This window comes from Mercurialis annua, linkage group LG1-X (genome assembly GCF_937616625.2).
Source record: "Mercurialis annua linkage group LG1-X, ddMerAnnu1.2, whole genome shotgun sequence".
NCBI classification, from domain to species: domain Eukaryota; kingdom Viridiplantae; phylum Streptophyta; class Magnoliopsida; order Malpighiales; family Euphorbiaceae; genus Mercurialis; species Mercurialis annua.
The window spans coordinates 69,875,261-70,154,542 of record NC_065570.1 but is presented as its reverse complement, the minus strand read 5'-3'; the positions used below and the strand labels follow the sequence as shown (position 1 = coordinate 70,154,542).

Genomic DNA, 279,282 nt, shown 5'->3' with positions numbered 1-279,282 from the left:
AAAAACTGTCACATATACCCTTGACGTTGTCATTATGTTTCGCCTCTACCCCAAATTTCAAAAAAAAAATGATTTATTAAAAACAACTAAATTTAAGGGTTATTTTATACTTTTTTCTATTAGAAAATGTACAAACTAATACTTCATCTTTAAAAACATTCAAATAAGTCCCAAAATTAATTAATTTTTTAGTTTTAAATAAAATAAAATATTTTTATTAAGTCCTACTTACAACCGTACTCCTATTTAAAAAACCGCTAATATTATTTATTTTTTTTATTTTTTTTATTTTTACGGAAACAAGCTCCTTCCTCCATGGACTCCTCCATCCATGGAGGAAGGAGCTGCTCCTTCCTCCATGTGAGGAAGGAGCAGATCTGCTCCTTCCTCCATGTGAGGAAGGAGCAGATCTGCTCCTTCCTCACATGGAGGAAGAAAAGCTCCTTCTCCTATTTTATTTTAATTTTTTTTTAAAAAAAATTAAAATGGATTTTAAAATTAAAGTACGGTATTAGGTTGAAATTAATTAGTTTGATGTAAAAAAAATTATGATTTTTTATTTTTAACAAATTATTGATAATTAATATAAATTAAATTATTATTATTAGTTGAATTTTTTAAAGAAGAAGGTGTTTTTGTATAATTAATAACATTGACGTGTAATTAGAATATATGCTAAAAATGAAGGATTATTTTAAACTCTTTTTCAAATGAAAAGAGGTCAATTTAATACCTCGAGGGTAGAGGCGAAACAAAATGACAACGTCAAGGATATATGTGACAGTTTTTCTAGGTCAGGGTATAAACGAAATAAAAATTAAAGGTGAGGGTTTTTTAAGTAATTAAGCCCTAAAAAGAAATATAACATTTACTTTCTTAGGACCAAATTGAATTTTAAATTTCCCTGATACTAAAAAGAGAAAAGGGTCGATTAGGCTTTCGAACTTGTACCTTGGTATCGGATAAGTCATTTTTAGTTTTTTTAGTTAATTATATTTCAAAATTTGTATTTCAGAATTAAATAAGCTACTTTTAATTTTTAGATCCCAAAACTCGTGTCTCGGGGATAAAAATTTCCTAATATATATCTCTCAAACGTGAGACTTATTTGACCTTGAGATATAAATTTACGGATTTAATTGATTAAAAAATTAAAAATAATTTATGTGATCCGGAAATATAACAAAAATCTAATTGATAAAAAGTTAAAGGTTTAATGGCGTAAAAAATCATAAACTTTAGCGTGTTTTGCAAATTTAACATAAACTTTCAATTTTGGCAAATTAATACACAAACTTTATATTTTTTGCAATTTTAGCACCGATCAATTTTCCATCAAAAAAATAGAGAAAAATGCTGATGTGGACGCCGGGATAGTGGTTATTCCGGTGTACACATCAGCATTTTTTTCACGAAAAATTGATCGTTGCTAAAATTGCCAAAAATTAAAAGTTTGTGTATTAATTTGCCAAAATTGAAAGTTTATGTTAAATTTGCAAAACACGCTAAAGTTTGTGATTTTTTACGCAATTAAGCCAAAGTTAAAACTAATATATTTAATTCCGAAACATACTTTCTTGGTTGACCCTTCTTTCATACTAAAAATTGTCCATGCAGTGAAATGGTCATCACAATAAGCTAGACCTAACTATAGCTTTCAGCCTTGCATCTTGTCATGAAAAGCAAAGGGCTGAAGGCCTAAGTCTTAGAGGACAGCATACAGTAGGGTGGGTTATAACCCAACCAAATTACTCAATTTTTAATTGAATTAATCAAATTAAAATCAAATTAACCAAATTTATCGTAATTAATTAGCCAAAATCATTAAAAAAACAAATCAAACCGATCGAATAGTTAGTACATTTGGTTAAAACCAATAATATAAAAACAATAAAAAAACTAAAAAAATTAATTGGAGAGAAGGTTAATTTTTTTTTTTTTAAACTCTTCTTAACCATAATAAATTAAAATTCTTTATTAATCAAACGAACTGATCTAACTACCAAATCAACCAAAATTCTTTAACCATTTAATCAAAACAGATTGATTATTTCGATTAGTTTAGTTTAATCTGACTTTTTAGCTCACCCTTAAGTCATTTTCAGGTCATGAATGAAATAGTTATTCCATAAAAAATGGAATAAGTATTCTTTCTTTTTTTATGAAAAGAATAAGTATTCTTTACTTTCTGAAAAAAATAATTATTTCACAAAATTATAAAATAATATTTTTATAGAATAATTTTTCCATAAATTAAAGTAAAAAATAGTCATTTCATACGGAATAGTTATTTGATTACACACTTATTCCACGAATCAAATATGGTTTTAGTCCCTAAGTCTAAGGGAAGTCCCCCTCTTTCACTCCTCCAATAGTTCCTTCATATCAATAAAAACAATACAACTTTCCGTCAAAATGTCCCTAAAAATCAGTTTGTCCCAGGATATAATTTAATTTTTCCTGCCAACTTGTGGAACAACAAAAGGGTCCCCTTCCAGAGACTTTGATAAATGGTTGAGTATTTATTATGCTACCCTCTCCATCCGTACAACATTCCCCCTCCTTCATTTTTTTTTATCTGCGAAGAAAGGCCAAAGCCTAGGGAACAAACTAATTAATTCTACAAACTCTAGGAATAGAGACACCAGCTATATCTTCAAGCATCAGGTTAGCTATATCCGGCAGCATTTCTTCATGAATAGAAATTCCAATGGGACGAGAAAAACCATAGTTAGCCATCCAATCCGCGCAGCGGTTTCCTTCTCTATACGTATGGTAAACACTCACTTGCCAAGGTCTGTCCAGAAGGGACCTGATGGCTCGAAAAAGGTTCGTGTTAGCGTTAGCAGAACTATCATTCTTCCTGATAGCATCAACATCAGTCTTGCTGTCCATTTCGAGAATGACATGGCGGTAACCTTGTTCCAGGCAATCTCAAGACCATCCAAAGCACCCCACAACTCAGCTTGAAGGACTGAACAAATGCCAATGTGCCTACTGAATCCGAACTCCCAATCTCCATACTTGTTACGAGCTATACCCCCGGAGGAAGCATTGTTTGAAGGCGAACGAACGGCTCCATCAGTATTGAGTTTGATCCACTGAACCGGAGGAGGGGACCAACCAATGAGGTAAGTCTGTTTTGGTGTAGCGCCAGGATCAGAAAGCAGGCTGAAATGTTGAGCCTTCAAAGTATAGCTCACCATAGTACGGATAGAATGAATCATGTCGACTGAGCTACGTCTGACATCTTGAAAAATAAGAGCATTCCTTTGAGACCAAAGAGACCAACATGTGATGCCAAAAGTCAGCCTCCAATCTGACTGATTCCAACTTTTAGTTTCCTGCAAATTTTCAAAGAACCACTCGTGAAAAGGGTTGTTAAAAAAATCAAGGCAAAACTTGGGATCAATAAGTTTACGCCACACTTCCCTTGCAAGAATACATGAGCGAAGGATATGCTCATTATCTTCGATAGCAGCTCCGCAAAGATGGCAGGAAGCATCCTTCGTCATATGTCTGCGTCTTCGTTCATGATTCGTAAGAAGTTTGTCCTTCGCAGTAAGCCACAGGAAGGTCCGCACCCGCTGAGCACCTGGCCAGCTCCATATACTCTTCCACTTGGAATTTTCCTCTCCACAAAGATTACTTACCTGCATATTATAAGCTGAAGATACCGAGAACTTACCTGAGCTGGTGAGCCCCCAATAACGCCGGTCACTACCATCAGAGGAAGAGGGAGGCTTCATAGCAGCTAGATGTAAAAGAACCTCATTTGGAACCAAACCCTCTAATTTATCCCACTTCCAGGAACCATTGCAAACATAATCTTTTACTGTTTCTTGAAAGACAATGTTAGGAACAGGAGTTAAGGCCAACAATTTAAGCGGACCAAAATTGCCTAGCCAATTATCCTCCCAAAACCTAACATTATCGCCATCCCCCACAGCCCAGTGAATGCCAGAGAGGACATTATTCCAGATGTGAGAAATATTTCTCCAAAGACTTGAACTCGAACTGTTAACTTTGCAAGTGTTACCATGACGAGACCAACCGTACTTGTTGCGAAGGACCTGAACCCACAGAAGCTCAGGTTTAGTCAGAACTAAAAAACCAATTTTCATAATAAAGGCGTTGTTTTGCTTGCGAATGTCCCGAATGCCGCTACCACCATGGGCGGGAGGGGTGCACATATCAGACCAATTAACAAGAGCAGGTTTCCTGGATTCATCCGTGCTACCCCAAACAAAGTTGCGAACGACACGGTCAATTTGACCACAGAGGCTCTTAGGCAGCGAATTAGTTTGCATGGAGTACCCGGGAATAGCCAACAAGACAGTCTTAGCCAAGGTGATCCGACCAGCCATAGAAAGAAGACTTGCGTTCCACCCGGATAGCTTAGATCGAATCTTATCAAGGATATAAGCATAAGTGTCTTTAGTTACTCTAGAATGCAAAAGAGGAACACCCAAATACTTTCCGAGATCAGTTGATTTTTGGAACCCCAAGTGGGAACTAATATTAGTAGCGCACTGACCGTCAACATTCGGAGAGAAAAAAATCTTAGTTTTATTTAAGCTAACTTTGAGACCGGAACTAGCAGCAAATTCATCAAGTATAGCCTTAATGACTCTTGCTTGGTTCTCGTTCGCATGCCCAAATAACACCATGTCATCTGCAAAAAAAAGATGGGAGAGGTTAGGTCCGAGCTTATTCAACTTAATGGGCAGCCATTCACCATTTTGAATAGCGAGTTCAATACGGTGAGATAGGCGTTCCATGCATAAAACAAAAAGGTAAGGAGATAGGGGATCTCCCTGACGGATGCCCCTGGTCGGTTTGAACTCTTGAGATTTACACCCATTCCAAAGAAGACTCATATGCGAAGAAGAGACGCAATTCATAATCACTTTAATTAAGTTGTCGGGAATGCTTGCGTCTTTGAGGGTGTCTTCAATGAAATTCCAACTAAGACGATCATAAGCTTTCTCCAAATCTACTTTGATTGCAAACCAGCCCTCTTTGCCTTTCTTCCTTCTCATAGAATGAATAACCTCTTGGACAATAATGATATTATCAGTGATGTTGCGCCCAGCGACAAAGCTGACTTGAGTGGGATTAACGATAAGAGGCATAATAGGCTTGAGTCTGTTGGTAATAATTTTGGTAACAATTTTGTAGACTACCGTGCACAAACTTATAGGCCTAAAATCTTTGATAGTTACGGGCTTATCAGCTTTGGGAATGAGGCAAATTAAGGTCTTATTAAGTTCAGGATCCATAATACCATCGGCAAAAATTCTTTGAACTAAAGAGCAGATCGAATTTCCCACAACAGCCCACTGATTTTGGTAGAACGCTGCAGGGATACCGTCCGCTCCCGGGGCCTTCCAAGGCTGCATCTGAAAGACCGCTTGATGGCACTCTCCATTTGTCACATTACTGGACATATTTACAAGCATACCGACTTCAATGGAAGGGAAATAACCTCTGTAATGATAAGCGGGTCTGCAAGCCACATCTTCGGAGTATAAATCCATGAAAAAGTTGACAGCCATATCACGAAGAGTTGCTTCATTATCACACCAGTTTCCTTCAAGATTATTGATCATGCTAATACGGTTTTTTCTTCTTCTAGCCATAGTTTTAGCGTGAAAGAAGGAGGTGTTTTTATCTCCGAGCATAATCCAGTCACTTCTAGATTTTTGAACCCAAAGCGACTCCTCTCTAAGAAGAATTTCATCAAGCTCAGCTTTGAGTTGCGTTTCCAAATCACTAAGGAAATTAGAGTGACGGATTTCCAAAGCTTTTTGAATTCCATTAAGCCGAGCAAGAATAGACTTCTTTTGTTTGAAGATATTACCAAAAACTTGAACATTCCAAACCCGGATATTATCGATAAAGTGCCTCACATTGTCATTGAATGAATTAAGAGAGTTCCAGCAATTACTAACAAACAAACTGAAATCTTTGTGAGTGAGCCAGGAAGCCAAAAAACTGAAACTTTTGGGATTATTAACTGTCGGACTAGGAGGATTGAGCTTTATGAGAATAGGTCTATGATCTGAGCATATCCGAGGTAAGTGATGGATGATAGCTTCAGGGAAAAGACGCTGCCAAAACTCATTACAAATGCCTCTGTCAAGACGCTGAAAAAGAGATCCCCGCCTCCAAGTGAAAACAGGACCAACGAAGTCCAATTGATTAAGAGCGTTAGAATCCAAAAAGTTGGCGAAATGGGTGCAGCTGTAATTTCTTTGACGAGCTCCACCTTTCCTGTCAGAAGCGCAAAGAATAGCGTTAAAATCTCCAGCTAGCAACCAAGGAAGATCATTACCTGTATTAAGGGCAGAAAGGTCGCTCCATAAGGATTGTCTTTTGGATTTATTGGGGCTTCCATAAACTGCCGTGAAGAGGAAGGATTCATTCCTGTTAGCCAAAGAAAGAGAAGTGTGGATATATTGACGGTGGTTAGATAACACCGTAATATTAATACTATTATTCCAGAGCAGCCAAATACCACCCGAGAAGCCTTGAGCTTCCACCCGGTGAGAGAACTCAAAACCGGAACGTTTGATGACTTTATCTGCTTTTAGTCCTGCAATTCTGGGTTCAACCAAAACAATCAAGGAGGGATTATAACAATCTTTGAAAGACTTCAAAGTACGGAAAAAATTGTTGCTAGCTACCCCTTGGCAGTTCCAAATTAAGAGATTTAAATTCATTAAAAAGATGGGGAATAGAAAGCAAACCGCCTTTAGGATGGCCGGTTAAGGTCTTCGACGCTAGTAGAAGTCGCCACTAGATCCTTGATACTAAGGTCATCCAACAGATTGTTGCTGCCATCTCCCTTCATCACTGCATTGCCCATCTCCAATATCATATCACGAGCAGAAGAACATTGGAGGTGAGGAACTTCTTTTTTCTTTCGAATTTTGGTATTGCTTTTCGAATGTTTGTTGATCTTCACACTCCACTGACTATGAGATTTATCAGGGCCTTTTTGATTAAACTTATCTCTTAGAGTGAGATTTTTTAGTTGAGATAGTTGAATCGAATCCTCGTTATTGTTATCTGACGAAATGATAGACACAGCGGAATGCTTTGTGGGATCCAAGGTAATGCTCACTTTAGCCATAGAATTATCCAACTTAGTTAGGATATTGTTTTGGTGCATATTACTTAACCTGTTAGTTTGTTTTGCTTCTGCATGCTTTTGCATTGGATTGTTGTGGTCTTGGGTCACGTCACTTGCATGAATTTGCATGGCCATGAGATTACTAATTTTAGGAATATTTTCCTTTCCCACATGAGCTTTATTTTTTCCTTTTCCAGATGAAGACCTTGTAGCATGATCGGCGATTTTCCTAATCTGAGGTCCTGACATATTTGTCTCTGAATTAGGAATAGCCATCTCAGCCTTACCATTCTGGGCATTAGTTTCCTGAATATCCTCCACCAGGTTAGCCAGAGAATCAAATATTGACCCTGATATTTTTTGACCGTTATTGCCATGATTGTTGGCCTGAAAATCTGGTTTCCTTCTACGATTAGCCACCTGCATCCAGGGACCGAATTGAGCATCCTCGACCACCGTAGCTGGCGGCTGGTTGAGCACGGAACTGTTAGATTTAGCCAAATCATCCATAGAAGTATCAACAGTTTTAAAAGGACAATAATTTTCACGATGACCGTAGCGGCCACAGTCAAAACAAATTATCGGTAGCCCTTCGTATTCAACCTTTTGGATTCGGCCATCAATCAAAATTCTCGAAACAAGAGGCTTGGTAAGATCCAAACTGATGGCAAGACGGGCAAATTTCCCACGTTCCCTAGCTTCAGTATTATAGTCAATGCGAACAACACTGCCGATGGTAGAGGCAATGGCTTTTAGAACATGATTATGATAGTAATGGTAAGGTAGACCGGGAAAACGAACCCAAGCGGTCACCGAAGTAGTATTGGTGTTATCTGAGGAGAAAGAAGGATCCCAAGGTTGAACGGTGAGATAGTGACCGAATAGCACCCAAGGACCACCAGACAACGCATTGATGTAATCATCCATCGAGTAGAATCTCACAAGAAAGAAATTGTTGTCTAGATCAACCAGGCTCGGGTAGTTTTTAGGCTTCCAAAGTTTCATCAGACGACCAAAGAGAGTCCTGTATCCAATGGTTTTGCCTAAGAGACGAACAACCACACAAAGTTTCATGTTAAGGGCAAAAAGATTATGAATTCTGTCTGAAAAGTTAATAGACGGAACGCCCTTAGCATTGCCTATTTCAATATCATCATTAGACAGGACAAAGGCAGAGTGATCATCTTCAGGATCAGAATCTAAGGCTTTATCATTACTCATGAGCTTCTCTTTGAAGGAAGCTTTGGGAATATTTCCTTCTTCCACATCCGTCGTTTTTGCCGTTGTTTCCACTTCCATGTCCGCCTCTTCATTACCGGTTCGCATTATTTCCTCCGGACGGTTCTTTACTTTCTTCGTTGAGCACTTCTCGTCGTCGGTCGGTGGATCATCAGAGGGAGAGCCGAGAGAAGTATCTTTCAGAGTGTTTTCCATCCTCACGAACATTTATTTATTGATTGTTTGATCATTTACTCACATTCCCCCTCCTTCATTCAATGCTAAGCATTTCAACAGATTTCAGTATCTTAGATAATAGTAATACCATCACATGTAGTTGCTCAAAACGTGGATTCAATTTTCATCTTCTTATTTTAAAAACATTGTCATTAGTTTCATTTAAAATATTTTTCTAATTTAGTTAAGTGTGAACCGTTCTGAAATAAACTATCTCAAATTTAATTTTTAATGCTATTATATGCAAACTAAAACTGTTAAGCTAAACACTCCTAACTGTAATTGTGAAATATTATGTTATCTTCAACATGAAACGATTTTAAAGAGAGGGGTGGATGAGAAAGAATGAGTGGAAAGATGATTAAAATGTCATTGTATTTTGGGGTTGATTTGGATAGAAAGTTCTTTAGATTAGGGAAATGGATAGGTTTATTAAAAGAGCGTACTAAAATAAAGGAGTCACAATTTTGGATGTTGCTGTTTTGAAGTTCTCTAGTCGGCCATTAAATATAGTATGGACCCGCATAAACACCTAACCTTATTACACAATTCCCTTCTTTGTCTCCAAATATTTTGCAACTTTTTCTTTCAACTTTGAAATGTAAAATTCATAATGGAGATTAATTTTAAAATTTTGATTATTTCAATTTATTAGATCATGAATTTTTGCTATATAATTATTTGTTATTTATTGTTTTAAATGTTTGATTTTTTTTTTCCAATTAAATCATTGTCATGTATTTAACTTGGGAAACATTTCAAAAAAAAAAAAAACTTGGGAAAACTAATTCAAAATATACATTAATAAATAACAATTTAATATTTAATTACACGAGAGTGAATCAATGATTAAATGTTCTTTAGATTTATTTTACCAATTTGATTGAATTGGTTTTTTAGGTCTATAATTGCGCGGGAATGAGTTATATGCTTAGTGATTGAAACTCGAGAGAATTAATCATAATTTATTAGATCAATGAGTTTTTGCTATATAATTAAGTAAAATTAACCATAATTTATAAACCGAATAACATAAGAATAATTATTACTCTAATTTCTTCTCTTATAAGTTCAAATTCAGTTTTATTTCAACATTTGATTTATTACTTTTAGTAGTTTTAATAATTTTCCCAAACCCACTTAGTTGCTAAATAAATTATAACTGATAATTTGGTGGAAAAGACTTGGCTTTTCTTGAGGATCGACAATCCAACTATACAATTTGTATTATTTGAGTAGACATCTGTATACTTGCAAATTTTACTATTAACAAGTCTCAAAAATACCTACTTAATACTTTTTTTATTAGATCAAACCGGTGAAAGAATTGAAAAAATAAAAAATTAAAGGTCATAACCAGTTAAAAAATGTTCGACTAATAATCTAATCGAATTTCAAATTTGACCCATGACTAGATCATATGATATTCCGATTTTGGTTCCCGGTGTAATAGGTTGGTATTTTCTGTTTTTATATTAATGGTTTAATATATGTATCTTTTGTATCAACTTATATATTTATTATAATTTACACTTCTTTCATTAATATAAATAATAATTATAATTATCTATAATTCAAATTTTATAATTAATAATTATAAAAAATAAATAGAGAAGAATAAAAAGAGTGAATTAATAAATAGCGGAAAACGATTGTAAATTTTTTGAAATAATTTTAAAGAGCATTTCAACTAATTTTTTCACTTTAACTTAAAAAATCCGGTATAACATGTCGCAAACACTTGTTCGATATAAATAAATAATTTCATATAGTACTTAAATGAATAATAAATAGATAAATGCATATTAAAAATAGAAACTATTAAAAAATCCGAACACCATAGGTGCAATATTTCCAATTATAAAAAAATAATTGTAATGGGATGTCTTGATTTGTCATCAACGTCCTAAGAAAAGCAAGAAAAAAGTAAACTAGAGCTGAATCTGAGGAACATTGAGGCAGCATTTAATTCCCCATGTTTCTCTCTCCCACTTTTTCTAAGACATTTATTACCTTCACTTACAAGCCAAAACCTCAACGCTACACCAACAACATTACCCAATTCCATATTACAATATTAATATTAATATTAATATTTCCATAACATAACCATAATAATCTCTCTGTTTTTCACATTCAAATACATACATCTTTTTAGCTTACCAAAATAATCTTCCTCTTTTGTCTCCTCTCTCCTTGAAATTATCTTCTCTTCATCTTTTTCGCTAGGGTTTTGGGGTTGGTGAATTATCAAAGAAATGGGCAGTTTCCATTGCAGAAGTACTCATATAATTGTGTTAGTGTTCTTGCTTGTCTCTTCTCTTGCTCATCACTCTCACTCTTCAACATATCAACCGTTTAAGGTCAGGCCAACCACTCAAAATTCGCCACGTACTTTCTATGGTTTCTTGCCCAAAGCAATGCCGATCCCACCTTCTGGTCCTTCAAAGAAACACAACGGCATTGGCCTACAAAGCACAAACACATGGCCATGAAGATTTAGCAGTTAACAGCCCGATAATTTACATTTTGGTGTCTGCTTTTTTTATGATTCTCATGCAAAAATCTTGATGGGTATGTACATGGAGCTGGTACGTAGGGTTAATATTCTTTCAAAACTTTTTTGGGTTCTGTTCTATATATATTTGAGATTAAAAGGAAAGGATTAATTGTTTGTATATCTTGCTATTCATGAGTTTTTGCGTCAGATATAGCAAAGATGAATCAAAAGATTGAGCAAATTAAATTATCTAGATGTTGTACACAAGTAATTAAGACAGTTTGTATTAGAAACAGATATATTTATGCTTTTGTTAGAGATTAATTTTATTATAATATCGAAACTGATCAGACTCTCATATAAAATTATAGCATGTATATTCAGGATATAATCCTCTTTTTCTGTTTACTTGATAGCTAACTTCGATGAGAATGATTTAAGATCGTTTAAATTAATTAAATTTTGTGAGAAACACGGATTAAAAGAAAATATGTAACTAATTTATGTAACTTAAGAAAAGATGTGCACAATTCCATGATTATCGGATAAAAATTAGCCTAATTGAATGACTTGATTTTTGCATCCGATAATCATGGAATTGTGTACAACTTTTTGATTCTTTATGTAGCTAGCTAGGTAGTAGTGACTTGGTAGAATAGGATGTAATTAAACAAAAGTTCTGATTCTGGAGAGGAGTGGTTAATTGGTAAAATATTTGGAGTGAAAATGAGAATGCGTGCTAGACAATGAACAGTGGGATGGAGTGACCATACGCATAAACTAAGTGAAGGTGACGTGATATTTGATATGATCTCATAGTAATAATTAATGAACTATATCTTTTATCTCTTTTTCTTTTCTAATTATTAATTATAAGTCCTTTCTGTGCAACATATATATAATGTAGCTACTATGTAGCTATACGAAAGCATGTCCAGTAACTTATTCATACCCACCAATCAATTTCCAAAGTAAATTTTTTTTTTGATAAATATTTCCAAAGTAAAATTAAATCGATTTTAGTCGTAGGTGTATACATTTTCTGATGAAATTACATGGAAAATACATCAATTTTTCAATACCTACTAACTACTTCGACTAGTACATATTTAGATGGAAATATATAGAACGTATAGTTAATTATTCATTTTATAAATTTAAATTTTTAAATAATATCATTGACATAAAACAATTACACAATTTTGGTCCCCTTACGAAAAAAATTTGCCATCATGAAATTTTTGTTTCATCCACCTTTATAAAAATACAATAAAAAAATCATTAATCATTTTATATTTTTGCCCATTTTATAAAAAATCCACTGACTCGCCCGACATGCATACAAATATACAATATTCATATGCTACTCTATATACATTATAATTTTTTTTATCTAAATTTAATTGTTCATAAATTTACACCCTCATAAGTAAATTTTATAATTTATGAATAATAAAATTCATAGGAAAAAGTTGGTAGAAGATTTAGTTTTGATATAAATTTTCTCATCTTCTATACTTTTTTTCTTTGAGGACAAAATAAAATAATCTTAGCTTTTTCTCGGATAAAATATATGCACTTATGTCTGTCTTTAATACAACAAGGGATAAAGTCAAAAAGAACATGGATATGATGTAGCTAGAGATCCAAACAAATATATATTGAGCTTTAAAACATCAAAGAGGTATTATAAAATTACACATCATCATATTGTTTTGCCTAATTTAGCAAGTTTACGCATCATATTATACATATTACTAATTTATCATATGGGTTTTGTTCATTTACTAAAGGCATGATATGATGCTCATGTTTGTGCAGAAATTAAAATATTTAAACTCTAATAGGCTACTAATTTCTTTTAAAATTTTGTCATATGTAAAAAAATTGAAATCGTGCTGTAAAGTTAAATTTTCTCTATTTATTAGTCAATTCAGTAGAGTTACAATTGTCTTGAAATGATTAAATTGCATCGTATACTATTGGTTTTAGAATCTGATTTAGAAATTTTAATCATTGCGTATCCTGGTTATTTCTACAGAAAATATAAAGTTCTTAAAGGCCAACCCATAACGATATCCTCGAATTATCACTTATTTTATAACTGGATCCTCCAACTTCACTTCTTTTTAATTGGATACCTAAACTTCTAATTTTATCATTCATGAATCTCCAACTAGCAGAAATTATGAGCATGAGTTACAAACATATAATTAATATGTTAAATTATGACACCGCTTTTATAAGTAGAATCTTCAACTTAAATTTTGTTGGATTAGACTCATTTAGCTTTTATTTTTATTTTTTTAATCATTGATAAAAAGATAAATATGAATTACACGACTAAATAATTAATTAAAACTAATAATAAAGAATCTACTTTATTTAAATTTTTAGGTATCTAATAAATCAATTTTGTAAAAAAAAATAGAAATTTAGAAATGCGTAACATAATTATTTCAAATGGTTTTTGTCTAATTTGAGTTTTATTTTCATCTGTTAAGGAGTTGAATAAAAACATTATAATATTGAGGATGAAACTGAAGTTGAAAGGGATTCTATCAAATAAAAATAAAGTTGAAGGACTCAGTTACAAAAATAACAAAAGTACAGGAACCCCGTTATGTATTTTGCCTATTTTAAAATGAGATTCAAATTAAATAATATATATAATTGAGTGAGTTAAGAAATAATATTTTTCTAGTAAATTAATAGATTGAAAGGTTGCTAATTATCAATTATTTTCAACTGTTTTTCCATCGATTACATTTTTTTTAAACAATTATTTTTCTATATTTTTCTTAGTAATTTGTTACTAACGTTTTTCTCTTGTCTTCTCTCTATTTTTTTGGACCGGAATGCTGATGACTTACCACATTCAATTTAAATTATGTCAAACCTAACTCAAAATCGATAAATCGTACGGAATAATTTAAAAGCAATGCCGTTTTAATTCTCAATATAATGGGTAGAAAATTTATGGCTACACTACATACCGTACCGTGCGTCAAGAAAATCAAATCTAACCTAATAAGAATAGGGGAGCATGTCAAAAATGTTCATCCTTAATGACAGCCTAAAAGTCAATGTTTATTAAAGAATAATTAAACTTTGGTTTGCTATAGGGAGATTTCATGTGGGTTTGGTTAAACATAGAGGACACATCAAAAATTTCTACTAATTTTTTCGAAAAAAAATCCTTGGTAGATAAAATATTATGCCTGTTCAGTTGACTTAAAAGGAAGTAGGGTTGATGGAAGTAAGATTGTTTATAATCGAATACCGACTAAAATAAAAAAATTTAGTTTGATATTATTTTTGACTAGTGTAGTTTGGTTATGATTAAAAAATTGAAAAGGTGAGTTAATTCAAGTCGATTTATTCAGTATTATATTGTTTTTTTAGAAAAAAAAAAGATATTTTTTTTATAGAATTTAGGTTTAATATCATAAAAGTTCACTTACTTTACACATTTTTTTCAATTTAATCACACTTTTTAAAAACTATCATATTTGGACACCAACATTTTTTAAAAAAAATCGAGATGCTGAGGTGACATCTGTCTTTCGTGCAATTTACTAAGTTGAAAGTTATTTTTGGACTGTCACTGCAACAAATTATGATTCCATGTATAAATTTTTTAAAAAAATGTTGACTTATGCCATTATATATCAATCAGATTGTTTAATGTCAGCTTGTTCTTCTTCATACAACAATCATCTTTAAAAAAAATCCTAAAATTTAAATGTCCATTTGCTCCTTAAATTTATATGTAATAAAAATTAATAATAAAAAAATTAATTTTATTTTTTAGTAATTAACATTAATGAATCAGATATTCAATTAATTAAAATAGTCAACCGAATAAAATAATATATTTTTTGTAATAATTTTTGTTATACATTTTCGATGACAATTTGAGAAAAAAAATCAGTTTTCACATACTAAACCGATCAATACACACCCTAAAGAGAAATACTACAACAGTAATCCTGTTTTATTAACTAATCCTGAAATTTATAAGCTAATTGATGATATCATCCTATGCATACATTGATACTTGCTCTACCAAATTATAAATTGAAAAACTGCAATAAGGTTGTCAGATAATCCTCAACGTTCACACTCACATTAAATTAATTAATCTGTCTGCAAAAATAAAATTATTTAATTAAAAAATGTATATATACGGAAAGGCAAAATAATTAATTTAATTATTTTGACCCATACCTAATGATTTATGATCATGCTTGAACTAATGCAACACGTGCACTCCTTTACAATCCTTCGCATAGCTCAATCATATTATTTAAGAGAAAACGATCATTTATACCGCTAAGATTTGGATGTAAGATCAAGTAAGTCTCAATGTTAGAAAAGATTCAAATATACCCTTAATGTCTTATAAAATGAACAATCAGACTCCCGATTTTGACAATCAGACCCCAATATTTCATTTATGTGTAAAAATTGGGGACATGGTTATTCATTTTTTAAGGCGTTGGGGCATATTTGAATTTTTATAGACGTTGAGGGCTTATTTGATTTTAGAGTCAAACCATAAGGGTATAAACGATCCTTTTTCCTATTATTAATAACTTTGTTCTATACTAACCCTCAAAAGAAAAAGAAACCTTTGTTCTATAGCAATTCTTTTGTAAATACGGAGTAGTATTTTACAAAATTTTAAATTACCAATGATTCAAGTACAGGCTATCAGTTATATACTCTTTTATCTGACAAATTGACATACAACAGTTTGCCACTGTAACACAACCAGCTAAACTACACCAATTAATATGAAACAATAAAAAAAGATAATTATAAATTTAATGTGACAAACATGTATTTTTATTTATAATACTCTTGAAAAATGATGGCAAAGCACATGTAGGCTTAAATTATTTTCCTCCAACTTGATTTTTAATATCAAAAGAATTGAATTTATAAAATTTTACAAGAAATCCAAATTTTACATAGTAATTACTTTAATTATTTTTAATATTTTAATCAATATTAACTAGTAATAATCTTAACTAATAATACTTTATAATATTTTAATTATTAATGATAAAATATTAATAACTAAATACTAATTTAAAACAATTATATTATTTTTTAACCTAAATTAATTTTTATTTTGAGTAATTGGAAGGAGAGATTGATGGAGAAATTAAATTCACGGCCTAGCAGTTTGTTGTCCACAGCCTATACCATTTGAACTATAGCTCATTGCTTAACCTAAAATTAATTATATTCGAAAAAGTAGTTTGTTCTCGACACAAGAAATTTCTAAAAAAAATTAGCAATTTTTCCTAATTTTTCTGCTTTTAATTTGAAATAATTCCATATTTAGAGTATTTTTGACTAGAATTTGTGCAACAGTGTAGATGACATGAAACTGGAAGCTTTGAGCCTCGAGCAATGAATAGGCATCAAGATTGGTACTCATAATTTAGCTACAGTCTATTGATATGGGAATGGAATATAGAATAACTGGCACAAACACAAACAGTCGTTCACAAAAGAATTTGTCACCACCACAATGACAACATATCTGCACTGTATGTATCAAGAATCAAATCAGGCCGGCCAATTCAACCGGAACCAAAAATCAGTCTTGTTCGTTTCTAAAGAATTGAATACAGTCCAATTTCTTTGAAGAGAAGAGCTGCAAATATAAAAAATATTGAACTAGTTTAATCATAGAACCATTTGGCTTATTATTAGTATTAATTATAAGGGTTAATTCCATATAAAATCACCATCATTAATCACGTCCTTTAAAAAGTATCAAATAAAATCATCACCTTTCATTTTTTCTTTTGCAAATCTATCACCGATGAGAAAATCCGGTGTCTTTTTCCTTCCAAATAAATGTTAATATAACTGATGGCCTAATTAACACAAAAAATACCTTCCTCTTACTTTTTTTTTTGTTAATTCCAGTTGTCGAATCAACAAAGAGACACCGAATTTTCACATTCGTGATAGATTTAAAAAAGAAATGAAAGGTGGTGATTTTAGTCGACACTTTTTAAAGGATGTGATTAAAATGAAAAAACGTGTAAAGGTAGTGATTTTATATGTAATTACCCTAATTAGAATGGAGTCGTTTACTAATTTTTCAGGTAATTTACTAGTTAGAAATTTATGTATATGTTTATATATAAATGCTTAACTAGTTGAACCGGTTATTAAACCAATATGGCCATATTGATTTGTCCACCAGTTCAATTTTTAAAACGCCAGTGATATAGATCACCATTTCTTCACCCAAAAAAGGGATGTGTTCATTACAGTAATTACTGGAGCGGACAAAAGAAAGAAAAACCATGCAATTTTGTCCAAATATTTCCAAAATTATCATCCAGTGATCTATAATTTCTCAACAACCAAAACCTACGTGCCTGACCACCTAACTCTGACCCATGTGCTCAAACCCAAAATGATAATGCAACCAACTATTCTCATTTCAGCCTTCCAGGCTCTAACTTTTACAAAATAAATGTATGTTTACACTATCAATAGCTGGATACTCCAGGAATTACTATACAATGTCCGTATCCAGAAAATACCTGACCTCCCGGAGAAGCTACATGGAATGATGAATCCAAAACACGCCATAGCATAGCCATCCCTTGAGGCACAACCTGAATGAACAACTGTTTTATACAGGATATATTAGCATCCCGAGCACAGAAGAAGGCTCCCGCGAGGACAGGAGGAGTTGCCTATCAAAAGAAGTTAAAGCGAGGAAGAAAACTTTCTTGCCCAGATTATCTCACAATTGATGCTTTTATATACACTACAATACAACAGATTTCTAAGGGCAAGTACCCTACAACTTAAATGAAACAAAATAATGAATTGATGGGACGGGAGGGGAGGGGAGAACAAAAAAGAACAAAAGAAACAGGTGCTGGCCTATGTTCATCTCGCCTAATCGTCGTCTGAGGTACAAAATGTGTCGAGACCGTACTTCCCTCACTCCCTTTAAGGTTGGGAAGAAACTGACATGGCGCCCTCTGATCTGCGTGCCGCCTGGCCAGAGACCGAGGATTTGTCTGATCCACGTACATTATATTTTTCATACACCTTTTCACGATTCTCTGACCACCAAGTCTCTGCTTGGTGCTCCCCAAATCTTCTTCGGCTGCAAAACATTTAAATAATCAGATTGCAGTACAATAGTTATAAACCAAGATAGTTTTATAACAGATCCAGAAGGTAACATATTTTTCCGCATCTTATACCACTAGAGCAGAATAAAATGAATCTACCATATCCGAGAAAATATTTATTGCATGGCAATCAGCAAACCTACAGAAATCTGAAATTCACCAGCTTATCATATCAAATATTTTGGTAGTCAACAAGTCTTACAACATCTCCAACAGATTCATTAAAAGAGTCAAAACTCTTTATTCAAAAAGTTTGTCAATAAATTAAGAGTTCAATAGACTCTTTATTAAGCAAATTTAAAATCAACACTTGGTTAGCTCTGTATCTAGAGAATCAATTTTCACTCCCTATTTCATATTAAATTAATAAAATTTCAATTTCTAAAATTATTTAATTATTTATTTATATAGCACAAGAAAATGAGAGAAAATTAAATATGTAAAGTACCACACATCAACAATTATGGAGGGAAAAGTTACCTAAATCGCACTCGTTTAAGATCTCTAGTTCCATCACGCAAGGCCACTAGTGTTATATACACACCAGGCTCATACTGTTCAATCCACTCAGCCTCAACTTGATTACTGCTAGCAACTGATGCTGAATCCCTCGATCTAGCACCATGCTCCCCATCATGGAGAGACCTAGATTCTTTCCCATCAACACCGTCAGGCACATTATGACCAAATTGAACTCCACCACCATTTGACAGTCTGGCATCTGAATGGTCATCCCTTCCATTAGTTGGAAATGAATCCCGGAATGAATAGGCTGGACCTTGCACTCCGTTTGACAATATAGAGTCGACTCTCGTGGGGGAAGCCAAGGAAGTCATACTTATAGAATCAGATCTTGAATGCCTCTCTCCATTTGCATCAGCATGATATAAACCATTCGGCTCAAAGCCATTTGTTAGGTAAGCTGCTTTCGTGTTTTCGGTGTCATAAACGCCAGGTGGTAATCTCTCAGCCATATCCTTCAGCTGTGGTAGTTAAGTAAAAATGAATATTTAACTAATTGTTAAAGGTTTCATGAACAGATATTCACAAAATCATTAACATTATCAACAGGTGATCATCTTTACACATTTTAACAACTACATGCAAAGTATACAGCTAATGTCAAGCAGTGTGTCCCAATTCTAAAGAAAACTCTTGAATCCTGAATCAGATCTCATGGAAGAAATGAATACGTGATTAAAAATTATATAGGGATATGTTTACCTGTGCAGTAAGTGATTTTATAACATCTTTTGCAGCTTTAGATTTGGAAGATTCTTCCGCAGCTAACGCCATAGCTTCTTGTATCTTCTTTCCTGATTTCTGAAGTTCCGATTCTTGAAATTCGCATCTTTGTTTCAGGTTCTCAACCTACACCAAATTTTAACCTCAAATTTCAATGTGTTACCCACCAAAGTCTATCCCAAACAAAAAATCCTCAACCAACTAATCCCACCAATCAAAAAAAGTCAGAAGCGACAAGAAAAGAAGTAATCGTCACTCAAGAAAATGATATTAATATTTTAAGGAGTACAAAAAATCGCCTAAAGCACTAAGCATATGCATAACTAACTTGCAAACTTGATATTCAAACAAAAAACTTGCGAACTTGTTCCAATATACCTGTGCACGCAACTTGAGCACTTCTTGGTTCAAAATTTCATTTGTTTTCTTCAAACTATCAGTAACACTTTTCGAAAAGGAAAGTCCTGACGTTGTTGGAACTGGTGTAGCAGAACGTGGAGGACTAGGTCTCCTTGAAAAAGGTGACACAGACCGGGAACTAACCCCAGATGGTGTAAGAACTGGTTTTGGAACTTTTGCTCGCATATCAACAGCGTTAGACAATACAGCATCTTTCAGCTGTAACAAAGAAGGTGCTTGAGATGAGCGAACAAGAGAAAAAGTATCAGCTTTCTTTCCTTGTTTGGCTGCTTTGCTATCTAACTGCTTAATCAAATCCAAATTTGAGGGAAATGCAGACTTTGATAGTCTTATCTCGGCTTTGTCTAGCCTGTCCTTGTTTTCGCCTGAAAGACGAGGAACAGAATTCTTCCTACTGTGATTACTAGCCTCCGATACCTTGTTAAGCTTTACAAAACAAGAATCACATACACGATATGGTTTTCCTGGATTAGGCGCTAGAGCTGCTCTTGTTGCTTTTTTGGAACTGCATGAATGGCAGTGCACAAGACCACAATTATAGCAGTTATGTCTCTTTCGAGTAAACCCAAAGGCCTGCCTACATGATGAACATTGCGACTGCTCAGCACCCGAAACCCACTTATGAAGACATATAGCTGCAGTGTAATTTGCACCACAAGCAATGTACTTTACATGTCTGTCCTTCAAAGCTTCAACTAGAGCCGGTGTTTTACGATCCTCGACATCACCATGGCCCAGCCTCCCGTTGGCACCCTTTCCCCATGAATAAACTTCGTTCCTGGATGTTAAAATTGCCACATGATATGCACCACAAGCAATTTCTTCAACACATTCTCCAGAAAGCTTATCTTCTACCAAGCAAGGTAGCTTCCCATCAGCATAAGGATTCCCCAGTTGACCATAAACAGTACTACCCGTGGTAAATACATGTCCTGATGTGGTCAAGCCAACAGTCAAACTATGGCCACAGGCAATTTTGTGGAAGTTGTAATCAATTAATGCTGGTACACAGGTCGGTTTAAGCCGAGGTTCCTTGTCTCCATGTCCAAGTCGATTTTTGTCCCCATCACCCCAAGTAAACAACTTTCCAGATGAAATACTGGAACTAGACTGCGTGACAATAACCTCCACAATAGCAGCAGTATGCCACACCCCACATGCGACAGCAATTGTCCTTAACCCAGTAAGAGAATCTACTTCTCTAGGATAAGCAACACTTTCTCTATCACCATGTCCCAACACACCAAATGTTCCATCGCCAAAAGTAAAAAGCTGCCCTGTTGATGTTACTAAGGCTGTATGCCAAGGACCACAAGTAACTGAAGCAATTTGAAGTCCCTCAAGTGGACCAGAAATTCTCTTGGGTATCCAGTGGCTGACGTCAGTACCATGACCAAGAAGCCCAGCGTTATGTGTGCCATCTCCCCATGTGTAGAGTTCTCCAGCCATTGTCACAGCACAAGTATGAAACTCTCCACATGATACGAAGTCGACAGTGCTGACAGCCAAAGATTCAACCAGACGAGGTTGAATAACATCCCTCCCAACACCATGGCCAAGCCGGCCACCAGATTCTTCACCCCATGTAAACACTTCACCTTGCCTTGTTACTAGCGCTGCATGCTTTACCCCACAAGCTATATGGTGCACATCTAAAACTACATTAGACTCTAAAGGCCTTGGGAGAAGCACATCTGCCCTAGTGCTAAAATAATTTGAATTTTTATCGGCCCCAAGCTTGACGGTATTATCATAAATGACCTCACCCCATATGTATACGTCGCCTAAAGCATCACAATCCTCTGGTGCAGAACCGTGACTGGAAGTGCTTGGGGCACTAGAAACACTAACCCGAAAAGCATCTGAACCAGATCCTTTAACTTGCATATTTGTGTTGTCTGATGGTACATGTGACCGATCAGAATTTGGAGAATTTTCTGGTCGGAAACTTTTTGGAGAAGAATTTGTATTAGAACTAACAGAAATATCTGGAGAGCAAATATCTCGAGTAACACTAATGGAACTGTCTCTTGCACTACTTGATGTTAAGTCTCTGCCATCCTGAAATTAATTCAAACATAATTACACCAACGACACCAACTGCAGAAGTTTAAAATGTGAAATGACATCACAATCGTTACATTTTTAACCTCTTAATATTGCCATTCCAATAAAAAATAATTGCAGCATATACCTTTAATAGCAATAGACATCATAGCCACAAACACACCAAAAGATCCTTGCATTATTTCTCATCAATTAAGGGTACTGTAGCAGATAACAGAGTAAATCCTAACTAACTACATGCGTTAGACAGATTAGAACAAACAGCCTTATCTTCACAAGTTGACACCTCTCTCCCTCCAATTTTTTTTTTTTAAAAAAAACTCAAATTCAATATGCTTTTGGATGTTAAATACTAATGATCTGTTTGGGCATAATGCCATATAAACATGTACTCTTTCTGAACCAAGACATTAACACAAATCACAGTGAAAGAAAAGAGGGTTCAAGACTGCATGCGCAAAGGGAAATGAACAGATAAACAGTATATTAAGGTAGATAGGATTACATCAAGGTAGAGGCCTCCATCATTCCATCCATCAATTTTGGAGCGTCCACCTTGCCCAGAGGATATTAGTGCCTTTAAGCCCGCAATCCAAACTTCAGCCTCACCTTTGTCCTTGCAGATCTAGAAGGCAACAGCATATAAAGTTCACTGTTTAAAAAGATGATACAGGAACCGAAAAGCAATTATATAACGTCATCACCAACCAGATCAAGGGAACGTTTTCCGTCGTCGTAAATAAGGGAAAAAGATAAATAGTCCTTTTCTGGACGAAGATAACGTTGGAAAACAGCCTGGCAGAAGAGATGAAACGATTTAAATGACAGTTGGAGTATATAAGAGCTTTGCTGGTGAATTAAACAATAAATATCACATAAATCACCAAACTGCTGTAAAAGGTATACAGGAATCTTACAGTTCTTTGTCCAGGAATAATTTTAGAGACAAAAGCTAACTTCAAATTTCTTTCACCGCTACTTGAAATCCAGATTAAAGTTTTTTCATCCTGTGATTTATATACATGAGAGGAAGTACAATAAAAAAGGGTGACATTGATACAGTAAACAAATATGAGCAGAGCATGGAATTACACTATCAGAAACCAAATTTACGAAAGCATGATAACCATAGGAGAATGAATACAATAAGTAAACATTGAATAATCAAAACGGAATTTTTCAATTTTTAAGCAGGATGTTTAGGTCATAAGTCAAAGCCCTGAAGCATGCGGCCTCTTCATGATAAAGCAAACCAGGGAATAAGCAGGTTGCAAACCATAAACACGAAATATATTCATACAAGCATCAAGAAGAACTGAAGAATTTAGTGCCTGAACAAACAACATATAGAATCAGAACAGCAACATATATCAACTTGAGCATAAAAAATGAAAGAGGTTAACAGAAAATCCCATGAATAACCTGTCTTGCTAAAGTTTCTTCAAAACTGGCAAGCTCCCTATTTCACATTCTACAGCCCCCGCAATTATCCATGTACACAGGCATAAAAAAGCAAACATATCTTGTATAACCAACCTCGACCAACTGCACAGTAACAACTAGATGCACCAACAGACAAAAAGATGCAGACTAACTACCAATTAAAAATCTTGCTCAGTGAAATTTGTGACTCGGGTAAGAAAAACAAGCCTTGAAATTTTACATAATGCAGAACACAATTCATTGTAAAATTAACAAAATCAATACTTAAGCACAATTAACATTATAAGTTCTTCAAAGCACATTTTAAATTTCTCAAATTCCAACTAAAAACAAGCAGAAAACTATGTAGTATTCACATCTATGAGTACCCTTTGATAAATAAAAGAGTACCTATACTAAAAACTTACATGAGAAAGTCTAAACGGACAAAACTTAGGCTTTCCTTTACGACCATATTTCAAAAGCTGAGCACCCTTCTTCAAAGCAATTAATGCCTGCCAAAAACGCAAATCAAGATCATTCACATTTCTAAAAAATTGGTACAATTAGTGAATTCTCTCATCCATTGTATATTAGTTGCACTAGGCAGGCACGTTTTTACTTCTCCAATCTGTATTGTTGTGTTCCCTCCAAATAAAAATTAAATTACTAAAAATAGGCACCTTATTAATCAATATAGAGTTTTTTTAAAAAATCATTACCCAACAGATTAATCAGTAATTCTTTTCTTTTTGCAACAATTTACTACGAAATTCACATGCATTTTGAAGATAAAAGAAAAATTACTAAGCAAAAAATTAAAAAATAACACAGAAAAAAATTCTAACATTAAGTAAAAATAAGCAAAAAATAAAAACAGAACACTTCAATTTTTATTTTTTGGCAAAAAGGTAATAGAAGTGAGGAGAGGGACCTGGTCGATGTCACGTTCTGCATTATTAGGGTAAGAAACAAGATCTGCCATTCCATGTGAAGAAATTTACGAAAACGCCACCTCCCTCTCCGATCGTTCACCGGAGTTCCGTTCATTCTATTACCATCTAAACATCTAACCACTACCTCTCTCTCTCTCTCTCTAACCCCTTCTAAAACTTCAACAGATCTTTCTATATATTTACAAACCTTAGTCAAACCCAAATTTTTTCCAAGTCAAACTCACTGACTCAATGATCGGCAGCCAGCCGTCGAGCCACTGCCTACTTAAATAGCTATTTTCCGGCCAATGAACGTGGTTTTCAGGAAGGACACGAGGTTGCGAAGTGAACGGCGTCGTGTCGGAGAAGGCGGAAAAAACGGGTAGAGGAGAGAAGAGAGAGAAGGAGAGTTGGGTTGTAGTAATTAAAATTAAAAAGGAGGAGAAGTACGGAAAGAGTCAAAATAAGGAAATTTTTAAAAACAATTAACAAAGAAAAGTAAAAGGTAAAGTTTATTATGTGAAAAGATAAATGAGAAGACATTTCCAATGCACTAGAAGAACACTATTATATGTATTTACTTTTTTATTTTTTATTTTCTAAAAATTCAATTTTTATACTCCCTCCATTCCAAAATTATAGTAGTACACCTTTTTCTTTACACACAGTTTAAAAAATATAATTAATACGCTAATTTTTCATAAATTTATCTTCATTTTTCCTATCATATTCTTATTAAATGTTATGAACATAGGCTAATAGCAATAAATGATACATTTTAAAAAAGGATAATATAAAAAATAAACACTCTAAATTGTGATTTACAAGAAAAATGGACAATTATTTTGGGACAAAAAAAATAAAGAAAGTGAACTATTATTTGGGACGGAGGGAGTATAATTTTATTGAGAATATTTTGAATTACTAAAAAACATATTTGGATCAAATTATAATTCAATAAAAAATTTAGCATATGAAATGACTAATAAAATTATTCAATTTTATAAAAATATATTTTAACTAATCTTATTATTCTATTTTCAAAATTAAAAGATTTGTTTGGAGTTTATATTTTTTAATTTATTTTAACTTATGTTAGGAGAAAAAATTTATATTTTTTATTTTTTTGTTTGTGGATAAAGGGCTAATAATCACCGACGGTCCTCGACTTTTACCCCAAGCTTCCTAAAACCCCCAATACTTTCAAAAGCTTCCCTAAACCCCCAACCTTTGTGGCGGCGCTCATTCATGGTCCTTATAGACGAAAATACCCCTCAGCGCCGTCATTTTTTGGCGGCTGTCATTTAAAAAAAAATTGGCGACGCCATGTCAGCTGACACGTCACCAAAATACACTAAAAATTTGAAAACCCCAAAATACCCCCAAATTAATATTTGAAAAAAAAATCTACCCTAACCAAAATCATCAACCCAACACCCAACCCACCCGACCCATCCCACTCGACCCAACCCATCCGACCTCTCCGGTCGTCTTCTCAGGTGAAAAGACGACCGGAGCCGGTCGTCTTCTCAGGTGAGAAGACGACCCAGCTGGGTCGTCTTCTCGTCTGAGAAGACGCTTGAAGGAACGACTGTTCCTTCAAGATCTGTTCTTGAAGGAACAGATCGTTCCTCCAAGCTGTTCTTGAAGGAACGATCTGTTCCTTCAAGAACAGATGCCCGGAGGGCGACGGCCGACGGTGGTGGACCGTGGCGGCGGGCTACGGTGATTGACAAATTGACCGGGTGGGTTGGGTTTGATTGGTGTGGTTCGATTTGATTGAGTGTTTAGGGGTATTTTGGGTGTTTTAATTTTTTTTTAGATATTTTAATGACGTGTCAGTGGACACCTGGCGCCGTTTTTTTTTATATATATTTACTGGCGCCAAAAAATGACAGCGCTGAGGGGTATTTTCGTCTATAAGGACCGTGAATGGCGCCGCCACAAAGGTTGAGGGGTTTAGGGAAGTTTTTGAAAGTATAGGGGGTTTAGGAAGTTTGGGGTAAAAGTCGAGGACCGTCGGTGATTATTAGCCTGGATAAAGGTGGTTAATTACTTAAACAAAAGAATACATGTTTCATACGTGAAAATACATGTTACAGTTATTCATTTACTGAATTAAATTATAAAAAATCTAAAATTAATATAGTTCAACTGTTTAAAAAATTTACATTTATGGATCTAATATTAATATAATTTATAGAAAAAATTAATTACGTATACTTTAAAATTACGAAAATTTAATTCATTTATTTGCATTGTCCTCCTAACTTGATATATAAGACAAAAAAAAATTCACATTATAATAAAATAAATGTGGATAATATTTTAATTATGCATCGTACAAGTAAAACTGAATAATTAATTAAAAAAAAATTAAAGTGAATAATAAATTAATTAATTTAACCTATATATATATAGAGAGAGAGAGAGAGAGGGAGGGAGGGAGAGGGCGAGCAAAACATCTTTAATAGTAGTATTTTAAATATTATCAATTATTAAATAATAAAATTATTAATTACCCAATATCGAACAAAGTTGATTTCTTATTTTTTATTACTTATTATAATTATTAGTTTATTAAATATTATATATTAAATATAAGTGAGTCAATGGTAGTGATGTTTTACATATCAAAAATAAATTTTTTATTATTAAGACAAAAATTTAATAATTTCTTAAAATGTTTTCAAAGTTTTTATAAAAAATGTAATTATATATCCATAGAAAATATAAAATTCAAACCTTTTCATAGTGTTAAATGAAAAAATGATATTAAATTATAATTAAAAATTTTAATATTAGTAAGAGGGAAACATTAAAACAAGGTCTTTTTGATATAAATATATTTATATTTTCACATAATGTTTATAAAAGTGCAAAATCAAGAACAAGACCTTATAATAATAATAATTTGAATTTGAATTATTTATTATAACTATTTTTAAAATTTTATTCAATATTTAATTCTATTAGTATAATAACTTTAATTTTAATTATTAATAAAATTAAGATAAACTAAAACAGTATACTGGTAATAAAACTAATAAATTATATTGTTAGTTAGTATTGGGTCAAATAAATTCCATGTGAATTGCAATAATATTTTTATAAAAAAATAATGTAATTAAAATTATTTTAGTTCATCAATTATAAAATTAATAATTTAGAACATATTAATAAAGAATAATAGTAATCAATAATAAAAACTATTTTTTCAATAAATTAATAACTAAATACTCTCCCTATATCATTATTATAGAAATTCTTTGATAGTATTTTTTAATTATACATGGCCTAAGAAATATTATGAATACATGTTTTTTTAACAAGTCACCAAAATATAACTCCAAAATTTATTCTAGTATGTAGATTCAAATTGGCTACAATTATAAAATTTATCGAAACTACAAATGTATTACCCCATAATTGTTAAAATCATAAAAGTAGATAAGAGTTTTTTTTAGCATATAAAATTTAGCTAAGAATAACTTTTTTTATATGTATTGAAACACCTCAAAATAAAAACATCATATATAAAGAAACACGTAAAATGATAATATTAATTTCTATTACCTTTTTTTTTTATAAAGACTAAATAATAATGGATTAAACAAATGATGCTCAATCGAAAAAAATTATATGGTGTCAAGTGTTTTCCAATTTTAGCAAGAAACTGCAACTGTGTAAGCGTGTGTTGCAGACGTGCCAGGAAGCGAATTTCAAATTTTGTGTAATCTTAACAAGCAATTGGGGCTGATTTAACTTTATAACAAGTACTTCAAAAGTTTGTTAAGTAAATGATAATTAAAATAGCAAAAAATAGACTAAATTCAATTGTAAAAGTGTTTATAAGATTGAAAAGTAATGAAAAATACGAGTGTTTATGAGTGTTTTGCTGTTGGGTGGTGTTATTGTGGAATTTGTTCGGAATTTACAAATGAGGGAGTGTTCTTATATTTATGCTGAATACGAAAAATATTTAAATTATAAACTTGTTAAGATTATGTACATGGAAAGAAATTTAGAATAATGAAAAGGCAAGGGATTTATTGTAGTCTATTGTGTGTAAGTTATTGATTAATTTTGCAAACAGGTCATATCAGCTTCCCAACAAGAAAGCTAAAGCAGTAAATATTTTTGAATGTTGTACTCTAACAAACTCTTGAAGCCACAGACGCACGTTTGGATCTTCGGATTCAGGGTGTTAAGGTAATTGTCCTAACATGCCACGTAATCAAAGCTAACCTTTTCAATGACAGTATTACCCTTCTAGAGTGTGACGTAGTGGTCAAAAAAGAGGCAGGGTGCACTTTAATTTAACGCAAACAAGGGGTAACCAAGAGAGAAGGATGTATATCGCAACATAATAAACATTTTGTAAAATTTTAATCATTTTGAAATTGAGAGGGTAAGTGGTGGTCCTTATCTCTTCTAGAGAGAGAAAATACTTTTAGAGAGGAAAAATTTGATTTTGATCCATTTCGAGCGTTGGATACGGTAATTCTCGGCATCTAGCCGGAAATCATTTCGGCTCTGTTCGTTTCTTGCTTTGTTTCCTTATTTTTTGAATGAATTGATCTGTTTTTGTTTTTTGTGTGTTTTGATTCAGTTTGTATTTTTTAGATTCTTGAATTGTTCAAGATTCTTTAGAGTTTGTTCAAACTTCATACTTAAATTCTTAAAGATTCAAGCGTTTTAAATCGTTTGAAGTATATTTGCAGCGGAATAAGAGATGAATAGAAGTTCTGAAGGTGCAATTGGTATCAGAAAATTCTCAACACTTGTAAAATTTGTGTCTTTAAATTTCTATTATTGTTTTGTTTCCTTTCGTAGATCGATTATAGCGTTTTAGGTTGTTTTTTTATTTTTTGTAATTTTAATCTACGATGTATTTTAACGATTTATGTTGTAATCCGTTTATTGCCTTAATATATTATCCTTTGATAAAAAAAATTGAAAGGGTCATGTTTATGATTTACACCGTTTTTTGTAAAATGAACAATATAGATAAAAAAATACAATTTAAATCACATTAATCTACACCGTACATTTTACAATGAACGGTGTAACTCGTGAACATGACCTACTCAAATTCATTTGAACTTGAGGAAATCTCAATTCTTATAATATATATATATATATATATATATATATATATTCTGATTCAATTAGAAAATTTTAAATGAATACAATTCATTCATTTTATTAAAAATTATAATAAAAAGACCATTTGATAAAAAAAATGAAAATTGATAAATTTTAAAATTAATTATCCTTCGAAACTCATCATTTAAAGATTTTTTTTAAATAAAGTCAGTCTAACAAGTATCTGTGGAAAAGGTCAATTATTTTATAATACGCCAATAAAATAATGGCAATAATATAATTAGCCCAATTCATTGATGGCGTGTGAATTAAGTCTGTTTAAAAATCTCATTTATTTAAAATCACATTTTAAAAAGTTAAATTCTGATAATTATTTTAAAATCATTTTTATAAATTTATAAATTTTGTATCAATTTTTATAATATAAAATTTAAATTTATATATTAAAATACATTCATTTTAAAAATCATGAGTCAAAAAGCTCCACAATTGAAATTATTAATTAATAATTAAAATAATATTCAATCAAAATATTGTGTGCATACATAATATAGGGGTTGATAAAAGTAAAAAAATAGTTTATGAATTATTCTTAATATATTACTAAATAATAATTTCATAACCAATGAATTATAGCTCAAATCGTATAAGCAACAAACTGCTAGATCATGGGTTCAAATCCTTCACCAAGTGCTTCTTTCCAATTAATAAAAAGATTAATACTGTAAAAGTATTTTACTTAAAAATTACAATTCAAAAAAATTGAATATAAAACTGAAATTAATAGTTGTAATTTATTATTTTAAATGAACTTTAACTTAATTGAATAAGTTATAAATTGAATAAGTATCTTTAGATACTATTTTGAAATTATAGTGCAATCAAGATGGAGTGAGTTTGATATAATTTAAAATTTTAATTAAAGATAACAGAAAGGTTAAGAACTAAAGATTAGGGTTTTAAGAACAAAATCTAAATATAATTCATGGTAAAATGATTTATTTTTGCGAAGTTGAGTTTTTTTTATATTTCGTGTCAAATTGAGGGGGCGAAATGATCCTTTATTCGTATGAGGAAATAGGAACAATGCTATATAAATAAGAGTATAATAAAAAAAGTAGAGCAAAAATTATAAAATTATAAAAATATATAATATTAATTGTGTTATATTAAATTGTGTGATAATGATACAATTTATAACTCTATTTTTTTCAAAGTTAGAATTGAGTGTACAAATAATAAAAGTCATATCACAATGAGGAAAATATTATCTTTCAAATTTGAATTACTAAATACTAAGAAACAATCCAAGATAGGCAATAAAAATAATTGAAGATAAAAAAATTCTATGACATAGATCCCGTAAAATTAACTCAACGATGAATTATATGTTCCTGTTGCACGGGGTACTTAAATAATTCTCATTCCAATTTGACATGCAATATGGTCTATCCGATGAAATCTATTATTTTCGATTTTCATCTTCAATGAGATTTTAGAAAGATGGATCTACAAACTTTCCAATGATTTATAAGAATTTGAATGTAAAGTCCGAACGAACACTCAATTTTTTTTGAAAGATCTAGTAAAATATGAGGAAAAGACCGAATAAATTATTCAAACATGATAAAAAAACACAAATTAAAGTATAAACTTTCTAACAAAGACTTTATTAAACGAATTTTTTTAAAGATTTATTATAGTAATATAAGTGGATAGGAGATGATTTTTAAGAAAAAATGATTAAAAAAAAGTATTTTTAAAAGAGAAGGGAGAACAGATTTGAGAGAGTGTGTGTTTGAGTTGGTTTTTGTATAACTCTATTAGGACAAAAGTAAATAACCTAAGAATTTTGGGTGATACAAGAGTTGGAGGATATGGTGGCGTTTTGAATAATGCACCGATTTTAGAAAGAAGATGCAAACTAGGAGGATGCATTGCTTGGGTGAAACAAATTGTAATCTCTTGAGATACTTTTCTCAATTTTAGTGAAGATTGGAAATTTTAATAAAACCTAGGGATTCCTCAAAATATCCTATGTTGATTTTGCCTCAAATCTCGGATTTCCATTAGGTCTCATGTTATGGATTCATGACGCGTGTCCGCCTTCAACATTCACAATTAATAATTAAAAAAATTAAACTCTTACATGTGTGGAATAATCTAAACAAATTTTATCAAATATTCTATTTTTTTTTTGACAATATCAAATATTCTAGTTAAACTCTTACATATCTGTACACTAATCTAAATAAAATTTATCAAATATTAGTTAATGGTTCAATCTTCATTATCAAATATTAAACTCCTATATGACTACATTTTAATGATCAATCTTCATTATTTCTATTGTTCTTGATAATTAAATTATAAAGTATGTACTAAATTTTTATTAGCCAAATTATAGGATACTTAGAGTCTAAGAAGCACGGAAACTTCGATGAAGTTGCGTGTCCCGTTTCAGAAATGTTTTGGAAACCGGAAACTCTCGCAAACTCATAAGGAAACATTTCGGACCGTTTCCGTAAATAAAAAAAATATAATTATAAAGAGATCTAAAACATTTTCAACAAATATTTTTTTTTGAATCAATTACCCATAATTATATTGTTTACTTTATCTATAATAAAACGTATATTTTTATTTTTGTTGGGTTGAATTATTTTGATTTATTTTATTAATTGGCATAAATATATAAATAAAATTTAATATATGTAACATTTTATAATTTTTAATATTATAAATATATTTTTATATTTTTATTATTTACACGTTTTCCACACGTTGTGATGTCCTTCATTTAAAAAAAATCCGTTTTCATGTGTCCGTTTCGTTTCGTGTCGTTTCCATTTTCTGTTTCCGTGCTACCTAACTTAGAATGTGTTAATAGTTAAACGAGTGATTTATATGAGGTAAAAAATCATATTGCAGCACTTATAATAAAATTCAAAATTACTAGCTTACTAGTACAAAAAAAACAAATTTCATGATAGCACTTACTTTTATAGAAGAAGATTACATATAGCAAATGGTTAATGAATAATGATGCATCAATTTGACTTTTATTCATGTTTTACTTTTAAAATCGCCGAGCAGTGAGTAAAAATATACGAAAATGATTTTTAACAAATTAATAAATAAATGTAATGAGAAATTAAATAGAATTTTTATATATAAATAAATAAATTAGGTTTAATTTTAGTGAAATGACTGTAATTATTTGAAGAAAGAAAAGATAGAATCAGATTATTCAATAAAATAGAATAACATTCTTGACTTTTACTCATTTTATTTTAGAATCTACCTACTTTTGAAAAATTTGTGGCATTTGGCGGAAGAAAACATTCTTGCATCCAGACCAGAAGAATGTAACTCTATAGCAGGCAATGTATTCTTTCAATGTAGATTACAGATCACCGGTGCATATTAATCCACGTGATCACAAAATTTGTTATCTTTCAATAAAGTTTTGCGTATAAATTTTAAAAATCTGTATAAATTAAAAAGAGGATGATATTAGTGATATAGTCTAAAAAAATCTAACATTATGGTACTTGAACCTATAGAGCAGATTCATATAAATTAAATTCAATCTATGTTACGTAGTCTGTAATTTTTTTAAAATAAATAAGACTAGTTTGAATTTCATATTTTTAAAGCACGTAATATATTAAATAAAAATATTTCATGATTACTTTTCATACCAACAAAGAGTCATTTCATCCCCTCAATTTGGTAAAATATATTATAGGACAAGTTTAAATTTTTGGACAAAAATATCCCTATGTTGGTTAATTTGGTTCATTTACCCATTTTATTGAGGTGACAAATATAATAATTAGAGCACTTGGGGCTTAGGTGGCAACAAACTATTAGGCCATTTGGAGCTGAAGGGGTAAACGAGTCAAAACGCTTAATTTGAGGGTGTTTTTGTTGAAAGCCACAAATTTAACCTTATTTGATCTCTTGTTTCAAGTTGAAGGGGTAAAATAGACCGTTGTTGCTTTTCATACACTATATAAATATATAATCAGATTTATTTTAGAGAATTTGAAACTAAATAATAAAATAGATTAACTTTAACTTATACTCCCTCCGTCCCGTTTAAGAAGGGACATATCTCAATTTTTTTTGTTCCATTTAAGAAGGCCAATTCATGATTTTTGTGCCATTTTATAAGGAATTCTCTCTTATACCCTCATTTTCTCTTCCTATAATTAAAGCTAATACTCTACACACAAATTACAAGATAATAATTAATAAGAGTAAAATAAGAAAAGCCAAGAATAATTATTATTTTCTTAATATATGTGCATAAGGGCTATGTCCCTTCTTAAGTGGGACGGAGGGAGTATAAACTTCGCTTATAAGTTTAAGATCCAAAATTACTCTTTGTTCATTTTATTTTCTCCTCTAAAGTTTCACCAAATTATTGAAACGCCGAGTTGTAAATTCAATCCAAATAGCTAAACCAAAAAATAAGTAAACAAGTAATATTAAAATGATTATTACTATGATTGCTTCCATACAAAAGTAACATACTAGTTGATTGCCATGAAAGCCGCCTTATTGGGCAAGAGTAATAATTATCATAAGTTATGATAACAAAAGAAAAAAAAAGTACAAATTGAAAATCTTGAACTAGCTATTTGAGTAAAATAAAATGAATGATGAAAGAAAAATAAATGAATTATCTTTATCCATAATAGGCTGCTTCCAAAGGCTAACTTTGTAAAGAAGAAGCCAAAATTATAAAGTGAGGGTCCTCTTTGTGTTCTTATGATTTGACATAAAATCTCCAAATCTAATTCTATGTAATGATTTGAAGAATGTATTGCACAAAAAAAATTTAATGTATTTTTAAAAATTTAATATGAAATAATTTTTAATAAAATAATATCTCTTTAATTAAAAAGAATATTATACAATTTGTTTGTGCTTATATATACCCAGGATAATTTAAATAAAATTACAAACTTTAACGTAATTTATATTTACGACCCTAGTTTTAAACTTTAGCAACTTCAAATACTAGTTTTCAATGTTTGACGATTCAAAATATAGATAGAAATTATGATATACTTTTATTGATATGTGAGGGGAAAATATATTTTTTAATATCTAAGGATGAAAATCCGGCACAAATTGAACCAAAACAAAGCAAAATTTTCATATTTTTTTAAATTGAATCGAACATTTTTTTTGAAAAAAATACAATATTAAAATTGAATTGAACTGAAATGGTCACGCTGGTAGGTTTTTCTTGGTTCGGTTCAGTTATTTTCCATTCGGTTTATGTTGAAACATACAATTATTTTTTTGGATTAAAACTGAATCAAACATCCAAAAGTTTATTATTATATCAAACTGAATCAAACCAGACTTAGCGGTTTAGTTCAATTATTCGATATCGATCGGTTCTTGCACAATCTATCCACATCAATAAATGTACATTGGAACTTCAATAAAAAAATTAAATTGCTAAAAATAAAAAATTGACATTTAAAATTTATAAAACTTAAGATTTGTACATTGTGTTGATTCTATACTCTCAAAATTATTATTCTAAAAGTAATAAGCATGGTGGGTCTCTTGCTTTGCAAAATGGGGGCAATTTTCTTTTGTTAAGGTATACTACTAGTGGGTTCGGTGTATTTATTGAGTCTCAAACAATGAGGTTGGTGTATTTTTGCTTGTCTTTTTCTTTCTCTTAATTAATTCCTTTTGCCCATTTTAATTTGATAATGTTTTAATTATACATCTAATTGGATGTTAGTCGTTGCCCTCTTTTTCATTGAAAAACGTATGTGTATATATAGATTTGGGTTTTGCATAGATACTATGATTTAAATTTTTTATAATTTAGAATTGAATCTGCTTGGGTATATTACATAATTTAAGAGGTTGTTGGATGTATGTATCACATTATTTATTAGGCTAAATGGCCTTTTTTAATGAATTTTTGTTGTTGTTGAATTTTGGATTATTGTATAAAGTTTAAGTTAGTGACATTATAAAAGTGTTAATTACCGATGATAAAATTTACATTCTTAAAAGTTAAAACTGTCATTAGAGGCGGTGAATGAAAAGTCATATAGCACTTGCATAAAGATTTAGATGTAGAAAATGATGAAAATGAACAAGACGGAATAGATGGATAATTTGTTTTAACAGTCACTAATTTTTTTAGAGTATTTCATTTTAGCTATAGGACCTTCATTTATTACATTTTAATGACAAAATTAAATTTTATTTCAACAAAAGTTCTTTTTATAACAGGCGCAACACCAAGTCGTTCGGTTCCGGCTCCATAACTCCAATATTTAGCTGCTGATATGTTTACACAAAAAGGTGTGACAAGATAATAAATATCAATTGCCACATGCATATAATTTAATTTAAATATTCACCATGTGTTGACTCAGCTAATTCCAAGTGTGGTTATATGATCCCTGAATTTGCATTTGATATTATATGGTCCATGAACTTTACATTTTTCAGTTTATCTAGACTCTAAATTTTCATCCGTTTGAAGACCTAAGAAAAAAAATCAAAGTTCAGGGACCAGATAAAATTAAATGGCAGTTCAGGAATCGGATAAACAAAAAGTATAAAGTTCAATTCGAGTATTAAATAAGATCAAATAGAAATTTAGGGACTAGATAAACTAAAATCGTTAAGTTCAGAGACTTTAAAATAGGTTAATCTTTGACATTTTGAGCCGATCAATGAGTTCCAGACAAGAGTATCAGAATCGGAAAATAAAATGTGAGGACGAAAGAAAAAAATCGGTTTGATATTAAAAAAGAAGATAGAATAATATAATTATTAAAAAGTAATATCGAAACAATATTGTCGACGATCAACCACCGACGACGGACGGCCACACCACAGCCACACGACGTTGTCCCTCCTAAATTATATTTTTTCCAAAAATAAATAAAAAATACTTGAGAAAAACAAGACACGAGATGAGTTCTCCTCTAGTATTTGGTCTAGTGTCTTGTTATAAAGATGAAAAAACAGCATTTTTGCATGATATGACTTAATTTTTATTTATAGAATTCAATTACTATGTCATTCTCCTTGTGTGATAATATTGATTCCAAGCAACTAATGCTACCTTGTTTGTCAGTATGGATACCTCTGGAGAAAGGTTAAAAAAAAGTTATGAACTGTGTAAAATGATGGGCTTCAGCATATTTGAGGCCCAATTACAATAACTTTAGAGAAAATGACAAAACTATACAAAAAAAGAAAGCAAATAACAACATTACTTAATCAGCCAAATAATTACATCAGCACATACAAAATTTGAAAAATTACATCAAATACATACTCCACAAGAAGCTGACACGTTGTAAGGAGAGAAGGGTAGAAAAAAGTCAAAAACGCGTCAGAATAGGTCAAAAACGCGTCAGAAACGCGTCTGACATGCGTCTGACACGCGCGTCATAACCGTGCGTCAGTCACGCGTCAGTTCGTCAAACTATTCAAACATGTATCATTTATGTATCTGATATGTATCAAGAACATATCTGACTATTATTTTTTCATATTTCTAAGATAAAAATAAATAAATATATATATTATTAATATGTATTATTTATGTGTTTCTAAGGTGTATGTATGATATACTTTAAATTAGAAGATATATGTATCATGTGCTTTAATTAAAAGTTCACTCATCAAATAATATTAATAACATTTTGATATCATATAAATAATAAGTTATGATTTTCTTAACTCAAATTTTATCAATATAAACATATTTATATATATGTGATATAAAAAAGAACTAATAATAATATTTATCCACTTCATCAAATTTGTCGCTATTGATAAAAATACTATATATATATTATTAAAATGTATTATTTATGCGTTTCAAAACTATATTATTAATATGTATTATTTATGTATCTCAAAAACTATTCAAACTGACACAATTTACTTCACGACTCTTTTCATTTGCCAGCTCTAATAAATTACAACAACTTCTATCCACAATGTATCAGAGATCTATCGATAATACCACATTCCAAAATACGCACATAATACATATATTAAAATAAAAAATATACATCTAACTATTTTTGCTATGTACAAAAGATGTATAGAATATGTATAATATTTGTATTTGAGTTATATATTTAACGCATTGAATATATAATTTACGATTACTTGAAATGTATCTATAACATATATTAAAATAAAAAATATGCCGCATGCTCTATAAATTGTATAAATTATTTATCAGTGAACGTATTAAGGATATATTTATCATGTTTTAATTGTATATGAAATATGTATCTTAAAATACATCTAAAAGACATATATATTTATAAAACATATATTTGAATATTCTTTAAACCGTTTCTGATATATTGATGATGTATCCGAGATGTATTGAAAATGTATAGGAGATGTACCGAAAATGTATCTCGAAAACATTAAGGTACCACCATTGACGAGAAGACGCATATTAAGGATATTTTTAGCATGTATAAATTATATATTAAAAATTTATCTAATAAATACATCTAAACTTGTCAAACACATTTGATGAATTAATATATATTTAAAAATAAATATATTTGAGCTGATTCTGACATGTATCCGATATGTATAACATATGTATCAGATATGTATTCAAGATGTGTCTCGAAAACAGTCACATACTACTAATGAAACTTATTGAAAAAATATATTTCAAATACATCTATGAAACACATTTAATACTTAATCTTATAATTTTAAAAAAGTAACAATATAAAAAACGATATATTCACATAAAAATATATAAATAATATATTTCAAATACATAAATAATACATGTCAAATATAATTTTAATAATACATATACTATGGCCAATTCAGACTGAAAATTTCTAAAATTATCCTCCTTTTGTTTCACTACGGCTCTTATAATTCTCAATTAGCCTCTAATGCTATTAAATTAAGAACTGAAGATGAAGTCGATTCGCTGATAAAATATATATATAACTTGCCATCTTTATATCTCATAATAAATATATATAAAGTGCACAAAATCCATACACTTTTTAAATTGATGAAGCAAATCTCAATATGTTAATCACCCTTTTCATGACTTTCTTCAACGGTCAAACTACTTCTACTAATAATATACAAAGTCAATCTATTTCCTCGTCATTCTCAAATGCAATTGTTTTACAACAAATCGAACCAATCCCACAAACCGTCTTCAATTCCTTGAGCATTTTAAATTTAATAGAAGAAAAAGCCTCCATTTTCATTTTCAATTGTTAAGCACTCTACATTATTTATGCATTGCTCCACAAACTCTTCACTACTGCTCGTTCTACAGAGACTGCAAAAACACCAATTAGAGATTACAGATGAAATATTAGAGATAAATTAAGGGTAGATTTGGACTCACCAATTGAAAAGGGGAGAGGGTTTTTTCTAGCCTAGAACAAGGACAGACACATCTAGCTTCTTCACTTGGTTCATCACTGTGGCTAGTCTTGGCCCTTAGATTAATAGTGCTTCTACTTCAACTTGAGTCATTAGATTCATCAGAATTTAAGTGCCAAAATATATAAAATTAAAATATAGTACATATAGAGAGACAAAAAAGATAGTCACATCTGAAAAATACTCAATTCCATCACCATGCCCATCTTAAAAAAGAATGAAAAAAATAAATAAATGGAGAATTAAAAAGAACAAAAAAAAACTGATGAATTTTAGGTTATAAGAACAGATGAGGTTTTGATTTAAGGAGTGAGGAATCAAAAAGAACGAAAAAAATAAATAAATAGAGAATTAAAAATAATGAAAAAAAACTAATGAAAAGGTTAACCATGGCTGAAAGAAATATGAAAATAGAAAGAGGAATAAGGAAGAAGAAGCAACATGTGTTGATTTATGCAAAAAAATGAATCAAAGATATGACAGGTGGAAGGCTAGCATCAATTATATAATAGATGTAATAATTTACCGTTTTCAGCTTATAAAAGTAAAGAAAAAGTTAGCATTGATGAAAGATTTGGAGAGCCTTAGCAAAAATGTAAGAAAGGCCCGCCATTAGCCCATTTGTGTAATTTTCTCATAACTTTAGGCTTGCAATGCAGTCCTATTCAAACAGTGAGAAATCATAGTGTTTTTTTCTTTTTACAAAAATACATATTTTTGTTGAATTGTTTATAAAAAAAAGGCTTGTTTAGAAAAAAATATGTAAGTTCTTTTTGAATTTTTTAAATAAAATTATATTTTTTTGTTGATTATTGATAGATATTTGGTATATCATAAGTAGATTTTTGATAATTTTTTAAGAAAACATATAGTAAAAAAAAGTAACAAAAAATATATTTCTGTCAAAAAATTGAAAAAGTGTATATAAAAAAATATATAATGAAGCGTATAAAATGTAATGTTCTTTTATTTGTCCCTTCATATTTTCTATAAAATAAAATTATTTATAACTCATCCAATGATAATAAACAAATAGTATAATCTAAATGTAAAATATTACAAATAGGTATTGACTTATTTGAATTTGATGTTAATATGAAATACGGATAAAATCAAACCTTTTAAATCAATAAACAAATACAAAAGTGCAAAAGTGCGAAAGGTTGAGACTTTATTTGTAACGTTTTAAAACGTTGAGGTTCAATATATCAATACATATATCTAACCTGGCATTCTGATCTGCCACGTACGCATAAAATAGCCGGAAAACGGATTTTCCGGCTATAGACTACAAAATATGAAAATTAGAAAAATTAGAATTTGTTTTATGACATTTTGATCAATGTAGAATTAAATCGCTACGAACGCTAAGCGTTGAAATTTAATATGCCAATACCCTAAAAACTGTTCTTAGTTAATAGGACTGGTTCATGCCATGATCACTATTGTTACTCTTAGCTAAGAAGCACGGAAACTTCGATAAAGTTGCGTTTTCCGTTTCGGAAACGTTTCGGAAACCGGAAACTCTTGGACACCCGTACGAAACGTTTCGGGCCGTTTCTGTAAATAATAAAATTAAAATTTGTAAAAAAATTTAAAATTATGACCCACAAATAAAAAAATCTAACTAGTTACCCATAAATTTTACATTCGGATTGCCCACAATACAACAAATATACTTATTTTGTGTTGAATTGTATTATATTTTTTTATATATTTATAAAATTTTAAATATTTAGTATATTAAATTGAATTATTTTGTTAATTATCATAAATTTTTATATAAATTTTTATAAATATATCCCTAAATTTTTGTTATTTACACGTTTCCCCCACGTTTCGTGTCCTTCATTTTGAAAAACTTTCGTTTCCCCGTATCCGTTTCGTATCGTTTCCGTTTCCCGTTTCCGTTTCCGTGCTACTTAGACTCTTAGTCATTTCATCTTTTGTATTTTTAATAAATTTAGGTACAGGTCTCCAAGTTCAATCTAATGTGTAAAAATTTGAACAAATACAACAAAAGGAAAAAATACAACTGGATTTTCAGATTTGATGCAGTTTGCATTATAGTGTTCACAAATTCTGAAAATTTCCCCGTCCGAGCTAAAACTGAACTGAAAATATTCAAAATCGAAAGAAAATCAAAAAAATTGATTGGTATGGTTCGGATCTTTATTTTAGAGGGACGAGGATGGATATTTGCTTTATTTGTTCATATAAAATTTGCAGCTATAGAATTACTTTAACAAAAACAACAATGAATTATTAATCCCCTTTATTTTAGAGGGACCAGAAGCAGTATTTGTTTTGTCTGCAATATTCCTGACATGAAACACTATTTATAAACTTCACTTTACCTTCATCAATAAACATATTATTGCAATGTAGCTTTCACAAACACTTTAAAGAGAAAATTCATCACCCAATTCCCAATTTTGGTTTTGCATTCTCATAATCACCAAAAAAAATGTTAAATAATGAAACTACAACAAGTACATTGAATTGATAATGGAATGATTTTAGCAAACAACAAATTATTTTCAAATTGATTATAAATTGCCAATGTTTGTCTATGATTTTGTCTCCTCCTTTTATTTTTCAACATATAATGTAGAAATTAATCAATGATTGTAGTGTGTCAATGATATTTGTCTCCTTCTTTTGTGATATTACATAGTACACTAGAAACATCTGTCCTCCTATGTTCTGGGTTAAAGTTTCTTGCGGTCACTTAATTATTGACTTTTTACACTTCAATTCGTTTTTTTATATTTTGATAATCCTTTTTTTTTGTTAAAATAAAAATAAAAAAAATCCAATTTTTGTTTGTTAACTAAAGATTATTTAGTGAATTCAACTGAATTATATTGCTTATGTGACCAATGTAAAATTATACAGCACCCAACTTTTTTTTTGCCATATAAGCAATTAATAGTCGAAAATAAGATTTTTTTTTAATAATAGGGGAGGAGGAAGCGCTTAAGGGAGGAATTGAACTCACGACCTAATAATTTGCTGTACAACGCTTATACCATTTGAGATATAACTTATTGGTAAATATTACTCCCTCCGTTCCATAAAGATATGCCATTTGGACAAACACAAGATTTAAGAAAAATATAGTTAAGTTTGTTAAAATTAGTTTTTTTATTCAACTTTCCAATTTTATCCTTCTATAATTATTAGATATATAAATAATATATTAATGACTAGCTTATTTATTGGTGAGTCTTGTATTGGAACATGAAATCATTAATTCATTTGAGGATAACTAAACATATTTATATAAGACTTTGAGTTGTTAAGTTGTTTACCAAATATATAAGATGACCTATAATATGGGACGTCAAAAATAAAAAGGTGGCCTATTTTTGTGGGACGGAGGGAGTAGTAAGTTACTAAAATGTAATTAAAAATCAAACAGTAATACTTTAAGTTTAAAAAATTTATAGTTCAGTAATCCTTAAAAAATCCTTAACCATTTCTTTTGGTGTTTAAGTTTACCGATTGTTTCTGAACTTTTTTATATTTTCCTTTAATCATTTTATTTTGCTTATTTTTCCAGTCACCAATAAACATTTTTTTCATGCTTCTCTTTTTTCCTGTTAGTTAATGATGAAAAGTTCCCTAAAAAATGAAGAATCAATAGACAATTTTTTGACATTGTATTTTAAAAAAAAAAATTAATATTGCTAAACTAAAAAGGAAATGGAAATTCTATTATTACATTTTTGGGGTTAAATGTATAATTTGAACTCTAATATTTGGCTCATTTTTAACTGAAACCTTAATGATTTTTTATTTTAAAGGGTACCTAACTGTATTAAAAAATACTATTAAAATGGACCCTTATTAAAAGATTTTTGACATGGACAACACGTGTGGCCGTTGACAGAGGGTCCAATTTGTACTTTTATAACATTATATTTCAAATAAAAATAAAACATTTATGTCCAAATTGAATAAAATACAACGTGTATGCTACATGTCGATGCCGTCTACATTAGCGGGAATAAAGGCAAGGTAAAAATATGTTGAAGGAGAGCCCCTTTTATCATTTTTAATAATATTATGTACCATTTTTAATAATAATTAAGCCAGCAAACTGATGCAATATTATTAGATAGATAAAATCTTGTCCGAACTATCTCTCAAAATCTAAACTCGGCCGTTTCAATAATTTGAGATTTTTTTCCATGGAGATGAAAGACGGCAGCAAGAACACAAGAAAAACAATTGACGATGATGATGTTCCTGATAAGGTTTGTCTGGAAATACCCGTATCAGGAACATCATGGAAATAATCGTGTTTCAGCAAGAACACATTACTTATTAACTCGTGTTTCATGTTTTTTTATTAGATATCTTTGTTGCTCATCTGTGTAGCAAGTTTCTTCTAATGTGTTATGACTATTAGTTCTGATTTCAATATGCAGCTATACTATGCACAACTTGATCTTTGATGTTACATTGATGATTTATATACAGTTAGTTTTATGTTTATTTATACATATTTTAAACAATATGTTTTCATTTAATAATAATTAAATGAATCCACAATAGCTCTTGCACTAATGTGGATTTAATAATAGTTCAAATCACCTAGCACTAACCTGTGATCAAATTGAACAATTCAAAGTTTGATCAAAGACCAATTATAACATTAATTTTTGTATTACTTTTATGATTGTTTTAACAAAGCAAACAATAAGTCAAGGAACGGTCAAGATGTACCGGAGATAAATATAGATAATATTTGTAAAATTTAAGAAATAAAATCTCTACCAAGAATTGAGAATACCAAAACATTTGAAGCTAAAATGATCCTGTTTTTACTTCTAAGCTGCATATTTTATGAAGCAACAGCTCAACAAAGAGCTTTTACTATTATTAAAGGTTCTTCACTCACCCCTGCTAATAGTTCATATTGGTCCTCAGCTTCTGGCCATTTTGCCTTTGGTTTTTACCCACAAGGAGAACGTTTTTCTATAGGCGTTTTGTCACGACCCAATTTCATGGATCGCGACCGGCGCTAGGGTATGGGTATGGTTATACCAAAACCCGTAGCAAGCCTTGCGGAAAACCACCAATCAAATAAACCTGCAGAAAATCCAATGCTCGGGGCAACCGAGACTCCAACTTAACCTAACAGTTTAAATATGAGTACTTCCATTAAATAAATATAACCAGAGTTAAACAATATTAATGCCAAAGCATAAAAGAAAGCCAGTCAAACAAATCCGACAAACATACTAGAATAATGTAGACTTCTAATTTACTACTGCGGTCTAAGAATAAAAGTAGTTTGACAATTTATTAAAAAGAAAATAAACCTCCGAGGAATAAAGATTCGGAGATCTGCAGACTCGCTCAAAATAATAAACCTGGAAAATTTGAGAAAACAACGGGGTCAGATATACTGAGATGAGTTCGCAATACTATTTACATTTATTAAGTTTAAAACCCTTAAATCAAAACCTTTTATACTACTAATAATATGATTATGGAATAACAGTATTGAAATGATCCCAGCGTAAGTATGACATATCATACCGATAAACCCAGAGTGGACGGGAATAAATCCTCGTCATATACCAGCGTAAGCAAGACATTAGTCTGCCGATCCCAGAGTACTTACCGGTGCACACAGTCTCGATACAAGCCTATCGAGTAGCTCGTTTCAATCCAGATCCATAATCGCTTAAAACAGTTCAAAAGCATTTATAATATTAAAATAAATTGCGGTACTTAATAAAGCGGTAAATAGCACTACAAACTCACCGCTTGCTTATCCACGTGAATCTTGGCAAACAGCTAACTCTGGTTCGACTCCGGAGCGCGAGTAGTCAAAGAGTCTAAAAATAAATCATACGTTAAAATCGCTCCAACCCCTAACTCTAAGAATACTAGACACCCCGTAGGACTAGCACAATTAATAAGTCAGATAGAATCACAGAGAAACACAATCTCACTTAAATTATAATGCCGTAAATAAATCAAGTCTATTGAGTTCATATTTAGAATTCATCCGAAATATTAATTAAATAATATTTAATTAATAAATAAAATCCTTTCCTCAAATAGTGGGGTAGCCGAGTTTCTTAAAACCACCAAGCTAATCCCACACGTCGGGCGACCCAAGTCTAACCCGACCCAACCATAAAACCAGAGTTATAAACCACAGTTTATAATTAAATATTTAATCAAAATATTAATCAATATCAAAATAGAACTCAATAGCTTGAAACCCAAGTAATTAAAGATTACTGGCAAAATATCTCAAATAATTAAATAACAAAATAAAGCAAAAATATAACTTTAATCACAAAGGCAGTTTAAACCAAAAATATCAAATTATCAATTAAATAATAATTATTAATTTAATTTTTAAATACTCAAATATTATTTTTAGGTCTTAACAATAATATAATTAATTTGACAAATTTTGAAATTAAATAAAATCACCAATTCTTATTTAATATAGTCATTATAAAAAAATCGCATCTAAACTATAATTAAATTAACATTAATTTAAATTTAAAATATTAATGCCCAAATAAATTTTAAATTTTAAATAATAATATTATTTAAATCGCTAATTAATAAGTTGAAACTAATTTAGTAAATTGAAATCAAAAATCAACTAAAACCGTTAAAAGATAAATTTAGAAATCAATAGGTTAGAAACCAAACAATTTAGTGACCACATGGGTAAATTAACCATCACTTTTGCAAGCCAAAGAAACAAGCTTAATTACCCATGTAATTTGAAACAAAGGAAGACCCAAAAAAAAGACGTGGCCCATGTTTGAATTATACTCATTACTGACAACCATAAGTCCAAGTCCAATCAACGCAATAATTTTTTGAAAGGAGCAGTAGCATGAACAACTATAATACGAAGCTCAATTTACAGAAAATCAAAGATAAAACTCAAGCCAAGAACAAACGTGAATCAATTTCCAAACAACCTAGAAATTGTCCCTAGCCATGAACATGAACTATTTGCTTCACTAACAAATTTCAAACAACAAACCATGCCCAGAAACCACGTTGGAATCTTAGCCAAATTGAACATGAACAATACTCATAGCCTTATGCCAAACATAAATCAAATCAGCCATTAACCCATTGACACATCATCATCTTCAACAATCATTCATAATAGCCCACCCGTTCAAACACAAACTCCTCAATACAGAAACATCAATTTCAAACCATTCATGAAAGCTAAGCTTCCTAAATAAACCCAATAACAATAACAACCAAGAACACAAAATCAAGCAATCAAGAACATAATAACAGTCAAGAATTAACACCACACTTTGACACGGCAACTACAGAACCTCGCTGAAAATCATGAACGATGAACACGAACCGAAACGATGAGACAAATCTTAACTGAGAGCTTAAACAATTAACTACCCAATATAAAAGAGATTATAACCATTAAGTAACGATATCGCAGTCAAAGAAATCAGCAGATTACTCAATAATAAAATAGAGAACAATAAAACGCACACATGGAGAAACGACGTACCGATGAACAATGAAGAACGTCCAAAAGATTTAGAAAGAACAGAATAAAGGGATGACGAATCACGAGTTCACCAAGATGCGAATCCGAAGTAATAGGAAGGAAAAAGTGCATGAGTTTAGTGTATAGTTAGGGTTTGTAAGCGGCTAGGGTTTTCTGAATAATTTTGGAACAAAAGAGTTGAGTAAATAACATGATATATATATTGACGATTTCATCAGGTCTCTTTTGAGACCTGAGAACCAAACTTCGTGGTTCAACCATTCGGTTGAACCACAACCTAACTAGAGCCATAACCGGATTCAAATTTGAATCGAACCACGAATCAAACTTTAAAACGAACCACAAAACTAAAACGACCCGAAAAGTACCGAAAATTCGTCGGAAAAATAAATAAAAATTTACGGGGTATTACACGTTTGGATGCCAAGAATCAAGCAGAAAACTGTCGTATGGACTGCAAATCGCGATAATCTGACGCTCCCAAGTGACGCGGCTTTGATATTCAATACTGATGGTAGACTCATCGTGCAGTTGAATCAAAGCCAGCAAATACCCGTTTCAAATGTTAATCAATCGGCTTCGTCGGCCTCGATGCTTGATTCGGGTAACTTTGTGCTCTACGATTCAGAATCGAAGATCATATGGCAGACTTTTGCTTCTCCGACGGATACTATTGTAGAAGGACAACCCCTTTTGGCAGACAGAAGATTGGTGTCTAGCATATCCGAAACCAATCATTCGAGAGGAATATTCGAACTGATTATGCAAGATGATGGAAATTTGGTAATGTATCCTACTGATCTATCTCCAAGAATATCAGCTTATGCTTATTGGAGTACCTTTACTTCATTAGCAGGAAATAATGTGAGTTTACATCTTGATGCAGACGGCCAGTTATACATGCTAAATAGTACCGGCTTTGTTATCAAGACTCTCAGAAATAGGGGAACCGTGTCTGGTAACTCGATCCACCGTGCAACAGTTGATGCAGATGGAATATTCAGGTTGTATTCACATAATCTGGATCAGAATAGTGATTGGTCGATTGAGTGGAAAGCTCCGGAAAACATATGTGACCCGATTGGCTTTTGCGGCTTGAATTCATATTGTACTATCATAAATCAAGGAAGCGAATGCGCTTGTCTTCCTGGTTTTGATTTCATTGATCGTGGGCAGAAGAATTTGGGCTGCAGGCGGAATTCGACTTTAGATGATTGTATCAGCTTCGAAAAGAGTAATTTTACCATGCATGAATTGGATAATTTATCATGGGAAGATGGCCCTTATTCTACACTCGCGTCAAGTACGAGCATTCAATGCAGAGATTGGTGTTTAGAGGATTGCTACTGCGAAGCTGCAATATACAACAATAAAGAGTGCAGAAAACAAAAGCTTCCTTTGAGATTCGGAAGGTTTCGACAAGATGGACAGATAACAACTTTCGTAAAGGTAAGCATTGGAGAATCTGGAGGGGAAGACAGGCGATTAGAGCCACCACCCACCTCAACAAAAAACAGAAATAAGCTGCAAATTGGTATTTTAGTTGGTGGTGTTATATGTTTAGCTCTTGGGTTGATTGGCTTAGCAATATCTAGTATACTTACTTTAAGGTACCGTGTTTCGCCGTATAGAGAACTCTCTGATGGGGGACTAGTTTTGGATGCAGCTCTACGGTCATTTACATACCAAGAGCTCGTAATAGCAACCAATGGTTTCAGTGAGAAATTAGGAAGAGGAGCTTTCGGAACAGTTTTCAAGGGAGCCTTGTTGAGGGGGCAAACGAGGATTGCTGTAAAGAAACTAGAAAAAGTGATGGCCGATGGAGAAGTAGAATTCCAGAATGAAATTAGATCAATTGGTAGAACTCACCACAAAAACCTCGTACACTTGCTCGGTTACTGCCACGACAAGTCCAACATACTTCTGGTTTACGAGTTCATGAAAAATGGATCACTTGCCGATTTTCTCTTCAATTCTGCAGAAAAGCTAAGTTGGGGAGACAGAACTGGAATTGCTTTAGACATAGCGAGAGGGATCCAGTACCTACACGAAGAATGCGAAACTCAGATCATTCACTGCGATATAAATCCAAAAAATATACTAATGGATGAAAATTGGCATGCAAAAATATCAGATTTTGGTCTAGCAAAGCTGTTAATGCCAGACCAAAGCAAGACGGTGACCGGGATCAGAGGAACGAGGGGCTATGTTGCTCCGGAATGGTATAAGAACCAGGCGGTGACAACAAAAGCAGATGTATACAGTTTCGGCATTGTGTTTCTTGAGATCATATGTTGCAGGAGAAGTGTTAGTATGGATGTTCCTGGCAATGAAGCTATTCTTGTAGAGTGGGTTTATAGTTGTTTTGAAGAAAATGAACTGCACAAGCTAGTAAATGGAGAAGAAGTGGATGCTGAGACATTGAAGATGATGGTGAGTGTTGGGCTCTGGTGCATTCAAGACGAGCCATCGTTTCGTCCTTCAATGAAGAAGGTGGTATTGATGTTGGAAGGTTTAGCAGAAATACCAATTCCTCCCATCTCAAATTCTTTTAGCAATGTACTTGTATCATGATCTATAATCACTTATTAGTCCCTTCTTCTTGAAATGAATAGATCGATTATTTTCTTAAATAAATCAGTTTTTCTGTTACCTTTAAAGAGCTAAAGATAACCATCTATAGCTTACACGTTATGTTAGTGAAGCCTCGGCTGGATAAGAATTCAGTTTGTATTTGATCGTATCATAACCGAATTGAACTCGAACTTGATTTTATGTTCATTTATTGAAACAAGCTTAACATGAACTTAATAGGATTCAGCTCGTTTATATGTTCACGAACAACTTGTATACGAGCTTGTCTAATTGTTCGTGAACAAATATGCTTGATTAAGAGTTCATGAACAAGTAAACTCGATTAAGAGTTCGTGAACTGGCTCGTATATAAGCTCGATAGAGAGTTCGCTAACTGACTTGTATAGAAGCTCGGTTTGGATACCTAGTATGAGTTGGAAAAAGTCATTATTAAATATTATTTTTATAATTCGTTCAGCCTGTGTTCATTTGTTTCAGTTTGTGTTTGTTTGTTTAATTAATAAACGAGTCGAATTTGAGTTCATTTGTTTAACTGCTAAATGAACGAACTCGTGAACGAGCTCATTTAGTCCCTTCACGAGCTCGTTCGCGATCTCGTTTGTTTGAAGTTAAACGAACACGAACTGAATGGAACCGAACATGAGCACTTTAAATTTTAAATGAACGAACATCGTTCAAAATTCGAACAAACATGAACCAAATATGAACAAAATGTTCATATAATGAGCCGAATATGATACCTTAAATTTCGGGTCGTCTCGAATTATTTACAGCACAACCAACAATAATAACACGCTTTGACAGTTCCATTTTTCTTAGCAGTCCAGCTTCGGTCTGAATCGGATAATTGGAGCAACGAAAAAAAGTACTAGGTCTTCTTGAAAACTGGGGTGTGCAAAATTGATCCATATCAGATAACCAAACTGAACATGCAAGGTTAGTTCAGTTTGATTGCTTTTGAAATTATAAAAAATATGATTTTTCTGTTTGATTTTGAAAGTAAAGAATTTCAAGTTACTTTTGGCACAAACCGAACTGCAAATTGAATTAAACAGAAAATAAAATATCAACCGAACCGAACAATTCGATCGATTTGATTTAAAATATTAAAAATATATAGAAGAACTCACGACTTAGAAGCGGTCTATCTTATATTTCCATGACAAATCAAAGTAAACCACACAAGAATTCAAAGTCATTCGTTATATTCTTAAAGCTGTCTGCAGAAAGTCAAATTGTACCTCCCCCATGGTTTAATCAACCTAAATCCTCTTTATCCTAAATCCAAATATTTCTAAAAAGATTATGTTAAGAATGTCTCACACTCTAAAATAAAAAAATTATACTAATAAACTTATAATGATAAGAACCAAGACATTCAAACAGTTAAGTTCTAGTCATTTTAGAATCAAACTCATTTCATATGTATAGATATAAATTCTTACACTTTAATACAGCCACCAAATAATTCTACTAATATTTTGGAACTCACTAAATTTCAAACATCATTATTTATAATCTACTTACACTATAACATTAAATATTAATCTTTACCGCCAAATAATTCTAATATTTTGGAGCTCAATCAATTCCAATTTATTATCTATATATTATCTACTTAGAGCATGACGATGAGTTGACATAAACAACCAATGTGGAGGATGAAATAAAATATTTACTTGCATAGACAATAATAAATTGAAAGCAAGAATATGACAATTCATATTGATGGGTTCAGTTCAAAAGAAGAAAAAGAAAAGGAAAAGAAATTTACATATAATGGGTTGACCATCATGGCTTTGTGACCAAAGCAAATTGTAGGAATGAAAATAAATTTATATATCATGATGGGTTGACCAAAAACTTGGACATTTCCTTGCATCAACATGTCCCAAAGAAAATTGTAAGCTCACATGAAAACCATTGGCTTCAGTTCAAAGGATTTAAAGTCAGAACTGGCCAGCGGGTTCAGTGTTTCCTTAGTCATACAAAAGCAGGCTTATGATAATGAAACTCTAATTTAAACTCAACTATTTTTGTTTACCTAAGAGAGGAAACTGATTGATGCCATGTTCCCAAAAATTACATCAATGTTTCTGTTTATTCTACTTCTGAGTTGTATTTTCTCAAGGTCATCATCCCAACACGGGATTTCCAATATCAGCCTAGGTTCATCTCTTACTCCTGCTAACAACTCATATTGGTCCTCAGATTCCGGCTATTTCGCCTTTGGTTTTTACCAAAAAGGAGATGGGTATGGTATAGGGGTTTGGATGCCAAATATCCAGGAAAAGACTCTGATATGGACAGCAAACCGACACGATCCGCCTCTGCCAGCAAATGTTTCACTGATACTAGATGGTGAAGGCAGGCTCATCTTGCGAAACAGTCCAGGCAAACAAACACCCATTGCCGATAATCCGCAGCCTGCTTCATCAGCATCTATGCTTGATTCTGGCAACTTCGTGCTCTACAACTCGAAATCCGAGATTCTGTGGCAGACTTTTAATGATCCAACAGACACCATTTTACCAGGACAACGCCTGTTGGCCGGACAACAGCTGGAGTCTACCGTCTCTAATGCAAATCACATGAGTGGAACATTTATAATCCAGATGCGAAGAAATGGAAACCTTGTAATATTCTCAGCGGATTATCCATTTCAAAGTAAATATTTTTACTGGAAGTCAGGTACATCAAATGCAGGAGATAATTCGAGTCTGAATCTCGATACCAATGGTCAGCTGTACATACTAAACACTAACGGAAATAAGATATGGCCCCGGAATAACAGGAGAAACATATCTGGAAGAGCTACATATCGTGCTACGATTGAAGCAGATGGAATATTCAGACTGTATTCACATAATTTGGAGCAAAACGGTAATTGGTCAATGGAACAGCAGTTCCCTGTCAACAATTGTGATCCCATTGGCTTGTGCGGCACAAATGCGTATTGTATTCTTGCAGACAAAGTGTCATCATGTGCTTGTCTTCCTGGTTTTAATTTCACTGATCAAAGCAAACAGAATTTGGGATGCCAAAAGAGTTCCAGTTCAGATGAATGCCAAGAAAGAAGTTTTACAATGAAAGAATTGGAAAATAAAGAATGGCAAACCGATGAACCATATTCTACTCTTTCAGCTAGCACAAAACAACAGTGTGCAGAGATGTGCTTGGGAGACTGTAGCTGTGAAGCTGCAGTTTATAGTAACCAAAAGTGCAGAAAGCATAAACTTCCACTGAGATCCGGTAAAGTCGAGGAAAATGTATCAGGAGCAACTTTTATCAAGACAAGCAATGGAAGTTTGGCAACAAAGATCGAGGCTAATAATCAAAAGAAAGAGGCTGTCCTGATAACAAGTATTGTAATCTCAGCTTTTTCATTTTCTGCCCTTACAATTTGTGGTATTGCCTTTTGTCGATACCGCATTTGGAACTATAAGAAAATTTACAACCAGGTGACTGATGAACTGTCAGAAGATATCGTTCTGCGATCATTTACATATGATGAGATGAAAGAAGCGACAGACAATTTCAAAACTGAAATTGGTAGAGGAGGTTTCGGGACAGTTTTTAGAGGGGTCATATCAAATGGCAACATTGTGGCAATCAAGAGACTACAGAAAGTGATGGCTGAAGGTGAAAGAGAATTTCGGAATGAAATGAATGTTATAGCGAGAACCCATCACAAAAATCTAGTTCGATTGCTTGGTTACTGCCATGATGAAACTAACATGCTTTTAGTATACGAGTACATGGGCAACGGTTCACTTACAGATTTTCTTTTCGAGTCTGAGCAAAAGCCAGCTTGGGAGGCAAGAGTTGAGATAGCCCTAAACATAGCTCGAGGCATAGTCTATTTGCATGAAGAGTGCCAGACTCAGATCATCCATTGCGACATCAAACCTGAAAACATACTAATGGATGAGAAAGAATGGGCAAAAATTGCAGATTTTGGTTTGTCAAAGCTGCTAATGTCCAACCAATCAAAAACATACACGGGAATTAGAGGAACAAGAGGATATGTTGCACCTGAGTGGCATAGTAACTTGCCAATTACGGTGAAAGTAGACATTTACAGCTTCGGAATCATGCTATTGGAGATCATATGTTGTCGAAGAAATGTGGAGATGGATGGTCCAGATGATGAAGTAGTTCTTGCAAACTGGGTCTATGATTGCTTTGAGGCTAAAGAGCTAAATAAGCTAATCCGGAATGAAGAGATTGAGGAGATAAAACTTGAGAGAATGGTTAGGATAGCCCTTTGGTGCATCCAGGATGAACCATCAATGCGGCCATCAATGAAGAAGGTGGTACTAATGTTGGAAGGGATTATAGACGTCCCGGAACCTCCTGCAATTCCAAGCAGTTCCTGTTCTGTCTAGCTCTAATGAACTTGCACGTAACTAGGAAAGACCTAAGCGTCCAAAGGACCTTAACCCCTTATTTGGTTTCCATTCTACTGTGTTTGCTTCCAAAGAATTCTACTAAATTTTGCGGAATTCATTTGTAAATGAATTTAGTTGTTATCTAGTTTACTCATAAATTTATTTTAGTAACTCTAATTTATAAGTTTTATAGAAATTGACCATGTTTATGTCAGATGAATTACTAAATAAATTCTTTTGCAACTGAAATGAATTGAAGATTAGTATCAAAAGAAAAAGGCTAGAATTCATTTTATTTTTAAATGAATTAATTTCAAAATTAGTTTGACATAAATATAATTAACTCTACAAAAAACAAAATTTCCGAATTCATTGTAAGTAAACCAAACACAAATACGTTTATTTACAAATTAATTTTATAAAATTTTACAAATCAATTTCATATAAAACTTATTTAAACCAAAATCATCACACAAGTTAAGTAAATTTACATTATTTTATAAGCAAATTTCTATTTTTTCCACTTTCTTTCTTGTAGAATACTTTGTGTAGTTTTATTGACCCTAGTACACAAGTATCTAAGTTCAACAAGAATACAAGATCAAAAAAATCAATCATTAAGATAATTACGCCATAATTTGCATTCACTTAACAGGGTAAATTGCAAATGAAATACAGCAGCTTTATTCCATTTCCTACATTACATTATTATGTTCTGACAAGCACTCTTATGCAATTGAAGAGTACCTCCAAAAGCAAAATTTCTGTATTTACTTTAAAGTAGTGAACCATGTTAATCAAATGTAATATATTCAAAATATGAATTTTAAATGAGTGAGGCATTTTTTAATTATTGATTAAGCGTGAAAGGCCCACAAAAATTAAGTAACTTGTGATTTATACGCTCTCAAAATTCTAAAACAATAATAACAAAATAAAAAGCATAAGCCAATCAAAGTTTGTCTTTGACCAAATCAACACACGGTGTGAAACTTAGAAATTTATGATCTTACAACTTGCAAGACTTAATAATTCTACCTTCTAAGTCTAAGTCAACCATCTTTTATCGAATTCTTATCAATTCTTTTTCAAACCAGGTTAGCAAAGATTTTGGGAACTGATTTAAGTGGAAAAGAAAATATATTCCCGTTTTCTAATATTTAAAAGATTGACAAATGAGGATGAATTTCTACTGAGAAGGCAAGACGCCAAGATACAAAAAGAGTAGAAATTGTTACCTTCCAAAATTTGCAGTGATGTTGCTGCTGCTTTTTCTTATGAGCTCCATTTTTTCTAGAGCAACAGCTCAAGAGAGAGTTTCCAATATTAGACTAGGTTCTTCACTTACTCCAAATCCAAATAACACTTCACACTGGTCCTCAGATTCTGGCCAATTTGCTTTTGGGTTCTACCAAGAAGGGGATGGCTTTGCTGTAGGCGTATGGTTGCCAAAAACTCAGCAGAGAACTGTCATATGGTCTGCAAATCGTGACACTCGGCCACTTCCAAGAGATGTCACTTTGATCTTGAGTAATGATGGTAAGCTCATCTTTCAGTTTAATCAAGGCCCGCAGATACCCATTTCAGATTCTAATCAGTCCGCTTCCTCAGCCTCGATGCTTGATTCGGGTAACTTTGTACTCTACGATTCAGAATCAAAGATCATATGGCAGACGTTTACCACTCCAACAGATACTATTGTATCAGGACAGAGTCTTTTTGCAGGGCAAATCCTGATATCTAGAATCTCCAACACAAATCATTCAAGTGGAAAATATCAACTCATTATGCAAAAAGATGGGAACCTGGTGATGTATCCTGTAAAATATGCATTAGCAACGGTTGATGCTTACTGGCAAACGCAAACAAATGGAGCCGGAGATAATGTGAGTTTACAACTTGATAAAAACGGTCGGTTATACCTGCTAAATGGCTCTGCTATTCTGAAGAGAGTGGATGATAGAATAACCATATCTGGTTACTCGATCTACCGCGCAACGATTGATGCAGATGGAATATTTAGGATGTATTCCTTTAACCCGGACCAAAATGATAAATGGTCAATTGAGTGGTCATCATCAAACAACAAGTGTGATCCAACTGGCTTGTGTGGCTTAAATTCATATTGTACTCTTCTGGATGAGGTCCCTTCATGTTTTTGTCCTCCTGGTTTTGTTTTCATTGATCAAAGCCAGACAAACTTGGGATGCAAGATAAGTTTCCCTACAGTTGATTGTAAGAGTGTGGGTAATAGTAACTTTAGCATACAGGAGCTTAAGGATATATCATGGGAAGACAGCCCGTATTCTATTCTCTCGGCCAACACAGAAACTATGTGCAGAGAGGAGTGTTCAAGAGACTGCAATTGTGAGGCTGCAATTTATAAGAATCAAGAATGCAGAAAACAAAAGCTTCCTCTAAGATATGTGAGAGACCTAAAAGGGGAACAAATAACATTGTTTATTAAGGTAAGCATCGGAAGTTCAAGGACAACAATGGGTGGCACACAAAGAAACAACAAGCGACAAAGGATTGTCCTCATAATAGGCATAGTACTTTTAACTCTTTCAATTTTTCTTCTAGCAACCTTTTGTGTTCTCTTCTACAGATATCGGATTTGGAATTATAAAAAGATTTCAAGTCATGCACATGATGAAATGTTGGAAGATGTCACTTTGCGATCATTCACATATGATGAGCTCAACAAAGCAACAAACAATTTCAGGAATGAAATTGGTAAAGGGGCTTTTGGGACAGTTTTCAGAGGGATCTTATTGACTAGCAATAGAGTAGTGGCCGTCAAGCGGCTTGAGAGAGGGGTGGCTGATGGAGAAAGGGAATTCCGGAATGAGATGAAAGTAATAGGAAGAACCCATCACAGAAACTTAGTTCGACTGTTTGGTTACTGCCATGATGGAACAAATAGGCTTCTGGTGTATGAATTCATGAACGACGGCTCACTTGTAGATTTCCTCTTCAATGCCGAACAAAAGCCAGCTTGGGAGGAAAGAATTGACATAGCCCTAAACATAGCTCGAGGCTTATTCTATTTGCACGAAGAGTGTGCCACCCAGGTCATCCACTGTGATATCAAACCTGAAAACATACTAATGGATAAGAACGTAGGTGTAAAAATTGCAGATTTTGGTTTGTCAAAGCTACTAATGCCTGATCAATCCAAAACATACACGGGAATCAGAGGAACAAGAGGATATGTTGCACCAGAATGGCACACGAACTTACCCATAACTGTCAAAGCAGATGTGTACAGCTTTGGAATTATGTTGTTAGAGATCATATGTTGTCGAAGGAACGTGGACATGGATGTTCCAGACGATGAAGTAGTACTTGCAAACTGGGTCTATGATTGCTTCGAGGCCAAGGAAACCAACAAGCTAATAAAGGACGAAGAGGTAGAGGAGAGTAAACTTGAGAGGATGGTTAAGGTGGGACTTTGGTGCATCCAAGACGAACCAACATTGCGACCATCAATGAAGAAGGTAGTACTGATGTTGGAAGGGACAGTAGACATACCAGCTCCTCCTACTCCTCCTTCCTTTACCAGTTCTGTATAATTTCCGTAACGAATTTGCACATAAGTAGCTCTGATGATTAAATAATCAGTTGTATTGTAGCCCTAATAGCATCTGTTTCTTTTCCTACATTTCAAATACTATTCTGCAATTCAAAAAAGAAATTGATCTCAAATACTATCATCTGCAATGTATATCATTAACTTCTCCTGTCCATTCATTTCCCCCTCATATAAATGCTTAAGATGAGCACATCATACAGTAAATGGAGTATTAAAAACTGAACTGGATAAACAAATGAAAGTAGCAATTGCAAGCTAATTAAATAAATTGCGGGTGAAATGTACATAAATTTCACCTGTTGTGTGGTTTGATCACCATTTTGATTCAATTTGATTGAATTACTCCTTGTTTGGATGCTGAGAAACTGCTGGAAAAGATTGGAAAAAGAAAAGAATAAATCAAAATATGATATTTCTTGAATTCTAGAATAAGGAAAATTAAAATCGTAATTGTAAGAAGAATTACTTGAAAATCTAATAGGCAACACTAACACGTCACATTAAACAAATATATTAGTAATAGATCCAATCCAAAGGTACAGGTTAGTTTTTCTTTACAATGTGAATTTCAGTTTTGAAGATACGGTACAACAGTACAAGCGCCTTTTCTTGTCGCGCCACGACTACTTATCGTGACGTGCCAACACTCAATTGGCTGTACAAGAAAAATTATATGGAGCCTGCCGCATTGAACCATGGGATGGTGTTTTTTCCCTGGGTTTTGGTTTCTCGGTAACCAAACAGAAAATAATTAGTCATCAGTCAAATTATTTGATATTTTGATTAATGAAGTCGGTTCGGTAAAAAAAATCACGTTTACATGACGGACGGTTACTGGAATCATCGTCTTCAGCAGCAGCAACATCCTCTTCATCAGTCGGATGCAAGTTTAAAACGACACCGCCCCGATTATGGTACTGTTGGTCATTTTCCAAAATTAAGGATCTAATCTAATTATTTAGGATAGTTATTGATTAGAATTGTAATTTATATGAACTTTAGATCTCTACTTTGAGTTTTGAATATGAATATATTCATTTTTTGACCATTAATTAGTGTTAGTTTAGTATTGTTAGCCATTTAATGTCATGTTGCTTTGTTGAGAAACAGGGAGAGTTTATGATTTTACTGTTGAATATGATTTTTCATGTTTAAAAATTTATGTTATTTGAATTTTCAGATATCCAGTCTTCAGGGCTGCCTTCAGGCAATGAGGTTCCTAGCTATTATCCAAGAGATGATGATCAGGAAAAGTATCAATCTGTAAAGGACACAAAGACAATTGGATCCGCATATGACCGGTATCTGCAAAATTCGGTAACCATTCAAGCCTTTTACCTTTTGTTCTTCTTATTATCTATGTCGAAAAAGATTTTTCGACTTATATATGGTCTACCTAATTGCTTTTGAAACAAGTTGTTCCTTTTTCTTCCGAGGAAGCTAGTGGATTGAGCAGCGGTGGGTTTGCAAGGGCCAATGGTGGCAGCGGTGGTGGTGGTGGGATGACTGGACTTCCAATACTTGATTCTGGTATGCCACGCCGTACTCTATCCAGTGGTCCAGACCCTGCACGAAATGGTAGAAACATCGGTTTTGTTAGTCATCCCCCGGTGAACAAAATAGCTAGGCCCATTCGTGAAACTTTACCTCTGCCTCCAGATGCTTCCAACACTCTTTACGTCGAGGGACTCCCTCCTGGCAGCAAAAGGAGAGAAGTAGCTCGTATCCTCTTGATGATGTATTAAATGTCAAACAGTTATTTTGGTAGTGTTTTACTCATTACTGATCAAGCAAGAATGATTTTAAACCTTCGATTCTTCTTTTTGTCTGTTCCGGTTTTATTCCTTTACTGTACGATTTAGATATCTTTCGCCCTTTTGTGGGATATAAGGAAGTGAGAGTTGTGAGCAAAGATTCCAAGCATGTAAGTGCTTAATGTTGGCATCTTTATCTGTGCAATGTGTTTTTTTCTTATTGGCTTGTTAGAAGTGATATTTTTAATTTTTTATGTAGCGTGGCGGAGATCCTATCATTCTCTGTTTTGTTGATTTTGAAGATGCTGCCTGTGCAGCAACCGCGATGAGTGTCTTGCAAGGTAAACTGATTCTCTTTTTATCAATGTTAATTTTTTAAAAGGAAGTGTACAATGCAGCAATAAGTTGCGTGTTATGTTATGATTTTCATTCTGATTTTTTTTGTCGTGTGTCCTCGTAATGTTTATTTCATTGCTTTATTTCTAGATAACTTCCTGCCTAAGTTGCACGGACACTTTGTTCAATCAATATTTTCCGTTTCGGACACGAAAGTTCATTTTTAACATAGGAGACCTTATAATAACAATCATTGCTCCGTTGTGTCCAAGTATGTATGTAATGTGTGTGTGTATGCACGCATATATATACACACACACACGCACACACATATATATATATAAATGATAATGATAATCTCAAGGCAGTAGTGAGTTATTTTCTCGTGCAGAAGCTTATTTTGTAGTTATGGAGAAAAAGAACATTTATGCTGTCAATCTGGAAGACGAGACGGATTATATACGAATAGTATACGACTCTATTGAGTCGAGCACTTAAAAGCGTACAGCAGGAATATATTTTTTTGCTTGTCCTTCCCAGCATTGCTGCTTTTCTATATATGTCCGGTGGTGCCAACATTCATTCTGCAGGTTATAGATTGGATGAACATGATCGTGAATCTAGTTGCTTAAGGCTACAGTTTTCTCGATATCGCTCTGGAAGTCGTGGGAAAAGGTGAGCATATCTATGCCCAAGGTTCTTTATCATAAATGAGAACTAGTCTTCTTATAGTCATTTATCATGCTTCTGAAAGTCTGCAATTTACAAGAATATATAATCTTGAGCACTAATTGAAATTTAGATTATTGAGTCATACCCACATTAATTAAGAGCACTTGAAATCAAGTATAGTGAAGGCACAAGGTGATGCAAAGAAAATTTTCTGAAGATTAATTGTGTAACAGGAGACGTTCTAATTGATTTATAACTCAACGCCATCCTATAGTTTCCAAAATAAATGCATCAACAAGAATTGTTGCATTGTATGATTATTACTAGATGATTAGCTCTTTCATATTTGTTTTTCTTACTTCTGATTGTTATGAAAGTTGATTGTATAAATATTCTGAACATATTTTCATTCTTCTGAAAGGTTTTGTATTAACATATAGTTAGAATTGTTTCTCACGAGACATGGAGAATATTGAATTCAAGTTTATAAATGTACACACTACACATAATTTTAACTAGATGCATTGTGTTTATTATTTAACAAGATACTAACATAATAAAAGTCCCTTTGACAAAAAATAAAAGTCCAGTCCATATTAGAACTAGATACATCAACATGCATGCTTACCTTTTTTTTCTTTCCAAGTACATGTATTTGTTAAGGGCTGAGGACAGCAGCCGAAACGTGCTCGAACCTTCTCCATCGGAGCACGGTTCTGATGGAAGAACTGTCGCCACCAGAACAATAGTGTTGCGTTAGGCGGTGAATAAAAAAAACACAATGACGAAGACGGGAGGCGGTGGTTGTGGAAGAAGAAGGTTAGAAGCAGATGAAATGGAAAAAGTACAAATAAATCCCTAAAATAAATAATTTATTTGGATATAAATAGGTTCCGATGAACTATTATATTTTAATTTTATTTTTATTTTATAATTAAAAAATAAATAAACTTATAATTAAATAACTAAACAACTAATTTATTTGATTTAATTAAAGAAAAAAATTGAAATTAATTTAGTAATAATTATAAATTTACATATTTTGAAACTAATTTAGTACTTTTTCACGGATAAACATTATGAGACAAAAATATGCAATTTTAGACAAAACTGATACTTCTGAAATCTTGGGACCTAAGTGGAAAATTCGCCAAAAGTTTGAATGTTTTTGATCATTTGGCAAATATAACTAACATAACAAGAAATATACAAATTATTAGTACTTTTAAAATAACTGTGATTGTAATTTTTTTTTTCTATTTAAGAAAATATAAAACTTTCTTATCTTATTTATGTATGTCCATTTAAATTAAAGGTCTAATACTTTTAAAAAAATTCCGACCTTTTAACCCCTTTTTAATCCTACTCTGACGTTGAAAACTGGTCAATTTTTTTATCCTATTTCGCATTTTATCGTTTCAATTGTACTTTAATTTTTCTCAGTTTTTGATGAAATCATTCAATTAACTAAGTCTAAAGATAAAAGTAAATTCATTTCCATTCAAAAGAGTACAAATAAGTCCTTTATTTTTAAAAACAAACTAAAAATCATAATCGAATTAAAACTAATTTAAATTTTTAATTAATTTAACTAAATCTAAATAAATTTTAAACACATACAATTAATATATGCTATACATGGAGAACGTTTTAATTTTTTTTTTCTAAATAAAAAAGACATCAATTTAATATTTCAGGGTACAATTGAAACATAAAAATACGAATTAGGATAAAATTGACCAATTTTCTACCTCAGGGTAGGATCGAAAAAGGATTAAAAGGTCGGAGTTTTTGAATTCATTAGGCCTAAATTAAAATATAGTCATCTGGCTTATGAACTGGATGAAGAATTGCAGCCCAAATTTAAAAGTAAACAACTATCACAACTTTCTAAATCTAAATATAAAAGAGATACTGCACATCCTTCTCACCATGTTTATTAAGAAATTTGCAGGCCTCAGGCTTGCCTCATAACTGCTTCAATATTTCAGTCTGTAGGATTCTTCAGTAAAATAAATGAGTATAAGTAAATGTTTAGGTCTTACGAATTGTCTTTCTTTTAAAACCATCAAACAAGAGAAAATAAAATAAAATAAAAGACCTAATTGTAAAAAAAAATCAAATCAAATCTTTGTGTGTGTTTGAACCGAACCTTTTTATTTTTGTAATGTTATTCCAATTTCATTGTTTCGTTGTAGTTCTATTCATCTTTTTAATTAATTTAATTGTCTTAACTTTCAGCTGAAATTATATACTAATTAACTCTGTAATTAGTAAAGCCATTTTTAAAATTTCAAAATTAATTTTTTAATCTAAAAACAATTGAAATAATGTTAAAAATCTAATTTTAAATTCTCTAATTTTGGGTGGTTGAAGAAAAAACAAGTTTGAAGTTAAAATATATATATATAAAACAAATAGATATTGAACTGAGGTAAAAAATTGAATTGATTGAATAAAATGAGAAAAATTACAAAAAAATTATCAAACTGACATAATATTACAAAGGCTTAATTACTTAAAAGCCACTCACCTTGTAACTTTTTTTCATTTATACCACGACCTAGGAAAATTTTCAATTATACTCTATTTTCGATTTTTATGTTTCGTTTGTACCCCAAGAGTAATTTTTTTGATAATTTAATTAATTTAAAGATGAAAATATTAAAAACAAGATACATAAATGATTAACATTAACGTTTTATTAGAATCTAGGTTAAAAATGAAGGACTAATTTAGACTTTTTTTCAAAAGAAAATAGGTCAATTCAACTCATTAGGGTAGAGATGAAACATGAAAATCAAAAATAGGGTACAATTGAAAATTTTCCTAGGTCATGGTATAAATGAAAAAAAGTTACAAGGTGGGTGGTTTTTAAGTAATTAAGCCTATTACAAAAATTTAGTTTAAATTGTAAAAACATGTAATTTTTTTTTAAAATATATTCTATTAGACCAAAGTAAATACATAACATTTTTGTTTGGTTTACTTTGTAATTCATTTGAAATTTTATTTTTTAATATTATATGGAATTCATTACACTTAATCTTCAATTTCTAGTAAAATTGATATAATTTAAAAATAAATTCCACTCTTTTGAGAATGACAAATTTATTATTATTTGTTAAAGCAGAAAATGATAAGTATAGCTCATTTAAAATGGAATAGTATTTGACAAAATAAAATGTTTAGTTAAAGTATAATCATTCCAAACATAATTTAAATTTATTTAAAATGAATTCTATATAATATTTTCTGGAATACAAAAGACAAAATTATTTATAATAAATCATATTTTAAATTTTGTTAGAAATAAAATGAATTCTATTATTTAACAAAATATATAATACTTTGAACTAGTGATCATCGATTGATTAGTCACTCTTTGCTTAATCTCTAGATGTCCCACTTGCTAAACTACTATATCTTAAAACATTTACATCTTCTATTTTCACAAATAACATTAATATAATATAGTCAAATAAAAATTTGTAAGACACCTTTCAGTCTTTGCATGGCATCTATTAAAAGCATATGCCTAGCAATTTAGAAATGCATCATCTTATCAATTGATTGATTGATTAATTAATGAACTATCACTAATTGATAATACTTATATGAGTAATTTGTTTTGGAGAAGGTATCATATGGTTGCTATCTTAACACAGTATCTCTGTTGTTTGATTGATGGTGGAGCATGTGAAATCAAATTTCTTTCCACCCCAAATGGTAGACAATTGTTATCTTTGATAAGGAAATATAATCTTTGATAAGGAAATAAATTAATTTAATATATGTTTCATTTACTTTTTTTTTTATTTGGAGGAGTGGGTCCAAAACAAATTAAACAATTACTATTCTTTCTGATTTAATAGTATTGTTTCGCAAGAGGCCTAGTGTCAATGAACAGGCTGTAATAGTCGAATTATTAATCAAAGATATTCATCTTTCCGGCAAAAAAAAAAAAAAAGGCTATCCATTCAGTAGTTGTAGATACAAGTTGTGCAACTCGTAATTTCGACTGAATCAATTAAAAGTTCTACCTCTAACACCTAACATCAAATCTAACTAGCTTCTGTCTCTATAAAAAAAAGTAGTTTTTCTCTAATAAAAAGATAGATTTTTTTCATATTTTATTTATTAAAAATTTGAGGATTTTACTTTAATTTTCTTTCTTCTGATTTTGCATTAGTTGGTTTACATGTTTATTCCTGCAAATGCTTATAAGTATATGCATGATCAAAGTTGAGGATTGAAGATAATAATGATAATAAGACAAAATGTTTTTTTTATATTTATAATTTTAATTATTTTATCAAATATATTTATAAAAAAGAATTTGTATATTTTGATTGTCTAATTTTTATATTCCTTTTTATTTATAAATAATTATTTTATATAATTAAACTTTTATTCTAACTTATGGAAGGTTATTTGGATTGAAAATGAGAATTATGTACGAAAAAATAAGTTAAAATTGAGAGTTGAATATATTTATTTTATTTTATAAAATTAGCGGATTAAAATGTTCAATTTTAAAAAATAATAATTAAATTTACAGATATGAAAAGGCATTTTGATTAGTAATAGTAACATAACTTTTATTTTTTTCTTTGTTTCATTAAAGGGTGATTAGATGTTCAATCACTTTATTTGACAATTTAGATTTGATAGATTTTTCGTTCGTAAAGTAATTGCAGATTTGCAGCTTAGGCTTCTGTCAAAGAGTTAAAATTTCTGTCTGCCATTGAGCTAATCGTTCAACTAAATAATACAATGAGTTTCTTATGATTACTTACTATTATAATATTTTGAAAAAATACAAACTAATTTTTTAGATAAAAATATTAATTATTATTTGTGTTATTAACATTTGTTATAAAATTCAGATTACACTTTTATAATTATTTTTGTTAAATATTTTTTTATTTATATTACATGAAGTAATCAAAGTATATAATTTTTACTATTTCTTTTAAATATGTTTAGAGAAAAGTGTAAATATCCCTCTAATATTTATCAGAGGAACAAGTATGCCACTCATGACAAATTTTGGTTCTAATATACCATTAAAGATTTTTAAAATCTTAATTATGCGCTTCTTGTGAAATAGAGATTAACACCGTTGCAAGAGGGGCATAATTGAGCCATTTTTAAAATTTTAATGATATATTTGGACCAAACTTGCCATAAGAAGCTAACATGGCCACGGGACAAATATTAGGGGTATAAACAGATTTTTTTGGCTATTTTGACAGTCTTTTCAAGCATAGATTAATTTTTTTGATAGATATCGTTCAACTTCTTTAAAATTAAAAGTAAAATCAATTAGGTCAATTAAATAAATACTAATTGATTTATTTTATCAGTTATGAATTAATTAATTTACTTAAATAAATATAAAAAATAAATCAAGCTTTAAAATTAAATAAAAATAATTACTAAAAGATAACAAAAATTGGTAAGTTTGTTACAGTTTTTTTTAGAAATGATTATTGTAGGAATAATCTATTTGCAGGTCCTTAAACTATATCTGTTTTTTTTATTCGGTCCTTAAACTATTTTTTAATCCTTATCTGGTCCTTAAATTTAGCAAAAAATTATTTTCAAGTCCTTGACTGACAAAAACGACGCCGTTTAGGGTAACAAATTGCATTTTGAAAATAATAAAACAACGTCGTTTTTATTTTTCAGAGACTTGAAAATAAATTTTAATTAATTTAAATTCTTAATTAATTTAACTAAGTCTAAATTCATTTTCATTAAAAAAATTAAAATTAAAATTGTTCTCCATGAATAGCATATATTAATTGTATGTGTTTAAAATTTATTTAGATTTAGTTAAATTAATTAAAAAATTAAATTAGTTTTAATTTGATTATGGTTTTTAGTTAGTTTTTAAAAATAAAAGACTTATTTGTATTTTTTAATGAAAATGAATTTAATTTTATCTTTAGACTTAGTTAATTGAATGATTTCATCATTTAAATAAAAAAATTGTCAAAAATTGAATAATTGGAGTAATTGAAACGATAAAATATAAAATAGGGTAAAATTGATCAGTGTTTAATGTCAAGATAGGATTGAAAAAAAAGCAAGAAAATCTGGATTTTTTAAAACATTACATCAAAATAGAATCCTAATTATTTTAAGATATTATTTATTATCTTTATCAGAAGATTAATAAATATACAATAAAAAATATGAGAGCTTTAATCAATCATTTATATATGTTTTCCCTATACTATATAAAAAGCACGGATAGGGGGAAGAAGGACAGACACATTTACGTTAATATCCTTTTCATTTACAAAATTTAATTATTAATTAAAAACTATTAAGATAATCATTAAAATTAAAATACTAACTAAAATAAATAGAGTACTAACTAAAATAAACTACTATATTGAGATAATTGTCTAGAGTACTAATTAAAATAGACAACTTTGACTATTTAATTAAAATAGACTACTATGTTGAGATAATTATTTTAATTATTTTTTAATCGTGTAGAATTTTAAATAAGGTAAACTATTTTAATGAACTGTTATTTTAATTTTTATTTTATATTTTTTATTAAAATTCTCTACAGTTATAAAATTTGAGTACCGATTATAATTTTAAGTATTTAATAAGATAAACTATTCTAAATTAACTATAATTTAAAATTTTATTTGATAATTTTACGAGTCACACTACGAGCCACGTATGAAATACGTAAGGCGAGACTAGTACAAATAAAAGAGAGATTATAATTTGTTTTGAGAAAACAAAATACTGCTTCCACGTTTATTCCATTCAATCAGTTTTATATTTCCACTGAAATTTTAAAATTAGAAATTCGTTCTTATAAATTAGATTGTGCAAGATTAACTCTTAATAACGTCACAAGACAAAATTTTCAGTGAAAATATACGTTTTTTTTTGTAATTTTCTGTAATTTATTTTGAAACCCATGAATTTTCGTGGTTGGTTATTGATTTCTTTTATTCTGCAGCATATGTTTGATTGTTTTTGTAAGTGTTTCATTCTACAATCAACATAACTCAATGTAGACTCCATAATTTTTTAATATAAAATAATTAAAAAATATCTTTTAATTTATTTTTTAGTAAATAGACTCTATAAAGTATTTTTTTTAAATAACTGAATATATATTTGTAAACCCATTTTTCAAAATCAGTTAATAAAGGGCCTAATGTTTTAAAAATTCCGACATTTCATCATCTTTTCAATCCTATCCTGACGTTGAAAATCAATCAATTTTATCCTATTTTGTATTTTTTTTTTCATTTCAATTGTACCCTGAAGCATAAAAATGACCTTTTTTTATTTGGCAAAAGTTTAAAAAAATTCTCTAAATTGACCCCCTTTTTGCATTAGATTAACTTTTTATATTAAACTGACCATTTTTGAAAACTTTTTTTTGAACTTTTGTCAAATAAATAAAAGTCAATTTTATGTTTCAGGGTACAATTGAAATAAAAAAAATACAAAACAGGGTAAAATTGATAAATTTTCAACTTCAGGATAGGATTGAAAAGGGGATGAAAGGTCGGGATTTTTTAAGGCATTAAACCGTTAATAAAGTAATAAATTTTTAATAGTCAGCTCATTTATAAATAGCTTAACACCTAATTTAGTAATATATTTGGAGATAAACAAAAATAAATTAAAAAATGTGAATAATGTTATCAATTGCGTAATTATGTAACATATATATTTTTTAAATAATAATAAAATAATTATCTTATTATATTTGATAGTTAAAAATATAGATATTATTTAATTTAAAACTTTTAATAAAGATGAACCTCAAACGTATAAATTTTCTGCATCCGGCCCTCGTCAAAATGCACTGGTACTATTTTGATTTTCCAATGAACCAAAGGTTCATGATGTCCTATAAAAATAGTCCAAAATTAACAGCAATCTATTCAGCCCAATTTGCTTACAAGTTACAATCATGTTAGGCGAGTTTTGAATTATATCCAATTTCATCCAAGACTAAATGAAGGTTAATTTTATAAGTATATTTTTACGTAGTTGTACGCTTAGTACTACCATGTTCTTTTTTAATAATTAATCATATAAAAAAAAAGAAATTTTATGCTTTCCAGCTAAGAAGTAATTATAATATAATTGTTACTACCTGTGGCTGTGGACATCCAAGTCAATTTTGGTACCAAGAGAAAACTTAAAAATAGTAGAAATAAAGAGGAAATTAGTAGAGATCATAAGTCTTCAAGAAAATTGATTGGTCTTAATATATAACGGAATTGCCATTGTTTAGGCAAATTTTGATTAATCAGTTCTTAATGATTTGAGTATAAATTCTGGTGAGAATGATAATATTGAAAATTCTTTGTCAATGAAAGATTGACGCACTTTAATTATATCTTATTTCAATAACTAACATCCTTTTTAAACTAAAACAAAAATCAATCGAGTAAAATGATCATCTGAAATTAAAAATTTATAAAATAAATTTTAAAAATAGATTCAAATCGATGGTTGAATATATTTGTCCAATATTTAAAATTGACGGATTCGAATATCCAAATTAATTTTTAGAATATATTTGATAAAATGGTAAAAAGTGTGAATATAAAGAAACCTTTCGACTAAAATATATGGAATTTGATCATATATCTACTGTTGTTGCTAAGGATGAAGCGCTGCTCTTCGGGTTGAAAAATATTGCAGCAGACAACAACTTTTTCGAAGCGCAGAGTGATCATTTGCAGCTCATTTCGGTATTGCAGAATGGTGATATGTATTTATCTGAGCTGATGTTATACTGAATGTTAGACAGATTGTGCAGAAATTTGAGTGTCAAGTGGTCGAAATGCTAACCGTCTTGCTCACGAAACAAATGCTATAGCTCAAGGTTAACCTGAATCCATTTAGATGCAAAATACTCTGAGAAATATCTGAAAACATTTGTATCAATGATGTAGTATTTTTGATAATTGGAAAAGGGTCGGGAGCGCTTGTGGAAAGAAATGAACTCACAACTTTAAAATTTTGTGTCAAGCGCTTATACCATTTGAATTACAGCTTGTTGGTATGATGTAGTACAAATTGTTGTGAAATTAATGATTTATTTCTTTATAATTATTGCGGTATGCAATTAGTTATCTATAACGAAAACATAACATGTTCAATTATATTGTATTTTTTTTATTAATTTTGGACTCTTCATTGTAATGAAATTTATTCAATTTACCTAAACTTGTATATGACCCACTAAATATATTTTATATGTGACGTGATGAGTAAAACTTTGAATATTTTTTTTTGGTTAGCCCATCCGGTTTCCAAGGCTTCGTCCTGACTAATCCGGATCCGACCCGTGTCGCGCACCTAGCATGGTGGGGGAGTCTTCCAGTGGGAATTTTCTGCATTCACAAGGACTCGAACCCGAGACCTTGCTTAAGCGATAACAAGCCGCTTACCACTTGGACCAACTCCCATTGGTAAAACTTTGAATATTTTTAGTAAGCAATAAAACAACTGTATAGATATTATGAATTAGCATGCATGTTTTATTATTTATTTTTGTCAAATTTGACTACATCTACAAGCAATAACATCGACCATATATATTTGTCAAACCCAAGAGATAATTAATCTTACAATGTATGCATGGCTCTGTCTAAATTATATTTCCACAAAATAACAATCTTATTATGTTAGAATTTCTTTGATTGATAGCACTGAGCCAACTACCCTGCCAATATTATGATCATTCTATATTACCTCAAATTTCAATAATTATTAATTGCAGACTTTCTTGGTTTCCCATTGACAATTTATCTTTTAAGTATTATATTGAATAATTCATAATAAATTATGAAATTAAAAATTAATTATGGAGTTAGTAGTCATATATACACATTATTGATTGGTTTTTGTTTATTTTTTTATTATAGTAGAGAAGAATATATATTCATCATATTAGGATTAGCACGTTTGGAGAGCCATCGATTGACAAATCTTTAAAACCGAATTAAAAGTTGGAGATTTTTAAAATGAAATATGCAGAATTTTGCTGAAATTTGTTTCAATTTTCTGCGAAAATAATATTATTTCGGTACAAAAATTCAATTCTAATGATTAGATATAAAAATTATTAGAATCGCAGATATTATTTTTTACATAATTGTAAATGTCATTTAAAAAAAAGCAAATAGTAATTATTAAAAAATAGTTAAATATTATATAAAAAATAAATAAAGTTTAACTTACATCAGACATGGATCATATAATTAAAAATATTATAAAAACATACTAATAAGATATACCCATTCTACTAATAAAATATTATCAAAATTATAAATAAAAATTCAATAAATTTTATACCAACATTCAAAAATCTACTTTAAAACTTAGCAAATATTATCTTTAATTAATTTAGTTACAATTTTGATGTTTTGATTTAATATGGCCCGTGACGGTTTGGTTATGTTCTCGGTATGAATATCTACTTAAAGTTTAGAATTATATCAGATAATTTTATTTTATTTTGTACTATCCGTCTCAATTAAATCAACAGTTCACAATTATTTTTTTAGTTACAAATTACAATTTAATTTTCAACTGGAATTCGAAACAATTTAGGACTCATGTACGTCCCTAAGTTAAATATCATACCTTCATATTTGAACAACGTATTATAGTACAGTTTTATTTGAAATTTGAGCTCCTATTTAAGAAAATATTTTATTTCAAAATATAATAATTTAATCTAATACAAAGTTCTAAAATAACTGTCAACATTTGAATAAAGTAATACTGAAAAATAAATACAAACATAAACATATTTATTTTTAAAAGAGAAATTGAGTTTCATTTTTAAAAGAAAAAATTACGCCGTACATTTTTTTTGTAAAAAGACGCTCTAACTTTTTGCTGTAAAAATATTCCTTTTTAACCTTTTCTGTAAAAATACGTCATTTATTAATAATTTACGAATAATCTACCAATAATCTAACAATAATTTATTAAAAGATCATTATTTTTACAAAAGAAAAAATTGGAACGTATTTTTGCAAACATTTAACTGAAAATATTTTTTTAAAAAAACTCTCTTTAAAGAAAAGAGTTTTTTTAATATAAAAATACATGTATTAAACATAAATGAACCCTTTAAAAAAAAAACTTTTCCAAAAGAGAAAAGGTGCAAAAATGAACCTAATGTATAACTTACGTCTCTTGTAAGCATCTTGTATATTTTAAATTTTAGAAATGATCATAACGTTGTGAAGATTTATAAAAACAACACAAAAAATAGACGGTACGTTAAACAAAAATGTGGACGGCGTTAAACGGAAATATTAACATAAGGGTCATTTTTATGAATTTTCAAGATGTTTGTGTCATTTTTTTAAGATCCAAGAAATATAAAATGCTTACAAAAAAATGTGTTTTGTCTAATAATTTTTTAATTGTCTATAATTGTTTTACTGACCTGATAAAAATGTGAGAAATATAGGGTCATAATTAATCTACTTTTACTGACCTGGTGAAAAAATATGTAACATTATTGACAGGTTGTCTCCCAGAACTCAAACCAAAATTATATATTTGCTTATCAACAAGGACATAAATACTTTTTCTACTCAATAATATTTATCACATTTGTTTTTTACATAAAAATTAAAAAAATAATTAATATATTTTAATTTATAAATATTTTTATTAAATTAATCTTACATTAAAATTTATTTACATTTATAATTACTATTTTTATGTGTTTATTGTATTTTTTTAATAAATTAATAGAAAACAAACATGAAAAAGTAGCAATTAATACTCTTTTAATATTGTAAAATGATAAATATTATAGATGCAAAAAAATTTCTCAAATGCGATAAATATTATAGACTGAAGAGAATATTTTGTTACAATGGTTATTTTTTTTTTGTCTGGTTCGCAACAATCTTTTGCTTCATTATTAATTATACAAGCAGTTCCGATATTCTCTCCTTGCGGAAGTCTGTTGTATCCATATTTGCGTCAAGTTAACCGATTAGAAATATAGACCATCTAACTGCTCCATTTTTTTTATGCAGACATATTTTACATACATTTTTAGAAATTATAAGTATAAAGTACAATATATATTGATTATTTATTTAAATTTATTAATGATATTTAAATTTATTTTTAAAAATTAACAATTTATTTGGAAAAATTTAGTAATAAAAAGTAAAAGAAGAATCGGTCAAATACAAGTTTAATTTAAATGCTTCATTTGAAACTATATGCTCGTATTTTCTTGAAAAGAGAAATTGCCATGTTTCAGTCTTCACCAACTCCCCGAGTCTTGTACTATTTGATTAATGATTAATTATACAATTATTTATTGTGATCATTTAATTTATTTATTTATAATTAGTCGGTGAATAAAATAATTCCACAGTTTACTTTTAACCCAAAACGTGGTTCGATTAGTTTTGATTTGAAACTTCATTATCTGATTGTAATTTACTAGTTAATTAATTTTATTTATTACTTATTTAACTTCATGTGTTAGCTGTACATTACGAAAGATTCTTAGATAAACTCAGTCTATCACGTCACGTCATCCGTGAACTAGCTTATCATATTATGACACGTCATTAAAATAGTGCAACTATCGTAATTTTGTTTATTATTTTTTTACACTTTTAAATAATAATATTACGATAGTGCCATTATTTTAATGCCGTATCATAATGTGATAGATTCAGTTTATGGATGACGTGGTGAACTGCGTTTACCTACGAATTTTTGGTACATTTCATTATTGATTAACAAATCAAATATCGAATAGAAGCTATTATTGGAACTATATGTATTATTTAATAAACTGGATGGACAAATTAAATTTGACCACATCCTATACGAAACGATATGGAATTAACCCATATATTGACTTGTATAGAAACAATATTCAATTATTTAAGCAAACACTGCCATTTATTTGTAGCTGGTAATTAAAATAACATTCTTCAATCGCAGTTTTATTACTTTATTTGTTTCATAAATATAAAAAAAAACATTTATATTTTGAGTCATTTAAAAATATTATTTTAATTTTTAATTATATTCTAAATATTTTTATTTAAGTGTTTGGACTAAAATATTTTTAGTTATTTTTATAGATATTAACAATTATGAACTAATATTAATAATTTTAGTGAATTTTTTCATTTTAATCAATTAGAATTTACTAATTAAAATGTTAAAAATATATATAAAAAACCTATGCAGCATTAATGTTATTTTTTTAATTTATATGAAAATTAAAAAGGATAAATTATATATATATATATATATATATATATATATATATATATGGAATAGTGGGGGTCTATTATTTCCATTTAATCTTCAACGATCTATATAGTTTAGCAAAATTTTGGATTTTCCACATAAACAATGAACAATATGATTACATTTTAAGTTGGAGAGGCACTTTTTCAACTCATGAGTAATGAGGTTGTGGATTTAAAGTTCGAACCTTATTTATGTTTGTAGCTGTTTAAATTAGGGATTATATTTTATAAAAAAAAAAATATGATTCAAGTGAGAATTTATATGAATATAAAATATTTAACAGTGTCATTGCATTACATTTTACGTTTTATTAAATCAACCTTCTAGGTAAAGTTTTATTTTTACCAATATTGACTGCGATTGAATTTAAATTTTTTATTTCAAGTTCAACTGATATTTAAGATGATATTTTATTTTAGTTAGAAATTTCAAATTTAACTCTAAATATACATGTATATTAAAAATAAGTAAAATAAAATTATTTTCACATGATTATTTAATTCAAATTTGAATCAATAATATATTTATAATTGTCGAATATTAAATCCATATTAATTTAGAAGGGCAGCAAATTTTGGATTTCGTTTCCCTTGTGATGGACTTGGAAGAGGGGAACATGTCAAGTATCCGTTTTGGAGTACTGAACTATTCAAAAAATTATGGATATTAACTTTTTTTTTTGTAAGAAAATGAATACCAAACTTAGTAAAATGTTAGAACATGTGGCCACCCGCCAAAAAATACAGACGTTTTACTGACATGGATGCCAAATTTTTTGTCCTCACTCATTCAGTGTCGCATCACCCGCTACAATATCACGTCATCCCAAATTAAGGCTCAATTCACCCCCTCAACTTTAAACATAATTTTTAAAATATTTTTTTTTATTTCATTTTCACCATCTCCTATCACCACCACCAGCCGCCACCACTATCCTACCGCCTTTTCTATTCGTCTGAGACGAATTAGATAAAGAGATGTTCGTTTGGTCTGAACCCAGATGAAATTTTTGTTTGGGTTCGAATCAGACGAAGATCTCTTCTGAGACGAACTAGACATCTCTAGACTGTGTCCGGTTGTCTGGCGGCGGGGTAGTGGTGGCGGTGGGACATGGGTGTGGCAACGGAGTAGAGGTAGTGGCTGGTGGTGGTGGAGGTAGAGACTACAGAGGCTGGTGGAGGTAGGAGAAAGGAGGAAGAACAAAAAATTATGGTTTTTTATGATGTGGCAAACGAATGTGGAATTTGAGGCCTGTGATATAGCATTGGAATTTTTGTTACATATGTGTGATATTGGATGTGGCGGCTAGGTTAGCAAAAAGTGATCGATTTTTATGGATGACTTTCTGTTGTAATGTTTTGCTAAGTTTTTTTTTTGACGAGAGTTTTGCTGAGTTTAATATCCATTTTAAAACATTCAAATTATTGAATGCTCTTCAAATTTAAACCCGAGTTGAAATAGTGTTATATAGAAATAAGTATGCTTTAGATAAAGTAACATGCCCACAGATTGAAGAACAAAGGCTTGCAAATTATGAATAGGGCAAAGTAAAGACTGGACAAAGTACTAGATTACGAAAGAAAGTCATAGCCACCATGGTCCCTTAATATTAATAAATTCATACGAAAATTTAGCAATCTTGCATAAAAGTTTTCAAAGTGACACGTTTTAAAAAATAAAAGTAAAAAAGTTTTCTATTATAAAATTTATTTTATTTTTCTATTAAAGATCGGCATATTCAGAAACTATATATTTTAAAATTTGATAATTTTAGAGTCGAATTCAATAGATTAATAAAAAAATTAAACTCTCCTACAATTTATTTTATACATGTATAAAACTAGAATCAAAATTTATTATAGTTCAACTAATGAGGTTAGTAAATTAATATTGATTTATAATAATGTCTAATTAATTGCAATTTACTTTATTTTCAAGAAAATAAAATTTATTTTAGTTAATTTTATTTTATTCTATACTTAGCTTGCACCCTCATAAGTCATAACAAGACAAAATCCCACCAATCAATTAAACAAAAAACTTTTAATCAAAGTAAAATTGCTACTAATAGTAATAGGTCAATGATGCACCAGACATACCCAAATTTGTAAATTTCTAGGATAATTATTAATAATTACTATATCTATACATTAATTTTACCATTTTTAATTCTTTAGGGTAAAAACATTATCTATATAAAGAGTAGGGAGTGTTGCTTGAAAAACATATCAAAACTCAAAACAACACATTAACAGAAATGGGGTCTTCAATGGCCTCTCTCATTGCCACTCTTTTAGTGGTAACAATCTCTTTAAGCTTCCCTTCTCAAACCACAGCTGATGATCATTATCCTTACTACTCTCCTCCTCCTCCTAAGAAATCTCCACCACCACCTCCAACATACAAATATAAATCACCTCCTCCTCCTCCTCCAGTGTACAAATCCCCACCACCACCAGTATATAAATCTCCACCTCCACCCCCGAAGTACAAATCACCTCCACCACCTACACCAGTTTATAAGTATAAGTCTCCACCACCACCACTCTACAAATCTCCACCACCACCACCTAAATATAAGTCACCACCTCCACCAGTGTATAAATCTCCACCACCACCCAAATACAAGTCACCACCGCCACCAATGTATAAATCTCCACCACCACCACCCAAATACAAGTCACCGCCACCACCTACACCCGTTTATAAGTATAAATCTCCACCACCGCCAGTGTACAAGTCTCCACCACCGCCACCCAAGTATAAGTCACCTCCACCACCTACACCAGTTTACAAGTATAAGTCTCCTCCACCACCAGTGTACAAATCCCCACCGCCGCCACCCAAATATAAGTCACCTCCACCACCTACACCAGTTTACAAGTATAAATCTCCACCTCCACCAGTGTACAAGTCCCCACCACCACCACCCAAGTACAAGTCACCACCACCACCTACACCAGTCTACAAATATAAATCTCCACCACCACCGGTCTACAAGTCTCCACCACCGCCACACTACATCTATGCGTCTCCTCCTCCCCCACATTACTAGGCTATGGTTTCATGAGGTAAAATATAAATAGCTAAACTACATACCCATGCATTTTCTTTATCATTTTTTAAGTTATTCTTTAAATAAATATATAAATGAATGACAGAAATAAAATGTTTTCATGCAGGAAATCAAGAAAGCGATGTTAGAATAAAGAAAGAAAGCGAATTTGCGCGTTTGATAATACTATATTCTGTATCTTCAATTATATATGGTTTGTCAAGAAAAGGGAATAAAGAAAAGCATGTAGGATAAATTTGTCTTCAATCATCATTTTCATGTATTCGAAAAGTTGTAGTTGTCATTGTTGGTCCACCTGTTTGGCCATTTCAATAAAAATATTTACTTACCGTTTTTACTTGCTCAGAGTTTGACAGTAATTTTTGTAATGCTTAAATTGATTGTCTATAAGCTCAAAAAACGAAAAAATTGACTCTGTATACTTATGGGTATGCGGAAATTCTTCACTGTTGAATACTATATAATATAAATAATTTCGATTTAAAAAAAATATCCACCATAGATATTAATATCATTATGGCTGCAATTTTTTTGTTTTGCCAATTAGTTTATAATTAAGTTTTTTTAGCAATAATAACTTATCAGCTCATACAATTATAATTAAACATTGGTAACTCTGCTCTATTAAAAAAACAAGAAAATTGAGTTCTTTCCTCACAACCTACCTACTTTTTATAAAATTATAAGTGCTAATACATGCATGCATAAGATAAAAATGAGAAGGGGAAGAAGGTATAATTTAAAAAACAATTAAAAGATTAAAGGACTGAGTGAAGTTTTCTTCAAAACAATGCAACTATTACCTAACTATAAGGGAGATTAAATCAATTAATTAATGTAAGTCAATTAATTAAACAAATTTACAATAAGAAATTAGGTAGAAAATAAATTTAGGTGTCTCGAATGTTTAGTGAATCCGTCAAATTAGGCCTAATTACTTAAAAACTATCCATCTTTAACCTTTTTTTGGTTTATATCCTGACTTAAGAAAAAAAAATCAGCTGTACCATTATTTGTGTTTTTATGTTTCACCTCTACCCCCGAGCATTAAATTAACTTCTTTTCATTTGAAAAAAGTTTAAAATAATCCTTCATTTTTAGCATATATTCTAATTAGACGTTAAAATTATTATTAATATAAAAAAAACATTCTTCCTCACAAGATATAACAAATTATAATAATTTTTTATTTAATTTATATTAATTATCAATAAATATTTATAATTAAAAACAGTAAAAAAATACCTTTTTAAACAAACGAAATAAATTTTATTTTTTATGGAAGGAGGACGGCGGCGGATTTGAGGTCGCGCGACGAGTCTGATGAAGTCGGGTGACAGGTCTGGTGGAAGCGTTTTTTTAAATGAAAAAAATAAATTAATTTTTTTAGGACGTATATAATTATTTTAAAGATGAAGGACTTGTTTGTATTTTTTTAATAGAAAAAAATACGAAATAATCCCTATATATAATTGTTTTCAATAAATAATCTTTTTTTAAAATTTGGGATAGAGGTGAAATATAAAAACCCAAATAAGGGTACAACTAATTTTTTTTTTTCTAGATCAGGGTATTAACGTACAAAAAGTTAAAGGTAAGTGGGTTTTAAATAATTAGGCCGTCAAATTATATCGTCCAATTCTCTTATCTGATGTAAAGCACTCCCTCCGTTTTTATTTAGTTGTCCATTTGGCCAAATGAATTGTTTATAATTAGTTGTCCATTTAGAATTTCAAAATAACATTAACTATTATTTTTCAAATTTATCTCTGCCTAATAAATGACCCTATAACTCAATTTACAAAGCATTTATTACATAGGGTTATATTAGTATTTATTCTTATTATAAAACAAAAAATTCATTTTCTTAATATGTACAATTTTACCTAAATAGACAACTAAATATAAACAGAGGGAGTATACACATGGACATGGCTTTTTCTAAAATTTATTTATTTGTTGTAAATTTTTTTTATAGCACGCAGACAATTTAAATTTTAGAATTTAATGTTCAAGGTTTAGAGTTTAGAGTTTAAGTTTAAATTTATAAAATAGGCCTAACCATATAAACATACATTATAGTTTTGATATTTTTTTATATTTTACACATTTAAAATCGTCTGTTTTATCCTATTTTTTAATTTTTAATTCTATCTACTTTTTCAAAAGTGCAAAAAAGTTCGTATATTATATTTTCATATTTGAACTATAATCCAAATAAATTTTAAAAAGGTATTAAAACAGTAATTTAAATAAATAAACTTAAGTAACAATTTGCCTCATCAACTTATAAATAAGCCTTAATCACTTAAAATCCCCTCACCTTTTACCCCTTTTGCAATTATACCCTGATGTAGGAAATTTTTGTACCCTAATTTAGGTTTTTATGTTTAAATTGTACCCCAAAGCATTAAATTGACCTCTTTTCACTTAGAAAAAAAAGTTTAAAAAATCTTTAATTTTTTATATTATTAATAATATTAGGGTCTAATTGAAATATAGGCTAAAAATGAAGGATTATTTTAAACTTTTTTTTAATGAAAAAAGATCAATTTAATGTTTTGGGGTACAATTGAAACACAAAATGGCAAATTAGGGTAAAATTGAAAAAATTACTACGTCGGAGTATAATTGCAAAAGGGGCTAAAGGTGAGGAGATTTTGAGTGATTAGCCTATAAACAATAATAATTAATATATTAATTAATTTTGTAGGCAAATTAATTATGAATTTTTCGGTATATCTAATAGTTTCCCAAGCAAGAGGCAATAGCAGCAGCAAGTGGAGGAAAGAAAAGGGAGCAGGCAGCAGGAAAGAGAGAAAAGGAAGCAGGTAGCACCGGAGGGAGGAAGCACCAGCGGAGACAACGGCTGCAGAAAGAGCAGCAATGGATACAGGCGGCGGCGGCCCATCATTTAAAGACTTTTCCGGGAGTGAAGAACACTAGGAGCAACAAAAACTAATGAATTGAAACCTTAGTCAAAGTTTAATATACATCTCAAGAATTCTTCATATTTTATTTTACCCATACAAATTTTGCTGAGCAATTAATTAATGGACATGCATCAAATTGCAGTAAGAGAGTAGACCTGAAGGTTTTTCTGGTTTGGCCTAATTACGTAAACTTTGAAACATTTATTCGTTAATATCCTGACCTATGAAAAAATTTATTTGTACTTTTTTTTTATTTTCATTTTCGTTTCTACTTTAAAGAGCTAATTTAACCTCTTTTTATTTGGAAAAACATTCAAAATGATCATTTATATTTAGCTTATATTCTAATTAAACATTAATATTATTAATCATTTATAATGTTTTCATCCTTTAATTAATTTAATTGTCAAAAATTTAAATTTTAGGGTAGAGATGAAAACGAAAAATCAAAAAAATGGTAGAAATGAATTTTTTCCTACGTGAGGGTATAAACAAAAAAATGTTATAAGATGGGTTTTTTTTAAGTAATTAGGCCTTCTGTTTTTTATCTTGAAAGTGAAGGGTATTTGATCCTGACTATTATTAAATTTTTAATTTTTTAATTTCAGTTACTAATTTTTTTTTCCGATCATTGAACTTTAATTTTTTTTAATTTTGATATTTTTAGTAAAAAATACTTGGGTGTCCGCCAGAAGTTGACATGTGACAACCGGATTTTACTAGTTTTACTTTGAAATTTATTACACAAAAATAATTTTATTCTAAAAAAGAATTTTTTTGATCAAATTATATATACATGACAAGTTTTCAGATAAAAAAAATTAATTTCCAGCTGTCATTTAAGCATATTTTGTTCGAAAATACCAAAATAAAGTGATAAAAAGTTGGTTGAGTGACTGAAATAAAAAAATTAAAAAATTGATATCAATTACTCTCGAAATGAATAATGGATTTGCAAATTGGCAATTTAAGAAGGAAAGGAAAAGGAAAAACATTTTAATAATGTAAGGCTTAACCCCTGAAAAACTCTCCACCTTTCGACCCCCCTTCGTTTGCACCCTCACCTTTCAAAATCTCCAATTTTACCCAAATTATCACCTTTCATTTTCAATTGCACTCTAAAAGTATTAAATTGGGCTTTTGTCACTAAAAAAAGTTGAAATCGATACTTTATATTTTAATTCATGTTCTAAATAGTTCTTAATGTTTAAATTTCAACAATAAAACCATATTTAATGATATTTTTAATTGATTTATATTTTATATAAAAAAATTTAACTTTTAAAATTTTAGGAAATATGGTTTTATTGTTTAAATTTAAACATTGAGGACTATTTAGAATATGAATTAAAATATAAATTATCGATTTGAACTTTTTTATAGTGAAAAAGAGCTAATTTAATATTTTTAGGGTACAATTGAAAATGAAAGGTGGAAATTTGGGTAAAATTGGAGATTTTGAAAGGTGAGGGTGCCAATGAATGGGAGTTGAAAGGTGGGGGGTTTTTCAGGGGATTAGCCATAATGTAAACACTGCAAGAATGGATATATTGAAATTAGAAATTGATAATGAGATAAAATTGATAATTTTAAAAACATGAGATATAAACAAAAAGTCGATTAATATGATATTTTTAGATGATTATGCTTATAAATTATGAATAAAGAAACACTAAATAAATCAACTTTAATCAAAACGAAACAAAAAAAATAAAATTCAAGAATGATAATTTGACGTCATAATAAACCTGAGCACCATTTACACCTTTAATATCTTCATCTTTAACATGTCTTGTTTCAAATATACTCCAACGATTGGATCACAATTTGAATATGAGAGTCGGACAACACTAAACAATCTTATCAAATTAAGGATCGATTCAAACAACAATAACTAATAAAATCACCAAAACATATGCAAACCACATTAAAAATCCAACAAATATTCAAAAACGGAGCAAACTATTAAAATAAAACTACGATAAAATAGACAAAAGAATGATAAAACGATGAATTTTCGGCATATAGCCGGAAAAGCACCGCTTCACTACCCTGAAAATGGAATTTTAGTTTTATGAAGGAGTTAAAGGTTTGGTTTAAAAAAAAAAAAAAAAAAACTGGCGTGCACTCTTCTTAATATTTTTTTCCTTGCACTAAACCATGATTCAATATGATGGGACTTCTCTTGATCTAAAGGCAAAAATCATTCCACAAAATTACACTATCCTCCAAGAACAGATGCAAATGTCAGTGGCCAATTAGTTAATTAATCCTATACTTGACAAATCTTGAATAAAAAGAAACCAATAATTAGCTATGGTATCATATTAATTTGATAAAATTTCTTTTTATATACGTTCCTCAATTTTTGTCTCTGATATTCCCAGCTTTTCTTTTATTTAGTAAGTAATTTTGAGATTAATTTTAAAGCTTCGTCTAATTTTAATATTTGCCCACAGATTGAAGATGAGAGAGAGAGCCATGCAATAGGGCAAAAAAAGAGACCGGAAAAACTACTTCTAAATTACGAGGGCTAAGTCATAGCCGCCAGGGTCCCAAAAAGGCAAAATTATTAAAGACACCTTGAAAAGTTGGGCAATCTCACGTAAAAGTTTTCAAAGTAATACGTTAACAGAAAAGGTCATAAATTGATTAATTCAGTGATAAGTTTTAAATTACAAAATTTAAGTTAGTATTATTTTAATGAGAAATCTGAATGTTTGAAAATTATTCTAACAATTTTGAGTTGAGGTAAATTGATTAAATGACAATTAAAATATACTATTATTCATTATTTTTGTCTGCAAAAAGAATCCTAAAGAAAAAAATGTTTTAGTATAATTTAAAAAAATTATAATTTAATAAAACATTCAATCTCGACAATTTACAATTAATTTTAAAAAATGACGGTACAATATTATTAACTTAAATTCTAAAAATTATTTACCAGCATATGACATGATATAACATTAAAAAATAATTTTAATAATCTATCAATAAAAATACATGCTAAATTGAACAATAAGTAAAATTGATTCAAAAGTACTGTTAATTTTTAAATTAAATTAAAATTATAGTAAATTCAGAAAAAAAAAAGATCTATTATGCCTTTTACTAAACTATAAGCGAAGAGAATGGATATTATATATTCACACTTGAAACAATTTATTTTAATTAGTCTTTGTTTATCCCCTGCTTAGCTTGCACCATGAGCCATAACAAGCCAAAATCCCATCAATTAATTAAACAAAAACACAGCTTATACTTGAAGTCAAATTTCTAAAAACAGTGCTAGATCAATGATGACAACAACAGTCCTTTCAGACATACCTAAAAAGGTTAATTATTAATAATTACTATGTCTATACATTAATTTTACAATTTTTAATACTTAGAGGGTAAAAAAATTATCTATATAAAGAGTAGAGAGTGTTGTTGAGAAACATATCAAAACAACATAACAATAACAATAACAAAAATGGGGTCTTCAATGGCCTCTCTCATTGCTTCTCTTTTAGTGGTAACACTTTCTTTAAGCTTCCCTCCTCAAACCTCAGCTGATGATCACTATCTTTACTACTCTCCTCCTCCTCCCAAGAAATCCCCACCACCACCATCTCCAACACCATATAAATATAAATCACCACCACCTCCTCCTTCAGTGTATAAGTCTCCACCACCACCAGTGTACAAGTCTCCCCCACCACCACCCAAATATAAGTCACCTCCACCACCTACACCAGTTTATAAATATAAGTCTACACCACCACCAGTATACAAATCTCCCCCACCACCACCCGAATATAAATCACCACCACCACCTACACCAGTTTATAAGTATAAGTCTCCACCGCCACCAGTGTATAAATCTCCTCCACCACCACCAAAATATAAATCACCACCACCACCTACACCAGTTTATAAATACAAGTCTCCACCACCGCCGGTGTACAAGTCTCCTCCACCACCACCCAAATACAAGTCACCACCACCACCTACACCAGTTTATAAGTATAAGTCTCCACCACCGCCGGTGTACAAGTCCCCACCACCGCCACCCAAATACAAGTCACCACCACCACCTACACCAGTTTATAAGTACAAGTCTCCACCACCGCCGGTGTACAAGTCCCCACCACCGCCACCCAAATACAAGTCCCCACCACCACCTACACCAGTTTATAAGTACAAGTCTCCACCACCGCCGGTCTACAAATCCCCACCACCACCACCCAAATACAAGTCGCCTCCACCACCTACACCAGTTTATAAGTACAAGTCTCCACCACCACCAGTCTACAAATCTCCACCACCACCGCCCAAATACAAATCACCTCCACCACCTACACCAGTCTACAAGTATAAATCTCCACCACCACCGGTGTACAAGTCTCCACCACCACCACACTACATCTATGCATCTCCTCCTCCTCCACACTATTAGACTATGGTTCCATGAGGTAATTTATAAGCTACACTACATATCTAATCAATCCATGCATTTTTTTTAATTATTCTTTAGTTATTCTTTCAATAAATATATAAATAAATGACAGAAATAAAATGTTTTCATGCAGGAAATCAAGAAAGCGATGTTAGAATAAAGGAAGAAAGCGAATTTCCGCGTTTGATAAATATATATATTCTGTGTCTTTAATTATATATATAGTGTTTGTTAAGAAGAGGGAATAAAGAAAAGCATATAGGATAAATTTATTTTCAGTCATCATTTTCATGTATTCGAAAACTTGTAGTTGCCATTGTTGGTCCACCAGTTCGGCCATTTCAGTAATAAAATTTGCATATCGTTTTCGAATTGCTTCTAATTTGATTATCTTTATAATAATAAATACGCTACAACAATTGCAATGCTTAAATTGATTGTCTATAAGTTCAAGAATAATTAAACAGCGATAATATATTAGCTAATAGTTATAATTTATACCATTTTTTTAGCACATATGAATAATCCGGATTTTTTTTAACAAAGGCTAAAATTTCCATTAATAATAACGAAAATTACATGAACGGTTTCTCAACATACTGAGTCAACTATTATAGAAAAGATGATGAGAGCTGTAAAAATACAGTCATCGATTAGGGTTAAACTAACCACCAGGGGTCACCCAAATTTGTAGACTAAAACTAAATCTAATTATAAAATCTAGATTTATTGAACGTTCTAAAGAAGTCTAACTTCGAATGCACGACTGATCACATCTTCTGTGATACATCTGTTCTCTTGAAGATTAAAAACAACATCGATATTGACGCAAAACATACTTGTACTTGATGAAATCCGTCGTAAGATGCTGCCTATAATTGTTTCAGATATCCAAATCGTTTGCACCGCAAAAAACAATTTCATCTCCAAAGATGAAAAAAAAACTAGTCTTAATTTCGATTAGATTAGATCTAATCTCAATTAAAATACTATAGAAAATAATTTCTAGATCTAGACTAAAATTGGCCAAGAAAAAAATTTTATTCAAAAACTAAAGATAAAAACTATGAAAAAAACTAAATTTAAGAGATTGGTGAGGTGATTTTTGGCCAAAAATGGCCAAAAACCACCCCCCAAATAAACAAGAAGAAAAAAACTTATTAGGATTTGAGAGATTTTTCAAAAGAGAGAGACAGGTTAGGGTTTACAAACAAGGATTCTACTTATTTTTAGCTATACTAATTTTAATTTATTCAAATTAAAAGAATATATTCCAAGAAAAATTGAGTTATTTCTCTCCTCACAGCCTACCTAATCTTTATATAAAATTATGAATGATAATTAATGCATAAAATGAAATTGTTTCTAGTACAATATAATTACAACCTACTACTAATTTACAAGGGAGAACAAATCAGGTAATTAATGTATGTCGAGCAAATAAATTTATTATGAGATATATTGTTCTGTTCGATTTAGTTGTTTTAAAAATGCATATTGATGATCTTGTTTACTCCTGTTTTCTTTTTTTACTAAGTTCTTTCTTTTAGCCACAGTTATATTTTTCCGGTCCATATAATATTTATCGCATTTGTCTTTAACAGGAGAATTAAAAAAATAATTATTGTGTCTTAATTTATAAACACTTTTATTAAATTAACTATATCTTAAAATTTATTATAACATTTATAATTATTTTAAATTTGTGTTATTGTATTTAAAAAAAATAGGAGGTAAACTTGAAAAAGTAGCAACAAATATTCTCTTAATATTATAAAGTGACAAATATTAAAAAAAAAATCAATTGCGACAAATATTTTAGATCAAAGGATGTACATATTAAAAAATTGTTTCTTTTGGCTTTTACATTACAAGGGTAAAGACTGATATAATCATATTAATTAAATTATTCTTTAATTAATGTTTTATAAATTGAATTATAGAGTCATTATTAGAAGGATAAATTTGAAATATAAAGATTAATTTTTTTATAAAATTTAAAGGATTAATTACAAATTAATATATGAACTTTACCTTAATTTACAATTACACCACACACTTTAAAACTTAACAATTACTACACCATTTTTTTGGCAAATTGATATTACCGAACTAAAAAAACAGTAACATCACTACAACAAAAATGATCAATTGTGACATTGATCAAATGTTACTTAATATTAAAAAAACGTTGTTTAAAGTTTATACCAACATTTTTTATAAATGTCATTAATATGTTACATTTGTCGGTGTCGTTATGTGTTTAAGCGATATTTAATACAAATGTTTGTAGCCATTTAGAGTAACATTTAAAAATATTTATTGTGACATTTATTTAATATTACTATAAAAATATTGGAGCAATATTTATAAAGTGTTGCATTAACTACTAATTTATTATGAAATAGCTATATTCTTCTTCTTCTTCTTCTTATTATAAATAGGTTATGAAAAAAATCATGATACTGTAACATTTATTATACTATGATAATTTTATATGGCTAGTTTTTCATTTAATTTAATACGTGTTGGTGGTTTATACTCTGCTCATTCATAAATATCAACAAAAAAAAACAAATACAGAACAACAATCAATAACATATGCTCCATATATTTGATAAAAATAATCTGAAAAGTTACACACATATTTTTAATATTATTTAAAAAATTATAGATTACAATGGGAATGAAAAAAAAAAGAACTCTATCAAACTATATTCCGTCGAGCTCCGAATTTAATATCAGTTGTAGATGTCCACCAATTTATAGGTGCTTGCTGTAAATGGACCATTTTTATTTTTGATGTTAACCTACAAAATAAAAATAAAATTTAAGAGAGAACAAATAAAAAAATTATTGAATAATTAAATTGCAATAAAATTAAATTTGTAAAAAAAAATATGAACAAAAAAATAAGATTAGAAATCAATAACCTAATAAGGACAACCATTTGAATTTGACACAGGGGGAATTCTGCAATTTTAGATCCGACTACCGCATCAATTGTTCTTGACCTGCAGTGCCACCTAAATATCAGACCAATCACCTCTTCCAAACTTCAGTAACATGAGCGTCTCCTAATCTTCTGCAAATGAAGGAAAATCCATTCTTAATATGGTTTTCTTCCATACTGCTCTTCCATTCCATGTAACTTCTCTTGTTTCTGGCTTATGCCGGAGCGATGAGCAATTGTTGTTAGTACTCCAGTTCCTCAATAGCTTAAAATTTGATCCATTTACATCCACAAGATTATTGCGCTGGACTTCTACTGCAGATTGTTGCAATTGGGCTGGAGCAAGGTGCGACGGCGCTCTTCGCCGTGTGATCGGTTTAAACTTGAGTAACGAAAAGATTCCCAGTGGGATTGAGAGTTCAGATGCACTTAACCTTTAGTATCTTGATGCTATTAATGAAAAATATTTGCGATAATAAAGAGATAACTGAGGAGTTAGTGGTTGGTTTTATTGATGATTGATGAAGAACGTGGAGAAAAATTAGGCTGAAAGTTAAAATTAAAATTTAAATTAAATAGTGATAAAATTTTTATCTTCAACAGCTAAAAAGATATTAAAGTAAAAATGTATTTTTAGTGTCATTTCTTTTTTTTTTTTGAGAATCATCTAATATCATAAATCAATCTGAAGCAATTACAGATGTAAGAAATTCAGGGTAATCCGAAAACTATTCCCGATGACCTGACAAGGAACGAGCATGTTGGGCTAAAGCATGCGATACTCGATTCGCAGATCGCCTTACAAAAATAAAAGAAAAATTATCTAATTGCTTCACAAGCTCTAAGCACCCACTAGAGCATCCAATCCATATCTACTAAATCCGCACTTCGCAATTCCGAAACCACATTCATGGCGTCCGACTCTATAATCACATTGCTACAATATTTGATCCACGAAAGAGCCTCACAGATACTCATAAGTTCAGCCATATGAGGGGAATAAGCAGCAGTAAAACTACAACCTCTGGCCTGAAGCATATCTCCATAGCAATTGCGAATAACACAGCCGAGACCAACCTTCTTCTGTCCTGAAAAATCAGATTGATGAAAATTGGGCCCAAACTCTACTTCCCCACTAAGCAACTCCATACAACTAATTTTTCTTTTTGGTTTAAATGCCACCTCATCACACGTTCCAACAGAATTGGAAATATTGCCAACCTGTGATGTAGAAAATCTTCCCAGCTTCGGATCTCCCATAATCAACGCATTAGTTAGAGACAAATCAGGGCCCTTTCTTATCCCTCCTTCCTTTTTAAAATTGAAATTTTGATTAGATTTGTCAATGACCAGATTTTTAGCAATCTGACCATTTAAATTAGCCATATCAGCATCTTCTTCCTCCACTTCAGCCCTAGAAGGACTATCTGCAATTGTTCCCCTCAGCCACTTATTCGACGCCAAACCCATATCCTTCTTCACTACATACCTCATGTACGATCCGTAAGGAAGCCATTCCTTTGACACCGGATTATCGTAATACTTAAAACAAAATTTCTCGGTAACAATACACTAAAAAAACTTAAGTAATGTACATGAACTTGGTAATAAGTATGTATTGGCTGAGAGAAAACCAATAAAACCAACCAAAATGGGGGACAAATCAACACCCACACCCACAACTGACGGCCAAATCCTCTCAAAGACACTCCTGCTCAGCCAATAACAGAAACTTGATCCCACTAACTTTACTACCTCCAACAGATTTTCTCCACTGACTATGTAGAATCCAAATAAAAAGAAGACAACCGCCACTTGTCGCCGTAGGCACAAGACCAAAACTTGCCACTAAAGTGCAAGACCAAAACTTGCCACTGACGTGCAAGACTAGGGAGTAGTATTATAATAATACTTATGAAGTATAATTAATACATAATAAAATAAACATATGTGCTGATTCTAATGACAATACAGTGTCATTTCTTAAAATACCACTTAAACAGCTTTTTATTATTTAGGATGACATATGTCAAAAATGTTATTATAAGTATGTCACAAAAAGTTGTTTTTGTTGTAGTGCATGGACATTGTAATATACAGTCACGTGTTGTTAAACTAAAACTATTAATAATAAACTTACAAATTAATATTTAAAAATTTATATTAAATGTTATTTCATGTTACTGTGGATACACGACTAGTTATATTAGATTAATAGTAAATATAATTTAATATAGAGTTGTTAGCTAACTTCCAATTTTATTCTAGATCTTCAATATTATGTGTACAAGTGGACTTACATAAAACACGCATTTGTAATTTTTTATTAGAAGATCGAATTCAAAACTTTACTAGAAATATATAATTTCAATATCAATCGAATTCTATTGAATTGGCTATATGATACTTTTATTCAACATTTATTATTGATTATATTAAATTATGAAATAAAAGTTCAATTAATAATAATTTTCTGAGGTATTATATTTTGTAATCTAATTGTATATCATGCTTTAATTGAGATTCAATCGTTTGATAATTTGTTTCACTGTGTCGTATTTTCTCTTTTATGAACGGATAATGCGGGTCGACAAAGATTATGTACGATATTTAATTTAATTTTTTATTTTTGATATTTAAGAATTTCTTTTTATGGAAAAAAAACAAACAAACTAAAACTACACTTTGTTTTTGGTATAGGATCCATGAAATTTCCCGAACGGGTCTCAACTATGAGACGACACCTTTAAACTTTCCACATTTAGACAAATCTCCTCTCGAGCCGTGTAGGTCCCTTGCGGGAGGCAAACTCTGGCCCCAAATTTTAAACGGCTGCATGCATAATTACGGTTCGAATCCGCAACCTCACTTAAGCTAAAAAAGCGTCTTAACAACTCATCTACTCCTTGAGGTTAACTAAAACTACACTTGATTGAGCTGTGCATATATACAATAAATTAATCCCACAAATAAATTAAGTAAACCCAATTAAGTAAACCATAGGATTTGTATCTGCAAACATATTTCTACTAAAATTGGAAATATGGTAGAAATTATTAATATTTTTTGTTAGTTGACCCTTCAACACGCTATCTGTGAACTGGCTCCAATAATTTGGAGTTTTCAAGTATTATTATCTATCTTCCCTTGGTAGAAGCCAATAGAGTTGTTAATTTTTTAAATTATAATTAGCTACTACAAATACAAGTCAATGCAATCCAGTTGAAAGATTTAAATATTAAACTGATTTTCATTTAAATAAACAAGTAATCAATCTTTTTCAGAGAAAAAGAATAGTATCGTTGATTGTAAGAGAATCTGTAGAATCTATATAACATGACGTACATACAGGTTTTTACCATACAGTTCAAAAATAAACTATTGAACTGGTGAGACTATGAGCATATTCTTGTTAGCTTAACCTGTATCAATACTTATGGACATTTTTAGCTCCACATGAAATTTGAATTTAAGACAATTCAGCGATGCTATTCTTTACCTATTTATTTTAAATACTTGATCCGAAATTGTATCTAAATAGTATAAATTTTTCTTTTCTTTTATTCCGTCTTATGGAGTTACGTGAAAATTCAATAAAAAAAACTTATTTATTTTTAAAAGTTTTCATAAAATAATCTGAGATTCATTTGAATAATTACTGAAACTTCTTCAAAAACTAGCTAAGCTACGTTCCAATATAAGCCAGATAATTATGTTAGGCCATTTCCAACTCATTTCTATTTTTAAAAAGTAATTTTATTCAAAATAAAGTTCTCTTATTTTTCAACCATAAATTTTATGTCTAACTCTAAAAATATATTCTCACGATATCATTAACTTTAATGTCTACAAGTTTAATTGAAAATGCCCTTAACAATGCATATTTGCTCTATTATCTCCCACTTGTTACTTTTGGATCATTTTCCTTTATCTTTTTTGGTAAAGATAATGTTACCTAATCCAAAAAAATCAACATATAGAACAAAAAAAAAAGAACAAATAGTCAATCTTTACAACTATGAAACATTCAAGAGAACGAAATACAAAAAACAAACTGGAGACTTTTATATTGTAAAGCCACGTCTTTGCCAAAGGACGAGCAACAGAAAATTTAAGACAAAAGCTGACAAAAGTGTCATTGTACATCCAATTATTTCATACAATGACAGCATCTAAAAATGTAGATACCTGCTCAAATGTGAACCGGGTAGTGTGGTGAGTTGAATCAGGCGCCGCAGCCACATTCTGTCATAAACAATATAAACTCTGCTCTCTTACACCAAATTAGCACACCACATAGCCTATTTTAAATATGAAAATTTCTAACACAGATAGGAAATTCAAATTCAAAATCAATGATTGGAACTACAAAAAAAAATGTTAAAACTCTAACAATGAAGAGAAGTGTATATATGTAAACCATACATTGCTATTTAAAAGCTCTACGACAGAGCGTAAAGTAACTGAATTTCTTTACAAGAAGCTGCTATTTGTGGAATTTCAAAAGAAAAGAAAAAGTAGAAATCTTTGAGTCGATCCTTTTCTTCAGTATTGTACTTGCAGCCGTGGTAAAATCATTTTCCCTCGATTGTACATAAAACTCTAGTTAACTATTTTTCAAGGAACAACAACAAACAAAAAAGGGATCGTCAAAATGTAAGGGTTAGAATACTGTATTTTGCAGTTAGTTCAGCTGTCGTTTGCTGCATCCGTAGTTTCCTGGAAAGTGGACATCTTGTTAGATTTATAGAATTATTTAAATCGCAATTCTTATATTTGCTACAATTATTTATTTTTTTCAAAAAACAAGATCCCTCCCTACACCACAAAGATTATTTCAAAACCCTACATTGTGTGATATGTACTCAGAATATTTTCCACTTGGTCATTTGGTGCAGGGAAGGATTTCCACTCTCCAAACCCTTAAATAGGAGAGCGACAATGTGTCTCATTTTGTCTCATTTATAGCCGTTGGACGTAAATGCATCCAACAGTTGAATTTCAGTATCCAAATTAAACCTATGAATTGAAATTAAACGGACTCTAGCCGGACGTTTTCAACCTATGTGAAACTTTAGCTAAAAAAAAGGTCCAACTCTGCCAGCAAAAATGCGGACATAGTAAATTTAAGTACCTAAACCTGTCCAATTGGAGGGCATGGACGGGTAGCAAGAACCATGCACAGGTCTAAGTGTGATACACCCCACTTAAGTAGGTATTTTTCTTCTCGAAAAGTGTTTTGAAATAAAAATAAAAATATTCACTTATTACTTTTTATATAAGACCCTACAAAGTGCTGGCAGTAATTGGGGTGTTAAAAAGAACTTTACCTGAACTTCCTGGAGAAGCATTTCAAGTTCAACTGTTATCTCAGAGAAGGATGGACGATTGGATGGAGTAGTTTCCCAACATCTCTTCATCAAGTCCAATAGCTTTGGGTGTGCATCCTGAGGAAGATCTGGACGTAGCCCCTAAAATATGGATTAAGCATCCATTAAACAAAAGGAAGATTTGAACAAGAAAACACAATTACAATGCCGCATCCAGTGAAGATTCCAAGAGAAAAAATCACTCTAGAAGCAGATAAAATTTCCATTTCTTATTTCCTAATTTTTCTTTTCTTGTTGAACTTATTTCCATGAACATTTTTAAGTTGTTTTTCTTACGATTTACACTAGATCATAGTTCAGCTAAATGCTAGTAGTAGGTCCTAAAATAATTTTCTTGCAGTTCTCTCTAATTGTCCAGAAAAGAAGCAAGTGCGCACATAAAAAAAACCTCTCTCTAGTTGGATAACTACGTAACATATTCAAGTGGAATTTCTCAACTAGATTGCTAAATTGATTTTTAAAAGCGCCTACCTGTCTTACTCCCAAGGCAGCTTGTAATGGAGTCATGGTATCATATGGCACCTGCAACACCAGTAAAACTGCCAAGTGAGAATTGTGGTTCACAAGAGTGGGACTCATATTTTAAACTTGAATTTTTGTACACCCTCAAAAGCCCTGCTTTTAATATTAGTTCATACCTTGGCTGTTATCAGTTCCCACAGGACAATAGCAAAACTGAATATATCTGCTTTTTGATCATATGGCTGATGGTTTATAACCTTGAACCAGAGAAATTGTATGTAAGAGACAACCACGGTGAAAGTGAAAAGAGAGATGCTAAAAACCACATGAAGTTAAATTTTATGCATATGAACTTCAAAAACATAACATTAGTACATCAATATTATATTTAATTGTTGGAATTACAAGATAAAAATAAGAACAAAAAGGCAGAATACCAAAGGAGCAGCCCAAATAAAGAGGCATATCCGATAAATGTTCAAAGCAACATAAGTCACCAACAGGCTGCAAATCAATGACTGAAGATTCAAATTGCATAATTGCATTTAAGACATTCTAACCTCAGGTGCCATCCATCTGTATGTTCCAGTCTCCGCTGTCATTACACCCTCTTGATTCTGGAACCGAGCAACTCCAAAATCTGCCACCTTGACAACCTTGAGACAAAAAATACATCTTTCCTGTTATATTAAGAAGCTGAACCTATCACCTGAACTTAACCCTATTTAGTTGAACAGACATATATACGAACAAAAATAAATTAAGACTTAAATATTTATAAACATAAAAACACAAATAAGTAAATGTATGCAAACCGAGTCCAATCAAATTACAAGGGAAACATGACAAGCAAATCAAACATTTCAGAGCCACATACATCATCAACAACAATGTTTATGAGAACTTGATAAAATTCTAATTTTGCACCTTGAACTCAATGCGTGGCCAACAATTTTAATAGCATATTATGAGAGCACTTATCCAGAGCTGATTAAATGCACGAACAGATAAAAAACTGAATAAAATCCAATTCCAACCAGAAAATTGACATTCCAATCAATGGTTCCTGCGAAGCTAAAAGATTGATATCTTTCAGCAATATGCATATCGCCGAGCATATCTTCCAAGGCTCCCCAAATTCCGAGAAATGAGCAGTATGAGGATCAGTAACTGATCATGCGAGGAGCTTAATGATATAAGAGCTGCAGAGGGTGGAAAAACTAGAGAACACAATGCAGTTGCAAAGAAGCTTTATCATTTCAGTCCCATTACTGTGCTCAAGCCATACGTTCACAAAAACAATTGTCCTAAAAAAAGTTCACAAAATTTTTAGAAGTAAATAGTTTGATTCTTTTCCCATTTGTAAGGTATAACCCATCCCTCTACCACTCTCTGTACAACTTTAGTCTGCGCCTAAGTGTTAATTACTAAAGAAAGATTGATCTAAACATACTTCATATTAGATACTCCAGGGAGAAACAAATATGTAATCTGGATTCAATTAGTCTAAAAGAAAATCCTTACATTGTGACTGTCCATTAACAAATTTGCTGTCTTCAAATCCCTATGAATTATGTTGTTTTGATGCAAGTACTCCATTCCTCTGGAAACATCTATTCCAAACTTCAATAACTGCGGAAGCTTCAATTTATTATGGTTTTTATGCAAGTAACTGTAGAGACTTCCACCAGGCATATACTCTGCAATGAAAATGAGACTTAAACAGAAATAACAAATTTAAAAGAAAATAATTGAAATGCGAAAAACCCAAAATTCACCCCAAAAGTATTCTAAACAGGAACTAATGTGAGAACCTTAAAACTGGGGGACTGATTTCAGTATTAAAGTGAGACCGCCACATGCAAAAATCTAGCATCAATCTGGTAGCCAAAAGCCTAGAGGAACGGAAAGAGAATGCAATGCTTTAGAAATTTTGTTCCATTTTACTTATTTTGACAAGACAATCCTCCATCGAGACAGAAGTTCTACTATATTCATGTCATGTAAGTATTAACTTGCACCTTCCACTTAGAATTAAACAGATATAGTTTCCCATCCTTGCATAGACAAGTAGCATATATGCTAAAACTATTGATGGAAACAGATCATAGTCAAGAACACTTGACCAATGTGGCTTCTCATACAATACAGTAGAGGCTTAATTAATAATAAAGAAGAGTGTTTACTGTAAGCATCTTTGTCTATTAGTTTGACAAGATTATCAAAATCATAAGTGTCCTATTTCACTTCACAATATGAGTTTAGATAAGGATATTTTTTTGTTGTGAAAGCAAGGGGAGTAGGGGTTCACATAATCCAACAAAATCAGGCTAACAATCCCAGTTCATGATCACATATTTAATAATAGTTGCGGCCCCAGTAAAAACTCCTCCTTTAGCATTGTTTCATGATCCCTAGACAACTGATGTCATAGTGTTACGTATTCTATGGTACTTCAACAAGAATAAAGTCAAATAACTGACTGTAGTTTAGATGATAATCAACTGCAAATTGAAGAATAGAAAGTTATAGTCTTAATAAAGGAGCCCTCAAAAGAAGTCCATTTAGAATAATTTGCATATATGCTCAAGTCGGGTACCTTTCTGAAGTACAAGTCCTAGAGCTCTATTCTTATTGATCTCAACACATGTGCATTTATTATTGGCTGCTGACCAAATAAAATTGGAAGCTGGGGGGGAGTAAGAAACTAAAAGCAAAGGTTTTTCTGCATGCAAGGAATTACTACCTGTTACTATGCACAAATGTGGAGACTCCGTGCATGCACCAATAAAATGAACGACATTTCTATGTTGGACCTTCCTGCATCCAGAAAACATAATTCCAAAGAGAAAAGATAAGTAACTAGGACAGTTTCCAGGTGCAAAGAAAAAGGGCATCCTGCGCACAAGAGTCCTTGCTTTTCAAAGGTGTAATAGCATTAACAACTTCCGGTTGCTTTTTGCAAAAAAAAAATGGTTATTCCATGACTCAGATATGTGATCATCCAAGGAACAAAAGGGAAGCCTTGCAATTGGAAAGGCTACCCCTCAACTACTTGCAAATATAAAAACATAGTAAAAAGCTATCCATATAGACTGAAAGAATACAGCACAATGCTTCCAGAATAAAATCATCATTACAGCTTCATAAAAATACTCACATAGTTTATATGGGATTTTTAAGCAGCCCAAAATACTGGGATGAACATTTCATTTCAAATCTAAAGCTGTAAAGCATATTCAAGTATTTATATTCATTCTATAATAAATAGTATAGGGAGTAAAATGGCATGCTTAGAGACATAGCATCAGGAAGGCACATCATATATATAAATATATATATATATATATATATATATATATATATATATATATATATATAGCAAAAACAAGTAGATTTGGTTCATGTTCATTGTTCCGCCACTGTCCAGAGGACAGAATGCTTTTAAAATTTGAAATACTAGCTGACAGATAACATCATGGATGTTCACTGTTCACCATCACTACATATAATAATAGTAGATGACATTGGTACTTGCAATTCCACAAAAGTGGTATAATCTAATTGAAGAACTCCAGCAAAATAAAACAATAATATGAAAAACATAAATGCCAGTTTGCTTTCAAGAGGTCAATCCAATCATAAACAGTTTGTTTTAGTATATTTACTCCAGGAAACATTGGTTTTTTAAAAAAATCACATCAGGAAGCAAAAGTATGTAAAGTATGTAACAAAGTGACATCAGTAAAATAGGACGAGAAACACTTATAACATTGTCAGACAGTAAATGTTCAAACAGTTCACAACTATTCACCTTAGAATTGCAACTTCTTGAGAGAACTCCTCTTCTTGAGTATCGTTTAACTGCTCAGATCTAAGAACTTTAACAGCCACATCTTGACTAAGGTAAACTCCATGATACCTTCATACAGACAGAATGAAAAAGAAAATGATATTTAAGGAAACAGTAGGGTTAACCAAATTAGGCAAGTAATTCAGAAAAGGTTGAACTCACAAATCTCCACAAGAACCAGAAGCAATTCTTTCCCCTAACTTCAGTAATCGTCTATCAATTTCCCACTCCCCAGATTGTGTCGGTGCTGCTGAAACTTTATCAGTTGCTAAATGAAAATGCAAAGAACCAGACCACGACCCCTACAATTTTCAAGAAGAAATAAGCATTTCAATTCCCCAAAAAAAAGGAGCAGCTGCCGTTAAACTATAGTGGAGAAGTCAAATGACCACTAAATTAGCAAATTTGGTTAACCAAGTCCAATTCTTAAATTGTTTACAAAGAAAGTCCAATTCTAAAAAAACTGTCTGTTTAACTTTTAAGGGCTAATTTTATGACAGTTCGATCTCCTGAGAGAAAAGCATTCTTTATTTCAATATCTCATTTAATTTCTATTATGAAATCAAACACTAATGTCTAACTAGGAAAGATGAAAAGACATTTTGTTTTTCATATTTGCAGTTGAAAACTGAAATTATTTATGACTTCAATGTAGTTCAGCTTCATTTCAGCAAGGCCAAATTTGGACAATACAACTAAAAAGAGGAGTACAAGTACAATAATTACAAAGCATGATAACTTATTGTCAACACCATAAAATTTTCACATATTTGGAAAATACAATAAAATCTTTCCCACATATTTTTCTGTTTCACTTTGGAATCTTCTCTTTCTTTTCTTTTTCTTTTGAGAGGAATCTCCCCACCCTAAACCCTGTTATGACTGGACAAATGCCCAAACACTGGGTAACTTCACAAAATGCATGTCAAAGATCCGTATTTGAAATCAGAAGACTTTATAAACAGCAACACAACCCATATGGCACTGGGTTTACATATCCAGCCAGCACGTTAATTTCCGGCTTAGCCTTTCCCTTTCCAATGTAAAGTACACTTATATTAGATATCCAAACCCCTCTTCCTCTAGGCTAAATATAAACAAGATCAATCAAAAACGCATAACATGTCATTTAAAACCAAGAGTCGACTAGCACCAACAAGATAATGTGTATTCATCAGCAAAGACTATAGATTTTCTCCCTTAACATGTGCAGTCCCTTCCGAATGATCACATTACAAGTGGAGAACTGTTATTGTTAGACCATTCCAGAAAATTAAGAAACGCTCTTATTTCTCTATCAAGGAAAAATTGAGCTTCCTAGTACAGCAACGTGATTAAACAAAAGAATTACAACCAGACAATTAAAATACAAAGAGACAAACTTTACCTCACATCTTGCAATGGATTTTCCCATAGCTTCAAGCAATCCATCTGTATCCTGGCCACAACATTGCAAAGTCAGCAACATTTGGACTCAGCACAGATCCCTGTCATAAGGAAATATAATCACAATGCTCCTTAATAGTTTAAGGCCATTGTCCTGGGAAAAAGCATAGTTTCAGACCAATTTGATCAAAAAACAAAGAAAATGTGCAGTTGTTCAAAAAAATGGTAGTAACTCAAATTTGTAGGACTTTTTCACTGAACATCAAGCACTCCACATACAGGCTATGAAGCACTGATACGGTTACAGGAACTGGTGCAGGTATGGGTACAGACACTGCAAATTATTTTCTAAAAACAATGAGCAGAGACACAGCGGTAACATGACAAATTATATATTGTCAATATATGTGTATATATCAAAGTTATCTTCTGTGGTTTTGATGAGTAATCATCACTCGCATCATTTAAAGAAGAGTAAACCATAAAATTAAAGAAAAATCATTAAGTGGGTATTTTTTTGTGTTTAAATTGGAAAAAAAAAGTAACTATAAGAAAAAATCAAAAAATTAGGAAAGGAGCATTGAAAAGAGGGCTGTGATTTTATTTAAAAAAGAGATTGGGCTGTGTTGATGTTTTAAAGAAAAATATTAGAAGAGGGCTGCGTTTTTATTTTAAAAAGACCCAAAACTTTTTTAAGAATCTCTTGTTGTGTCCCATGGCGTGTCATCCTCCTTCAACGGTAAAAATTGCGGGAACAGTCATTTCGCCTTGTCCCATACGTTTCTCCACTATGTCCCATGCATACGCACCTATACCTCTGAGAAGTATAGGTGCTTCATAGCATACAGGTAGTGGCCATACTTGTATAAAACAGAATGTCATCACCACATAGTTAAATTCAACAAGAGTCATGACATAAAATAAAAGAGATCACTCGGACTAATTATCAAGACGAATGAATTAAGATATGTGAGGATAACATGCAGCAAAATTGGTTTCACATATGAGAGAGAACATCAACATATGGAGATCTGATAATAAAGAGCAAACCAAATGACACAGTTGTATTACATGATCAAGTAAAAACTACCTGAACAGGCCATCCATCAACCACAAATACATCTAAAGAGTAGCCATCGGTTGTGGAGAAAACATGTGCTTCGCGGATGTTAAGTCCTATATCTGAAAGCAGAGCAGAAAGCTACAAGAAGACATCTTATGAGTGGACAAATAGCAGGCTGAAGCCCGGGTGAATGTATCAATAAGGACAGTAAAACCACTAGAACATGAAATAAATCCTATGATACAAATAACAATCAATCTTAATCTCAGTAACCTGAAAAATAACATCAAAAACCTCAGAGAAAGAAATATTTTTTGTTTTGGTATATATCAATTCCCTAGATACTCACATAACTTATTCATGGTTTGTAAAGCAGAAGAAAGAAACAATTAGAAGGGGGAGGGACAAAAACTTCCAATCTCAGTTTCATTTTTCCATTTATGCTTTCTTGCATAAGACATCATCAAATATGGAATTAAAATCAGTGGCTGAAAAATGCTTCACTTCATGGTTGTAAACTTAGGTCACGAACAAGTAAATTTACAAAAGAAGACTGATAGTTTTTCAACAGAGTAATGGGCATAATCTTCCCAAATACCTGACTCAGAAGCTTTGGCTTGTCGATGGTGGAAAAAATAACTTCATGGATTGGAACAGGTACAGCTTCTTGCCTGCATAAAATTTAAGACATACAACTTACACCCCATGCATGTATGATAAATGATACATCTAGAATGGTAGACATGGATCTGATGACTATAAACATATAATCATCCAGACATCCAATTCAGTTTAATTGATGCAATTAGGGTACAATTTATTTTCTGATTACAAGTTCACCTGTTGTTTTAGATTAGTTAAAAATATTTTAAATACAATCGGGTTCATCATGATTCACTTAAACTTCACAATTCTTTAAAAGAGTTTTCTGATATCAGCTAAACAAAATCTTTAGGGGACATAAAAATTTCTGATCAGAAACCATACTTCTTTCCGAATTTCAAGTTAAAAAAGAAAAAATCAAAAGTTGCTCAAAATTCTTGCAGGAAATGAGAAAAGTGATTTCTTGAACCTAATAGTAAGAAGCAAAAAACGCTTGAGTGATTTTTTCATTTCAATGACTTTCAACTAGAGAGCATCTACTTCTTGCTAGCAATTGAAAGGAATTAAAAAATTGAAAGGGCACAATTATTAGTATTCCATTGTAACTCACAGCAATATAGCTAATCCTACATCCAAACCCAAAGTGCAAGATTCTTTCTCATGCATGGCAGCTTACAAATGGTCTTTTTGCTCTTTCAGCATTAAAAAATCGAATAGAAAACAAATGTTTGTTGAGGTACCTTCTAGAAATGTTATCTGTATTATATGTTTCCTCAATGCCCTTGGAAGTCTTCCTAACATCCAAGTTTAAATCCTCAAGCTTAGAGCAGGGCTCAAAATCAACGTCACGGTCTTTGAATCTACTTGGAAGCCATACATAACAAAACAATAAAAAAATGTGCCTAAAATTCAATATTTGTATTGTACTGAACTCAGAACAAAAAAAGTATGTCATACAATACCACTATTCATCCAATGCAAATCCACTCTTACAAAGAGAAAATCTGATATATAGAAACACAGAGAAGCGAGATCTTTGTTAGAAGAAATACCTCTTATGTGGTACATCTCCTCTAGTGTCTGCATCAAAATTCTTTTCGACAGAAATGATGTTCATAAATTGTTGTTCATCACCATCATCTGATCTAGTGCAGTGGTTCTACTTGGCAGCAAAAAAGAAGTAAAAGGAAAGGAAGTGATGCTGCTTTGCTGAATAAAATTACAATTCAAGTTCGCAAGAATTTAACTGTCTGAAGATTAATTTCATAGGATTTCTTCACCATCTCAATATAAATAAGGGTTTTCAATTAAAATCTAAGCATTTAAATTTCCAAGAAAAAACAGCACTACATAAAAAGATCTTCATGCCAAAACTCACTAGAGTGATTTGTATAGCTAAATCAAAAGTTTGATACTCATAATCTACAGGTACTCATTGAACCAGGGAAAAATTATAAAATAAACAAGACTAAAAGTTTCATAAAGCTCCTAGTGAGAAAACAGTTGAGTTTTCCAACCGGTCAACAAGAACAAAGAGAGAGAGAGATGGATTTTCACTTGGCAAAATCAATAGATGGGAATTTTTATGTGTAAGGGATAGCTGATGGATATTCAATGCACAATGTAGCTGCCATTCAGATGTCAGGTAAACTTGCAATAAGATAAAGTAAGAAAAGTAAAAATCAAGTAGCTCAAAGCTGAAAGTAAAGTTTGTCAATAGTGATTCAGAGCTCAAATCAACAAGACCATATAAATTTTCATTTGAAAGATAAAAACGATGAAAGTAAAATTTTTCATTAGTGATTCAGAGCTTAGATCAACATGACCATATAAATTTTCATTTGAAAGACAAAAACCCTAAAGCTAAAAAAGCAGTCAGTCCCTGTAAATCCCTTTCTCTATCTACAACTGAAACCTAAGAGACAATAATCATTATGAGCTTCATTTTACCGATCACAAATATGTCTCTGTCGTCATCACTTTCCATATGAAACTGAGAACAACAGAGTGAACATTGTCAAAATCACCACATTTATACCCATTTTGATGGTTTACACAATTACAATTTTGGCAATATCCACCTCAACTTCCTTTCAATTCTAACACATAATAGGTTGTTGATTATACATACAGATGCCTCGAGTTCATGATAAAAATAGACATACAGCACTGTTTCCTAAATTCCATTAAAATCCTGACCAATTAACTGTTCTCCTCAAATTACATATCTCATAATTCAGTGTAAAAACTATTCAGAAGAAACTAAAAATTATCCTATTATTTGGAATCCATAGCAAAATAGATAAAACAAAAAGGTATCTTCATTGATTTAAAATCAGCTTTAGCAGCAAAGATATTAAAAATCATCCTACAAAGCCAAATAGATGGGTGGTACCTACCTCCAAGAATCGAATATGATAAGCAGGCCGTTTCTCTGGATCTTTTGCCAATGCAAGAAGCTTTTGATGTACCAAAACATCCTCCACTCTATCCATGTTGACATCAAGTCCATAACTGATACGAAATAAGTTAAAAAAAGCATTACAAAGCAATTAATTCATCAGTTCGCACCGCAAGAAGTTGAAATCTCAGTTCATCAGTTTCTTTGTTGTGATTACATTCGAAATCAAAATTTAAAAAATACAACCAAACTAAGCACATGCACATTCTAGAAATTTTTACATTACTAAAACTATAAAGAAATAACAGAATCAAACAACAAAATCAAGAAATAAGAAAACAGAACACTGAATATTCTCAATACATATTCTACTAAATACATAACAACATGCCTCTTAACGCATTTAAGTGGGAAAAAATACCTAGGAGGCAAGCGATTGAAGTGAGCATCAAGAAGCTCACGAAACGACTCCGGATTAGAGATAGCTTCTTCATGACGACTCTCTATTAACCGATTATACACATCGTTTCTCACATCGTAGTTACTGAAACTTCCGCCATAGCCGCCGCCACTAGTACTCCTCGGCGGCGAAGAGCTTTCTCCTACTCCTTCCATTAAATCCATTCTTCTTAATTATTTTTTTCACTTACTGAATAAAGAATCACGCTGTTTCCATGAGCTGAGGAACAGAGGAAAAAAAAAAGAAAAAAATTATGTATGCGTATGTGTTTGATCAGTGTTGAAACAGAGAGAAGGATCTTTGACCGAAGATAGAAGAATCTATCCACAAGGGCAGGTAAATCTCGAAATTTTGATGATAAATATAGGGTAATTTCGTCATCTTAAATATATTTGTAGCAGAGTAATAGGGGTATTACATTAACATAAATTCTAGCGAAGATATAGCAAGAGAAAGATGCGAACAGAGCTAGTCAATTTTCCCTCTTTCTAAAATGGATAGGGTTGTTAAGTTTTGGTGTGTCAGATGGAAATGACTAAGCTGCCCTTAGTCATTTTGAAGATTTATGGAGAAACTTTAACGGGAAAAAAAAAACCAATAATAAAATTCGCCCACGCTATACGGCTATAGGCATTGCAATATGTGCTTGCTTGGTTTTTAATTCCACGTGGATAAATTTTATCTAAAAATAACAAATATTTTGTTTTGAGATTTTGTGTGTCAAGGTTTAAAAAAAATTGGGTCCGTTTCAAATCCAACAAAAAACTCCCCATATTTAATGTCGGCGGATCAGGACTTCAACTTAAGAAAGTCGAAATTTTCGCGTTTGATTATTTAGAAAATCAAATAACAATAAAATAAGTGTAAGTGTGGTAATTTACATTTATATCGGTGGTTTTAACCGTGTCTATAAGAAGAAAAAACCGCCCCTAACACTTATAAGGGCGGTTTGTAGTGCTGGTAAAGAAAAAACCTCTATAGTTATATTTAAAAAAAAAAATCCGGCGAGAGGATCTACCCCATCACTTGATACTGCTAGTTCATAAACTAAATCTTAATTGTTTCGTCAGAAAAACAAAAACTACATTATTAAAAAATTATAAATATGATAAATTTTTGTGGATTCGAAAAGAAGAAAATAAGGCGTTTCTAACACGTGTTGCACCAAATACTATTTTCATACTTAAATAAATTTTTCATTTTTATATGTAAATATATAAACATAAGAAAAATTGTAAAAATGACTTAAAATTTATTAAAACTTTTATGGATACCTTTTAATATCTAAATTTTTTTACTTTGTACAATCTGCCCAAAAATATATCGAAGATACATGAAAGAAGTATTTCTAAATATATAATTTGTGTCTGCGATTTATCTTTTATGAAGGGAGATAAATTGGATAGTTTTGTGATTTTTTAAAAAAGAAACATCTTTTTCATAGATATATTGATGGACAGAGATATCAATTATATTATAAATGATAGTTTTATTTTCGATGTTCTTTCAATCTCACTCATTCAAATACCATTTTATGATTTGAAATGGCCATGGAATTGAATGGAGTTGGTGGATCACTAAGTGCACCAATGAGTTATGCCAACATAATTTGAGCTGTAAATATAAATTTTTAATATTTAATTAAAGTGTTCATTTCGTAATTCTTCTATGTGTTCCTTTATTTAATTTTGAATTCAATTTTCTATTATATAAATAATGATTATTATCAGATTGTAATATAAACAGATTAATAGTATCCATTATATTTCAAAAATAATAATTTTATGTCTTTCCTAATAATTAATTGTTTAGATATGATGATATTTTATGTCTTGATTAATATTTTTCTCTTCATATTTTGAAGTTTTAACATAACATGTTATGTTTTGTTAGGGAGCTCTGATATATTATACATGTAAATATTTTTCATTTAATTTATTATTTCTGAATTATTAATTAAGATTTAAAAAATTAATTTTAATAATAATTAGTATTTAGTTTTTTTTTTTTGACTGTGGTAGAATCTAATTACGTTTAGTATTTGGTGGTTAGTAGTTAAACTTCCATTTTAAATCGGCCTTAAACACTAGCCCTACTGAGACTCGAAACCGAGATCTCAGGAATGTACTGGAGCGCCTTAACCACTTGGGTTAGGCCTCACTGGCATTTTAATTTTGTTTTATTATTTATAAACTGTTAAATTATATTTTATATACTTAAAAGGGGAAATTTAATGATTGCATTTTCTTCGTGATTAATTATTTTTTACCCCAGCTAAAGAATCAAGAAGAAGTAACAAACTAGCAATGCTAAATTTCAGATCTATGGTGTGATTTTCATAGTAATAAATATCTAGCTACCCAACTCATTATTAGATAATCCAAAAATAAAAAGTAAAAAAATCACTATTAATGGAAAAAATATCTAATTTGGCACTATTAGCGTATTATGATGATCACTTTGCATGTCACATCCAAGAGCATGATGTAAACATGCACTAACCCATTTTTCAGATTAAGATTCTCAATCCTTTTTCTTTGGAACAATGAACTTGTCTCACAAAGTGTTCAAAAAATAAAATTAAAAATTAAACTTTTTATCTATATATTCATCGTCTTTCGTACACACTAAGATAGAAATTTAAAAGTGAATTTTATTAAATATTATTGTTAATAGATATGATATTTTTTCAATGATATAAAAACAAGTGAATAAATATAATTATTTATCATAGATAGATTTACTCTAAATGAATTGTTAGCGGGGTTAACAGAAATTAATATGCATTTTCTAAAGTTAAACTAGACAAATTACGGTCTGAGAAGAATCGAAGGTTCAAATTCCCGACCTCATGCATGTTGAAGGGCTTGGCCATTAGACCAATCATTCAAATGCAATTTAATAAAAGCTAAACTTATTTTGAGGTCCTTGAACCATACGATTTTGGTTTATCAGGTCTCTCAACTTTAATTTGGCTTCATCAAATCTCTAAATTTTTATTTTTTTATTTATCAGGTCCCTCAATTTTTACTTGACTTCCTCAAATCTCTAAAATTTTGTTTTTTAATTTATTAGTTGCCTAAAATTTTATTTTTTTGGTTCATTAAGTCTTTAAATGAATCTCCGTTTAAGGATCTAATAAACCAAAAAATAAAAATTTAGAGAACTGATAAAATCAAATAGAAGTTGAGGGACTTGATGAATCAAAAAATAAAAATTTAGAGACCTGAGAAAGTCAAATAGAAATTAAAGGATTTGATTAATTAAAATTGTATAGTTTAGGGGTCCCAAAATGAGTTTATCCTTTAATAAATATAATTACTATAACATCACATATATATTTTATAATTTAATTATGAGATAACTATAATTTTTAAGATTATCATATTTTATTTTTAACACGCTACCCATATTTTGCACCTTTTTTTTATTTCGTACCATTTTCGTTTAGTAAAATTATCTTATTTAGTTTTTTAATTTCAATTTTTTATATATATTTTATGTTAATTTAATTATGAGATAACTATAATTTTTGATAAAACTTCCCATATTATCTTGTTTTTTAATATATTTATGGCGCTACCCAGATTTTGAACCTTTTTCATTTCATGCCTTGTTGTTTACCAAAATTATCTTGTTTAGTTTTTTAATTTCAAAAATACATTTTCTACTTTTCTCATTGGTTCACTATGGAGGTATATATGCTTTAGACCAAAATCCAATCAAAAATTAAAATGATAGAACTATGTCTATATTACATTAAAATTAGCTGTGAGATTTAAAATCTAAATAAAATTACTGAACTATTCTTAAGCAATAAAAAAGAATTGTAATTTACATATTCTTTTTAATAAATTGTGTGATACAAATATAAATACAGTGCAAAATATAACTATTTATAGGAAACAAAAACCTAATGAACAACCAATGAGTTATAGCTCAAATGGTATAAGCGCTAAGCAGCAAACTACTAGGTTGTGGGTTCGATTCCTCCCACAAGCGCTCCCCCTCCCCAAATTATCAAAAAAAAAAAAAACTAATGAACAAACATAATCCTAATAAATTTAATTATCTTATTTAGACTAATAAAAATAAAATGGATAACAATAACATATGGATACAAGCTTTTATGTCCATAAGTCCAAATAGACCAATTAAAAATACCGATATAATAAAAATAAAACAAGTCGAGAAGAAAAAATAGTAAAGAAAGTTATTTCCCGACAATTCAAAAATAAAACTAGTTTCCAAATGGGTTAACTACAAATTAAATTACCAATTATCGTATTCACGGTAACCACTTGATAATCAAGTGTGAAGTGGATAACTTCTGAAATCATCTAAGTAGTAAGCCCTACCAATTTTAGCATGATTTATAATTATAACATGAATTTTAAAATTTGACAATATCACTTGCCAATTTTTATTTTTTGGCAAACTGAAACACCGACCAATCATGTAATAACAAAAATGTTGACGTAATTGGATATTATAATGTTCACGTTAGTGTTTTTTAGTTTGGTATTCTGATTTATTAAAAAATAAAAATTAATGATTGATACTGTTAAATTCTAAAATTTGTGCTGTAATTAAAAATCACACTAAAATTTAAGATTTAATTTAATATTAAACCTTCAGAAGATTTAATAGTTGATGTTACTTATTCATGAATGCTCTAACTTTTTCTTAAGGAATATACTATTTCTTGAATTTGTCTACCACTAACTCGGAGTTCTTGCTTTAATTGGCTATCAAATTATAGACTTTTGTAGGAATAAATAAAGGTTTAAGCCAGTGGGATGACACTCCAAAACATAATACTTTTCTTTTAATTATTTCCGAATTCTTAAGTTTTTTATCTTAAATTTTAATTACTTTTCTTCATGAAAGCATGTATTAATTTTTTATTACTAGTGTTTTTCTTATTACTAGTATGTTTATAATTAAAAGAAATTATAATTTTAGATTCCATGTTTAGTACATTGATTGCATTGGCACGTAAAATAAAAGCAGATTTGGGAACATAAAATACCACATAAAAGCAGTGAGATTTACATGAAATGATTGTAATCCATGCCAATAATACATCGTTAATTTTTTTTTTTATCAATATGAAAGAGGGAAGTATTTGTGGAAGGAATCAAATACACGACTTAATAGAATACTATTTAACGTTTATAATATTTGAACTATATCTCATCAGTATTTATTAGTCGATACATATTATTTATATACATATATTATCTATATGTAAATAATAACATTATTAAATTTTATAGTTATTTATATACACATACAAATTTATCAGTCCAATTAATGATTTAATTTGATTTTTGCTCACCTCTAGTTAAATCAGATATCCAAGAAAAATTAGATAGATCGAATTTACCACATCATCCGTAGAGTAAATCAATTATATTATAAATCTCAGTAAAATGATGATAAAATTGTAAATATATAAATTTATTAGAGAATCTTAAAGTTTGGTCGAAAATCTTGCCTTTATAATGGATGTATAGGTTATAGCGTCCTTTCTTTTCTTAAGCCATTAAACTATAAGTTTATCTCATAAATTGATTGTGTCATACATCATATTTACAATAAAAGCAATGAGCATTTGTGATAGACAATCTTTTAATTATCACTTAATTTTTTTATTATTAATTTTTTCACATGTCTAACGTACCATTGATTTGTTAAAAATGATATGGCGCAACGATTGTGTGCATTAATTTTTCTTAAATTATCCCTCAACCACTGCATTAAATAATGTATTCTATTTAATTATTATGCTTCTATTATATATATCGATACTGACATTAACATATGATGGGTGAGAAATACCTCATGCTTATTCTCTCTTTAATTAGAGAAAAACTCCAAAATTTCAAGAGATGCCCTTAATTGCTTAAAGAATAGAATAGGATTTCAACAAAACTATCCTAGATTTATATATTTTTAAAAAAATTAGATAAATTTATTAAAATAGCTAAAAAAAAGTTTAACTCTTTAAGACTTCATAATATACATCTATACTATATATAAAAGCATTAATGAGAAGGGGGCAGACACATTTACGCTAATGTCCTTTTAATTTATTAAATATAATTATTATTTATAAATTTATTGAAATAATTGGAGCTAGAGTACTAACTTAAATAAACTATTTACAATATTATGTCAAGATAATTGCGAGAGTACTAACTAAAATACATTACCTTATTTAATAATTTTATTTTAATTAATATTTAATCAATTATAATTTTAATTAAGTTAAATAATAAATTATTAATTTAATTATTATTTGATATTTTTTATTTAAATTTACCATAAATAAAATAAAATATTCCTAATTAACTAATATTTCAATAATTATTTGATATTTTATATTTAAACACATTTTGCAATTATAAAAATAATTATTAATTAAATATAAATATAATTTTTCTAGTTTATAATAAATATAATTAGTTAACAAGTCACACTACGAGCCACGTGTGAAACACGTAAAGCAGCACTAGTTTTATTAAAAGTTTCAGTATCGAATAATCTTGTATAATTCCTTGATGCTCTTAATGTAGGTTCCATATTCATCCATTAAAAAAAGTTTACAGAATTTTATAATATACTATCAAAATTTATAATGCTGTTTATTTTTATGATAAATTTTAATATACGTGATTAAATTGAAAAAACATATAAAAATAGTGAATTTTTTTAACATTGTGAAAGAATAGATATCTTTCGATTATGAAGCTTTTATAGAATTTGTACACTAGGTTAGTAATAAATCAAGTGGTTATATTTTGATCACTATGAAGGGGGCGCATGTTGAAATTTTTTATATTTTGATCCCTTAGTTTTAATAAATTTTAACTTTTACCTATTACATAAAAAACTATATTTTACCCCTTTTAAATTTAATTCACGATTACACACCATTGGATATTTAGAAAAGAAAAATTATAATTATTTTAATACCGAGAATAAAATATAAATATAGAAAAAAACGTGAGATATTTTTTGTGATTGTTCCATATTAAAATAAGAAGTACATATATTTTTATTTTTTAAAATAAATATGTAAATCTTTCGTAAAAAAAGAGCAAGCATCAATTATCCGGTAGGCTGACCCCATTTTGTACGGAGACATTGCAGATAAGATGGGCTCTAGTCTCCCAGGGCCATTCTCAATGATGTCCAACAAGTCTTACAGAAACATAAAGGGATTTTTTGAAAAGTATCATGTTTTTGCAAAGTAATTAGAAAAATACGGACGGGTAATTATATTTGGGAACAACACTTATTTACTTAAACTAATTGTATTTGTACGTGATTATTTGAAATAATTTATAACAAACACGTACTCCAATTCCCATCGGGAAACGGGATCATTTTTACTTCTTTAATTTTCTGTTGTTGCTCGCTTTAATTTTTATGCTGTCCCTGTTTCCGTTTCTACCGTTGGATTTGTAGACTTCTATTCTAATCTTTGACTTAAGGACAACTTTATGCTGCTTTTAGGAGTCAAAGTGGACTGTTGGGTGGGAAATGCTAAATGACAATTTAATATTGCAGGATTATGAATATTCATTAGTCATCAAAAGAAATTAGTTCACCCCTTCATTGTTTGGGGCTTCTGTTTTGGGATCAGGAAATAAGAGTTTCTAAATATGTCTTTTTAAATAAAAATTTAATTATTATATAAATAAAAGAGAAACTGGTCAAATAAAATTGGATGAAAGATCCCACTAATTTTATTTTCTAGTTAGCTCTAAGATTAAAATCTAACTTCTATTAACATTAAAGTAGGTGTAACTGTTTTATTAATTTTTATTTATTGTTTGCTATTATCATGATTTTGATTTAGAATTAAGAATAAGTATTACTCCTCTCTCTAATTTAAATTTTAAAATTGTATTTAGGTATTTAGATAATTAGAAATATTTTTATTTTTAAATTATAAAAAATATATAAAGACATTCATAAAAGATATTTATTATTTTTTATAAAGTATACATAAAATATATTATTATTTTCTTTTTTAAAAGAATCTATTCAAAAATATATCAAAATTAATTATTTTAAATTACAAAGTATACACAAATTATATATAAAATCTATCTATTATTTTTTATAAAATTTACACAAAATATACTGATTATTTTCTGAAAAAATAATACTAAATCTATTCAAAAGTAATTATAAAGAATACACAAAATATACATAAGATATATTATTATTGTTATTATTATTTATAAATTATACACAAAATATACATAAAGCATACTTGTTATTTTCTAAAAAAATTATCAAATCTATTCAAAAATAATCACAAAATATACATACAATATGTTTACTATTTTCTCAAAAATATACGCAAAGGATGCTTTTTTTTAAAGTACCAAATCTAATAAAAAAATATATCAACATCAATTATCTTAAAATTGAAAAGTACACACAAAGTAATTTATTATTTTAAAATTTAAAATTATACACAAAATATATTTATTATTTTAAAAATTACAAAATATACAGTATATATAACATATATTTATTATTTTAAAATTAAAAAATATACATAAAATATACACGAAAAATACACAAGGTGTATATATTATTTTAAAATAAAAAAAGTATAAATATACATAAAGTATACACGAAGAATACACAAGGTTTATTTATTATTTTAAAATAAAAAAAGTATGTACAAACTATACATAAAATATACACGAATAATAAACAATGTGTATTTATTATTTTAAAATTAAAAAATATACACAAAATATACACGAAGAATGCACAATGTGTATTTATCATTTTAAAATTAAAAAATATATGTACAAAATATACATAAAATATACACAAATAATACACAAGGTGTATTTATTATTTTAAAATGACAAAATATACACAATATATAACATAGAATATTTATATTTTTAAAATTAAAAAATATATACAAAATATACACGAAGTATACTGATTTTTTCTATAAAAAAAATACAGCTGATATACAACAATTATACGGATTGTATGCCTAAATATTTACAACCCATTCATCACATAAAGTATCCAGATTATATGCCTAAATAGTTGAAAAAAAATGATAATCAAAATTAAATCAAACACATAAAATATACAGATAGTATATAAAAAAATATTTAAAAAATATATTAAATCAATATATTAAATCAATTATACGGCTTGGTATCGCTTAACTAAAGTCTCGGGTTCGAGTCCTTGTGAATGCAGAAAATTCCCACTGGAAGACTCACCCACCATGCCAGGTGCGCGACACGGGTCGGATCTGGATTAGTCAGGGCGAAGCCTTGGAAACCGGATGGGCTTACCAAAAAAAAAAATGCAGATGGTATATAAAAAGTATACAAATGGCATACCGAAAATCTATGGATAATATACAATAAATATACAATAGTATACCAAAAATGCTTGTAATCTTCCTAAAATTTACATCAAAGAGGCTCCTGATAACATAAATCATTGACCATAATTAGAGCAAATTGTTTGCCAGTGTACTTGAGCATTATGCCGGAAGAATTGCCAAGAAAATTGTCAATATAGACATCTTTTCCAAAAGAGATATAAAATATAGAGGATCTGATAAAATGGTTGGCGGTTCCCTCAACAACTAGATCCATTTTGACCTTCAATTGTGACCGAAAAACAACGAGGTACTTAAAAAATCCCATCTGCTCAATTGTAGTAGCCATAGAAGAAGAACAAATAATTATGATTTAATCTACAAATTAAATGAAAGACCATGACCAAATCAAGAGACAAAAACCCAATTATAATTTACTGTTTTCTCATAATTCTTCTAAAGAAAATAAAAGGTGGGTAACAAACAAAATGGAACATGCATGCATGCTGCTAATAAAAAAATCAAGAATTTGGAATGTTTGGATGTTGAAGGGAACAAATAAAAGAGAACCCATTTCATGAATTGAAGGAAAATAAAGAAAACGCATATAAAGATTGAAGAATCAAGAGATTATGATACTTAACTCCGGTCACGGTGTCATCTCTGAAATTAAATGGAGGCTATTGAAACAAAGCGAATCCAATCAAAATCTTGGAGTTAAATCTGTACATGTACGGATAAACCTTGACTAACAACAACGAGTTTCTTCTAAGAACTGTAATAAAGGTCTGATCACCAGCCGACTACTCGGTTTGGAATAAACCGGAGGACGGCGGAAAGTGGAGAGCAAAATATACAGATAAGGGCAGTTTAGCAGGTTAGTGTTGTGTGAGTAAAGGAGATAAGCCATCAGAGAAAAAAACTATTGTCAGTACGTATCCAATCAAAAAAAAAGATGTCAGCACGTGTTATGGAAAATAGAAAACTTTTGCTGCAAAAAATTTAATGTGTCGGTATTTATCTAATTATTTTCAGTTTTCACGTGGTAGGTCTAATTTCCTCAAACATAAATCTCAAACTTGGGCTAAGCACACAAATCACCTAAATAGTTCAGTTGTTTTTATAAATACATAACCTATTAGAGATATGCAGAAATTTCTCAACAAAAAAAATTAAGTTTTCATAAATACTCCAAAACCAAAAACAGGGAGATTTATTATTTAAAAATTTGACAATTCTATCCTTCCTTACTAAGTATGTCATTCATCATTTTCTTAGTTGGCAAGATGAAATCCAGAGTGACCGCCGGCATTATCAGATGACGAGGCAGCGGTGGTGTCTTTGAGAGCAGCGAATCTATCCAGCAGATCGTCTTGATCAGGAGCAGTTGTTTTGGGTTTTGTGGAAGATTGAAAATTAATTGGATTTTTATCAAAAGAAGAAGGCGGTGGAGATATGAGAGTTTGTAACCGGCGATCGAGGCGATGGAAGAGATAAGAGTGAGTTGTATGTAGATCTACGGACAATCATTTAATTTTTTTTGTGCAAAATTACCCAGAATCTGAAAAGATGATTCCTAAATGTTGGAAGGGTTAATAATATGCAAGAATTAGTTCAATTGCTTTCCATTTGGCTAATCACCAAAAAAACCCTCATCTTTTAGCCTCTTTTCAGTTGCACCATGACGTTGCAATTTTGTCAGTTGCACCCTAATTCGCACCTTTGAATTTCAATTACACCATCAAAATCAAATTGGACTTTTTTTACTCGGAAAAAATTCATAAAAACCCTTATAAAATACTCGTTTGAACTCTTTTCCATATAAAAAGTTAAAAATGGATGACTTATTTTAACTTTTTTCAAATAAAAAAGAGATCAATTTAATATTTGAGGGTGAAATTGAAAACTAAAAGTGCGAATTAGGGTGTAACTAACAAAATTACAACATCAGGGTGTATTTAAAGTGGAGGGTTTTTTGGTGATTAAGCCTTTCTATTTTTATTCAGTTCTTTGGTTTAATAATTTATAGTTGTACAACAATTTTTTTCTAAATCTAAAATGAATTTCACAGTAATATTGACATTACTTTGCAGGAATTTTTTATTGAATTTCGGTTTATGATTACCAAACCAAAACATGACAAATCAAGGAGGGAGCAACTTGACTTTGAAATCATGGCCTCTAACAGTAAGTTTTGCCTGATATTAGTGTTGAATTACAATTTAGAATAAATCAATATAACCTGGGGCAAATTTTAGGGAGTGATGTGCTTCTTCAACATCAAAGATTGATGCAATCTCCTCGGCTGCTCATGAGTAAATATCAGCTACAACAACAACAACTGACTTTTCAGACGCAACAAAACTTAGACATCATAATCTATTAATAATTTGAAACTTAAAAAACTGGGCATGTTTCTTAATAACAAGAATATGGGTCTTGGGAAGGATATCTCCTTAAATTCTAGTGACATGCTAAGGAATTTTGGATCAGCAATGTAAGATAAACCAGTAAATGTATATTTTAAATTTTTAGTTGACATTTGGTTGATTTTTCTGTTGACGTTTGATTGATCTTTAAAATTTGGTAAATTGTAAATAAAAGCTTCAACATAAAGCGAAATAGACAATAAATAATAGAATAGCTATTTTTTTTAGAAGAATATTTCACAAAATCACGGAATGATGCAATGGTTATGGTGTATGCTTCAAATATTAATATTTGTTTTGTTGGTATATTTTTTTGATTTGTTTACCTAATATAAAAATTGATTTGTTAACCTCGTAAAATTACATGGATAAAATGAATATGAAATATATTTAAAATCATTCAGAAATAAATTTGGCATAAATTATCTCTTTGATATTTTATAGTAAGAATTTTTTATTATATATAAACCAAAAATTAAATTTAAGTTCAGTTGATCTTTAGTTGACATTCTGTTGATCTGCAGTTGACATACAATTGATTTATGGTTGACATTTGGTTATGGATCATAAATGAATTATACTATTCAAAATACATAACACAGCTTCGTCTAAACTCAAATACAAATAATTATTAAAAAGTTGGTAGTAAAATTTAAAATTAAATATTTAATTGTATTTGAACGGATTTGATGTTTTTAATCCGCCTGATCTATATAAGCCTGATATAATTGAATCTTATGTATAGTTATAATTGTCTCTGTAACAACCTTCTGATTTGATATGCAAGTCCCAGATTGATCCCTTCATTCCTATTATAAAAACAAAATTCAATTTTTAATTATTAAAATACATATTAAATTTTAACAGATATCAGTGTAAATCACTGACAACGCACCACTAACGATATGGTGATTATTTCAAATAACCGATGTGCCTCGTCATTTTAGAACACAACTCTCATCTACCGACAAAATTTAATCTTTTTAATTTAAACAATCAATACATGTTTAAAATAGAACTCACATATTTATACATATAAAAGATATGTTGTAAAATAATGTGGCTCGTGTGATGATTTTTCCTAATAACAATAACGTAAGTTTAGCATAGTCAGTGTTAGCTTACATTTGCTGGACATTGGTTTCTGTGCACATCTAAAATTCGCTTCCATCACCAATAGACGCTGTTTTTTAATTCATAATAAAAAGAAAATATAAGGTTACAAGAAGATTGAATAAAATATAGGCAAAAATACTGAAAACTCCCCCACCTTTGAATTTTTTTTCAATTCCACCACCACCTAAGAGAATTTTCAATTGCATCCTATTTAGGGTTTTCAGATTTCATTTGTACCCCCAAAATAAAAAAAATTGATAATTTAATGATAAAATTATTAAAACCAACTAAATAGAGGGATTGTATCATTATTTTTTCCATCTAAAAAAAACAAATAAATTAGTTTATGAAGGATTAATTTAAACTTTTTTCTAAATAAAAAGAGGTCATTTTAGTCAATTGGGGTACAGACGAAAACTGAAAATCCTCAATAGGGTGTAATTGAAAATTCTCCTACGTGGTGGTGCAATTGAAAACAAAGTCAAAGATGGGGGTTTTTAAGTATTTTTGCCTAAAATATAAAACAAACAGAAGATAATCAAGATAGGTACTGTGAACTTAAGAGGAAATTAGAATTTAATAACTAAAAGGGTTCATAGCCAAAAAAAAAATGTTTGACCTTTAACGAAATCCATAATTTAAATAATCATATCTTTTTAATTTTTTGAAAATATCATAGTACTAATTTTTTGTAATGTCACGCATAACTTTTCAATTCTTTGCAATGTTATGCACGACCTTTCAATTTTGACAATGTCAATACATATGACCTTTTAATTTTCTATAATTTCATCAATCCATATAAGCTTCAGATAGGAATGTCAATTTTACAATGTCAATGCATATGACCTTTTAATTTTCTATAATTTCATCAATCCATATAAGCTTCAGATAGGAATGTCAAAATAAGTTGACGGTTGTTCATGCCGTGTTGACCCATTTTATTAATACAATTAGGATCAACACGAATACGACTCATTTAGCGGCTCGTGCCAAAATTTTCAACTCTAACATGACACATTAACGCATTAAGATAAACGCATAACACGACTAACACAAATAACACAATCCATTTAACCTAAAGATGTTTAAAGTTTAAACATAATTTTAACCTCAAACTTATTAATCCATACTCAAATTATATAATTTTAATATAATTAATTTTACTTACATATTAGATATTTTTAATCTATTAAGTAATTTATTTTTGTATTTTATGAAATTCTAACCCTACTACTTTTAGGCAGATTTGCCAGTCAATTCATGACACGATCCATTTATTTGGTGTCATAAACGGGTTGACACGTTTTTGACACAAATCCGCTGAGCTTAATACGGATTTGCCAAATTTATGTGTTTGGTGAATCTGTTAATCATGTCATCATCCATTTTAGCAACCCTAACTTCAAATGATTGGGTTGTATGAAATTTTATAAACTTGAAAGGTCGTGCACGACACTGTAAAAACTAAAAAGATATAATTAAATTGTAAATTTTGCTACAACTCAGGCATTTTTTAGTAATTAACCTAACTAAAGTAGTTGATTGATTATCTGCAACAGGTAGTGACATGCAATTCAGTAATATGATATGGAATCTAACCACCAAAACTGTGGGGGAACGTATACTCTGATCCAAATTTCTATCCTCAGGTGCAATTTAGATTCTCAATATTCAATCTCTAACATAGTGAATTACGAACAAACTACTCAACTACAAAAACCCAACTACAGTAGGGAACCAGGATACGGCTCCAGATTTACTTAAGCTTCCTAAACAGAAAAAACCCAATGCAGAGTTCAGGTGAGTGTTGCCAACTTATACAGCAATCAATAAACACAAGCATATGAAGAGTACATACTTGCTTCCAGGAAAGATGGTTACCATTCATTGGGTTCTGGGAGTTAAACATTGACAGCATCTCGACAGTCTTCTATTTAAGGAGTTGAAGATGTTGAAACTTCTAAACTGCCTCTTGCTAAAACATGCTGAGATTATTAGCCCATCCTGAATCAAGAAGACAAGGAAAAAATCCACCAAGTGCATAGTATATTTTCATGACACAGACTTTACTGGAGATGCAGAGTTATTACTGCATCGACATTACAACTTGAAACTTGTTATGCGTAATGAATCAATGTTAGCCTTGCAGATGCTCCAAAGGCTCCTCATATGTAAAACAAGTACAATATCAATTTCAGTTTCAAATAAGCAATCCTTGAGGCAACTCAAGAAAATTGTAAACTTCGTGTTTTTGGTTTCAGGAGACAAACCAATGGCCACCATAGTGATGCAAGACTATGAGCCGAGGGAGAATATTTCTCTGAGATTAGTTGATTTTGACATCATATACTAATGGCCACCACAGCGATGCAATACCATGACCACAGTGATGTGATTGTTGGAGATCTCCAAACTGCAGCTTCAGAACAACAACTAAGCAGAAACAGAAAAGTGTGCACTTGTGAAGGATGACTTTGATCTACATGACTATAAACACCTATGAGGTTTTCAATACCTCCATGATCTCCATCAACCAACCATTATGCAGCACATTTTGATCTCTGGACAAAAAGTTCTGATATCTCTTTGATCCCCATGGCGAAAGAGATAAATGACACATCTTTATATCCTCAGAAAGAAGAAGAAACGGTAAGGCTCCAATTGGATGAGTTTTCTAGGTAGTTGCCAATTCCCATGGATACATATTACATATCATATTAGGAAATGAACTCTTCTGTTCTGTCTTGTTCATGACAGATTGACAGGTATACCTTCACTTTCATCACAGTGATCTACAGCTTATCCAATTAAATCATTTACAATCATATAAAAGTACTGCAAACAGATAAAGAAGGAAAGAAATGTCAAAACAAATCGTCAGCCATTGTTGTCTTGTTTCGGTCCCCTTTATAGTTCTGCAGTATACTAGCAAGTGAACAGAGCAAATATCAAATTGAAGTACATACACATAAATATTATTAAGCAAACCGAATCACCAAGGCTTTCAAACGGTTGGGAAGGTTAGACTTCCAATGTTCAAATTACTAAAAAACCAGGAACCACCAAGGGATCCTTGTACTGATAAAACAGAGAATACAAGTATAAAACCAAGCTACGGTTCCAATTTCTAAGTCCATTAAGTCATAAAAAAAACAGAGGAAAGCATCTGCTCTACATCCATTAACATATGAAAAAACATTATGTATGTAATGTAAGGAATCTATGTTCTGTTTCATGAATGTTTAAGCTTCAAAGAGTAATGTCCTCCAACAATTTGTAGTGTCTTTAAATTACAATAAATTCCAACAAGTTGCCATGCTGTAGGTCAAGCCATCCTAAACATATATGCCCTCATCTTAGGGATACCAAAGACAAAAAAAGGATCGGCACTGTTTGTGGCTTTTCCATCAGGTCAGGTAATATTTGCTGACGTCGCTATATTAATTTTTGACATGACAATTTGTACTCTGAAAACAGAAACGAAAGAGAAGAGCAACAGTTTCGTCTACAGATCAAGAAACAAGCACATGTAAGTTGCCTATGTCACTTTAACATTTTAGTTGTATTATCATTTCCTTATATTTAAAGCCCCATAATGTTTGCATAATCAGCGACTAATGCCAACTTTTTCTTATGAATTCTACCCCTCAAAATCTTTATTTAAAGATGACACTTTCCTTTTCCCCACATTTAGATGCCAAATCTGGAAACTATGACACTGGCTTAATAACTGTATATGTGTACTATAATAACTTCCCCACATACTTGACATAAAATTTCAGACATTATCTCACAGTGCAAGCCCCGGAAAAGTAAATGTTTCCGAAACATTCATCAACAAACAGTCATTATGGCCTGAAGATATTTCCACTGGACCAACTCCCATAATATCACCATATGAATTACAAGGAAAGTATTGTTAAACATAGTAAAGCTGCAATCCAGATATTCCAGTTTTCATCAACATGATTACTGAAACCATAGAAAACCACTCTGCCAATGTAGTCAACATTATTTTATAAATTTTTCACTACCTGACTTTAACATAAGAACCATATACTGAATTAATTAAAAGCCCAACACATGAGAACACAGATATAAGAATAGTTTTATAGCATAATAAACCCTATAACAAGTTTGAACCGTATAAGAATAGAACTTATGATGTACTCAAACCACATTCATATGCTATCATAAAAGCAAAAGAAAGACATTTTGTTTACATCAATAAAAGCAAAAGAAAGACATTTTGTTTACATCAATAAAAGCAAAAGAAAGACATTTTGTTTACATCAATAAATGGATAGCAAATGAAACTATTACTGAGTACTCGGTGCTCTTTTCATTTTTCTTACTGTTGCTTGCCTCGTCAGCTATCAAAATCGTGCCGCGACAAATTCAACCTTATTCTTAATTTAAATGCAACGCTTATATTACTATTTTTTACATGCAAAAGGATGCTGGTTTCTGAACTCAACAGACTGAACAAAGTAAAATGCAAGGCAATCAAGGAGCATTACATGCAATTGCCAACATTTTGCTTATCATATCATTGATAACCCAAGAACAAAACGTTGCAAAAGATAATAACACAATCATTTCCTCAAATTCAAACACTGAATTCTTTTACAAGTAAAATGCAAATACATCCTGACAGACTCAAATAAAAGAACTAAAGTTACTAAACATACCAATTCAAGGCAATGCAGTGAGTCTAGCCTCGAAAACAAACCCTCTCCAAAGCCCATCACCGCTACCACCGCCACCAGGTGCTCCCTCAATCCACCTCCAACAGTCTTCATCTTCGTCTCCACAATCAATCCAAAGCGCTAACTTCCCCAATCTCTTCGCTGAAAAGCATACTCTATCACCGCCACCAAATACCTTCAATTTAGTAGACTCCTGAAAACACCTATACATTTCCACAGGCATTCTACCCGCCTCTTCCCATTCTAACCTGTCCAAATCCAACCTCAGTATCAAAATCGTAGAACAGGAAGGATTCAGAGAAAACGTCGACTTCAATCCTCCAATCATTAACAACCTATTCCCATGGCCACGCACTAAACGCGGCCGTTTAATAATGTCAAACAAATCAGCCCATTCATGCTTCTCCAAGCACATCCAGTGGTTGTGATTATGATTATTATTGTTATTAAGACTCGAAAGTTGGCATCTGAATAGCTTCCACTGCGATCTCCATGGCGATCCGACGTCGCATAAAGCAAAAACCGAATCTGAAACTAAAACCGGACTTCTAGGTTTTGACGGCAAATTGGCAGAGAAACTTAGCCATGACTTAGGATTCCTATCAGATAGAAATAAAAAAGCGAGTTCAGTCAATACCATGACTCGGTTTGCCGAGTCAACCAGAACAGCTCCGTGCTTTGACCAGGCAGAACCGAGCTGTGGCAACACTTTGAATTGGCTGGTCAACGGGTTACAGACGACGAGTGACTTGCCCTCAGACGAGTTAACCGAGTCGCGGTGGTTGTCACACCAGAAATAAACAAGTCCAGTAGCTGAAGCAACAGGATGTGGAGCAGACCTGAAGGGTAAAAAGCTCAGATTAAATCTAAGCCATTGATTCTGATCAGGATCGTACACGTGGAGCGATGTTTGGGACGAAAGGTGTCGGTGGTGGTGATGTGGCGGCGGACGGAGAGCGAGAAAACGGAGAGGAGGCGTAAGGGAGATAAGGTGAATAAAAGAAGGAGAAGCTAACATACGATTGAAGAATTTGCAAACGGATTTGCAGATCATAATCTGACGGAGTGGGAGTGATGAGAAGATCTGATGGAGTGTGTCTTGTGGTAATTTGTAGATTGGTGATGCTTCCATTTCCGGTTATCGGTGGGCCGCCGATGTAGCAAATCACGTCAAAACAAAAAATAAGGCGACGGCGGAGAAGAAGAAGAAGAAAGAGCCGTAGTTTGTTTGGGTGTTACCTGTACAGCTGTTAGCCGATAGCAGTTTGTATATTACTGAAATGGAAAGCCCATGGTAAGGTCCGTCTATTATTATCATTATTTATAAAACTTATTCTCTGAGAATCAATTTGATTTTAATCAATCAAGTATTTTAGTTTGGCAAAAAAGAATTTTATATTTTAGTTTGAACAAAGGATCAATTCATCCCCTCAACTTAGCTCGAAATATGAAATGAGTCATTTTGGAGGATTTTGGGTCAAATGAACCGATAAATTAGTAAAACCGGATCAATTCAACCCGCAACTTAATAAAACCAAATTAAATTCATCCTTCTGACACAAAAAAGAAGAATGGACTACCTAATTACAAACAATTAATACTAACTAAATATAATTAAAATTCTAATTACTTAATTATTCTAATTAAACAGATAAACCCTAATTAGAAATATATCTTCTCTACCTCACCATCATCGCTGGTCCTCTACCTCCACCATCATGAAAGGTCAAAAATCTATATCAAAAACAACAATTGATTCAAAAAAAAACATTCATAATTCACAAGGTTCCATCTAAACATTCAAAATCTATATCAAAACGACTGTCGGTCCTCTGTTTCGTTGTTCTCAGACGAGAACAGCGGATTTTTTGTCAGACGAGAACAGATTAGTCTGTTTTCAGACGAGAACAGATACGAATGAGAATAGTTCCGTTGTAGGCGCACCGGTAATGGCGGAAAAGAAGAAGAAGAAGAAGAAAAAGAAGAAAAAGGAAGAAAATGAAGATCTGGTAGAAGGGAAGTAGAATGAGAAAAGAAGAAGGAAGAAAAAGGAAATTTTTGTCCCTAAATTTTTATTAAAAATATAAATTGATTTTTAAAAATTTAAAATATAATAAATTAAATTAAAATTTAAAAATTATTAAGTATTATTTCATAAATTAAAAAGAATATTGAGTACTATTTTAAATTTTTATCCTTCAAATTCAGAGAGTGTGTTACCCTCTTTGAAGGAGGGTGCAATTTGTTCGATTTTGCCAAATTGCGGATCTGGTTGATCCAAAACTATTTAAAAAGATTTTTTTTATATTTCGTCCCAAGTTGAGGGGGTGAACTGATCCTTTATTCATTTAGTTTTCAAAGTGTTGCCACTTACCACAGCTCTGTGCTCTCAGTTTCAGCTATTTTTCATTCCCAAAATTATTAACATTACCAATATAAATTACTATAATTATGATAAGATTTGTTATTTAAATTATCATTAAAATTACAGGGATAGAAGGATAGCACCATTAATGCTACAGTTATCGTCCTACCTTTTTACTATTGCTACAATTAAAATTTAAGAAGTTTAGAAATTGTTTTTATATTTTTGCATATTAAATAATTAAATTACTTATTTTTATATATTTAAATACTATAAATAAATAAAATTTAAATAGTGAAATATAATAGAAAAATTACAAGATAGGTGTGATAATAATATATCTAAATATGAATGGTGTCATAATGAATTTCGCAAAAACTAAAAGATGAGTTAGTATATTTCACTAAAATACAAGAAGTTTTTAATAATTTATCCTAATTTTTAAATTTCAAATCTAATTTTGTTTTTATATATTTTTACAATTTTTCATTTTTTTACTTCCACCAAGATTTGAATTCAAAATTATTTAAACTTGAGAAAATAACAAGAAAGCCATAATAATTACCCACTTTTTCACATAATACAACTTTAATTTATTTGTTTACTTTCTTACAATTATTCTTTCATAAAATACCATCTTTCATTATTATTTTCAACCACCACCACCTTCTTTCCAAGACAACATGTGTCTACCAAATCACATATGTGTTTACCAATTTCTTTTTCTCCACGTCATTTTCATCCTTTGCCTTCTCTTTCATCTTTCATTTTTTTTTTGAAATTGCAGGTGAAAAAAAGAAGAAGGAAAACACCATAACACAACCAAACAATAAAAAAGATGAGCCAGCAGCTCTTTGAACTCAACAATGGAACCATTCATCTCCATCTCACCAACTATGGTGCCACCATCACTTCCCTCTTTGTTCCCGATAACCAAGGTTGCTTTTAACAATTCAATGAATTTTGTTTCTTGATTGATTTCGCATTACAGGGAAGCTTGATGATATTGTTCTCGGGTTTGATTCAATCGAAGCCGATATGGTCAGTTTTATCTATTCTATCAATGATCCTAATCAAAAACGAAATCAAAATTAGGCATTCAGTATGAAATTTTCATCTTTTGGATTGCCATGGTCTTAATGAAATTTAACTGTGAGCAGAGATTGTGAGCGGAGATGTTGAGTTGCTCGTCATGGTGGCTCGCTCTATCGCTTCAACTGTTTGGTTTTGGCTAAGATGTTGCTCTGTGATGTTGAATTTAGCCCTCTTGATGAAATTATTGTTAGATTATTTGAGATAATTAGCTTGAATGGTGTCGTGGTGTAGTTGGTTATCACGTCAGTCTAACACCTGCAATTTCACATATGTGTCTACCAAATCACATATGTGTTTACCAATTCTTTATATTTATTGTTTTATATATATATAACCCTTAATTTGCTAGTGAATATTTTTGATACATATTTGGATACATATTCGATACATATTTGATACATCTCTGATATACAATTTAGATCGTTTAGACATTTTTTTTATTTTTTTATCGATTTTATTAAATCAACCGACTAATCAGATCCGTTTGTTATTATATTTTAAAAAATGGATACATCTCCGATACATATTTTATTTAATTCTAATCGACTATATTTAATTGTAACTCGAATATATTTTTAATACATCTCTGATACACAATTTATACATTATAGATACATATTTGATACATTAATTGAATTAACTGACTAATTTAATTGGTTCGTTTTTAAATTTAAAAAAGCTTATAATTAATATTATTATATTTATTGTTTTATATATATTTGATCAGTTTGTTTTCATTATTTGACTGAAAGTCCCAAGGTGGAACAAATGAGAAAGACGAGTATAAGTGAAAAATATTCGATAAATATTTGATACATCTCCGATATATATTTAATGCATCTTGGATACATACGTGATACATTTTCGATACATAATTTATACGTGGTATTTATAAAAAAAATATTAAACATGATAGATATATTTTTTAAATGTACTTAATAGATACATCACTGATACATAATTTATACACGATAGATATATTTTTAAATATATTTAAATATATACATGATAGATACATTTTTACTAAATTTATACACGATATATATATTTAAATAGATACATGATATATACAGTTTTATTACACTTATTTTTTACACTTATTTGATACATTTTGCGACGTATCAAATTTTTTATTACATGTATTATATATTTATTTTAATATATGTTTGATACATATTCGATACATAATTTATACATGAGAAATATATTATTCATGCATTAGACCCGTGTTCGGTATGTATGAACAATATATTCGATAATAATTAATAAAATTATTTTTAGTACATATTTGATAAATCTTCGATACATAATTTATACATGAAAAATATATTATTCATGCATCGGACCCGTGTCCGATATATATCAATATTATATTTGTTTGATACATCATTGATACACAATTATTTATTGTTAGTTAATTAAACTAATTTTTTACTTTTTGTAAATATTATTTTGAATAGTTTTGTGGATTATTTTTATATTTGTAAATGTACAGAAATAATAAAATACTATAAATAATCAGTATATATTTTTAAAAAATAAATAGATTACTATCAATTTTTTTTTTGAAATGATGTCTCAGAGATGTATCAGAGATGTATCAGAGATGTATCATATGATATTACAAAACTGTGTCTATAATTTGTTGATGCTTGCTTGCTATAGGTGCTGACGCGCTGACGCGCTCTGACGTGCTGACGCGTTATGACGCGCGCTGACGCGCTCTGACACGAAAATCACATGTGCTAGTTGTTGTGTTTCCTTTTTATTAAGATGGTATTATGCTTGCCATGTGTCACCTATTTAATGGAATGGTGTTTGTTGTAAACTTTTTTGCTTTTGTGGTAGAAATGATAAATAAGGGAGTTAGGTGACAATGTGTGAAATGTTGAGTTATTTTTGTGGTATTTTTGTGATCTTCTCTTTAAACTTTGAAGATGGACTGTTAATTTTCAATTTAAAAAATTAATCTGTAATCAGTTAGTCCGACGAATCTATTAAAAAATCTTCTTTGATTTTTATTGTTTTTATAATTTTAAAAAAATATTTATTTATCCATTTGATAAATATAATTGTCAATCAAAAAAAAGTATAATTGTCAATCAAACCGGTCTAAATCAGCCAAAGTCAAATCTGCATAATTCCTTATTTTTTATTTCTTCCAGGTCGGACCGACATCCAGTTCTAAATTTGAACCAATCAAACTGAATCATTTCCTGCTCATCATATGAATTATTGGATTTTATTTTATTTAATTTAATTAAGACAAAAGGTCCAAATTGGCCCATGTGGTTGAAGCTCATGAATATTTAGACTCTTATAGTGGGTTGCGTTTTACTTAGACCCCTACAGTCATAAAAATGGTACTCCCTCCAGTTTTTTTAATTGTTCATTTAGCCATTTTTATTTATCTATAAATACTTGTTTATTTAAAGATTCAAGGTGATTTTAATCTTTATCTTCCAAATTTAAGACAAAAAGAGCAATATTTTGATATATACAATTTTGCCTAAATGGACAACAACAACAAAAACGGAGCGAGTATAAAAAGACTTCAATGTTGACGCCATTAGAAATTCCGTTTCTTTAAAGTAAAAAAATACATATAGGCCCCTTGAAATAAAAAAACAAAACATTTAACATCTTATAGAATAAAAGTATATTTTTTAAAAATATTATTTTAATTGACTATGATTATTATATATAAAATTATTCTAAATTAATGATTATTTTTTCCGGTTTAATAATTAATAGCCGATTTGAATTTTTTTCGGTTTAACATATTTATGTATTTTTTTATGTCTTATTTTTTCCGTGTCGTTCTACCCACATGTTTGGTGAGTCTTCTCTTTTTTATACAATTCTTTCTTTATTTTGAGAATTTTTATTTTTTTTGTCGTTTTTTTGAATATGAGTCTTTCAGACTCCTCCACAAAATACATTGATATCAGAGGTATTTATGTCCATTTTTAAAATCTAGGCATCCATAGCTTTTTTATTTATTTTTGCTATTTTCTTGAGCGATCCGCAACAACTGCTTTTTTGGACTATGCTCTACTTTGAAGCATCACCAAAATCATTAAATTAAGAAAAATATAAATAAGTTACATGAAACCATTAAATTTAATAAAAAAATATATTTTTATTTATATTTATGTTAAAAATAATTTACGGACTAAGCTAAAATTTAATTTTTTAGTTATCTAGCACTAAAAATGGACGGAAGGATTAAAATTTAATAATGAAAAACCATATACTGTATTTTCAAATAGAAGGATAAAACTGAAAATTATATCATATATCAAGGGTATCAAAATAATTTGCTTAAAATAAAATTGTATGAGAATATACATTAACCAATAACCATGTACAAGAGAATGTAATTTTCATTACTACAGTACGAGAATTAAATAAGTTTCATTTTTCATTTTTTATAAATATGTGGGCAAGTTTTATTTATACATTATTTTAATTAATAAATGGAAAAATCATTAAAACAAGGGAAAAGCTACAAAAATATCCTAATGTTGTCACCGGAGTGTAAAAATTACCTAATAGTTTTTTAGGCGCATAAATAATTTTAATATTATCACCAAGGTACAAAAATAATTTTAATGTTTTTAAAAATGGGACTTAGACTTTTTGTTAGATGGAGTTAAATTTCATCTTTAAATTTTGGGCCCTTTGTTTTTTTTTTCTTAAAGGCTAAAACTTCCATTGATGAAATGAAAATTATATAAAAAAATAGTTCCTCAATAAATTCAAAGAACTAATCTCAAATAATGATGAGAGCTATTTGATACAGTCACCAAATAGAGCTTTTTCAACTATCAAAAGGTTACCCAAATACATAAATATTGAGACTACAATCTTGAAATCGCTTGATTTTTAAAACTTTTCAAGTCCTATCTTCAATATAGATTCAAAAATTATCTTCAATCCGCTAGATCTGTTGAAATTTCATGTTTTCCGATCTTCATCTTCAAAGAAATTCTAAAAAAATAAATTTTTACCTCACAACACCTTCGATTATCAAGAACATTTAACAAAAACTACAACAATTCTTAATAAAATTTTAAATCTAGAAAGATTTATATTTAAAAAGACATAAATATAAAGAAAAACGTAGAGATATTAATAACTTAGACGGAGAGAAGATGATTTTCCGATTTAGATCGGAAATCACCTTCTCCTATCCTTCACAAGATTAAGATAAAGAGAGTTATTTAGAGAAAAGGTAGAGTTTTTTTTAAAAAGAGAGTGTCTGTATTGGGCCCTTTATTATGCCTTCAAAATCAGTAAGGTTACTTTTGCGCCTTATTGACAACACTAGGGTCAATTTTATGCCTTGGTGGCAATATTAAAGTTTATTTTGCGTTTTAATGATAACATTAAAGTCATTTTTTACGCTTTCTGTTAATGTGTAACATAAATTTTTATTTACCCTTTGTTGTGTGCCTTGGTGGCAACATTACAAATGCATAAGAATAGAAATTAGAAAAACACTAAACACACATTAATTGGTGTCTTCTTTTTTATTCTTTATTAATAATATGAAATTTTTCATATAATTCTTTTCAATGTGATTTAGAAAAGGAAAAAAAAAAAGAAATTTGATGTATTTTAAAGTTTTTTAAAAATAAAAATAAAACTTTTAAAATAAAACATTGTGATAAAATATGAGATTTTTAAAATGGGATGGTTTTAAAAAAAACTCGGCGTCTTAAAAAAAAATCGATAATTTGCATTCTCAATAATACACGTGTGTCCAAAAATGCATCACTGATTTATTGGTATGATTAAAAAAGGTGGACCAACGAAAAGCAGATTCCCCATACGATTCAGCGAAAGAGCAAAACTGATGGACCTATAAATACACAACAAACTTCAGCTTCCGTCTCCTCTTCCCATTTCTTCCTCAAGGTAACCACACTGCTAATAATTTCAGATCTACACTTATTTTTATTCAACTCTCACATTATCATTGCTAATCTCTTGTTAATCTCATGTCTGCAGTTGCTGGACATAATCAAATGGAAGCTCAAGCTGCAGCGCCTGTTTATTCTAACGGTAACGGAAAGACGAAGGCGGTACCGGAGGAGGAGATCTTAACTGAGGAACTTGATCTGACGGCCGTTGTTCAAGCGGAGCCTCTGCCACCGGTTGTTACGGTGGGAAATGGAGTGAAGAGAGAGATTGTGTTGGGGAGAAATGTGCATACCTCGTGTTTGGAGGTAACGGAGCCAGATGCTAACGATGAGTTCACCGGCGATAAAGATGCTTATATGGCTGGTGTTTTGGCTCGGTATAGAAAGACGTTAATGGAACGCACCAAGCATCATTTAGGTAAGCTTTATTTCGTTTCATTGATTTGTGTAAAAATAGGTTGGATTATTTTATTTTATTTTGATTCGTATATGCTGAAATTAATATTGGAAACAGAAGGATTCGTAATTACGTCTTGTTTGAAATAAATCATAACTTTTAAGGTGGGCAGTGCTTATTATTTTAAGGTAGAAAAACTATAGTATTAGATGATATATTCATATTTTTTTCAAAGATTCAAAATAATAAGGTGGCCAACTGCCCACCATACGCTCTTCCTAGGAAGATCCTCCCCTATGTTTATTTCAGTTCTTGCAAAAATGAGGTTAAATAGAATTAAATTTTAGCAATGATGAGGTTTTCATGCATGGGTATTGACTAAATAAAATGGAAAGCTTGCTACTCCAGACATTCCAAACAAGGTGTTGATGTTTACTAACAGTTTTTTGTTAATTGGATGGTATAGAGGTTAAGAAGAGATTTTGTTAGCAGATTTTTGTTGTTGTTGCAGGTTATCCATATAACTTGGATTTTGACTATGGTGCTTTGGGACAGTTGCAACATTTTTCCATTAACAATCTTGGCGATCCATTTATTGAGAGCAACTATGGTGTCCATTCAAGACAGTTTGAAGTTGGTGTTTTGGATTGGTTTGCTCGTTTATGGGAGATAGAGCGAAATGAGTACTGGGGTTATATTACTAACTGTGGTACAGAAGGAAATCTTCATGGGATTCTAGTTGGGTGAGTTACTCTGTTTTTTTTCTTCTTAATGTGGGAAATGAATAAAATGAATGAAATTTGTTACATGCAGGAGGGAAGTGTTTCCAGATGGGATCCTGTATGCATCACGAGAATCTCATTATTCTGTCTTCAAAGCAGCTCGTATGTATAGAATGGAATCTGTGAAGATTGACTGTCTAATCTCCGGTGAAATTGACTGTGCTGATTTTAAAGCTAAACTACTCGCTAATAAGGACAAACCAGCAATCCTCAATGTTAATATAGGTATCTTTCTGATTGTGCAGATTTGGATATCCATGTCTTTGTCCTTGTGCATTTTTCATTGATTTTGGTGCATTCTTATTGCAGGCACAACTGTCAAAGGAGCTGTTGATGACCTTGATCTTGTAATACAAACCCTCCAAGACTGTGGATTTACAAAAGATCGTTTCTACATTCACTGCGATGGAGCTTTGTTTGGACTTATGATGCCTTTTGTCAAACTTGTAAGTGCTTAAATTTTGAAATCCTGTTATTAGAAAGGTGCTTGATTATAGGGTAGGAAAGTCGAGAGCTCCCTTCTTCCTATGCTGCTTATCACAGCATTGCAGGGAAGCCATTTGGCTCTAGAAAATTTAGAATTTTCCCCACTTTCTTGGGGAGACATTCATAGTCCAAGCTCTCTTTGTTGGTTTGAATATGCCATAGAAGCGTAAACAAGTTTTAGCTTCTCAAATTAACAAGAAAAAAAAACCCCGCTACATATGCAACATCAAGATTTGCGTTTCCACTAGGGAACTCAATTTTTTAGTATGCTTACTATAGTTTTTCAGTTTCTGCTTTCCAGGCATTATTTTGTAATATCCAGTGAATCAAGCAGCTGGATAATTGGAATTGATCCAACTCAATACAATGTGGGCTTTGCAGCTAATACTTGGCCATAGCTTAAAATTCTTAATGTCATACCAGCTTAATGATTGCTGGAACATAAAAAATAAATGAGCACATTATTTTATAATGATTGAGGATTTTCATAATTATGTCAGTCAGAAGTCACTGCCTTATTTTTTATGGGATGTTTAGCTTGTTGCTTTCCTTACTTTTTTTTTTCATTTCCATCGTTTATGGACTTTTACTTTATTGAACTTATCTGGCTCATTATTTCTGGTGATGAACAGGCACCAAAGGTTTCTTTCAAAAAGCCCATAGGAAGTGTCAGTGTATCAGGCCATAAGTTTGTTGGTTGTCCAATGCCATGCGGTGTACAACTAACAAGGCTGGAACACATTAATGCTCTGTCAAGGAACGTCGAGTATCTTGCTTCAAGGGACGCCACAATCATGGGCAGTCGCAACGGCCATGCTCCTATCTTTCTTTGGTACACTCTCAACAGAAAAGGTTATAAAGGATTCCAGAAAGAGGTACAGAGATGTCTCAGAAATGCTCATTACTTGAAGGATCGACTACGTGATGCTGGAATTAGTGCTATGTTGAATGAGCTCAGCAGCACAGTTGTATTTGAGCGGCCAAAAGATGAGGAGTTTGTTCGCAGATGGCAACTAGCTTGTCAAGGGAATATTGCACATGTAGTGGTCATGCCCAATGTTACCGTAGAGAAGTTGGATGATTTCTTGAATGAATTAGTTGAGAAGCGCTCAACTTGGTATCGAGATGGGCAAGTTCAGCCTTCTTGTATCGCATCAGATGTGGGCATTGAGAATTGTGTTTGTTCCCTCCACAAGTGAAGTAATCATAGTGAGATTTATTCCCATTGTTGTATTGTAGCTGTCATTGTTGTAGCCGTCCTTTTTATCTTGTAACAGAAAACTTTTGGTTATTTATTATTCAATATTCAATTCCAAGGCTTTCTGGGATGTTAATTGATCTTCTATCCAATTCTATGCATAGAGGCTGATAGATTAACTATTTGCTTCGAGTTCTAGTTGGAATTTAGGAGAAACTTATCATAATTGATTGTGCTAGCAGCGATTTACATATATCATTGTTGATACATTTCGTTTAAAAATAGCTTTGTTAATATAAGCAGATGCATGTCTCCTTTTGTGATTCATTACATCATACTTGGTGCACAGTAAAACTGTTGTCTTGTGGTAATAAATCTCTGGTTAATGTGCTCCGGTATTATTTCTTCCCTTCTGTCTATGCGTGGGGTTTTACAGGGATTCAACTACAATTGGATACTTGTTTTTTGGCATCCGCACCAAAGTTGGTTGGACGGAATCGTCTTTCTCCAGAGGTCTCCACCTGTTATGCAGGAATGAGAATGTGAGTGTGATAGACTCCATGTTTTGATTGTTAGATTAAAAAATGGCTCATTAATTCCTAATATTATTGCAGTCACTGTAATTCATTGATCTTACTTGTACTTGGTGACCAGGTGATGGATAAAGACACAGATTTCCAGTTTAGCCAGGTTGATCCCAGGGCACATGCGAGGTCCACTTCCGAATCCAAGAAAGCTGAAAGGTCTCAGGGGTGCCTGAAAGTGGTATGAAATTTTTATTACCTATTCTGCATTTGGAAAGAAAAGAAATGCACTATCTATGTGGCATGGAAATGAGAAACATCGAAACAAGAAATTGTCAAACAAAATTTTTGATGATAGTGCTTCGGTAAGCATTTCCAGAAACAGAATGCCGAAATGTAGGATTGCAAAATTCCGTGCAACATAGTGCACCACTGAGAAAAATGTTCAAGGTCCTTACATCAAATCTGGAGGGATTGAACTTCTGGGGATCAGGAAAAACTTCTGGGTCATGGTGGATTGAGACAACATCCAAGTTAATTGACCAGCCTTTCTTTATTTTATAACCTGTAATACCGAGTGAGATAGAATTAATACCAACACATGCATCTTCTGCTGAACATGTCATCTTTTACTGGGTGATTCTTACCGTCAATTTCGAAGTCCTGTGCAGCTTTTCTTGAAAACCAAGGTAAAATGGTGGCTCTTCTAAGAGTTTCACTGATTACCTGAATTTTCATGGTAATACCAACAACTTCAAATCTGGAAAGAGTTTAACATATTGCATATTTATAGTTCTTTCATATACACTATACTCACTCTGTTTGTGTACGGCATGTTGTTAACTTCAGACCAAGTAAGGGTTGCTTCACCAGTTCTCTTTGCTTGGATTTGTATATGCTCCTCCTGCAAAGTTCAAAATTAGATTTCAGATGAAGTTAATCAGCACAAACTAAGTTTTCTTCTGACAGAACACCGAGTGTTATTGTGATTACACGAAGTTGTTCGAGAACTTGAGGATTTTCATCTAGGAACTTGATGAGCCAAGTGAGAGCAGCTGTGGTGGTATCATGACCTGCAACTAGAAGAGTTAATATGTTATCCTTCAATTGATTGTCAGTAAGTTTATCTTCATAATCTTTTCCTTCTCCTCCTTTACTGTGCTTAATTAACAATGATTCTAGAAAATCTTGTTGGATGCTCTTGCCACTTCTCTTCCTTGCTATAGTTGCATCTAGCATAGCATACATCCTGTCCCTAGCCTGAAGATAGAATTTTTTATATCGGAGTCAATTTTCTTGACACAACATCTATATAGCATTGAAATGGAAACTGAAGCTCCCAAAATAGAATATGGTGATACAATGATTTTTCTTTCTTACAAAAAATAGGCTATAAATATATGTAGTTTTGAAGTTTTCGAAGTGTTACTATAAATGGAAATTAAAAGCCGAAACTAAAACATAGGACTCAAGAAGTTTTTGTGCAATATAGCATACTATATTTAGACAAATAACATAGATTTAAAAGTGTGATTTGGATTGAAAAAAGGCATTTCCAAAAATAATTAATTTTGAGTTCTGAAAATTGCTGTTTCAAATAAATGGATGAAATGATGTTTTTCTCAAAATATATGTTTGACAAAAGCAGTTTCGTGGCATTTTTTTTCTGTAAGAAGTGATACCTTGATACCATTATGAAAGGCTGTTCCAGGAATCTTGAACGGTAAGGATGCAAATGATGAAGAAATGATTTTAAAATTTGACCGAAATTTTTCCTGCTCTTCTCCTGTAGGTTCCAGGCTCATGATCATGTTACCAATTACTTTTAGAGTGAACTGCAAAAGGCAAAAGATTCACCTACATCTTTAAAGCCAGCACAGAAATGCGGAATTCAGGTATGTTGATTTTATTACTAAGACTTAACTGTAGAAGCTTCTTCAAGGACAAAAATTTGCCGCCCAGACCATTGATCTAATGTTTCAACTGCCAAATTGTTGATGAACTGAAAATATTTTTTTAGCCCATCGACCGATAAGGGCTCTCCGATCAGTCGTCGAAGCCTTTTATGCGCTTCTCCAGTAGTTTGGAGCAAACTTGTTGGACCCAGAACCTGTTGTCCTGTATAAAAGAGGTTCAGGCTCACCATTCCATCTTTTCCTGTCAGCAATATTTTGCTGGCTTCTCTTCCAGTCATGAAGACACTGAACCTCCCTAGCACAAAAGATTTGAAAACCTTTCCATACCTGAGTAAGATGAAATCATCATATAGTTTTAGTAGCAATATATGTTTTACGGAAGTTTTTGTTTTTCATTTTCGGAAATGCTTCCGAAACTTCATATTTATAATATATTCACGTACTTCATAGAAAATGTTGTTTCGCTATTTTCCATTTTGGTTTAGCAACATTAAAATCATCATATAGTTTTAGTCTTATTGGATTGTGAATGTGATAAATTCTGTACCTTTGCTGTCTCTTTTGCATGAAGCTAAATATACCAGAAGGACTGGAGAATTCAGACAGGAAGTCGAAGCTTTCGCCGACAATTGGCCAACCCAAGCTTCCAGGGATATCTTCCATGGCTTTTGGTGATATCCATAAATGAAGCAAGAAGAAAGTTGAGAGCACAAGTATGGTTATGAGGATTAAGATCATTAATATCCCAAGCTCCATTTCTGCTAGATACTGAATGTTGAGGTAACTCTAATCATATGTCAGGAGCTATATTTATATAGTGATTAAATTAAAAGAAATAACCTATGAATTCTCGGCATATTCAATGTTGTCCGTCTTCTTTTCTGTCTCATACTAAAATTAATGGCAAAATCATAGTAAGTATCCTACAGCGGCTGGCCTGTACAATGTTTTTAACGTCGTTTTTGCTATTTTATTTTTAAGGGAAAGTTAATGATGGTTTTGGCCATTAGCTGAAATTTAATTGTACAGTCTACTGTATCTAAGGAGGGAGCTGCTTATCATTGTTATGCATTGAAACAAGAAGAATAAAACATACTGTTCGGATCCTTTCGCAGTTGCTTGCCGTCCTTGGAAGAATAGAATCAAGAAAGTTTATCATTGTCTTATATTATCAAGAAACAAGATTACCCCTGAAAAAAGTCGGATGCTTTTGCAGTTCATTTTTGCTCTATTTTTCGTATTTTTTAATTGATAATAATGAGTTATAAAACTCAGCACATACAGTTTCTGGGGGAAAAAACCAATCACTATATGCTAAACACCTTCAGCACCCACGCATATCTCTCCCCAAAGTTCAGCCTGATCAAAGCCAAACACTTATCCAAATTTGGCGACCCAATTCACTAAATCTGCCTCTCATAGCACCAATAAGCTGATACTCTCACTTACCAAGGTGCCCTGCAACTAGTTCCAACTTCTTGTCTTTCCTAAACCGATAAAGTCTTTGAATATTATATATATGGCGGGTTCGCTTCTATCGTCCAAAACCTCTCTGTTGCGACAACCCTAAAAGGCCCAGCAAGCCACATCAGAAATCATAGGCCAATTAGACGATGCGACAAAAAAGTGATGTTTGCATAGATAATAAAATGAGCAAACTATACATTTGACAGAATTCATACTTTAATCCCTTCTATTTGAAAATTAACGGCATGACCTTTCATTTTTATTTTCGTCAACAGTTCAGTCTCTCTATTCATTTTTGGTATTAGTCATCGAAGTTAAAGAATTTAGTAGTAAATTAATTTTCAAATATAAGAGATAAAATCGTTGACAAAAATAAAAGTGGGGCGAAATCGTTGAGAAAAACAAAAGTGGGGAATCATATAGTTTTGTTGACTAACACCGAAAGTGGACGGAAGGACTAAATCGTTGACAGAAACAAAAACGAGAGGCCATATCATTTGATTTTTAGATAGGAGAGATTGAAGTGTGAATCATGTCAGACGCGAGGGATGTCATAGTAATTTGCTTTAATAAAGTTATTTTTTTTACAAAAAAAATACATGATGTTACATTAAGAGTCACTGATGTCATACTCAACATGATGTTAATAATGATACCATATAATCGTAATATGTACTTTCTCCGTTGCAATAGAGTTATCCCCTTTTATACCATCACATGTTTTAAGAAAATACAATTATTACTATGAATTTTTATAAGTTTTTTTTTTTTTACTTTTTCTATATATCCATATTTAATAGTCACAAAAAAATTCATTTGCTTAAAGATAGCAATAAATATTACTAATTAATAAATTTTAAATAGAAATAATATATGAGAATTAACTTTAGAAATTGTTATTTTTATTAAAAGTGAACAAAAAAATAAAGTGGACAACTGTCACAACTCTATTTAAATAGAGGAGTAATATAGATTAAAAATAATTTTGTTTTTCATATATGTAAGCAGCTTACACCATGATATTTAAACTTGACGAAAATAAAACTAAATTATCCTTAGAAATACAGTAGTCAATCATGTCATTTCGTGTAAACTGTTTTACCGCAGGAAATACATGTCATGTACTATTATTAAACTTTAAAAACTAACCTTTCTACATAAGAATAGATTACAACCCTCCATTATTTCACATATCTAATTTCTTTTTCAGTATGTATAATCAATGTGTCCTAAAAATAAACAGAGAAAGCTTTGAGTAACAACATCCATAACATTGGCCTGCAACATATATACAATGCTTACATATACAAGATGCTAGCCTCTAATTTTGCAACTTCACATTTCCAGACTCGAGTTTCCCCGGAGACACTAAACCCTCTGGCTGAAGTTTGCAAAGCCGGGGCAGGACTGCCCGTTGGGAGTCTGATTGTTTGTGGATGGCTGAGGAATGTGCTGTGGTTGTTGGTGTTGTTGGGCTTGGGAGCTGCCAAAGTGATGCAAGGGAGCCTGATGGGAGGAATATTGTGGAGTCAAACCTCGACTGAAAGGATTTCCGTTGGCGGCTGGAATTTGGCCCGTTGCTATCTTAAGCCGCTGCACCTCCTCTCGTAAAGCTTCATTCAGAGCTGCAACTCACAGAAAGAACATGTATGAAAGTGAAGGGAGACTGTTTATACTCGATAAATATTCCGAAAAAGAGAGTAGTTCAGATGCCTTTTGGTACTTGTAAATCTCCAGAAATTAGGAAAATGCGATAACCTAAAATGAATTGTTGCAAGATGTTTCCTATGAAAATGACCAAAATATATGTTTTTACATGCATACCATCTCGAAGATGCGCTTGTTGCTCCATAGCCTGTAGTCGCAGTTTCAGTTCCTTGTTTTCGGTGCTTAACCCAGTAGTGTCTCTCTGCATCAATGGAAGAATAGTTCCAATAAGAGAAATATTGTATAAGATCCTTCCGCTTATTAAATAAAAGAAAAATTATTAAGAGATGGAACCCTTATAATATGAAGCCAACAGCAATACAAAACAAATCACATAAAATTAAAAATGGGGTGTTATCCAGGACACTGGCAGGTTCGGTCTAATATAAAACACGCTCAATTTCTAATCATGCACTGAGGATATGATATCCTCTTTCAATTATATTATGGTTTTTATAATTTACTGAAAACAAAATAAAAATTGTAAACTGAGAAGAAAGCACAGGTTTTATTTAGCATTAATTAATATTTGAGAAACAAAATAAGATGAACTAGTTGTTCCGTATTAAAATGATATGAACAGAATATATTACACGAGCACTTCTAAGGATGAAGCAAAATTTCAGGCTACGGTAAACCTGTCTTTTCTTAGTACTATAATTAACAGGGGAAATTCCCGCAGGATTTAAAGAGGTGCAGTATTTCTCTACTGGACAGAATTAAATTGCCATCTCAGCAAACTGAATTGGTGTTGATATAGGCCCACGCTTAATAATCGTTGTTAAGAATTTTCTACCCCAACTAACTCCACTAACCTTGAGCCTAACAAGTCCTGGAAAATCAAAGATGTACTCCCAAGCTCCTATTACATGCAGAAGAATCCACCAGTTAACCTAGATAGAGTCTTCGTTATTGCTTCTGAGTTCCAGTTTATAAATTACGAATGGCTAAAATACAATTCTACAGTATGATCCAACTCCATTCCTAAATTTTGGGCAGCTCTAGTAACTAGTAAGTTGATTTAATTCCAGAATCAAACACAGAAGAAAGTTCCAAATAGCCTGCTAGCAAAACTTTTGGATGTCTGTGTCGAGCTAAGGCCTAAGAGCTTCTAGACTCTGGTATAGTTTGTGAACAAGGGAATGGAGTAATGCAACCTATGCAGTTGATGGCCGGATGCTTGTATGTAGATTTTCAATATGAGAGGATGAGCATTATAAAAGTGCGCAAAAAGCTAGAGAAACAAGCAGTTGATAGTCTGGGGAAAAGTTGGCTATAATTTTGAAATGATTGATTATCGTAATTCTTTATTTTAAATGAAGTAGGTAATTAACACATTAGAATTCCCAATCGTATCCTCTAACAAAGTGAACGGAAAAAAGAAAAAAAAACAGAAGGGTTCAGCACTATCATGTCTACAAACCAACACATTGTATCAATTCACTTTAAACAGGAAAACAAAAGATATTGCAAGGAGGTCATGCAAAACTACTCAAGCTTTTAATTAAGCTGAATGCAAATATTTCATATAGCAATGTACTACTGCATAAACAATCATCAAAATTTGTATATGCACAAATAATAAAATTGACTGCCTTAATACAGCAGTCAAATGATAAGAGAAGCTGTTTAATTGCATGAGCCTTGATGCGTACAACGCGTAGCGCATTAGCCACATAAAAGAGAACCATAAGCGTGGATAAGGATTCAGTCCTGTCCGACCTATTATGTACAGATGCATACTATGTTCCTTGCCTACATAGTTAAATGTAACATACATTTGGGCTTAACAATCATGGTACCAATGAGCCAAGCACATAACATTTAACGCTCATATATTTTTTCTTGAAACAATTAAAAATAAAAGTGATGCATGATTTCATAGGCTCAGTACCAAATAGGTATAAGTCAGTTAGCAGGCAATAACTATGGGTTTAATGTCAGATAAGTTATAAACATGCGGCAGGAAATTCACTTCTAATCTTTCGAAACGAGAAATCATCATAATCTAAAGCAAATGCTTAACACAATAAGCACATGCCAGTGAGGCATACCTTGATGCAGCAAACAAGACGAAGAAAGCAATTATTGATTTCTTATAGCAATAAAACATTGAAACTTCAAAAATAAGCAACGATCATGTATTCACTAAATCATAAAAGTTTAATCCATTAAAACAATAAAATGCGCAAAAATATCAAAATTCCTATCTCAATTACGAAACGCAGAAACAAAAAATAGTAACATTCCGTGAAAAAACTATTGGACATACACTCGATGATTTGCACACAACATGCCAAATTATTAGCATACAAAACCAAATAATGACTTGCAGCATACCTGTAACAGAGTGACCTGTGCAGAGAGTGTGGTAGCTTCAGTCTGAAGCGTCTGCACCTTCCTTTCCAATTCACCAGTGTATCTAACTTTCCGCTCCTTTGACCTCGCCGCGGATTGTCTATTAGCCAGAATTCTACGGAAAACCAAGACAACACAAACAAACCATAATCTCAACACTCATCTCTTTAATAAAACCAATAAAAATGAAATCCTTTCAAATAAAAAAGTCAAACCTTTTAGCTCTTCTAGGATCAATTAAAGCAAGCTCAGCAAGTTTTTCAGGAGCCATAGCCTTTTTAACACCATCATCACCCATAACTGAATCAACCTCAAACAACGACGTACTCGACCCGTCCATCGATAAACTATGCCGATGACGATTCACCGCAGATGGCGTCGCCACCGCCGCCGCCGCTCTTTTCCCGCCAAACTTTTCATCTCCACCACCGTTACTAGTAAGCCCTAACCCATCAAAAAAATCCGAATCCACAGACAAGCTTCGGAGATGATTAATGGGTCTCGGCTTTAAACTGGCCCCACTGCTTTGACTTTGACTATGAGACGCCGCTGAATCATCAGAAACAGACCCGGAATCCACGGGCACGGGAGCTACTCTTCCGCCGCCTCCGCCGGGAGACGGAGTCGGAGTGGGGAGGTCGAGAGCGGAAAGGTCGAGATCAGACGGGTCGAAAAGGAGGAGGTCGTCGAAGCGGAAAGAGGTGTCGGAATGGGCCCTCCGGTGGTGGGACCCACGCTGTGGAGTGTCGGGCATCTGCTCTATATCCATGTAATTACTATTCATATTCATCGCCATCATCATCGGCTGTCTTGAAGGGTCCATTCTTTGGGGTTGCGCCGCTGTCGAGGTGGTGGTTGGAGGGGCGGTGATGGCGGGTAGTGGTTTTAATGATTGGGGTTATAGATAAAAAAAAAGTTCGTACCAACTGAAACCGAACAACACTTGTCTTTCTGATTTTTGGATTAATTAGTGTAGTGTGGGGGTATGGTTACAACCAATTTTTATTTGTTGTTGTTAAACTATAAATATAGAAAGTTTTGTTGAACTAATTTTTTTATCTACTTACTTATTATACATTTTATAACTAATATTACTACATTTAGCCTTTGATAAAAAAAAAACTAATATTACTACATAACATAATATTATTATTTCTCAATTTCTAATTAAATAAATTAATATATATCTCAAATTTAAATATATATAAATAATTTTTAGGATACCAACAATTTGATTTATATAGATCTCTTAAATAATATATTCTAGGATTAACTCATCATAAAGTCCTTGAACTTTATGTTTTTAGTTTATCTGGTTTTTGAACTTTTATTTGCACTTATCTGGTCCCTGAACTTTATGTTTTTAGTTTATCTGTTTCCTGAACTTCCATTTTGTCTTATTTAGTCCTTAAACTTTGATTTTTCTGCTTTCTTCGATCCTTAAACGGATGAATGTTATATAAATTAAAAATTGTAAGTTCAAAGATCAAATATAAGTTCAGGGAACAAATGAACTAAAAACATAAAATTCAAGAATCTAATACGACCAAATGGAAGTTTAGAGACCAGATAGATTAAAGATGTAAAATTAAGGGACCTTAAAAAAAGGTTAATCCAATATTCTGTTATCGAAAATTCAAACTAAATTAAATTTAAATTGGTGTAATTTTTTTAAAATAGATTTAGATACTTTAAAAAAAAATAGATTTGGATACTTTATTAAGACTAGTTTCGCATTATGTGATATCATGTGGCTCATAATGTAACTCGCCAATTTTTTTATATTAGTTCAATTTATATAATTAGATCATCATACTTTATTTATAATCAATTGGCTTAATTGCACTAAAAATCACCAACTTTCTTGTATTTTTAGTATTTGACACGAATTTTTAGTTTTGGCATATAGATACACAAACTATCAATTTTTTGTATATATAACACGGGCACCGTTTTTGACATAAAGCGGCACCGTTTTTGACCTAAAACGGCAACGTTATATACCCAAAACGGCACTGTTTTTCACCAAAAACGGAAACTTGGTCATATATACAAAAAAAAAGTTGAATCACCAAAAAAACCCCGACCTTTTAGCCCCTTTTCACTTGAACTCTGATGTTGCAATTTTGTCTATATCACCCTAATTCGCACCTTTTCGTTTCCAATTCCACCCTAAAAAACTAAATTGGCCCCTTCTCACTAGAAAAAATGCCAATCTGATCCTTCACTTTTAGTTAAAAATGTCAATTTGATCTTTCACTTTTAGTATACTAAATATTTTTTAGAAAATAAATTAAAAATGAAGGACCAAATTGGCATTTTTCTAGTGAAAAAGGTCAATTTAGCTTTTTAGGGCGGAATTGGAAATGAAAGGTGTGAATTAGGGTGATATAGACAAAATTGCAACGTCAGGGTGCCAATAAAAAGGGGCTAAAAGGTCGGAGTTTTTTTGGTGATTAAGCCCATACAAAAAATTGATAGCTCGTGTATTTATATGCCAAAATAAAAAGTTCGTGTCAAATACCAAAAACACGCGAAAGTTGGTGATTTTTTTTTGTGCATTTAAGCCTAATCAATTATAAATTAGATAGAGTTTTTGTTATAAATAGATATTAAAGTTTAATTTATTATTATGTTTTAATAATTCAATAAATACAAATGAATCTAAATCATATAAATCATGCGTTTCTTTTATATTTTTAGTTATAATTGAACTGAAATAAGTTGAGCAACTAAAATATAATTTATTTATATCAATTAAATATATTTTATTAGTATATGTATAAATTTTATTATAAAATTTGGTCATTTTTGTATGCAAAATTCATAGTATATCTTGAAGACGGAAGTTAAAAGGCTGAAAATTGTATATCATAAATTCAGTAACAACGAATTTTTTTAAAATATTATGTATTGCTGAACTTTCTTCCTCAATTTTCTGTTCATTTATTTTATTTACCTCCGAGTAGATAATTTTAGAATTTGTAATTATTTGATTTAATATACTGTATTTCAAGTTGTTTTCAATACAATATGTCTTATGGTTAAAAATAACTAAACTAAGAAAAAAAATAATTCATAAAAAATAATTTGTCTAATTAAAATAAATTGATAAAAATTTATGATATTCATTTGTAAGCTAATAATAAATTTTAATTATTTAAATATTTGTTGAGATATTAATTTCTAAATATCTAAAAACCGATCTTCATTACTTCATTTTAGAATTTTATAATAAGTTGATTTAATTATAAAAAATGTTAAGTAATTGATATAAATAATAATTAAAAAGATAAATAGGTGCGGACGAACTTTGATGTTAATCAAATGAGTATGCTTTAAACTTTTAAGAACATAGATCGATCATTGACTGTACTTATTACTTAAGGGTGCAAATGAAAAGAAGTATTGATAAAGCAGGGCGATAATATAATACGAAAATTACAAGGGCCTAGCCGCCGAAAGCGGTGCCGGTGGACAGGTTAGGTTGGGGCCCAACTCAAGAAAACGACCAACTACCATGTGGCGTTTCCACATGTGGACAAATACGATTCGACCGTGTTGACCACGTGGTCATAATAAGCGCGTGTTATTATTATTGTTGTGATTTGCTGTTCTTTACCTTATAAAAATCACCGACGGAGTAAAATTTATAGTATCAGTTCTTAATCAAGAGTGTACTCCATTATGGATAGGTATAATAACTGGTTCCTGAACTTTTACTTCTTTTACAATGGAGTACTCCAACTTATTTTATTTAATTGAATTCCTAAAATTTAATTTTGTTATTCGCCAATCCATGACTAACAGATGACATGAGCCTGTACCACAATTGTCAAAAAAAAAAGGTCTGATAAATAAAAAAATTACCATTTAAGAAAAGACAAATGAATTTTGTATCAAAATTAATAAAATAAGGTAATATTTTATTTTATCATATTTATCTTTATTAATTAATTAATGTAATCTCACCTAATAATATTTTAAATGTATTGTAAATTGAATTGCATATTAATGCATACTGAAATAACTAAATAGATAAAAATAAATGTTTATATACATTGTCACATATCTTTTTAGATGAGACACATGAAATATCCGCTCTTAAATAGAACAGAGGGAGTATTATTCTTTTTTAAATAAACTTCAACTTTGTTTCGATTGGATCCTCCAATTTATTTTTATTATATTCAACTTCTTGATAGATGAAAATAAAGTGCCAAATTATATTACAACCATTGAATTTGTCATGTAATACTTTTTTAAATGAATATTTTTTAAATTTTATCATCATAAAATTGGGAAATTAACTTATTTGAATTTATTAGATAATTAAATTTTATAAACTAATATTTTTACAGTCAATTCCAATTGTTTAGTTGTATAATTTGCATTTAATTTTTTCATAATAAATTAAAAATTATGACAACAAAATTAAATGAGTCAACTGAACAAAACTAAAGTTGAAAAATTTATTTACAAAAGCAGCTATAATTAACTTAATAGAGTTATTTGTTTGTAATGCCCGCTCCTAATTTTTCCTTTTTTTTAATCAAAGATCCATGAAACTATTTATAGTATGTGTTTTTTCAGTGATAAATTGTACAAAAATATGATTATCTTTTTCTATTTTTTTTAAAAGTACTTATATTATAATTTTACAACAAACAAACATATGCATCTTAAAGTAATCTAAATTAATTTTTATTAAAACTAAATGCAATCAAAAGAAACAGAACTACTAAATGTTGGATATTGAAAAGTTAAGACATATATATATATATATATATATATATATATATATATATATATATATATATATATATATCTGTTGATGCATGTAATTGCACACGAAAAAGTCCAACTATATCAAATGAAATCAAATATCCCAACACCAACTACACTTTTGTTTTGTTGAGACATTTTGTGGGTCAAAAATGATACTCCCTCCGTCCCAATAGAGTTGTCCACTTTGAGAAAAAAATTTGTCCCAAAACTCTTGTCCACTTTCAAAAAATAATTAACTTTTACACTTAATATTTCTATATTACCCCTATTAAAAATCTACTAATGAGTAAATTGTAAGTGGACCCCATATTAAATAGGGGTATGACAAGAAAAGTAAGGTAAATTTTACAAAATCCATAAACAATAATTGCTTTTCTTAAACTGTGTGATAAAGGCAAAGTGGACAACTCTATTGGGACGGAGGGAGTAGTTTTTTCCTTTGTTTTTTTGTGTAAAATGGGTATTCATGAAAAATATTTACTTTGTTTTTTTATTTAAATAAGAAAAGAACGAGAAGTTGGTCATATTTTTCATATAAGATTATACCCGAGGGACACACTTACTACACTCTTCAATCTTTACAGTGTTTTGATTTTGAAATCTAACAACTACATTTCTAATCATAAACTTGTTTTGATATTGAAATAATTTAATTAAATAGGCGAAGCAACATTTAGTCATAATGTCCATCTTTGACTTTTTTTTTATCTACCATGATAATTAATGGGGTAATGTTAATTTTTCTTTTACCAATTTTACAAGTTTTCTCATTTTGATCACGCCGTTTATCTCAAATCCATATATCGTTCAAATATCCAACAAAAATTGCTGACATATCACTATTTGATTCGTTATGATATGTCACTATATGATTGTCAACTCATCAATTTTCACCGGATTTTTGAATAGCGTATGCATTTGAGAAAATTTGATAGTTCGTGTATGAAAATGACGATTTTTAACGGCGTGATTAAAATGAGAAAACATGTAAGTTGATGAATATTTATAACATTAATTCTATATTAATTAATATTAATTATATATTATTTACCTTTATGAACGATGTAAAATTACCCCTGTTTCTAAATATTTTTAGCTTCACCCTGAAGCTAACTTATGGAATCTTTTAAAATTATAAAATAGATATTTAAAAAAATATAAATGTGATTTACTAATAAACTCATATTAATCTATAAATTCAACTTTTTATAAGAAAAATATTCGATTAAAATTTGAAATAAAATTATGATGTTGATTGATTTATGAGTTTAAAAATTATTGTAAATGGCATAAGGTAGATTTAATAAACAATATTTATTAGTAAAGATAATTTAATTTATTTAACTTTAATACTTTTTTACTTGAATTATTTTTTTAAATTTCTTTATATATAATAGTACCATTGTATTAATTAAATTTAATAAAATAATTCTTGTTAATATAAGCTGTAACTTAAATATTATTCATCTTTTTCTTATAACATATAATATCATATGCAACACACCTTATAAATGATTTAGATTACATATGATAAATTTATAAAGTAAATACAATTTAATCTAGATACGAGTGTAATAATTTCATTTTAAAATAAAATTTTCTAACATGGTTGTTAGAGTATCCGAAAGCGGCAGGGAGTCCAAATTGTACTTAATTTATTACAAGTTATAATAATCTGATAATCTGATATTTTTTCTTGAGAAATATGTGCAAACTAAAATAAAATTCAGGTTTCTCAAAAATAATAATAATTCAGGAATTATGAATATAAATGGAATGAAAATTTGAAATACGTGAGTTGGGATGAAAGATGTGTGTACTGATATAAAAAAAAACAAAGAAAAGGAGAAAATATAGTCTATTACTCCGTTTCTGTCTAAATTGAATTGAATTATTTTTTTTATAAATATGTATTAGTGAGAAATTATTTTATTATGTAAATTTTCAAATAAATTAACATTTTAACAGCAATGCAGTGGATTCTATTTCTTTCATAAATACTCATATGTTATATTATTTTAAATTTTCCAAGCATAAAAGTATAAATAGTTACATTATCAAGTCAAATTTCACTTGAATCTAAATCATTTTGCTTGAGAAAATAATGTATGATTACCAAACATGTCTTATCCTCTCATTGTTTTTATTATTTTTAATTAAATGGTGACAGGGCATTAACTTGGTGAATAATTTCAAGAAAGTAATTATGCGATGCATTTTATGTAGATTTTACTATATCGTGAGAAATTATGTGACATTTAGGGGGTTTTTGACATTTCTGTGTCTCATAGACACAGAAATTCCCGTTTTGTGCCTCCTAACACCAGCCCGCTATCTCAGATAGCGGGCTGCAATTTTTTAGCACCAGCCCGCCATATGAGATGGCGGGCTGGTGGCTAATTACGGTGATTATATTAATCACCGTAATTAGCACCAGCCCGCCATCTCATATGGCGGGCTGGTGACTGATTCCCTGCAACAGCAGGGAATCATTTAAAGCAAAGCAGCCCGCCATCTCATATGGCGGGCTGCTTTGCTTTAAATAGGTGAGTGCTTCAGCACTCACCTATTCAAACGGAGAGAACAAAAATTTTAAAGAAGAAAAAAAAATTAGAAGATAGAGAAAAAAAAATAGGAAATTGTAATTAAATTTTAGTGGTTATCTCGTTAAAAAAAAAAAAATTAGTAGAGTTTGACGGAGTGATTTTTCCGGAATTGGTTGAAGCGACGGAGTTTATTTTGTGGAGCTTATCGGATATTTTTCTGGAGCTACATATTATTTTTCGGTCTGCTATTTTACGAGGTCTACAAGAGGTTAGTCCGTAATTTATTTTTAATTCATTTAGTTTTACTTTATTTTTGAAAATATTGAAATTAAAAAATGTTAGAGTTTATTATAGATTAGAAAATGTTAGAATTAGATTAAATATATTTTAAAAAAAATATTATAGTTTAGTAATTGTTAGAAGTTATAGAAATTTAAAAAATTTACATTATTTTAAATATTTATTTAGTTTAAAAAATTTCATAGGAATCTTGTTAAGTATTATATTTTAGAAATTGAAATTAGAATATAGAGAAAAAAAATAGGGAATTGTAATTAAATTTTAGTGGTTATCTCGTTAAAAAAAAATTAGTAAATTTTAGTAGAGTTTGACGGAGTGATTTTTCCGGAATTGGTTGAAGCGACGGAGTTTATTTTGTGGAGCTTATCGGATATTTTTCTGGAGCTACATATTATTTTTCGGTCTGCTATTTTACGAGGTCTACAAGAGGTTAATCCGTAATTTATTTTTAATTCATTTAGTTTTACTTTATTTTTGAAAATATTGAAATTAAAAAATGTTAGAGTTTATTATAGATTAGAAAATATTAGAATTAGATTAAATATATTTTAAAAAAAATATTATAGTTTAGTAATTGTTAGAAGTTATAGAAATTTAAAAAATTTACATTATTTTAAAAATTTATTTAGTTTAAAAAATTTCATAGGAATATTGTTAAGTATTATATTTTAGAAATTGATATAATTTTTAATATAGTGTAGAAATTAGAAATTAGTATTTGAAAATATATCATAGCAATGTCGTATACAATTTGTCTAGAATTTGTGTTTTGAAATTTAGAGTAAGTTTTTTATAAAGTTATTAATTGTTAAGAAAATATGACATAATTGTTAGTATATAATGTAGTTATTAATTTTTTAATGAGTAGCCTGTGAATATTAGAATTTTATTTTAAAAATCAGAGTAACATTTATTAGAAATTAATTTTTAATTTTTTAAAAAATAAGATAGAATAGTCTTTATAATTTTTAATGAGTAACCTGTGAATATTAGAAATTAATTTTAGAAATAAGAGTAACATTTATTCATGACAAATGCTTGTAGCAATGACGACAATCGATTTGTCGTTTGTGATACGGTTTGACGGTAGTATTGTAAACTCTCCCCGCGGAGTAGAATATTTTGGGGGTAGTTATGTGCAAGTGCCGTTGACTGGAAGAATAAATTTCCAACAGTTGATTGATATTTGTGGATCGGCAATAACCAGTGCTGTGGGCCCGGTGGAGATCAGTAAGATATATTTTCGGGTTCCTCATTTTCAAGGGGAACAAATATATTCATATTCCTTAATGGATGTCCAGGGCGACCCACATGTATGTGCTATTCAGACCGAGGCATGTCGCATGCCAGCACTAAGATTTTTAGAGTTGTACGTGGAGTACCGCAAGGCGGTTGTTGAAGATATTTCTATTGATCAACTGCATATATCTGCTTCTAGTGAGTCGGAGAGGGACAGTGAGGAAGAAGGAGAACACGATCACTACGAGACCGAAGTGGAGAATATGGAAGACATACTCATTGCTGCTGAACTTGGTAATACAGTGTACCAGTCCCGACTGCCGGCACATGTTAGACGTGTAGATCTCGAAGACTTCGACGTCGACTTGGACTCATGGGAAAAGCAGAAAGTTGAGTGGGAGAGGGGGATGGAGTTTGAAGAAGGGATGACTTTCTCGAGCCGAGATGCTGTTCGGGCTTGTGCTGTTACCTATTCGGTGGACAATGGAAGAGAGTTTCAGAGTTGTCGGACGACGCTGAAAACGTTGGTTCTCGTTTGCAAGCACAAAGAGATATGCCCATGGTGGCTGCGTGCCACACTTCTTAAGAAAACCAACACATGGACGTTGACAAAATATATCGGGCCACACATATGCGATATGCAAGTGTCAGTTCGTCACCACCGAAATTTTGGGATTGCTCAGATCGCCAATTATATTAAGACGCAAGTGCTAGGTCAGCGTGACATACGGATCAAGACGTTGATTGCGGGACTACTTGAATTTACCGGAGTAGCTCTTCTGTATAAAAGGGTGTGGTACGGCAAAGAGAGGGCAATCTCCAGCGTTTATGGGGACTGGGAATACAATTACAGTCAACTGACAAAGTTCATGGATAATGTGGTGAAAGTGAATCCTGGATCGTTCTGGCATGGCGAAGGTATGAAATCTATTAGTGTTGTGGATTTGAATGTGCGTACATTAAGTAGATTTATTTCTAACAATATCCATTTCCGACAGGTCCAATATCCGAGTGTGGCGGGCTTCAATGTAGAATTTTCGAACGGATGTTCTGGACGTTCTTCCCGATGGTGGACGAATTTCCGTTTTGCAAGCCAATTCTATTCATCGACGGCACTCACTTATACGGAAAATTTAAGATGCACATGTTGATAGCTTCGGCGATAGATGGCAACAACCATATAATGCCGGTGGCTTTTGCGCTCGTAGAATCCGAATCCATTGCCAGTTTTGAATATTTCCTGGGTCATCTCCGAGATCAAGTCTTACGCAATCGCAAGGTTGCCATCGTTTCTGATCGTGCTCCCGGATTAATTTCCGTTTTGAGACGTCCGGAGTGGGACGACGTCGATCAGTTTTTCTGCATAAGGCATTTAATGGCCAATTTCCACTCTTTAATCGGAAATAGGGAGTTGAAGGACTTGGCTGAGAAAGCGGGTAATATTTTGTGAAACTAATGAAAGCCTGATTTTTTTAAAAGAATGTACAATATCTCCCACTAACAATTACAATCATACATACGTATAGGTCGGGCCTTTCAAGAGAAGAAGTACAACGCATGCATTGAGAGCATGAGGATAAGATCGGCAGAAGGGCATGCATACTTGACCAACACAGAACATTTGAGACCCGAGCAGTGGACTATGTGTCATGACAAAAAAGGGCAACGAAACGGGGTTATGACAACGAACTACGCCGAGTCCGTTAATGCGATGCTGAAGAATATAAGGGGCCTTCCTATCACAGCAATGATAGAGGCTATCTTTGACAAGCTCAGTGATACGTTTGTCCGGCGTTGGGACATGTATAAAGACCTAATCGCCAAAGGCGTCATGTTTACTCCGATCTGCATCGCGCACATCAAAAAGGCAACGCTAAAGGCCCGCTACCATAGTTGCAAGAAATATAACTCGGACAACATGACTTGCAGGGTGACCACCAAGAAGGACAATCAGCGGAATAAGGGAGGTAATATTCAAAAGGTCAACCTTAAAAAAAGGAGGTGCTCGTGCGGAAAGTTTCAACACCGTAAATTGCCCTGCTCCCATGCCATGGCAGTCATTCACGATCAGAAGTTGAACCCCCACGACTTCATCAGGTGGCGCTATAGAACCGAGAATGCCATTCAAGTCTGGAATACTCCGTTTAAACAGTTACCTGACGGCAAGATGTGGATTGCTTCTCGGGAGATACCTTTCATCCCAGATGTTAACAGGATAAGAGCGAAGGGGCGACCGGTAAACAGACGGATCAGGAATGACATGGACCAGACCTATAGGGAGGACAGTAGCCCTAACTTTTGTAGTATGGAAGCACCTCTTCACAGCCCGAGGCGCCACCATCTTCGTCTTATTCAGTACCTCAGGACTTCTCCACTTACGGTGGTTCCGCTTTTACCCCCTTTCAGCCACCACCCCCGACACAGACACCTCCAGCCCAGCAGTACGGAGGACTATTTGAAGAGAACTTGTCCTATCCTCAAACGCCTGCAGTAGGTAGTTTTAGCCAGCTTCTTCAGGGGTACATTCCACAGCCGCCTTCCTCCTCTTCCCGCCCAACTCAGAGCCCATCGCAAATGCATTTTTCTCTAACTGATGAGTGGGTGAGCAATTTGCAGGCTCCCACACCTCCACTTGGTGATGTTGCTAACATGACGCCTCCTTCATTTTCCCTGGGGTTAGGGAACCCCTCCTCACAGGCTCCTGATGACGAGGATGACGATGTGGTCAGTCCAAGTGGTAGCGACAACAACAGCTCCGGCCCAGATCTCAGACCTTATCGGCCATTGACTCATACCCAGATGAGTCGGCGTCAGAACAGGGGTCGAAACTTGAGGACACTCTTACGGACCCCAGATAGAACAAACATGTAGTTGTATTTTATAGCTTTTTTTATTGTTGTCCACATATTTTTGATTATTTGACTTATTTTAATTTGTTTGTATGGCTTTTTTATAATTATTTACAAAACAGTAAAAACACTTCATAACAATCAAAATCATAAACCCTAAATTTGTTAATCTATTTTTAAAAAGTATAGCATAGCAATGACGTGTTTTTTACTAAAAGCGTGAATTACTAAAATTTAACATATAATCAATTAATCAAATACTACACTATTAGGCAAATTTAACTATTAAAATCACTTAATTAAAATAGATCTAACTCAAAATAAATTGGATATTAATATAGTCCGCACCACCGTCTACGACTTTCATTTTTACTCGAACTTTATTCGACATTTGTAAGATCTTCAAAATTAATGTCAAACTTAACTTCTTAAATTACAAATGACATTTATAAAGTTTTAAAGATCAACTACAATATTTTTTAAATTTGTTTTATAAAATAACGCTCGGAAGTGTCCGAAAATAACCCGAAAATAGTCAACGTAAATTACAATCAATTGGTTAAATAATTTTTTTTTTTTTAAAAAATAAACTGATTGGGCAATTATGCCCAATCAGCTTCAAATGATTGGGGAGAGAGTAATTAACTCTCTCCCCAATCATTGGGCTGATCCCCAATGATTGGGGATCAGTCACCAGCCCGCCATATGAGATGGCGGGCTGGTGCTAATTACGGTGATTAATATAATCACCGTAATTAGCAACCAGCCCGCCATCTCATATGGCGGGCTGGTGCTAAAAAATTGCAGCCCGCTATCTGAGATAGCGGGCTGGTGATAGGAGGCACAAAACGGGAATTTCTGTGTCTATGAGACACAGAAATGTCAAAAACCCTGCCATCTTTTTCAATATCGAGATCATAGTTAATGCAACTTTTCAACCCTCTTTGACGGAAAAAAAATATTCCGTGTAATAAACCAGTGATACGTTAGCTACATAGAAAAATTAATAATAAAAGTTAAATAATAATTAAAAAATTCTCTATCATAAATACTCATTGACTTGTTATAAATACGATATGGCACAACCAATGTATGGGATAAACACTCCTTTAACGGGCTTTTTTTTCGTTGCATTCAGAATTTATAAAAAAGTTGGATCGAAAATTATAAAATTTTCAAAAATTTGCGAAAAAACCAAAAATTGTACGAATCAGATGATTTTTTAGATCTAATTGGAGCGGAAACGAGTCAATAAACAAGACTTAATAGTTTTGCTGTTAGCCCATACACTTTTGGACTGAATTCCATCGTTTAAACTTTTAAAATGATAAATTTCGAAATACAGCTGATTTTAAAATTTGTTGTTTTATTTTCTATTATGCCTAATTTAAGAGTTTTATTTTATTTTACTATTTAAACAACCTTATGAATTATTGGATAGTAGTTTTGGATACTTTGAGAAGTGATTGTTTATTTTCTAAATTTCGGTATTTTTAGAATCAATGAACGGTTGATGCCTAATTCTTACTATTCTTATTATCGAATCAATAAATTTTAAAAATTAATTGCTGATATTATTTAATAATTAATGTCAGCTCTTAACTTATGTTGTTGTTTGTTGTGATTTCTGCTACATCAGTCATCCATTTTGATAGCTCGGATATTTTTGACTTTTGGAAACTGTATCAATTTTTTTTATACGATCAACATTATCTTAATAATTAATCAACTTGCTAGCTCATGAGTGGACTGAACGGCGAATAAGTAATTTATTCCATATAACAAAGTAAAAAAAAACCCTAAACCTCTCTTTTCTCTCAAAACAAACCCTAGCCGTCTAGAGTTTTTTTATTGTTTCTTCTCCGGCAGCCGTCAATGGTTTGATTTTGCTGTTGACTGAACGGCGAATGTTTTATTTTGTCCTTTTTTTGTGAAAGGTTTGTTATCCTTCCTCTGCGGAAGGTTTGCTGTCTCTTTTTTATGAAGGAGTTATCAAGTGGTGGTTGAATCGGATGATGTGAGTTTGCGGGTGATGGGTGATGGATGAAGTTTGATCGAAGTTTGATTGAAAACTGCACTTAATTAGAGAAACAGTTAATAATTTATTTTTATTTTCGTAAGTAAGGTCTGCGAATCATACAGCATGTTGTCTGTTCCATGTCAGGTCATCGGGTTTTGTTTTCGAATTATCCCGAATTTCTTACAAATGTAACTGTTTCATATTCGATTTAATGAGATTTGATGAATTCAAAAAAAAAAGTAATTTATTCCAAGACATGAAATATATTACAAAATTAAAGATAATCTAAATTATCACTAACACCTGCATTAGGCTTTTGTTAAATGGCGACAAAGAGTCTACGAGTGTTCAAAAAATGAATTAAATCAAACTGATATTTAGTTTGTTTGATTTGAGTTATAATTTTTTTAATTATTTTATCCAATGCTATTAAAAAAAATTGAGTTATGTTATGTTTTAATTTGGTTTAAAGAACCAAATTTGAAATTAATTAGGTCCAAACCGAATGCATATTTCTAATGTTGAGAGACCATAAGCTGTGCAAGAAAGAAATTGATTTCCGAGTCCTATTATTTTTTTCACAATATCTAATGGTTTTACTAATTTTCACTAAGAGTTTTTGATATTCCACCTTTGTTCCATCAAAGTTCATTTTATTTTATTTTATAACCACAAATATTTTGCATTTAAACTGTAGTAAAAAAAATTCTTACCCTCAACTTTGCACATTCTACATCCAGGATATACTAATTTATATTTTACAAAATAAATATCCACTTATTACTATTAAATAAAAATTCAGTATATAATTTAGCTCTTAAATTATACTACCACTTTTAAACTATATTATTAACTATATTCTTTTTATCTTACATTTATTTTTAGAATTATTTTCCAAATACTTGTTTTTGATAAAGTATTTACACCATTTTAACTCATTTTTTTCTTTTATCCTACATTACCTAATAAGCTAACTTATTTACCAAAAATACTCACTATATAAAGAAGCCTTGTCTCATTTTAAGTTAAATTTTTACATAGCCATCTTTTTTTCTCTCTCTTCTCTCTCTTTTCTCTTAAAGTTCTCTCTTCTTTTCTTCTTTTTTTTCATTTGATTTTCAGTTTATCTCCTCTGATTACTTTTTCGTTCGTCTTTTTCGTTTGTCTTTCCGGTCGCGTTTCCGTTCATCTACTTCCGACGGATTTCTCGTCATTTCCGGTCGTTTTTCTGTTCGTCTTTTCCTCCGTTCGTCTCTTCCGTTCGCGCTATGAATTTCTCGACTCGTTTTTAGATTTATGTAATTTTTTAGGTTTTTTGTAATGATTTAAATATTTTATAAATAAATTATTGTAGATCTATAATTTTTTGTTTATAAAATTGTTCTATTATTCATATAATTATTTATTTTGTCTTCTCTTATTCATATATTTGTTTATTGCTACTGATTTTGTAAAGAAAAAATTGTTTTATGGTGCATTTGGAGTAATTTTATAATATATTTATGTTTTAGTGTATTTTTGGTGTATATAGTGTATTTCTGCCGTTTTTTAGTATATTTATAGTGCATTTACAGTGTTTATGGTGTATTTGCAGTGTTTCATGGTGTAAACCACAAAAAACACTACAAAACGCCATAAATACACTAAAAATACACTATATATACACTACTTATACACAAATCTTACACTATATAAACACCATAAACACACTATATATACACTACTGTTACACTATAAAAAAAAATTCAAAAAAATATAAAAAAAAATAAAAATTAACACTATATATACACTAATTTTACACTATATAAAAAAACTGTCAGTCGGTTTGGTCGGCCGAACCGAAAAACCGAAAAATGAAATTGGAAATCGAAGAAAAGATATTTTTGAAATTAAAAAAACAAAAAGATATTTTTTGTAAATAAAAAAAAATAAACAAGAAAAATCAAAATTTGACAGGTAAATGTGTAAATAAGTTATCAAAATATGTATTTCAGAAAATTACCACTTTATTTTTTTTGTCCATTTAATTACTTTACATATTGCGTGAATGACACACTCGCTAATCTAACTGGTCATCTATGCATGATTCATGAATAGGGTTAATGCACAAAGGTCTCTTCCCTCCCGATGAACAAACTTTGGCAAAATAGATCATAATATTGACAAACAATTTTAAATTCAGAATCTATGTCCAACGGAGGTGATGAGAATGTAAATGCTTGTTTTGGAATCATCTTATTTGTGAAGCGCTACAAGATTTTTTTTAAAAAGTATAAAAATGTTAGCGGTAAAAAAAACTAAAATATTTTGATGTAAGACAGTTGGCTCACATGCTTTATCGCTATAAAAAAAGTATTTATGAGATTTTTAAAAGAATCTTGACTACAAAACTGACACTTTTAAATCTTACACATCCAGATTAATTTTCACTTACTGAAGGCAAACAATACTCACATGTTTAGAACAAAATTTTCCTGCAAACATAATAGCAGGAAACTCCTGCAGCATGCCTTGAGATGCTGCCACGTTGTTTACTTCGTCTTGATAAAATAGTACTACCATTTAATTTTGGTTATTTAACCAGTTAAGTGTAGGTACTAAACTGGTCTATTAACTTAACTTTTATATAATTTCAAAATTACAAACTGCACAACTCATTGTTAGTGCTCATACACTGTTCATATCATTTATAATATACATTGAATAGAAAAATAAATTTTACAAAAAACTCAATTAATATACTTGGTATAAATTAATATTTTTGGATAAATTGACGCGGCATCACATGGTATAAATTAATATATTTGGTGAAAAAAAGTTAGCACAAAATTAAACAATCTATTATTTGGTACATTTTTTGTTATCTAATTATGGAGGATATTGAAGTGGACCATAATTAACTAAATACGATATTTTAAAAAAATATGATTCTATAGTTTAGATTATTTTTAAGTTAGATGTTTAATAGTATTTAAAATTATGTACCTTAATTTTAATTAAAATTTATACCAATAAAGAAAAAATCTCACATTGTACATTTTACGTGCTTTTAGTTTAGGTTTATATTAATTCTGGTTAATTAATCAGTTTAGTACTTGAACTCAACTAGTTAATTAACCAAAATTAAATGTTAAAGTAACCATTTTATAAATGATACGTGGCAACATTTCAAGACATGTTGCAGGAGTTTCCTACAACTATGTTTGTAGGAAATTTTTGTTCAAATAATAATTCTGAGAAACAATAGGGGCTTCCATCACGAGGCTCACAAATGATAAGCAAAAGGAAAGTTCGGAAACGAATTCGAAGGATTTCTATAAAAAAAAGGTGATTGATCGAGAAAGAAAGACATCCTGTAAAAATATAACTCTCTGGTTTGATCTATTTTGATTACAATCTTTTGTAGTATTTTCTTTCTGATAATCAATTCTAGCTCTTCTACCTAATTTTCTATCCATATCTTTGTTTCATGTTTGTATAATTTAATTTATTATTTTAATCTCGTATTTCATTTCATTTCATATTTTACTTATTGCTTTTCATATGATTTCTTGCTTTTCATTAGTTATAATACCTTGATCATCGACTATATATATAATATCAGAGTTTCGTAAACACACTCTCACACACAATTAATTGGAATAATTACTATCACACATGAGTTCGAATAACTAAAATATTATTGCTTTTCCATAACAATTAGATACTTAGTGAGAATAATAATCTTTCAAAAATTTAATTTCTTTAAAAATTAAGAATTTTAACGCGTTTTGCAGTTTTCGTACGAACTATTAATTTTGACAATATCGGACCCCCAATTTTCGTATTTTTGCAATTTAAAATGCCGAATAATTTTTCGTATTAAATATGTCGACGTGGACACCAAAATAGTGTTTATCCGTTGCCCACATCAATATTTTTTTGACAAAAATTGACCAGGGTTTCTAATTGTAAAAAATTATAGTTCATGTATTATATCGTTTAAATTGAAAGTTAGTGTTTTAATTGGAAAACACGTTAAAATTCATGTTATTAAAGTAATTAAGTCTTTTTTTGAAATGCAGGGAACATACAATAATCCTAACCTTACAACAAGGGTGATAATAATTATCTCTAATTAATTTTGGTTTAAATTGATATTTATGTTCTCAATCAAATTAACAGTTAAAACCTAGCGTTGTTTATGATATGAATGATAGTCCTTGTCCTCCACCGGTGTTCCTTCTTCGGGTCATGCATAAACTAGGAAAATTTGTTAACACTAAATGAAAAATTGGTCGAGTTAATGATAAATATTATAAGCCTTCCACAATGCTACAATAATAGCCGTCGTTGATTGACAAGGAACCATTTAGATTAGCAGTGTAATGTAACACCCTTGGCTAGTTCCATTTTTTATTTATGGGGAACATCTCTTATTTATTGGTTTTGTGTTATATGAAGGCCAGTGGAATTTTAGTGGCGCTATACAATCTTTCAACCACGTTGTCCCCAAGATAAAACAGCTATTACGATTGACACTGCACTTTGTAAATCGATTTGTAACACCCTCCTATAGTTGCTCCAAAATTCAGTTTTTAGAGGAAATGATAAAGCAACTATTTTAAGGCTTGTAAAAATTGAGTATCTCAAATGAGGAAGAAGAGACGGTATATAGAAAATATAATCAAAACGGTAATATAACGTTACTATGATAGTTCATGGCTTGAATCAAGGGATGTGTGTCGATGAAGACATTAGAAACATTTTTGCCAACCATCCTGATCAAGACAGACGGCGCGCTCAATAAAAATGGGTCTCTTCACCCATTCACAAAATTGGATATGACTCGGGGCCAAATCCAAGTCATTGTATTCAACAATATAAACCCATAAAGATGTATTCTAGTATTTTTTCCCAATTAAAGTATGAAATTTATTTATGTATATTTATATTTTTTGTTTTCTTTTTAAAATAAATTGTCTCTATGATTAGAGATTTAGTTGTTTTAGTATGGTTTTTATGCAATTTTATTGTTTATATGATGGTCTGCTAGGTAGCATGGAAACGGAAACGGAAAACGGAAACGATACGAAACGGACACGGGAAAACAAAAGTTTTTCAAAATGAAGGACACGAAACGTGGGGAAAACGTGTAAATAACAAAAATGTAGGGATATATTTATAAAAATATTATTTAAATATTTATGATAATTAACAAAATAATTCATTTTAATATACTAAATATTTAAAATTTTATAAATATATAAAAAATATAATATAATTCAACACAAATAAGTATATTTGATGTATTGTGGGCAATGCGAATGTAAAATTTATGGGTAACTAGTTAAATTTTTTTATTTGTGGATAATAATTTTAATTTTTATTATTTACAAAAACGGCCCGAAACGTTTCCGGTTTCTGAAACGTTTCTGAAACGGGAAACGCAATTTGTCGAAGTTTCCGTGCTTCTTAGATGGTTTGTTATTTATAGTATTTATTCTGGTTGCTCAAGATTTTGATGATTTGGGCTTCACTGGCACCGGTTCTTGAAGAACCCAGCTGTTTTCATGTGGTTTTTTTGGTCTTTTTTAAGATTTTTATTCTGATTTTAAATTAATCAGTATAATTTATTGATGAATCAAGAATTGGATAACTCCAACAGTTATGTATTTCACCTTTTTAATGGTATGTAAGAAATCTATAATTAAGTGGTCTATGTACAGGCATTATTTTCTATATCAGATCGTTAGTTTTTTTAATCATAAAAATATAGCTGCTATTGCTCTTGAGCTAATACAATAGTTATCCTGTTGAAAATATTATTGTTATTTTTTGATTGAATTGTTTTTTTTATATTTATTAAAAAATTATTTATTAAAATGATACTAAATAATTATTAATTGAATCAACTATAACTAGAAGAAAAAATTTGATAAAGTTATATAAAATTTTTTTCTAAAATTGTTTATTATTGCAAAAATTAAAAGGTTTGGATATTATTGCGAAAATTAAAAGGTTTGGATATAATTGCAACAAGTCGTAAAGGTTTGAGTTTTTTTTACCATTAGACCAAAAAAATTAGCTTATTTAAATTAAAGAGCATCGTATCAACTGAATATTATAATTTTCACATCTGGCTGTAAAAGAGATAAATATATACATATAGCTAGAACATTAAAAGAGGAAATCATTTTCTGTAACAATGAGAAATTTTATTTCTATATAAAGAAGAAACATACAAAGCTTAAAAAATACAAATAAAGGCTACTCATCACTTCTCTTCTCATATCACAGTTTAATTGGCTTCTTCTTCCATCTTATATCAAACCCAAACTTCTTTCCATGCACATGTCACCCCGCATATAATACGCAAAAAAAACTATATATTAAAGGTAACCCACTGACATTCTTCAAGAATACACACAACTCCCACCCAATATACCAAAAAAAGAAATAAAAGTAATTATAATTAAACTATATATTATAATTCTGATCATTGATATCGTGATGAAATTTACGTTAAAGGTTGAAATAATTATGCAAATATTTTTGAATTTGGTGAAATTAAAGTGCGCTTGACCCAATCAACTTGGTTAGACCAAAGGTTATAGCCATAGCCATTAACCCTCCAACCAAAACCCTAATAGAAGATTTAACCACAGGAGCCTTACCCAAGACAGCTCCGAGCCATCCAAATATAACCAAAGCCAAACTCACCGCTGCAGCCACAACTCCGAGTCTGAGTTTATAATCTCTAATGAAAGAAGCAGCTAATAATGGAACCATTGCACCCACTGAAAATGCAAGTGCTGATGCAGCTGCTGCTTGTAATGGGTTTGGTAAATGTTCCCTCTCTCCTTCATTTTCATTTTCTTCTTTTATTATTCCCCTCTCTTTGTCTCTCTTCATTTGCCCTAGTTCTATATCTAACTGAGAATACACAGACACAAACTCACCGATCGCCATACTACAAGCGCCGGCTACTAAACCGGCGAACCCGGTTAGTATCATGACCTTGATATCTTGTTTAACAGCACCAACGCCCATCATCAGTGATGCAGTTGATACTAAACCGTCGTTTGCACCGAGAACAGCTGCTCTGAGCCACTGTGCTCGTTTTGAGTAGTCGAATTCAACGTCTTTCGATTCGAGCTCTAGGTTTGTTGTTGTTGTTGCTGATGGGTGCTCGAGATCATTATTATTGGATATGGCAAGAGGAAATTTGGTGTTGTTTAGTGATATAACTGCTTGATTGCTTGCCATGGAAGAAATGATAAATATAAGAATATTGTTATAAGATAGAGAATATTATATTATTAATGTGAGGGAGAAGATAATGGAGAAGTGAGGAGGACACACGCCTTCAACAATGGTATTTATAGAGTGAAGAAGCCTTTAATTTGGTGGAGGCAAGAGTGGGGCATGCCCAATAAACTTTTTCATATCTGTAATAATAATAAAGAATACATCATAAGAATTTCTCAAAAAATAGAGCTGATTTTTGACTTGAGTTGTCTAAAGGTAAAATGAGTGTATAAATCCATAATTATAAATAAATTGACAAAAATATTCTTTAAAAATAATATTTTGTATTTCAATTCAAAGCAGTATATTATTATAGTACAATTTCAATTGAAAAGTTTTAAAGCCAAACAATTTAGTCCGAGTTTTTAATTTGTTTTTTTTTAGGGATAGTCCGAGTTTTTAATTGGTGTAGAAGAGATTTGATTGATTACAAAGTTGGTGACTCAACAATGCATATACTGTTTTTGTTTAGAGTTGATCATGAAAGTAAAATAGTCAGGTAAAGTCATACCAAATTTCTTGATTGTATATTGTCAAACAATTCGAAATGCCAGTGATATATGCATAAGTACAAGGAAAATGATGTTAAAGGAATAATTAGAAGAACAAATATTATTCTTTTTCAAGCATTCATTAATAGGTAAGGTAGATATATTTTTATAGTTAATAATAAAATTAGGCAACTATATCGTTTATTTTTTCAGAAAAGAAACTAAATTGTAATGAAAATTAGGAATTACCTTATTAGGTAAAATTTGATTTCTATTGGAGCATAAAAGTCTAAAATACGACAGTTTTGAAAATAATTCAGCACCAATTTAGTTATAGCAAAAAAATAAGGCAAAATCTACCATAATGTCCTTGTAATTTGCATTTTTATTTTGTCCTTAAGAATTTTTTTTACTTGGTCCTTGTATTTTCTAAAACAGTCTTATGAGGACCTTCTGTTAACAAAATGGTGAAATGTGATAATTAAAAGATATTCATAAAACTGTTTTAGAAAATATGAGGATCAAACACACAGAGATAGAAGGGCGGACAAAAGTGGACTCTCAAAAATCAAGTAAAACTGTTTTTTAAAGTATAAGGATTAAAGAAATAGAAGGACTATATAAAACTATTTTAAAAAAATATAGACTCAGTAAAATAATATAAAAACGTCTAAGAACGAAATAAAAAAAATAGAAAGTACATGAATTTTAAAATAGGTTAAACCAAAAATAACTATAAAAAGTAAATGACGATTAAAAACACAGAGAGAGAAGGGAGGAAAAAAGTTTTTCCAGAAACAACGTTTTAAAATTGACAGTGTTACTATTTAAATAAAAGAAAAACAATAATTTTTTTTCTTATTCTATTTTGTATTACAAGTTTACAACCGAAAACAAAGATTTTAGCACTTTTTGGAATACTCGATTCTAAAACTTTAAGAGAATCATACCTAATGTATATGCCACTTGAGCTAAAACTCACAGACATAAAAAAAATATTGATTGCATTTTTCTTACCTTAGATTCCCGTTATCTTAGGTTGTTAATTAGATACGACAACCTTGTTACGATTAAGATATTGATGGAAAGGAAACAGATCAAATGAAAAACAAACTAAATCGACTAGTTTGGTTCAGTTCATTTGAAAAAAATAAATTCTTTTATAAATTTATTTAGTGTAAAAAATATAAAATTTTAATTCGGTTCGGTTTATATTGAATACATGTCCTTACAGTCTACCGTCCTGAAAAACTAAAATTTAAAGGCCTTATGGTCCAAACAAAAACAAATCTTTTTGTTCTTTTACAAATTTAAGCAAAATTTTAATTAAAATAATTTTAGGCCGATTTCCAAAGTTAATTGTAATTTAGCTAATTTCAAAAATTGTTAAATTACACTTTTAGTAATTTAATTGATGAATTACTGAAATTTATATATGTAATTTCTTATTGTTTAACATTTTATTTCAAAACCTTATTTCTGTATTGTTTAACATTTAATTTCTAAAAACAATTTTAATGCACAACTTCACATGTATACAATTGCTGTCAATATTTAAAATTAGAATAAAAATGTGAAAATTAAAACTTTTGGTTGGATTTAAAATAAAAGTTGAAAATGTTTAATACTCTGTCCATTTTTATTGAAAAGATGGAAAAAACAAAGTTCTTAATAAATGGCAAACAGAAATGAAAAGAGATGGAATTAGTAAGTAATTAAAGAGATGACAGAAAGATTATGGTTTTGGTTGCTAGTTTAATCAAATGTTGAGATTTACTAATTAATGAAGAACCTGAAAACAATATATAAAATCATTCTAAATATAATCGATATATATATATAAAAAAGATTTGCTTTAAGGCAGTTATACCAGACCAGAAGCTCATTAGTCATGACTAAAGCATGACTATATATATATGTACATTTGTTGAACAAAGACAAAATAAGAAAACAACTCTCTTATCAATTACATATATTTGTGAATTAAAAGGAAAATTTCATGCTTTTTTCAAGCCTTTTATTTTATTTATATTATCAGTTATGTCATTGTGAATCATCATTGATCATTCTGCCCGGTTAATTATTTTAATCGTGGCCGGATTTTAATTTTTTTATTAAATAAATCATAACTAATCTTATGTTTTTTTAAAGTTTATAAAGGGGAGAGGGAGACTCTAGTTTGAAAGAGTCTTGAAATTCAATTACTACTAATAGAAACTCGTACATTTAATTCAGCCATCTTACGCACACAAAAATGCTAATCTTCCACTTAATTGGGTTAGCTGGTAGAAGTATAAAATCAGATATTGATTAGATTCAATTACAGATACAATGGATGAGGTAGGCAGGTAGCAATATTTGCTAATGAGGATAATTTAGCAGTTTTAATTGATTAGAACAATACTTCATTTTTAGGTTATTTTTTAAATTTAAACCATTGTGTCTTTTATCAATTATGACTAACTTTTTTAATTTTTTTTAATTATGTCCAATTTAAAAGACTTTTTTTGCAATTATGTCCAAGACTTTGAATTTTATTTCTTAAATTCAAATCTTTGCGTCTTTTAGTAATTCTGACCAAACTTATAGAAACTCTTTTTAGAAGTTAGATGATATTTTTAAATCTGATCGAAATTGATAAATGATAAAAAAAAAGTATGGATTTAAAAAATAAAATCTAAAGTTTTAAACACAATTGTAAAAAAAAAAAAACTTTTAAATTGGACAAAATTATAAATATTAAAAAGTTTGGTCGTAATTGACAAAACATGTAAATATTAGATTTGCAAAATAGTTGTGCCTTATTTTTATATACTCTTACTAATTAATTATCTCTTAATTAATGTTCTTATTAATCTATTAGAAAATTTTATGTACTTAAAGAATATTTTCAAATAAATTTAGTATTTGGATCAAAGTACAGAATATTTAATAAAATTTAAACTTTTATTGGAAAATTCAAATTATATCAAAAAATATTTCATATAGAAAAGAATTCAACTATTTCAAATTGTGATTATAATTTTTTTGTTAATCCATCAGTAAATTGTGAATTTTTCTTCTTTTATCTATTGCTGATTTTGTGTTATATTTTCATGCTAAATTTGTATGGTGTCTCTTTAGAGCTTTTGGCCTTTTATTGTTCAAAAACAAATAGAGAGATTTGTTTACTATACTACAAGTTATCCGACAAAACAATTATAGTGCGGGATAATGCTGATCGGTTTTAAATTTGTAATAAAATTATACCATAAACAACAAGGTAAATTTTAAAACGTAATTCTCAAATCAAAATATTTGCTCATCAAGTGGTATTGATACTGATCCTATGTTCTTTTTTTCCTGCTCTGATAATGCCCTATACTACTTTACAGTTTATACCCTAAAATAAAATATAATATAATATTTTAGTGTAAAATTAATTTTAGTGAAATAATGTTGAAGTGATTGTCACGTTTATGTGCAAATATTGTATTTTAGATACCCAATCAATAATGTTCAATGCAAATCTAAAATTGTGAGATCAATTCTCTTCACAAATGCTAATGATTACGACAAAAAAAAATAGACAAAATGAATTTAACACAACTATACCTCCTTTGCTAAATATATTACAGTTTTTAAATTTTACTAGTTCAATCCATTATTTTTCAATTTTTGTCAAATATGCTACAACTCGTTTAAAACTGACATAGTGCAAAATTATACTTAACGTGCATAAAACTTATACTACTTGACATATACAACATTACATTACGTCAGCTCCACTCTAAACATGAATATATATAGAATCACTTAAAAAAAGAAAAACTAAATTGATAAAATTGTAAAATCATCATATATTTGATAGACAGACTATAGTTGTTGGTAGATATTTATATTAATATATAAAAAATTAATTCAGTTAACTCAATTTTTTTTCCTAGATAAAGTCTATTTATTGCTTCAATTTTGATAAAAGAATCCCAGACTCTAAGGCTCATTTGGTTGGGGGTAAATAGATTAGGGAAGTTGTATATTATGGAAAGTAGCAATTTTTTTTTCTTGGTTCAATTTATACGTTCTACTTCCCGGAAAGTTGGATGTTTGACTTCCCTTTAACTAGGAAAGTAACTTCCCTAGCAAAATTCAAGGAAGTAGAACTTCCCTAACACTTTTGTTTTATTTTTCTAATTTAACCTTAACTTTTTTTTTTTAAATTTATATAAAAAATATTTTTATTCATTTCAAAAAATATACCTATATTATGAAATAATATTTAAAAACTCTCTCAAATAGTACTTGAATCGTAAAATAAGAATTAATAAGTAAAAATTAAATTTTTTATTGCTCGATTTAAAAAAATATTTATTTGTTTAATAATATATAATTTATCAAAGGACATATTTGTCTTTTAATTAAAAATTAATTTCGTACTTCCTGGAAAGTAAAAATCAAAACAAGCAATATTTATCAACTTCCTAGGAAGTTAACTTCCCAGGAACTATACTTCCCGGGAAATTAATTTCCCAGGAATTGCTATAAAACGAACCAAGCGAGATCTAAAATTATATTTGATTCGGGATATATAATATAAATGAAATATAATAGTTATTTCAAAAGAATATAAAGTTATATTTTAATTTTGAGAGAATATTTATGCTACAAAAATTAAAAAAAATCATAAAAATTACTCTTACTTTTTTGAATTTGAACTATGAATGTATGTCCCTTTTTATTTCATAAATCAAATATAGCTTAATTACTCCCTCTCATACTAACTAAAAATTCTAGCCGTCTTTTTTTTTTATCGTTCTTTCTAAAATGAGTTTGTTTGGAAATGTCGTAAGCTTTATTCATTGACGATAAACCCCCATTTTTTTATAATAAATTGGATGTTTATACTCGCGGCATAAGATGTATATGTAGACACCTATTTTTATCGGACAGGTAAAAAGTGATAATGGACTAAAACGTCCAATGATGATTTCCAGAGAAATCCGTCCGGATGACGAGCTACAGATTTGCTTCTTGGAATCCAAGTAAGCGTAATCTATGCACAGCTCTAAACTTGGAGGATTAAAACATAATTAGGCATAAATAGCCCATAAAAAGCCAAAGAGATTGTAGGCTAAGTCTAAAAATTGGAATAATTGCAATGTCTTAGAAGTTTATGGGCCAATTTACAAGTTTTATGGACTGAAATTGACCATACCCAAACTCATAGGGTTCCAAGAGTCGTTTTTAATACTTTCGGGCACCAAATAACGCTTTTAAATACAATTATCACTTAATTAATTAATTAATTAATTAATTAATACAAATTTAATATGTAAAAATCTAAAGTAAATAATTTAAACCTAATCCTAATCCTAATAATCTATCACTTAACACTTCTTTAAGTTTAAAACAAAATCTAACTAGGTAAATAGTAATTTAAAATTAAGTTAATCTCTAGAAAATTCTAGGTTAGTTTTCACCCCTATAAATACCTCTGCTAGCTAGCCTAGCAGAAGGGTAGCAATTAAACACCGGAAAAAGCATAGAAACTCTAGGAATAACCCTACCCTGGCCGAACCAACAATACACACACACATCAAATCACACCAGTTTTCATTCCTAAAACACCCTCGTTTGAGCTCGGAATTAGATTCCGTTTAGACCCAGATTTACTATTTTTTATGCACTTCATGTTCCTGCTTTGTAACGGGCCAAACCCGATGTGAAATAGACTTAGAAGTTCCAGAATGTAACATAGTGTATATACTGGGGCCATGAGCCCGAGACCCAACAAACCAACAACTTTCAGAGACAATCCGGGTTAATCCAATTTCGGAACCAGCTCTGAATCAAACCAGTGGAACCGGATCAACGACACGCACAAATCTCGTGATCTGCCCGAGAGCCCATTCCGACCAAACCGATGGTCAAAACCCGTGCGAGTGCTAGGCACTCAAAGTCAACGAGGTTAAAAAGTATCTCTAACCTTATATGTATATCAAACTGCCCTGAGCATACCAGTATTGTTTACCGCTTTCCAAATAGCACATCAAATTAACCGGTTAAAGGACTAATCACATAAATTAGCTAAATAATGCAAATTCAGCCAGTCACTTAGATATCTTAGGACTACCACGAAAAAGTAGTAACGGTTGTATAGGTTTTTCATGATGACCTAATAAAATCAATCAAATCAAACGTTTACATCCGGTTTAGGCTTTGTGCATGTAAAATCCAGACCAGACAGACTTATGCTATTTGCTAGAAACCTCTTAGGTTAGATGTATGTTTAGGAGTACCTGCTACTTGCCTCAAATGACAGTCCAGATCGAGTCATATGCGGGTCAAACCTGTCTATACGCTTTCATACTTGTTTATTTACAGTTTTCATATCCCATGAACTGTATATACTGTTGAGATGAGAATAAAACGAATATATCTGGTAAATAAAAAAACTTTCCAATAGAAGAAATATTCAAATTAACGCTCGAATATTGCCTAAAGTCTCAACAATAACAAAAATGCTAAGATACAATTTACTGCCTCTCAAAGTTTGAAAAAAAAAACACATTAACCCTAATTATCTAACATAAGTAATATTTAGAGAAAATAAGAATACTTCTCTTAATATGATTTTAATTTAATTTTTTCCCCTTTCAATAGGATCTTAATTCTTAGTCCAAGATAAATTGACACGTTACATTAATTTCTACTGGATTAGAACAAATAATGTTTTGACATATTTCTAACAGACAGAGATTATGGATTTTAAATATCGAAAAGTCAAAATATCATTATTTAAGTAGTACTACCTCCGTTCTTTTTTAGTTGTCCATTTAGCCAATATTGCACATACCAAGATAGTGCTTCTTTTGTCTTAATTTATAAAGAAAAATACTAATATAGCCCTATTAGTTAATAAATGCCTTTTAAATTAAAACATAGGGTCATTTATTAGGGATGGGTAAACTTGGAAGATAAGTAGCTAATATCACATGAAATTACTAAATGGACAACTATTTGTAGATAAATAAAATTAAGTAAATAGACAATTAAAAAAGAACGGAGGGAGTACATTTTATTAAATACTCCCAAAAGAAATCTGAAATTGGATTGCTGAATTGGAGAGCACTAGTTTGTTGAGGAGGAAAAGAGGAGTAAAAAATAAGGAGGAGTGTGGTTTCCACAAGAATGCCACCATCCTCCATTATTTTATTAATCAACCAAATATTCATAATAATGGACTTTGGATTGTCCCACTCAAACTTGCTTCCCATTTTCTTTCATTAATGCACTATCCAGTGACTATTCTTTATTTTTTCGTCTTTCTTCATGTGGATGTTGAGCAAAAATATTGGCTTTAAAAACAATGTTGGATGGAACATTGATGCAGTTTTATATGTTAAATTTAGTATAATTAAATAGTAATTTTATAGTTAATCTAGCATTTTAATTTTTTTTGAATACAAAATATTTTAAAAATAAATTAAAATTACTTAATATGATAGTATTTATTATTTTCTTTTGTTATTGGATAATTCTTTTCTATTATTTATTTTAGAATTTTGTTGATGCACATTTTTTTCTTCTTTGATATAATAAAGAGCTTTTTAATAAAAATAACTAAGAGAATCAATGATCTATATAAAAATAAATGGATTTATATATTTTTATTATATTGGCGTATGAATTACTATTAAAAAAATCAATCGACCGAGATCAAAAGATTAAAAAGAGAAAGCACACAATTTAAACTAAAGAAAAGTAAAAAAAATGCAAAAAAAATAATCATGATAAAATTGCAATTAAAATGAATTGCTATTATATGCTATAATATAACATATGCTATAGTCGGTGTTAAATTTGGCTGCAAATATAACATATGCTAAATTTAGCACAAATTATTGCACTACATTAGAGTCGGATATTAATATTCTATGTTAAATTATACTATTGCAAGTCATTTTAGCATTGTTTGGAGATCTCTTACCAGCTTATTGTTTAAATTTTGGCATAATGATCTTAAAAATGCAAATTTTACTTTTTTATTTAATTTAATTTAATTCTATCTTATTTTTATTTATGGTTCGATTGATATGTATTCTTATTTCTTAGTATTTTCAATTGTAATATATATATTAGACTAGATTAATGTCAGCTTTTTAAATTAACTTGACTTAGAAAAATTATAAATGTCGATTACATTTCTTAGAAGAACTGAATTTTTGTAATCATTACACGGTCAAAATCTTATAATTTTATCCATTTATAAACAGTCTAATACTTTGACCAAAGAAAAACACTGTTTAATATATTGGTATCTCTTAGCTTCAGATTTTTATTTTTATTTGGCTTAATTACTTAAAAACCACCCATCTTATAACTTTTTTTCATTTATACCATGATCTAGGAAATTTTTTAATTGTACCCTATTTTTGATTTTTATGTTTCATCTCTACCCTAATGAGTTGAATTGACCTATTTTCTTTTAAAAAAAAGTTTAAATTAGTCTTTCATTTTTAACATATATTCTAATAAAACGTTAATATTAATCATTTATGTATCTTGTTTTTAATATTTTCATCTTTAAATTAATTAAATTATTAAAAAAATTACTCTTGTGGTACAAACGAAACATAAAAATCGAAAATAAGGTACAATTAAAAAATTTCCTAGGTCGTGGTATAAATGAAAAAAAATTATAAGGTGAGTGGTTTTTAAGTAATTAAGCTTTTTATTTTTCATTAAATTTATATTCTAAACTAAAAATCCATTTTAAAAGTATAAATTTATCAAACTCTATAAAAAAATTAAAATAACACCTCATTTTTTAAAGTGTACGTCAAAAAAGGAGTGGATAATTAACTTCCATCCGACTGTGAGAGTAGTTGATTAATGAACTTTGTTTCTGGGTTATCAAGATCATATAGGGCACTAATGAGAGCACTAGACCTTTTTATTTAATTAATTCTATCAATGCTTCCACCTAAAAAAATTGTAGTTTATCTGAAAAACTATATAATACTAACCACTAATCATATTCCAAAAAATAAAAAATGATAATGTTCATTTAATTATAAGTATCTTTAGAAGAATATTCTAAATTAGAGATCTCTTGATTCTTCGTTTTGACTAATAATATCATGTGCGTATTTAATTTATTTTCCGTTACAGTACGCTATTTATGAGACACTTAATAGATTAAATATATTCTAAATGAACAAAATTCATAAATTCTATAAAATTCCCAGGTTTTTCAAAATTCATAAATCTAAACAAAATTGATTGTTTAACATAATAACAAGTGATAAAAATTTAGAGATTTAATCGTCAAATGAACTACTAAATTAGGCGCATTATAAAAAATTAACGGAGTTAAAAACAGCAGAGACAACTAAATTATTAAATAAAAATTTAAGAACAACTATAGGATATTAAACTCCCTAGGTCACTAGAGTTACCGCAAATTACATAATGATCACTAAACTTCATTTTGTTCCAAAATGGTCACTGAACTATACCTTTAGTTACAAAGGGATGTCACCCATATAAAACGCATCGTTTTCACGCTAAAGTTGTTATAAAAAGAACACTAAACTTTTTATGAATTACAAAAAAGTCACTGATTTATATTTTTTATTATAAAAAGATCACTGACTTAAATTATTAAATAAAAATTTAAGAACAACTACATATGTTACTACGAATTAAAATTTATGAACGGTTTGGAACGAAAGACAAAATCAACTAATAGTTTTTGAAATAATCCCAAATTTCCGATATATAATTTTGGATTATGTAGTCATTTAAAACTCTCAAATATATACGAAGAGCAAAGCCAAAAGAAGAGTCAAATAACCTTTCACTCCTCTTTATGTAAAGTTTATGTTTTTTGGAAAAGTTTAGGTAAAGTTAGCGATCGGAATATATTTTGTTACATTAGGTAGCAAGCTCCGATTGGCAGTGATACAGACTAGACTTGAAGGTGGGGTTGAGTGTACATTTTGACTATGATCATCAGCATAGAGCCAATTAGCCATAAATCAATCTTTTCTTGTCTTCCGTTTGGCAATTGACGAGTTGTAATCAGGAGGGGGGGGGGGGGGGGGGGCTTAGGTAAGTTGACAAAATTTGGGAGATTAAATAGTTTTATCCAATTGAATTATAATGAAATATTAATTTTTTGGACTAATGTCAAAAAAATAACAAATTTTATATATTTTTTCATTTTAATCACACAGTTTAAATTCTATTTTATGCACGAACTATCATTTTTTTCCAAATTCATACACGGCGCTGAGATGACACTCATTCATTAGTGTAAAATAACATTCACCACAGCGAATTACACCAATGGAGCCGTGACACCTCAACACCGTATATGAATTTGAAGAAAAGTGTTTGTGCGTGCATGAAAATGATAAAATTTAAACCGCGTAATTAAAATGAAAAAAACATATAAAGTTTGTGATTTTTTTATTCATTAAAAAGAAATTATGACAAAACATATTGCTAGCCAATGATCATAAAATAAATGTATCATTATCATGAAGTATTTAATTATTACCAATATTATAAACATTTTAATATAAACAACTCTTATGATAATGAAATGATGAAAATAAATTTTTAAGTGGTTTTTTTATTCACTTATCTTATTTAATTAATGAGATTTGAGTATTCGTTTAAATAAAAACACATATAAATACTTTTTATGATAAAAATAGACTTAATTATTTTTATAATTTAAATCTTTGTATTCTTTATCAATTACGACCAAATCTTTTAATTTCCATAATTATATCAAATATGAAAGATTTTATTGCAATTGTTTTCAAAATTTCAAGTTTCATTTTTCTAAATCCAAACATTTGGTTGTTCTATCCATTACGATTAAATTTTAAAGATATTGTCTAACTTATAATAAGAGTTATAAAAAAAGTTTCATCCCAATTAATAAAAAATGCAAAAAATTTAGAGTTATGAAAAATATAAATTTTAAGACGGAAAATTGACAGCCATCTACAATCGATATTGCATTATGAAAGCCACCCGACTGACTATAGTAATCATGGCAGCAGTGCGGACTTTAATTCAACTTTTTAGGAATTTTTGTGTACACCAACTACGGGTCATTTATGCTTCAATCACCGAGCTATTCTTCGCATGAAGCATTTCTCTTTCTACTAGTGTGTTTAGTTTTGAACATAGTATCATTTTTATTCATCCATGATTTTTTTGGAGATTTAGAAAGTAGAGACTTCTTATTATAATCTCGATTCTCATGTTATCTTCTCTAGTACGCATAATCTATAAAAGTTCTTATTTCTACTTATTTATCTTGTTATTTTAAAAAGAATTATGTATACAGTTTTAGACTTGAATTGTATATATTAAACAAACCGTACTTTTAAAAAAAAATTGTTTTAAAATACCGTTAGTGAACTGTGAGTAAGCCGCTGATAAACTTATAGTCAATTAATTTTTAGTATATCCTTAATAATTTTTTAGTAAACTTAAATTATGCATTTAAAACATAAATTATTTTTTAGTATATCGTTAGTAACCTGTTAGTATACCGCTGGTTAACCAAAATCGTATTTTTGAGATTAAAAAAAATATTTTTGGGAATAACAAAAGTCATTTTTGCAAAAAAAAAAGTACAAATTATATTTTTTAAAAACAAACTTTGGGTATTGGTTAATCAATAGTTAACCTTTGGGTAAACAGTTGGTTGTTCTGCAATGATGCTTTTGATTTTCTAATGTGATTTTTTTTGAGTTAATGTCAAAAACAATTACGAACTTTACATGTTTCTTCATTTTTATCACGCATTTTAAATTTTGTCATTTTCATATACGAATTACCATTTTTACCCAAATTCATACACGGCGGTGAGGTGGCAAGTATAAAATGACCTTCACCTCAGCAAATTACACCAATTGAGCCGTGATACCTCAACATCGTGTATGAATTTGGGAAAAAGTGGTAGTTCATGTATGAAAATGAAAAAATTTAAACTGCGTGATTAAAATGAAAAATACATATGAAGTTCGTGATTTTTTTTAACATTATCCCGATTCTTTCACTTGCGTATCTATAATGGTTTTGTTGTTGGTTAACCAATGAGTTGCTAATGCTACACCAATAATCTTGTTTTTAGTACATTGTTAGTAAACGTTGGGTTAAATGTTGGTAAACTTGTAATAATTTTTATTTTGAATATATATGGTTAGTAAATCGTTGGTAAACCGCTGTTAAACTTAAATTGTGTATTTTAAATAAACCGTACTTCTAAAAAAATTAATAATTTTGTTTTAGAATACCGTTAGTGAACCGTGAACTTATAGTTAATTAATTTTTAGTATATTGTTAATAATTTTTTAGTAAACTTAAATCATACATTTAAAACACAAATTATTTTTTAGTATACCGCTGGTTAACCAAAACTGTATTTTTGAGAATAAAAAAATATTTTTGAAAATAACAAAAGTCATTTTTACAAAAAGAAATAAATATAAATTTTATTTTTCAAAAACAAACTTTAACGTTGTATTTTTGAGAATATTTTAATTTCTTATAGGTATTTATCTAAACAGGCCTTATTTTTTCACTAGTGTTACTGTCATTTTTATTCAACCATTGATTTTTCAGAGTCATCCTCTAATTCAACTTCCTCTATTTCGCCGTCATTTGTTATTGTGGATTGATTTCATTTTCTTGAAATACATTAAAATATTTGTTTCTCATCTTCCTTTCTAACTTCATCTAATCTTCTCCCATTTCTATTTCTTCTCTCTATATAAATCCTTCATTTTCTTCTTCAGCTTCTTCTCGTATTTATTCTAATTGTTCTGCTTTATAGGCTGCAATTTCTTCATTATCATCTTCTTTTTCAAATTTCTCTACCAATTGTTCTAAATACTCTGCTTCAAACACTATAATTTCCTCTTCATCTAATTGTTATGCTCCAAATGCTGCAGTTTCCTCATAATCATCTTCACTAATGAAATTGTTTATTATTTGGCACTATCTCTATTTCTAATTCTATGACGATTTTCTTTTTTTGGAAATCTTTTTCTTTTTCTGCAAGCTATTTTTATTTTTTAAACAAAAGTAAAATAAGAATACTTATTACTAGTATTTATGTACAAAGGCAATGAAGTTATTTTTATTTTTCTCTTTTAATTAGATTTTGAATTTTATCATACATTTTAAACATTAATAATTGTTCATACTTTATATACACAGAAAAAAGAATGCTGGGAATTAACTATACTGCAGGTTTTTTTTTATTAGAGATAAACATGCTCTAGGTTAGATGTTAACAGAAATTAGCAAGAATTAATATGTATTATTAGTGTTCTGCTTTGAAGTTGAGAAATAATAACTCAACGCTAGACTAAATCTGTTAATTCATGCCAGTAATTATTCAAATCATGAGCCATACACAATATATGATCTCACTAGCAATAAATTGGCATTCTTCCTAAACTTCATTCATTCTTGAAGACAGACTATAAGGATGAAACCAAAAACTTATAGACAAATTTGCTAAAATATGATCCCAGTAAAAATATTATTTCACGCTTCTGAAATAATCGCTCTCGATGTGGTCATTAATCCCATCATAAAACTTTAACATAATGAATTCAAGTCACCAATTCCAGATATCTTGATTTATTCCAGATCAAAATGTTTCACAATCAATAGAAATGGGCTGCGTCGAGCATCCCCAACTAAACATATGACAAAATTCACCTGATGTTGCAAAGACTACAAACAGAATCGAAGAGGAACTGCAATGGCCTCTCCATTTACTTAAGTTTTGAGAAAAGCTTTAGCGCAACCTGCATTGAGAAATGCCAATTTTAGCTAGCTGGACATACCAAGAATGTTGGTACACCTTTGAATGCGAGAGGCTTATACTTACACATTTATCAACACAGGACCAATAGTCAAAGTACTGTCCTGTGCAGTGCTTGTGCCCAGTTTCATCACCTCTAATCCTCTTAACGCATGCCTGTCACAAGCAGATTAGTGAGTCAAAATATAACCCTCGAGCACAATAATTGTCCAGTCACTGCATTGTTGTGATGTAGTAGTAAGAATTAGCTTCAGAAAAAATGAATTAGCTTCAGAAAAAATGAATCAGCTGTTCAATTCATAATAATTCTACATTCCAAAGTTTTACTGATTTTCCATATTCTAAAATTACCCAAAAACATAGCATCATGATCCATTTTTCACTCTGCAGTCAAGTCAAGTCTTAATTTAAACAACTTCGTCTAGCTATTACGCCATTTGATTCCTAAAGATACGAGCATTGTTTTCTTTATGCAATACACTTGCCACATAATTTATTTTTATGACTCAACAGGCAAAGACAGCCTTGTTTTTAGCTATTTTAACTGTGACATAAACTTCCAGCTCCAAACTATGAAGCACCGTTCAAATAGTCCCACTCTTCAACACTAAATTAAGGGGAACACACTCGAGAATAAAAATAGTGCATCCAAAATCTGTCAAAGCTATTTCTATTAAATAATATTTACGAAGCTAACATAAATCTGAACAATCTAAGTTGTACATTCTAAATCTATTTTTTTTGTCGGAATTCTAGATTTATTAATTCACTAGAATATAAACTGAGCAATATTTTTGAAGCATGCAGTTTTAAGAATAGAGGTCAGCAGGTGCTAAAGTGACAAGAGCTAAAGAAAGTACCAAATAAGATATTGAATGAGCTTACCTGCCATAAATACATGCTCAATTTACATACATTTACAAAGTAGGATGCTTCAGTAAGATATACAAGGAAGCATAAGACATTGTAGCTTTTGAAAGTTGACTATTGTTTCATTAGCAGGAAGGAACCCATTTAATTCAAGCAAGATATACATAACATTCAAGAAACAAAAGGAAAGCATACAGTCAAGAACATCAATACATACATTACATAGATATGTGTAAATGGATAAATACTTCACCTCATATTCAAGGAGGGGTTTCACACATTTAGGCTTGCAAGAGTCCTCAAAATACTTCTTCTGATCAACAGGTTCCTCATCAGCCCTACAATTAATTAAGGAGAAATTAATGCATGCCAATATCAGAAACAGTATAGTTTTGAGTTTGAGATGCAAATAACCTTTATTCAGGTCTTTCCCTGAATCCCTGTATATCTAAAAGTCAAATCATGCATGTGCTAATATGCATTTGTGTATAAAATAAATTTTTGGACAATAATAATTTCATAGGAACAACCTTCCTTGAGTGCAAAAAGTATCAGATGAAAAGTTTATACAGTATAACTATGTAACATAAAAAAATCCTAAAAAAAATAAAAGTAAAGTATTTTTGGCCTACATACAAGAAAATAAAATAAAATAATCTAATTCAATTCAAATAAATTATTATTATATTAATTTAATTATTTAACTAACAATTCAAAACTAGAGGACGTAAATCGTTTAGGACCAGATTGTTAAATGTTGGTTAAAGGATTAAACAGGACAAAATGTAAATTTAGTGGAACTTAAAGGTTAAGTGTCATGTGCAGGTAAGTGTTAAGTGGCATGTGCAATATCAATAGCTGTTTCTTAATCAAAATAACCAATCATGCATTTGTTTAAAATTCAATCTACTATTTTACTCTCTGTTACCTATATAAGTAACCTGCGTTATATTTTAATTTCTTCTACCATGTGAAACGTCATTGATAAAACCCAAAAATCGACCCAAAACCAAGCCGAAGAATAAAGAAATAAGAACAAGAAGTCTTAAACCAAAAGACATACATATTTTTATTCCTTGTTCAAGATTGTCCAGTTCTTGTTTAGCTTTGTTCTAAATTAGTAAAGTTTGATTTCAAGCTTCTTTTGTTCATTTTTGGACTTTGAAAATTTGAACGGGCTACTTAGTTTTTAACAAAATAAGCGATAAGTCCCTTAAAATTCCTTCTTAACTTATTTCGTTTTTAAATTTTTGAATTTTTTATGAATCGTGTGATTCACCGATTCACCACAGAATCGATAGATTTGGGAACGATTCAGGTTAATTCACAATTCACTTAAGGATTCAAATCGATTTAGAGGTGAATCGAATCAAATAGTACCATTTGAACCGCGAATTATACGATTATGATTACAGTCTGGCCTTTCTCTTCATTCTTTATTGATCAAAAGCCAATTTCATAACAGACATGCAACTTGCATAATTGCTTAAAGCTATCAGGCTTCAGGAGATAATCTTTCCAGCCTCATAACTATAATCACCAACAATTAAAATCCACATTATAGAACAGAACTCCGTTTAATAAAACATAAAAATGTATGTGCCTTTGTTTCAAATAGATAATTAAGCATGCAATCAAAAAACCACATGTCAAGCTAAAAGCACATTGAAACTCAACTTTTAGATTGAATTTTCATATTACAAAGTCTCCTTAAAAATAAAAAAGTAGATAATTAAATACTTGGCACATTTTTCAGCTAAAAAAACAAGCATATCATAACGCATTTAATTCATTTAAAAGTACAATAATACTTTAAAAACATAAAAAAATGGAAAGTACTCACATTTGAACCGAAAAGAATGACACCACAACACAATTCAACTCGGGTGTCGAAATTCACTCTTCCTGCATATTGAAAAGTACCCATCATTTCCCCAACCACATAACAAATTGAAAACGAACAAAAAGTGGATTTTCTCTTTGATTACTGTAAATCAAGCCTGAAATATCAATTTATTCGATAATCAATAAATCCGAGCATATAAATGACTTTACAAGAAACCGATATTCAAATCTAGTTCCATTTCTGATTTCAAATTGAATCACAGCTCAAGGAAAAATTAGGGATTCACAAATCTGAAGAAATGAAATTAATTAGGAGAAAATATAAGTTAAAAAGGATGAATAAAATATACCTAATCAGCTGTTTGGAGAATCAAAGCAATAGCAATAGCAGCGATGGCGGCTCAATTGCAATTACAAAGCACTGAAACTGCTCCTGCTGCGGTTTGACAATCTCATAGAATTTGGGACTGGGCTGGACTAATGATAGTTGGGCTCAGTTTGGCCCATGTATATTGCTTTTCTTTTTAAGAAATTTACTTTTTTACCATATTCCTTTAAACTTTTTTTTAGAATAATTATTGGGTACAACCGTTGCGCCATGTTATTCGTGCAACAAACCAATCATGCGCTAGCCATGTGGAAAAATTAATGATAAAAAAATAAGTGATAATTAAAAGTTTTCTTATCGCAAACTCTCATTGGCTTGTTGTAAAAATGACATGGCGCAACGGTTGTGTGAGATATCTTTTTTTAACAGCGATAGACGAAAAGGATGTGTTTGTGAATTGTGTATCAAGAGGAAAATTTCTCATATATTAAGCTTTAATGAAGAGTTGTTCTTTTATGATTTTTAAATGCAGGATAAGCAAAACATGCACGGCTTTTAAATAATGAGCTCTTTTTATAAAATATTTATAGAATTGATGGACTAAATTTAATAAAATTATTTTTATTATGTTGATGTGTAGTTTATTCCTAAAAAAATTAATTTAACGATATCGTAAAAATAAAGAAGAAGCACAAAATTTAGAATGAAAAAAAGCTAAGAAAAAACAATGTGTTAAAAGAATATAAAAAATTAATAGTGTTTAAATTGTAATTAATAATTAAGTTTTATAGGATGTTAAAATTTAGCACGTGTCATAGTTGATGCTAAATTTGACACATGATATAGTATATGGTAAATTATAGTATTATTATTCCAATTCAATATTACATCGAGAATTCTCATTATCAAACTGTAAGACTCCATGCTTAATTATACCTTTAGCACTATTGGCATTGCTCCAATAAGTTTCAAATTTGGCATATGTTATATTTGATGTAAAATTTATCACTAAATATAGTGTGTACAAAATTTAACATACAATAACTACTCATCATTTAATAATAATTTTACCACTAATTAATAATTTTTACATTTATTATTTTAACATGTTATTTATTTTTTTCCTTTTTTACTTCTGTTTTCTTTTTTTAACTTTATACCTCATCTTTTGTTTCTACTATCTCCTCCAACGCCAATATAATAGATAGATGTACAAAAGTTCATCTTCTTTGTCAAAAATAATCATAATTCATATGTCCACTTACCGGTTTAATAGCATGTATTACAATTATCAGACAGAAAAAAAAATTACATTTAAGTTCTTTTAAACATACAGTTTAAAAAGATGGTCAAATGATAGAGAAAATGGATGAAATAATTATCTTAATGATTAATTAGTAACATATTTTTAACATTTTTACATCTAATATTTTGACTTTTTTTATAGCTTTGTACAGCCATGACAACAAGAAATATTATTTTAAAAGGAAAAGAGAAAGAAAATATTTCAAATGATGTTCTATGGAAATATCTCTACAAAATAGAGCCATGAGCTCAAATCCAACAATTGAAATGCTTTGATCCTAAAATGACAAAATATTTTACTTTTATTACAATAACAATTCAGCAGAATTCTTTCATAAACAGTTCCAAAAATTCAAAAATCTACACAAAAGCTATATTCCAATTAACCAATTTCAGTTCATTGCCCAAACAATAGCCTAGTTGTAGCTGCATAACCTCTGACCTTCAGATATTGCCTAAGAAGAAATGATAGTGATGTTCTCAAAAAATGCACAACAATATTTTCAAAGATCTAAAAACAATGAGATGTATAGCTAAATCATCAAGCTGGTGCTATACATTCAAGCTTCAACCAAACTCAAGAGGTAACAGAAAAAATGACAATTTCTTCAATAATAGGCAAATACCATTTCAATAGACTTAAAACAATAGAAGCTGCACTAAGTTCCTATCAATATTCCTCCTCCTAAATGAATTGCAGTATTATTCAACACTCAATAACCGCTTACCGAAAGAGTATATCCTGCAAGTCAATCTGGTTCGACAAACTAATGAAAATCAATACCCAATTCTTTGCGCTTCAACTCCAGCATCATTCTCTCATTCTCAAGCTTCATCCTCTCGTTTTCCATCCTCAACTTTTCAAGCTCCCCGTCTCTTTTCCTGCAAAATCTTTGCCACTTGAATCGTTGTTTTTCCAACGCCAAGGTCTCACCTTGAACATGCACCTTCTGCTCTTCTAACTGAAGTGCTCGAGATTCTATCCACTGCTTCTGTAACCAAGATGCTTTTGTACTCTCCGATGACACTTGATTCATGTCAACTTGGGGACTCGGAAAATGAGGGTGAGATCCTTTATCGCCTTCTTGGGATGAATTCCCAAAACAAGCATCTACATAGGCCTGCTCATGTTTAGACCTTTTCGTATATCCCCTACCATCTGTACATGAAGTGTGATTTTCGTCAAACACATCATGATCATCAGCTTCCATTCCGTCATCATCTTCATCCACATCATCAGGGAGGTTCTTTCGAAAATCATCATTATCATGATCATCGTTATTTTTAAGAGCCAAATGCAAGGAACGCTGCAATGCTGGATCATGAGGTAAATGCAATCTATTTCCATTAAGGTACGAACACATCTCTTCATAGAAAAGTTGTTTCGAGCTAAGTATTTTCTTAACATCATCTTTTTCCTTTTCCGTTAAATAATCTATAACATCCAGAAGTGCCGGATTCTCCACAACTTCACAAGAAGTGCCCCTGCCGAGCATGTCATTGAGCTTTTTATACCGTTTATTAAGATCATTGAATTTATCCTCACACTGCTGTGGCGAAACAAGATGACCCCTCTCAGCCATGACCTTCGATATCGATTTCCACTTCCCCTTCTTTTGTAAGACATGAAACTTCCTTCTCAAGCTGCCACCACTGCAATCCGAAGTCGCATCCTCTCCAATGTAAGAAACAGCAGTTATCAAAAGCTTAACCATTTTATCCGTCCACTTCACACGCTGCCACGGCAACCCTTTCTTCCCTTGATTTGCATCATTGTGACCGTCTTCACTCGGCTCATCCTCATCACTGATCACCTCAATTTTCCCCTTATCTCCCTTATTATGATCAGCCACCGAAATAGCTTGATCCTCGCTCTGTGCGGTCCCCATTGTAAGTGGAAAACCGTCACGAATTGAGGGTTGTGGCGGTTGATGATGACGAACTCTAGATGATCCTTGCAAATCAAATCCTCCAAATGAAGTACCCCCTCGAACCATGCCTCCTTGCAAAAAATTTCCTTCCATTGCTTCTTTCAAACCAAAGACCCTATCTTGACAAATGTTTTTGGGTCTAGTCTAGGGTAACCAATTATGTTGATTCAATTCTTTTTATATGCAATCAGCTGCAACAGTTACTAATAATTCAAACCAAAATTGTGCATTTTCTCCAGCACAAGGGCCACACAGCAATTACTTGGATTCTCTAGTTTACTACTAATAAACAACTTGACCCAGAAAAAAACAGCAACAGATATCTAAATTTATTAAGCATTATAATTTTATGATACACACAAGTGAATCAACTTCCATTAATTTGAAAAAGAAAAATCAGAAACCAGACAGAGGAATTGACAAATATAAAAAAATAAAAAAGACGGGAGAAATTGAGTTGGAATTAAAAAGAATAATGAAAAGGTGGAAAGTAAAATAAAAAGAAAAAGAAGAACCTTTTTATTTGAAGAACAGCAAATTGGGCGGCTTCTAAAATCATTCACCGAAGCTTCTCCTTCAACAGTTACAGATTTTTCAACTTATACCTCCCTGTGGCCCTGACCTCAGATTTTTGGGGTTATGTAATTTATTGAGCAAATTATTTTTTTTACACTTTTTTAGAGCAAATTACTCTAATGCCCCTCACGTTTGTCATAATTCACAGTTTGTTACCCTTTATTTGAAAATCAAATGATTTGTTACCTCAGTTTTGATTTTGTAAACTATAATATCCTTCTGTTAAATATAGGTACCAAATCGTTAACGGAATGAAACGTGAGGTACCAAATCGTTTGCAAAATGTTTAAAAATGAGGTATCAAATCGTTAAAATAATTAAATGTGAGGTACCAAATCGTTTATATAATTGAAACTGAGATATCAAATCGTTTGAAAGTAAATATCAAATTATTAACGGAAGTCACAAAAGGGCCTTATAGTTTAAAAAATCAAAACTGAAGTACCAAATCGTTTGATTTTCAAACAAAAGGTATCAAACTGTGAATTATAACAAACGTGAGGGGCCTTAAAATAATTTGCTCTTTTTTTTATAATCGGGCAGAGAGAGCGCATGTGGGATGATTTGAACCGACAACTTAGCGGTTTACAATTAATTATAATTGAATAAAAAAACTAACTTTTTTTATTTAATATTAAATAAATTAATAATTTTAATCATTAATAAAATTTCAGAAAATCAACCATATTCCATGTAGGATAAATAATGATTTATTATTTAATAATAAAAAAAATCAAACAAATTTTATATAAATATTGATTATTATAGAATTTTTTTTGTATAAATTAAATTAGTTATTTATTTATATGACCATAACTAAAGTGTTTTCCACACTTATTTCGGTAATAATGTTAAAACTAGAGAAATTTTTTATTTGTCAAATTGGCGAAGTTTAGTGTAAATAAATGAGTAATTATTATTGTTGGTAGCTAGATTATTATTTATCATTAAATATATTTCTTTTTCAAAATTACACACAGTAACAATAATATTCAATTAGATCCATAAATATGAATTGCATGTTTCCTATTTTTTTGTCATTTTGTCTTTCTAAATTCAATAAATTAAAAATAATAATCAATAAATTTTCAGTTCATCATATATATTAATTATATGAGACTCTACTGTAGTAGGACATAATCATATTTTGATACGAAAGGTAATGACATTTATAGATAATATTTAAAAAAAAATAGTAATTTATTTTTATATATGGTAGAATATAATCATATACCATAAAAAGGATATAAATTTATAGCTAATGTATAAAAAAAATAATAAATTATGATAATTAGTTATATATATGGTAGGATATACGAAAATAAATAAATAATTATCTATATATGGTAAAATATATGTATTTAAAAATAAATATGGAATGATATCACTTGCGAAAAAAGACATATTAGTTTTTTTTACTCTCTCTTCTTTACAAATAAACTCACACATTAATACCAATGAACTTTAGCTCAAATGGTATAAGCGCTGAGCAGCAAAACTGCTAGGTTGTGGGTTCAATTCCTCCTATAAGCGCTCTCCCCTCCCCAAATTATCAAAAAAAAAAACCCACACATTAATTGTGTTTTATGTTTATTATATTTTAAAAGCAAAAGGCATTAAAACACTCTAAAAATGTATAAATTATTAATATCAAACATCTTCTAAAATATTAATACATGTACTAAAATATTATATATTCTTGTACTAATTTAAACTTTACTAAAAATATAATTAAAATAAAGTTAAATATGTTAATAATTTTAAAAGAAAAGTTTTTTTTTATTATTTCTTTGATACCTTTTGCTTTAAAGTTTAAACTATAACATATTTACAACTACATTGATGCGTGGACTCATTTGTTCCAAAAAAAAGAAAAAGAAATATAGATTAATATGTCTCTTTTTCTACAGGATAATATTTGATGTACACTATATAAATTATACACCGTCTTTTTGGTATAAATGGTAGAGACGTCCAACTCAAAAAGCATGATGGTTTTTGTTTTACCTCTTGCCTTTATTTGTAGGATGCTGGATCTTTGTTTTAAAGCATCCAATTATCACAAAGACGTATTTATTAAAGTTATAATTAAACACTAATAACTCTGCAAATATATCATGTAATCCCATTATCATTGTTGATCAATAAACCAGCAAATTCAAGGACATTTATTCCTTTTGTTACAAGTCAAGCAGTTCTGCTAACTGCTTCAGATCTTGGCCTAAATTTATATGATTTGTGATGGGAAGCATACAAACATGGTGAACAAAAAGTGTCTATGAGTAAAAGACCATAAATCACTTCAGTTTCGAGAACAGCCTTGGAGCAACCTGCACAGCGAAATTCTAAGTTCAGATGATGGCCTAGATCGACAAGCTACCGATATAACATAATGAAGACTTACACATTTATCGACACATGACAGGAAATCAAAGTACTGCCCTGTACAGTGTTTATGCCCAGATTCATCACCTCCAATCCTCTTGATACACGCCTGTAAACCAAAAACGGTTATCTTCAGCATTTTCATAACAACTAATGAACAGTATTTCCCGTTGCAGAATTTCCATTTCAATGCAACATCGGACTTAAATGAACACCTCCTAGTGAAATATTCTTCCAGAAAACCCGACTCACACTACATAAAATCTACCAATGTCTTTCTCACATGTGCTTGTTATGAGAAGCTGCTTAGTATTATTCTCAAGTCATAAACATTCAAGAAGACGCATAGATAAAGTAGGTTCTTGACCAAAAGTTAACCAGACATCAAGCCAATAATTAAATTACTGTGCTTTTCTTGATAGTTCTTCTAAAACTATGAGAAATTTAAACAACATTAGAAGTAGCACCATGAAAAAAGAATTTGGTAGTTTAGAAACTTTTGCAAGTGCCTCATCTAACACGAGGTATCGATGCATGTAAATTTCCAATGGTCAATATTTCTGCGTTTTGAAAACTTCTCTGAAACTTGAAGAGTTTTAGAATCAAGACTTCCTCTAAAACCTTGACAATTTGACTCCTAGCATAATAAAACGCAACGATATCTTTCTCATGTGCATTTTCAGGGATCAGGAAAAGTCTACAATCAACGCGTTGTGCTTGTAATAAAAACTTGCTAGGTCACTATAGGTTAAACATCAGTTATTATTCTCAATCCATAAACATGTAGGTAAATCTAAGACCAAAAGTTAACCACGCATCAAGCCAGTTTCCCCCATTCTTGGGACAGGACTTGCACTTTGTCAAAACCGTGGCAATTTTGACAAAGCCGACTACCCATATATGCTGGTGACCGCATACAGCAATGTGAGAATCCAGAGGACTAGGCAATCAATGGCTACGACTAAGGGTGTAACTGAGTAGAACTTGAGCTGGACTCAACTCTAGAATTCAAAATTCAAGATCTGATTACAACTTGATCAAGTAGGAAGTCAAATTCGAATTCGATGGAATAATTAAAAATTGAGTTCGACTTAATTGGAATATCTATATAAAAAAAAAATAGTAAAAAAGTTAGAATTATCTGTATCAATATGTATAATTATAAAGGATAAAACAGTAGTTTAGTTAAATCTCGATTAGGCTCGCAAGCATATCACGTATGTTGATGTTCAAAATTGACTCGATAATTGACTCGAACTCGAGCTCGATCTGATTAGTGATTAACATTGAACATGGCCAAATGATTCAAAAGACATCTATTTCCCTTTTTGACTAAAACTAATATTAGTTGAGGAAATTTATAACTTAAAAATGCATCAAATAAGGGCAAGTCTAAATCAAACGGGAGTTCACCTCATATTCAATTAGAGGTTTAACACATTTAGGCTTGCAGGAGTCTTCAAGATACCTCTTTTGATCAGCAAATTCCTCATCCGCCCTAAATTTGGATGTATGAGCACACAGATCAATCACAACCACAATTAATTGTATACATCAAAAGCCTACTTAAAAATAAAACATTAAGACATACAAATTGAAAATTAAATAAAAGTAGTTACAATTATTTCAATTCAACACAATAAACAGGACAATTATACTCACATTTAACCAAAATTTAACAGTACAGAAATTTCACCAAATGTCCCTTCATAAAACACATAAAAAGATTAGCAACCAATCCAGGAGAATTTTTTGAATAGGAAGCAACAAAAAAATGATTATTTATTTTTTCCGCTACCTGCAACAATCAGCTAGAAAAAAGAAAAAACTTTTTTGGTTACATTATTGAATCATTGATTTGCCATAGGCTTGAGCCTGTTGGGCTTTTAAGAAATTCATAAAATGGCCCATTAGCTTGAAACGACGCTTGAATCAGACCAAAAGAACAAGAGACGCAAAGCAGTTAGCCACTTAATGAACTCATTGAGGCATTTCAACAAACAGGTAACAAGCGTTACAATGTTTCTCAAGAACACAAATATTTGCTACCACAAGCTGAAGTCAAAACCATCGCTTATCAATTATTTAACTCGAAGTTTCTCAGTTTGGTCTATGAAGAAAGACCCTGATCTTGAATCAGCACTATCAAGAAACCGTAGATGGATAGTCAATAACCAAATCAAAAACATAATATTAAGGTACCCTAATCAAGTTATTCCTGCTAAGTCTCTACAGAAGAAGTTCAAGAGCCTTGATCTTCAAGGTAAAGCACTCAATTGGCTAAAGAAATACCCGTGTTGTTACGATGTGTTTCTTGATCAGGATGAGTATTACTGTCGATTAACTAAGCGAATGGCGTTTTTAGTAGAGGAGGAAGAGTCTGTCAAGGAAATGCAAGAGTCTATACTCGCGGAGCGGTTAGCTAAGCTGTTGATGATGAGTGTGAATCACAAGCTTAATGTTGTTAAACTTGGTGAGTTGAAGAGAAATTTTGGATTCCCTGATGATTATTTGCTTAGAATTGTTCCGAAGCATTCGGATATGTTTCGACTTGTTAATTATAGTGGAAGAAAGAGTTCAATGGAGATTGAGCTTTTGTCATGGAAACCTGACTTGGCAGTTTCTGCTGTTGAAGTGTCTGCTAAAAAGCAGGGCTCTGAACCTTGTTTTACAGGTTCATTGCCTTCAACATGGGTTACATCATTGGAAAGATTTCGTGAATTTAATTCGACGCCTTATATTTCACCTTATGTGGATTCGAGAGGCTTGTCGGAGGATTCGAAAGAGATGGAGAAAAGAAACGTGGGTTTAGTGCACGAGTTGCTGTCGTTGACCCTGTGGAAGAAGTTGTCCATTATGAAACTAGGGCATTTTAGCAGAGAGTTCAATTTACCGGATAAGCTGAATGTATTTGTGCTCAAGCATCCTGGTATATTTTACGTGACGAACAAGTATCAGATTTATACTGTTATCCTAAGGGAAGGGTATAATGGATCGGAGTTGATTGATAAAGACCCACTTGTTGTGGTGAAGAATAAATTTGGTGAGTTGATGCAGGAAGGGCTGCATGAGTATAATCAGAGGCGACGCTCGATCAATCTAGAGAACAAGAAAAAGAAGGGAATTGTTTCGTTAAGGCCTGAGAGAGTGAAGGAGAATGACAATGAAATGCCAGAGCAAGATGCTGCTGGTGCTAATAAGTTAGGAGGTTTGTTCAATCCGGAGGAAAGAAAACGATTTTATAAAGTTCTTTTTGATGATGATCGGCCATAAAATAAATGGTTGTTCTTTTGTTGTTTTTCTAGTATCACAGGTTGTGTATGAATCCCAGTTATAGAGTTAGTATGCAGGAAATCATGCAGTTCGTATATTATTATACTCCTTTCTGATGCCTATTTTATGTGTTATCAGCTAAGTATTTATATTTCATATCTAGTTACACCAAAGTGAAGAGCATAACTGCAAGTATCATCACTTGCATTTGGATTTAGTGTTTAAAATTACTCCCTCAGTTACAACTTTGAGTATGAGTATGCAAATGCAATTGAATTGTTGCCGTAATTCAATCTACAAAGAAAGAACAATCGATCTCAATAGGTCAAGTGAAGTGATGACAAGTGAAAAGATCTCAAGGCATCACCGTCTTAAAACGTGTTTTAGATTCTGGAAAAACCCGGAAGGTTCCACCAGAAATATAGCTTCTTACTCAACAAAAATTCCAGAAATGAAAGCCACCGAAAAAATCATTTAAGTTATTAATAACAATTCCTACAAAGAAAAGTTCAGCTATTACACATATTGAACGGCAAGAATTGACAGGTCATTATTGACATTTCCTCCCTGAAAACTTCCTAATAAACACAGGTATCTATAAATTGATTCTACACATTGGATCAATAATATTGGCAAAATCCCTCTCTCAAGTATCTGACATCAAAATCGAATAGGAATAAATAATAAAGCTACAACAACACAAGGCGGAAACTGGCGTGGCCCATGCTCGAGACAGATGAACCATGAAAACTAACTCTCCCGCCTTTCAGAAAAAACAACTGCAAATCCTGCAGCGTCACTAAGCAACACTCCCAGTTCATACTATGCTAGGAGGATCCCCCACCCAATTGCAAACAGCGCGAGGCCAACGGGTTCTTATGCAGTCCACCAGAGGCGCATGTTGACACGGCTCCGGTTTCGTCACTTCCGTGTCCTTTCCGCTTGCTTCATTTCCCCCAGAAGCAGAGGACACTGCCACATCTGCCATGAATTCCTCAGGAGTCCACCTCGGTGGAACTGACACTCTGAGCATTGTGAGCCTGGGCCTCTGTGCAGAGATCTCGTTTCCAGAGACCATGTGACTGCCATTTATATCAGATTTTGCAATGCCGTTAAAATGGTAAAGATCAAAGACCTTCTTACCCATTAATCCACTTGAATCCTTTAGACCGCCCAAACTCTTGTCTAGATCCAAAATGACCTGCCAGAACTCACTCCACACAATAAAGCCCGTGCTACAAAGGTGCTCAACTTTCTCAGGTGGAAATCTAATATTGGTTTCCCGGAGGACTTGATGGAAGCCTTCCTCACCTATGAAGCCGCCACCGCCACTCTGATCTTGTGCATCAAAAGCTCTCCGAATCTGTGCCTCTCTTTCTTCCAGCTCATTCTCATCTTGAACAGTGGTATCAAGAGCAAAAAGAACTGTATAATGGGACTCACTCCCAACAACCCATATTGGCCACTTAGGGCATTTTAGATGTTGGCCAACTTTGCAGAAATTGAGGGACTCCAATAGAGTAAGAAATCCAACTTCCACACTTATAGATATGCCCTTTAGACACATGCCGTCACCTAAATCCATTCTACCATCAAACACATTAGGGACAGCTTGCCCAGAGAGCAGCAGATTCACAATTTCCTGTTCCATGACATTACAAAAGCAACGACATATATCAATAGAGAGTTTAATTAGAAATCTGAGCATCAAACCAAAAATGGATCGTGTATGTACCTGTGAGGCATGCCCAAAAGGTGCAGTAACCAAAGGAAGGCTTGGGTCATCTCGGTCGGCTTGAACAGAATCCTGAAGAAGAAATATAGTTTTTTGCATGATAAGTATCACATTCCCATGAAAACGACTAATTTAAATAAAAAACGTAACAGTAGAATTTTGTCAACAGAATGGCCATTCACATAATTGAAGTGAGTATACAAACACAGGAATGTGAGAGTAGCATAACAGCAACAACAAAAGCCATTCGTTACATCCACTACAACTGAACAAAAACATCAATTATCTGCACTTATATAAGCACATAAATATCACACCAAGCATCCTTCAGAGATCAGGCTTTTCAAGAAACTAATATTAACACCACATCATATTCTAATAGAGACCATTTACTTATAGTTCAACCAGGAAGCTCTTGCCAGATTCAGTTCAATTCAACTGACAAGTATGGTTGTGAATATGGATCAGGTCAAGCATTTGAGAGGAGAAAACAAAGCAAGATTTTAAAAAATAAATATTTAGCTCTGAAACTGAGTATGCATACCAATCCTCTCGATAACAATGCAGAAATAAGGAATAGCAATGCTCCCATACGAGATTGGAATACAGGAATTGTAGCTTGGAGCCTCTGGAATGCCCTTTCTTGTGATGTGTATGTATCAATTCTTAGAATTTTCTGCAAATCACACGCGGATTCAATGGAAAGGCCTTCAAGTGCTCTTGTAATTACCTGCAAGATAAAAGACATCCACCATTTAACAAATAGATATGCACAGAAATCCTGCAAAAGTAAAACACAACCACAACTACTTTGAGTCAGCCAACACTTCAGCTAAATGATGGACCTAGCCAGACATACCTCATAATTTCCAGATCCCTCAGTCTCACAGCCAATAGAACTCAAAGTAGCAATAACAGCCCTCTTATTATTTCCACATAGAAACAATATCTCACCCATACTTCTGACCAGGGCACTGCAAATATGTGTAAAAACATAGATAATTAAGATAATGAAAGACAAATAGAAAATAAATATGATAGCAATCAAAGTGATCAAGAAACATGAAACTCAGAACAGAGTAAAATTTCTGCCAAATGATAATCAGAGAATCCAAAAATAGAGTATATAGCTCAGTTAGTTCACAATCAACCGTGAAGTTTATATCATTGTAGCAAAATTCCAAGCTGCAAATTATAAACCTTGTTCGCATGGATATGTGAGATGCTAAGTTCATTTTTTAAAATTGCCGCATTACCCCTACCATGTGCAGTAGAGGATCAGAAGTAGCTAATAGTAATCATAGTATTCCTACGAAGATAATATAGCTTCTCCTTCAGACATTGTAATAAAAAGAAGACCAACTTCAGGTCCAGCCTGTGTGTGTAGTTGTGCATAGCTAAACTCTAAAATGTTGGTGAATAAGAATGCTGAAAACAAGCAGCAAGAAAATAACATAAAGCAGAATAACACAGCACCTCGTTGGTGCTATTCTTTAGTTCAGTATTCAAAAATAAATTGAAAAGAGGGGGTGAAGAGAGAGAAAGTTGCAAGGTCTGCCAATTATTGAGCTGACCACTGACACATCCATATCAATTAGATAAGCTACAAAGAATTGACTGCACAGCACTTCTATTGTTGTTCCACTTCTTTTTAGGCTTGTGCTTTAAAAGTTCAAGAGAGCTATACGTTATTCAATATAATTAAAGGGAGCTGCTTCAAATTTTTAATCTTTTTTTTTGTATCTGTTGGTTGATTAGGCAAGCAAGATATGTTATCACCAATGTACTTTTCTTTCATTTTTCCTTTACTAAGATTTCTGTCATAATAATAGGATAAATAATAATGTTTAAAATGCAAGTTAAGAGAAAGATAACCAGTAAAACAGCAAGAGTAATACTAGATACGTCATACATATTTTAAATTCGGAAAGGGATCCAAAACCTTGCCTTAAACAACTTTAACAAACAATGTATAAATGTACGCATGATTAATCACCTTGCTTTTGCATCTTCTGTTAGAGAGCCAAAGTTATTTGATGCAACGTATCGACTTTTAGTTCCAGAAGCAAAATTTTGCGGCATATTTGGTACAGCTCTACCTAAGTCACAGGGACAGAAAAGAAGGTATTTGAGTACGAAGGCCTGCACAACCAGAAAGGAAATATTTTAAGCAACATCAACTCAGATCCTGAAACATCAGAGCACCAACAAAACCAAAATCACAATGCAATAAAGTGATGAAAAAAACAAACAGTAACATTTTTCAAGCACACTAGAATGACATCACCAATTATGTACCATTTACCAAAAGTAGTTCTAAATATCAAGGACTACAGTTGCAGAGATGATAAGATTCAGCTAAAATTTGCAACACTTTAGACCGAAAAACAAGATTGTCTAATTGATGGCCAATAGGACATTATAAAATGACGAAAAAAGGACAAGGATATCATCAATAGCTATAGTTAAGAGCAATGAATAAGAAATAATTCTAGGATCAAAAACTTGCAATCAAGATCCATAACATGGCTCATATTTTAGTTGAGAATTATACATCTTTAGTATGATAATATCGTTATTGACGACTCACAAGTAGACTATAGGCCACCAACTCCCATATCTGGTAAACACCTCTAACATCCAAATTAAGAAATCCAAAAGCTACCCAAGCAAAATGAAGCGCTTAAATTGTCAAACAGATAGCAACAAATTGGCTTTCTGAAGTGAACTCCACATCATAATTATCAATGTTGCTTATTTTGTATGGTATCTGGACTTTGCTAAAAGAATCAACCATAAAGAGCAGGACAATATAGGCCAGTCAAGAATTTCTAAACTGTTAGACAGAGATCAACTAAGATGTGACCAATGATAACAATTACCATTATACAAGAATCAAAATGCTCAGACTTCCATCGTATACAAATGTTCTGAACTAGATATTTTGGTTCGAAAATCAACATATCCACGCTGAATCATATCAAAAGAGAAATCCCCTATAAAAGCAAGAAAACATCTGCCCTATGCATGTCTATTTACACATCTGAAAAATAATGACATTTTACACATAACAAACTGGTTAAGATTGGCATACTACACACTACATAAAACTAAAACATAGACAGAAATTAAGAATTTACTTGTATGGCTGCTAAGACGCCACAGGGCCCACCTTCATGCTGCACTAAGCCCATAGATGTTTCTGGATCAGGGCTAAACCTATAGGAACGTTTCACAATGTTATTATTAGCCATCTACAGCATGCAAATAAAAACGGCCACAGCGAGTTCAGTTAACTTATGTCAACAATTGAAGCAGCTGGAGCTTATCTTAGCAATGCTAGAGCTAATCAATGAACAAGGTAAAAGCAACATAGTGACATGTAACGAAGGTTAAAACAATCTAGAAAGCACTTGACTTTACTCCTGAATTTAACCTTGATTGTCGTTGGAATATAATAAGACACGGAAAAGCAATAATTTTGCAGCTTAAAAAACTACATAAATCAGTTATTCATTGTAATAAGTAAAAGCAATGTACATAATAAATACATATAACTTGTTTTACCTTATGCCCTGGTTACTCCATTGAGCTAAAATATCCTTGGAAACAACATTCCCAAACACCATTAAAAACAACTGATTAGCTTCTTCACTGGACAACTCTTTTCCATTTACCAAACTACCCTCCTTCCCGCCAAAATCATTCTCCTTCCGAGAAAAATACTCACTTTTCATAGAGCTTATATCAGAAGCAGCAGCGACTACTTTCGAAGGAGGCAACGCAACTTTCGCAGCTGAAGACATGCGTTTCTCGGCAGCCGCGGCCATTAATTCTCTCTGGAGCCGCCTAGTATCCTCCGGAGAGGATGTGGTGGCGGCCGTTGCCGGAGAGGCGTCTCTGGGCTTGCTACGCTTAGGTTCCGGTGGTGAATTTTGCATGCTCATTCTTAGCGCCATTCTTAAATCCTCTTCTTCTTGATCCGCCATAGCAAGATCCAGAATTTAAAAAAATAAATAAAAAACAAAATAGGGTTTTATTTATGCACAGATCAATTGATCAAAAGGATTCCTTGAGGAAAACCCTTAATTTAGGGTTTGGGTTACGATACCATGATCAGAGAATTTGTTGATTTATTAGAGCGAATGAGAAACGATTTGTTTTCTCAATCCGAACAAGGTTGGGATTGGGAAATTAAAATCCAAATTAGGGCTAAATAAGGAAAATAAGTTTTTAAAGAGTCAGGTGAATTTGATGCAGAGTTGAATACGATATCGTATAAGTAGAACCGCGACTCCTTGTCTTTAATTAATTGACGTTTCTGACCTGAAAATAAGGAAATACTGCAAATTTTAAATTTGGAAATATTACATCAATGGTGTCTATATGTTTTCGAATATACTGGTTTAGCACTTAAACTTTTACTTTTTCCAATTAATATCTCAACTTTTTTAAAGTGTTTGAGCTGTTTTCCGGTCACTCATGTATTAAAAAGAATTTATATTGGCATAATTATCTCCATCAAATGATTGGATGTGTAAATGATATTACTTATTTGTAATCAAAATGGTAAACTATAAAATAAATTTTAAATAAATTTTTATTTTATTAGTAATTAAGTGATCGGAAATAAAAAAAAAGATGATGGTTTGATATTTTTTTCAATACTAAATAAAAATTTGAATACTAAAATATTCATAAATGTTATGTGACCATAATTTTTTTTGAGAATGCAACTATATATTTGACACCATCTTAATTATGCCTAGATCAATAAGTATGAAACGTTTTCTTTATAAAAAAATACAGTATTTAAAACATTTCGAACATTTAAAAATAATATAGTAAAAAACGTGAAAAAACGTTTCGAACCGTTTTGATAAATAATGAATTTTACACTCATTTAATGCAAAAAAATTAATAATTTACCGATAAGTACAAAAATAATTTAATTGTTTATAAATTTTATTACTCACAAAGAAAAATTAACTTTTTATTTTTGTTGAATTATTTTATTATATTTTCGAATTATTAATTTTAATTTTAATTATAAAATTTATAGATAAATTATATGACTTACATTTTTTAGGGTGAATTTCATAAAAAATCATGACCTTTACACGAAATTTTATTTTAATCACGATTTTTAAAAGTTGGCATCTAAAAGTACGACCTTTCATTTTGTTTCAAATTTAACACCAAAGTAAAATTCGATATATTTTTTCTGACTAAAAATTACTAATCATAAATACTCTAATTGAAAGATAATAATATTTGACGTCGGTCGTCTTTTATTAATAGTTTAATGAATAATTTAGTCAACAAAAATACACTGAAATGATAAATTTGATAAAAAAATGAAAGGTTATGATTTTATATGGCAACTTTTAAAGGTCGTGGTTGAAATAAAATTTTGTGTAAAGGTTGTGATTTTTTATATAATTTACCCTTTTTTATATGTTTAATGATTTCATTAATTGTTATAAATATATAAATAAATGTACTTTATATTTTGGCCAAACCCCCAAAAAATACTAAATCTTTTCAATTTTTGTCAGTTATGGCCAAATCTTTCAAAATTAGAAAATATACCCGTTTTTGCATATTATGTTCATTTTATAGCCATTTTTTGAACCGGTTCGTTTTTTTTATTGTGATTAAATCTTTTTAGTGACACAACACGCAAATGTTTGATATTTTATTGTGATTACATTTTTTAAAAATTTATATACATTGTTGTCATGTTGGCAAAAAAATTGGTTTGATTCAAATTTGGCTATAAAAAAAATATAATATGCAAAAACGGATTATATTTGCTAATTTTGAAAGGTTTACTCATAACTGATTTTTTAGAAAGTTTGGCTTTATATTTTAATATTTTTAAATATAATTTTGTTATTTATATATTTTTCCTTGTTCTATATCTTTTTAAAAAATATATATATCATTTTTCAAAATGTATTTTCCATTACCGTTTTCGTAGTGCTATAGCAGCATGATTTAAATTTTAAACATCCAAGGCTCTGATATTGAGCAAAGTATTGAGAAAAAAGATGGTGGAATTAAAATATATAGTGAATGGATACTTTAATTTCCCGGGAAGCAAAGCGATTTAATTGCACGGTTTTTGGAGAATGAGTGCAACTTTGGAAAGATATGATCCAGTTCATGAATGGGTTTATGGTGCACCGATGAAAAAAAAAGCAGGTGGATTAAGATTTTCTCTAATTCAAATAAATTTGAGGAGGTCAAGTTTACGATATACATTGTTTAGTATAAAATAAATAGCGTAAATCAATTCAATTATTTTTTTTTATAATAATTTTTATCTACATCATCCATTTAATAATAAAATGTTGTGTTTTTAATAAACTTAACCCCCTCAAATTCATTTAAACTCGAAAAGCTACACTTTATTAATTTTTTTCTAAAAAATTGTGCCATGGACTTCATTATGCGATCCATCATTATGTTCAAAAGTCCAGTCCAAAATAAAATGCCTATAAAGAAAGATACAAAAAGATATATTAAAACTAAAAAATAATCATACTCTTATTCAAATAATTTGATACTACTTGTTGTTGAAACGTCATTAGTGTATTTGTGAATACTCAAGATATCAGTAGTTGACAATTTGAAGCTTCTCTTTCCATAAATCTCAAGTTGGAAGCTTCTCTCTCCATTGTAACATAAGAAATTGTTGACAATTTGGAACGGGACAATTACCTAACTAGAAAATTAGTGTTTTGAGAGAAATTTTTAGGTACGTCATCCGTAGATTAAGCCATTTATAATATAACACCTCATTAAAATAATGGTAATAGGTGCAATATAGTCATCATTTTAATGAAGTGTTGTATTATGAGTGGTTAGTTTACGGATGACGTGGTAGACTCGGTCTATCTAAGAATTTTTCGTGTTTTGATAAAAAAATTGGATAGGAAAAGATAAGATTAAGTATTTTTTTAGCATGCAATTTCAAAAGTCAAACTATTGTTTTTTCTTTACTCTTGCAAAGGGAAAAATGAACATAATCATTATTTGAAGGATAAACCCATATAGAGGCCCTTTTATTATATTATTTTTGTTCAAAAAGTCCTTATACTATTTTTTTATTTTTCAGGTCCCTCTACTTACATAATTTTTGATTTTCAAGTCCTTTTTTAGTTTTTTCTGAAAATCAGAATTTTGTCAAGTACAGGGACCTGAAGAACAAAAAAATAATATAAGGATTTTTTGAACAAAAATGATATAGTATAAAGAACTCTAGATAGGTTTAGCTTTATTTGAAAGATAAGATTGATTAAGCAGTCACATGCAGCAATTGGGCATGAACAACATCTTATTGCAATTTAAAAGAATTTATTCTTACTTATCCCGATGTCATCAGGGCGGAGCTAGGACTAAAAAGTTAGAGAGGCTAATTTAACCTTGAAGGAGTTGTTTTCTTAGAAAACTTTGAAGGCGCTAATAGTATGAAAAAAAAATATAAAGAAAGGATTTTTATAAAAAAAAAAGTTTAGGAGAAGCCCCTCACCCTCTAAGATGAAAAATTATTGTACGTAACTGTTGCATCATGCAACAAATTATTACGTTAGCCATGTAAAATAATTGATAATAAAAGAATTAATTAATAATTAAAATATTCTCTATTACAAATACTCATTAGCTTGTTGTAAATATGACATGACACAACTAATGCATGAGATAAACACTAATTACACAAATTTAAAAACGATGTCGAGAAATCCATAACGCGAACGGAAGAGACGAACAAACTAGCGTGAACGGAGGAGACGAACGGAAAAACGAACAAAAAAATAACCGGATGAGACGAACTGAAAATCAAACAGGAAAGAAGAAGAAAAGAGAATTTTGAGAGAGAAGAGAAAGAAGGGAAAAAAAGAGTGATTATTTAAAAGTTTAACCTAAAATAAGATAAGACTTCAATATATAATGAATACTTTTGTAAATAAATTAGAAAATTAGATAGCGACGGAAAATATAAAAAAAATAGATTAAAATGATGTAAATATTTTGTAAAAATAGATAATTAGAAAATAATCTCAAAAATTAATAATATAAAAATAAAGGATAAGAATTGGTAATATCACTTAAAGATATTTTTTTTTGAAACGAGATACTTTTTTATTATATTATTAAAAAACAATACTACTAGTATTTAAAAAAGTGCAGCACCACCACCTCGTCATCCATCCCAAAAAAAGAAAGAAGAGAGCCAAAAGCCACATAACCGTCGAATCAGATACCCAATGACGACGAAAGGCGTTATCTCTAGTGACGGCCACACACATCACTACCACTCTATATTCCCGCCACGTGTCACACGAAACTTCCATCTACAGCAGGTACCATACGCCCTTATCGCTTTCATTTAGCAATCAGCAGTGTCCCCGTTTCTCCTCGAACCAAGTAAACCAATCTCACCAACAATATATATCATAATAAACCTTATATTTATCCTCTACTCTACCTGAAAAAATAAAGGTTTGAATTTGATTCTTGTGTTTGTGCTGAGACTCAGAGAGTGAGAGATGGATCACGCAGCGGACGCGTATCGGACTGATTTGATGACCATAACGAGACACGCGTTGAATGAGCAATCGAGGCATCCTGATTCGCGCGGTGATTTCACTATTTTGCTTAATCATATTGTTCTTGGTTGCAAATTCGTTTGCTCTGCTGTTAACAAGGTCTTTCTCTTTCTTTTTCTGTCTCCGTTTTTCATTTCTAATTTTTTCTTCTTGTCTTGAAGTGGGTTCTTGATTTTTTTGTTTTTGGCCCCACGGCCTTTTTAAAAGTTATTTTTTGGATTGGTATTTGTGGATTTTGAAAATTTCAATGTTTTTTCTTAGTCAATTTAATGAACTAAGACAAATTATCAAGGGAAATTGCTTCTTTTACTGGAGTTTGACATTTGCAGGCTGGTCTTGCCAAGCTTATTGGACTTGCTGGGGAGACAAATGTTCAGGCAAGTTATATTTACAGTGGGTCCCGATTAATTTATTTTCTTTTTGTGACTCTTTTTGTTAACTAGTTGAGCTCAATTTTGTTATTTATGGCTGTAGGGTGAGGAGCAAAAGAAATTGGATGTGCTTTCTAATGAAGTATTTATCAAGGCTTTAGTAAGCAGTGGCAGAACTGTAAGTATGGGAGTTACAATTTTTTTCTAAATTTTCTTTTGGATTTTATGTTTTCTAACAGTGACATATTGTGGCAGAGCATTCTTGTCTCGGAAGAAGATGAAGAAGCAACATTTGTTGAAACTTCCAAGCGCGGAAAGTATTTGCCTGTACTTTCACTTGTTTACCAATTATTCTGTTGTTTATCTATGAATTCGTGATTAGATGATATCTTAATTTGAACATGGTATAAATATGTTGTTTATATGAGCAGGTACTGTGTTGTTTTCGATCCCTTGGATGGTTCCTCTAACATCGATTGTGGTGTTTCCATTGGAACAGTATGTCCTCCATTTTTAAACCATGATAAACTTTTAGAATGCTTTACTTACTGATGTGGTAAAAAAGAAGGGGTGGTTGTTTTGGATTGAGTACCTTGACGATGCATTTTTATAAATATCTTCTGTTTCATCTAGATTTTTGGAATTTACATGGTGAAAGATGGCACTGAACCGACTCTAGATGATGTCTTGCAACCTGGGAAAAATATGGTTGCTGCTGGCTATTGCATGTATGGAAGCTCTTGCATGGTATGGAATTTTGCCTTCCTTCTGGCTTTTGTAAATTTTGATAATTTTCTTGAACTCACCTGATTTGTTGTTTTTTACGGCATTTCAATCTGAGGCACTGGCTTGTTGATTCGAGATAGTGTCCTTAATTTTGGAGCTTCAGGAATCATAATACTTGATACTGCACTAGATTACCGGCACTTGATATGTCGATACTTGTTTATGATTTTGCAGTTTGTGTTGAGCACTGGAAACGGTGTTAATGGCTTCACTCTTGATCCATCCCTTGGAGAGTTCATTCTTACTCACCCTGATATTAAGGTATGCTGCATAAAAGTTTTGTGTCAATTTCTTCAAACATTTTTTTATTTTATTGTTTCTCACCCTCCTTTCAGTTCAAAGTAGCCTAGTGCCTTGTAGTACATGTGAAAATTCTTGCAATAAGTTGAACTGTTAATTCCCATTGCAGGATGTTGCAATTATAAGAAATTTAATATTTTGTCTCTTAATGTAGAATTCATGGAGTGTTTGCTATATCTTTCTGACACTTTGTTAAGCATTCCTTTCACATTCCTGCCTCCTTTCCCTGTATAGATTCCAAAAAAGGGAAAGATTTATTCAGTAAATGAAGGAAATGCTAAGCACTGGGATGGTCCAACAGCCAAGTATGTGGTATTTATTTAAAACTCGTATTACTTTTGGAATGGGTTCTTTACTTCAATTTATTGATAAGATATGGCCTTAGGTATGTAGAAAATTGCAAGTTCCCGAAGGATGGTTCTTCGCCAAAGTCTCTAAGATATGTTGGAAGGTATCATGGATACTCTTTTAGTAGCTGTAATTTTTTTGGTTCAAATTTGGTAGTATTTTCTCCAAGATGGTCCTTGCTGTCATTATCGATTTATATTTCTGATCATTTTATAATGCTTTATTTGAAAATTTGTTTTATAGTGTTTGCATTCACCCCCTCATGTCTTTACTTAGCTGTTTCATTGTCTTCTGCATTCTTGGTCTTTATTGGCTGTGCCACTTCTCCTTTTCCTTTTTTCTTTTTTTCTGTATTTCTCTTTTCCTCTTGCGGAATCTGATGCATCACCAGCAATTAAATGACTTACTTTCTTTAGACTTGAGCCTTCTCTATCTTATATATTTTCTTGGACAGCTTTCCACTTCAACCACTAAGATCATAAAACAATGATATCTTTGTAGCAGAATCTAATTTGAGACTAACGATATGTTTTTGTTGAATTGCTTTGTTAAACAATGTTAGTTCATCTGGTCTTTCTCTAACTGTGAAAGAAACCCCGAGTCAACCCCCCTTCATCTAAGTTTTATAGGCAAATTTCACCTTGCAAGCCTGCAATCAAAGTGCAGCAAATAGCAAAGCTGAGAGTCAATAATACGGTCAATAGTTTCTTGGTCATTCTGGATAGTTGACTGGTGCTGCTCTAGCCACATCTGGTCAATACTTTTTTTTAATGTTTGGATATTTTGGCCAGTTAACATATAATAGACTTTACGGTAATCGTCCTTATTGTGTTACTTGATGCTTCTTATGAAGAATTCACTATTTACGGTCATTTTTTCAACTCTTTCCTTTGCATGAATGATTGTGGTTGATTACCTTATTAATCACCACAAAAGTACTCTTGTTTTATTAGATGTGAATTATTTATGGAGTCGTAGAGATAATGTTTCTATTTGTATTCTCTGCATTTTCTTGTGTCCTGCAATTGGTCAAAAAATGGAATATCTGTTGAATGTCTTTATTCCGTGAATTGGAGGGTCCTGATTTTACTGAAATTTGGTTATGACTGTATCTGGGTATGTTCTAGTTTGCTATGTGACTATGTTCAAATAGAATTTCTTAGCTTTTAATAACAATAATGCCTTTATAAACAGCATGGTAGCTGATGTCCATCGCACATTCCTTTACGGAGGGATATTTTTGTACCCTGGTGATAAGAAGAGCCCTAGTGGTAAACTGCGGTAAGTTTTTTCATATAATTGTATTTATACTTTTCCAATGAAATTTGGTCAACCTATGTCGTCTGTCGTGGATTCAGTTCGTACTCACTTTGATTAACACTTCTGTGGCTCTAGTGTTTTGTATGAAGTCTTCCCAATGTCGTTTTTGGTGGAAGAAGCAGGAGGCCAGGCCTTTACCGGCCAGCAACGGGTATGAACTTTGCTCTTCTTGTTATTCAACCGAGTCTCATCTGTGTTATGGAAACTTCAAATATGCAAATGTTTCTTTGAGTGGGAGTAAAAAATTTTGCTTTTTTAAGACATATAAATATTGAGTTTCAGAGGTTAAGATAAGAAGGTTTCCGAAAAAAGAAACAAAACATCGAAATGTAAAACTCAACAAGTTTTCGTGCAACATAAGATTTTACTGCACCATTACTTAGTTTGAGACAAAGAAAATATTTTACCGTCTCCTTGAACTGAAGCTTCCACAGGTAAACCAGTGAACCTCGCTTGGCATGAAATTATAGAAATTCATGGAATCATTATATATATGTGAATATGAGATGTTTCTTTCCTGAAAGTAAATAGAAATGGCGGTGAGAAATCGCCTTTTATGTCCTCATCATGGACAATTTCTGCTGTTCTTCTTGTTCTTATTATATGACACAATCCAATCATCTTGGCAGGCACTCGACTTGGAACCAAAGAATATACACGAGAGATCTCCCATATTTCTCGGAAGCACTGAAGATGTTGAGGAAATCAAAGCGCTTTACGCTGCGGAACAGAAAAGCGCCTGAAGGAATCAATCATTCATCAGTCAGTCCTACTTTACATAAGCCCTTGTTGATTGTATAATGGCTACTTGACCACATTTCTGATCTTATATATTCATATTAAGCAAACTCTCTTTCTCAAGTTTTTCCTTATCGGAGATATTCTTCGATGAATAAAATTTTGGTCGATTCACTTTTAATAATGTTAACAATATTCAGTGATGAATTTTGACCAATATGAATTTTATTTGTACGCAGCAGTACTAAGTTATTGACATCAAATATCGATAGTTGTTCTCATGACTAAAAAGTTTTAATAATTTAATAATCAACAAATTCATATTTAAAATAGATTAAAGAATTAGTGATCGAGTCCTATAAGAGGTCAAAGAGAACAGTGCTTGATTATATGTTTGCAGTGTCAACTTAGCAGCTAAGCTATTGGGCAGGGGGCGTGCAAAAATCTAACGGAACTTAATTAAACTGATTCGAGTGATATGGACCATATGGTTTGATTTGAAGTATTTTTAAAATGGAGATGATTCTTTTAATTAAAAATATTAAAAATTTAAGTTGGATTTAGTTTGATTTGAATTAGATATACCCTCCTACAATTAAAAATTCGATGATAAATATGTTTTTATGTTTGAATATTTTACTATCCAAAAAGTTATTCCTTTTGTTTCGAATTGATAGGCCATTTAATTATTTTCTCGCTTTAAAATTATAAACCACCTTCTAAATTTGATAAACAATATAAGTAGGACTTTTGTTTACCCTTAGTGAACGTTTAGTTATTATTAATTCTCTTCTTATAGCTAAAGCTACTTTTACATTTAGTTGAAACATTTATCTCTGCGTATTGTGTCAAAACTCATTGAATAAATATTATCTTATAATTAATTTAAGATTAATTGTGATAACTCCTTGATTAAAAAAACGTCTGAAATAATATTCCAGATTTTAAATTTGTGACCGAAATTAACTCATTTCAGTCATTTTGATCAACCAATGATAATATTTTATATTTTTGGGTCAATTAATGATAAAATTGAATAGTTTCTGTCCTTCAACTTGTTCATATTATATAATATTTTTAATTGATCTTAAAATAGAGAAAATTATTGTTTAGGTGGAATCCGACGTGGCTTAATGAACTTGAGTTAGTTCAAATATGCCCCCAATGTTTAGCATATGGTTCAAGTATGCGCTTTATGTATAAAAATGTTCGAATATGCCCTTCATGTATAAAAATATCTGAATATGCCCTTCATGTATAAAAAGGTTCAAATGTGCCCTTTATGTATAAAAAGGATCAAATATGTCCTTCTTATATAAAAAGGTTCAAAGTGAATTTAAGCATCAAAATACTCCGCTTGATAACCCTGCGAGCCTGGTCGAGCTTTAGTAACATTTTTTATTCTTTATTACTATATATATAAACACAATAAAATCTTTATTTTTGTTCTTAAAATTTAATTTTAAACATTCATACATATAATCAAGTCGAATCAAGCTGTTTGAGTTTCAATTATTCTATCAAGTTTGAACTCAAACTTTTAAAATGATATTTTGTCAAATTAAGTTTCAAACTTTAAATTTTAAAATCAAATCGATCTCGAAAGTGAATGTATTTTTCTTAAAATCTACTCTATTATTGCTAATATCAAGTGATAGTAATATCTTTTGATACGAGACAAATTTTTTAAAGCTTCAATAGGCCATTTCATTTGATTAACTTGGATAATTTAATCTCAAACCAAACCCAAAATTAAAAATCTAGTTTTTTTATATCAAAACTGAACTAACGAACCGAAATTTATAATCAAACCGACCGAAAGTCATCAGCTTGGTCGATTAACTTGGTCAATCGATAATTTTGCTCACCCTTATTAGTGATATTTGAACCTGTTCATATATGAATAGCGTATTTGAATCTGTTCACATATAAATGGTGTATTTGCACTTTTTCGTACATGAAAGGTATATTCGAATTTTTTTATTAATGAATTAAGGGCATATTTGAACTTTTTCATACATGAAGGGCATATTTGAACCGTATGTTAGACATTGAGGGCATATTGAACCACCTCATGTTCAAAAAGCCACGTCAGATTCCAGCTAGGTAAGAATTGACGGGTTTCCAATGGTGTTAGAAAGAGGGGTTTATTTGAGCATTTTTAAAAACGTTAGGTATGTTTTAGCACCATTCCGAACATAGAAAGCCAATTTGATCTTCAAGTTAAACATGGAGGGCATATCTGACCCTTTTTCTTTTAAATAATCGTCGTACTGTTTATTTTTTTTTAATTAATTTGAAATTTTAAATATCCAACAATTACTAAACCGGGTTTTTCTCCACGTGTCAATTAATTAAATAACGAACAAAGGATCAAATCGCCCCCTCAACTTGGCACGAAATATCAAATAAGTCATTCTCGCCGCTTTTGGTACAAACAAACCCAAAAGTTGCGTTTTTAGCTCAAAAAGCTCCTCCCCCACTCTCACCCAAGCAAGTGTGTTACACTCTCCATAAAAAAAATGAAAAAAGTTTAAAAAGACCCTTAATATTTAATTTATCTCTTAAATTAATTCTCAATAAATTTAATTTTCATTTACATCTTTTAATTTTTAAAAATTCAGTAATTAATTGAATTTTTAATAAAAATTTAAGGGATCTTTTTTTCTCTTTTTCCCATTTCTTCTTCTTCCCCCTTCTTCTTCTCCCTTTTTCTTCTTCTTTCTCCTTCTTTTTTCCCTTCTCCGGCCACCAACCACTAAAACAGATTGTTCATCTTTTTTGGGATGAACAGATCTGTTCATCCCAAAAAGGATGAATAGCTCGTTCATCCCTCTTGGGATGAACAAACGAGCTGTTCATCTCAAGAGGGATGAACAGATCTGTTCATCCCTCTTGGGATGAACAGTTCGTTCATCCCAAAAGGGATGAACAAAATCTTTTGGGATGAACTCACGCTGTTCATCCCAAAAGGGATGAACAAATAGATCTGTTCATCCCTTTTGGGATGAACAAGTAGGTGAATTTCGGTGGCGGCGGGTGGCGGTTTCCGATGTGTTAGAATTAGGTTTATTTAGGTTTAATTAAATTTAATTAGTGTTAAATGGGGTTTAATTGTATTTAATTAGGATTTAATTAGGATTAATTACATTTAAAAATTATAATTAGTAAATCCCACTCTCTTGAGGGATCTTTTTGATATGAAAATACAAGTTGCGGGTTTTTTTGATACGAAAACGCAAGTTATGGGTTAGTTTGTACCAAAAGCGGCGAGAATGACTTTTTTGATATTTTGTGCCAAGTTGAGGGGGTGAATTGATCCTTTGTTCATTAAATAACTTACACCAAACAAATTTCCAAAGTGTATCACACTTGAACAAACTTCTCTTTCTTCTCCATTCTGTCTGTTAACACGCAAAAAGAAAAATACACTCCAAAAAAGGAAAAAATATCAGATCTTATTCCAAACTGACCCTTAAACTTGAATTAAATTACGAAAATGTCAAGCGACAGCGATGACGAAGACGAACTTCTTCAGATGGCATTGAAGGAACAAGCGCAGCGCGATCTCAACTACCAGAAACCACCGTCATCGTCAAATCAGCGGAAACCGGTGGCGAATTTCGTTCAACCACCGAAGACTACGGCTGCGGCAGCTCCGCCGAGGAAAGGGACAGCTGGAGTGGCGCATAATCAAAAGAATAGGCGAGTGGTGGAGGATGACGACGATTCGGAGTTGGAAATGCTAAGTATATCGAGTGGAGATGAGGAAGTTATTAAGGATCGCAGTGGCGAAGGAGCTAAAAGGAGAGGCGGCGGCAGCGGCGGGAAAGATGGAAAGGAGGATGATAAAGGTTGGGATGGTGAAGAGCCTGATTGTTGGAAAAGAGTTGATGAGGCTGAGGTATGCTTATGTTTGTTAATTTTATTTTAATTAAGTTTAGCTCAAGTATTTTGTTATTTTTTCTTATGATGATTTAGGTGTCAATTAGAAATGTTTGATGGAGTTGATGTGAATTAGAAACGATTGCTGATTAAATTTGATTGAGCCTAACTTTAAAATTATAGTTTTAAGTCGGCTTCAGAACTCGGCGCGAGAAAGCTTCTGTCATGTGTGGCAACAATTCTATGAGTGTAATGATGCTTTCACTTTCTTTAAAAAGGCTCAGATAGTTTTGCGGCAAATGTAATATAGGAAATGAATCTTGATAAGCTAAGGGACTTCATCTCTGAACGACACTGTTGATGGCGATGTATGTGAGTACAGGTTTGAAGATTAGGGATTTACTTGTACATGACAGTTTGAAGGCTCATATGGTTTAGACCAATTGTATTTGAGGGTTGTGACTTCTGTTCCGAGTCTACTTAGCTCGTAGGACTAATTTGAGTAATGTACTGCTGATCGGGTGGAAGTTCGGCAAATTCATAATAATATTGGAATTGGAGTAGGTGATCTGACAGAATGGAGCATCGTATTAAGCTGGTGCATAACTATCTGTTCACATATCTCTGTATTAGTTTGATCATCCTTCAGAACAGCACATCTATGATAATTATGCTCTTATAAATGAAATTAGAAATTGAATCACTTCTAATTTCTAATGATTCAATTTATGGAAGAGAAGGAATTTGCATATTTTTCATAGAAAAATCATGTCAACAGAGGAGATAGTTTTTGATAGTTTCACTATGGCGACAAATTACTTTAAGTTCTCTAATCCGTCTTTCTCTTATAGTAGTTTGGAGTTGTTTAGAAACCCGGATTGTATTTTTTTTGGATGATTGTATTCTTTTTTGCCTCGCTCTTTAACCTCTTTCGGTTTTGAGTGCTGGCTTGCCTTTTCTTGGCTTTTCATAAAATTTCATTCATAAAAAAAAATGAAATTAGAAATTTACTCTGTACTCCTGGTCGATTTCACAATACAAATTGAACTTTGTTGGCAATTTAAAGAATTCATTGCATATCACACGAGTTACCTATTCACATTTAGGTTAACATTTGTTAAATGTTTTCATTCTTTCTCACTCTCTTATGGGATTCATTGCATCTATTTATTGGATAACTATTCATCTTAAATAAGTTCTGCAAGCACGATTTGTAAGACTTTTCCCTTATCTCAAAGTTCAGTGTCCTTGGATTATAACACTCTTAATATAAAGCTGCACAAGCTTTTATTAGGACTTTCTGTTCATTGAATGAACCATTAATTTACCAACAATTATTTATGTTCCTCTAACAGCTTGCCCGTAGGGTTCGTGAAATGCGAGAGACAAGAACAGCGCCGGTGGCTCAGAAGTTTGAGAAGAAGCCTTCAGCATTGGGGATCAAGGGACTTAACAGTTTACAGTCATTCCCGCGGGGCATGGAATGCATAGATCCATTAGGATTGGGGTAATTTTTGACCTGGATTGCATATTTATACTCTCTCCTCAACTTCGATCAGTTTCTGCCTTTCAATATCGTTTTGGCTCTGCTAGTTGATTGCTTTAAGGTTTAGCTTTCTGTGTAATACTGATGTTGTTTGTTTGACACTTCTAATTGATTCTTTTAAAGAGTACAAGTTTGTTTTATGATGTTTATCAGCAACAGTTCTAACACGTTATTACATGATCATAGTCCAAACTCTGACTGTAATATGTGTTCTCCTGAAGTTTTAACTCATATCCATCTCTTTGATTAACCTCAATGCATGTTTTATTGATAGGATCATTGACAACAGAACATTAAAATTGATCACTGAATCATCAAACAGCTCTCCACAATCTGATAAAGGAACTGTTGATAGTAATCTTCGCGGTCTCTCTCTCTCTCTCTCTCTCTCTCTCTCTCTTTTCACACACATCACACACACACATTTTCTTTATGCAAAAGAGTGCATTTGGTAAAATTCTGCATTTGCTTTGTAAAAAGCAAATTGCTTTACTTACCATTTTCATTACATACTTTATTCTGTTTCTGTATCACATGAACAGTTGGTTAATAGAGAAGCCATTCAGGTTCAATTATGGAACGTGTTTTACTAAGCATGATAAAAAGGGAATATTGTGAAAACATTAAAGTATGAGAATTAAAAATGGCTAGTCAATTAAAAATGACGAGCAAAAAAGCTTCTAATTTCTCAATGTTTATTTTATATGCTAGGAATTCGTGTCTCTGACTTTACTTTTATTCATGCATTTGCAGAGAATTTGCTGTATTTCTCTGAAAAGTTTGATGCAAAGTTGTTTTTATCCCGAATACATCAAGATACCAGTTCTGCCGAGCTAGAGGCTGGTGCCCTTGCTTTAAAAACTGATCTCAAAGGACGTACTCAGCAGAGGAAACAATTAGTTAAAGACAATTTTGACTGCTTTGTCTCATGCAAAACTACTATTGATGGTATGCAGGTGTCACGACTCATGGATTACTAGTGTCACTTTTTAACTATGGCAAGTGAGCTGAAGCCCAGCTACCTGCGATATAGTTTAGGTCTTCCTAACATTGTAATATATTGCTAGTAGTGATATACTAAGCATCTCTGACTCTCTTTTTTTTTTAATAAGAAAAATCACTGATCCAATCACAGATATAGAGTCCAAATTGAAACGTATTGAAGATGATCCAGAAGGTTCTGGGACGTCTCACCTTTTTAACTGCATGCGAGGAGTAACCTCACTGGCAAACCGTGCTTTTGAGCCTTTATTTGAGAGACAGGTTTGTGAGAGTACTATTTTAAATACACATGAAATCCACGCCTTTGATATGCCATAGTTGATGTGGTTTTTGTTTTTTGGTTGTTCTTGTTGATTCTGTACAAAGGCTCAAGCTGAGAAGATCAGATCTGTCCAGGGCATGCTTCAGAGATTCCGAACACTGTTTAACTTGCCAAGCACCATCCGTGGGAGCATTAGTAAGGGTGAATATGACTTGGCAGTGAGGGAATACAAAAAGGCGAAGTCAATTGCTCTGCCTTCTCATGTATGCAAGAATTAAACTTAATTGACTCTTATATTCTCTCTCATTGTGCTACACTCTCCAGTCTATTCCTAAAGTCTATCCCTAAGGCATTAAGTGATCTTCTGCCGAGTTTATGCCTCTATATGTTTGTTGTTCTGCAGATTTTAGTTAATTGGGAAGGGATTGTTTTTTGTTGACAAACATTTAAAATTGCTATCTGTAAAGCAGCAAGCAAATTTGTTATTGTTTAACAGAGATCATTTAGTTTGATAATCTTAGGATGACAGGTTGTCGATGCATAACGCGGTCATCATATTTGTTTTTGGTGATACCAGTAGGGTTAGCAGTTGGTAGTCAAAGAAGGGGAAGAGGATAAGTTGCACTGCCCCTGTAGTACTCTATTTGAAAAACAAGATGGATAACCCCATTTTTCTGGGATCAAGCCCCGTCCCTTTCATTCCTTCTTGCATGGGATGTAATACCACTGGGTTAAGCGCCCAGTTCCTTAGTTTCTCATTAATATAATGCATGCTTCTGTTTTCAAATGAAACCTGGAAAGGGTGCTTATTGTTTCTTTAAGTCACTTTTCTTGTGACCTTTTTGGGGATAAATTAGGCTCTGATTGATGTTCCAACTCAAAACTTTAAGGTCACCATGACAACTTAAGTAGCACTACTCAGCTAATGCTCTTTGGTTTAAGACTCCATTATGTAACTCACTTTAATGAAATAAATTATAAATTATGAAAACGCATGATGCCATATACTTACAACTTGTGCTTGGGAGGTTCGCCTTTTAGTGGGCAACAGCCTGTTGGGCTCGACCCAGATCTACTCAGGAATTTGGTATAAATTGTGTTGTGTTTTGAACATAATTAACAATAATTTTTTTGAACATGAATGAGGCATTAATCTACCTACCATTATCCTCTAGTTGCATTTATCCACTGTTTATTTATCTTCTGTGGTTGGCATCATTCATTTTGTATGGTTTCCTCAATCTGTCTCATCGTCTCCCTATTTCTTTGTATTTTGGGGTAGTAGCTATGGGTCCTATCATATATGTCAATTGAGTCTTATTTTTAGATTTTAATTTTCACAATCTGTTGTATTATTTAGATGAAGCTGCGTATTTTCCTCATCAAATTTTTTGGATAGCTGTTGATTTGTGTGAATTTCAGGTAAATATATTAAAACGTGTTCTCGAAGAGGTCGAAAAGGTGATGCATGAGTTCAAAGGCACACTTTACAAATCAATGGAAGATCCACAAATAGACCTCACAAATGTAGGTTTATAAAATTCTTTACAAAATTTAATGGTTTGCATTTTGCAAAATCATTTGCGGTAGATACAATGAATAGGACACTGGTTGAATAGAACTTCTGTATTTATACGAAATTGATCTTTCTTTTTGTTGTTCTTTCTTCTTTTTGTGGTTGCTGACTAAATTGTATGGCTCATTAGCTTGAAAACACTGTGAGACTGTTGCTGGAGCTAGAGCCTGAGTCAGATCCTGTATGGCATTATTTAAATGTACAGGTCAGTTTATTCATAACCAGATTTTTTATGAGAATATTTGTGATGGCAAATCAAGTATTTCTGGTAGATCTTTGTAACTGTTCAATAGCTAATGGATTTCAAGATTTGGCTTCTAAATCAGTCTCAAAATGAATTCTTGTTGTACTTTTAGTCTTCCTTAAATATTTCAACAGTTTTCTCCAATTTTATTCTCCATTACTGATTGTCAAGTTTTGTCGTTTGGCAGAATCATAGAATTCGAGGTTTGCTGGAGAAATGCACATTGGATCATGAAGCAAGAATGGAAACTTTGCACAATCAGATGCGTGAAAGAGCTATATCTGACGCAAGGTGGAGGCAAATTCAACAAAACTTGCATCAATCTGTAAGTGGAATATTTTGCATCTATATACTTTAAAATGTAATTCTGAGTGATTATTTCATATTCTCTTTATTACTTTCAGTCGAATGGAGATTATTCCCTTGAACTGGGGGACATCCCTCTGCCAGTAGACTCACAGCTAATAGACTTGACTGGTGAAGAAGTTGATGTTCTTAGAGGGAAGTACATCCGCAGGCTAACTTCTGTACTGATCTATCACATACCCGCCTTTTGGAAAGTGGCACTTTCCGTTTTTAATGGAAAATTTGCAAAGGTAATCAAATCGGAGTGCTGCGTCTATTAAGATATTTAGTTATAGAAGCTATCTTTGTCATATTGACCAACATAACCGTTTTTAGTAAGAAGATGCTATGTGAATTTTCATACCATGTGATGGACAGTAAACTTGCTTTCCATCTCCATCTTCGATTTGTCATTTATATATTGATATATATGTTCTAACAGCTCACCACTATAGATTTTTTTATGAGAAATGAACCATTAAATATTTTCTGATGAGATCCAAGTTCAATGGAAAATTATGTCCAATTTTTGGTTCATTTAATTTTCGAAACATAATATTGCTGAGATTGAAAATTTTACAAGAGAGATTGGGGGAATAATGTATTGTTACTTAATTTTTTTATAATTTGTTTGTTTATACTCCATGAGCCTTAACTAAGATTAGGATAGTTGTACTCCAGCAACTTCACATAAATGCTTTTCAAATTGGGTGCCTTGTAATGAGTACACATTTTAGATATAAAACAAATTGTAGAGAAAATTTAGGCTCTGTTTATTTTGGAATATACTTTTCTGGATTTCTTTTTTGCATTTTTGGGTGTCTTGAACTTAAACGAAAATATAATTTTTTTTGGTGCAACCATCTCTGTGCTTATTGAAGGAATTAGTATGTTTGACTCATAACAGAAACTTCTTTTCAATAATTTCCTTAAGTTATTTTCTGAAAATCTACGTAGCCTTGGTGCAGAATTCTATGTAAATAGAGGTTCTCCTGGTAACTACCAAATGCTGGCACCAACTTGCTGATATTTTGATGTTACTGTAATTCAGAATTAACAAAAGTTATTGTCCCTGACACTGTAAAGTTTAGACTAATGCTACCACAGTTGCATTTGTTTCTTCCTATAATTTGAACCATTGCTTGCTTAAGCTGCTTTGCACTGAAGTATGGACCCCACTGCTTTAGTCATGTGACTCGAGTCATTGAACACTTCCTCCAAGTTATACAGCAATTTTATTGGATCAGTTTCATCACTAGCCTGTATTTTTTCTGTTTAATTTTATATATCTTTTCAGTTTTCATAATGATTACGATCTTATTCCTTCAGTCTTCACAAGTTTCTGCTGAATCAAATGTCAATACATCAGCAAATAAACCTGAGGAAAAAGTTGGGGATGGGAGGTACTCGACACATTCTCTTGATGAAGTTTCTGGAATGGTTCGCAATACTATCTCAGCCTATGAAGTCAAGGTAATATGTAAAACATATTTTATCAGTTCCATAGATATACCAAGTTATGGGACCATTTTCTTCACACTTGAAATTTTGGATAGAAGTTGCATTAATGGTGAATTTATTCAATATGCACTGATCTGAGGGTAACTTTCATAAGTTCTATATTCGTCAAAATTGTTCTCCTTTTGCTTGATTCACAAGTGCCAGTTTTACATTATGAAAAATGATGTAATACATTGTTTTTCCCCTCACATTCTGATATTAGAATTCGCAATGCATTTGAACACACCCATGCACAGTGTTCTCATTGATGATATAGGTTGGGGATTGCAAGAGTTAACCTCTAATTGTTAGGTAAGGTGGGGCTCTGAGTACACTAAATGCATGCACATGTAATAATAGAAGGTTTTAGTCTTTTAGCTTATTATAAAGTTAAGTTCACATAATGTTCTACCACTTTTCTATAGTTTATGGCTAGATCCTTGTATGGTGGTGGGAATATATCAAGAGTGAGATTAGTATAGAATGAATATTTTCATTACAAAATGTTAGTTTTCTACACTCTTCTTTCAACCCGCTATCATCGAAAGACACAACTTTTTGCCTTGCAAATCTCAATTCTACCTCAACTATCCTGGACAAAAGCACAAAGGTGCAAAATCATGTAACAAACAACAAACTTTGGTTTCACCCTAAACCTCTGGCAAACTTGTTTTCTACTAGTTAATGAAACTGAGGAAACTGTTATAGAACTTATAAGAGAAAGTGAAGAAATTTAGCATGAAAAAAGTGTTGGAGTAATCACTTCCAAAGTTATACTTGCCTAAGTTTGACTTTGAAAATATATTATCTTAGAAAATTTTGAATTACTCCAGTATTCTCTTCATTTGTTTCCTTCTCTATAATCAGTGCTTACGACAGTTTAGATAAATGGAAGAAATTGATGAATGACTAATTGCCATGTTAAAAGTTACCAAGTTGTCCAGCTTATTGTAAAGATTAATTGTTTATCAATGGTGAGCTACTCAATGTTAGACCAAAATCAATCACATGAGAAGCTCTGAAGCATAGCAAATCCAACTTTAATTCAAACACAAGTGCCAAATTTTAAGTCCTTGAATCCCTTTTGACATGAATCTGCATGTTGTATATGCTAATTCAATGTTTTTTCACTTAAATAATTACTTGGGATGCTTATCTCAGTGGAAAGATGATTCTGCATAGTTGAAATTGGAAATCTATTAATTGTAAAATAGAAAAGGTTGATGAACCTTATGGACAGCATAACTATGTAAAAACAAGTTCTAGTTCAAACTATGTTCCCTTATTTGGCTGCATGGCATGGACAAGAAGTCGGGATACACTTATTTGAATTTAAGTCTTTATTTGTTTTTTCGTGATGCCTATTATATGTTCACATAATTGAGAAAGAAAGCAATATCAAAAAATTACAATTTTTTCTATCAGATTAGAGATGAATCATTTTAGCCTATCTTATACTTCAGTTTGCGACAGTAACTGGTAATCAATTGTTGTACCAGGCTGTGTCACTGGTTATGAATTTGAGATTTAAACTTCTTCTTGTTATCTAAGGCAGTATGTGTTCTAGGCCTTCTTCCTGGTTCATGTATCATCTATGCTGTGTATTTTGTTAATTCAAACGAACCATCGCTGGTGCAGGTTCACAATACTTTTCGTGATCTTGAAGAATCAAATATTCTTCAGTCTTATATGAGTGATGCCATAAAGGAAATAGCCAAAGCCTGTCAAGCATTTGAAGCAAAAGAATCATCCCCATCTATTGCTGGTTTGTAAGCTCACACTGAAGCTGCAGTTCCTTTATTTTCTGACTTCTGAGTGTTATACTACTTTGTTACAGTCATAGCTCTCAGAACACTTCAAGCTGAGATTACAAAGATTTACATACTTAGGCTCTGCTCATGGATGCGAGCAACAACAGAAGAGATATCCAAAGCAGAAACATGGGTTCCTGTATCTATTCTTGAAAGGAATAAATCTCCATACACTATCTCTTTCTTGCCTCTAGCATTCCGCTCTATCATAGCCTCTGCTATGGATCAGATAAGTTTGTAAGTCAATAGAACTTCTCATTACAAAAACTATGAGTAACATCATCGTACTTGAGTCATTGCAAGTATAAGCTTAGTGGTGAGTTTGTAGAATTGCCTAATGACCTTATTGTGAGGATGGGAGTAGATGCCATCTCTTTACTCTCTAGATATTCTTAGCACAAGATTTATTCTGATGCATATGGCTAGAATTATTGTCCGGTTCTTTTATGTAAAATTTACTTGTTTGATGTATTTCATGTTAAAAGGTGAAGGAGAGCAACTCTAGACTATGTTATTGCTTATCAAAAGTGTACTAGAATAAACTCTGGTCTCTTTGGTGTAAATAATGATTGTTTACAATTCAAGTATGCTCAAGTGTCATCACATGCAAACTTGCACAAGAATTTGCTTTAGATATAGCTGCAAATTCATGAAATGGCTGTACATTGTGATAGTATCCATAATGTGATGTCATGGAAGCATAGTTATGAGGTTTCTATTGCAGCATACCCACTGCAGTTGTTCCTCTCTTTTCCCCCAACCCAATCCTCTCCTTTGTTTTACCCTTATCCAAGTGGATTTTGGCAGTAGTGAGTTGTAATTTTAGGGGAGCAAGGGATCAGATATTCCCTTTGTAGTTTTTTTGGGGCTCCAACTTATTGCACAATTGGGCTTTACATTATTTTCTATCTTGTTTTTTTCCTCTTATTTTACTTACCTCAGTTTTCTTGTTTTAATTACTTATCCTCATATTTGTAAATATTTCCTCCATGTCTTTTTAGAAAAATATTTAATTACTTAATGAAGAAGTAAAGGCTGCAGGCTGCCAATTTAATTTCTTTTCTTGTTATTTATTCTTTTCCAGGATGATTCAGTCCTTGAGGAATGAAGCAAGGAAGTCAGAAGACATGTTTGCCCAATTTCAAGAAATTCAAGAATCAGTTAGACTGGCCTTCTTAAATTGTTTCCTTGATTTTGCTGGTATGATGAATAAATAAGTCATTGTCAGTCTGATGTTTGGACGTCAGTGCTTCTTTTATGATTTTCATACTATGCCCGCTCATCAGGTAATCTGGAGCAGATTGGGAGTGAGCTTGCGCAAAACAAATCAAACAAGGAAAGTGCGGAGTTACAGAATGGATTTACTTACGAATCAGAAGAAAATCTATCGTCTGAAATTCCTGGAAGTCTTGTTGGTTCACATAAAAAATTGTTGATCGTCTTAAGTAATATTGGATACTGCAAAGATGAACTTTCTTATGAGTTATACAACAAGTACAGAAACATTTGGTTGCAGTCTAGGTTTGTATTAAACTCTTTTTTCCTTAGCCTGAAAATTTTCATGTGTCCTTGTAACAGCAAACTGGATAAGATGTGGGGTACTGATGTTCGCTTTATATGATGCTAACTAACTTACTAGGTCTGGCACTAAGCTCATGGATCTGGTCATTCCAGAACACTATGTTTATATTTGGCCCGAGTTAACTCATGATCTGCTGGCAAGCAACCTAATTTCCCCAATTAATTTGCATATTTAGTGTAACTATGTGCATTTTGTACATATGTCTTATTTGTTATGAAAACAAAATTATGCCTTGTGAATTAACTGGATATGTTGTAAAGAAGTATGCTTTTGCTATAGCTATGCCACATAAGATAATTACTTTTCACATTTTTGATAGTTTGCACGCTACCCCAGACTTTATATTTTTCTCCATATTTGTTGTGATGCGTGTGCATTTGAATAATATAACTGCTAAGTGCTGATGACGATTATAAATATTATATCTTATTACTGCAATTGCAGGGAAAAGGATGAAGAAGACAGTGATGTACAAGACCTAGTTATGTCCTTCTCTGGTCTAGAAGAAAAAGTCCTAGCACAGTATACTTTTGCAAAGGTATAGCATGGAAATCTCTATTAAGAGCAGTAAATTTTAATGTGCACAAATGAAGACTTGCATGCAGACAACTTATGGATAGGGTGGCTGTTTTGGATATGGCGTCTTCTGTTTTTCCCATCGCCTTTTGTCTAGAAATATTATGTGTATGGAGCTGCTAGGATGGTCCAATTTTAAGAACACTAAAAGCTGTGAGCGAGTATCTTTGAATTGGACGGTTCATGTAATGAGCTTTTCTGTCAAAGATAACTTATTATATTTCCTTTTCAAGTTGTGTCCCTGCGGTAAAAGGAAAAGAAAAAGGCTTGATAAGTACTGAGAAGTGAGAATCAAGATTTTGTTCATCTTTCTTACGTAGAAATGTTAATTTATTGACCAAAGGCAGTAAACTTTTGGGCTGCTGAAGTTGGCACAATAATTTTAAAAATGTCTATTTTGTGGTCTACTTGAAAATTGAGTTTAAGTACAGTTTTAGCCAATTGAGGTCTATAGCACATTTTTTCGACTTATGTGTCTATCGGTAAATCTCTTAAAAATATGTAGCATCTGCCTGGTTGTATCAAACTGTTCATATTTATCAGCTGGATGGTGTAAAGATACTTTATTTTTGAATGTTGTTTGTACAACAAGCTGATGTTGGAAATATTTGTGAATTTCTTGCAAGTTAATTATGATGCCATAATAATTAAGTAATTTGGTCCTTCCTTGCAGGCAAACATGGTCAGAACAGCAGCCACAAACTATTTGTTGAAGTCCGGTGTTCACTGGGGAGCCACACCTGCAGTCAAAGTGGGTTTAGTGACATCTTAATTGATTTGTTTTTTGTGTATTTCTTTCCGAGATACTAGACATGAGATAAATTGAAGCTATATGACTGTAAATGATAATTATTTTGCAGGGTGTTCGCGATGCAGCTGTGGAGTTATTACACGCTCTCGTAGCGGTGCACTCAGAGGTACAGTGTGTATGCTTCCATTTAATTATGTCAAATAGATCTTGCTAACAACTGAATTAGTTGTATCATGTTGTATGATGCAACAATTGTCAAGTAGCAGTATAGATGGACAGTACTTGTGCATCTGGACATAGTGTCTATGCTTCCGTTAAATCTCGAATTGATTTTTCTAATAATTGAACAATAGTCTCCAAGTATCTATTCATTCGAAACGATCTTCTTCTATTTCCACTTTTTTTTATGAAGTAATGTCTGGGCGGATTAGTAAAATTTCAAGAAGGTTCAATGGACATTGCTCTGAATTTGTATCATGTTGTTTGATGTAACAATTGTCAAGGACATTTCTGCACACTAGTTTTTTTAATCAAATTCTTCTTTTGTCCTAATAAAATCCCCATTTCAGGTCTTTGCTGGTGCTAAGCCTTTGCTGGATAAGACACTTGGCATTCTTGTGGAAGGTCTAATTGATACCTTTTTGAGTATTTTATATGAGAACAAAAGTAAAGAGCTAAGGTCACTTGACCCAAATGGTTTCTGTCAGCTAATGCTCGAGGTAGACTTCTATTTTACTAGACATTAGGACATGTATTTTGTTTGTTTTGTCTACAGGTTGCAACAATTTGTCAACTTGTGTTACTGATATAATCATGCAACTCAATAATTGGTTGACTTATCAAGTTTTAACATGTCTTCTGCAGCTTGAATATTACGAGACCATTTTAAATCCGTATTTTACACCTGATGCTAGGGAATCGCTCAAATCCTTACAAGGTGTGCTTTTAGAGAAAGCAACCGAGAATGTTGCTGAAGCTGTTGAAAATCCAGGGCATCAACGGAGATCAACTCGTGGGAGTGAAGATGCACTCGATGACAGGCAGCAAGGGATGAATGTCTCACCAGATGACCTAATTGTAAGATTTTAAATCCTCTATGCTTTTAATAATACACTGAATAAGTCGAGTATGTTTTATAGGCATATAACCTGATATTGGTACAAGTAGATGTATCCATTTCCAAAAGCACCAAAATAGACAATAAACATTTTATGAATATAGTATTTGATGAAGTTAGGTTAAAATTCTCTGTATTAAAATTATTGTTTCCCCATGATATTTTAATTTCATTTAACTGAAACCCCCTTGTAATTTCAGTTATCTAATACCTAAATATCATGGGTGAAACAATGATTTTTTGAAATGCAGGGTTAAACAGTAATTTTAACATAATTTCAGGGGTGATAGTAATTATTCCTATAATATATTCACAGATGGCCTGAAATGGAATATAAGATAATTTGTGGGGAACTAACAGTCAATCTGTGCATTTCTAATTGAGTTGATAATATTAGGCTGAAATTCTATATCTGAAGTAAAATATTTTTTTGTTTCGCCTGTTCTATTTTTTTCCCCTTCAGGCTCTTGCTCAGCAATGCAGCTCTGAGCTGCTTCAAGCAGAATTAGAGAGAACTCGAATTAATACAGCATGCTTCGTAGAGTCAATTCCATTAGATGCAGTGCCGGAATCTGCAAAAGCTGCTTATAGCTTCAGAGCATCAATGGATTCTCCCAGTAGAAATTACAGAGGTGCTCAAGCAGTAGGATCTCCAAGTTTTGGCCGATCAAGGCGTCGGTGATTCAGTTTGTATTTGGCAACAGAAATTTTTGTATTGTCAATTTTTCAAATGTGCATGCAGTGTTGTATTGTAGTCATAGCTGTGTTATATCCAATTAAAATGAAATCCATATTCTTTACATTTAAGTTCATTATTACCGTCTTTCATTCTTTCTTCCTTTTTGGTGGTGAGGTTCTGGTAATAGCACCAAGTTTCCGGAATATTTCCCAGCATTGTTAATGAAATTTCCATTATTTTGTATATCGATTAACTATTTTGTTCCGGCAAAAAAAATTTAACTATATTGTTGACACCCATCACCATAACATCAATTTATCTAGGGATTAAATAAGGTGTATCTAGGGCTGTGAACTAGTTGGATTAATCATGAATTATTTGAGATCGATCTAGAAAATTTGAAATCGACTTGAAAGATTTAAATTGAGCTTGAGCAACTTAAGTACAATTTCGAGCTAGTGATGTTTGTAAATAGCATAAACTAGTTTTGAATTCATAAAATAACAATTCATTTTTTTTTATTATAATGACATTAAATATTTTTAAAATTAAGTATATATGACCTTATTTGGTTGAATTTAAAATCTTATTAGAAAATTTTTAAGAATCACATATGACAGTATTTTGAATAGTTAATTCTTTGTTTAATTGAACTCGAACTTATTTGATTGAAGTTTGAATAGATTAGATAATGTTAGCTCAAGCTCGATTTTGAGAATTTAAACTCATTCGAACTCAATATTATGTTTGTTTAAACCACTAGCATATCCTATTCCAAAGGGGTCCGTCTTTCTGCATCAGCTTTACAATTTACAGCAAAATAATTATTTTCAAAACGAGGATATTGGATAGCCGAGCCAGGCACAAAAACGAACCATAAAAACACTCAAAATTGAGAGCTTAATCTATAAGTTGCATAAAAATTAGCGCCTAAATCCTCAGAAATGCAAACAATAACATGCATCTTTTTGTTAAAAGAATGGCTATACCCATCATAAAATCACTATATTATTAGCTTTTATTTTACTTAATCTTCAACAAATGTTTTACATTTAAATAGTCCATTAACTATTTTGTTTGTACACTTATGGTCCTTTTGTGGATAAAACTACAAAAAACATCACCGTTTTAATTGCATGAAACAACATTTTATGCCTAAAAAAATCACATGTACGTACAAAATAAATAGTTAAAAGATCACTTAAATATAAAAAAATTCTCAAGGACCAAATGAAAAAAAAAAAAACAATAGTACAAGGACTTTAGTATGAGTTTAGCCTAAAAGAATTCTTGTTTGAAGTAATCACTTTCTAGAAATAAAAAATAAAAAAGCAAAATGCGGACTTGACGGCCATCTCAAATTTTTCTCAATAATATCATCATTCTGACAAATTTCCCGAAACAAAAAAATTCATCAAGACATTCCGCCGAAATCATCAGTTACATCAATTACATTATGGTCTGAAACATAGCAAAGTAATCTAAATATTCAACCCTACAATGCCGTTAATTCCATATGACACTAAGCATGACCAGACCTGAAGATACACATAAATCTGGTCAAAATAGAAGGCGAAAAAAGCAACTTCTCTCAAATTCTACATGTTGAGCTTCTCCAAACTAAGCTGTCCTCAACGGTGGAGAAACCAATATGACACCGTCTCCTCTAACAAACAGAAAGGGGATCATGCGCTTTGTGGTCTAAATTAGAAGAACAACAAAAAGAAAAAAAAACGGTAAGCATCCTACAAGGTATTGTAAGAACAAGATATAGACAATTTTAGACAAGAGAATGCGGAGAAAAAAGGAACTGCCACATACTCTAACAATTTCTTCATATGTTTCATCATCGATTTCAACTGTGGTAATAACCTCTTCAACATCTCCTAGTATCATATTCAAATGCTGATCATAAGCCTGAAAAACCAGATAAACCACCCACAATAGAACTTTAGGATTTGAAGATATAATAATTATTAACTAAGCATGTAATCAATTTTGTTTTCCTTGCATAGATAACTATTGACATTAAGAGAAGGTTGTAGGGCATTCATATGTGTTTTCTCATAAATTATAATGGAACAGATTATAAACACTTATTATATTCGCAGTCATCTGCATGCACCTATTCTGAAATGACAAAACATACTACTAAAGCTATAGGATGCCACTCGGGTAGATTGATGAGCCAAATTTGAGCTCCATAGTACTTGACTCAAAAAGTTTGCAAGCCCCAAGCAAGCTATAGTATCTTATTATATATCCTTTCTAATTTGATTATCATTTCATTTGAACATATCTCAAGCTTGTTGAGCTCAATCGAACTGCTAATTCAAGTTCACTAAGCCTATTCGAATTTATTTTCAACTTAGAAAGTTGTCAAAAAGCTTTTATCCAAGTAATCATCTAGCCAAGTTGTATTATTCAAGGATAAAGTATTCCATCCACTTGACCTGAAGGTCCAAAAATTAAAGCTCAATTGAGCTCGAGTCAAGTTTTGAACTTCGACTCTATCAATTCAACTTGACTTGATAACAGTCCTAACCACATTATAACATCTTCATGCACAAATTAACCAAGAAAATTGATCTGCCAAATCCTGTAATTGAAGTAGCCAACTTTATATACTCAATCATACTGACAAACAAGTACCAAAATCACAACATACAAAAAATATTAAGGCCTATCAATAAATAAGGTATCAGTATGCTTAATCAAACTATCAAATAACACTACTCTGAACAAAAAAAAAATTGCAAAACCCTAGCAGTAATCTGATTTTCTACACAAAAGACATCAAACAATAAAATCTATTTGCATAATTAAAGCCTGTTAGTTAAAAATTAAGAAAACCCTAAAGAAAAAAAAAAGGAAGAACAATAAAGAGAACGCACATGAAGTTTGCCGCGAAGTTCACGGTCGGAACGGAGCTTGACGTAGATGCGCTCATCGAGACTGAGTCTGATTAGATCCAACGGCTCTTTAACTGCAGTTTCTTCCTCGCTTGCCATTCCTTTTTAATTGCTTCAAAGGGTTCTGCTCAGTTTTTGCTATTTTGTGAGAACCCGAATTTGTTTGGTGTAACCCGTTTCTCCTATTTTGTTATTGGCATAAGGTGGGGTTTTTTTTTTCGATAAAAAAATGGCAAGGGCTGAATTGTGCACCAGATATTAAAAAGGGCTGAACTGTACTTTTGTGAAAACCTCGAGATTTTTTGTACTCCCTCCATTCTGAAATAGTTGTCGCTTTAGTCATTTTCACACAAATTAAAAAACCAATAAATATGTCAAAAATTATAAGTATTTTTACTAAATTAGCCCTTCTTGAAACTTGTTAACATTAATTAGTATGACTCTTTATTTGTATTTTGTATTCTTTCAATGAATTAATGAGGGATATATGTGTAAAAATAGCAATAAATGCTTTCTTGGTATTCTAAAGTGACAAGTATTATGGAACAAAAAAATCTCCCTAAAGTGACAACTATTTCAGAATGGAGGGAGTACCTTTTACCTTTATAATTTTAGTAGTAGTTTTTTTAACGAGAAAAGGGTCAACTTCGGTTCTTGAACTTATAACTTAGGATTTAAATAATCTATTATTAATTATTTTGATCAATTACATACTATATTTTTACTTTTAGATTAATTGAAATAAAATTACATAATATGAACAGATTTAGGGATCAAATGATTTGATTTTATCACTAATCAATCTAAAAGTAAAATTTTATTTTAATTAATCTAAGAATATAAAGTATTGTTTTTAATTGAACGATATGACTGAAATTGAGTTATTTAATTCCAAACTATAAGTTTAGGGGACGAATCGGCTTTTTGATCGGTTTTCTTTACTTGTACGCACAGTCACTATAATTTTATTTCTTTAGCTATCTTTGAATAAATTTTAAATTAAATTTAATTATTTTAGAAAATAAGGATTTGATTAAAAATTAGATAAATACTTTATAAAAATTTAAAATTCACAAAAACTATACACTCGTTAATCTAGAAAATAAATCTTTTTTTTTGGTACAGGGTGTATGAGGTGTCCTGAACAGATCCCAACTATGAGATAACACCTTTAAGCCTTCCACATTCAGACTAATCCCCACTTGAACCGGGTAGGTCCCTTACGGGAGGCAAAGTTCTGGCCCCAAATTTGAAACGGCTGCATACATGAGTACGGTTCGAACCCGCGACCTCACTTAAGCTAGAACAGTGCCTTATCAACTTATCTACGCCTTGGATTAGAAAATAAATCTTTAAATTCAAAATTAAATACTTTTAATTTTTGTTCGCATTATTGATATTGATTTAGAATAAAAGTTTTTCACATTCTTAATTACTAGTGTATTACCAATGGAAAAACTTGAGATCTTTCATCAATAATATACATGTGATGGGGATGTAAAAATGGATTGTCAGATCGTGTTAATTATTAACACCATTAAGATCGACATAGACCCAGCTCATTTACCTAATTGTTTCAAAATGTTCAACTCTTACACGACATGAAGTTTCGGATAACACGAGACGACAAAATTAACACGTTAATATAAATATAATTAACACGATTAAACGGCCAACTGAACATATAAATATATTAAACTATATAAAATATAATTTTGACTTTAAATTTATTAATTTATATTCAAATTATAAAATTTAATCTAATTATATGTTAATATTATATTATATTTATTTAATGATCTATTTTTATATTTTATACAAATAAAATCTTTTTAGTTTTATATAATTATTAGTAGTATAATTTAGAAACGAGTTAGACGGGTTGACGAGTCAACCATGACACGATTCATTCATTTCAGGTTATAAATTAGTTGACACGTTTTTCACACAAATTCGCTAAGTCTCAACTTAAATTTGCCAAATTTACGTGTTTAGCGAATTGAGTTAGTGTGTTATGATCCATTTTGATATCCCTACATGTGGTAATTTTATTTATCTAAAAAATAACTAAAATAACTGTATTATAATTTTCGAGGCTAAATTGGCAAGATTATCTTTTAGTTCAAATGCGGTTATGAATTCAAATTGTATTAATTTATACAGCCGTTTAAAATTTAAAATTAGAATTTTGTCTCTCTTAAAACACATGTCGGACACAAATAGAAAGTAATCCGAATATGAAAATTTTAAAAGTGATATCTCATTATTGAACTCATAACAACTCTAGAAAATACAATAAAATAAGTGTAGCATATCTAAATAGTGTATAAAAAACAAACAATTTATATACACTCCATTTATTATATAATTTATAGAAACTTAAAATATATCTTCTTAATTGACGGTGCTATAATTTATCTTGGTAATTTAGTATTAGGTTAATTTCAAAATACTACACAAATTTTACCCTGATTTGTCATTACAATACGAATTTTGAAATTTAGCAATGACCACACCAATTTTCATTTTTTTAGCAAATTGGTACACCGACCAATCATGCAACAACACGTGAATGTATATTACAATGTCCACGTTAGTATTTTTCTAGTTCAGTGTACCAATTTGTAAAAAAATGAAAGACGGTGTGGTAATTGTCAAGTTTATAAGTTTGTTGTAATTGTAAATTAGGATAAATTTCGCGTATTAATTTGCAATTAATTCTTTAGTTTTCAGTTTTTTTTCATATTATTTTCTAATGAGCAATTTTTTTTTTTATAATTGGAAAAGAGAAGCATTTGTAGGAGAAATTAAACTTACAACTTAAACAATTTATTACCCAATGTTTTTACTATGTGGGTTATAACTTGTTTAATAATAATTGAAAATTGGAATGATCAGAGTTTTCACTGAAGATAGTAAATAAGAGTATGAGACATAAAATTATAGGAATGTAAATCATAATTAAATATTTCTCATCTTTAAGAGTATGTGACAGAAAATTGTATATATATACACACACACATATATATAACTTTATTGGCTAAAATATAAAATGCATGTCAATCATACAACTGTATAAATATACATGATGCAATAATGAATTTGTTTTATAGATAAGTGACTGTTACACAGTTGGAACAAAGAGAAATTAGTTACAAAAAGGATTGAAAAAATTAAGTTTTCTTTTGAAAGAAAAAAAAAGTATAGAATCCAATTTGAGACAGATAATAGAAGAAGGTTAAACCCACATGGATGACATATGATTTAATGTTTCTTCACATGCTCTCCATGTTAACCAACTTAGCTTTTGTCTCCTCATTCATCTTCTTTTTAATTACTTTTCTCTTTTATTTTACTATAACTTCTGTTCCAAGTAAACAAATATTTTCTTTCAGCCAGCTTCAATTCTACTGCAACTACTTATTGAAACGAAAACCATTCTGTAAAGGCAAAATAGTGTCCAATTACTTATAATTAATGTTAGTTTCTTAATTATTTTATAGCCTTCTAAAAAACAAATCCAATGAGTAAATATTTCTAAAAAGTTATCATGAATAGTCGCATGAGCTATCTGTTTTACTGTTTGTATAGATGTTTTTATTATGAACAATTAATTATTATAATTCATTTCAGTAAAAAATAAATAATAATAAATTCAATTAAGTGATCTTAATGCCAGTTGTTTTTATTAGTTTCATTTATATTTGTTCTTTTATATCCAATTGTATCAAATAATTTTTTTATTGATAATATATAGTAAAATAATCAATATTATTCATAATATAAAAAATTAAAAATATATATAATATAATATTTTCTAAATTTCAATGATATAAATTTGATATCAAAAATTAATAATATATTAATTCCATGCAATTGCGCGAGTACATATTTATTTATAAAAGAATTATGAGTTTAGTCTAGAAAATTATGGGCAGTTGCACTTTTTCTGTTTTTGGAAACAATATAATGATGATTAATAAATTAGAATATATCAACAATGATTTTGATAAAGTGTTAGGGTTTGTATTATATATAATATTATCTAATCTTTAATTAATGGTGACATAGTGGCAAAGGCATCTATCACTTTCTCCCTCTATCTCTTGTGCTAGAGAATTTTTTAGTTTTCAAGTTGCAAGAAATCACAAATAATAGGAATCGACATAAAACTAACTAGTAAACATTATGTTTTTTTTTTCTTTCTAATTTTATTTTTTTGGATTTTGTAAGACAAAGCAATAAGCAAAAAATACATATGATGATCATAAACAAAATGTGACTCTCTTTTTTCATCACCACTTACGTATTCCTTTTCCATTACATACATTACATACAGTGCTCTCCATTTCATTCCCTTTGATGTTTACCTTATTTTGCTAATATGCCCTCTCATTATTACTTAATTATTATCGCCTCCTTCTCTTTTCTTTTTTGTCCTAATAATAATAATAATTACTAAGTATGTTTTAGGATTATTTAAGTCCATGTGTAATATTTAAAGGAGCATCTTTCACATTAATTTGATTGATATATTTAACTAAAATGAAGTCTACAGTCATGAACCCTAATTTAACAAGAAAATATGGTATATAATATGACAATTGAAATATCAGTTTAGTAGCGATTTAAAACTGTTACAATAGTATATAAAAGCAATGAACAAATTATAGTATAATTTTATAAAATTATCGCAATATCAGTGAAATGCAGATTGTAGCAGACACATTCAAAATTATTATAAAAGATATAAAGTGATACTAAAAAAATTCAACAAGGATTCACTAATGTTTTACCGCAAGTCATTTATATATCAGCGATATGTATTTAAAATTTTAATTAATAAAATAATTATTTTTATAAATTTGATCTTGAATTTTTTTATGAGTCTGTCCTTTTTCTCTCTCTTATATAGCAAATATACTTGTATTCTATATAGCAAGTGAATTATTATGAATAGACCTAAAACCTAAATTAATTTTACAAAGAAGACAAATAAAATTATTTAGAATTATTTGATTAAATGTCATCTTTTTTTCTATTTCCATATTATCTCATTCTTATTATATGGATTGATACGAAATAATCTTCAATCTTACCCAATCCAGAAATCTGTGCATTATTGAAATAATAAAGTATTGACACATAGTTAGAAACTTAGAATATAATATTGTTGGGGTAGTATTCTGATTTGATGCATGAATTAAGTATTCAAACGATTTTTTCTTGATTTTTTTTCCTACATAAAAAGAGTATAATCATGGTGGCAATTAATGGATGACTAAAATAATCATGACATCAAACAGTTTCAAATTTGTAAATTAGTTAAGTGTATGATATAATGCAAATTATAATATGGTTTTGATTAAATTACGGGTCCCATTTGTTGCATTATTATTATTATTATTATTATGCAATACTCAATAATTGAATGATCCATGTGTTCATAGCATTACCGTCCCAACTCCTATAACCTTTAGACTTGAGGACTTCACATACTTTGTCTCCCCATTAATACCATATATACATGGACATTACATAATTATCAACTATGGGATTACCCAAAATCAAGACCTCATCATTCTATATTATCCATGTATATTGCGTTTATTTTATTGTTAAAAACAGATTAATACTCCTTCCGTTCTTTTTTAATATCGAAATGAATAAACGTATTACAATATATTATCAGATAAAAAATAAAATATCTTCTACTCTTTTAAGTTATTTTTACGACACGTTAGTCCATAATTAAAAAAAATGCATAAATTTTTTTATCAAATATTTTATGTTATTACGAAAAAATATATTTTTTCTTCCAAATTAACTTATTTATTATAAAAAATGATTTCATAGACGTACTTCTATTTAATTTTTATTAATAAATTTATCATCTTTTTTATTTTTTATTTGAATATAATTAATTCAAAACATAAAATTATTTCTCTAAACTGTCATAATGTTTATTCAAAATAAATTTATAATTTTCATCAATATTATGAGTATTGTTAATTTATTTGTCTATTTATTATACTAATCACTTGAAGCTGAGAAACAATAGTTATAAGATGAAATAGTAATAATTCATGGAAATTTACTGGGATAGGTTGATATTTTTAGTTTCATATGTAATTAAATCAAATAAATTTGTATTAGATCAAATCTATAGCACTTACATTTATAAAAAAAATCCATAAAAGTTACAATTATAAAAAATTTAAAAAATAAAATAATGTAAGTTAACTAACTAGTTAACATCGCTTAAATTTTGCCAAGAATTAAGTACAAAAGTGTGAGAAATTAGTTAAGGCATATAAATTTTCTATGTTTGAGAAAAAATAATTAAACTTGAAATAAATTATTTTATTCCCATACTCTATTTCACGAAAAATTATACCGTTATTGCTTCGTTTTTACCATTGAATAAAAATACTTATTGTTCATTCGATGATGGTATTTAAATGAATACCATAGTATTTATTTTATATAATTTCTTACATTAATAGTATATAATTGAATGAATAAAATAAAACATGTATGCTTGCATGTACACAAAATAATAAACATTCAGTAATATATGTATTGTAATCAATTATTAATCTTTTTTCAAATCCAATTATTAACTTAATCCCATATAAACATGAAAATGAAGTTTGAAAAGGAAGAAGCTAGAACAAATTAATTAGATCCTTTGGTTTCGGAATTTTATGGCTACAAGACATGTTCTTGACAGATAATTAGAATTAACATCTAACAACTCAGCAACTACCATCCTATATTAATATGGTCCCCTTTAGTAATTTTATAAAAATAAATAATAACTTGCAGATTCTGAAAATTATAATATAAGATCCTTTAGCTATAAAAATATTTGAATACCCATTTATTACGGTAGGTCACAACCTAACCAATTAATTTTGTCACTTACTTATATGCACTCATAAATATTATGCCTTGCCCTAACTAACTAGTTTAATTCAACATTACATATACACCACTTATGCATACATTATTATATTCTTTCTTTTTAATTCTTATTTTTTTTATTGGTCTGTCAATAGATAAAAACAAATAAATAGTAATAGTATAAGATATATTATATTTATTTTAGTATGATATAATTATATTTGTAATAAGATAAGCTTACGGGCATTATTTTTGTAGATAAGTTTGAAGAAAAGAATAGCTTGTCATAACTGTAATGGTCGACATCAAAATTTGGTCTTTTCTACCCATGTGGTTCCACCAGTTCCACGGTTTTGCCCCATTAGGTTGAAAATGTTAATCACTTTTTTCTTTTTTTGAGAATTTTTTTTTTTGAGACTTTTCTTATTTCAATATATTAAATGGTATAGTATATTTTTTTCATATAGATTCACCAAAGTTTTTAATTCTATTTAAAAGATAATAATTTTAATTTAGTTTGATTAATTATTAACTTAACATATGTTTTTGGTATTTATAATGATAAATTCTAGAATATCATATCAATATTTTTAAAAATTTACATCATTTTATAGCTTTATAAATACTCTACTCTTTCCATTTAAAAGGTTTATAATTCTTCACTTAAGAAAGTCCACTTTGTATTTTTAGTACTTTTTAAATTTAAAGTTTTTGTCACCATTTTGTCATTTTAATTTTTGAGCATAATTCACAACATATTTATAATAAAAATTATTATTAATTATCCAAAAAAATAGTTAATAAGGATATAATAAAAATATTACTATGTGTAATGATTTTTTTTTGAATGGCATAGATGGAATACTATTTTTAAAGATCAATTAATAAAATTGGGCATAGAATTGATGCCAATCTTCTAAATTAAGTTAAAATTACTAAAACTAAACTTTTTAGTTAAATTTGCAAAGCATCAATTTTTTTTTGTTAGTTCATAAAAAGTAATTTATCATAATCATTTGCACAATCCATTAAAAAAATACATAAACATATATCCTTTTGAAAAACTCTTGTTCATATATTGTGTTCTCTCCGTTTTTTAAATGTCTATTTAATCAAATGAATTTTTTTATAATTACTTGTATATTTTTAGTTATTATTTTTCAAATTTATTCCTTCCTAATAAATGACTCTATGATTCAATTTAGAAAACATTTATTAACTAGTAGGGTCATATTTGTAGTTACTCCTATAATTTAAGATAAAAAGTCTACTTTTTTAATATATGTAATTTTGGCTAAATAGAGAACGAACAAAAACAGAGGGAGTATTTTATTTTTCTTTTACGAAAGATAAATTTGAATTTAAATTTCACATTATTGAGTATTGTGGACATTAATTCGATTAAATTTTCTCATATTAAGTTCAACAAATGATGCAAACATAATATAGTTGGGATCACATTAGTACATTATTAGTCAACTAATCTAATAAAATAAACATTATTCTAATATATTAGCTTGCATATAAAAATGATTAATGTATTATCTTATCGTGTTGCAAGGTCTTGAAATTTGACAATGAGGATTTCACACTGGGGCAATTTAGTAATAGATGAAAATTGTAAAAAAAAAAATGAAGCCAATAGCCACTGAAATCCAAAACGCACCAAAAAGCAAAGGTGACCAACAAATGGGCCAACCCTTTTATTATCCCCATCGTCGCTATCTGCACCTGTTGCTTTTTCTTGCTTAAGCTGTTACATTATTATTGAAAAAAAAAGGATTTCCATTTTTTTTATAGATTTCCAATATATATATATATATATATATATATATGAATTATTTCTATTAATAATTACATATTTAATAAAATAATTTTACATTTGACTCGAAAAATCTCTTATTGAAATTTGTTTTTGTATCTACTTATTTTTGAATAATATTTAGTATTAAATATTTAAGGGAAGTTTGCAAAATAAACAATAAATATAGACTAATTTATAAATTTAACATAAATTTTAATTTTGACAAACTCGATCCGAACTATTAGTTTTTTTATATATAATTTAGAACGTTGAACAATTTTTAATTAAAAAGTATTGACTTAAACATCATAAAAGTGACATGCTGATATATATTTCTTCATCCACTTCAGTATTTTTATATAAAAAATATCCATCGTTCCGTAGTATACAAAAAAATTGGTACTTCATATTTAAAATTATGGAAAGATAAAAATCGCGTTAAAAACGTAAAATACGCAAAAGTGAATTATTTTATTATTTTATTTTTTAATTCAAATGTAGATAAATTACTATATACTATAAGTTTAATCTAAATAATTAATTCATGATAAGGTTTTGGTGTTCTATATCTAAGTAGAGAGATAAGCATAAAAAAGAACCTTATGTGACCCTTTCTAGCACTCCTTTTAATCAACAATAAACAAAATATATAACTAAAGATTCCATAGCTTAATTTCTTTTTATAAAAAGATTGAGAAAAACCCTTTTGTTTCTTTTCTATTTTAATTTTTTTTTTTTTTGCTTTTGATATTGACAGGCAGATCCCACCAAATAATTATTTTTTAAAAGACAAAATAAAAATTTACCTTCATATTTATGCTCTTCTTAAAAACCCTTAATAGAATTCACCTTTCTTTGCTAAATTTTATTTTTTCTTTACATTTTAATTTTCTTGGTAATATTGCTCGGCTATAGCTTACATAGAAGAAGGCAGTATGCAAGGTGGCTCTAGTGTGCTGCCAGATTCCGCCGTAGAACTTGCCACCACCGCGACTAGGGTTGTTTTCAATGAAGGTAGTGGAGATATTGAAGTTGGCGGCCACGGTGGTGGCGGTGGTGGTTCAAATTCAGGTGAAGATAGAATGGTCATCGTCGATGAAGCTGACCGGATGAGCTGCGGCGCTAACCGGTGGCCGAGACAAGAAACTTTGGCCTTATTGAAGATAAGGTCCGATATGGATGCAGTATTTCGTGACTCCAGTCTTAAAGGTCCATTATGGGAAGAGGTTTCCAGGTGATTAAATTTTAAATTTAATCTTTTTTCTTACTTTAATTTTCAATTTCTGCAAATTTTTTATTGAGCTGCATAGAGATCTGTGAATAATTCATCAACTTTCACTGAATTTTTGGGTTTTTTTTTTCTTTATTTCTTGGATCTTACAAAAGCTTATACTAACATTTTTTTAACAGTTTTCTTGATTTTATTTGGCATCTTTCAGGACTTAAATTAATGAAGAAATGATTTCATTACATTTTGAATTTAGCTAATTTCTTTCTTCTTTCTTCAATTCTGTAGCTTTCTAATGAAAAATTCTTTAAAACCCATTAATCATTAGAACAATTTATTGTCTTCTTTCTTCTTTGGATTTTTCATTTTAAATTGTTTTATTTTCCATTTTAGTCTTATAGTAATTCCTAGTAAAGAAGTAAAATGAGCCTAATAAATGCATATGCATACTACTACTGACATGTAAATTGTTGGTATGCTAATTTCATGTCATCTTTAGAAGTTTGATCACAGTCTTGTTTTGTATTATTCCTATAATTTCTTGTTGATTTTATGTCTCATTATGCATTAATTTTTAGATCTTGAAATTAATATTGTCATCAGGAAACTAGCCGAGCTTGGTTATCATCGAAATGCCAAGAAATGTAAAGAGAAATTTGAGAATGTGTATAAGTACCACAAGCGAACCAAGGATGGCCGAACGGGAAAATCCGAAGGCAAAACGTATCGATTTTTCGATCAGTTAGAAGCATTCGAAAGCACAACTCAATCACAATCACCAGCCCCACCACCGCGGCCACAGCCACCGCCAGCGGTACCATCAAAGCCACAGTCAGTGACAATGCCACCTCATCAAATTGTTAGTACCACTACCACCACATTGCCATGGTCTAATAATCCTCCTAATGTCACTACTCATGCCAGTACTGTTCCATCAGCAACAACAAATAGCCATCATGTGAATATTGTCATCACCCCAAATTCGGATCCTACCATTAGTCCCATGCCATTGTCATCATCACAGCCGTTAAATCCTTCTCATAATCAGAATATTATATTTCCAACTACTTTTCAGAACCTGACTTCGCATCTTTTTTCGAGCTCCACGTCGTCTTCAACGGCGTCGGACGAAGAATTGCATGGGAGTCGGAAGAGAAAGCGGAGATGGAAAGATTTCTTCGAGAGACTAACGAAAGATGTTATCAAGAAACAAGAAGATTTGCAAAAGAAATTCTTGGAAACTGTAGAGAAACGCGAGAATGAAAGAATAGCTCGTGAAGATGCTTGGCGGGTTCAAGAAATTTCAAGAATCAATAAAGAACATGAAATCTTGATCCAAGAACGAACAACTGCGGCGGCTAAAGACGCCGCCGTTATTGCATTCTTGCAGAAGATTTCCGGGCAGCAAAATGCAGTTTTAACGCTTGATATTCCACAACCACCACCACCGCCAGTTCCAGTTCCAGTTCAAGCCCCACCGCCAATAATCACTCCATCACCACCTCAACCACAACCACAACCGCCGGTTCAGGTGGCGCAGCCGAGGAATCCGCCCACACCAGCACCGTCACTACCGATAACGAGGTTGGATATTCCGAAAAAGGATAACGGAATGGATAATATTGATAATGCATTAGCACCAAGCCCGTCAAGATGGCCAAAAGTTGAAGTTGAAGCTCTAATTAAGATAAGAACGAATCTTGACACAAAGTATCAAGAAAATGGACCAAAAGGGCCGTTATGGGAGGAGATCTCAGCAGCAATGCGAAGAATTGGATACAATCGGAGCTCGAAAAGATGTAAAGAAAAATGGGAGAATATAAACAAGTATTTCAAGAAAGTTAAAGAAAGTAATAAGCAGAGGTCTGGGGATTCAAAAACATGCCCATATTTCCACCAACTCGATGCTATATACAAGGAGAAAGGTAAGAACTATAACGAAAATAGTAATTCAGTCACTCCTGTTCATGTTAGTTCAGCGACAACGATGACAACGGAGCCTTTAATGGTACGTCCAGAACAGCAATGGCCGCCCCTACAAGGAAGCCTACAGCATGCTGAAGTCATTAATGGAAGGCAGATTATGAATCAAAACATTCAATTAGACGATGAAGACGACGACGACGAGGACGATGAAGGCGATACTGAGGAAGAAGATGAAGGTGGTGGATGTTTTCAAGTCGTAGCAAGTAAACCACCACCAACTTCACTCGGCATTAATGGTGACTGACTGAGTCATCTGATCGAGTTAGCAATTCAAGAATCCAAAACATGAATATGTTTTTACCGCGCAAGACATGCAAAAAGGAAGACGAAGCTTTTCTTAAAATATGTTTTACTGGCGGATCATCGATCGATTGAGGACAAAACGAGTGGATGAAGATGTGCACGATGGAAAATACAGGTTTTTTCTGTCTAACTCGGTATGAATGACAGTTGTTTCTTCTTTAATTTATGCCCATACACACATGGGTTCCATTCTATAGTGGGGTTGATGAGCATTTGTTTTTTATTTTTTTGTGAAGAAAGAAATATTTGTTAATTAATTTTGTTACACACTGCATAAACAAATAGAATAAATTATTGTTTGTAATTTAGTTTGTGTCCATTAGGGGATATTTCACACAAGAAAAATAAACAAATTAGTGCTGTATCTTTCTTTGTGTTTATTGGGTGTAAATGAGAGAATTGGGTTTAGTGTTCGTCTTTACCTCAATTTTTCTTTTCTTTAAGCCATTTTTTCACTTTAAGCAAATAATTACATGATAAATAGCATAATTCTGTGTTTAGTGTATATTTTTTTTCAATAAAAAAAGTGTTTATAGAGTTAAATTCTTTTGCGGTCACTAAACTATAATTTTTTTAACTAATAGTTGTTGTCATTTTATTTATTATTTTTTAATAGCTGAACTTTGATTAAGTGGTGCAGACACAATTAGATAAGCAATTTTTTTACCTGAATTGTTAAGATAACTTTCAGTTGATGCAAATAGTAATCAAATTGCAAAAAATTGAAAGGATAGTATTTAAGGATAGTATGAAAGTCGAAGTTACTATGGAAACTTTTATCCAAACAGGAATCATGATGGATCACTTTCATGTGAATGACATCCGCAATTTAATTTGTAAAATTCTTATGAGAATGATCCATGAAAATCTGATCTACACAAAATAATTTTGCAATAGTTATATAATTATAATCATCAATATAGTTTAAATTATTTTGAGAGACAAAGAAGAACTCTACTCATGTTCAAATCAGGCTGAATTACATCAACAAAAAACGAGGTGGGAATATTCTATTCCTTGCACACAGACTTAACATAGATCGCTTTAGCCCAATAATGAGCGGCCAAATTCTCTGAGCGTTTTACATAAGCAAATGTCAAAGGATATACAATCTATTGAGCTTTACAAATTAAAACTATCAAACACAATATCTAAAAAATACGATAAATCTCTAATTAGGTTCTTAAAAGCTAAAATCAACTCTTGGCAATGAATTTCCATACGAACATTAGAGAAACCATTCAATTTCATCTAACGTAAAACATCTTTTAATCCAACCGTCTCAGCAACTCTTGAATCCAAACTCCCCATAAGACCGACATGCTTGGCTGCAATATAGAGACATGTATTGCTCGCGAATCAAAGCTTCCATAGTTACTGTCTCGAGGAATTACTACATAAATGTTACAGGTAAAACCTCTACGACCCTGTTTAACATATATAAGAGGCTCGTGTTGAGTTATGGCTCATATTGTTCCTATTTGGATTAGGATATATTGTTCCTATTTAGATTAGGATACTTAATCCTTTGTTTAGCATTGTTTTCCTTTTAGGATTTATAGTCTAGTTCCTTATTGGATTAGGACTTAAATTGTGTCTTAAGGGTTCACTATAAATAGAGGTGATGACCCTATTGTAAACTCACAACAAACATATAGAATAAATTCTCTCTCTGCCGTGGAGTAGATCGCATTGATCGAACCACGTAAAAAATCTTGTGTGATTCTTTTCTCTTCTCTTATTTATTTTCTGCTGCGCTAACAAGTGGTATCTGTCACGACCCGATTTCCATCCTCGAAACTCGAGCCGCGACCGGCGCTAGGGAATGGGAGTGGTAGCTCCGAAACCCGTAGCAAGCCTAAAACCATTACAAACTTTTTGCGATAAAAACAAACAAGCGTTTTCAGAAAAGCTTTTTAACGATAAGATATTAAACATCTATGTACATTTTCTGAAAACCATCAATAGAAACTAGGGTCTTACAATGCGATGCCACATCAAGCATTGCCCTGTTTCGCACATCAAAAACAAACGGTTTAAAGCGCAGTAACACCATTCAAGTTTACAAACATCAGAGTATAAATATACATTAGACCGTTTGACAAAACTATAAACATATCTAGGACTAGTCTACTGCAGCACTACTGATACATACTTCTTCTATACATACTTCTAAGCAGACTTCTGGAGCAAGAATAGAAGCCTGTCACGTCAAAAGACTATTTACCTGAAAAATGGTTATAACAACGGGGTCAGTCGAAACTGAGTGAGTTCATAAGTTTACAGTTGAGTATTCTATAAAACAAAACAATGCAATAAATCATTCATTCATATGCATCCAAATATAACTTCCGATTGAAACCCTAATCCTTGATTCATCGAATTATCAAAACCAAATTCTTTCTTTCAAACAAAACGATATATCTTAATCTTGCTGGTAGGTTGCGGGATAGTTCAACCAGATCAACCAATACCATTTGGTACAGTCCCGGGATAGTTCAACCAAGGTGACTGTCCATCTCAAAGTCCAACGATCGATCGATATGAATTTCATATTCAAACAAACAAAACATTTTCAAACACAACCGAAGGAGTATATAGCTTGAACTTAACTAGTGATCACGTAGTTCCTATTGCCGCCCAATAGGAAAGCATGTTTCATCGGATCTATACTGGTTTCAAGATAATGATGCATGTATTTCATACAAAGCATTTTCGATAACAAATCGTGTTATGCAATTCGTATAAATTATTTTACGTTTAAAAGCAATGCATTTTCAATACATCAAAAGTAAACACATATAAACTCACTGCTTGCTTTTTCCCCAAAAACTTTATTACACGACCTCCGTCAAGCTCCTTGTCCAGTAGCCGGTTGCCTTGTCGGACCTAAGAAACAGACAATCATGACTCGAGTGAGACTCTAACCCGATAGACATTCTAGACTCGAGATATAAACACACACGTAACTCGTTTACTAATCGATAGTTAACCGATAAACTAATCAATTCCGATAATTCTACGCGTAGGCGAGCAAATACCCAAAATATATCGATCGGCCAAACACTGTGCGAGCGCACGTCTCACTGTGCGTTCGCACAGTGGACTGTGCGTTCGCACACATGACTGTGCGTTCGCACAGTCCTTCAAGACTGTGCGTTCGCACAGCACTGTGCGATCGCACAGTATGCTGTGCGTTCGCACAGTTGGACTGTGCGGCGCACAGTAGCGGGTTTTCACCCTGGCTCAACTTTTCAACGAACTTTCCGATATCCGACGTGCTTTCTATATAAAAACGATCCTAACTCATCCAAAACGCTTAATCTAACATCTAAACATCCAAAAACGATCCTATAATCGATAAAACGATAAAATCGTTTCGTGGCCTAAAACTTTGAATCGATATAACTCAAAATATAATCAACGAAACGGTAAAACGTCAAGCTTACCGCGATTACCCGTCGAAATACGATCGTTTGGAGTTATAGAACGTCGGAAACGGACGAGAAACGGAATCGAGCGTCGGAACCGTATAGAACGATCGAGAGAATGAAAGAAGGAAAAAGAAGATGAAATGAAGGATCTGTATCCTTCCTTCTGAAGGTTATCTTATATATAACCTGGTTAAAATACACTTTGGTCCTTGAAACTTTTCAAAAGTTTCAATTTAGTCCAAAACTTATTCAATTAATCTTTCTATTAAATCATATACGTATTATTCATATCCAATAAATAATACTATCTCAAAATATAATATTTCCGTTAAAATCCTCAAATTCCTATTTTCGAGGCTTAATCGGCTAATTTGCACTTTAGCCCCTAAACTTTTCAAAATTTACGATTTAGCCCCAAAATGCCTCCACGTCCAAATTTTCAATATTAAATTCCTTAAATCCCACTAATCCGCTTTATAAACATTATTCTAAATTCCCGATAAAATTAAATTAAATTCTTCTTAACTTAACTTATCGGAAATTACGACACATGGCACGACTTATTTATCTTAAAATAATTGGGGTATTACATTCACCCCACCTTATAATAAATTCGTCCTCGAATTTAAAACTTTAGCTCACGTACCTATCAAAAGAAACTAACACGTCCATAAGAATTATAAAAGATACCTTGAACATTATCGCCAAACTCTTGCGCCTCTGGCGGATTCAAAGCAAAAACTCTGGCCTGACCCCCACCAGCCTGTGAAGTCTGACCAGCACCACGACCTCCACCATTCCTTCCTCCACGATTTCCATAACCACGGCCTCTCTGACCAGTAAAAGTACTTCCTGTCTGACCATATCCAGATGTTGCCTGATATGCAGTCCTCTGTTGGTTATAGGAAGGTTGCACCACAGTGGTCATTGAGCCTTGAGGTATCTGCCTCGGACAATGTCTAGCAAAGTGACCATACTGACCACAATTAAAGCACGCTCCTGAGACAAGATGGCACACTCCGTAATGCCTCTTGTTACAGGTCTGACAAATAGGAGGTTCAACTCCTGCATCACTTGTTGTCCTTGCACTATATCCTTCTCCAAACGTATTAGCTTGTGAATCATATCTAGCTCTTTTACGTTCTCGATTACGCTGAGGTCTAGGGAAGTTTCCATCATGAGGCTGTACTGGAGCACTCTGCACCACATACACATTCTCATTTCCAGTCGGTACTCGATCAGAGGGATCTGGAAGTCTCCCGTATCTAATCAGGGTAGACTCAATTTGTTGAGCACTATCAATCAGCTGAACCAAATCCCTAGTCACACTCGGCATCAAGCTCACGAACTCGGGTCCTAAGCCCTTTACGAACCTCGTATTCACTCTAACCGGATCCACATTTAGGTCTGGTGCAAAACGGCTCAATCTTGTAAAATCCGTAACATACTCCTGCACCGACCTATCTCCCTTTTCCAAATTCAGCAATCGATCCCGATGCAGCTCAGTGACTGAGTACGGTAGATAGGACTCTCTAAAGCGATTAACAAACTCAGCCCATGTCATCTGATCCATAGTCGGTTGAATAACACGTTGAAACCAATCCTTTGCTGGTCCTTTCAACGACATTTCTATCATCATAATAGAATGCCTTTCATTAGCTTGGAGACGTCTAGCATTACGCTCCACTTCGTCCAGAAAATCCAACGCATCTCCAGTACCGTTGAATGCAGTTGGCTTAAGACGCATGTAAGCCAAAGTAATATCTCTATCCACATTCCCGATTAGATGTTGCTGTTGTTGCAGCAATTGCTCCCGTTGCATAGTCTGGTTCTCCACGTGAGTTGTTGCCATAGTCGCAATTCCAGTTAAAAACTGTTCCATATTAAATCCTCCAAAATTCACTGGTTGAGGCATTCCTGGTGCCTGCACTGGTTCTTGCACATTGGCAGCTTGTCCTCTGCCTCCTCCAGCTGCTCCAGCCGGTTCCTGCTGTCCACCCTGGACAGAAGACTCATCTTGAGCCTCTCCAGCTATTGCTCGTGCCATAGCGCTACGCGATCTAGTTTGTCTCTGGCCAGCCATCCTGACCAAAGCAAACAACGCCCCGATCAACAATCATACGATAAACATATTCTTACTTCTAAGCGCAAAACTAATCATATATGCAAACGGATGCACTAGTATACTATCGATCACACACGTATAACAGACTCACATCCTATAGATAAGAGTTGAAAGCGCGAAAACAAACGAAGACAATTCAATGACATAATTCGAATCCTATAGCTGCAGTAGTTCCTATCTTAACCTAAAGGCATTGTCAATCCTAGGATCACATAACACACAAAACATAAGGCAATGGCCTAGGAAACTAAACCATTGCTCTGATACCAACATTGTCACGACCCGATTTCCATCCTCGAAACTCGAGCCGCGACCGGCGCTAGGGAATGGGAGTGGTAGCTCCGAAACCCGTAGCAAGCCTAAAACCATTACAAACTTTTTGCGATAAAAACAAACAAGCGTTTTCAGAAAAGCTTTTTAACGATAAGATATTAAACATCTATGTACATTTTCTGAAAACCATCAATAGAAACTAGGGTCTTACAATGCGATGCCACATCAAGCATTGCCCTGTTTCGCACATCAAAAACAAACGGTTTAAAGCGCAGTAACACCATTCAAGTTTACAAACATCAGAGTATAAATATACATTAGACCGTTTGACAAAACTATAAACATATCTAGGACTAGTCTACTGCAGCACTACTGATACATACTTCTTCTATACATACTTCTAAGCAGACTTCTGGAGCAAGAATAGAAGCCTGTCACGTCAAAAGACTATTTACCTGAAAAATGGTTATAACAACGGGGTCAGTCGAAACTGAGTGAGTTCATAAGTTTACAGTTGAGTATTCTATAAAACAAAACAATGCAATAAATCATTCATTCATATGCATCCAAATATAACTTCCGATTGAAACCCTAATCCTTGATTCATCGAATTATCAAAACCAAATTCTTTCTTTCAAACAAAACGATATATCTTAATCTTGCTGGTAGGTTGCGGGATAGTTCAACCAGATCAACCAATACCATTTGGTACAGTCCCGGGATAGTTCAACCAAGGTGACTGTCCATCTCAAAGTCCAACGATCGATCGATATGAATTTCATATTCAAACAAACAAAACATTTTCAAACACAACCGAAGGAGTATATAGCTTGAACTTAACTAGTGATCACGTAGTTCCTATTGCCGCCCAATAGGAAAGCATGTTTCATCGGATCTATACTGGTTTCAAGATAATGATGCATGTATTTCATACAAAGCATTTTCGATAACAAATCGTGTTATGCAATTCGTATAAATTATTTTACGTTTAAAAGCAATGCATTTTCAATACATCAAAAGTAAACACATATAAACTCACTGCTTGCTTTTTCCCCAAAAACTTTATTACACGACCTCCGTCAAGCTCCTTGTCCAGTAGCCGGTTGCCTTGTCGGACCTAAGAAACAGACAATCATGACTCGAGTGAGACTCTAACCCGATAGACATTCTAGACTCGAGATATAAACACACACGTAACTCGTTTACTAATCGATAGTTAACCGATAAACTAATCAATTCCGATAATTCTACGCGTAGGCGAGCAAATACCCAAAATATATCGATCGGCCAAACACTGTGCGAGCGCACGTCTCACTGTGCGTTCGCACAGTGGACTGTGCGTTCGCACACATGACTGTGCGTTCGCACAGTCCTTCAAGACTGTGCGTTCGCACAGCACTGTGCGATCGCACAGCACTGTGCGATCGCACAGTATGCTGTGCGTTCGCACAGTTGGACTGTGCGGCGCACAGTAGCGGGTTTTCACCCTGGCTCAACTTTTCGACGAACTTTCCGATATCCGACGTGCTTTCTATATAAAAACGATCCTAACTCATCCAAAACGCTTAATCTAACATCTAAACATCCAAAAACGATCCTATAATCGATAAAACGATAAAATCGTTTCGTGGCCTAAAACTTTGAATCGATATAACTCAAAATATAATCAACGAAACGGTAAAACGTCAAGCTTACCGCGATTACCCGTCGAAATACGATCGTTTGGAGTTATAGAACGTCGGAAACGGACGAGAAACGGAATCGAGCGTCGGAACCGTATAGAACGATCGAGAGAATGAAAGAAGGAAAAAGAAGATGAAATGAAGGATCTGTATCCTTCCTTCTGAAGGTTATCTTATATATAACCTGGTTAAAATACACTTTGGTCCTTGAAACTTTTCAAAAGTTTCAATTTAGTCCAAAACTTATTCAATTAATCTTTCTATTAAATCATATACGTATTATTCATATCCAATAAATAATACTATCTCAAAATATAATATTTCCGTTAAAATCCTCAAATTCCTATTTTCGAGGCTTAATCGGCTAATTTACACTTTAGCCCCTAAACTTTTCAAAATTTACGATTTAGCCCCAAAATGCCTCCACGTCCAAATTTTCAATATTAAATTCCTTAAATCCCACTAATCCGCTTTATAAACATTATTCTAAATTCCCGATAAAATTAAATTAAATTCTTCTTAACTTAACTTATCGGAAATTACGACACATGGCACGACTTATTTATCTTAAAATAATTGGGGTATTACAGTATCGGAGCTTAGATTTCAAATCTGAGATTCTAGGTATTTTGTTGATTGAAGATGTCGCTTCATAAATTTGATATTGAGAAATTCAATGGTTCGAATGACTTTACTTTGTGGAAAGTCAAGATGAAGGCTGTTTTGGTTCAACAAGGATGCGTAGCGGCGTTAGGAGGAGAAAGCAATTTACCGGAAGGTTTGTCTGTGGGAGAGAAGGCAGATATTATGTCAAAGGCACATAGTACGATTCTATTGAGTCTTTCTGATGAGGTGTTGAGAGAGGTTATCGGTGAAGGAACTGCTGATGCTTTATGGGGAGCGTTGGAGAGCAAGTTTCAGAAGAAATCTCTTACAAACCGGTTGTATCAGAAACAACGTTTGTATACATTGAGGATGACGGAAAATACTCAGGTAAGAGATCATGTTAATAACTTCAATCGAATTGTTATAGATTTACAAGGTGTTGGTGTTTCGATTGAAGAAGAGGATCAAGCCCTCATTCTTTTATGTTCTTTGCCCAGTTCATATGAAAACTTTGTTGATACAATGTTATATGGTAGAGATTCGATTTCTGTTAGTGATGTAAAGGATGCTTTGCAATCCAAAGAACTAAAGAAAAAGGTCTCTAACTCTAATGAGGAGGAATCGGTTTCTGGTCTTGTGGTGAGTCGGGGCAGGAGTCATGAGAGAGATGGTGGGAAAGGAAACAGGTCGCGTTCCAAATCGAAGTCTAATGGACGACGATGCTATCACTGCAAGGAGAAGGGGCACTTTAGAAGAGATTGTCCGAAGCTGAAAAAGGGTGGCGAAAACAAGGAATCAAGCGGTAATGCTAATGCAGCTGTGGTACAGGAAAGTTCTGATGAGGAAGAAAGCGGTGATGTTTTGACTGTGAGTACATCAAGTTCTGATAGTACCTGGGTCCTAGATACTGGTGCATCTTATCATATGTCTTCTAGAAAGGAATTGTTTAATTCTTTCAAGGAGTGGAATGGCACTGTAAAGGTGGTGAATGATAAGGAGCTTGCTGTCAAGGGTAGTGGTTCTGTTCAGATCAAGATGTATGATGGTATGGTTAGAACATTTAATGCTTGGTATATTCCTGAATTGCGGAAGAACTTGATTTCTGTGGGTACACTTGACAAGCAAGGGTACAACCACTCAGGTGGAGATGGACAGATCAAAATTTCTAAAGGTGCATTGACTGTGATGAAGGGTGTGCTACAACACGGCATTTATATTCTCACAGGAAGTGCAGTAGTGGGAACTGTGGCGGTTGCTCGGTCCTTGGAGGTACATGATGGTAAAATCGAGTTGTGGCATCAGAGGTTAGGTCATATGAGTGAGAGGGGGCTATCCATATTGAGTAAACAAGGGTTGTTAGAAGGAGCGGAAACGGGGAAGCTGAAGTTCTGTGAAACTTGTATTCTTGGCAAGCAACGCAGGGTGAAATTCACTTCTGGAAGGCACACTTCGAAAGGCATCCTGGATTATATTCACTCGGATTTATGGGGTCCTGCTCGGGTTGAATCCCACAGGGGACTCAAATATTTTGTGACCTTTATTGATGACTACTCGAGAAAGGTGTGGTTGTATTTTCTGAAATCGAAGGATGAAGTGTTTGGGCGGTTCAAGGAGTGGAAGACCATGGTTGAAAAACATACTGGAAAACAGGTCAAGACACTCAGGACGGACAACGGGTTAGAGTTTTGCAATGCACCATTCGATGACTTCTGTAGAAAGGAATGTATAGTGAGGCATCACACTGTACGGTACACGCCACAGCAGAATGGGGTTGCAGAGAGGATGAACCAAACACTACTATAGCGTGCTCGGTGCATGCGGTTAAACGCGGGTCTTCCAAAGCGTTTCTGGGCTGAAGCAGTTAACACTGCTTGTTATCTGGTGAATAGATCGCCATCTACTGCAATTGATTTGAAGACACCTCAAGAGGTATGGTATGGTAAACCCTCTGATTATTCTGGCTTGCGTGTTTTCGGTTGTGTTGCCTATGCTCATGTTAATGATGGTAAACTTGAGGCGAGGGCAATGAAATGCATATTTCTAGGGTATGCGACTGGAGTTAAAGGGTACAGACTGTGGTGCACAGAGATGGATAGAACTCCAAAACTGATTATTAGTAGAGACGTAACCTTTGATGAATCTACTATGTTTGGCCAGAAAGAGGAACTTGGTGATCTTGCAGGAAAAACTGATCTGGGTGCTAGCCAGAAGGTGGAGTTTGTAGCTCCAAATAGGATTACTACTGATCCTATAAACGAGCCTAATGAAGAAGTGGTAGAAGAGAGTATAGCAACAAGGAGAGGAAGAAGGCAAATCAGAACACCAATGAGATATGTGGATTGTGTTGATACAGTTGATACTAATCCTATGGCTTATGCTTTGGCAATAAGTGAGATCATTGATTCCGATGAGCCGCAGTCGTATAAAGAGGCAGTGCAGAGTAGAGAAGCATCTGACTTGGTCAATGTACGCAGCGCATGAGGCCCTTAAGGGGCATGGATGGCAGAGAGAGAGTTGGTCTTGGTTAACTTTGACTTTGGAGTAATTTTAAGTCAAGGTGGAGAGTTTATTCTGTGATGCAATTTGGTGGCCTTTGTGATTTGCTGAAGAAGGTTTCAAGATTAATCTTGTTGGATGTATTCGCCAAGGTGGAGATTGTTGAGTTATGGCTCATATTGTTCCTATTTGGATTAGGATATATTGTTCCTATTTAGATTAGGATACTTAATCCTTTGTTTAGCATTGTTTTCCTTTTAGGATTTATAGTCTAGTTCCTTATTGGATTAGGACTTAAATTGTGTCTTAAGGGTTCACTATAAATAGAGGTGATGACCCTATTGTAAACTCACAACAAACATATAGAATAAATTCTCTCTCTGCCGTGGAGTAGATCGCATTGATCGAACCACGTAAAAAATCTTGTGTGATTCTTTTCTCTTCTCTTATTTATTTTCTGCTGCGCTAACAGCTCGGTTGTAAGACAAACTTGGACTGAATTTCAAATGTCTAGCAGATAACCATCAGGACAAAAACAAGCTCGCCTCTCAGACCACAGTACTGAGGAAACTTTCTTATTCCATAAAACGTCATTTTTTATGCTTCCACAAACACCAGAGAAGAACACATAAACATGCAAATCTATCCGAAGGCATTACCAAACAACATATGATTGAACTAAACAGGAAGGAGTTATATGAACCTGGATAATGAAGATTGAAGAACATACTAAGACAATCTTGGGCAATAGAATAATCTCGAAAAACATGCTCTTCAGATTCTCCTTCCGAATTGCAGACTGGACAGTAGTTCGTAGCAGTTTGAGAAGATTCAAAGTGATTAAAAAGATTCTTCTTTATCGATGGTGATCGGTCATGGTATCTATATTGTTTCTTCTTTTTCGGTCAATTCTAAGAAATTAAAATCCCAAAAAATCTGTCGATAAATGCCGAACCCCATTATACAGATGATAGAACAGGGCTAAGACAGTAATCTCGACTAGGAGTGGTGAGCTAACTCACGAGTTACTCGAGATTGACTCAAAAAATACTCAAATCGACTTGATTCATATCTAGTCGAGTTCGAACTCCAGAATACTTGACTCGATGAGCTCGCGACCCTAATCTAGTTTCGGTTAACTTACCTTTATACCCTTTATGTTTATATATATTTATAATAATACATTTATGTTTATATAGATTGCCTCATGTTATTATCGGTAGCAACAGTTCTTAAATAGTGTCCCCAACTTTCTTTTAGAGCTGTTTGGGACACTATCCTTTCGGAATTTGGTTTGCTTTGGATTATGGCTCTCTCAATTTTGATGATTTCTTTAGTTCAGTGGATGACTTTGCTACTAGTACTCTTCTAATCCAAAGTTGTGGTATTCCATCTTTCAATGTATCATCATAATGAAATCACTAAAGCTCCCGACAATAATGACTTAATTTATAGTACTTAATATCATATGGGGTAGTATTTTTTTAAACAAATTTAAACTAGTCCTTTAATTTTAAAAAATTTAAATAAGTCTTAAGTGAAAATTTAGTTAGATATATAATTATTTAATTTTTTGAATATTATTAAAAAATAAAAACCGACTCCGCCGCCGTCCTCCTCCGACCTGCCGCTGCCCTCGAACATGCGATGAATTAGATCCGGTCAAACCAAATTTTGTCTTCCTCGACGGAAGATGACCCGGAGCTCGTCTTTCATGGTGGAATTCGTGTTCCATGGAAGACGAACAGCGAAAGGTTTGAGACGATGGCGGGTACGGAAAAGGTAGCGGCGGATTCAGAGACGTTTTCGATTTAAAAATATTATTGATAATTGATTTATATTTAATAAATAATTTATTATTTGTTGTTGTTGTGAGAAAAAGGCTTCTTTAGTAATGTTTATAATATTAATGTCCATTTAGAATATATATACAAAATATGACAAATTTATTTTGAATATTATTCAAGTAAAAAAATATCAATTTGATTTTTCAAGGTAGAATTGAAAGTCGAAAATATGGTATAAAATAAAATTGACAATTTTTAATATTAAAATGCTGTTAAAAAAAATTAAAGGTCAGTGGTTCCCCGAAACTTTTGGCCAAAAATGAACTTAAAGTAAAATACATGCAACTGGATTGCTAACATGCCAATATCACATGAAGGTCCATTCCATATGTATGGACCTACCAATTAAAAGGAATCTATATTTATTCAATTAGGTTTTGTATTGAATTATTAATGTATCCCATTCTATTTGTGTTGACTTTTTACATAAAGCTCCTTCACATTCGTTGTTTTTCTTCATCAAATCATCTCACCATTGATCTAAAAATTGAGTACACTCATGGACTGAACTATATAATATATAGACTTCCAATAATATTCCATTTCTAAAAAAATATAGTTAAAAGTTAATTTTATTTTTTAATTTTTAGTTTCATTTTAGCTATTTTTCAAATTAGAATGGATAAATATTAAAATATATGTCTTTTATATTATTTCATATTGTTTCAATTTATTTTTTACCATCAAAAATTTCAAATATTAAGAGTATATTTAAAACTTTTTCACTCAAATTTAAATAAAATTGCTAAAATAGAAACTGGAAATTAAGAAATAGACAAAAGTTGATAATTTTTAAGTTTGAAAACAAAAAAAGTCAAGTATATGAAGTATTTTTCAATGATTATGTCTAAAATATACAATGGTTGTCTATTTTATAAATTAATATTTTAAAATAAAATCATTAATTTTTTATAGTATATTTTAGCTCATTTTAAAATTATTATTTTCCCATCTTCAATTATTATTTTATCTATTTTAAAAAATTATATAAAATATATATTACATATATTTTTATTCACTTTATATGAAATTTTTACATTTATATGTTCTTAAACATTGAAATCATTCAATTTTAAGAGAAGAGTCGTTCTTGCTCATCAATTTATATTGCGGAATTAAAAAAGAATCAGTTTGGGTAATTAAGGCCAAAGTAGATCCAAAACCTTTAAAAACGGCGTCGAATTGATATAAATTTATTCGCAGAAAAATGTTTTCATGTTCGAATCTTTAAATTTGTAGATGGGTACTGTACGGCTCAATGCTTTAACCGGTTTCGTCCGAAAAAATGAACAAGGTTTGATTAAGCTAAACCAAAACATTAATCTGGAGATTAAAGAACCCATGCGAGATTAATATTTAAATTACTTCTACTCCTAAATTAACCAACCGCGGGGGTTACAAATCGCGCGCAGGATTTTGAAGTTTGTTTTTTGATTGATTTGAGTTGTAGGGAATACAAACCTAAAACTAGCTATTTATAGTGGCAAACCCTAAAATAGAAAACCTAGTCTAATGAGATACAATCTCTTATTTAGATAAATACTAAACTAAATAATTAAGATAATTACTAAAAATAAGATAATAACTAAATAAGATAAATACTAAATTAAGATAAGAATAAAAAGATAATTGATGGTTTTGGACTCAAAAATCCGATTTAGCTTATATGAGCTCTTTTTGGGCAGTGTAAATAATGCGCTCTTTTTGAGCCGGTGTAAAAAATCAAAACGAGATAATAAGTAAATTTAAATTCATTTTGAATATGTTTAATTTTAATAATTAAAATTAAATGTAACTAATTTTGTTTCATCATTTTATGAATCAAAATGATAATTTTTCCTTTATTTTGTGTTTATAAATATTAGAATTTGAATGGCGCTAAGTAAATTTTCAAGTTTAAACTTATATTGCCCAATTTTTGGGATTATAGATTTTTGCATTCCCGTTTTAGGGGCGAGAGGTCCACACAACAACTGAGTGGTCATGGTCTATATAAATATGGATGTTCTGTATACGAATAGTTAACAGTGTTAAGCTCTTGTACCTATCGAACATAGACATAAGAGTCACAAGATGCAACTCTATCTTTATCCTCTGTGATTTCACATCTTTTATTGATCATAGGTAAAGTTACAATTTTATTTTTTATATATATTTTTATTAGAGATATGGTTAACCGAGATTAGCGGGAGTTAGAAGGATTAGTTGCTGATATTACCTTTAAAGTTGTGTTCTCTAAAACAGCCGAAACAACTACTACCTCCGTTCTTTTTTAGTTGTCCATTTAACCAATTTTATTTGTCTACAAATAGTTGTCCATTTAGTGATTTCATGTGATATTAGCTACTTATCTTTCAAGTTTACCCATCCCTAATAAATGACCCTATATTTTAATTTAAAAGGCATTTATTAATTAATAGGGTTATATTAGTATTTCTCTTTATAAATTAAGACAAAAGAAGCACTATCTTGATATATGCAATATTGGCTAAATGGACAACTAAAAAAAACGGAGGTAGTAGCTGTTAAGGCCCATACTAAACCTGTGACCTTGAGATGTGGTAGGAGCAACTTAGCCATTAGGCAAAACCCTCACGTACTAAGGTTACAATTGTACCCACCAATGGATAAAAAAAGTATTTTTTTGCTAAAATAGTTGTTTTGTTGCCAGAAGTATACAAGATAATACTATTACATCTACAACATTTGATGTATACAAGTATTTATAAATATTTACAAAAAATATATAAATTTTACGCCATTCACGCTTTTCATGCACGCCGTTTACGTTGAATGAATCGCCTACAAATCTCGCCATTGACGAAATGATGGCGCAGTTGTAGGATTCTCTGCAAACTTCAAGTCTAAATATGCTCTTCCCATAAATCTTCATAATATTTGTCTACATGAGACATAGAATCCAAAATCTTTAATTTTGAACCTCACTCCTCACCAATTGAGATAGAAGATCATTGGTTGCTAAATTAGTTTAACTCAAATAGTTCGACTAGTTTAACTCAGCAATGCTCAAATTATCACTTTATTTCTATTTAATAACTAAAGTTTAATTTTAAAATAGTTTAACTCAAATAGTTGTTAGTTTAACTCATTAATTTGGCCATATTAAGATAGATTTACAATTTTTGAAGGTTTGAAAAGATTTTCTAAAAATAAAAAAAATGCACTACTCTTAAAAATATATCAAATAAGTGAATTTTAGCCATGTTCCGGTATTAGATGTATGAAAAAGACAATAAATAGGTCTCCTATTTACCTAAGTTTACGTATCATTTAAGATAATAAATGATAATAGTCATGAACGAAGCCCTGAACTATTTTAAAAGGGATAAAAATTATCATTATATATTAAAAGTGAGTCTAGTATGTGTAATTTTATTATATGACTTTGCCCCTGATAGCGGTATGTATAATAATAGTCTTATTTATTTGAAATTAAAATGATAACAAACAAATTTTAAATTTTCTTTTACCTTGTTATCAGTTCGTTGATCGACGAATAGTTACAAATACTCGTTTTATATGATTTAAAAAAAATTAAAGCATCAACTTTAAAATATTAAAATTCAGATACTAAAATGTTAAATTTATAAAAGTTGACACCAATGTTGTAATTGTTTTCTTTGTTTTTGAGGTGAATTAAGGATGTCATTTTCATCAACCTAATTTGCATGCAAATGATTTGAAATTCGTTAGGAAATAAATGTGTTGAACTGCGAGTCCAGTACAACATTAACTCACTGACAAAGTAGTCAACCCTTTTCCTTCTCAGCTTTCACAATCCTTCACTACATCAACTCCAAGTGGACTGGACCTCATCATATTCTACTATGCCATTTTTACCGTTAACTGAAAACAGCTTAAACCTTTAACATTGATTTTTTTTATATATAAAAATATTACTATTTTAGAATAAAATATGCATCACTTATTTTTATAACCAATATTAGTATTAATATTAAAATAAATAATAATAATAAAATATTCGATTACATTTCAATATAGAATAATTAATAAAAATAAAAATAAACATAAACATAAACATAAAATCAATGAGCATAATCGAAGATGAGTCTCCGAATTAGGGTTTGATAAGAATAAATCAATTGAAAAGTTGCTTTTGGTGGAAATATTTTCCTGCTATTATAATTGTGTAGATCCAAGACTTGTGAATGTGGATTCAACATCAGCTCTCAGCTCATACTATTATGATAAATATTCCAAAAAAAATATTGAATCAGTAACTTATTTTATCTTCCATTTTATGTAAATTCCTTTTGTAAAGTTATATTGAAATCATTTAAAAATACGTTTTTTATAAAATTACCATTTGCCTTATTTTCTTGGGATCGCTGCGTTTTCTTGTAGCAGAAGCAGTAATAATAATGATAGCAGCAACAATGACAACAATATCAGTGCCAGTAACAACAGTGGCGAAAATAATAATAGTTGCATGAACAATAATAACAGCAACATCAACAATATCCTTCGACAAAAATAACAAAATATTTGTAGTAGCGGCAACATAATTCTCTTTATAATTCTCTTTTATTATGAAATTCCCAACCAAAAATCTAAATGCATAATAAAAAGAATTATGATGAAACTCTAGCGCCAGTCTCGGTTCAAAATTGTGGATCGTGTTTTTTGGATTTAATTCAAAAAATTAAGGACGCTTCAGATAATTCAAAGTTTAGGCTTATAAGTTTGATTAATGAAGTCTTTAAATTCATTTCAAAAGTTTTACTAATAGACTATCTCCGGTTTTTCCACTCACTTATATTTTGCTATATCTTGGTTAATACTAGGGCAAATCCGAAACTCATGTGGTTTCTTGATTATCATTTTGCTCAAAATTTCTTGGGAATTTTCTTAAATTCTTATAATTTCCAATCTAATGCATCATTTAATGATTCCAAAGCAAATATATTGAGTTTAACTATGTGTGTTGCTTTAGAACTTGTGGAAACACCACAATAATGAATAATGTGTTGTGGAACAAGCTTATCTGATATAGTGATCTTTAGTGTTCAACCTTGTTCAGGAACGTTGGAAAAACCTAAACCATGTATCCTCACTTGCAACATTGACACAAATAAAGGAAATTGTTGTGCGTATCAGTTTTTGATTCATGACCAGAATGACTCTCACTTGGCTGCAAAACATGCTACTCAATGGAATCTCGAATAGCAGAGGCCATAGGCTTTCGCGAGGCGCTAAGTTGGCTGAAGATTAGGCGAGTTACACATGTTCGGGTGGAGACACGCTATCAAGAATTGTTTTTTCCCTCTCAAAAGAATCCATTAGATCAAGATTAAAGTACAATTTAGAAAGTTATATGACAAGATTTGACTATATGATCTTTCAGACTCTAGTATATCAAAGACATAAAAAAACAATAAAGAAAACAAGCAAAACAAACAAAAAATTAATCGAAAATGAAAAGGCTCAAACCGTGGATCTCGCTAAGTTTGTCATCTTGGACGTAAACGATGAACAAAGTCCCGTTGCGTGCGAGGGTCTTGATTTTAAAACACTTCCGATTAAACCTTGAAACTTATAAATCGTTGAAATTAAGTATTTTCGACTATTTTTGTCCATGGAATTTTTTAAAGTTAGATAGACATCCCTTTAAAATCTCAAATTTACATGAAATTGACTCTAAATTCCAAATAAACACTAGAAATTATTGAGAGATCTAATAAAATAAAACATAAAACCATAAAATTCTTTTTAAGAAAACAATAAACTCCAAATCGGAGAGCTACAAAGCGAAGAGATTTTATTGAATAAAGATTAAAACTATATTATTTAATATTTAAGGGCATTTCTGGCAGTAACCAGATAATCACTGGTTCTTACTCTAAAAAATCTTCGTAAGGATCCTTTTTTTTAAGGAAAAAGTCATTTTCAGATCCTTAAACTATACCACTTTTGATTATCTGATTCTTAAACTAAATTTTATTTTTTTTTGACCCTTCAATTTAACGAAAACACATTTTCAAGTTCTTGAATGATAAAAACGACATTGTTATATTATGTTTGAAAATACAAATTTTTATCCTAAATAGCGTCGTTTTTGTCATTCAAGTATTTAAAAATGTGTTTTTGCTAAGTTAAATGATAAAAAGAGACAAACATAAGTTTTAAGGAGAAAATAATCAAAAGTGGTGTTATTTAGGGACTTGAAAATGGTTTTTTTTTTAATGTCATTACAAATCGTAAGACTTGTTGAGTACAATATTTTATATCATTTTATTTTATAAAATGCTTAGCGAATTTGGTTGTCCAATATTTTTCAAGGGCAGTTAATTTTATGTGTGTGTTGCGAATTTCTTGTGACGCATAAGACATGTTATGATTTTCACGTAGGTGCAATATTGTAGATGTGGTTATGGGCCGAAACGGCCCATCAACCAGCCCGGCCATATTCAAAACTGAAACAAAACTAGTCTGTTTGTTCCAACTTCCTTAATCAAAACTGCCAGTTTCGGTTCAAAATCAGCAGTTCCGGTTCCAATTCTTTTTAAAAAACTAAATTTTAAATACGTACAATAAAGATAATTAATTAATAATTTATACTATCATATTTTTATTATTTTTATTATATATATATATATATATATATATATATATATATATATATATATATATATATATATATATATATATATATATATATATATATATATATATCATAGACCATATACATATATATAATTATTAAAATTTATTTTTATATATTAGCTAGGTATATATTTGTCATTTTTTTCTAATTACTTAAATCTAATGCATTAACAATATTAATCATATCTATAATTATTTGAATAATTTTTAATTTGTTTATTTTGTTGTATATTAATCAATTTGTTTTATTGTTTGATTAGCTCTAAATTATGGATAATATCAATCACACACATCTATATTTAGTTTGGCGACATTAATTTTATATATTAATCAAATATTTATCTGTCATATTTTATTGCTCGATTAATTTTTTGAACCGACTTGCACCATGAACCAGAACCAATTGCAACCGCTCAAAGGACAGCTCAGGACTGGTTTTATGTTCATTTAAACCGTAAACCGGCAATTTTTAACCAAAACTGCAGGAATATATTTTGTTTCTATAAAATTATAATTTAAAATATAAATATACTGTATGAAAAAAAAAATTCACATACCGTAAAAAAATGTTAGCTGTTAATATTCAATAAATACATAAATTTTTTAGGGAAATGAAATGAAGATGTGAGAAGATAGATTCCTTTGTTTAGTGGACCCTGTTGAAGGTCCATCTCTGCATGTGATGTTGGCTTATAGTGGGCAAAGGTCCCTCTGTTAAAGGGCAAGCCTCTCTTGCTCCGTCCATTTTCACCTTCCACATCTTCTATCAACTCCTTTCCCATTAATTAATTTTGCAATTAAAAAATAAAAACAACTACTTAAAAATATATCAGTCTAAATAAAGAAAAAAGCAAATTACGTTGAGGTTCCTAAGATATACCATAATTAATAATTTATTACCTCTTGTTTCAAAAATTTATTTAATGATCCCTCAGTTTAATTTAATTCCGTTGACTGAGAAACTTTTCCGTTAATTTGAGGGACTAAATCGTTTAACGGAACTAAAACTGAAATACTAAGTCGTTAAAGTGAGGTAACAAATCATTTAATAAAATTAAAAAAGTGAGGGACTAAACCGTTCACGAAATTAAAGGTGGGATACCATTGAAAATAAATATCAAAATTAATGGAGGGACCTAATAGTTAACGGCATTGAAACTGAGTGACCATTAAGTAGATTTATAAAATAAAAGATATCAAACTGTTAATTATGATATATTTTAAGGACCTTAAAGTAATTTGTTCTAAAAAAACTAAGTATTATCCACTGTCAAAAAAAAGGATCATAACAAAATTACTTAATAGAGTAATTTTAAATTAGATAATATAAATTTTTCTTGAATCTCATAACTTATTTATTGATTTTGAAAGTAAGGAAATAGAAAAAAAAATAACTAAAAAGAAGAAGAAAATACTAATCAAAACATCTCACTAGAGTGAAATATTGACAACCATGAAAAATAAAAAAATTAAAGAAAAATTACAACACTAGTATTATTTGTTATTTATTCTTTGGAACCTGAACTTCTATTTGTCTCTCATTTTCCTCACATTATTTATTTAGCAAAAAAATAAATAAATTATAGAAATTAATTAAACATATAATCCACATAACTGACTATATGCTACAACCCCAACCCAGTTTTCACTCACCAGTGTATATTTGTGTTTACTTCCTTCTTACAAATTTCCGATTCCTCCGCCACAATTCACGGCTGCCGGAATCTGAGTCTGACCCACTTCCCATTCCGATATGAACATCCTTAAATTCTGTTCCTTTTTTTTAGCCAGCTGAGCTCATTGACGTTGGTCTGTTGTTGCTATTAGCTACAATTTCATACCCACTGGCTTCATCTTCCTCGTCTTCATCCATATCTTTGTCATCGTCATCGTTTAGATTATCATCACTTTCTAAATCTTCCATTACTGAGTCATGCTGCTGCTGTTGTTGAGAATTTGGAAGAGGTGGCCATTGCTGTTCGGGCCGTACCATTAAAGGAACTGAATTAATCTGATGAGGCTGATGATGATGATCATGAGGCTTCATCGTTTGAATATTTGATGGCGATGAATCGAAATTCTTGTGCTTCTCTCTGTATAATGCGTCGAGTTGGTGAAAATATGGACATGTTTTTGAATCTTGAGGCCGTTTTTTGTTGCTCTCTTTCACTTTTTTGAAATATTTGTTTATGTTTTCCCATTTCTCCTTACATCTCTTTGAATTCCGATTGTATCCCAGTTTTTTCATTCCGGCTGAAATTTCTTCCCATAATGGCCCTTTTGGTCCATTTTCTTGATACTTCGAGTCAAGAGTGCCTCTAAGATTAATCAACGCGTGCACTTCCACTTTAGGCCATCTCGATGAACTCGCCGCCGTCAAACTCCGATCCCCATTATCTGATTTCATCTCCAGATTAATTGCAGCAGCTGGTTGCTGCTGCTGCGTTGTTGGTGCCGGTGGTGCTGGTTGTGCGGGTTGTGCTGCTACTGCTGCCACAGGCAGTGCTTGTGGTACTGGCGCCGGCATTGGCTGTGGCTGTGGCTGTGTCGGTGGCGGAGGCAGTGGAGGATGTACTGGCTGTTGCTGTGGCGGTGGTGATGGATTAGTCTGCGGTTGTTGCAGGCCGGGATTTTGCTGTTCGGATAGTTTTTGCAGAAATGCCATTACGGCGGAATCTTTAGCGGCGGCTATGGATCGTTCTTGGGCTAAAATCTCTCGTTCTCTATTAATTCTGGCCATTTCTTGAATTCTCCAAGATTCTTCTCTAACCATTCTATCATGTTCTCGCTTCTCTATAGCTTCCAAGAATTGCTTCTGCATATCTTCTTGTTTATGGATCACTTCAGTCATCAACTTCTCAAAAAAATCCTTCCATTTTCTTTTCCTACTCCGCCGCCCCTGATGAATTTCGACGTCTGAAGACGTCGACGATGATGTAGAATTCGACAGAAGATCCGCCGAAAAACTAGGAAAATTCGAAGATTGCATCATATTAACCGCTTGAGCCGTCTGATTTAAATTTGTACTAGGGTTTGGTATGGGTACTGTTATTGCTTGCTGTAAGGGCAAGACAGTGGGACTTGCTGATGAAGGAAATGAAGAAATCGATGAAACAGTAGTAGTAATAACCGGATGAGCAACCATTGGCGGCATTGCTATAGTTGTCGTCCCCGGCGGAGGCTGAGAAGGTTTGAGCGGGAGAATCTGCGGCTGCGGCGGTTGTGGGTGTTGGGGTGGATGTGTTTGTGTTTGTTGTAATAATGGTTGTTGTGATAATGTATGAGATTCAAACGCTTCTAATTGATCAAAAAAACGATACGTTTTGCCTTCTTGTTTACCAGTTCGGCCTTCTTTAGTTCTTTTGTGGTACTTGAACACGTTTTCGAACTTCTCTTTACATTTCTTGGCGCTTCGATTATAACCAAGCTCTGCTAGCTTCCTAAAAAAACAAACATTTTTCAACCCAACTCATAATCAAACAAACATATAATCCACACATAAAATTATAAACATGCAAAATTAAGACAGTAAACAAGAAAAATTAATTAGAGCTGTCATTTTATAGCTAGGATCTAATAATTCAATAACTTAAATAAGTGAAGACAAGAATGAGCTGAAATGATGAAACAAGAAAGGCAGATGAAAAAAATGTCCGAATTGTAATTTACTTTATGAGTAGAGAGTGAATAAAAAATAATGAAACCCAGAAAGATAAAAAAGAAGTTTGAGTTATTTAAAGCAAAAGGGTAGTGAGGAAATCTGCTTTTGAAATCAAAATCATAGAAAAAGTGTAATCTGTCTGTGCAGAGAAGAGAAGAATAACATGAATTTCTGTGAAAACTGATACAACCCAAAAATGGTAAAATCAGAAAACAAAAATTACTGAATGATTTGTGCAGATCTCTCCATTAAATTTAAAACATACCTGGATACTTCATCCCATAAAGGACCCTTAACACTTGAATCACGAAAAGCTACGTCCATATCTGACCTTATTTTTAACAGTGCTAGTGTTTCTTGTCTCGGCCACCGGTTCCCACCGAAGCTCCGGTCACCATCGTCTCCACCGCCGCCTCTTTTATCATCTTCAGTACCTGAATTATGGCCACCTTCCCTTAATATACCAAATTCTTGCACTGCGGTACCACCACAGCCACTTCCGGTTAGCTGGTGAGGAGGAGCTGCAGAGTCAGCACCACCCCCACCTCCGCCTCCTCCTCCGCCGCCAGTTGAGGCTGTGGTTGTGGTTGCTAGAACACTACTGGAGTCTCCTAGCATTGGAGTAGTACTCTTTTAACTTTCTCTCTCTGTTTGCTGAATTACAGTTTGTTGAAAATTATAAAAACAAAAAAATTAAGAGAAAAATTTGGAAAAAGAAAAAAAGAAAACATCAAATCAAAAATGGGGGAAGAAGGGAGGTGAAATGGGTTTTATGAAGAGGGAGGTGTGTTAATTTTAATTATTAATGTAATGTAATGGTAGAATTTATTAATTTATTTGGGTGGGATCTGCTTGTCAATCTCAAGAAGTTGATTCTTTTATATTTATACTATTTTTATTTTTCATTCATTATTTTTCTATGCTATTTTTACTTATTTTAGCTGTGGAATCTTTTGGGTTTTGGGTTTTTTATTTTTCTTTTGATTGTGTTTTGGTAGGGTTGGCTAGTTAAAAAGTAAAGGCAGAGGTGTCACTTCCTTCCTTCGCTGTAATAATAAAGGTGGCACTGGCACAGAAAGATATACTTACATGTATTTTTATATTATTATTCATTTTATATATCTTTATTCGGTTTAAAAGATGACATATCTCGTTTTTATTTGTTCCGTATCAAAAACTTATAGTATCATATTTTTAATTATGTAATTACTTTTTACTTAACATATGAGCAATATATATATTTTTATTTTAAATGAAACGGAAAAAATATCATTCTTGATCTATAATTAATAGACCGACTTTTATTTTAAGTGGCATTTTTATTTATTAAAATAAATTAACTGCACACATATTAAAAACATTTTCTGTTGGTCCTGATATAATTTTAATAATAATAATTTTATTTAATGAGATAATTTTAATATTAAAATATATATATATATATGTATATATTATGAATTATTTCCAATTATTAAAATGTATATTATAATAATGAACAGATTAACAAACACATCATCGATAATTAGTATAATTTTAATTACAAAATTTACTTTTAGTATAACAAATTAGGATATCAATTATGGACCGTAAAGTTATTGTTATACACTTAAATATTTCTCACTTGATACTAATTTTATTCAAAAATTAAAACTGAAATATTTATTTAAAGAAAAATAAAATTATAATCATGTTAGAAAAAAATAATAAAAATATTATTATTTTTACTTAAAACTAAAATTATTTAACAATTAGAGAGTGATTTAGTTGATATTCTCACTTTATAAGAATTGTGAAGGTTTAAAATTGGAGTCCTCGTATGCTATACTCTCGACCATTTAAATTAGAATGTATCGCTTTTTGTAGATACGTGTAGAAAATGAACTACTTTTTATTGTGTAACTTGCACATAAACTTCAAATAAATAAAATAAGTATATTAAAAATATTCTTTTAATTTTATATATTAACATTTAACATAGTTATGTTCTTAACTTCTTAACTTATAATAATTTATTTTATTAATTCGAAAAATATTTTTAAAATATTATAATTAATTATAAAATTTATTTTGAGATAAATTTAAAAATATAAATGATTTATAAAAATTAAGCAGCATAGTTTATTTTGATTTTTTCTAATTTTATAATTATTTAACAGAATAATTTTAAGTTAAATAATTAATAGTAATTTATTTATAATAGTACTAATTAAGTTATGATGTGATTTAAATATATATAAATTGATAAAATAAATCCAAAGAAGAATGTGATTGTTTTTTGAACTGTTTCAGGAATTTATCAACAGCTGCGCATAGAAATGATGGTGATAATTAGTTGTTTTTTGTCTGTCCAGCTAAATTTAGTTAAAAGCCGGCCCACGTAGGTCAGCTTTTATTTTATTTTTTATCTTTCTACTTTTTCATGAATATATATCATTATTTTATTCAATAATTTCTTTAGGGTATTTCTTTTTGTTCATGTGAAAATTCTATGTCAAAACATCAGCTTAGCTTGTAGAAAGTATCAAAATTACCGAATTGGCCCTAACATGGATCACATTGACCTTTAATGATTGAATTTAATTTTAACAATATTTTAATTGATCACCTGATTTCTGATCTGGGTTTGTCTCTGCCAATTAATTAATTAATTAAAATAGCTTTTTAAATATGCCCAGGGTGGTGATGATATATAACAAAGATATGTCAAAGTTGCCCTAGGTTAATTTAAAGAACAATACATTATAATAAGTAATTTATGATATATATATGTAATATCAATTCAACTTTGTATTATTATTATTTTGTTGGGTGAGACTGTTGTATAGTGTTTGTGCAGTGTGCTTGTGGAGTAAGGGTCCTACAGTAATTATGACAAATGTAATTTGAAAAAAATAAATAATTAATTAATAAATAAATATGCAAAGAAAAAAAATTATCTTATAAATGACATTTTATTTAGTACAGTTTATGAAATTTTTTGAATGGTTTTCAGTTATAAAATAATATTTTAAATTTTTTACATTCAAATCAATTTTTACTAGAGTACCTCCTTTTAAAAAAAAACTTATCTTAAAAATGACATTTTAAAAGTGGGATCCACTGTTGGAATTAGATGTGGGTCATGTTATTAGGCCGAGAAATTTATTGAATTGAAGTAAATAGTGGCCAATTTAGTTGGGTTGCAACCTACCATAATAAATAAGGATAAAAAAAAACATTTTTAGTGGCTATAATAATCTCCTAATCTTCATTAATGTTAAAACTATTCCATAATAATTTAGGACCATTATTAGCCAAATTAGATTGTAATTAATGGTATGTTTCTTTAAATCTGTCTTTCCAAAGTGTCTTGTAGTCATTTTAATATTTTTGAATATCTAAAATAAATAGTATTATTTTTACTGGATTTTTCATGAATTAAGCCTTATTGGTGCACTTGCATATGAAAATGACTTGATATAATAGTGATATGGTGGTTGAGTGGTATTTTTTTTTCCTTTTAGATTGTGGATATTTATTCTAAGGAATTTTATATTATTTTTGAAAGTAAATACAATTGAATGGAACATAACATGGTAATTAATTTTTTTTTTCATCATTGGATGTGTAAGTGGAATTGATTGTTATGACTTTTTCATCAATTAATGTGACTAAGGAGAAATTATAAATCAGACCCAAAAGACCTTTAATTTTTGTGGCTTTAAAGGTTATTAAAAATCACCCATTATTTTGGGATATTTAAAAAAGAAAAATAAAATTTCATTTTGTTTACTTGGTGAACTATTTCCTAAACTCAATTATTGAGTCAGAGAAATAAGTGGTGCAAAATAGGGCCCCAATTAATCAATATGACATTAAATGCTCATATAATCTAAGATCATTTTTTTAAAAAAAAGGGATGCATATATAAGTATAGTTGGAATTAGCCATTTGCAAAGTTATTCAAAAAAAATCAATAATATATTCCTTCTTTTTTCTTTAAATTATTATTTTAGACAAATATTTTTATATAGCAATAATTGTCATTTTAAATTTTATGTGTCTTTTATAATTATATTTCAAATTTAATCTTTTCATTAGATCACTTAATTTTATAGTAATTTATTTTTAAAATTAAATTTTTCACTAGCGGAGTTAATAGTCCTATTTTTAAAATTAAATTTTTTATTGGTAGAGTTAATAAATAGAGTTATATTAGTATTTATCTTTGTAATTTAAACCAAAAAAGTCACTTCTTAATATTAACAACCTAGGGCGACATTTAAATAAAACCCGAGGGAGTAATATAAAAAAATCAAAAATGAATTTGTTTCATATCAACTTATTTCATCTATTAGTTTTTTACTTTAACTTGATTATCATATTTATTTTAAAAATTGTACTTTATAATTTTATATACAAAGAGAATTGTGGTCGTCGATTTTTTTTCAGATTGTCTTTATATTTTTATACCTGCGTATGCTTATAAATCATACAAGTGCAATGAACCGAATTTTAAGTGATAAAATAAGATGATCTTATCATTTAATACAATACCTCATGTAAGAAACTATTTGTTGCAACGGAAAATGAAGTTCAATGAGAAAATTTAAATCTTTCAAGGACAATTCTTGTATATAAAATAAATATTGAGGGTAACCTTGTCAAGTACAAATGTGATAAGGTATGAAATTGGTGATAATTGATAAATTAAGGGCATAACAGTAAAATGAGTAAGAATATTCCGTAAACTGTGCAAACATCAAAAAGAAATTCGCACCACCTTTTATTTAACACGAAATTCATAGTAATTGAGAAGCCAAAGTCGCATATTTCGCTAATACATTATTTTCTGACTTTTCACATTTCCTCCAACTTTTTATTTTGAAATGAAATTTAGATTTTCTTTTAAAATAATTAACAACTACAAATTCTGATTGATAAATAAAATTTGTTTGTGTATATATATAATTTTTCCCTTGGATCTTTATTAGTTGTAATATATTATTCTCATGAATTTAGGTCTTTTCAAATCACCGTTCTCCTTTTCGATTGTAAAAAGTTTACTTTTTTTCTTTAATTTTTACATTGGTTTTTTAAAATTTATAAAAAACAGTAGTTCCAATCTGTAAAAAAAAGTAGTAGTTCGAATTTTAATCCAAAAAAGTAATAATAATTAACTTTTAATCGTATCGATATAACATATTGTATGAATGGACATCAAAAAAAATTCACTAGATGATATTTACTTTATCATCACTTAATTGGTCTTTAACGAGTTCGATCTCTTGTAAATTACTATTAAACTCCTCTTAATTTTTAGAAAGATATAAACACACTTAAAAAATAGAGATAATTTAATTAAAAAACCATAACGCCCACTAAAAAATAGAGATAATTTAATCTTTATTCTTATTGAAAAAAATAAGAAAATAACGCATAGGAAATAAATAAATTAAAATAAATACAAGAATTCTAGCAATTTAATAAGTTTTTTTTTTGCAAGTTGAAATGAAAAACACGCTACTGTAAGCATATCAAATATAAATAAGTTCATTATTTTAATTAGAATAATTTAAATAAAATGTAACTTTTATTCTTTTATTAAGTTTTTTGTTTTTTATTAATTTTTTTAATTATCATATAATCATTTTATCCAATAAATTATAATTTTAAATAATTCTGTTTGTTAGAAAACTCTAAAATTAATGAAGTGTAAAATTATTAAGCTTTATCAACCTACTAAAGTGACCAAAAAAAATGATTAAACTTTATCGAACATTTACATATTATTCAATAAATATTAATATATAATTTAAATATTTTATATTAAAGAAATAGACTAAAATTACTAATATTTTATTACTTAAAATTAAATATATAAATTAACTATTGAATGTAATAAATAAATAAAATATGAAAGGGTCAATATAATAAAAGTAAAAAAATAATAGATAAACTGTGGCATGTAATGTAATGCATCATGTAAATCAATCATTGAGCTAAATGGGGAAAATAAAAATAACAAAAAAAATGAGATGTGGGGTTATAGTGATAAGCAAAAAGTCAAAATTTGAGGCATAAACACAAAGAGATTGTATGCGTTAACGAAACATCAAGCTTACCACTAAGATGAATTATAAAATGGTACGCATGGCAAAGTTATTTATATACATATACATATTAGTTATATGAACTGATTTTATATTTTAAATTAATTGGTGGGGTGTCCATATTTTGAAAAGTTAAATAATAATGTAAATTGCTTCTTTTACAAGGCATAGAATTTACTGGGTTTTTGTTCTTTTGTAAATTTGCTTAGCTGGCAAAACCTTTTATAGCTGGAATTGAATGGAAGAGATTGGCATTAGATGCCTTGTAGAACTTCTTCTATTATATAAATAGCTGTCTCCATAATATTTTGTTTACATACTTTTCGCTTACACCAACTACCAACTGTAAATTCATTTGTTTAATATATATGTATTTAAAAGAAACATATAGAATTCATTCATTCAAATCGGAAGTAGTTACAGCGGTAAAAAAACTCAAAAATATAGACCCAATAATTTTTTAGTGACCTAGCTAATATTGAACGAGTTACTAGTGCAAGGTGATATGCAATATTATTCGCACAACGTTTTATAAACCCAAAGCAAAATTAACTGTTTAGATAAATCAATACAATTGTTCATAAACGATATGTTGTCGGCTTTTAGTTATCGTCTTATATCTACGATAACTTTCAATGTGTTTGAATGTATGATTATCTCCTACTTCTCCTGCAAGCAACTTAGGGCCTCTCTGGTAGCTGTAACTTTTGCTAGTCTTCACGTATAGCATAACTAGCTGTCACCACAAAGTCCTAACTTCCCATTAGTGGATCGAGTCAAGGAGGAACTCGAGCATGATTCGCAAATCAAGATATTGATGAATTTAGCAAGTCAAAGGAAGATGCATCAATTCGGTAAAGGACATAGTGGTAACCGCGGAATTAAGGAGATCGGGTATGCTTGCAAAAGCCGCAAGGGTTGAAAATGAAATCATCAAGTAATGTTATGACTCAATGAAAGCTTGTCCATTTGAGATTGCGATAGGGCAATAGCTAATGACTCCACATGTTCTTGCCATGGGGGACAAGGGACCGAGTCCTACCACATTTAAGTTTGCCAAAGGATAAAATGATTCTAACATTGCGATCATATCTAGTAAATTTTGCAAAGAAGAGAAAGAAATGCTCTAATTCTTAGAGGAGGCATTTGTAGTTTGAGCAAAGAGACCTAGTAATGGTGAAACTCCTTACTCATCAAAGCCGAAAGTTTGTGAGGATGTACAAGCGACTAGTAAGGCGTAACATTTCTGGTAGCGAGGCGGATTAGCAAGATAGCATGTCGCTTGAACTTACCTTCACATGTAAAGATGCACCCAATTTTCCATGTAAGCTTGTTTTTTCTTTAGGTATCCATGTAAGCTTACGGACAAGAATGATTCATGTAGGAGCAAGTCAAAGCGAGCACCCACGATCATTACGACATTACCCCGAACGTGATGTAAAGGAAATTTTAACAAATCATTTCATTATTGAGAAGACGACAACCATCGAGCTATGTCGAGTACTTCGTCAAATTGAAGGGTGCACTTTACATCGAGGCAAGTTGGGAGGACGAACTTACATTGTGGAATAGCAAGCGACTAATTAAAGCATACGAGGAGGATGCGACGGGAAAATTTACAAATTGAGTGGGGGGAAATATCATGTAGCATATAATTTTTTGCAGTCAATAGCGATTATGTTCTAAAATTCTCCAGAATACTCTCAAAACCTCATGTTCTGAAATCCTTCAGAACATTCCAAAATTCTATATTTTGGAATCCTCTATAACATTTTAAAATTTTCTCTATAAAATTCTTTCGAAATTTTCTACACGAGAATAATCCAACATTGCATAGAATAGTATGAATAACTCTAGAGATAGAATAAATATCATTAAATCAAATAGATTCTAACCATTCATGGAAGAAGTGAAGGATTATATATATAGTCTCAAGACCTCATTTCTAAAGTATGCTACAAATCCTATATATCCTACAAATCTTAAGAAATCATATAGACATTAAGTAAATACTCTTTGCCATCCTTACTTTCTTTCTTCCAATAAAAATTGTGCATAACATGCTAGAGAGGTTGACTAGTGTTTTTAGTCAAAAAAAGTTTATGAGTGTCGCACATATTGTTGGTAAAAGTCAAAGCTAGTGATAAAATAGAAAATTCAATTTTGAAAGTTTAAGTTTTATCGTAAATAAATTTTTAAAATAGGTGAGATGTATAATGTCCTCTCTGTAATAGGCTAATCGTCCATTAATTGAGATACTAAATATTTAAGTAGCTACTTTATAAATTGAGTTTGATGTGACATTAGAAGTTAGAAAAAGTGAAGGAAAATTAAAATTTTGAACATTCAGATTTTGAAGCATGAATAGTTGATACAGGAAAATTCTTGATCAAAGTTGTTAATATTACAAAGGAACAAAGGATCAATTCATCCTCTCAACTTGGTACGAAAGATCAAATATATCATTTTTACACTAATCAGATCAAAAATAATCTATAACTATAGTAAATCGTATCACAAACACCTATCTGACAAGAAAAGTGAGTAAGATTGTTAATTCAACCTAATTAACTCAAATTTATCATACTCAACCCTAATTAAACCCCTAACTATAATCCTAATTGAAATTTAAAATCCTAAATAATCCAATTAAACCTAATTAACTAGTTTAATTAACCTTATCAAAATTAATTAAACCTAAACCTAATCTAACCTAATTAATGTCGTCTTCTTCTCCATCCTTCTCCGCCCCCATCACACATCACCACCATTCCATTTCGTCACACCATCACCACCACTCCATTTTAAGCAGGAATAATTCTGTTAGCTATTTTCATTTTGTTTTCGCTCCTTTTATTGACATTTCGATGCAACATATTGAGCAACTTTAGTGAAACATGAAGACTGTTGAAGTTTCTTAACTGTTTACATAATGTTCAAAAATTTGTAGGCGGGTCAAAAATTGCATACGGGGATTCAAAAATTGCAGAGAATGTGAACGAAAAGAAAAACGTAAGAAGGAATGACAGATTTATAGGCGTAGGGGATGGAATTGCAGGCGGTGAAGTATGGTGGGCGAAATCGACGGCGGGGTTCAAAACTTTTGTCTAAGGTTTAGGAAGAAGAAGGTTAAACGTAAAATAAAAAGATCCTAAAATTTTAAATAAAGATTTAATATAATTTATGAACTTTCTAAATTATAAAAATTAAATTGATGTCTGAAAATCATTAAGGTACCGTTTGAATTGAGGGAATTCAGATGATTAAAATTCATGGATTTTACACAATTCATGAATTTGAATAAAATCCACCGTTTGATGTAATAAAAAGTGATTAGAATCTATGGATTGTCACAATCCACCATCTTTTAAAATTCTTCATTTGATTTCCTACTTAGAAGGTGGGAAAGTTAAAATCCATCATTTTTATACATGATGGATTATTAGAATATTTTATTATTCCAAAATTTTCTCTATAAATCCATTGATTTTAGATTCTATCCAAACGATGGTATTTGTAAATCCAATTTCATATTTCATGGATTTTAAATCCATTGATTTTGTTAAATTTATCGATTTCAAATTTCCTCAATCCAACCGGTGCCGAAGTGCTAATTTGAGAGATGAAGTAAATATTAAAAGGTGTTTTAAGATTATTATTTTTTTCATTTTATAGTGAAGAGTGTGTTTCACTTTCGGAGGTGAGAGTGGGATAGGGGAGATTTGACATGGTTCGGCAAAATTATGGCCTTTTTATATCCGGTTCACTTAAAATGACATTTTTAATTTTTCGTGTCAAGTTGAAGGTTGAATTGATCACTTGTTCATGTTATGAGCTTAATGAATATTTTATTTTATTTTATTTTATTTTTAAAAGTATATTTTATTTAGAAGAATAATTTATATTTTTCTGTTTTGAATGTTCTTAATTAAAATATATACGGAATATTTTTAATATGAAGATTATAATAATATATTGAAATATTTTTATTTTTATTTTTATTTTCTAATTAAATTAAGAAATTTGTTTATAAAGTGAGTTCCAATTATTTATAATAGGAAGTTTTTGGCTAATAAACATTGAGAATAGTATTTTGGCACCGTTTGGATTGATGGATTCTAAACGATGGATTTTAAACAATCCATGGATTTAGACAAAATCTATCGTTTGCCTAAAAAAAATTAATAGAATTCATGGATTTATAAATTCCCTCATTTTCTACAATCCATCATTTTTGAGGGTTTTGATTTCCCACCTACTAGGTGGGAAAGTCCAAATCCACCATTTTTTATACATGATGGATTGTTATGCCATTTATTATTTTCCATAAATAATATTAAAAATCCATTGATTTTATATTCAATCCAAACGATGGAATTTTAAAATCTATGGATTTAAATTCCATTGATTTAAAATCCATTGATTTTGCTAAAATCCATGGATTTTAAAAACCCTCAATCTAAACGGTGCCTTTATGTTTTCTCCTAATTTCAGTATTTTTTTGAATCCGCGAAATTAATTTTTAATTTTTTTGATAATCTCTTGATTAAAAAGGTTATCACTCAAAGATGCGGGAAAATTAGCTGTAAAATTAGTTTTTCTATAAGAGCCTGAATCGCAGCAACCAAGTTGGAGAAGTGACCAACACCAATTGTTGATTTTAAAAACTGATTCATAACTTCAGCAAATAGCTTCAAGAATTTTTCGGACTCCATAAAAAAAAAGAGTGAAAAAACAAAAGTCTTAACTATTTAAAAACCACCAACTTTAAAGTTTTTTTTCATTTATATCCTAACGTAGGAAAAAAAAACTAATTGTACTCTATTTTTAATTTTTATATTTCAACTTTATCCTAAAATATTAAATTGACTTTTTTTCATTTATAAAAAAGATCAAAATAATTCTTTATTTTTAGTTATATTTTAATTAAACGTTAATGTTATTAAGTATACAAAAACACATACTTTTTAAAAAAAAATCTAAAAATAATGATTTTTTATTTAATTTAATTATCAATAATAATTTAAATTTAAAATCATAAAATATACCTTTTATGAAAAATTAAACATAATTCCGGCTCGCCGGAGCAGCTCCTTCTCCGGTGGAGAAGGTTTTTAAGTAATTTGGCCAAAACAAAAATTGTGGGAGCCACAATTTTTATGAAAATTCAGAACCATAATTTGCATTTACATAAGATTGACTGAGAATTTAAAAAGTCAAAAAAGTTTGAAATACGTATAAACTTCATAAAATCTGTTCTTTAAATTTCCCTTCAAGCAAATTTATTCTGTAATTTCTTTATTTATAAACTTATAAACATATTTAACTGTTCAATGCAATATTATTTTCAGCACATTCTCATTATTGTTGTACAAATTTTCAAGCATGATCAAGTACGTACTCCCTTCATTCCGTTTGAAAATAGACATATCACATTTTTACATGTCTATAAGAAATTCGTATCGTATTTTCTATGCTAATTTACAATAATTTTTTTAATTTTTATCTTTATTTCTCTTTTTTAAATTAATTGCTACTCCCTCCGTGCCAATTGAGTTGTCCGTTTTCACCTTTTCACACAGTTTAAGAAAATATGATCAATATTATTGATGTTTACAAATTTATATCAACTTTTTTAGTATATCTTTATTTAATGATTGATACTAATAGATACTCTCTCCGTCCCGAAAAGATAGAAAAAGTAGGTTTTTCATAAAAATTAAGAAAATGGTTAATTATAGATAATTGGTGATAATTTTTTTAAATTGCCCTTTTAATTTTTTAAAATAAATCATAATTATTAGTAATTCACACAATCCAAATCCACTACACAAATTAATTAGAAAATCAAGTTTATGGAAAAATATAGAATCGAATTAAAACAAATACAAAATTGAACATCAGAAATACCATAGATGATTTATTCTCTAGCGCGCTGAAAATTGTACATCTTGTTCTTTCTAAGAACTTAAGAAAATAATATTTCCTCCATCCATAATATTTGTCACATTTAATTTTGACATAAATATTAAGAAAACAATTATTATATTCTTTAAAAAAACTTTATCTACCAAAGAGTTATAATTCAAATGCTATAAGCGCTAGACATCAATCTGTTAGTTCGTGGGTTCAATTTTTCCCACATGTTCTCCCTCTCTCCAATTCTTGGAGAAAACCCATTTTAAAACTTGTGATATTTATATTCTTTTTATTTATATTATTGTATTTTATTAATAATTTAATAATGGGTAAACTCGAAAAATAACAATTAATGTTATTTTGATATTTTAAATTGACATATATTATGAATTAAAAAAAATCAAATACGATAAATATTATGGACCGAAAAAAAGTAATAAATTCGATATCGAATTTGATCATATTACAAACAAAAGGGTGAAATAATTTGTACTATTCAATTAAATATTTTTTATTTAAAATAAAGTTATTCATGAAATAGGGCTAATTAATAAATGATTTGATTGATAATTTGTGTAATTCATTTGTAATGGTTGAGAAAGAAATAATCATATACTGCAGCAGGCTGCCATTTTGTAATGGTTGAGAAAGGAATAATCATCACATGGTATAACAAAACTTGAAGAAGAAGAAAGAAAGTTATTGAGAAAATGAGAAATTTTCATTAACAGAAAAAGATGCTCCTTGAGTTGTATTTATACAAGAAGCTAATCTATCAATGACCAATCAAACTAAAGCACACAGATTATGATCCTATTGCATCTGGACCATTGATCTTGTGTCACAAGGATGATAACAGCAACATGAGAGAAGCATGTTACTGAGATGCCAAAAACCGTTAACAGTTAGCAAGATGAGCTGGCAGTATGAGCTGGCAGTGAGCTGTATTACCCTCCCTCAAGCTGAACATATATGTTAGAAATGTTCAGCTTGGAAACAGCAGAATGAAAGGTAGAAGGAGGAAGTGCTTTGGTAAGGCAGTCAGCAACTTGAGAAGTTGTAGGCACTGGTAAGAGATGAATCAATCCTGCATTGATCTTTTCCCTCACTACATGACAGTCTAGCTCAATATGCTTAGAACGTTCATGGAAAACAGGATTCTGAGCAAGCTGAATCGCAGAATTGCTGTCACAATAAATCTGAACAGGCAACTTCATTGAAACATGCAAGTCTTGGAGTAAATACACAATCCATTGAACTTCACATGTAAGTGCAGCAAGAGCACGATATTCAGCTTCAGAACTAGATCGACTGACTGTATTTTGCTTCTTAGAACGCCAGGAAATTAAGGAATCACCCAAAAATACACAAAAACCTGAGACTGATCTTCGTGTATCTGGACAAGTTGCCCAGTCAGCATCTGTGAAAGCTGTAAGGCAAGACTTATCAGAAGCAGAGAAGAATAAACCTTGGCCAGGTGTACCCTTTATATATCGTAGAACTCTGTGAGCTGCAGAGAGATGAGCATGAGTAGGACAGTCAAGAAATTGGGAGAGTTGCTGTATGGCAAAGGAGAGATCAGGTCTTGTGGTGCACAAGTAAAGAAGCTTCCCAATAAGTTTTCTGTATTCTGAATTATCAGACAGTAAATCCTGATCATTTTTGACTAATCTGCTTGAAGCCAACATAGGAGTAGGCACAGGTTTGGATTCCAGAAATCCAGTATCTGTTAATAAGTCAAGTGCATACTTTCTTTGAGAAAGATGTATTCCAGAAGCAGATCTGGCAACCTCCAGACCCAAAAAGTATTTTAAATTGCCTAAATCTTTTATGCTGAACTCTTGATGAAGATAGGCTTTAATTGCTGCAATCTCAGGTAGAGAGTCACCAGCAATAATGACATCATCTACATAGATGACCAGTGCAATAAAAAAGGATGCAGTATGCTTAATGAAAAGTGATGGATCTGAAGCAGCTTGTGTAAAACCAGAAGCAAGTAATGAAGAAGTCAGTTTGAAGTTCCATTGTCTGCTAGCCTGCTTAAGGCCATAGAGAGACTTTTGAAGCTTACAAACTTTACCATTTGAGTTTGCAAAACCAGGTGGCATATTCATAAAAACTTCCTCATTTAGATCTCCATGTAGGAAGGCATTGTTAATGTCTAACTGATGCATGTGCCAATTTTTCTTGACTGCAAGAGCTAGCAAAGTTCTTATTGTTGTCATCTTGGCCACAGGGGAGAAAGTATCAAGAAAATCAATTCCTTCACATTGAGTATACCCCTTTGCAACAAGTCTTGCCTTGCACCTATCTACTGAACCATCAGATTTGTATTTGACTCTATATACCCATTTGCTGCCAATGGGAATTTTGCCTGCTGGCAAATCAACAACAATCCAGGTTTTGTTGGCCTCCAAAGCTTGTATTTCTGCTTTCATAGCATTTTGCCAACAAGTATGTTTTATGGCCTGATTATATGTTTTTGGTTCAGTAAAGGAACTGATATTTAGAGCAAAACGTTTATGAGCTGGAGAAATCTTATTATAAGATATGACAGTAGAAATGTGATGAGGAGAGGTAGAGTGTGGATGAAGAGAGGATGGCAAAGTACAAGAGTAATCTGCCAAATGTTTTGGAAGTTGAGAAATTCTGACAGACCTTCTTAATTCAGGAAAATCTGCAGATTGAAAAAGTGGAGGGGTAGGGTTGGAAGTAGAAGTGGTTGGGGATGTCCAAACTGATGGAATATGGTTATGAGGTGCAGAAGCAGTGCTAGGAATAGATTGTGCAGGTAAAAAATTTGGTTTCTGCAAAAGCAGCAAGTCACAATCTAAGTCATGAGAGTTAGGTGTTTGATGTTGAGGATAAGGGAATTCAGTTTCATAGAAAAGAACATGTCTATAAACTAATAGAGTTTTGGTCTGCAAACTATAAAGCAGATAACCTTTAGTGTTTGGGGGATATCCAAGAAAAATGCATTTCAATGCTCTAGAGTCAAACTTTTTCCTGTTTACATCTATTGTGCTAGCATAACACAAACATCCAAACACCTTAAGATTATCAAAAGAAGGCAATCTGTTATAAAGTTTGTGAAAAGGTGTTTGATTAGAAATGATAGGTGAAGGAGTCCTATTTATTAAGTATGTTGCATGTAAAATACAGTGAGACCAGAAATGTAGAGGTAGAGAGGATTGAAACCTGAGAGCTCTAGCCACATTTAGAATGTGCTGATGTTTTCTTTCCACTGTGGAGTTTTGCTCTGGAGTATAAGTACAGCTGGTTTGATGCAATATTCCATACTTCTTATAAAATTCTGCAAACTCGAATTCTAGACCATTATCTGATCTAAGGATCTTTATGCCTATAGAGAACTGGTTCTTAACATATGTCAGAAAATTCTCCAAGTGATATCTTGTTTCAGACTTAGTTTTCATAAAGAAAATCCAAGTAAACCTGGAAAAATCATCCACTATAGTCAAAAAATATTTGTAACCATTGATTGACATAGTAGAAAATGGGCCCCATATATCCACATGTATGAGGTCAAATATCTTCAATGTTTTTGATTTGCTAATAGGAAAAGAGAGCCTTTTTTGCTTAGCAAAATGGCAAATGTCACACACTTTATTTTTCTGTACAGAAATAGAAGATTCTAATTGCTGTAGAAGTTTCAATCTGGGAGTAGACAAATGTCCCATTCTGTAGTGCCATAGATCAAACTGATTCTGACTAATAGTAGCCATTGCTGTTGGTTGATGAACAATTGTATTATCTGATTTGGACACCAGCTGATAAAGTCCTTCCCTTTTCTCAGCTATACCAATCATTTTCCATTGCTGAATTGCCTGAATAAAACAGAGTTCATGATGCAGAATCAAACAAATATTCTTGTCATCTGTGATTTTGCTAGCAGAGATCAAGTTGAAGTCAAAGGAAGGTACATAGAGTACATTTTTAAGAATCAATGAAGGATTAATCTCAACAACTCCTATGTGTGTGACTGGAATCAATTGTCCTGTAGGCAATTTTACACTTACATTTTGCACAGGATTATTACTTTTGAAAAAAGCAAAGTTGCATAAAATGTGATCAGTTGCACCTGTGTCCAGAATCCATGTGTTCTGATAAGATTTACTTGTGAAATTACAGGAATGAATAATACCTTGATCAGTAGATAATGATTTGAAATCAGCAGTAAGAGAGTTCACTCTACTGTGTTCAGTTGCTGGTGTCATGTTTGAAGATTGAATAAGTGCCATAATCTGTTGGCATTGCTCAGGTGTAAAAGGGAGAATAGTTGGAGGTTTCTCTTTAGGTTCTGCATCATGTTCATAAGTTGATGATTCTCCACATTGTACTTGATTAGCAAAAGATGATTCTGGCTTGAAATTATGTTGTTGTTGCTGCTGCTGCTGATTAAAATAACCTGGTGGATATCCATGCTTTTTGTAGCATATGTCCACAGTATGCCCATCTCTACCACAGTAAGAACATTTCTTCTGTTTGTTACTGTAATTGCTGTATCCTCCTCTTCTGAATGTATTGTTTCCTCTATAATTGTTCATGCCTCTTCCTCTAGCATAACAAGCTGTAGATTCATATTCAGTTGTATTTTCATGATCATAAGGCACTTGTGCCATGAAGACATTGGATTCTGGTAAGGCTCTATTTCCAGAACCACGAAGCTGCTTTTCTTGTTGATTAACCATTGAAAAAACCTTGTTCAGTGGTGGTAAACTTTCTTTCATCAAGATCTGAGTTCTAATATTCCCATAGCTATCATTCAATCCTTTCAAGAATTTAATGACTTGATCATTTGACCTCTCTGTTTTTATAGTATCCATCAATCCACAAGCACATTTTGGATCACATCTACATGCATAATTCTGCTTCAAACTATAAAGTTCATCCCAAAGAGTTTTCAATTGAGTGAAATAATCACTAACAGACAAGGTATTTTGTTTCAAGGCATAGATTTCTTCTAATAGATCACCAATTCGATAGTAATCTCCTTGAGAGAATCTATCTCTCAAATCTTCCCATATCTCAAAAGCAGTATCAAAGTTAGCTATACTTTCAGCTATTGCAGGTGAAACTGCTGCATATATCCATTGCATCACAAGAGTATTGCATCTCTCCCAAGCAGCAAATAAAGGATCATCAAACTCAGGCATCATTATAGATCCATTAACAAATTTGTACTTATTTTTGGTAATTAAAGCCATTTTCATCAATTTAATCCATGTATGATAGTTACCTCCATGTAAAATCTTAGAAACTAAAACAAGTGAAGGATTTTCACCTGGATGTACAAAATAGGGACTGGAAAATGATTCCTCTGGTCTGTGAAACTGATTCGCCATTAATGAAGCTTCAATTTGATTGAAGAAGAACAAATATCTACTGATCAAAGTAGAGACTGGAAGAATCCAGCTCTGATACCATAACAAAACTTGAAGAAGAAGAAAGGAAGTTATTGAGAAAATGAGAAATTTTCATTAACAGAAAAAGATGCTCCTTGAGCTGTATTTATACAAGAAGCTAATCTATCAATGACCAATCAAACTAAAGCACACAGATTATAATCCTATTGCATCTGGACCATTGATCTTGTGTCACAAGGATGATAACAGCAACATGAGAGAAGCATGTTACTGAGATGCCAAAAACCGTTAACAGTTAGCAAGATGAGCTGGCAGTATGAGCTGGCAGTGAGCTGTATTATGGTAAAAACAAGTTGTGAGAATTTTGTGAAAGGTAAGCGATTCAACAAGTTGAGTGAATAATGGGAGATATTGTCATGGTTATATTTATTTATTGTTGTACATTTATTTTGAGATGAAACTATATATTCTTCCCACAATTAAAATTAAGATAATTTAATATATTTTTAAAAAATATTATTAATAGTATGGTTAACAAATTTTACAAAGTATAATAATAATATTTTAAAAATAATTAAAAAGAATAAAAAAATTAGTTGTAAAAATAAAGATAAAATAATTTTATCTACTTACAATTATAACTCATTTGCATATTGATTATGATTTTTAAATCTTCCATGCAGCCATAGATCTTTTGACCTTAGTTAAGTATATTCACTACACATCTAAAACTGATATAGTGTAGTGTTATACATTCATATATATATACAAAAAATGTCCTATTTTGTATATATAATATTTTGCCATGTTAGCTCCGTACTTGGCATGAATATATTCGACAATAATATAAAAATATTGAATTAGAGTGACAAAATTTAAAGACATATATGCAACAAATTTACTATAATTCTTGATAGATTAACCCATTTTGACTAAAATAATAATTAATGTAGCCCTTTTATTTATTTTTAGATAAATTAATCTATAATTAAACAAAAATTTAAATTTTTGAAAAAATAATTTAACATAATTAATAAAAAATGTAGGTAATTATTATATACGTTGTTGTTATTATAGAAAAATTCGTCAAAAACTTTCTTTACATATGTATTTATTATAAAAAAAATAGATGTTGAGTTATATTTTATTTTATTAATTAATTTTTATTTATTTTTTTCTATAAATTTCAGAATTTATAAAATTGATGGATAAAATATTAACATTATTTTCTAAAAAATATTTCTCCCAATCCAATTATAAATATGAGCACATCAAATATTTTTATTTTTATCTTATTATATTGGCATTTGATATCTTCTACAGAAAATATAATTGAGAATCCCTCGACATTTATACTATGATGCCTTGAAAATAATGTACTCGTTATTGTCGTTCATGTCACATGCCATCATTATAAGGGCAATTTTGCAGAAAAAATTACCACGAAAAATCGAAAATTTTGCAATCTATAATTTTTCATGTGTAAAAGATAAGTATTTTTTTTATTAAAAATCATATCTAAAGAATTCGTATACCAATGGTTTGATTTAAAATATACATGTCTCAATCCAATTTTAATACTTTAGTTTTCTCTTGTTTACCTCTTTGATAATATTTGTAATTAGAAAATTATTTTAAAAATATAATGTATTTAATGTATTATGTAATATAGAAGTACGAAAAAAAATTATATAGTAATATAGAGTAGTAACAAAAAAAATTATTTATTCATTCTTAAAAAATAAGATACATACTTAAACTTTTTAGGCTTAATTACTTAAAAACCATTCACCTTTAACTTTTTTTTCGTTTATACCCTGATCTAGGAAAAAATTCATTTATATCCTGATGTATGTATTTATATTTCACCTCTACCCCGAGGCACTAAATTAACCTCTTTTCATTAAGAAAAAAGTTTAAAATAGTTCTTCATTTTTAACCTAAACTAATTAGAGATTAATTAGAAATGAATTTTTCTCTAAATGAATGACTGTTTTAAACTTTTTTTTTAAATGAAAAGAGGTTAATTTAGTGCCTCGGAGTAGAGGTGAAACATAAACACATACGTTAGGGTATAAATGAACTTTTTCCTAAGTCAGGGTATAAACGGAAAAAAAATTCAAGATGAATAGTTTTTAAGTAATTAAGTCCAACTTTTTAATTTGATCGATAGAGAATAAATATCATATTATAATAATAATTTGTACATAATTTTATTGTTTAAACAATTATAACTACTTATATTTGATTTATTTGTAGTAATATGGTGATAAAATGTGAAGTAGGACAATCAAAATATAGTTTATCCGTTCAGCACACTTTATAATAATATTAAAAATATATATAACTTAAGAATCAGATGATAAATAAGTTGGCTCATTTAAGTTAATGATGTTTTTCAAATTTAATTTGATATAAGCAAAATAGAACTTATTGACAAGGAAATTAATACAAGAATAAGTAACAATTCTGAAGTGGCCAATCAATCAATAATAGTGGTTGGCACCATCAATTATATAGTCCATATCACTCGAATGAATAAGATGTACACAGTTAACTATAGTTATCACTTCATCTTCAATTATTAAACTGGTCACTAATTAATCTTTCATTCCGCTTCTATTAAACTAGCTGTAAAATGATTGATTGCTGAGAAGATTTTATGTTTATGACATATCTGATAAAGTTATAAATTATAACTCTAATGATTTAAATAGCAATTTATCCTCATCTAACTTGTGAGTAAAAAACATATGAGTAATTTAGCCTTAAAATTGGTGGTTATTATCAATTAACTCTATTTCTGCAAGTTGCCCCCTCAATTTATAAGTTAATTGCCCCCTCAACTTGCAAGTTAATTTATAAAAATGAGATTAATTAAGCATAACCATCAATTTTAAAATTGATTTGTCTCCAAAGTTAATTTATATGCTAATTGCCTAGTGCTTATAAGTTGAGAGAGTAAATTGCTACTTAAAACTCTATTGTCGAATATTGCACTAAATAGTATGAAAGATGAATGTATTAAATATATTTGATTGGGATAATTGATCATGATGGTATTTTTTTATGTATTTTGGCGATCAAATTTATTTTATTTTAGATTTTATCTTTAAACGAGGTTTTTCAGCAAAATACATGTATGTGGCAATTATATTTTGTTAGATTTACTTTTAAAACTTGTCATATAATTCTAATTTAAAAGAGAATTTTTTAAATTAAATTATGTATATATAATAAATTCTCAAGTAAAAAATAAAGTAAATTCTGGTTGCAGTATGTGTATGCTTTTTTTGTTGCAAAATTTTATTATTGAAAAAAAATTAAAGTTCAGTAACCAAATAAAATAAATTAACATTTATGTTGGACCTTTGTCTTTTCGTACTTCTTGATTTTGACTTTAACAATCAACTACGAGTGCTCTAATCTTTTTTATAAGGGTGTAGGAATGCATAGGAACCATCGGGAGTCAATTCGGAACCTTTTGGCGAAAATCAAGTTACCGAATATTCAAGTTATCCAGAAGGATTTTGCACCCGCGAAATAAGAAAGTCACGAGCGCGAAATCCGAGTCGCGGGCGCGACATATGATGATCACGAGAGAAGGATTTCGCACCCGCGAAATAAGGATGTCACGAGCGCGAAGTCCGAGTCGCGGGCGCGACTTATGATGATCACGAGCGCAACCTATGTCCAGGATGAAATCCTAACTTATGTAAGCTTGCCGCGGGCGCGAGGATCTTGTCACGGGCGCAAGGATCTTGTCACGAGCGCGACCGTAATTACCGTTGGATGTCCAACGAATATATTTAAAGACCTCTAATGAAGTGCGACATATGACACTAGCCGTTGGAATTTCTGACGAAGGACAATAGGCCGCGGGGGCGACTCTGGGGGTAGCGGGCACGATATGACACATGACAGCAAAAGTTGTTTTTTTTGTTTGTGCTTTACTTATAGTTTGCAATGGGTATAAATATAAACCCTTTGCAATATCTTAAGGTCAATGATTTACAAATCTTAAAACAACAAACTCTCAATTTTAAATCAATCTTTCTTTGTTTTAGTTTTAATTTTGTGTAAACTTATAAATTCATAATTATTGTAAGTTAAAGTTTAGTTTTGAGAAAATTCAACCCTTGAAAGTTAGAGATTATAATTGAAAAATCTCATAGTTGGTGTTTAGCGATAAAGCACTAAATTAGGAGTTAGTTTAAAAAACTCTTTATGAATCTCATTTAGTGAATTTTAAATCTCAATTCTTAATTGACTAGTGAAATAAGATCGATTTAAACTTTTGTATCAAATCCTTTATCCCTTAAGCTCTTACTAAAAAAATTCGTCCACTTAAAAAGAATTTAATCTTTCGATAATTTGATTATTGCACCATCTATGAAGAGTACGGTCATTAACAATTTAATCTTTCAATAATTTGATTATTGCACCATCTATGAAGAGTACGGTCATTATGTTAATGTTTAGAACATCAAGTGATTTTTCTAGAGGTGTTCTTGCTTTTTAGGATGGATTCAAGTTATGCTTTAATTGCATAATTGAGTATAGTAGGATGTTATACTAATATAGACATTTTAAAAAAAAATTAGTTCAAAAGCTCTTAGTTCGTATCGAACTGCTCGCATAATCAAATCTCGTTCCAAAAAATATCAACTATATATCTTTATTGTATTTATATCAGAGACGTCACTAGCACCATGAGCTTTTAACTTATAAGAGAACGAAAATTTAGATATGTATTATATCCGTATTATTTTAAATTCAAAATTATGATAAAATAATTTCATAATATTTGTATGCCCATTACCCATTTTTATTACTCCTTTTTGAAATTCAGTAGTTTTATATTATTTCAAAACTTAAGCTATCACATTGATTTATATACATGTATCCAATGTTGTTAAAACCGGACCGGACCGGGCGGTCCGACCGGATTAACCGGGAACCGGTCACCAATCCGGTCCGGTTACATGTTAAAACCCCAATGATCAATAAACCGGATAAAACCGGAATAAACCGCCAAAATCCGATTTTCAGTGAAAAACGGATGACTCCGTTTTTTTTAATTCCTTATCAAAATTTAAAGCAACAGTTTTGGTGAAAACTGACAATGTCAGTTTCATCCACGTGGCCACATAGGTGAAGGTTACCTAATGCCTCTGATGCTTTTTTATAGGAGTTCTATAAGTTTTAGTAGCTAATATCTAAGTAATAATAATAATTAAAAAAAAAAAATCTTTTCAAAAAAAAAAATAATTAAAAAAAGCTTGCTGTTATTATTTTCTAATTTTTAAAAATACTCTATTTATTTGTTAGTATATTCTTATATAATGTATAAACTATTAAAATAATATTACTATGGTAATAAATTTAAATTTCAATTGAAAATATCTAATTAAATTTAACTTTTTAAATAGATTTATTTCTGTTACAAATAAATAAAATTAAAAAAGCATATATTTATTTTTCTCATATTATACAATTTTTCTATATACTCTTAAACACTATTATTTATAATTATATTTGACATAATAAATTATTTTAAATTTTAAAAAGAAAAAAATATAATGAATGTTAAAATTGAAAGTTACGTTTTTTTTAAGTTTATTTTCTCATACAATATAATTATTATTTGTACACCTAAATGTTGATCAATTATAATTGTATTTCACACATTTTATAATTAATTCAATTTAAATGTATATTTTTTATTTATAAACTTAATTGTATAACTTTAATTTAATAATAATAATTATTAAAATTAATTTTTCTCTTATTTAGTATAATTATTCTATATATTTCTAAACATTGATTATTTATAATTATATTTTATATAATAAAATAAAAAATAGCTTTAATTAAATATTTTACCATACTTTTTATTTATAATACATGTATTTCTAATTTAAATAATTTATATTTATTATAACTAAAAATCCGGTTGAACCCGGTTGAACCGGT

At 31.0% G+C, this 279,282-nt stretch overlaps 24 protein-coding genes and 3 long non-coding RNA genes across 29 annotated transcripts; 14 read left to right on the top strand and 13 right to left on the bottom strand.

The window, feature by feature from the left end:
- Nucleotides 1-6,757: 6,757 nt before the first annotated feature.
- Nucleotides 6,758-8,572, bottom strand: LOC126675483 (uncharacterized). Its single transcript, XM_050370131.2, has one exon. It carries the CDS (start codon nt 8,570-8,572, stop codon nt 6,758-6,760), a length of 1,815 nt encoding a protein of 604 aa, XP_050226088.1.
- An 8,843-nt stretch (nt 8,573-17,415) lies between these two features.
- On the bottom strand, nt 17,416-24,819 carry LOC126657399 (PH, RCC1 and FYVE domains-containing protein 1-like). Its single transcript, XM_050352077.2, has 9 exons — nt 24,366-24,819; nt 23,860-23,946; nt 22,927-23,016; nt 22,718-22,804; nt 22,515-22,634; nt 19,901-22,003; nt 19,502-19,648; nt 18,758-19,260; nt 17,416-18,249 (listed from the first exon to the last, which is right to left on the bottom strand). Exons 1-9 carry the CDS (start codon nt 24,414-24,416, stop codon nt 18,090-18,092), a joined length of 3,348 nt encoding a protein of 1,115 aa, XP_050208034.1. The 5' UTR covers nt 24,417-24,819; the 3' UTR covers nt 17,416-18,089.
- A 22,074-nt stretch (nt 24,820-46,893) lies between these two features.
- On the top strand, nt 46,894-49,255 carry LOC126657438 (G-type lectin S-receptor-like serine/threonine-protein kinase LECRK4). The gene has a single exon (XM_050352129.1). The coding sequence runs from the start codon at nt 46,895-46,897 to the stop codon at nt 49,046-49,048; it is 2,154 nt and encodes a 717-aa protein (XP_050208086.1). The 5' UTR covers nt 46,894; the 3' UTR covers nt 49,049-49,255.
- A 1,533-nt stretch (nt 49,256-50,788) lies between these two features.
- On the top strand, nt 50,789-53,674 carry LOC126657429 (G-type lectin S-receptor-like serine/threonine-protein kinase LECRK3). The gene has a single exon (XM_050352117.1). The coding sequence runs from the start codon at nt 51,139-51,141 to the stop codon at nt 53,455-53,457; it is 2,319 nt and encodes a 772-aa protein (XP_050208074.1). The 5' UTR covers nt 50,789-51,138; the 3' UTR covers nt 53,458-53,674.
- An 846-nt stretch (nt 53,675-54,520) lies between these two features.
- LOC126657423 (G-type lectin S-receptor-like serine/threonine-protein kinase LECRK1) lies at nt 54,521-57,187 on the top strand. The gene has a single exon (XM_050352104.2). The coding sequence runs from the start codon at nt 54,717-54,719 to the stop codon at nt 57,033-57,035; it is 2,319 nt and encodes a 772-aa protein (XP_050208061.1). The 5' UTR covers nt 54,521-54,716; the 3' UTR covers nt 57,036-57,187.
- Nucleotides 57,188-57,585: 398 nt separating this feature from the next.
- Nucleotides 57,586-60,273, top strand: LOC126657473 (RNA-binding protein 2). Its single transcript, XM_050352170.2, has 7 exons — nt 57,586-57,969; nt 58,236-58,372; nt 58,468-58,777; nt 58,918-58,979; nt 59,069-59,150; nt 59,736-59,820; nt 59,993-60,273. The coding sequence occupies exons 1-7, from the start codon at nt 57,876-57,878 to the stop codon at nt 60,030-60,032; spliced, it is 810 nt and encodes a 269-aa protein (XP_050208127.1). The 5' UTR covers nt 57,586-57,875; the 3' UTR covers nt 60,033-60,273.
- Nucleotides 60,274-75,364: 15,091 nt separating this feature from the next.
- On the top strand, nt 75,365-76,556 carry LOC130015010 (extensin-3-like). The gene is made up of 2 exons (XM_056104368.1): nt 75,365-76,214; nt 76,326-76,556. Exon 1 carries the CDS (start codon nt 75,401-75,403, stop codon nt 76,196-76,198), a length of 798 nt encoding a protein of 265 aa, XP_055960343.1. The 5' UTR covers nt 75,365-75,400; the 3' UTR covers nt 76,199-76,214; nt 76,326-76,556.
- Nucleotides 76,557-82,591: 6,035 nt separating this feature from the next.
- LOC126684541 (extensin-3-like) lies at nt 82,592-83,968 on the top strand. Its single transcript, XM_050379503.2, has 2 exons — nt 82,592-83,612; nt 83,730-83,968. Exon 1 carries the CDS (start codon nt 82,631-82,633, stop codon nt 83,594-83,596), a length of 966 nt encoding a protein of 321 aa, XP_050235460.2. The 5' UTR covers nt 82,592-82,630; the 3' UTR covers nt 83,597-83,612; nt 83,730-83,968.
- Nucleotides 83,969-86,191: 2,223 nt separating this feature from the next.
- On the bottom strand, nt 86,192-86,974 carry LOC126665519 (uncharacterized). The gene is made up of 2 exons (XR_007637653.1): nt 86,530-86,974; nt 86,192-86,406 (listed from the first exon to the last, which is right to left on the bottom strand). It is a non-coding gene; the product is annotated as an uncharacterized LOC126665519 (long non-coding RNA).
- A 3,984-nt stretch (nt 86,975-90,958) lies between these two features.
- On the bottom strand, nt 90,959-102,662 carry LOC126683212 (serine/threonine-protein kinase STY8-like). Its single transcript, XM_050379060.2, has 16 exons — nt 102,129-102,662; nt 101,706-101,820; nt 100,359-100,465; nt 100,047-100,166; nt 99,302-99,374; nt 98,731-98,841; nt 97,642-97,692; nt 96,417-96,556; nt 96,216-96,323; nt 95,148-95,221; nt 93,926-94,101; nt 92,962-93,057; nt 92,578-92,658; nt 92,411-92,461; nt 91,880-92,020; nt 90,959-91,268 (listed from the first exon to the last, which is right to left on the bottom strand). The coding sequence occupies exons 1-16, from the start codon at nt 102,329-102,331 to the stop codon at nt 91,239-91,241; spliced, it is 1,677 nt and encodes a 558-aa protein (XP_050235017.1). The 5' UTR covers nt 102,332-102,662; the 3' UTR covers nt 90,959-91,238.
- A 9,984-nt stretch (nt 102,663-112,646) lies between these two features.
- LOC126683257 (uncharacterized) lies at nt 112,647-114,114 on the top strand. The gene is made up of 3 exons (XR_007641663.2): nt 112,647-113,051; nt 113,646-113,739; nt 113,811-114,114. It is a non-coding gene; the product is annotated as an uncharacterized LOC126683257 (long non-coding RNA).
- A 5,507-nt stretch (nt 114,115-119,621) lies between these two features.
- Nucleotides 119,622-121,125, bottom strand: LOC126683236 (SKP1-interacting partner 15). The gene has a single exon (XM_050379089.1). The coding sequence runs from the start codon at nt 120,939-120,941 to the stop codon at nt 119,796-119,798; it is 1,146 nt and encodes a 381-aa protein (XP_050235046.1). The 5' UTR covers nt 120,942-121,125; the 3' UTR covers nt 119,622-119,795.
- Nucleotides 121,126-128,094: 6,969 nt separating this feature from the next.
- Nucleotides 128,095-131,196, top strand: LOC126683221 (serine decarboxylase). The gene is made up of 6 exons (XM_050379072.2): nt 128,095-128,192; nt 128,286-128,615; nt 129,106-129,337; nt 129,408-129,601; nt 129,686-129,822; nt 130,495-131,196. The coding sequence occupies exons 2-6, from the start codon at nt 128,303-128,305 to the stop codon at nt 131,059-131,061; spliced, it is 1,443 nt and encodes a 480-aa protein (XP_050235029.1). The 5' UTR covers nt 128,095-128,192; nt 128,286-128,302; the 3' UTR covers nt 131,062-131,196.
- Nucleotides 131,197-131,265: 69 nt separating this feature from the next.
- LOC126683231 (abscisic acid 8'-hydroxylase 3-like) lies at nt 131,266-134,256 on the bottom strand. Its single transcript, XM_050379083.1, has 9 exons — nt 134,048-134,256; nt 133,509-133,827; nt 133,267-133,419; nt 132,578-132,844; nt 132,402-132,488; nt 132,232-132,310; nt 132,043-132,149; nt 131,698-131,816; nt 131,266-131,581 (listed from the first exon to the last, which is right to left on the bottom strand). The coding sequence occupies exons 1-9, from the start codon at nt 134,254-134,256 to the stop codon at nt 131,491-131,493; spliced, it is 1,431 nt and encodes a 476-aa protein (XP_050235040.1). The 3' UTR covers nt 131,266-131,490.
- Nucleotides 132,579-134,356, top strand: LOC126683264 (uncharacterized). Its single transcript, XR_007641665.2, has 3 exons — nt 132,579-132,701; nt 133,377-133,479; nt 134,072-134,356. It is a non-coding gene; the product is annotated as an uncharacterized LOC126683264 (long non-coding RNA).
- Nucleotides 134,357-136,016: 1,660 nt separating this feature from the next.
- On the bottom strand, nt 136,017-140,032 carry LOC126683247 (transcription factor VIP1). Its single transcript, XM_050379098.2, has 4 exons — nt 139,248-140,032; nt 139,015-139,147; nt 136,792-136,876; nt 136,017-136,592 (listed from the first exon to the last, which is right to left on the bottom strand). Exons 1-4 carry the CDS (start codon nt 139,853-139,855, stop codon nt 136,336-136,338), a joined length of 1,083 nt encoding a protein of 360 aa, XP_050235055.1. The 5' UTR covers nt 139,856-140,032; the 3' UTR covers nt 136,017-136,335.
- Nucleotides 140,033-146,408: 6,376 nt separating this feature from the next.
- On the top strand, nt 146,409-150,837 carry LOC126683191 (uncharacterized). Of its 2 annotated transcripts, XM_050379043.2 has the most exons (5): nt 146,409-146,634; nt 147,007-147,095; nt 147,711-148,823; nt 148,904-149,341; nt 149,432-150,837. In XM_050379043.2, exons 3-5 carry the CDS (start codon nt 147,713-147,715, stop codon nt 150,397-150,399), a joined length of 2,517 nt encoding a protein of 838 aa, XP_050235000.1. In that variant the 5' UTR covers nt 146,409-146,634; nt 147,007-147,095; nt 147,711-147,712; the 3' UTR covers nt 150,400-150,837. The 2 variants fall into 2 exon arrangements, with proteins under 2 accessions (XP_050235000.1, XP_050234991.1); XM_050379034.2 differs by lacking the exons at nt 146,409-146,634; nt 147,007-147,095 and having other exon boundaries at nt 147,568-148,823.
- Nucleotides 150,838-158,866: 8,029 nt separating this feature from the next.
- On the bottom strand, nt 158,867-160,126 carry LOC126676829 (vacuolar iron transporter homolog 1-like). Its single transcript, XM_050371124.2, has one exon. The coding sequence runs from the start codon at nt 160,020-160,022 to the stop codon at nt 159,324-159,326; it is 699 nt and encodes a 232-aa protein (XP_050227081.1). The 5' UTR covers nt 160,023-160,126; the 3' UTR covers nt 158,867-159,323.
- Nucleotides 160,127-174,185: 14,059 nt separating this feature from the next.
- On the bottom strand, nt 174,186-177,571 carry LOC126666334 (cytochrome b-c1 complex subunit 6-1, mitochondrial-like). Its single transcript, XM_050359353.2, has 5 exons — nt 177,467-177,571; nt 177,115-177,176; nt 175,525-175,609; nt 174,468-174,557; nt 174,186-174,384 (listed from the first exon to the last, which is right to left on the bottom strand). Coding segments are annotated over exons 2-5 (210 nt in total). The 5' UTR covers nt 177,117-177,176; nt 177,467-177,571; the 3' UTR covers nt 174,186-174,351.
- Nucleotides 177,572-179,033: 1,462 nt separating this feature from the next.
- LOC126665621 (uncharacterized) lies at nt 179,034-181,319 on the bottom strand. Its single transcript, XM_050358462.1, has one exon. The coding sequence runs from the start codon at nt 180,771-180,773 to the stop codon at nt 179,517-179,519; it is 1,257 nt and encodes a 418-aa protein (XP_050214419.1). The 5' UTR covers nt 180,774-181,319; the 3' UTR covers nt 179,034-179,516.
- Nucleotides 181,320-185,448: 4,129 nt separating this feature from the next.
- On the top strand, nt 185,449-187,036 carry LOC126665715 (protein WHAT'S THIS FACTOR 1 homolog, chloroplastic). Its single transcript, XM_050358591.2, has one exon. It carries the CDS (start codon nt 185,616-185,618, stop codon nt 186,912-186,914), a length of 1,299 nt encoding a protein of 432 aa, XP_050214548.1. The 5' UTR covers nt 185,449-185,615; the 3' UTR covers nt 186,915-187,036.
- A 330-nt stretch (nt 187,037-187,366) lies between these two features.
- On the bottom strand, nt 187,367-192,923 carry LOC126665714 (uncharacterized). The gene is made up of 7 exons (XM_050358590.2): nt 192,217-192,923; nt 191,790-191,868; nt 190,646-190,791; nt 189,509-189,623; nt 189,194-189,379; nt 188,650-188,721; nt 187,367-188,556 (listed from the first exon to the last, which is right to left on the bottom strand). The coding sequence occupies exons 1-7, from the start codon at nt 192,636-192,638 to the stop codon at nt 187,732-187,734; spliced, it is 1,845 nt and encodes a 614-aa protein (XP_050214547.1). The 5' UTR covers nt 192,639-192,923; the 3' UTR covers nt 187,367-187,731.
- A 3,950-nt stretch (nt 192,924-196,873) lies between these two features.
- On the top strand, nt 196,874-201,250 carry LOC126665716 (fructose-1,6-bisphosphatase, cytosolic). 2 transcript variants are annotated; one of them, XM_050358592.2, is made up of 12 exons: nt 196,876-197,363; nt 197,594-197,641; nt 197,739-197,813; nt 197,891-197,952; nt 198,067-198,133; nt 198,269-198,382; nt 198,596-198,682; nt 198,956-199,026; nt 199,107-199,172; nt 200,264-200,350; nt 200,465-200,540; nt 201,019-201,250. In XM_050358592.2, the coding sequence occupies exons 1-12, from the start codon at nt 197,205-197,207 to the stop codon at nt 201,130-201,132; spliced, it is 1,026 nt and encodes a 341-aa protein (XP_050214549.1). In that variant the 5' UTR covers nt 196,876-197,204; the 3' UTR covers nt 201,133-201,250. The 2 variants fall into 2 exon arrangements, with proteins under 2 accessions (XP_050214552.1, XP_050214549.1); XM_050358595.2 differs by lacking the exon at nt 199,107-199,172 and having other exon boundaries at nt 196,874-197,363.
- Nucleotides 201,251-204,498: 3,248 nt separating this feature from the next.
- Nucleotides 204,499-218,152, top strand: LOC126665711 (exocyst complex component SEC5A). The gene is made up of 21 exons (XM_050358587.2): nt 204,499-205,031; nt 206,368-206,519; nt 206,833-206,924; nt 207,312-207,506; nt 207,694-207,821; nt 207,927-208,085; nt 209,245-209,349; nt 209,529-209,603; nt 209,830-209,967; nt 210,047-210,238; nt 211,317-211,460; nt 213,126-213,252; nt 213,325-213,535; nt 214,383-214,498; nt 214,585-214,819; nt 215,325-215,418; nt 216,130-216,207; nt 216,317-216,373; nt 216,777-216,926; nt 217,072-217,284; nt 217,788-218,152. Exons 1-21 carry the CDS (start codon nt 204,627-204,629, stop codon nt 218,004-218,006), a joined length of 3,285 nt encoding a protein of 1,094 aa, XP_050214544.1. The 5' UTR covers nt 204,499-204,626; the 3' UTR covers nt 218,007-218,152.
- Nucleotides 218,153-219,327: 1,175 nt separating this feature from the next.
- LOC126665718 (sm-like protein LSM3B) lies at nt 219,328-221,123 on the bottom strand. Its single transcript, XM_050358596.2, has 3 exons — nt 220,898-221,123; nt 219,825-219,920; nt 219,328-219,704 (listed from the first exon to the last, which is right to left on the bottom strand). Exons 1-3 carry the CDS (start codon nt 221,012-221,014, stop codon nt 219,624-219,626), a joined length of 294 nt encoding a protein of 97 aa, XP_050214553.1. The 5' UTR covers nt 221,015-221,123; the 3' UTR covers nt 219,328-219,623.
- Nucleotides 221,124-230,441: 9,318 nt separating this feature from the next.
- LOC126665713 (trihelix transcription factor DF1-like) lies at nt 230,442-233,563 on the top strand. Its single transcript, XM_050358589.2, has 2 exons — nt 230,442-230,859; nt 231,457-233,563. Exons 1-2 carry the CDS (start codon nt 230,561-230,563, stop codon nt 233,081-233,083), a joined length of 1,926 nt encoding a protein of 641 aa, XP_050214546.1. The 5' UTR covers nt 230,442-230,560; the 3' UTR covers nt 233,084-233,563.
- A 20,099-nt stretch (nt 233,564-253,662) lies between these two features.
- On the bottom strand, nt 253,663-256,719 carry LOC126665712 (trihelix transcription factor DF1-like). The gene is made up of 2 exons (XM_050358588.2): nt 256,177-256,719; nt 253,663-255,690 (listed from the first exon to the last, which is right to left on the bottom strand). Exons 1-2 carry the CDS (start codon nt 256,527-256,529, stop codon nt 254,034-254,036), a joined length of 2,010 nt encoding a protein of 669 aa, XP_050214545.1. The 5' UTR covers nt 256,530-256,719; the 3' UTR covers nt 253,663-254,033.
- Nucleotides 256,720-279,282: the final 22,563 nt, after the last annotated feature.

Excerpts from the sequence above, each read along its gene's own strand:
- LOC126675483 (XM_050370131.2), bottom strand. The coding sequence starts at position 8,572 with ATGGAAAACACTCTGAAAGATACTTCTCTCGGCTCTCCCTCTGATGAT.
- LOC126657399 (XM_050352077.2), bottom strand. The coding sequence starts at position 24,416 with ATGGCAGATCTTGTTTCTTACCCTAATAATGCAGAACGTGACATCGAC. Across the intron at positions 22,004-22,514 it reads ATGGAGGCCTCTACCTTGAT|GATGGCAGAGACTTAACATC; the intron begins GTAATCCTATCT and ends AATTAATTTCAG. Across the intron at positions 19,261-19,501 it reads TAAAATCACTTACTGCACAG|CTGAAGGATATGGCTGAGAG; the intron begins GTAAACATATCC and ends TAACTACCACAG.
- LOC126657438 (XM_050352129.1), top strand. The coding sequence starts at position 46,895 with ATGCCAAGAATCAAGCAGAAAACTGTCGTATGGACTGCAAATCGCGAT.
- LOC126657429 (XM_050352117.1), top strand. The coding sequence starts at position 51,139 with ATGTTCCCAAAAATTACATCAATGTTTCTGTTTATTCTACTTCTGAGT.
- LOC126657423 (XM_050352104.2), top strand. The coding sequence starts at position 54,717 with ATGTTGCTGCTGCTTTTTCTTATGAGCTCCATTTTTTCTAGAGCAACA.
- LOC126657473 (XM_050352170.2), top strand. The coding sequence starts at position 57,876 with ATGACGGACGGTTACTGGAATCATCGTCTTCAGCAGCAGCAACATCCT. Across the intron at positions 58,980-59,068 it reads TGAGCAAAGATTCCAAGCAT|CGTGGCGGAGATCCTATCAT; the intron begins GTAAGTGCTTAA and ends TTTTTTATGTAG. Across the intron at positions 59,151-59,735 it reads CGCGATGAGTGTCTTGCAAG|GTTATAGATTGGATGAACAT; the intron begins GTAAACTGATTC and ends TTCATTCTGCAG.
- LOC130015010 (XM_056104368.1), top strand. The coding sequence starts at position 75,401 with ATGGGGTCTTCAATGGCCTCTCTCATTGCCACTCTTTTAGTGGTAACA.
- LOC126684541 (XM_050379503.2), top strand. The coding sequence starts at position 82,631 with ATGGGGTCTTCAATGGCCTCTCTCATTGCTTCTCTTTTAGTGGTAACA.
- LOC126683212 (XM_050379060.2), bottom strand. The coding sequence starts at position 102,331 with ATGGATTTAATGGAAGGAGTAGGAGAAAGCTCTTCGCCGCCGAGGAGT. Across the intron at positions 101,821-102,128 it reads TTCAATCGCTTGCCTCCTAG|TTATGGACTTGATGTCAACA; the intron begins GTATTTTTTCCC and ends ATTTCGTATCAG. Across the intron at positions 92,462-92,577 it reads GGGAACTGATAACAGCCAAG|GTGCCATATGATACCATGAC; the intron begins GTATGAACTAAT and ends CTGGTGTTGCAG.
- LOC126683236 (XM_050379089.1), bottom strand. The coding sequence starts at position 120,941 with ATGGAAGCATCACCAATCTACAAATTACCACAAGACACACTCCATCAG.
- LOC126683221 (XM_050379072.2), top strand. The coding sequence starts at position 128,303 with ATGGAAGCTCAAGCTGCAGCGCCTGTTTATTCTAACGGTAACGGAAAG. Across the intron at positions 129,602-129,685 it reads AATCCTCAATGTTAATATAG|GCACAACTGTCAAAGGAGCT; the intron begins GTATCTTTCTGA and ends TTCTTATTGCAG. Across the intron at positions 129,823-130,494 it reads TGATGCCTTTTGTCAAACTT|GCACCAAAGGTTTCTTTCAA; the intron begins GTAAGTGCTTAA and ends GGTGATGAACAG.
- LOC126683231 (XM_050379083.1), bottom strand. The coding sequence starts at position 134,256 with ATGGAGCTTGGGATATTAATGATCTTAATCCTCATAACCATACTTGTG. Across the intron at positions 132,489-132,577 it reads AAGTTCTCGAACAACTTCGT|GAGGAGCATATACAAATCCA; the intron begins GTAATCACAATA and ends TGAACTTTGCAG. Across the intron at positions 132,311-132,401 it reads ACATGCCGTACACAAACAGA|GTAATCAGTGAAACTCTTAG; the intron begins GTGAGTATAGTG and ends ATGAAAATTCAG.
- LOC126683247 (XM_050379098.2), bottom strand. The coding sequence starts at position 139,855 with ATGGACCCTTCAAGACAGCCGATGATGATGGCGATGAATATGAATAGT. Across the intron at positions 139,148-139,247 it reads GATCCTAGAAGAGCTAAAAG|AATTCTGGCTAATAGACAAT; the intron begins GTTTGACTTTTT and ends GGTTTTCCGTAG. Across the intron at positions 136,593-136,791 it reads ACAAGCGCATCTTCGAGATG|CTCTGAATGAAGCTTTACGA; the intron begins GTATGCATGTAA and ends TGTGAGTTGCAG.
- LOC126683191 (XM_050379034.2), top strand. The coding sequence starts at position 147,701 with ATGCTTGTAGCAATGACGACAATCGATTTGTCGTTTGTGATACGGTTT. Across the intron at positions 148,824-148,903 it reads ATCGTTCTGGCATGGCGAAG|GTCCAATATCCGAGTGTGGC; the intron begins GTATGAAATCTA and ends CATTTCCGACAG. Across the intron at positions 149,342-149,431 it reads GGACTTGGCTGAGAAAGCGG|GTCGGGCCTTTCAAGAGAAG; the intron begins GTAATATTTTGT and ends ACATACGTATAG.
- LOC126676829 (XM_050371124.2), bottom strand. The coding sequence starts at position 160,022 with ATGGCAAGCAATCAAGCAGTTATATCACTAAACAACACCAAATTTCCT.
- LOC126666334 (XM_050359353.2), bottom strand. Across the intron at positions 174,558-175,524 it reads AACCCCTCCTTGAATATGAG|GCATGCGTTAAGAGGATTAG; the intron begins GTGAAGTATTTA and ends TGCTTGTGACAG. Across the intron at positions 174,385-174,467 it reads GGTCCTGTGTTGATAAATGT|GTTGCGCTAAAGCTTTTCTC; the intron begins GTAAGTATAAGC and ends TTCTCAATGCAG.
- LOC126665621 (XM_050358462.1), bottom strand. The coding sequence starts at position 180,773 with ATGGAAGGAAATTTTTTGCAAGGAGGCATGGTTCGAGGGGGTACTTCA.
- LOC126665715 (XM_050358591.2), top strand. The coding sequence starts at position 185,616 with ATGAACTCATTGAGGCATTTCAACAAACAGGTAACAAGCGTTACAATG.
- LOC126665714 (XM_050358590.2), bottom strand. The coding sequence starts at position 192,638 with ATGGCGGATCAAGAAGAAGAGGATTTAAGAATGGCGCTAAGAATGAGC. Across the intron at positions 190,792-191,789 it reads GCGTCTTAGCAGCCATACAA|GCCTTCGTACTCAAATACCT; the intron begins GTAAATTCTTAA and ends CTGGTTGTGCAG. Across the intron at positions 188,722-189,193 it reads CATTGTTATCGAGAGGATTG|GATTCTGTTCAAGCCGACCG; the intron begins GTATGCATACTC and ends TTTCTTCTTCAG.
- LOC126665716 (XM_050358592.2), top strand. The coding sequence starts at position 197,205 with ATGGATCACGCAGCGGACGCGTATCGGACTGATTTGATGACCATAACG. Across the intron at positions 197,642-197,738 it reads CTGGGGAGACAAATGTTCAG|GGTGAGGAGCAAAAGAAATT; the intron begins GCAAGTTATATT and ends TTATGGCTGTAG. Across the intron at positions 198,383-198,595 it reads TGTATGGAAGCTCTTGCATG|TTTGTGTTGAGCACTGGAAA; the intron begins GTATGGAATTTT and ends ATGATTTTGCAG.
- LOC126665711 (XM_050358587.2), top strand. The coding sequence starts at position 204,627 with ATGTCAAGCGACAGCGATGACGAAGACGAACTTCTTCAGATGGCATTG. Across the intron at positions 206,925-207,311 it reads TGTTGATAGTAATCTTCGCG|AGAATTTGCTGTATTTCTCT; the intron begins GTCTCTCTCTCT and ends ATGCATTTGCAG. Across the intron at positions 207,507-207,693 it reads ATGCAAAACTACTATTGATG|ATATAGAGTCCAAATTGAAA; the intron begins GTATGCAGGTGT and ends ATCCAATCACAG.
- LOC126665718 (XM_050358596.2), bottom strand. The coding sequence starts at position 221,014 with ATGGCAAGCGAGGAAGAAACTGCAGTTAAAGAGCCGTTGGATCTAATC. Across the intron at positions 219,921-220,897 it reads AACTTCGCGGCAAACTTCAT|GCTTATGATCAGCATTTGAA; the intron begins GTGCGTTCTCTT and ends CTGGTTTTTCAG. Across the intron at positions 219,705-219,824 it reads CATATGAAGAAATTGTTAGA|ACCACAAAGCGCATGATCCC; the intron begins GTATGTGGCAGT and ends CTTCTAATTTAG.
- LOC126665713 (XM_050358589.2), top strand. The coding sequence starts at position 230,561 with ATGCAAGGTGGCTCTAGTGTGCTGCCAGATTCCGCCGTAGAACTTGCC. Across the intron at positions 230,860-231,456 it reads TTATGGGAAGAGGTTTCCAG|GAAACTAGCCGAGCTTGGTT; the intron begins GTGATTAAATTT and ends TATTGTCATCAG.
- LOC126665712 (XM_050358588.2), bottom strand. The coding sequence starts at position 256,529 with ATGCTAGGAGACTCCAGTAGTGTTCTAGCAACCACAACCACAGCCTCA. Across the intron at positions 255,691-256,176 it reads TTATGGGATGAAGTATCCAG|GAAGCTAGCAGAGCTTGGTT; the intron begins GTATGTTTTAAA and ends TTGTTTTTTTAG.